Source organism: Rattus norvegicus, chromosome 20, assembly GCF_036323735.1.
Source record: "Rattus norvegicus strain BN/NHsdMcwi chromosome 20, GRCr8, whole genome shotgun sequence".
Taxonomy (NCBI): Eukaryota; Metazoa; Chordata; class Mammalia; order Rodentia; family Muridae; genus Rattus; species Rattus norvegicus.
The window spans coordinates 44,670,349-44,958,706 of record NC_086038.1 but is presented as its reverse complement, the minus strand read 5'-3'; the positions used below and the strand labels follow the sequence as shown (position 1 = coordinate 44,958,706).

Genomic DNA, 288,358 nt, shown 5'->3' with positions numbered 1-288,358 from the left:
ATATCTGTTAAGTCCATTTGGCTCATGACTTCTCTTAGTCTGTCTACATCTCTGTTTAATTTCTGTTTCCATGATCTGTCCATTGATGAGAGTGGGGTGTTGAAATCTCCTACCATTATTGTGTGAGGTGCAATGTGTGCTTTGAGCTTTAGTAAGGTTTCTTTTACGTATGTAGGTGTCCTTGTATTTGGGGCATAGATATTTAGGATTGAGAGTTCATCTTGGTGGATTTTTCCTTTGATGAATATGAAGTGTCCTTCCTTATCTTTTTTGATGAATTTTAGTTGAAAATTGATTTTATTTGATATTAGAATGGCTACTCCAGCTTGCTTCTTCCGACCATTTGCTTGGAAAGTTGTTTTCCAGCCTTTCACTCTGAGGTAGTATCTGTCTTTGTCTCTGTTTCCTGTAGGCAGCAGAATGCAGGGTCCTCGTTGAGTATCCAGTTTGTTAATCTATGTCTTTTTATTGGGGAGTTGAGTCCATTGATGTTGAGAGATATTAAGGTATAGTGATTATTGCTTCCTGTTATATTCATATTTGGATGTGAGGTTATGTTTGTGTGCTTTTCTTCTCTTTGTTTTGTTGCCAAGACGATTAGTTTCTTGCTTCTTCTAGGGTATAGCTTGCCTCCTTATGTTGGGCTTTACCATTTATTATCCTTTGTAGTGCTGGATTTGTAGAAAGGTATTGTGTAAATTTGGTTTTGTCATGGAATATCTTGGTTTCTCCATCTATGTTAATTGAGAGTTTTGCAGGATACAGTAACCTGGGCTGGCATTTGTGTTCTCTTAGGGTCTGTATGACATATGTCCAGGATCTTCTGGCTTTCATAGTCTCTGACGAAAAGTCTGGTGTAATCCTGATAGGTCTGCCTTTATATGTTACTTGACCTTTTTCCCTTACTGCTTTTAATATTCTTTCTTTATTTTGTGCATTTGGTGTTTTGACTATTATGTGATGGGTGGTGTTTCTTTTCTGGTCCAATCTATTTGGAGTTTTGTAGGCTTCTTGTATGCCTATGGGTATCTCTTTTTTTAGGTTAGGGAAGTATTCTTCTATGATTTTGTTGAAGATATTTACTGGTCCTTTGAGCTGGGAGTCTTCACTCTCTTCTATACCTATTATCCTTAGGTTTGATCTTCTCATTGAGTCCTGGATTTCCTGTATGTTTTGGACCAGTAGCTTTTTCTGCTTTACATTATCTTTGACAGTTGAGTCAATGATTTCTATGGAATCTTCTGCTCCTGAGATTCTCTCTTCCATCTCTTGTATTCTGTTGGTGAAGCTCGTATCTACAGCTCCTTGTCTCTTCTTTTGGTTTTCTATATCCAGGGTTGTTTCCATGTGTTCTTTCTTGATTGCTTCTATTTCCATTTTTAATTCCTTTAACTGTTTGATTGTGTTTTCCTGGAATTCTTTCAGGGATTTTTGTGACTCCTCTCTATGGGCTTCTACTTGTTTATTTATGTTTTCCTGGAATTCTTTCAGGGATTTTTGCGATTCCTCTCTGTAGGCTTCTACTTGTTCTCTAAGGGAGTTCTTCACGTCTTTCTTGAAGTCCTCCAGCATCATGATCAAATATAATTTTGACACTAGATCTTGCTTTTCTGGTGTGTTTGGATATTCCGTGTTTGCTTTGGTGGGAGAATTGGGCTCCAATGATGCCATGTAGTCTTGGTTTCTGTTGCTTGGGTTCCTGCGCTTGCCTCTCGCCATCAGATTATCTCTAGTGTTACTTTGTTCTGCTATTTCTGACAGTGGCTAGACTGTCCTATAAGCCTGTGTGTCAGGAGTGCTGTAGACCTGTTTTCCTGTTTTCTTTCAGCCAGTTATGGGGACAGAGTGTTCTGCTTTCGGGCGTGTAGTTTTTCCTCTCTACAGGTCTTCAGCTGTTCCTGTGGGCCTGTGTCTGGTGTTCACCAGGCAGGTCACTTGCAGCAGAAAAGTTGGTCTTACCTGTGGTCCCGAGGCTCAAGTTTGCTCGTGGGGTGCTGCCTACGAGCTCTCCGAGGCGGCAGCAACCAGGAAGATCTGCGCCACCCTTTCCGGGAGCTTCAGTGCACCATGGTTCCAGATGGCGTTTGGTGTTTTCCTCTGGCATCAGAGATGTGTGCAGAGTGCAGTCTCTTCTGGTTTCTCAGGCGTGTCTGCCTCTCTGAAGGTTTAGCTCTCCCTCCCACGGGATTTGGGTGCAGAGAACTGTTTATCCGGTCTGTCCCTTCAAGTTCCAGCGGTGTCTCAGGCGCAGGGGTCCTGCCGCTCCTGGGCCCTCCCCCACGGGAACCCAGAGGCCGTATACAGTTTCCTCTTGGGCCAGGGATGTGGGCAGGGGTGGGCAGTGTTGGTGGTCTCTTCCGCTCTGCAGCCTCAGGAGTGCCCACCTGTCCAGGCGGTGAGGTCTCTCTCCCACGGGGTCTGGGAGCAGAGAGCTGCTGTGGGCCGGGATCCTCGGGTCCAAATCAGAATTTCTTGACATCGTGACAAAACATGCAAAGAGTAAACACTCCATTTAATAAGGCAGAGTGAGGGATGAGGAAGGAGAAATTGGACCAAATTAAGACCTAAGCAGACAAGACATTCTATCCTATAGCTTCATGTCCAGCACATAGGGAAGAGAAGGTCGGGAATTGACTGGTGTGATCTGGTGTTGGCCTTGTTTATTGTAACATTCATGGCCACATACATGCATAAAATTTTCCAACCTACTTTAATAAAGTAGGGAAGTAGATCTGTTTAGGAATAGTTCTTTGAGGGGGGGGGGTGAGTCCAATCTTTGTTGTCAGGATATTAGCAGTTCAGTCCAGTAGCAAACACCACACAGTAATCAGTAGCTGCAGTCCAGTCCTCTGAGCAGACACCACACATGAACTAGCAAGGGTGGTTCAATCCAGAAGAAACCTCAAGGCTCATCCGTCGACTGGCCCAAGGCCACAGAAGTGGTAAGAAGCTGCAGGAATCTCACAAGAAGTTATTTGGCAAGTTTCTCTCTAAAGCATCACCTCAGGTGGAGCTCAGCAACGCGATGTAAGGCAAACTGGTACCTGAGTGTTGTTAATGAAGAACATAGGGGTGGAGCAAAGCAAATCAACGTTCCCACTCCCACTGTCTGTGGGGTCGTGTTTATATTCCTTCATCACAAGCCCTTTCATGTGTCTGCTTCAGCACAACATCCCCTCACCTGTGTCTGCTTCAGCACAACATCCCTTCACCTGTGTCTGCTTCAGCACAACATCCCTTCACCTGTGTCTGCTTCAGCAAAACATCCCTTCACCTGTGTCTGCTTCAGCAAAACATCCCTTCACCTGTGTCTGCTTCAGCAAAACATCCCTTCACCTGTGTCTGCTTCAGCAAAACATCCCTTCACCTGTGTCTGCTTCAGCAAAACATCCCTTCACCTGTGTCTGCTTCAGCAAAACATCCCTTCACCTGTGTCTGCTTCAGCAAAACATCCCTTCACCTGTGTCTGCTTCAGCAAAACATCCCTTCACCTGTGTCTGCTTCAGCACAACATCCTTTCACTCAAGAAAACATTCTTTCACCTGTGTTCCCCAGCAAACCATCATTTGACATAACCGACTTTCCAAAGAACCCAGAAGTTTCCACTTCAGCCACACTTTTGGGTTGACTTTACGTGCTGCTCACAGTTCCTCCTGGCAAGTGTTTCACGGTCTTGGCATCTGTTGTTAATCCCACTAGATGAGAATAACCGCTCTCACAGCCAAAATGCTACAATCGGGGGTGGGAGTGGGGGTGGGGCAGCACTCCAGTCGCAGCCGCATCCTGGCTCTCATGAAGGTAGGTGGCGCTCCAGAGTGCCCCTGATGGACCAAGCTTTCAACATTAAGGTCTCTGGGAGACATAAAGATCCAAACTGTGGTAGCCATATGAGATCACAGGCATTGTGAGCAGTTAGAAGGGTAGCCCCATATTGAGAGAAACAGACTTGGTACGGGGACAGTGACGTGGCTTTGTGGGTGAAAGTGTCTCCTGACTGCGAGTGTATTGTTTTATGGTTGAGGGATTTGATTTACCTATTTCTAAAAATACCCAACCCAGTGCTTATGAAATTAATGTACCTAAAACCTCTGAAGACGGTTCCAGCAAAAGATTGTGATACTGTAGCTGGGATTTCTTCAAAGGATTGAGGCAGATCCAGGGTTAACACTTTCCACAGCCGAGGAAGCTCTCTGCTCTCTGCCCTATCTCATTACTTGCAGAAAACTCTGACCTAGGAAGAGGAACTCTCCTGAATATAAACACCCTTTGAGCCTTTAACTTGTTGAAATATTACTTAAAGAAAAAAGTGAGCCAGAAATGGCCCTGCTTGTTAAATAAGTGAGAGAGAGAGAGAGAGACAGAGAGAGAGAGAGAGAGAGATTGAGAGAGACAGTGAGAAAGTGAGCGACACACACACACACACACACACACACACAGAGAGAGAGAGAGAGAGAGAGAGAGAGAGAGAGAGAGAGAGAGAGAGATTGAGAGAGGCAGTGAGAAAGTGAGTGACAGAGAGAGAGAGAGGACATGACTACTCTTCAGGATGATGGAGGAGAAAGTTTATTGCAGAGAGTCCAGAGTGGTCATGACCTGACTGAACTAGACCATGGGGGTAGAGAGGCAGGGAAGAAAGAGAGGAGAGGAGCTGCTAACCAAAAGGGAGGCTGGGTCAAAAGACTGACATAGCCAAACTGACCAGAATATAGAGGGAAGGGCTATAGGAAGAACACTCATCCTCTGGGCTGGAGAAGTTCAGGACAGGGGTCAGGGGTGTGTTAGCCAAATCCTGTGACAGGTGAGACTGAGGCATGTTGGGATAACCTGAAGCCCAGGTCCATTTTGATGTTTAATGTGCACCTCAGCTGTTTTTCCCGGGTTTGAGATCTAACCCTTGCCACTTAAACGTTATTGAAGGAGAAAAAAATACAGGCAGTTTTCAAGCTGCCTTTCACATACTTGGTGGAAAGCCATCAAAGGCTTTTTGGTTGCCACGTTCACAAAGGTCCCTGCAAATCTTCCGATGTGGATGAGAACAAGATCGCTCTGTGAAGCCCCGTTTTATTTTTAGGTGAGAATCAGTTACATGCCACTACTTTTCACCTTGGCGTGCAGACTTTTTCCCAAGCTGTGGTATGAGAAGTGCTCGGTGACAAGAAACAGGACGAAGTGACATTCTGCTTCTGCTACATCTAGAATCTATCAGCGCCAGGAGAAAGGACTTAAGGTATGGAGTTTCCAACCCAGGAAGTGTGCCTGTTTAACATATCAAAGCGGACTTGGCCTCCTTGGTTTTCCCAGCATCCCCTAGTCCCTATCCATTATGGGGTATGGCTGGCATACTCAGCCCTCTACCCTGAACTCTCCAGCCCAGGGGCTGAGCTGCCCTTCCCTCAGAGGCTCTTCCTTATATAATCCAGACATTTTGGCCACCATCCCTCTCTTTTGTTCCTTTGTCCTCTTGGCTGCTGCACCCGGTTCCCCTCTCTTCCCTCTCCTCTCCCTGCATGACTCAAGCTCAGTCAGGTCAGGTTCACTCTAGACTCCCAGATGTCTCTACCTCTGGCTATGCCTCCCTTTTATCTACTTTCTCCTCCATCATACTAGGGGCAGTCATTTCCTTTTCATTCTTTTTTATTTCTTTTTTTTCCAATCAAAGGGAAAACAGTCATGTATACAAGCACACGTGTGGACAGGTGTGGACAGGTGTGGACACGTGTGGACAGGTGTGGACAGGTGTGGACAGGTGTGGACAGGTGTGGACACGTGTGGACATGTGTGGGCAGAGGCCTGCCACTGATATCAGTAAATCACAGAATGATTGGGACAGAAATCTGACATCAGCTTCAGGCCTCTGTACACACATGTGTCACACACCGTATAACGTAAGGACACCACCCATCTAAGGTATGGCTGAGGGGAAGGTTTTTATTGTAGATATGAGGGAGAGCACAGCAGCAGCATCTGGAAGAGCAGAAAGAGGAGGGAGTAACTGAACAAGGCCAGCAGAATGGATGGGGCCATGAGAAGAGAGAGAGGTGGGTAGGGAGAGCAAGAGAGGAAGAGAGAGAGAGAGAGAGAGAAAGAAGAGAAGAGAAGAGAAGAGAAGAGAAGAGAAGAGAAGAGAAGAGAAGAGAGGCTTAGAGAACTCATGGCGGAAGTGGCAGGATTATATAGAAATGAAAGCCAGGGAAGGGAAGCCTAGGAGTTGGAGAAGTTTAGGGTAGAGCTGGGGTGAGAAGAACCACAGGTATGGCCATAGCTGAGTGAGCCAGGAGGCCAGCGTGTGCTCCGGTGTCCACCACTTGTCCTCAATTTCTTTTGAGCCTGAGGCGTACACGCCTTTCCTCAAGGTGCTTGCCCTCCAGCCTGATGATCTAAGGTACATCTCTGGGGCCCACAAGACCTCTGACAGCTGCAGCACGTCAGGTGTGTGCACACCGGCCCACATATATAATAAATAAAGTAATAAAGCCATTTTTAAAATTTCAAGGCAAAAGTTAATAAAAAGAACGGCGTTCTTGTACACTGCTCCAAGTCTCTTTAATGTCTGGCTCAGTAGAAAAAAAAAAATTGGCTTTCCACATTTCAATCTATAGTAATAGCAACATAATAAAAGCCATAAAGACAAAACAAAACAAAAAACAAACAAAACCAATCCACAGTGTCTTAGAAAAGCACAATTTGGGCCTCGAAGTCCCCTGAAAAGAATCTTTACCTAGATCCGTTTTATTTATTTATTTTATGTGTAGTTCCCCTTAAATGACCTGACGTCAAACAACTGTAACTGCGGATTCCCTGCATACTGCCTGCAGCTCGGTGGGCTCTGCAGTGAACTAAGGCGACTGCAGACCTCCAGGTTGGTGTGCAAAGTCATTCCAGAAAGGATTGACCGAGACCCTCCCTCAGGGTGGGAGGCCCCGTCCATCAGTTCTCCAGATAAAAAGACGTCTTAGCCTTCCAACATCGACCGAAATCCAGGATCTTCCGGTCCTTTCAGTACCAGACCGGGGCTTTTGAGGCTTCCTGCTTTGTGAGTTGAACAACTACTGAGTTCCCAGGGTCTCCAGCACAGAGAAGGCCGAGAACTGGACTACCCGGCCTCTCACGTAAAACAGTTTTGTGACTCCTCTTTTACACATACAGTCTATCCGTTCTGTCCCTCTAGTGAACCCTAAAATACCACTCTCCTGTCGGCCTGTCATCAAATTCAACTTGCTTTCTAGCTACTTCCAAATAGCGAATTAAGAGGCTGATGAAACTAAATATTTACTCTGCCAACCAAGGAAACAACTTCCCAGACCCTAGACCTAGGGGGATAATGCTATTCCACTCCCAAGTTGGGAACAATCTAGATTAGTAAAACTCGTCTTTAGTGAGCCTTAAAAGGGTAAGTGTAGAAGTCTGGGGAGATGGCTCACTGGGTGAGTCCCTGCCACAAAAGCACGAAGACAGGCTAAGGGCCTCAGTAGCTTTCTTTACGTTTAAGAGAACTGGAGAGATGGCTCAGCAGTTAAGAGTTGGCTGCTCTTCCGAAGAACCTGAGTTCAAGTCCCAGAATGGCACTGGGCCTCACAATTACGTGTAGCTCCAATTCCAAGGCATCTGATACTCTCATCCGTACTCTGAGGGCACTGCCTGTGAGCGGCTCGCAAGATCATACATTCAGGCAAACATTTATTTTAAAAAATCATCATCATCACCATCATCACCACCACCACCACCACCACCACCATCATCATCATCATTTTGGTTTTTCAGGACAGGGCAGTGGGCAAGAGCTTCTACCCCCCAAGTTTGAGCTGGTTAGCTTTTCCCAACATGACACAAACCGGTCACTTGGGGGGGGGACCTCAATTGAGGAAGCACCTCTACCATGTTGGCCTGTGGGAGCATTTTCTTGGCAATGATTGTGGTAGGAAAGCCCAACCAACTGTGGCAGGTGAGGTCGGTGTATACAGAGACAGGTTAAGTAACCAATAGAGAGCAAGACAGTCCATGGCTATGAGTCTATGGGCTCTGCTCCAGGTTCCTGCCCTAGCTTCCCTCAGGGGTGAGCTGTAAAGTGTGAGTGAAATATGCCCTCCCTTCACGTTGCTTTTGGTCGTGGTGTCTACCCTGGCCACAGAAAAGCCTCTAGAACATAGTTCTTAGCCCCTATTTCGTTATAAGAATCCCTCTGTTACCTCACTGCTCTCTGAAGTTTGAAATACTTGCCGCTGTTGACATAAGGCGAGAGCTGAGGCTCCTCCAGCGCCCAGGGTTACTCAGCTGCTAGCAGCACACTGAGACGCTATACTAAGCAGCGAGAATGCTAAGAAACTGAACACGTGACCCTCCCACTTTACCCACACCCATTGTCCCCCGGTTTTAGAGTGGTGCTCCTTGAAACCCGTTAATGAAGTTCCTCCTATGAGTCCTGTCCTCTGACGTTCCTTTGGTGGTTGGATCCATATTTGAAATGCCACAGCTGATGTCGTGTGGATTAGGAGCAGCGACAGCTGATCCGGACAACACAGGTCTTGACAATGTGCTACTCTGTTTTGTCTTCTCACGGTGAATTTATTTCTGAACATCTGTCCATTCCAGAGAACCGCATCTTCACGACTGCCACCTACAAGGGTTACTTAATTTTGAGGTCTTTCTAAATCCAGAAATTCAAGGGGACTTCAGCCCATTACTCGAGGAGCTGGTTTTAGAATTTGAGGTTTTAAAAGGATTGGACCAAGCTCAGGATTTGTTGACCTTGAAAGTAAAATGTCTTGGGTTGGGGAGCTTGGAGGTAGAGCACCTCGAAATGTTTTCGCTGTTTCTGGCTACACGGTCCACACCAGGTCTTGCACTGCCTCTAGCATTTGGAGCATTGAATTCTTGTTCCTGACCAGAGTACTTTTACTTTTTCTGCGGTCCTCATTTGAATCCAAGTGCACTCCGTGTAGCACTGCGTTCTTCTGGCCTCCGCCACCCTAGCCACCTTGAGAGAAGGAAGTGCTACTTTGCTCTCCTGTAATAACTCGACCGGTTGCTATCTGCGCTAACTTAGTTCACTGTGCATATGCTGAGCTTTGCGTCTCTTTTCTTTCCCGGGACCTGCTGGGCAGGACAGGACAGGACAGGGCAGGGGCCTGAGCATGCTATGCTCGATGGCTCCCCAAGAGGCTCTGATAGCGCCTTTTACAGTTCCTTAGCAGAACACGAGGTTGGAGAAATGAAGGCACCTACAAGCTTCGCATTTTTTTGCTTTTTTATGTTTCAGACAGAGTCTTTCTACGTTGGCCTCCAACTACTCATCCTTCCAAATGCCGGAATTAAAGGCCTGCCTGTCACATTTTAGCATCTTGTTTCGAAGCTGCACTTCCAAATTTCTCCGCCAGGCGGCACCCATCAGTCAGTTGGTGCCTGCGGTTCTGCTAGGTGGGACGCCTCAGCCCCAGTGACAAGCGGGTCTCCCGGGTAACCACAGTTTCACTTCCAGCAGGAGACCCCACCCTCATTGGGTGGATCCTTCTTTCGTATCACGTGATGGCACTGGCTTGTGCAAGATGGGGCTCGAATGTCTTCCTCTTGCAACACAGGCATGTTCGAAGTCCAACTTTCCTTGACCTAATTCAGAAAGGTCCCCGGGGCAAGGTGGCACTAGGCGGAACCTCCAGGGACTAGAAGGACGCGAGCTCAGAGCTCCAGAAGGGTCTGCCCAAAAGCTCGGCAGCGGCAAAACCGGTAGCCTGGAGTCGCCAAGCTGGAGCTGGAAGTGGAGTTCCGTGGGTTTGGGGCAGCGGCTGCTGGGCAGCGCCTTCTCCAGACCGAGACCCCAGCGCAGAATGACCAGAGGGCGGTGGCCTCCCGGCGGAGTGGCCGGGCCAGGAGCGTGCTGCGCTGGTTCTCCACCGCGGTCCTGTACGCCGCCTTCCTGGGGCTGGTGAGAGCTGAGGCTGCGCCCCTCCCAGGCTGGGGCGCGAGCCTCCCACCGGGGACCTGCCCTTCCCAGCTGGACTCTCGCCTTCGCTGCCTGCATGTTCGTTCTGTGACTCTGGGCACTTCAGGCTCATCGGCTATCTCATGGGTGCTATTTTAATCACTGAGGGTTGCTGTCCAGTTCGAAATCGAGTGCACTGTTTTCTAACCGCGGCAAACTTTCCTAGCATTGCCTGGGGCTGTAGCCACCGCACTCTGAACTATCACTTACTATACAATAAACTCTTTTCGAGCACTTCCATGTCTGGGTGGCCATCCACTTGGGTTTGCTAACAGGCCCAAGAGGAAAGCGGCCTTTTTCTTGGTCACACGGGTGTTTTAGTGGTAGAGCCCAAATGTGTCTTACTCTACCCACGAATACTTATTGAAATCAATCCTGCTGCACTTCAGATATTTCCTTAGAGCAAAATGTCACATCGGACAATTCCTGTGTAAACTGTGACACATTCCCCTGTTACTTGGTAAATATGATCTGGGAAAGGTGGGAGGTTGGGTCCCAGGAGAAAGCTTCTACCCCCGGCCCGCTAACAGCTTCTCAAAACTTGAAAGACTAACAGAAACCTTCAACACTGAAAAGCTTTTCTGTCAATTGATTGATTGATTGATTCAAACAGACTCTCAATTCACTGCACTGTCAGGCTTTCTTCGTGTTCTCATTTCCTGTTTAAACTACAAAGGGTGGCAGAATAGGACAGTTTATGATGCCCCCTTTGGGGGTGTGGTGGGAAGAGTCCTGCTATCTAGCCCAGGCTGGTCTCAAACTCTGGATTCTCCTGCCTCTGCCTCTTGGGTACTAGAATTATAGATATACATCACCACGGCCAGCCCTGTTTATATGTCTTGAGGGGATCCGACATGATGATATCAAGAAAGTGATAGTATGAAACCAAGGACCACAGCCAGAGTGAACGCCACTGACTTAAAGTCTCTTTGTGGCTAGCCTGGTAACAGGGCACAGGAACCCAGATACACTTAGCTATTCCTTCTAAGAAAATCTTAGGATGGCGAAACTTACCACCACCAATCTGGATGTCTGCAAACCAGCTAGCAGCTCCTATTCCCACAGACATTACGCCTTTCCTCTGAGAAGTTTCCTCACCAACAACACCACCAGCTGTTTTGATATTATTACTACTACCGTTGTTGTTGCTGTAACTAAACCCAGGTCTTGCCCTCTTAACGCACATGCTGTCTCAGCTGATCTACCCAGCTCTTCAGCTGCCCTTATTTTGATACAAGGTCTCACTCTGTGGCCTTGGCTGACCCGGAACTTGCTACATAGACCAGGCTTGCCTCAAATTCATAGCGATCTACCCACCTCAGCCTTCTGAGTGCTGGGATTATAAATTCGTGCTGCCACACTCAGTCAGCATCATGACTCTTTGGATAGTAGTGAGAACCAAGGAGAAAGTTAGGTATAACATTCACTAAGTGCTACACACACGCTCACAACGTGGACAAGAAGATCCAAAGCTAAACCGTGTTCCACTAGCTGAGGAACATAAATGTTCTCATCGATCTCTCTGAGAGAGCTTTCCACACTTCTGAACAGGGAGATTTGATTTACTACAACACTCAAATTTTCCCCACACTGAAGTCTTAGCTTCAAGTACAGTACAATGGCACCGACCATTGCCCAGGGAGAATTCAGGATTACCAGGACTTTCCTTCAGTGGACGCTCACTTATGGCATGGTTGTTCGCTTATTGCCTACTGTGTGTTCAGAACTAATTTTGGATATTGGCTGCTTTGGGATGATTGTGGGAAGTAGGGAAACTTTAAGGAAAACCATTCGGAAGGCGAGAGAGAGCTGTGTCAAACAGCAAGTCCTAAATGAGCATAGAAGCTGAGTAGAGTGGAGAAATTCTCCATAGAACAACCTTGGGCCTTGGGGACCGAATTACATGGCTACTGAGGGTCATCTGAGCAGAACTCAGTCACATTTGCTCATTCCGAAGTTTGTATAGCTCTTGAACGTGATCCAGTGGAAAAACATTTCTGTGGCCCCTTAGCATGAAGTAAAGGTGCATAGGATCATGTAGCAGAAAGAGACTTTCCTGAATTCAGTGGTCACATAGGTCATGTGACCTGTGTGCTCAAAACCAACCCCTTGCAGACATCACTGAGACGCATTTCCTATACTTGCTGATGACTGAGTTATTAACTGGAGAATCTGGGCTGTATTCCCAGTGAGTGTATGAGGTAGAGTAGTGCTGTCCAGCGAATCCAAGAGAGCTTTTCCTCTTCCTCTGGGGTCATGGTGATGGATTAGAAACACGGAGCAACATTGGCCATTGTCGCAGTGGTTCTTGATTGGGAGGTACTGATTAGCCCATAAACCCAATAGCTGCTGTTTTGTCTTTGCGTTGTTGTTGCTGTTGTTGTTGTGTGACATTAGCCCTAGAGTAGCCTCCATGGTACTATTGTGTATCTCTTCATGAGGAAATTGAAGGGATCTGGACAGTTGGTGATGGGGGAAAAGGCTTTTCAATAACAGATCAGTCTTGATCCATGCATGAAGCTGTCCCGACCAAGGATGCTCTTCTGTTTCTTGGGAGAAACACTCCTGGTTAGGTTTGCTATAAGGTTCCCAACAGGGAACCTTGAGAGGTGTCAATCCAGGACCGAGGGCTCTGATGTTTTGTGATACCAGAGCCAATACTGATATGGTCTCTTCCAACAGAGGGAGCCACTTAAGGGTGGTATTTCAGGATCCAGGTCATGAAAGTTTAGGCTATCACCAGTTGGCTGTGAAGGATTTCTTTTACCTAGTGATTGTGCTTTGGCCTTAACTACTGAGTCACGTCACACTTCATTTGAATGGAGTGAGGGAAACTTGGAGTCTGTCACAGAGGCTGTGGCCTTGCAGTGGCTTCGTCACAGGCTTAGTAAGTCTGTGCTCTCCTGTGGGAGTGGGTCCGATTGCCACTGTTTGGTAACACCATTGATGGGCAAGCTGGCCCATCCATGGCTTTGTGACACTGGTGCCGTGAAACGAGTGTTGCTGCTGTTGCTGAAGAATTGGGGACTGGAGGTGACTGGAGAGGAAAACATTTTTTTGTCACTGTAGCCATTTATAGCATTAGCTGTTCTGTATAGAAAAGCTTCCACCCACCTAGAAGAGAAGCACTGAAACCAGCAAATGAATAAACCTCAAACTGTTCAAATCGTCCAGGAGTTGCGAGGTCTTTATTATTTTGCCAAAATGATGAGTGTGATTAACCAGATGTCAGCGATGAGCCCTTCGTGCAGTTTCCCTAGGGCAGCCATCTACGGATGTTTGTCAGCATTGGGCTTATTTCCTCCTGCAGTTTCCCTAGGGCAGCCATCTACTGATGTTTGTCAACACTGGGCTTATTTCCGCTCTTCCATGATGACATTTGGAGTGTTGGGCTTTTGCTGTTGCAAGCTATGAGGACCCAGTCCCACCAGGCAGCCACCCAAGCCATCCCAAGACCACGCTAGGCGATGTATTTCCATCCTCCACAGCAGGTCACTTTCTCCTTCAGGTGCCTGAAGCTGCTCACTAACTAGGTTGATAGAAGTATTTGATTGGGGTCCCACCTTGTGGCGTTCGTTGTTGCTGCACAGCTCACCAATTTCACTGCTAGCTTACGTGGAGTAAAAGTCTGCCAAATTGTTGTTTTCCTTTGAACTGAACTAATTCTTGTGCTTCATACTCAGAAGCCATTTTGTTTCTTCACGAGAATTACAAGTTTTAGCTATTCCACCGAGCATCCTTAAAAATACCAGAACTCTGTACTTAGAATCCTTCCACGAATGTCAACACTAAACAGATACAGAGAAAGCTGCCCACGACAAGACTTAAAATGGCTATAACTTGGATCTGCTGAGAATTCACTACTTGAAGCGCTTGACAAGGAAAGTTGGTTATTTCTGCCACATACAATCTCTCAACACACAATACGACTTGTAGCTATGCCTTTTGTGTTGGCCAGAACTCCCAGGCTGATGCTCCTGCCTCAGCCTCCTGATTATTTAGGACTATATGTGTGGGCCACTGTTGCAGGTGCTTGTATACAGTTAAAGAAAAGTATCAGAATTAGGACTGCTGGTGACATATAGGAACATTGCTTTTCTACAAATCTCATAGAATTTCTGAAATAGTAACACATTGATACAAATACAACTCAAAGCTCAAAGAGATTTTAACATTGCTTATTTGACTGTGCTTCCCATCTCATTTATCAAATTCACCCAATTAATCTGCTACTACTCTGTTTCTAAGAATATAGATATAGATCGTGTTTTTGAGAAAGTCCAAGGGACTTTCTGAAAGACCTCGAATTAATCCAAGGTAAAGAAAAACATGATTTAATTTGAAGAAGGTCATAAAAATATCAAAAGTTTAACACATTTGATCAAAGTAGAATACCAAAGCAATATCAACACTTTAAACTAAATTTCAAAAATCACATAACTGGGGGGGAGCAGTTAGCTTAGATCTGTTAGTTAAGAGGACTCAGCTTCCTTTAGTGCTTTAAAAAACACCACAAATGCAGCATAAAGTACAGGAAATTATCTTAGTCATTTCTGTGAATCTTTGTTTCTTGGGCCAACTAACTCAAATAAAACCATAGCAATGGATCCCTCACACTTCCTACCAAGCACCATCCCATCCAGTATATCAGGAACACGAGAAGACCAAGTTCCAGGTCGACAGTGAGCCTTAGCATCATAGGAAAACTTCCAAACAATTCTCTTCTCAGCCAGCCGGGTCCCACAGAGAGTTCTTTTCACAAATTCTTCTCACACAGATGTCCTGCAAGATTCTAACCCATTCTACTTTGGCCGCGTGCTCTCAGTTTAGAGCATCAGTCCTGTTTTTAAGAGAAAAGGGGATTCATTTTTCCTTGATCATGAGTCTTCATAATTTACAGTTTTCCTTACTATCTTGGTGACAGTAAGACTTTATTTGGGGCTCACAGTGTCAGAGTCTATGGCCATCATGGCAGGGATCATGGCAGCAGAGAGAGGCCAGTATGCACTGAAGCAGTAGCTGAGATGTTATGCGTTGAGAAAACAACCCCATACCAGAGATGGGGCAGAGAGAGAGAGGCAGAGAGAGAGAGACAGAATAAACCCTGGGAATGGCTAGGGCTTCTAAAATTTCTTGGCCCATTCCCAGTGACACATCAACTCCAATAAGACCACACCTCCTAATCCTTTCCAAACTGTTCCACTAACTGGGGACCAAGTATTCCAAACAAACGAGTCTATGGGAGCCATTCTCATTCAAACACTACAGTCCATTCACTCGTGGCCCATATCATAATACAAAATGCATCTATTCCAACTTCAGAAGTCCCCGTGGTCTTTCACAGTCTCAGCACAGTTTGAAAGTCCAAAGTTTCTTCTGAGACAAGGCAATCTCTTAGGTAAACTCAAAAGTCATACCACATATTTCCAACATACAATAGCACAGATATGTATTCTAGTCCCCAAAGAGAAGAACAGCAGGATTGTGAGGAAATACTGGACCAAAGCAAGACCAAAAACCAGCAGGGCGAACTCCAAATCCTGTGGCTCTTAGTCCCATGTCATCAAAGGGCTTAGAGGGCTCTGTTCTTTCCACATTGCTGACTACAGCATCTCTCTCTCTCTCTCTCTCTCTCTCTCTCTCTCTCTCTCTCTCTCTCTCCCTCCCTCCCTCCTTCCTTCCCTCCCTCCCCTTCTCTCCCCCTCCTCCCTCTCCCCCTGCTCCCCCTCCCTCCTCCTCACCCCCTCTCTTTCTCTCTCCCTGTTTCCACTCCCTGTCTGCAGCTCTCCTTGGAAGATATCCCATGGTGCTGGCATCTTGGGTGGGGTTTCTAGCACAATCCAGGCTTCACGTTCCAGCTTCACGCGGTGGCCTCTCTGAGCCTCCAGGAAAGCAAACTCCTCACCACACAACGTGGCTTTGACAGCTTCGCTTAAAGCTTTACTTAACGGTGGAGGAAGATTCCACAGCCCTTCTATGCCTGTATCCTTCCAGAATCATGTGGCCGAAGCTGCCAAGTTCTGCTGCCTGTTTGGTGGGATCTGATCCCTTTTAGAGTTGCGTTCGCTTAAACTTTTCTCTGTTGCAGGATCTCTCATTTTTATAAGTTGGGAGCTTAGCTGGGTGACGTTTTGCCCTGAGAACATAGCTTCTTTTATTCCATTTCCTATTAGGCCTCTTTCAGCACAGGCCTCGGCTCCAACATTAAATTTCTTTCTGCTCTTTTTCTCCCTAAACTATGTTTTGTATTCCCCCCCCCCCACTTTGCTCTTTTTTTTAAAAAAGATTTATTTATCTTTATTTTTCATTTTATGTGCCTGGCGTTTTGCCTGCCTGTGTGTCTGTGTGAGGGCATCCAATCTCCAGGAACTGCAGTTGCAGACCATTCTGAGGTGCCATGTGGGTGCTGGGAATTGAACCGAAGAGCAGCCACTACTCCCAACCACTGAGCCAACGCTGCAGCCTCTGTTTCCTGCTCTTTTTGATGGCGGATCTGCAAGAGGTCATTGCTAACAACCAAGTGACCAAGTCAATACTAAAGTTGTCTTGAAATATCCTGTGCCAACAAAATTAGCTCATAAATTTTTAATTTAGCCTCAAGTGGTTCTTAGTGCAAGACAAAAAATAGCCACATTCTTTGCCAAAATAGCATGAGAAGGGTAAGTAACCTGGTTGCTAATATTTGTTCCTCTCTGAAGCCTCTTGAGCTTGGCCTCCGTAGTCCACACTGCTTTCAAGCACTGCTGTCTTCCAAGCCTCACTCACAACATCCAACTGCTTTCCTTGTCCAAAGTCCCACAGTCTTCCACATTCCTCAAACACCTGGCATGGTCAGCCTGTCGCAGCAATAGTTCACTTCCTTGTAGCAACCTTGCTGTAGTTTCTTTTCTCTTGCTGTGATAGATAAAACACCATCACTATAACCAAAGCAACTTACAAAAGAAAAAAATTAATTTGGGGCTCACCATCCCAGAGCGTTCGAGTCCATGACCATCATGGCGGGGAGCAGGGTGGCAGGCATGGCGCTGGGGACATCCCTGAAAACTTAAATGTTGAGACCACAACCAAAGACAGAGTGAGAGAAAGCTAACTGGGAGTTTTGAAACCTCAAAGCCCCCAGTAGCACACCTCCTCCATCAAGCCACGCCTCCTAATCCTTCCCAAAGAGTTCAACCAACCGGGGACCAAGTAGTCAAGCATAGGGGACTTTGGAGGCCATTCTCATTAAAACCACCATATTTACAAAAGACACCTCTCTTAGTACAATTGCAGAGGGATTCTTGTTTTTCATAATCTTATTTTCATGTATTAGAATTTTAAAATGGATTGACCTTGTTTCCGTCAATGACAGTAAATGTGTCGTTGTCAATTTTATCCAGTCCCGTGTATGACTCCTAAAGCTATTGATCAGAATTCCTAAAAGAAGCATGTGCTGTTAGGATAGCCTGCCAACGTGGTACAGGTTATGCTCACTAGCAATTCCAATCTCTAGTCTGTGTGAGAAGAGACTATGGAGGAGGTAAAATGTTACCACTGGTCCTTTGCACCCCTCTAGTTTCTGCCAGCTCTAGGCTTAAATTATTTGTACAGATTTCCCTCATCCCTAACTGTACATTTCTTTAAAATATTGTTTTTAAAATGCGTATCAGTGTTTTGCCTGCGTGTGCTTCTGTACACCCCATGCATTCCTGGTGCACCAGGAGGCAGAAAAGGTGTCAGATCTTCCAAGATTGGAATTCAGACAGCTGTGAGTGGCCATGTGGGTGTTAGGAGCTGAACGCAGGTCCTCTGGGAGAGCATCCAGTAGTGTTAATCACTAAGGGATTTCTCCTGTTCCTGATGCACATCCTCGATGATAAGAATCTTCTATAGAGACTTTTCTCTTAAGACTTGGGCTTGAGGTGCTGATCAATGTGAGGTGTCAAGTGCCTACGTGCCATATGCTGTTTTTCTTGCTGAAAAAAAAAACCACACACAATAGACAAGTTTAATTTGTAGTAGCCCTAGGGAGAAAAAGTGGTAGATATGTGTTATGTTTAATGGTGAAATTTCTATAAAAGTGTAAAATATTTTTAAATTATTTTTTGAAAAATCTATTTAAAAAATTCTGTTGTATTAACTAGACTACCCAAGTCACATAAAGCCAAAAAGAATGTGGTTAATTTCTTTTTTGAAAAAATATTTATAATACTATTTTCTTTTTAGATTCATTTTATCCTTTGTCTATTATTGCTTAGTGTGCACATATGTACATATACCACATGCATTAGGTATCCTGTAACTAGAGGTATAGATGGTTGTGAGCCACTTTGTGTTAGGAAACAAACCCAAATCCTTTGCAATAGCAACAAGGGCTATTAACTGTTGGGCCCAGGTTCTATCTTCTTAAATAAAGATATTTTTATATTTAATTTAGGAGATGGAGAGACGGCTCAGTGATTAAGAGCACTGGCTGCTCTTCCAGAGGAACCAGGTTCAAATTCCAGTACCCACATGGCAGCTCACAACTATCTGTAACTCTAAGATTTGACACACTCACACAAACATACATACAGGAAAAACACCAGTCACATAAAATAAAAAAATAGATAAATTCAAAGAAAAGAAAAAAGGATTAAATTTAGCAATATAGTCAGTATAACAGTACACATATAGACAGATATACGTCAACATATAAGCAACGGATATTAACTTTTTTCATTTAAAAAGTCTGGGCAGAGCCAGGCAGAGTGACACACGCCTTTGATCCCAGCACTCAGGAGTCAGAGGCAGGCAGATTTCTGAGTTCAAGTACAGACTGAGCTCTCAGAAATCCAGGGCTGGATACATCTACAAAGAAACAGTGTCTCCAAAACCAACACCAAAACCAAACAACAAACAAAAAATTCTATTGATCTCGTGGCATCTTTGAAAGCCCTACTTTTCAAAAGCTCCTCCCAAGTGAGCAATCTAAGCAAACATCCCCTTTTTGTCAACTACAAGTCTATGGTACCCTTAGTAGGGTCAGGTCTATGGTACCCTTAGTAGGGTCAAGTCTATGGTACCCTTAGTAGGGTTGACTCATTTTCCACAAAGTACACAGGTTCTGGGCCCATAACATTTGTTAATGCAGTTAACAGATCTTTTTTTTTTTTCTTTTTCTTTTTTTCGGAGCTGGGGACCGAACCCAGGGCCTTGCGCTTGCTAGGCAAGCACTCTACCACTGAGCTAAATCCCCAACCCCCAGTTAACAGATCTTAATGAAGTTAGCGGTCTCCCAACTCTTCCTCAGATTTTTTTTAAAGGGTCTGCCTGAGATCTCTGGTTGGATACAGTCCGGTTAATTATCAGATCGAAAGGCATCCTGGACTCAATCCAGTAGAAAATGCTCAAGCACAATCAAGAACCCCATACACACATCTATATCATCCTGATCAAAGGAAAGGAGAATCATGCTCATGACCCAGGCTGTCCTGTGAGATCTTGGGGAATCAGGGAACTCTGGCCAGTACATTTGTCTGAGTACTTGGTGCTGTGCATGTCATAGACTGGGGAGGTCTAGCCCCAGTCATCCATCTGATGCCAAGAGGTCTAATTTAACAAGAGTTCATTTGAGCAAAGACATTAATTATGACTTTGGCAGCTCCTGGAGCCAGCAGAAGGAGGCAGCCCTACTGGACAGTGTAGGGAAAGGAAGATTTATTATAGACAGAAGAAGGACGTCTTACTTGGACATAACCTCATGTTATGCAGCCCAGGAAATTGGCCATGTGTTATAAGAGACAGGCTGACACAGTGACAATGTGTTGACCAGTTATATTAGACTTTGTTGCACACAGGGTAGCTAGAGAGCAGAGTTATTGTTAAAGTCATGCTGTATCTGTGCTTGTAACATTTTTCAAAGAAGATGGACATTCTGTGCTTGTGAGGGCTGAAGTTTTCTTTGAAAAGAAGGGTAGATTTGAGTAAGCTCGGTTGCTTTGTCTCCTATGTGTTCTGTATGTGTAGAACCCCATCTGCACCAGGAAACTACCGTTCTAATGATTAAAGAAATGAGACCAGGCCAGGAATATGGCTCCGACGGTCAGATCCCTTGCTGTTCTTCCAGAGGATTCATGTTCCATTCCCAGCAACTATGTCAGGAGACTTGAAATTCTCTATAACTCTCATTCCAGGAAGTCTGAAGCCTTTAGGAACCTTCAAGTGTGTGCGCACGCACACACACATATTAAAAGTAAAAATGTAAAATAAAGACAGTTTGGTAATTTAAATTTTTGACATATAAATTCTCATGTTAGTGATTATAGCATATCTCACAATACTGAAAACTATTTCAAATATATATTTGAACATATATTTCAAAAGTATTCCAAGCTTATGATAAATCCATACTTTATAAATTTGTTTGATTTATTGTTTCATTATTTTGAAACAAGGTCTCACGCTGCCCAGGCTAGATTTGAACTTGGTATAAACCCAAAGATGACCTTAAACTCCTTGACCCTTCTACCTTCACCTCGGGAATGGTGGGATTACAGGTGTGCACCACCACACTCAGTTTTCGTTCGGTGCTGGGAAGCGAACCCTGGTTTTGTCCATGCTAGGTAGGCTCGACCACTGGGACACATCCCTGTTCAGATTTAGTATCGTTCCTATATTGTCATGCTAGACATCCGATGTAGGCTGGGACGTGGTTGGCAAACACTCTACCACTGAGTTATACCTCCACTTTCACATTAATGTTTATTTAAACGGGAAAAGCTACAAGAGTTAAATCAGCTTGGGGCTGAAGAGATTGCTTGGCACTTAAGAATGTGAGCTATTCTTCTTCGATTCCCCATATTCACATGGCGGCTCAAAACCGTCGTAACTCCAGTTCCAAGGGATCTGATGTTCTTTTCTTGTTTCCTAGCGCACTGCATCCCACGGGGCACGTGCATTAAAAAAAAAATTATATTTAATTCTTTTAAAAGAGTTAAATAGTTGTTTTGGGAAACTTTGAAGTGAGGAAAATCAACTAAGGTCTATGGCTCTGGTAATATTAATATCAGCGTTATAATATTTCTGCTTACTGTGAGTGGGCCTTGAAATAATTTTCTGATTTGTAACTCACGCCTCAGAACTTTTTTTGTAGTAGATAAAAAAAGAAACGGATATCATCTTGTTTGCAGGTAAATCTTTCATCCTTTTCAATCTCAGGGAATGACGGTTGCCATGTTGGGACCCACATTTCCAGACCTGGCCAGAAACGTGAACCGGAACATCAGCAGCCTTTCCGAAATCTTCGTGGGCCGAGCCCTCGGCTACTTGTGCGGCTCTGTGGTTGGTGGGGTGCTTTTCGACTGCATGAATCATTTTCTACTTTTAGGTAAGTAAGCATCAATGTTTGTCTACAACTTGACACCAAGTACGAAAAGTGGCAGAAGGCTTAATTCAGACGCCACAACAGAAGTTCGTGGTGTGTGGGTCTCCTCCCTAGCAACTGCACGTCCATGGTTCCTGTCCCTACCTCGGCAGCTGGAGGGACCCCGTATTGAGTCCTCTGGAAGCTTGTTAGTCCTCGGGTTTCGTGTGTCAGAAATCCCGAGGCTCCACTGTCCACCCTCCACACTGACCAAGCACGCAGCTCTGTGTATTTGGGGGTAGGGCAGGGGTCTCAGCCTTCTGGGAGGAAAGCAGGTATACACCCCTCCTACTGAAGAGGCAACCCAGCACGTTCAACTGTTTTCCTACTGTTGACCTGGGAGCCTAAAGACCTTCTGTCGTCTGAATAGAAAAAGAAAAGAAAAGAGAAGGAAAGGACAGGACTGCTCCTAGGGGTGGTGGAGGAGGAAGTTTAGTGCAGATAAAAGGGAGACATAGCCAAAGGCAGGGACATCTGGGAGGGTCCAGAGCAGACTTGACCTGACTGAGCTGGACCATGGTGGTTGAGGGGTTGAAGGGGAAAAGGAAGAGAGGGGAACCACATACAACAGTCAAGAGGGCAAAGGTAGAAAAGGGGCAGGTAGCCAAAATGCAAAATGACACGTTTATGTAGGGGAAGAGCCTCTGGGGGGGGGCAGCCCATCCTTAGGCTAGAGAGTTCTGGGGGGAGGGGAGGATATGCCAGTCATACCCTGTGACAGGTAAGGACTGAGGGATGGGGGAGAAGCTGGAGGTCAGGCCTGCTGTCATATGTTGCCTAGGCACCTCGGCTGTTTGTCCCAGGTTTCAAACACTCTAGAACTGTTAATGAATAAGTAAACAATACCTCTTATGTCCAAAATAATCACAAAGAATGTGTGCGCAATTTTGGGAGACAGGGTCTCTTTGAGAATCAAGCTCAAGGCCTGTGGCTTCTAATCGTGGCTTCTACCCCTGAGCTATACACCCAGCCTCCAAACAGGTATCTTGTACTCCCTTCCTATGTGGCACACTAACTTATTTAAAATGTTTTTATTTTTTAATTTTAATTGGGGGGGGGGAGGCATGGGCGTGTGGAAGTCACGTCAGTCCTCTTCCTTAATCACTATCCGCCCTATTTTTAAAATTTTCATCTTTGTGTGTCTGTCTGTGTACGTGTGGCACTCAGACGATGGTCTGTGGGAGCTGGCTCTCTCCTACCATGGAGGTCCTAGGAAACAAACTTAGGTCATCAGGCTTGGCAGCAAAGTACCTTTACCCTCTGAGACATCTCGGTCCTCCCCTGAACCTGCAATTTACCAACCGGGCAGACTGGCTGGTTCGCCAGCCCCAGGGATCCTCCTGCTGCCTCCTCCCCAGCCCTGGGATTGACCACAAGTGTGCACCATTTTCTGTTTGTTTTAAACATAGATTCTGCAAGATCACAGCCAGGCCTTTTGCTGTAAGTGCTTGACTGAGCCAGCTCCTCAGACCATCTTCAACATTTTCCTACAGATGTCTACGAGTCATTTAATTTTTGCCTTTTTGTTACTCCAAATCCTAAAATCCCTTTCAGTTTCTCAATGTCAATTTTTTTTCAGCTTATTTTAGTTGTTAGAAACTAACTTGTCGTGGGTTGGGGATTTAGCTCAGTGGTAGAGCGCTTGCCTAGCAAGCGCAAGGCCCTGGGTTGGGTCCTCAGCTCCGGGGGAAAAAAAAAGAAAGAAAGAAAGATTGTCATGCTTTGTTTTAAATGTGGTAATAGTATTAGAATGGTACTCGTAACACACACACACACACACACACACAAATATATGTATATATATATAATTTTTTGAGACAGGGTCTCTCTATATATATAGCCCTGGCTGTCCCAGAACTTACTACATAGACCAAGTTGGCCTCAAATTCAAGAGATCCACCTGCTCTCTGTTCCCCAAATCCTGTCATTAAAGACATGCACCACTGCACCCAGGAATTACTTTTATCTTATAATCCATAATGATAATATTAAGAGTCACATGATGTAACCCATTTGTATATGTTCTCTAATTATCCAGGTTTTTAAAAACTTGTTTAATGTCTAAGTGCTCTGCTGCATATACATCCTCAGGCCAGAAGGGGGCATCAGATCTCACTGCAGACGGTGGGGAGCCTCCATGGGCCATGTGGTTGTGAGAATTGAACTCAGGACCTCTGGAAGAGCAACCACTGCTCTTAACCGCTGAGCCATCTCTCCAGCCCCCTAACTATCCCGTTTTAATGTGACTTTACTTTCATTTTTGCTCTGAGACCTTGCGCTGACCCTGTGGGAATACTGTCTGGATAACTGCTGTCTTCACCCCTCCTCAGGAATGTCAATGCTGGCTACCACAGTTGGTCTTTATCTTATTCCTTTCTGCAAGACGGCAACACTACTGACTGCCATGATGTCTGTATTTGGCGTCTCGTTTGGTGCCCTGGATACAGGTTAGTGACTCTGGCTGTTGTCACTGGGGAAAGTGGATAGAATTACCCTGTCACCACAAAAGCCTTGTGAAATGACAGGGTCATACTGAGACGGTCATAGGTTCACTCATTTAGACCCACCCTTTTAGCAGCTGTGTTTGGTGCCAACTAGGGCACCAGTTTTGAACAAGTGATGGTTAAAGGAGCTAGAATATATTTCCCTGTTTGACAGTATTGATTTGTAGTGTTCAATGGGAAAGGACACCTTCCCTGTGGGTAATTACAGTGTGGGTTAAAGGGCTTTCATCGTGAGACAGAATTTCACCACATTAAGATAAGAAGACTCAACGGCTTATTAGAATGAACTGAGGTTGGAACCACATTGGGCTGTGGAAGGGATGAGACGACCGCCTTACTTAGGACACCACCATTGTTGAGTTCAGGGAGGCATCTGCCTAGCCCAGCTAATGTCCATTTATGTCCTCACTGGTCTGGAGTCCTGTTAAACAAGAAACATGATGTCTGCTTACCCCAACTCTGTCTTTCTTTTTTTTTTAAATTTATTTAATACTTAATAATAATTCTTTGGTTTCCGGGCAAACATCCCCCTCCCCCCTCCCCTTCCTTATGGGTGTTCCCCTCCCAACCCTCCCCCCATTACCGCACTCCCCCCATAGACTAGTTCACTGGGGGTTCAGTCTTAGCAGGACCCAGGGCTTCCCCTTCCACTGGTGCTCTTACTAGGATATTCATTGCTACCTATGAGGTCAGAGTCCAGGGTCAGTCCATGTATAGTCTTTAGGTAGTGGCTTAGTCCCTGGAAGCTCTGGTTGCTTGGCATTGTTGTACATATGGGGTCTCGAGCCCCTTCAAGCTCTTCCAGTTCTTTCTCTGATTCCTTCAACGGGGGTCCTATTCTCAGTTCAGTGGTTTGCTGCTGGCATTCGCCTCTGTATTTGCTGTATTCTGGCTGTGTCTCTCAGGAGCGATCTACATCCGGCTCCTGTCGGTCTGCACTTCTTTGCTTCATCCATCTTGTCTGTATATGTATGGGCCACATGTGGGGCAGGCTCTGAATGGGTGTTCCTTCAGTCTCTGTTTTAATCTTTGCCTCTCTCTTCCCTGCCAAGGGTATTCTTTTTCCCCTTTTAGAGAAGGAGTGAAGCATTCACATTTTGATCATCCGTCTTGAGTTTCATTTGTTCTAGGCATCTAGGGTAATTCAAGCATTTGGGCTAATAGCCACTTATCAGTGAGTGCATACCATGTATGTCTTTCTGTGATTGGGTTAGCTCACTCAGGATGATATTTTCCAGTTCCAACCATTTGCCTAAGAATTTCATAAAGCCGTTGTTTTTGATAGCTGAGTAATATTCCATTGTGTAGATGTACCACATTTTCTGTATCCATTCCTCTGTTGAAGGGCATCTGGGTTCTTTCCAGCTTCTGGCTATTATAAATAAGGCTGCGATGAACATAGTGGAGCACGTGTCTTTTTTATATGTTGGGGCATCTTTTGGGTATATGCCCAAGAGAGGTATAGCTGGATCCTCAGGCAGTTCAATGTCCAATTTTCTGAGGAACCTCCAGACTGATTTCCAGAATGGTTGTACCAGTCTGCAATCCCACCAACAATGGAGGAGTGTTCCTCTTTCTCCGCATCCTCGCCAGCATCTGCTGTCACCTGAGTTTTTGATCTTAGCCATTCTCACTGGTGTGAGGTGAAATCTCAGGGTTGTTTTGATTTGCATTTCCCTTATGACTAAAGATGTTGAACATTTCTTTAGGTGTTCCTCAGCCATTCGGCATTCCTCAGCTGTGAATTCTTTGTTTAGCTCTGAACCCCATTTTTTAATAGGGTTATTTGTCTCCCTGCGGTCTAACTTCTTGAGTTCTTTGTATATTTTGGATATAAGGCCTCTATCTGTTGTAGGATTGGTAAAGATCTTTTCCCAATCTGTTGGTTGCCGTTTTGTCCTAACCACAGTGTCCTTTGCCTTACAGAAGCTTTGCAGTTTTATGAGATCCCATTTGTCGATTCTTGATCTTAGAGCATAAGCCATTGGTGTTTTGTTCAGGAAATTTTTTCCAGTGCCCATGTGTTCCAGATGCTTCCCTAGTTTTTCTTCTATTAGTTTGAGTGTATCAGGTTTGATGTGGAGGTCCTTGATCCACTTGGACTTAAGCTTTGTACAGGGTAATAAGCATGGATCGATCTGCATTCTTCTACATGTTGACCTCCAGTTGAACCAGCACCATTTGCTGAAAATGCTATCTTTTTTCCATTGGATGGTTTTGGCTCCTTTGTCAAAAATCAAGTGACCATAGGTATGTGGGTTCATTTCTGGGTCTTCAATTCTATTCCATTGGTCTATCTGTCTGTCTCTGTACCAATACCATGCAGTTTTTATCACTATTGCTCTGTAATACTGCTTGAGTTCAGGGATAGTGATTCCCCCTGAAGTCCTTTTATTGTTGAGGATAGTTTTAGCTATCCTGGGTTTTTTGTTATTCCAGATGAATTTGCAAATTGTTCTGTCTAACTCTTTGAAGAATTGGATTGGTATTTTGATGGGGATTGCATTGAATCTGTAGATCGCTTTTGGTAAAATGGCCATTTTTACTATATTAATCCTGCCAATCCATGAGCAGGGGAGATCTTTCCATCTTCTGAGGTCTTCTTCAATTTCTTTCTTCAGTGTCTTGAAGTTCTTATTGTACAGATCTTTTACTTGCTTGGTTAAAGTCACACCGAGGTACTTTATATTATTTGGGTCTATTATGAAGGGTGTCGTTTCCCTAATTTCTTTCTCGGCTTGTTTCTCTTTTGTGTAGAGGAAGGCTACTGATTTATTTGAGTTAATTTTATACCCAGCCACTTTGCTGAAGTTGTTTATCAGCTTTAGTAGTTCTCTGGTGGAACTTTTGGGATCACTTAAATAAACTATCATATCATCTGCAAATAGTGATATTTTGACTTCTTCTTTTCCGATCTGTATCCCCTTCACCTCCTTTTGTTGTCTGATTGCTCTGGCTAGAACTTCAAGAACTATATTGAATAAGTAGGGAGAGAGTGGGCAGCCTTGTCTAGTCCCGGATTTTAGTGGGATTGCTTCAAGTTTCTCTCCATTTAGTTTAATGTTAGCAACTGGTTTGCTGTATATGGCTTTTACTATGTTTAGGTATGGGCCTTGAATTCCTATTCTTTCCAGGACTTTTATCATGAAGGGGTGTTGAATTTTGTCAAATGCTTTCTCAGCATCTAATGAAATAATCATGTGGTTTTGTTCTTTCAGTTTGTTTATATAATGGATCACGTTGATGGTTTTCCGTATATTAAACCATCCCTGCATGCCTGGGATGAAGCCTACTTGATCATGGTGGATGATTGTTTTGATGTGCTCTTGGATTCGGTTTGCCAGAATTTTATTGAGTATTTTTGCGTTGATATTCATAAGGGAAATTGGTCTGAAGTTCTCTTTCTTTGTTGGGTCTTTGTGTGGTTTAGGTATAAGAGTAATTGTGGCTTCATAGAAGGAATTCGGGAGTGATCCATCTGTTTCAATTTTGTGGAATAGTTTGGATAATATTGGTATGAGGTCTTCTATGAAGGTCTGATAGAATTCTGCACTAAACCCATCTGGACCTGGGCTCTTTTTGGTTGGGAGACCTTTAATGACTGCTTCTATTTCCTTAGGAGTTATGGGGTTGTTTAACTGGTTTATCTGTTCCTGATTTAACTTCGGTACCTGGTATCTGTCTAGGAAATTGTCCATTTCCTGTAGATTTTCAAGTTTTGTTGAATATAGGCTTTTATAGTAAGATCTGATGATTTTTTGAATTTCCTCTGAATCTGTAGTTATGTCTCCCTTTTCATTTCTGATTTTGTTAATTTGGACACACTCTCTGGGTCCTCTCGTTAGTCTGGCTAAGGGTTTATCTATCTTGTTGATTTTCTCAAAGAACCAACTTTTGGTTCTGTTGATTCTTTCTATGGTCCTTTTTGTTTCTACTTGGTTGATTTCAGCTCTGAGTTTGATTATTTCCTGCCTTCTACTCCTCCTGGGTGTATTTGCTTCTTTTTGCTCTAGAGCTTTTAGGTGTGCTGTCAAGCTGCTGACATTTGCTCTTTCCTGTTTCTTTCTGCAGGCACTCAGCCCTATGAGTTTTCCTCTTAGCACAGCTTTCATTGTGTCCCATAAGTTTGGGTATGTTGTACCTTCATTTTCATTAAATTCTAAAAAGTTTTTAATTTCTTTCTTTATTTCTTCCTTGACTAGGTTATCATTGAGTAGAGCATTGTTCAATTTCCACGTATATGTGGGCATTCTTCCCTTATTGTTATTGAAGACCAGTTTTAGGCCGTGGTGGTCTGATAGCACGCATGGGATTATTTCTATCTTTCTGTACCTGTTGAGGCCCGTTTTTTGACCAACTATATGGTCAATTTTGGAGAAAGTACCATGAGGAGCTGAGAAGAAGGTATATCCTTTTGCTTTAGGATAGAATGTTCTATAAATATCTGTTAAGTCCATTTGGCTCGTGACTTCTCTTAGTCTGTCTACGTCTCTGTTTAATTTCTGTTTCCATGATCTGTCCATTGATGAGTGTGGGGTGTTGAAATCTCCCACTATTATTGTGTGAGGTGCAATGTGTGTTTTGAGCTTTAGTAAGGTTTCTTTTACGTATGTAGGTGCCCTTGTATTTGGGGCATAGATATTTAGGATTGAGAGTTCATCTTGGTGGATTTTTCCTTTGATGAATATGAAGTGTCCTTCCTTATCTTTTTTGATGACTTTTAATTGAAAATTGATTTTATTTGATATTAGAATGGCTACTCCAGCTTGCTTCTTCTGACCATTTGCTTGGAAAGTTGTTTTCCAGCCTTTCACTTGAGGTGGTATCTGTCTTTGTCTCTGAGGTGTGTTTCCTGTAGGCAGCAGAATGCAGGGTCCTCGTTGCGTATCCAGTTTGTTAATCTCTGTCTTTTTATTGGGGAGTTGAGGCCATTGATGTTGAGAGATATTAAGGAATAGTGATTATTGCTTCCTGTTATATTCATATTTGGATGTGAGGTTATGTTTGTGTGCTTTTCTTCTCTTTGTTTTGTTGCCAAGACGATTAGTTTCTTGCTTCTTCTAGGGTATAGCTTGCCTCCTTATGTTGGGCTTTACCCTTTATTATCCTTTGTAGTGCTGGATTTGTAGAAAGATATTGTGTAAATTTGGTTTTGTCATGGAATATCTTGGTTTCTCCATCTATGTTAATTGAGAGTTTTGCAGGATACAGTAACCTGGGCTGGCATTTGTTTTCTCTTAGGGTCTGTATGACATCTGTCCAGGATCTTCTGGCCTTCATAGTTTCTGGCAAAAAGTCTGGTGTGATTCTGATAGGTCTGCCTTTATATGTTACTTGACCTTTTTCCCTTACTGCTTTTAATATTCTTTCTTTATTTTGTGCGTTTGGTGTTTTGACTATTATGTGACAGGTGGTGTTTCTTTTCTGGTCCAATCTATTTGGAGTTCTGTAGGCTTCTTGTATGCCTATGGGTATCTCTTTTTTTAGGTTAGGGAAGTTTTCTTCTATGATTTTGTTGAAGATATTTACTGGTCCTTTGAGCTGGGAGTCTTCACTCTCTTCTATACCTATTATCCTTAGGTTTGATCGTCTCATTGAGTCCTGGATTTCTTGTATGTTTTGGACCAGTAGCTTTTTCTGCTTTACATTATCTTTGACAGTTGAGTCAATGATTTCTATGGAATCTTCTGCTCCCGAGATTCTCTCTTCCATCTCTTGTATTCTGTTGGTGAAGCTTGTATCTACAGCTCCTTGTCTCTTCTTTTGATTTTCTATATCCAGGGTTGTTTCCATGTGTTCTTTCTTGATTGCTTCTATTTCCATTTTTAATTCCTTCAACTGTTTGATTGTGTTTTCCTGGAATTCTTTCAGGGATTTTTGTGTCTCCTCTCTATGGGTTTCTACTTGCTTATTTATGTTTTCCTGGAATTCTTTCAGGCATTTTTGCGATTCCTCTCTGTAGGCTTCTACTTGTTCTCTAAGGGAGTTCTTCACATCTTTCTTGAAATCCTCCAGCATCATGATCAAATATGATTTTGAAACTAGATCTTGCTTTTCTGGTGTGTTTGGATATTCCATGTTTATTTTGATGGGAGAATTGGGCTCCGATGATGCCATGTAGTCTTGGTTTCTGTTGCTTGGGTTCCTGGGCTTGCCTCTTGCCATCAGATTATCTCTAGTGTTACTTTGTTCTGCTATTTCTGATAGTGGCTAGACTGTCCTATAAGCCTGTGTTTCAGGGGTGCTGTAGACCTGTTTTCCTGTTTTCTTTCAGCCAGTTATGGGGACAGAGTTTTCTGCTTTCGGGCATGTAGTTTTTCCTATCTACAGGTCTTCAGCTGTTCCTGTGGGCCTGTGTCTTGAGTTCACCAGGCAGGTCACTTGCAGCAGAAAAGTTGGTCCTAACTGTGGTCCGGAGGCTCAAGTTTGCTCGTGGGGTGCTGCCCACGAGCTCTCTGCGGCGGCAGCAACCGAAGAGATCTGCGCCGCTCTTTCCGGGAGCCTCCGTGCACCAGGGTTCCAGATGGCGTTTGTTGTTTTCCTTTGGCGTCTAACTCCATCTTTCTATCCCTCCCTCCTTTCTCTGGCAAGATGAAGCTGTAAGTAGAAATACCTTATGCTTACGCTTCATTCTGTTGAAAATAATAGGGTGGGGTTGGGGATTTAGCTCAGTGGTAGAACGCTTGCCTAGGAAGCGCAACTCCCTGGGTTCGGTCCCCAGCTCCGAAAAAAAAGAACCAAAAAAAAAAAAAAAAAGAAAGAAAAAAAAAGAAAAAAGAAAAAAAGAAAAGGATAGGGTGGAATTATGTATTTGTCTGACTTTTAAAAAGAGCCACAGACTTGATGCTGCCAGCTCTGAGTACATAAGGCTAAAGATTTGCAATAGATTTATTAAAGTTTGAAAATACACTTATTAAATATATTACAAAAATGTCGACATATTTATCACATACCTAGTGACAAGTACATGGAGAGATATTATGCCCCAGTGTGGCAATGACACTATTCTGTGAAAGCCTTTACAATCTTATAACTTAGAGCATTTCTCACGTTCCCACCGTGCAGTGCACATCCATCCGACTTCTGAAGGCTGTGAAGTCCTTTGTTTGTTTTCATAGGGTTCTTCAGCTTTTTATTAATTTAGCTATGTGCATGTATTTGCGCCTGTCTGTGTGTGTGTGCACATGAGTGTGGGTGTTCAGGCAGAGGAGAGGTTTCCCATCCCATTAGGAACTGGAGTTAGACGGGCTTGTGAGCCAAGGGACTTGGGTGCTGGGAACCCAAATCTGGTTTTCTGCAAGGACAGTAAATGCTCTTAACTGCTGAGCTGACTTCCCACCCCTTTTGTAATTTTTGTATTTTTTCTAAGTTACTGTGTCTAGCAAATTATTTTCTCCATGTTTCATTGGCAGGTGCAAATGTCCTCATCTTGATTCTTTGGGGGGACAAAGGAGCCCCACATATGCAAGCTTTGCACTTCAGTTTCGCCTTAGGTGCCTTCCTGGCTCCCCTGCTGGCTAAATTGGCCTGGGGTACCACAGCATCTGCTCAGAACCACACTGAGTCCGACTTTGACCCTTTAATGCTGAACCGATCTTCCAAAGCCGTCACAGATTCTGTGTTCGCGGTACCCGATGACATGAATCTGCTGTGGACATACGCGTCCATCGGAACCTATGTTCTAGTAGTTTCTGTCTTCCTGTTTGCTCTGTTTTGTAAGAAACGCTCAAGGCAGAAAAAGTCCTCAGCGTCTGCTCAGGGAGCTCGAAGGGCTAAATACCACAGGGCCCTGCTATGCCTCCTCTTTCTCTTCTTCTTCTTCTACGTGGGAGCGGAGGTGACCTACGGCTCTTACGTATTCTCCTTCGCCACCACCCACGTTGGCATGGAAGAGAGCGAGGCAGCTGGCTTGAACTCCATCTTCTGGGGGACCTTCGCAGCCTGCAGGGGCCTGGCCATCTTCTTTGCGACATGCTTACGGCCTGGGACCATGATTGTGGTGAGCAACATCGGCAGCTTGGCCTCATCTTTCTTTCTGGTCCTTTTTGACAAGAGCCCTCTTTGCCTCTGGATCGCGACTTCTGTGTATGGAGCCTCACTGGCAACCACGTTCCCCAGTGGAGTCTCCTGGATTGAGCAGTACACCACCTTAACTGGGAAATCCGCAGCCTTCTTTGTCATTGGTGGTACTCTGGGAGAAATGGCGATTCCTGCAGTGATCGGAATTCTTCAGGGACACTACCCAGACCTGCCAGTAGTTCTGTACACATGTCTGGGCTCAGCCCTATTCACGGCTGTTTTATTTCCTGTGATGTATAAATTAGCCAGCTTAGGTCTGTAATGTGAATGAAAGGAAAACATCTCAGGGTCAGAACACTCTGCCCTTTAAGTTTGGCCCATCAGGGAAAGGATAAATGGGAAGGCATAGAAGAGCTCCATGGAATGGATTCTGAAGTAGATGAACAAGGCAGTGAAGCAGTCTGTATTCATTGTCTAGAACGCACCATTGGTGTCCTCACCGACTCGGCTCATTCTTTGGATTAACAGTACTGTTCAGCCTTCTGTGAAATGCTGTCTTCATTTATTTACTTGTGATTGTGACCCATACTTGACAAGAAGTCAACGAAGGGCTTGTTTTGTCTCACAGTTTGAGAGTGCGAAATGTCATGGAAGGGGGACTATGGTTACAAGAGGCTCCCTGTGTCAGGATTCGGGGCTGGGATCCGAATTTCTTTGCATCTTGGTAAAGCAGGGTGCGGAGAGAAGAGCAAAAGTGTGGCCAGGTGCAAAATCCTCAAGCCTTGCCTCTAGTGATGCACTTCCTCCAGGGGAGCCCCACTTCCTCCAGGGGAGCCCCACTTCCTCCGGGGGAGCCCGCTTCCTCCAGAGGAGCCCTACTTCCTCCAGGGGAGCCCCATTTCCTCCGGGGGAGCTCCATGTCTTCCAGAGGAACCCTACTTCCTAAAGGTTCCATGATCCTCTAAAATATTGCCCTCAGTCAGGAACCAAGTGTTGAAACAGATAAGCCCACCGGTGTGTTTGTGTGTGGGAGGGAAGGGGTGGTTTCACAGTCAAGCTATAGCAAGTACCTTGTCAGAAAGCAGGACAAAGGGGCTAATACTCAGATTCTCTGTCTCTTGGGGAAGTGGGAAATTGAAGGATCAAACTCAGGCCTCTGCATGGGTGAGCCAAGCACTCCACCAGTCTTCAGATCTTCAGCCCCTAGTTTCCTTGAATCCACGCTTCTAAATAGGCCAATCAGAGAAGATCATCAGTGAAGTTTCAGTGGTCTCTTGGGATTTCAGTTCCGAGGTCAGCGTATAGGAAATGCTGAGATGTTTTGAAATGGTCTCTCACCTCCACATGTTACATATGTGTTTCATGGCTTTGTAATCTTAATTCTTGTCTGAGGCTCCTGTTTTGGCAGGGGTCATTAATCAGTATTTTATTGTCTCCAACTTTCAGAGTGTGCAAAGAATTCACTCGTGTTTGAAAAGTTGGGTCATATTCAAATAGATCAGTCATCGAGGAAGGCAATGGATTTGCTGAGCCAAGGTCAGGGCATCCACATTCACCAGGAAAGCTAGACCGAATAGTTTCATGAAAGACTGGATACGAACAGATGTTTTCATCTTGTCCTGGTCAGTGGATTAAAGAATGCTAATGACTTATCTTCCTATATCTACAAAGAAATTATGCAGCGGGTTTTAAGAGAATCACCTGGAGGCTTGACATTGCCTTCAGGTCTGTCTATGCTCAGGCTCTTGAGGCTGCCTCCGCATAGACAGACGAGTCTCAGCCCCTGAGTTGTGATTCCGGGAACAAGAAGCTTTCCAAGACAAGCTTGCCCAATACGTCTGCTGGAACGGCCAGTGGCTTATTTCAGATGAAGATCGAGACAGAAAGCTAGAAAGGCTCAGAGAGGTGCTACTGAATGCCGGTTTAACCTGCTACTCCTCATACATCCGCTGGCTTTCCGAACAGTGTGCCTGACCGGAAGGCGTGTGCTCCCTCCCCAGTCAAGCATACCTCAACCAGAGTGTTCAGCAGTCAACGATCATTTAATGTCATGACCAACTACAATTGTCAGCTGCTTTCTGTACACAGAGTACAGATAAGCCTGGTTCCCATTCAATGTTGCATATTAGAAAAAAAAAAGGTAATTAGTAACAGCTCAATACACATTACTTTTTAAAGACAGTTTTCAGAGGGAAATTTTATTTATTTGCTTATTTCAAGGTAGGGGGTCTTACATTGCCATTTTAGCCTTGCCTCAAACTCTGGGACTCAAGCAGTCTACTCAGCCGTCCAAGTCCCTGGGAGCTACAGGAATGCACCAAACATCAGACTGAACATTTTTTTTCCTCCTTTCTTATTTTCGGAGCTGGGGACCGAACCCAGGGCCTTGTGCTTTCTAGGCAAGCGCTCTACCGCTGAGCTAAATCCCCAACCCTGAATATTTTTTAATATATGTATTTTTGTCTGTTTTCAGAGAGGATTTGCAGACAGTTTGTTCCAATATCTTGACAGTAGGATGAATTTGGCTCTAGTTGTGTTTAGAAGGGACTGGTGGCACTTTGTTCTCCTATGTCAGTGGAAGGGTGAATTTTTTATACCGTCATATTTGGAGATCTGCAGATACCTTGTACCCCCTGCCTTAAATATGAGAACTGCAGGTGGATCTTTTTGAGCCCTCAACTACCTCAGTAAGACCTAGTAGGTCTAGGCTTTGCTGTTTCTTGATTTGACATTTCCTAGTAACGATTTGAGTAGTCGTCACATTATAAACACTGTGAACACTTGACAACCTTCTTTTGTAGTTAGGCAATCTGTCTAGGGGTTGGAACAGTTGTGTGACCAGTTAGGCAAAGCTCTGCCACCCCACGTTTCACGTGCCTGGGAAACCGGAGTAACACTTAGAAGATAGAACGCTGGCCTCAAGAAGGGGAGGAGAAAGACTACTGCATATTAGATATGACGGACATGTGTTATCCTTTACAAATGAGCAGATCAAGGAATGGTTTTATTTACCTCTTCCCAAGTTTTATTGCGAGTGGCGTGTAATCCAACGTGATGGCAGTGAGCTTATTTTCTCTTGTCTCTGTAACTTGCTTCTGAATAAATTTTTGCTGTAAGTGAAATGTCACCCTTTCTTCAGTAGAGCCCACTTCCACTCTGCCCAGCACCAGGTGGTTCATGGAGCTGAGCTAACAGCATCGGAGAGAATGGATGTATAAGAGCGTCTTGCTCTTTCTGTAGTGTATTTATCTCTAAGAGATTGGAAGGGTCATGCCAGGGTCATGGTGGTGCATGCCTTTAGTTCTGGGACTCAGAAGGTAGAGGCAGGTGACTTTCTATGCATTGGAGGCCAGCGTGGTCTATAAAGTGAGTTCCAGAATAGCCAGGGCTTCACAGGAAAATCCTGTCTCGAAAAACAAACAAATAAACAAAAAGAAAAGAAAAGAAGAAAAAGGAAGCATCTCTGCTAAAGACTGGGTCAGTTGTGTTGTGTAAAGAAGAACTAAAAAAACAAAAAACACAAAACACAAAAACCAAACCAAAACAAAAAAACCCAACCAACCAACCAAAACCCTCTGCTCAATTTCCTGAAGTCCTGAGGCCTTAGGCTGTAGTACTAATTCCTTAAACTAGACATTCTGCCTTTAACATCTACCCCTTTAACACCATTGTTTATTATATATGAAGTTATTTATAAATCTATACATTTATCTACCTGTCTGTCTGTCTATCTATCCATCCATTCATTGACAGGCTCTTCCTGTATCTGTCTGTCTATCTATCTATCTATCTATCTATCTATCTATCTATCTATCTATCTATCATCTACCCATCTATCATCTATCTATCTATAATCTATCTATCTATCTATCTATCTATCTATCTATCTATCTATCATCTACCCATCTATCATCTATCTATCTATAATCTATCTATCTATCTATCTATCTATCTATCTATCTATCTATCTATCATCTATTGACAGGCTCTATCTATCTATCTATCTATCTATCTATCTATCTATCTATCTATCTATCTACCTATCATCTATTGACAGGCTCTTCCTATCTGTCTATCTATCTATCTATCTATCTATCTATCTATCTATCTATCTATCATCTACCCATCTACTATCTATCTATCTATCTATCTATCTATCTATCTATCTATCTATCATCTACCCATCTATCATCTATCTATCTATCTATCTATCTATCTATCTATCTATCTATGGACAGGCTCTTCCTGTCTTTCTCTAGCTGTCTATCTATCTATCTATCTATCTATCTATCTATCTATCTATCTATCTATCATCTAACTAGCTGGCTAGCTACAGGCTCTTCCTGTCTAGCTGGCCTGGTACTCTCTAGGTAACTCAGATTGGCTGCTACCCTTGGTAGGCCTCTTGTTTCAGTCCAGGCGTGAGCCACCATACCCAGATAACAAGAGAACAAAAGAAACAGCGAGGTGATTAAAAAAAAATGTGGTAAGAAGGTACTTGTGCTTAGAAGAAAATATAAAATTACCAAGGTTCTGAGTTTGTGCGATTGTTGTGTGGTGGAAACACAGAGGCCCTTAAATGATGATCCCCGGGGCCATAATTAATCTTCAGTACAGCAAAAGTTACCAATTGCTCTCTTGGTAAGTTGAGGTTTATGAAAGGCTTTTCAGTTTTTTTCCGGAGGACGGTGGGGTGGGGGAAAGAATTTATTTTTTTCCGGGGTGGGGGTGGGGTGGGGACAGGGTGGGGGGAGGAGTGGGGGGTGGGATGGGGTGGGAGTGGGGTGGGTGTGGGGTGGAGGTGAGGGTGGAGTGGGGGGGGGTGGGGTGAAGCAGGGGTTCTTAGGTCAAAATTAGATACCGCAGTGCTTGTTTGTTTTATCCTGGGGTATACAGTGCTTTTCTTTGGACTGTGATATGAGAATCGTTTAGTGATTCTGAAGTAGGACAAAGTGACATCCGCTTCTGACCCTCCATAGCTCATAAGCTCTGGGAGGAGAAAGGACCTTGGAAGAAGGTGAGTGCACTGTCCTTTTGTCCCTAGGGTTAATGTTTGGTTCCGTGGATTTTAACTGCTGAAGAGTTACCCTGTAGTGTCCCCACCCCACCCGTGCCCAGCACTGTTCACTGAAATGCCCACTCACTCGTGTACTCTGAGGACCAGAGCCATTGGGAACGCAGACAGCCGGAACCTCTGCTGGGCAGAGTGTAATTTACAGGCTGGCATTGTGTGGGTGATTTTACTGTGCGCTCTCCCCGAAGGACAAGCTGGGATGAGGAGATGTCCTGCTTGCTGTCAGCATCACTGCCGCTTGTTCAAGCAGCAAGAAAGGTGGATTGTGCTGCCGGAAGTTCTGCCATAACACAAGCAGTTCCAGGCTCGGCGGCTTTCTCACCTCCGGCTCAGGAACTCTAATGCATTGTGATTTTATTTCCACCTGACCAACTGTGGCTTTATTTCCTCTTTGAAAGAAAAAAAACAATGAAATAAAAGGAGGAGGACATGACTGCTCCTGTAGATTTAAGGGAGAAATCAGGCTGAGGGAAGAGCCCAGGCTGAACATGGCTGGCAAACTAAACCAGACCTCCAGAGGAGAGAGCAGGAGAGAGAGCAAGAGAAGAACTGGGGACTTAGAAAGGTGGTCCAAGCTGAAAATACTGTTACTAAGGGATTGGATTGGGGAAGGAAGAAGAAGCCCAACCCCTGGAGGTTTAGGGTAAAGGTCAGGGTGAAAAACGCTGGGAGGGGCTACAGGTACTGAGGGATGCTGGGAGAGCTGGGAGGGGCCACAGCTACTTCATGAAACTAGTCTTGGATTTGAGTCCTAACTCTTTAGAAGAGGAAGAGTGGTTTTGTGAATTTATTACAGCTACACATGATTGCGTTCACTGTTTATATGACTTCGTATAACCGCTTGAGTAGGCTATTGTGACACATGATATAAATCATTGATAATTATAAATTCATAACAAATACTTGTATTAAGCTTAGACTCTTGGGTCATTAGTTGTCTCTTATATTAAAAAAGTCTTGAAATCTCTCCTTCAGAAATTGGTCAAGAACACCTTCAAATTTTACATTTTAAGTGTGTCGCACCTATGCTGGGTTCCTATAATGTGAGTAGTATTTCACTTCACGCCGTAGCTATAAAAACGACACGCACAATCCCTCTTTTCCCCCAGCTTCTCTCAAGAACTTTACAACTTCTAAACTTACCGGTTCGCCAATGAAACTGTTACTTGCTACAGGACTTAGAATGTATATTGTTGATAAGTTTTCTAATGGAGATGGTTATATATACTCCTGTTTCAGAAGAGAAAGGAGACATTCTGAACGGCAGGCGGAAACTGGAGTTTGCTCCTTGTTCTGAATCTCCAGGGCCCAGCCCCTGAAAGCCTGCGGTCGGTACCCTTGCCCTGTTTTGCACTTAGACAAGAATGACGAGACAGTTCCAACTCAACTCCGCACATTTATAAGACTTTGGGAAAGGTATTTTTAAAGTGGGAAAGTTGAAGGAGATTAGACGTCTTATCTACACAATTATATAGATGATCGTCCCCAAGCCCTTGGCTGCTAACCATCCCTACTACTTGGAGTGACCTGGGTTTGCAGCTGTGTTCTACTCTTCCCTGGACAGGATCTTTTATACCTTTGCTTCATACTTGGGACTCTGGCAAAGGTTGGCCTTTTTGTCTACTCAGAGAGACAGTGTGGAAGGCAGGTGGCTCCTTTTTAAAAAACTCCTATTGAGTAGAAAATCCGGTTCTTCCAGAGCCTCTATGAGCTGGACACCGTGGCTTCTGCCAAACACTGTGGTTGCAGAGAAAGGTCCAAAAGCACACTAGAGAGAGCTAGGCAGTCAGTGGGAAAACCACAGCCCAATTCAGGTTCTTGCAGGAAAAGCCAGCTAGACTAAGCGGAAGTGGCCGAGACAGCTGCCATTGACTCCTGCTGGCCTGAGTAGCCTTCAGATGCCAGGAGGGCAGAAGAAACATTTTTCCAGAGCTGTGGTATGATTGAGGAGTCCCCTACTTATGAACTGGCAAGGTATTAAGTTTGAAAACTGAGTATAGAAAAAAATCATAGAAAGAAATATTTAGTTTGAAATAAGACAATAAAAATTCTAAAGAGGAAGGAGAGATTGGAAAGAAAACGTAATGACACACAATGCATCTGGGCCCCATATGGTTTCGATTCAATCTTTACCTGTCCTGTTAGATTCCCTTGAATTTTTCTAGTTCTTCAGGGGGTCTTCCTCTGTCCTGTCTGATCCGTAGAACTCTGGAAGGGGTCCAGATCTCCTTTACCGTGAATGCAAAAGTGGATAGAGCCTTTTTCCCAAAGCAGACTGTCCTTGAGACAGTGACAAGAAAAACCGTTAGCTTGATTTCCCTCCCAGAGAAATAATGTAACAACGCTCAAAACCACGCCCGTTTTTGATAATTAAAACAATTCAAAACGAATGAAGTAAGCTAAACAAATACTTACGAGCCAATTCTTAGGCTTTTTCTTAGGTTTTCTCTAATCTGACATGTCACGATATTTAACCCAGAATTCCCGTGGAGCCCACGTTCGAAGAAAATGAGTTATCCTGCAAGACTTCCTCAAGACTTTCCTAAAGCATTATTTATTTATTTATTTATTTATTTATTTCGTACAATCTCCCTGTTGTCTTGTTGGAGGCAGAGCACTTCTTCCCTGCCTCCCCCAGAGCTCAGCCTGTCCTTGCACAGCAGGGGCTCCCAGTGCCTCTGGGCCCAAAGTCCCTTCTTTAGCTCCAAACCAAGGAAGAATTCCCCACGTGGCTCAGGCCAAACTCTGTATTGTCTTTTATGTTTAAAAACAATTAGACCATACTTAGAATTCTACCTTATGATCTCCAGCTTGTAGGAAACAAGGCAGCTTTTACTGTCTGGCTCTCTGCCTCAGAGCAGCCATCTTGTCTCTTTCCACAGCAGGGGACCTTAGAGCTTGTGAGATGAACCTGCCCCTCTGCCCCTTTAAGATTTCATGTGCTGGAGCCATGTGACTCTGCTCTGCTCCCCGAGAAACCGATTCTCCCCACTCGTAGACTTGTATCACTGTGCATGATCCGTCCGAGAATCCTAAATCAATAGTGGATTCTTGCCTACCACGTTGGGCGGCATCTGTGTAATTTATAAAACCACGCCTGCTCCTTGCCCTGTGCTCTGAGATCAGCCTCTGTCCAGCCGACAGCTTGTGCCCCCCTACCCCACACAACCCCTACCCCTGAGAATACCACCCATTCCACCATGCCTGTTCCTCTGCTGCCTGCTTTAGTGTTTTAAAACTAGCTACGTAACTCAATGGCTGGGCAAAGAATCTATGGTTCTCAACTCACCAGTACTCCTATATCCTGTGGCGGCGGGGGGCTGCCACAGGTTCTAGTCACTCCTAGGCCTTAAGTCATTTGTGCTCCTCTCCCAACGTCTGGCCCACCCCCAACCCCCCCAACCCCCCCCCCACTTCTTCCTCCTGGAACCCAGAAAATGCCACCTTTTTCTCTTTGCCCAGCGATTGGCTTCCGCCGTCTTTATTGATACAATCAAGAACCAATTAGGGGACTTCCTGTGTTTACGGGAAGTCCCACACCCGCGGATCCCGGCCCGCAGCAGCTCTCTGCTCCCAAACCCCGTGGGAGAGAGACCTCACCGCCTGATCAGGTAGGCACTCCTGAGGCTGCAGAGCGGAGGAGACCACCGGCGCTGCCCACCCCTGCCCACATCCCTGGCCCAAGAGGCAACTGTGTGGGGCCTCTGGATTCCCGTGGGGGAGGGCCCAGGAGCGGCAGGACCCCTGCGCCTGAGACACCGCCGGAACCTGAAGGAAACAGACCGGATAAACAGTTTCTGCACCCAGATCCCGTGGGAGGGAGAGCTGAACCTTCAGAGAGGCAGACACGCCTGGGAGACCAGGGGAGGCTGCACTCTGTGCACGTCCAGACGCCAGAGGAGAACACCAGGTGTCATCTGGAGCCCTGGTGTGCGGAGGCTCCCGGAAAGAGCGGCGCAGATCTTCCCGGTTGCTGCCACAGCGAAGAGGACTTAGGCAGTACCCCACGAGCAAACTTGAGCCTTGGAACCACAGGTAGGACCAACTTTTCCCCTGCAAGAAACCTGACTGGTGAACTCAAGACACAGGCCCACAGGAACAGCTGAAGACCTGTAGAGAGGAAAAACTACACGCCCGAAAGCAGAACACTCTGTCCCCATAACTGGCTGAAAGAAAACAGGAAAACAGGTCTACAGCACCCCTGACACGCAGGCTTATAGGACAGTCTAGCCACTATCAGAAATAGCAGAACAAAGTAACACTAGAGATAATCTGATGGCGAGAGGCAAGCGCAGGAACCCAAGCAACAGAAACCAAGACTACATGGCATCATCGGAGCCCAATTCTCCCACCAAAACAAACACGGAATATCCAAACACACCAGAAAAGCAAGATCTAGTTTCAAAATTATATTTGATCATGATGCTGGAGGACTTCAAGAAAGACATAAAGAACTCCCTTAGAGAACAAGTAGAAGCTACAGAGAGGAATCGCAAAAATCCCTGAAAGAATTCCAGGAAAACACAATCAAACAGTTGAAGGAATTAAAAATGGAAATAGAAGCAATCAAGAAAGAACACATGGAAACAACCCTGGACATAGAAAATCAGAAGAAAAGACAAGGAGCTGTAGATACAAGCTTCACCAACAGAATACAAGAGATGGAAGAGAGAATCTCGGGAGCAGAAGATTCCATAGAAATCATTGACTCAACTGTCAAAGATAATGTAAAGCAGAAAAAGCTACTGGTCCAAAACATACAGGAAATCCAGGACTCAATGAGACGATCAAACCTAAGGATAATAGGTATAGAAGAGAGTAAAGACTCCCAGCTCAAAGGACCAGTAAATATCTTCAACAAAATCATAGAAGAAAACTTCCCTAACCTAAAAAAAGAGATACCCATAGGCATACAAGAAGCCTACAGAACTCCAAATAGATTGGACCAGAAAAGAAACACCTCCCGTCACATAATAGTCAAAACATCAAACGCACAAAATAAAGAAAGAATATTAAAAGCAGTAAGGGAAAAAGGTCAAGTAACATATAAAGGCAGACCTATCAGAATCACACCAGACTTTTTGCCAGAAACTATGAAGGCCAGAAGATCCTGGACAGATGTCATACAGACCCTAAGAGAACACAAATGCCAGCCCAGGTTACTGTATCCTGCAAAACTCTCAATTAACATAGATGGAGAAACCAAGATATTCCATGACAAAACCAAATTTACACAATATCTTTCTACAAATCCAGCACTACAAAGGATAATAAAGGGTAAAGCCCAACATAAGGAGGCAAGCTATACCCTAGAAGAAGCAAGAAACTAATCATCTTGGCAACAAAACAAAGAGAAGAAAAGCACACAAACATAACCTCACATCCAAATATGAATATAACAGGAAGCAATAATCAGTATTCCTTAATATCTCTCAACATCAATGGCCTCAAGTCCCCAATAAAAAGACATAGATTAACAAACTGGATACGTAATGAGGACCCTGCATTCTTCTGCCTACAGGAAACACACCTCAGAGACAAAGACAGACACTACCTCAGAGTGAAAGGCTGGAAAACAACTTTCCAAGCAAATGGTCAGAAGAAGCAAGCTGGAGTAGCCATTCTAATATCAAATAAAATCAATTTTCAATTAAAAGTCATCAAAAAAGATAAGGAAGGACACTTCATATTCATCAAAGGAAAAATCCACCAAGATGAACTCTCAATCCTCATCTTCGGTTGGTTTATATACAAGTGTGCAATTTCTAGGCTTGAAAGTAAAATGATGCTATCTGGTGCTGGATAGAGAAGCCTTATTTTTTATTATGGCAGCTTGCTATTTTTGTAACATGGTGATTTGGTTGAACACAATAAAGTACAGTAGTAACTGATCTCCCCTTCTTCCTGGATGAGTGAGGAGATGATTAAATGTTGATGTCAGCATCCTTGAGCATATTCAGATGAGCTTCTGCTTCTGTTGTAAAGGATGCTGTGTTTGATTGTGGTCCGAAGCTTTGAAGCACTACTTGGCATCTCCTTCCTTGGAGGTCTCACTGTTTAAACATAACAGATTTGATAGCTTGTTGGTAAGGTGAGGTCCAGCTTGTCTCCACTAGGTCATCTTCATGTGAATCCGGTGGTTATACGGTTTTGTTCTAGGGATATTTCATTTTTTTAATAACGGTTTTAGCTGACATTCATGGAGAGAATGAATCCTTAGAACTGTGCCACTAGTGAAAGGAAATCCTGTCTAGAGTATGTTTCTTTACAAAGCTGTGTCACACCATCCTTTGGGCCCTCTGCTGGAAAAGTAGAATCAAGTCTCAAATAATGCCTTTTAAATTGTATCCTCTAGTATTATAGATGTAGGACAGTACTGTATCATACCTCTGTGGATGTAAAATAGCTTGTACCTGCTTTATGATACGTAGTAGTCACCGTGCTTTATCAGAGCTGTTTTTAATGATGTTGCTCAGAATGTTTTCTTTCCAGATGATGATTGAGAAGCTAATTTAAAAAAAAATGGTGCCAGGTACCACAAGAGTAACAGAACTGTGCTGTGTTCTCGGGGTTTGTTTTTTTACTTTTTTTTTTTTTTAATGGAGTGTGCTGGATGTCTCTACAGTTTTGTTCAGATGACTGCAGAACCTGGAAAAGCTGTTGCTGCTGTTGATGCATAACACACTGCTATTATTGGTTTTTTTATATAAATATAAATATATATATACAGATATATAATTTGAATTTTTTGAAACGTTAGCTGTGCTGTCAACTTTGGAAAAAAGTATCCCCGTTTACTGTGTTGAGTTGGCACTGTACAGAAATTAACAGCCATATTGGTCTAGAAATGTTGAACTTAAGTTTTTTCCATTTGTACAGGGTAACACACTGTATTAAATATGTAAGGTCTTATCTAAGTGGGTTTGATTACAAAAACTAATAAAGTATTCTCTAAATTTAAAAAAAAAGAAGCTATAAAAAAAAAAGATCTTTACCAATCCTAGAACTGATAGAGGGCTTATATCCAAAATATACAAAGAACTCACGAAGTTAGACTGCAGGGAGACAAATAACCCCATTAAAAATGGGGTTCAACCCATTCAGAGCTTGCCCCACATATGGCCCATACATATACAGCCACCAAACTAGATAAGATGGATGAAGCAAAGAAGTGCAGGCCGACAGGAACCGGATGTAGATCTCTCCTGAGAGACACACCCAGAATATAGCAAATGCATAGGCGAATGCCAGCAGCAAACCACTGAACTGAGAATAGGACCCCCGTTGAAGGAATCAGAGAAAGGACTGGAAGAGCTTGAAGGGGCTCAAGACCCCTTATGAACAACAATGCCAAGCAACCAGAGCTTCCAGGGACTAAGCCACTACCCAAAGACTATACATGGACTGACCCTGGACTCTGACCCCGTAGGTAGCAATGAATATCCTAGTAAGAGCACCAGTGGAAGGGGAAGCCCTTGGTCCTGCCAAGACTGAACCCCCAGTGAACGTGATTGTTGTGGGGAGGGCGGTAATGGGGGGAGGATAGGGAGGGGAACAGCCATATAGAAGGGGAGGGGCAGGGGCTAGGGGGATGTTGGCCTGGAAACCGGGAAGGGGAATAACAGTTGAAATGTAAATAAGAAATACTCAAATTAATAAAGATGAAAACAAAAAAAGAAAAAAAAGAAAAGAAAAGAATGGAGAATTAAAGTTATCCAAAAAAAAAAAAAAAAAAAAAAACAAAAGAAAACAGAAAAGTCATAAGAGATACCATGATAAAAAAAAAAAAAAGAAAGAACCAATTAGGGAAATGACACTTTGACTTACAATCAGCATACAAATAATTGCCCCCCTCCCCGTAATGATTACAATTTTATATATCCTTTTTAAGAAAAATCAGGATTTAAAAAATACTTAGAGAAGGAGAGGACTGAAAGAAGGAGCGCAGCTATAGGCCATAGAACAGAGGGAGTCTTTAATGAGATGAACGAATCTAACCACAGCAAAAGCAGAAAGTTTATTTCCAGAAAGAAGTCCACAAAGGCTTGAGGAATTAGAATGACAGCCCATAGAGATACAACATACTGAGCTAAAAATCCAGATTCTGCTTAATGATTCTGCCACAGAGTAATGTCACACGATAGAGTCTGTGTTTCATCTTAGAGAGTTTGGAGAATTCAGATATGCATACAGCATACAGTAGAAGCAAGTTCAGAACTCCAAGGGGCTTCTGCCTTGAGCTCTGAAAGGGATGAGTCTGAGAGAGCACAGATAATGGCGGTCCTAGAAGTGCCTCTGCAGATTGAAGCTGATGATACTTCTGAAGCGAGCTCAGAGGAACAAAAGAAAAGCGGAAAGGGAACTGTGAAGTTGGGACCGCAGCTCCCATTTCTTGGGTTGGGGGACGTTGCACTCATTGATCCTGGGCTAAGCCACATGGAGGAAAGCAAGCCGGGAGAGGTCAGAGCGAGGGCAGAACTCCCAGGATGGTGGTAGCGTGTTTTTAAAAATTACATGCAATAATGGATCTCGTCAAAATTTAAAAAAAAAAATAGATTTAAGTGGGGGAGAGCTCCAGAAGAAAGACGCTTCCATGAAGGAAGAAGCCAAGAAAGACAAGACAGGTAACACGAATCCGGGTCCCTCTGCATGGGAACAGCTCTGAGACTGATGGAGACGTGAAAACGTCTCCAGCCAGGACTTCAGCTAAGCATAGCCAATAAAGAAATCTTGTTGGGTTCAGAGTCCGCAGGACCTATCATGCCACCTTTTCAAATGGCACGGATAAAAAAAAATTATATTACAGTTTGCCTATACGGTCCAAAAGAATACGAAATTCGATGCCCTTTTCCTGCTTGAGCATAGAGCAGAGCATCATCTTTAACAAATCTGTGCGCACTGCACAACCATACATGTGTGAATGCAAAAATGTACATTACAACTTTGGAAGTTTATATGATTGCAGAATAAAGGACCAGACATCAAAGAAGACAAGACAGGTAGCCCAGGTGATTCTGACTCACAGACTGCCCCAGTCGCTGTTTCCCCAAACATTTGCATCCAGAAAAATTTCTAGATGGCTAACTAGATCGTGTAACATCACACTGTTCCAGCCAGGACTTCGGTTAAGCCCTGAACTTTCATACCACACAGAGACTGCACAACATATGTTACAACTGCCTTTCTTAAGACTGGCCCATATCCCAGTTTTCTTAGGGGCCCTAAAAGGGAATGTCACCCCCCAGTAAGCAGGAAGCAATTTTAAGGGAGTAATGATACCCCGTTCCCAAAAAATGGGGTGCATGGTTTTTGGCCATTCAATGGATGATGGATGTCATCATTGAAGGGGGATTGGTCACAAGTTGTTAATGGCCTTGGTGAAAGTGGAAACAAAGTATAAGAGGTTAGACGAAAGGATCTCCTTCTTCTTCTTCTTCTTCTTCTTCTTCTTCTTCTTCTTCTTCTTCTTCTTCTTCTTCTTCTTCTTCTTCTTCTTCTTCTTCTTCTTCTTCTCCTTCTCCTTCTCCTTCTCCTTCTCCTTCTCCTTCTCCTTCTCCTTCTCCTTCTCCTTCTCCTCCTTCTCCTTCTCCTTCTCCTTCTCCTTCTCCTTCTCCTTCTCCTTCTCCTTCTCCTTCTCCTTCTCCTCCTTCTCCTCCTCCTCCTCCTCCTCCTCCTCCTCCTCCTCCTCCTCCTCCTCATCCCCCCCTCCTCCTATCCTTTTCTCTCCTATCCGGTGTTAGGGAGAAAGGAGGGAAGGGATGAAAAAGAAAAAAGGGGGATATAGGGAAAACAGGATAAAAGGTTTTGGATTATTGAATCTACTCTTAGACCAAAGAACATCAACCAAGCCAAATATTTTTATATTGCCATGGGCTTTGTATATTGATACAAACTTAAGATTTTTTATTTTTGCTGCAGCATACAGTATACCTGCTCCAACTCTTGTATAAGGTACTGTGCCTATGAAACTCACTTAAAACTGCAGTGTAAAATCTTAGCCCTTGAAAGCTACTGTTAAGGATAATTAGTGCAAGTTAGTGGTCAGTCAACCCAACTCACGGTCAGGTTAGATACTGGTTTAGTTAATTACAGGAATATGATTCCTAGGTTAAACAGTGAATCGTTAGAAACGAGGAATGTTGCCGATTCAGATATAGTATAGATAGATGGGAGTTCTTCAAAAAATGCCGGAGATCTACAGATTATGACATTTAAAGGTGTTTTATTAATAAAACCCCTCTTTTGGCAGCGAGACACGTCTGCTCCTGGTAGCACCCCTCCTCTGCTTCACAGGCGATGAGCATTGAAGCCCCTCCATGTGAATCTCCATATTGAGTTTGTTTCTATGTGGCAAGCTAGCCACTGGGCAAGCCACTGCCGTGCTTCAACTGCTAACAGTATGATACTCAAACTGGACGAACAGGACACGGGGAAGTCAACTGTTGAGCTTACAAGGACAAGGCAGGCAAGTCCTTCAATATTCCTGCCTCACAAAAGGTCTGTCATGTATCCTGGGCCAGAAGGTCACAGATGAAGCTTCAGTGACTCAGAGACTATCCAGGTATCCAACCTCTGTCACTTCTGTAGTTCTGGAAGCTGCTTGATCTGCACTTCCTATTTACTCTAGTAATATTTACCCTTGGGGCTCTGATAGGGCTGAAGGCTAGGCGCTTATAGTCTCACTGTTAAACTTAAGTTGTTTAGGATTTAAGGAAATGTTTTAAAGTCTAAAAAGGTATTTTTTAGGTTGGTAATGCAAGTTATGATAGAAAGTGCTTTGGGTACAGAACTCTGGACTCACCCAGATAGGATGGCAGAGTACTTTCTGCAACGTTGCCAAATACAAATACACTAGACACTGTGAATGGAGTCCCTACCTGACGGTTTTCATAATTGTTCTTATTGTGTATAGTTAACTAATGTTAGAGGAAGAGCCTTTAGTTAATTAATTAATTAACTAAAAGGGGGAGAGGTAGGGATAATTTCTTGTGTGCCGTGTGGAAGCATCACCAAGCAATAAAAATCTGATGGTCAATGAGCTGAGGCGGGATTAGAAGGTGGGACATCTGTGTGTGTGTGTGTGTGTGTGTGTGTGTGTGTGTGTGTGTGTGTGTGTGCGTGTGTGTGTGTGTGTGTGTGTGTGAGAGAGAGAGAGAGAGAGAGAGAGAGAGAGAGAGAGAGAGAGATCTCTGGGAGGTAGTCAGAGGCAGGAATTTCACCACCCAGACTCTAAGGAAATCAGATGAATGAAACTGAGAAGAAACCAGGCTTGTCGCTAAGCCCAGGTTAGAATAAATAGGTAGTAAGTTAAGAGTTAGTCGGAGAACCAGCCAGAACTTACAACATAGGCATTTTTTTTAAAATAAATTTAAGCCTTTGAGTTGTTATTTGGGAGCTGGGGTGTGGGTGCAAAAGCATATGTTTATGAGACCTCAATGCCCACCTCCACAGTGACACACTTCCTCCAACAAGGCCACGGCTACTCCATCAAGGCCACACCTCCTAATAGTACCTCTCCCCATGGGTCAAGCATTCGAACACATGAGTCTATAAAGGCCATACCTATTTGGATTCCCACACTGCATGTAAGACCGGCTGCTTCTGCTCAGCTCATCTGACCACCCAGTCTTGGAGGTTTCTTGTTTGCTTGTCTTGTTGCCTCAGCTGACCTTGACCTAGTGATTCTGTGGCTTCCTCGGTACCGTGATTACAAGTGCTTTCCACCATGCATGGTTTACACATCAATGACATCCTTACAGTATCGGATGTTGTTGGTCCTAGAGTCCCTGAGCAGACTATTATAGTCAGGTCTGCAGGCATGTACCTGTAATCTCAGTCTTGGCGAAGTGAAGCAGAAGGTTGAGAAGCTGAGGTTAGCCAGAACTGCATATAATAGGATCTTACTGCCGGGGGGTGGGGGTGGGGGGGTGGGGGGGATGGGAGGGTTGTCAACTATATCTTTAAACCACATTTGTTTCAATCCAGCCTTTTCTCAGGGGAAGGCCTGTCTTTAAAGATACCTATAGAGTATTTCTAATGAGGGGATATTGGTAGAACTTCAGATATACTGAGGAGACAGAAACAGAGGAGTATCCAAGTGTGATCTTGGAGTCTGTCCAGAGAAGACCAGGTAGATGGTGGTAACAGCATGGGTGTCACAGGAGTGGGGAAAGGTTTCTTGAGGATGGGATGAGCTCAATTTGAGGTGAGAGAGAGAGAGAGAGAGAGAGAGAGAGAGAGAGAGAGAGAGAGAGAGAGGAATTATCATGAGGGCTGACCCATTCCTGGAAAACGTTCTATTGTCATACTAAATCTCAGTGTGTCATCAGGAGTGAACAGCTGAAGGGCAAACTCTTTACAACGTGGTCCTAACTCGAGTCCCACAATCACTGTGTACTGTGTTTTATACACAGCATCCACACTTTCCTCAAAGATACCTTCCTAAACACCCCGAACCAAAGTGGGTTTCTGAAATCCCAGCTCCCTGGGCTCCTTTCTTTGTATGTGTACTAAGAACAGCTTTACACTCTTGTTTTTAGTGTAGCTGATTCAGTCTCTCCCACTAGCCTGCAGGACCTAGAAGGTGGGAGCTGTAGACGGTGTGCATGCTCCCGAGATTTAGCCCTGTTCCACTTAAGATACCTCATGTCCTCCGATTTCTTTTAAACACTGCCCTAACACTTTCCATTTGAAATGCTGGCTTTCCTACGGACAATTCCATCATTCTTCCAAGATCCCAGTGGCATATCTTTCCAGTGGAGTCTTCAAGCCTCCCAGATAGAAGTAGTTCCTCTTTTCTACATGCCCCCATTGTCCTTTCTTCATAGTGCTTTTCCTAGAAGACTGAATCGTGCAGACAGTAATTATTTACATGTCTTCCTTCAACCAAATAGAAATTATATCTCAAACTCTATCTTACAGGTAAGATATATAATATATATATATACATATACACACACATATATACACATACATATATGTGTGTATACATATGTGTACATATGTATATAAGTGTATGTATGTATATATATATATGTGTACATATATACTATATATGTGTGTACGTGTGTGTGTGTGTGTGTATGAATGTATACACTTGAGGCAAATTCTCACCATGTTATTTGTACAGGTTATGAACTGATTTCAAGTGATCCCTCAGTCTGACTCAAGTAATAGGGCCATCAAACAGAGCTCATGACTCTGATTTTTAAAATCATATTAGTTGTCATGACTTAGCTGTTTCAGAGGCCATCCTCTCCCCGAAATTAACAACTCTGTTGCTTTGGAGATCAACCGTGGCATTTGTGAGAGTCTTTGCAAAGAAGTAAGGACAAGAAGGAAAGTCATAAAGTGAAAGTCGAAAGCTCATTTAGGTAAGGATTGGGGTGATTTGGAAAGGCTTAGCAACCACACATTGGAGAGAGGTGTTTTGGCAGGACGATGAGACTAAAGTTTGTGGTCTATGAGGCTCAGAGGGTGTGGAAAAAGGAGGGAGAGGGAGTGGCACTGTGCTTGGGGTGGGGTGCGGTGGGGGTGTGAATAGAGACCGAACTAAGTGACCTTGCCGCTAAGATCTCAGCTAGCAAAACTTTACCATCTGATACACACTGTGCTTTGTCAGGACCATGTGCTGAATTGTAAGAGACATATCGGAAACCACAGCTTTGAACCTGGATTTGTTTCTGGAGTTGTTGTACGGTGGCTAGCGACTGACTGGATGGCAGCCTGAGTAGTGAGGATTAATCAGCACATAGGAAAGCTCCACGTGGGCTTCATGGATTGTTTGTGGAGTGCAAGAAGGACAAGGGAGGGCTTTGGGAGGTTCATGAAGGCCAAGCTCCTTCCCCTCCGCAGGAAACCCTGGGGACCGACCTCATCTTGGGGGACTAGCAGGGCTTTTCACTGGGTCGCGCGGCCTTTTCACTGGTCTTCTGTGGCCCCGTGGTGAGGTTGCCTTTGCGCTCGCCCGCGTCTGTGGAGCCCAGCAGAGGTGTATGTAGGCTGGGCGAGCACCGCGTGGACCGGCGGCCCGGGAGGCGGCGTGGGGAGAGGCTCGGCGGGGCGGGGCCGGGCTGCGCCCAGGTCTTAGTCAACTGGGAGAGGTTGAGGGAGTCCAGAGCCTTTCGTAGCCGCCAAGCTGGAGCTGGAACAGGAGCTCCGCGGGGCCGTGGCCCGGACGACTGGACAGCGGCTCCTGCAGGATCCCGAGGTCCCAGCGACCAACAGCGAGCGGGAGGCAGCCGGGCGCGGCGGCAGTACCCGGGGCGTGCTACTTTGGCTCACCACACTGGTCCTGTACGCCTCCTTCGTGGGGCTGGTGAGAGCCGAGGCTGCCCCCTTCCAGGCTGGGGCTCCCCGGATGCAGACCTGCTCCCCAAGTTTGCACAGAGGGAGTCGGGACGCATTCATCTTCCTGGGTCTCCGTTTCCCCACTTAGAAAATGGACACGGTTCTAATCTTGGAGGGTTATTTTCAACTCAGACGGATTACCTTAATGCGTTTTCCAACGTCTTTAAACTTTCATTGTCGCCTGGGTGCGGTGGGAGGAGATACAGGAGGGGGAACTGGAGCCTTCACCTGCTCTCATCCAAACCATTCCTGCAAACTCCAAATGATTAAACTGTCAAACTTCACCTTGCCTCTTCCTGGTGGCCTGACCAAGTTTTGCCAACTGGTAATTTTCCAAACGGAAAAATGGGCCCTGAGAGGAAAATGACTTTCTTCATCACTCAGGAGGTTAGGTGGTCAAGAGTGGGTCTCCTGGCCGGCGGCTTGTAGCCCGGTGCAGCCATGTTCATCTTTGAGGTTTTAGTAGTTTTAGACATTGTCTCCCTAAGTCGCCCAGACTGCGGCTGAATTTGTGGCGCTTTGGCCTCAGTCTCTGGGATTGCGGATCACCCACAGCTGGCTTGCTCCTCCAGCCACTTGGATGTAGGAGGGCCTTCACTGTTAGCCAAAGCCTAAGGCGTGTGAAGGAATTTGACTAGAACCTGTAGCCAGTCTTCTTTCATTGAACCTGGTGCTTGATGCAGGCCTGCCCACCACCTGTAGTCCTTAGTCCTGGGCTCATGCTGCTAAGGTAGGGAGGACATTTGGTTTGGGGCAGATTAGTGCGTTATAGTCAATTACTCTTAAAATATAGATGACTTAGAAACGCTTTTCTTTTTTTGTTTTTTGTTTTTTATTGGTTATTTTGTTTACATTTCAAATGTTGTCCCCTTCCTGGTTTCCCCTCTGCAAACCCCCTATCCTATCCCCATCCCCCCCTTGCCCTGGCCTCTATGAGGGTGCCCCTCACCCATCTATCCACTACCACCTCACCACCCCAGCATCCCCCAATCACCCACAGGACCAAGGGCCTCCCTCCCATTGATACCAGTAAGGCAATTAATCCTCTGCTACATCTGCGGCTGGAGTCATGGGTCCCTCCATGTGTACTCTTTGGTGGTTTAGTCCCTGGTTGGTTGATTTTGTTGTTCTTCCTATTGGGCTGCACTCCCCTTCAAGTCTTCCAGTCCTACCCCCAACTCTTCCCTTGGGGTCCCCCGCTCAGTCCAATTTTTCTTAAGGGCACCAGTGAATTTTCTCTTCAACCCTTGGTTCTTGCTAACACATTCTTGCCACAGGCAACATTTTATTGCTAAAGCCTTTTTTGTACATGCACATGTAAATATTTCCTAAAAAGCCTGAGAGTTTACACTCCTGCCTGGTGGCTTTGGACTTTCATTAAAGAAGCCTATGGAGTTAGAAATATTCAGATAGGTGATTTCCAGCGTATTATATGTGTGTAGTTCAGAGAAATCCATGTATGTCAGAAGTATTACTTTTAAAGACATAACTAACATAAGTAATAAGTTAATGTCTGAGAATTTAATTTTGACATCTAAACTCCTATAACAGTCGTAAATGGAGGTTTAAAATAAAGACAATATTTCGAAAATAAATTTGATACATCTTAACTATTAAGGCAGAAAAATCCTTTAAGGTATTCTTCCAGATCTAAAAAAGAATTGCAACCAAAGGCAAACAAATAACATTTAAAAGTTGAGTGGAAGAAACTCACAGGAGCATCCAATTCTGATGGTAAAGGGTTGTACATTTTTTCCTGTTTGAATAAAGGAGACCCCTATCTTACACTGTAATCCTCCTCCCGTTTTCTATAAAGGAAAAGACAACCATTTGAATAAACATAACTTTAATGGCTGTAAGTTCACAGCTCTTCTCTTTTTAAATTTCAGGGACTAAGCACTGCTCTCCTTGGGCCTACATTTCAAGATTTGGCACGAAATGTGAACCGAAACATCAGCGATCTCTCTATCATTTTTGTGGGCCGCGCCTCTGGTTTTTTATGTGGTACTATGGTTGGTGGAGTTCTCCTTGACTATATGAACCAGTTTTTACTTTTGGGTAAGCAAACACTGCTTTTCTTCGATGGATTTTCAATTTACTCTAAATATTTAAAGCATAGACTGCAGAACGGTTGGCAATGGATACAGCGGAGTGCATACCGCCCACCCCCCCCCCCCCCGTCCCGGGCAGATGGGCTTCTGTAGCCTTTGCTGGAGGGACTCTATTCTGAACCTTCTAGAAACTTGTTTAGCTCCGTCGTGGGTGTGAGTGTCGGCAACCCTGCACAATGCTGACCTGTACTGTGATTTAGGCTCCACTCCAGGCACATGCACTGGCTGACCACGGAGCTCGGCTTATCTGGTGGGGGGCGGGGCTTCTGGGGCCACGGGGTCAGAATAAATTCCGGGAAGCTGGCCAGGCTCTGTGGACTTGGGCTTGAAGATGAAGGGACAGGGGTTGGGAGGGAAGTGATATAGGGTGCACTTCTGTCCTGTTGCCCTTGTCAGAGCTGAGCACAGACTGATCCCCTTAGATCCTGACCCAGGAAAAGAGGACAGAACTGTTAGCATGCCATTTTCAATGGATTGGCAAGGTTAAAAGCAATTTAGATTACTATACTAAAACATCTTTGGAGGCAAGGTTAATAATTTATTGCTGATTCTTAAGTAATGATTATTCCTTCCAAAGCGAGTTGAAAGATGATTTTTTTTTCGGTACTTCATTTCCTTTTGTCCCACAGATAAATTTATTTGGTAACATTTTCCTGTAATTGGTTATAATGATTGTGTTTTGCTTTTGCATTTTTACATTGTTACCTTATAAAAGTCTTCTTTGAATTAATACTTTTTGGACCAGCTCAAACACTATAAAATTTTTCTTTTGCTACGATTTCTAATTTGATCATTTGCAATGATAGAATTGGATTCAAGTCATAGTAATTTACATTTTTACGGGCCACAAATATTATAAAAACTTTAGACTAAACCACCACATCTAGTCACTATGTCTCTCACCTACTGATGCTCAAAATTTTTGTTGTTGTGATTTGGTTTTACCTTTTTTATTTTATCTTTTTTTTTTGTTCTTTGTTTTTTGAGATAAGATCTCACCATGTAGCCCCAGCTGGCCTAAAACTATTTATGTAGATCATGTTGGCTTCAACTCCTAGAGTTCTACCCACCTCTGTCTCCCAAGTGCCGTGATTGCACCAATATGCCCAGCCCAAGACCAATCAACTTTAATTCAGTGTTAATTTTCATTTTTAGAATTTCTTCGATGTCCCTTTGACTTCGGACCTTCATAAACACTTGTTCTCTAGATGGCTTTATTCTTTTTCCTCAGGTGTGTCAATGTCGGCTACTGCTGTTGGGTTTTATCTCATTCCTTTGTGCAAGAAGGTGTTTTTACTGATTATCATGATGTCTGTGTTTGGTGCTTCAATTGGTGTTGTGGATACAGGTTAGTGAACCCTTCAGCCTCATCTCCAGTATCAGGAAAGGTAAAGTGTATGAAATCAGAGTGCCACTTGTCTTGTTGTGAAAACAGCATTGCCTCACACCTTGGCACATCTCAGCCCTTCAGAATCACACCTCAGAATCACACCCCAGGACCTCAGAATCATACCCCAGCACCTCAGCATCACACCTCAACACCTCAGCATCACACCTCAGCATCACACCTCAGCATCACACCTCAGCATCACACCTCAGCACCTCAGAATCACACCTCAGCACCTCAGAATCACACCTCAGCACCTCAGAATCACACCTCGGCACCTCAGCATCACACCTCGGCACCTCAGCATCACACCTCAGCACCTCAGCATCACACCTCAGCACCTCAGAATCACACCTCAGCACCTCAGCATCATGCCTCAGCACCTCAGCATCACGCCTCAGCACCTCAGCATCACACCTCAGCACCTCAGCATCACACCTCAGCATCACACCTCAGCATCACACCTCAGCACCTCAGCATCACACCTCAGCACCTCAGCATCACACCTCAGCACCTCAGCATCACACCTCAGCACCTCAGAATCACTCCTCAGCACCTCAGAATCACACCTCGGCACCTCAGAATCACACCTCAGTACCTCAGCATCACACCTCAGCACCTCAGCATCACACCTCAGCACCTCAGCATCACACCTCAGTACCTCAGAATCACACCTCAGTACCTCAGCATCACTGAACCTCAGCATCACACCTCAGCACCTCAGAATCACACCTCGGCACCTCAGCATCACACCTCAGCATCACACCTCAGCACCTCAGAATCACACCCCAGCACCTCAGAATCACACCTCGGCACCTCAACCTCACACCTCAGCCTTTCAGAATCACACCCCAGCACCTCAGAATCACACCCCAGCACCTCAGAATCACAACTCAGCACTTCAGCACCTCAAAATCATACCTTAGTACTATTTCTCCTTGCCAATTAGGGCACCAATTGTCCAACACCTAACTATGAAGTGCATTTGAAGAGTTTTGCTTTATGAGAGACTGTTGGGTTAGCCAAACATGGAAGGACTTCCCTTTCTGTGGGAAATTATAATGCAAATGGGCAGGCTTTCCTTTAAGGATAGAGTTTAACCACTTTCATATAAGAGAAAATGGTGACTTGGTAGGCTAAACGAGGTGTATTAGTTACTTTGTAATTGGTGTGATAAATCACTATGAAGAAAGCAACTCAGAGGAGAAAGAGTTGGGTTGGACTTATGGCTCCAGAGGGGTGGAGGCCATGATAAGGAAGCAAAGGCATGATGGCAGGAGCAGGAAGTTGAGGGCTCCCATCTTGAATTACAAGCACAAAGCAGAGAGAGCAACTGGAAATGGCTGGAGGCTTTTATATTCTGAAAGCCTGCCTCCAGTGGTAGACTTTCTCCATGAGGCCACTTCTTCACCTATGCAGAGTTTGCCACCATCTGAGGCACCATGGAGACTGTGGAGGACATTCTCAGTTAAACACCGTACAAGGGTAGTGTTATTATAAGCACAGAAACAGCCATTCAGCTTAAAATGCACCCCAGATTCTGGGCTTTGAGAACCTCTGTGGGCACCACATTCTTGCCTTTCTTCTTGGTTGTTTTTATTTTCTCCACAGCAGAAAACCTTCATGCTTCACCCTATCATTGAAGACCTTCTAAATTACATGTAGACCTTTATTCCCAATCCCAGCTTTCTATGCCCGCCATTCTTTTTCTATGGGAAGAAAAGCTATTTGCTAGATCATGGAAATAGTCTATACTCCTGGGTTCATTTGAATGAAAAGCTGCAGTGTGGAACTGCATGCTTATCTCAAAGTATCTGAGGTTTTGGTGTGTTCAAACTATGCAGTGCACGGTTCTGAAAATTGTTTTTGTTTCCTGTAACAAGTACAACCGACTTCTAGGGCAGTCTGGCTGGCATCTAGGTGTTTAGTGTCTAGTTTAGACCTCAGTAAACACTTTCTTCAATTGGAATTAGAACCCAATTGGAAGTATTGAAGCTTTGGGAGTTTTCCAGCTGTTAGATAGCGTTTTACTAATGCATGTGTATTTCCACGTGGACCAGGGGATATGGGTCAGTTGGGTAGAGCATTTGTCTACCGAATATTGCATAAACTGACTGGTACATTCTTGTAATCCCAGTATTCAAGTGACTCTGATGGGAATGTCAAAAGTCCAAGATCGTCTTCTGCCTCATGGCAAGTTCATGGCTAATATCTGAGGGCTCTCTCAAAAATTACAAATAAATGTATCAGTATTCTGCTGTTTCACTGCTGTGAAGAGATACTAGGACTAAGGCAACTTAGAGAGGAAAGCACTTAGTAGGGAGTTTGCTTACAGCTCCAGAGTATTAGTTCATAAGCACCATGGGAGGGAACAGGGTGGCTCACAGTGTGGTGGCTCACAGGCACTGGGACAGTAGCTGAGAGCTTTACATTCTAATCCCTAGAGAGAGAGGAAAGAGAGGGGGAAGGGGAGGGGGGAGTGAGAGAGAGAGGGAGGGAGGGAGAAAGAGAGAACGGGCCCAAGAGGGACTGGGCCTGGGCCTAATGTTGGCTTTTGAAACCTCAAAGCCTCCCCGCCCCCACCTTGACACAACTCCTCCAACAGGGTGACACCTCCTCATTCTTTCCAAACAGTTCCACCGAGAACTAAGTGTTTGTAAATACATTACCTATTGAGGCCATTCTTATTCAAACCACACTATTACTCCCCAGTGAGACTACCACTATGATAAAGTTTCCAATGTATCTGGCTTGAGTGATGGTTTACTAACATATAAATTCCATATATGAAGGTAAGATGTAACATAGTCCTCTGGTGATGGTGGGTTACAGCTCCTTGATTACAGAGAGGTTCTGGTGTAAACTTAGAATGTCATAAAACTCCTACTGCCTAATATAGACACTAATAAAATGTTTCTACTAAGTGACTGTCAGATTATTTCTTTAACTTGTAGGTGCAAATGTCCTCATCTTGGACCTTTGGGGGGACAAAGGAGCCCCACATATGCAGGCCTTGCACTTCAGTTTCGCCTTGGGTGCCTTCCTGGCTCCCCTGCTGGCTAAATTGGCCTGGGGTACCACAGCATCTGCTCAGAATCACACTGAGTCCGACTTTGACCCTCTAATGCTGAACCGAACCTCCGAAGCCGCCACAGACTCTGTGTTCGCGGTACCCGACGACATGAATCTGCTGTGGGCATACGCGTCCATCGGAACCTATGTTCTAGTAGTTTCTGTCTTCCTGTTTGCTCTGTTTTGTAAGAAACGCTCAAGGCAGAAAAAATCCTCAGCGTCTGCTCAGGGAGCTCGAAGGGCTAAATACCACAGGGCCCTGCTATGCCTCCTCTTTCTCTTCTTCTTCTTCTACGTGGGAGCCGAGATCACGTACGGCTCTTACGTATTCTCCTTCGCCACCACCCACGTTGGCATGGAAGAGAGCGAGGCAGCTGGCTTGAACTCCATCTTCTGGGGGACCTTCGCAGCCTGCAGGGGCCTGGCCATCTTCTTTGCGACATGCTTACAGCCTGGGACCATGATTGTGGTGAGCAACATCGGCAGCCTGGCCTCATCTTTCTTTCTGGTGCTTTTTGACAAGAACCCTCTTTGCCTCTGGATCGCGACTTCTGTGTATGGAGCCTCAATGGCAACCACGTTCCCCAGCGGCATCTCCTGGATTGAGCAGTACACCACCTTAACTGGGAAATCCACAGCCTTCTTTGTCATCGGTGCTGCCCTGGGAGAAATGGCGATTCCTGCAGTGATCGGAATTCTTCAGGGACACTACCCAGACCTGCCAGTAGTTCTGTATACATGTCTGTGCTCAGCCCTATTCACGGCTGTTTTATTTCCTGTGATGTATAAATTAGCCACCTTACCCCTGGAACGCCAGCGCAAAGGAAGAAGGAAGAGCGAGGACCAGAAGGCTTTGAGCAGCATAAATGGAAACATGCAGAGAAATGGAATGGAGTGTATTCTGAAGTAGTTGAAATGAAGAATACAAGGAATTCTGTAATAGAGAACCCTAGAAATATTCTGACTCGATACAGCCCACAGCCAACACCTCTAAGGCAATTCCCACATGCCTCTGTGTCTGAGCCTTCTCCAGTTAACAGCCGCAACTCCCTTGTGAAAAGCCAGGAGAAAATGGCCAAACATTTGGAGAAGACACATTGTTTAATAAATACATAGTTGCTACTCATGAGGAAGCCAGGCCAAGTGGAGCCATAGCAGGGTATCGGCAATTTCTAGAGGTCAAAGTTTCCACATAGAGCTGCTAAAATGTTTTGACATGTTCTGGAATTTCCAGAGTCTTCTGTAATGTACCGGTTTGTAGTGAGCATAGTGAAAAATGCTTTTAGACATGTAAAACTAGCTTAGTCTGGATCCCGACCACCCCCTAAGGCTGCATCTGATAGTCAGAATCCAGTGACCACTCACTCAAGATAATCAGACACAGTCCTAGAACCCTGTGACACCCACTGGATGATATAAAAGCAGAGACCAAGAGCAAAGCTCATTCTGTACGTCCAGAGAGAGGTCACCTTGATCTTCCCTGCGGCTGGAGAGTTTTCCCCAGGATGCTGACCCTCAAATCAGAGACTGGACCTGACCCTCAGCTAAGATATATTGCACAGGTGAACAGCCTAGGCGAGATAGGATTAGGACCATAGTTAGGACTTTAGTGTGTGAATGTTTTGTGATGACCCCCTCAGCATAATAAAATATAACTTTGTGATACTAACTATGCCTTCTTGCTTATGACACAAGTATTCTTATACAGTAGGATTTTGTAATGAGGCTCCCGTTTGGAAGATATGTTATTTTGTAGTGTGTGTAAAAAGATATTTGTATTTGAGAAGTTGGGAAGTGCACCTGTATGGAGGCACCATTGATATGTAGAAGGGATAGTCCTTTGCTGAGCAAATGACCAGACATCCATATTCTGTCTGCCTGTCTCTCTGTCTGTCTGTCTCTTAAGGCAGGGTTTCGCTATATAGCCCTGGCTGTCCTGGAACTCAGAGATACTCCTGCCTCTGCCTCCTGCGTTCTGGAATTGAAGACAACAACAGGCTATGGAGAGAGTAATTTTGATGCAGGAGAAACTTGTAGTAAAACTGATGCTATGAAAGATTTATTTAAAAACGTGCTTAGGAACTATGAAGTTAGGTGTACTCTCACCAGGTGTGTGAGAAACTGTGAAGAAGAAAATTCTGTAGTGTAATGGAAATTTAGGCCGGCTGAGGAAGTCTCTGCGAAATGTTTACTCAACAGGACTAACCTCCAGTTAGTTCTGTCCCCATAAAGGACTTATAACCAGTCAGTGGGCCCATTTCCATGTCAAAGAACATGCCTCTAAGAGGCAACCATCATTGTGTCCCAGCCTGTGCTTTTAACAGGAAAAACATGTTTTCCAGGTGGGCAAGATGTGCATGGGTAAGAACGATGTGAAAAGAACAACACTGTGTACTCGAGAAGTAAGTGACAATATCATTGTTGTATAAGTCTCCCATGCGCCCAAGTCTCCAGACTTGCAGTCTCCTGTGTCCCTTTAAATGGTCTGAGGTGTAGCCTGCGGCCAGGACCTGAGAAAGACTCCAGGATGACAGCACTTGTGGGAAGAATGAGCCCACATGGTGTGTGTGTCATCGAGTAAGATCTTCAGCTGGAGGCCTCTGTTCTTTGAGAATTAGCCACAGCCAGCCTCGTGGGTTTTTGAATGTTTGTAAAGAGCTTTTCCTCGCTGATCTCTTAAGTATGCACAGTGATTTCTCATTGGGTTGGCATATTATTTCTATAATGGTTTCACGGAAGAGTCTTTGGAGATGAGGAAGAGTTTTGAACTCCTCATCTTACCCATGGTGCTGGGTTAAAGAATGCTAAAGACTTGTTTGGTTTTGTATTTTATGAGAACACATAGAATGGTGGTTTGACTATGCTTGGCCCAGGGAGGGGCATTATTAGGAGGTGTGGCCTTGTTGGAGGAAGTGCGTCACTGTGGGGGTGGGCTTTGAGACCCTCATCCTAGCTACCTGAGGACAGTTTGCTCCTGGCTTCCTTTGGATGAAGATGTAGACTTCTCAGCTCCTCCAGAGCCATGCCTGCCTGGATGCTGCCATGTTTCCTGTCTTGATGATAGTGGACTGAACTTCTGAAACTGTAAGCTAGCCCCATTTAAATGTCCTTCATAAGACTTGCCTTGGTCATGGTGCCTGTTCACAGGCATGGGAACTCTAACTAAGTCTGATAAATGTTTTAAGAATGTGCTACTAACGACATTGCTTACAGGTTAATACTTCATTTAATTATACAAAAAAACCACTTTCATTGCTGCATCTTTGTTGCTATCATTCTTCCTTTTTGTTTTGGCTTGAGACAATGTCCTTCTGTGTATCATAGACTGGCCTGGAACCCGTGATCCTCCTGCCTCAGCCTTCTGAATGGAACACCTGCATTAACATGTCAGTTTAGTGCTATATTTGATACATCTTAAAATATGCCTGTTCTGTACTTTAACATCTGTTGAAACAGGTCTTATATGAAATATATTTGTTTTCCATACAAATATGTATACTTCCTAATTAGGGTCTTAATTACTGAAATGTAATAATTCTTTTGATCATGGTGAGGAGGATTTTGATTATACTATTTTACAGTTAATTTTAAAAGTTATGGTAGTCTCACTGCAACATCCAGGCTCCTTCCAAAGACCTGGGCTCCAACGATTCTTTCTCGGTATCCTGGCCCAAACTGGAAGCTGTTACAGAGGTCCTACATCAGCACAGAGCTGACGGCTGGGTCTGCCTTATTCTCAACGAGGGCGATAGTCACATTATACACACTATCAAACAAGATAAGCTTTCATTATTTTTAATGGGTTTTGTGTGTGTTGCATGTGTCTTAGCGTGTGTGTGGTATATGTGTTTCTTGTACATTTTAAAGATTTATTTATTATATACACTTTAGCTGTCTTCAGATGCACCAGAAGAGGGCATCAGATCCCATTACAGATGGTTGTGAGCCACCATGTAGTAGCTGGGATTTGAACTCAGGACCTCTGGAAGAGCAGTCAGTGCTCTTAACTGCTGAGCCATCTCTCCAGCCCTCTTACTGTTTTTTTTTTCTTTAAATTCTTTTTGTTTTGTTTTGTGGGCATAGCTGTTTTTTAAAGGGACAAAGTATGGAGATGGATGGGTGAGGAGGCTCTCAGAGGAAATGCTCTGATTAGAACATATTTATGAAAAAGTATTTTCAATTTAAAAAGGTATTGTTTCAAACTGTAGATAGGTGTCTGGCCTGTGATGATAGGTCACATCCATGTAGTGTGAGGTAAGAGAGAATAACTCGGAAAGTGTGGAAAACTATGTTTCTAGTTTGTTGTATAGGCACTTCAGACTCCATGACCGTCCCCTCTCGTCCTTGGGGTACTGTTCACCACTATGTGTGACATCGCTAGCTGAGACATGATGGAAACTTGGGTACTGTGGTCCACTGGTGTAAGGCAGGCCCAGGAGGTGAAACTCTGAAGGACGCTTCTTGTCCATGCCTATCCCTGCATCTGTTTCCTGGCTTCCGGGAGGCAAACGGCTCTGCCTCACCATGTACTTCATGACAGCCCTCCTCACCACAGGCCCCGAAACAACACAGAGAGTTGAGTGTCAGGTGAAGCCTGTGTAAGGTGAGCCTGGCTGCTCCTCTTATGTGCCCAGCAGTTTCGCTCATGATCCTTTGGCACCGTGAAGGTGCTGAGTACTCAGGGCTTGGCCTTATTTTTCTGCTAAGTGAACCGTACTGTATTGTATGAACCATTTTCTACTTGGGCTGCCTTGGAACGAGAGGTGCGTGTCAGAGAATCATGCACTTGTACAGCAGCCCTGCCCTTCTTTACAACTGTTCCTCCCTCTTCTTCCTAGGCTCCCATCCTCTGTATTTCTGTCTGGATGTTGAAGGAGATTTGTGACTGACACGCACTGAGTAAACGCCCACCATGTTCTAGTGGGACTAGCTGCTGGGGTTTCTGGTCAACTGGTGAAGGGGTGAGTGTCTGACTTTAGGTCTACCCCACTGCTCCCTTCTAGAGAGCTGGTTACCTCACGCTCCTGTACCCACTACTCTGAAAGCAGGGGTACTTACCGCTCAGAAGGAAGTTTCACTTTTAGTCTATTCCAGGGTAGGCTGGGCTCAGCGATTGCCGTTAATGGGTACTTAAATGACACGGCCGACTCCAAGAACAACATTCTTTTCAAATATAATGGGGGAAAACCCCAGCTAATTACAATTTTCTTTTTGTAAATGTCTATTAGTCAAAGTTAGTAGATTGTATGTTTAAAACTTACTTAGTGTATATGTATTCCATGTGTGTGCAGGTACCCGTGGAGGCCACAGAGGACATGGTTCCACTTAAGCTGAGTTCTGGGCAGTTGTGAGTTACTCTATGTGGATGCTGGGAACTGAACTCTGGTCTTCTGGAAGAGCAGTAAGCACTTTTTACTGTTGAGCGATCTCTCCTGTCCCTGAAGTGTACTTTTTATCTAGAATGAAAAGTGCTAATATAATAGGGTAGCATTTACACTTGAAAGAGCTATAAATGGATCTCTCTTTTGTAGGAGATAGAATTACACCAAAAAGTCTCCGCGCTCCTGCAACTCAGTCACTCGACAGGCACTGACCAAATGCTTGCTGTGCTCAGTGAGCACTGCTCTTGGGTAAAACGACAGGCAATCTCCTGCCTGAGCGGAGCTAGTCTCACTGTTAAAAGTGGTTACAAGACCGAATTTATACTGCCAGGCAGCAAGTATGGCTTGATGGAGTTCTGGAAAAACAATGTGCAGGTTATTACTAGCTGTTTGATTTGAGAATTCTCAAATACTTTATTTGCAGTTTTTTCTTTCTTTTTAGCACAATTCATGTGGGTTAATATACACAAACCCAACAATACCAGCAATGGCAAGGCGCTCCAGAAAGCCAGCATCAGGGCTTGTCCAGCGGAGCTGAGGGAGCAAGCTCTCCTGTAGTTGGGCTGGATCTTAGGTTACAGCTCTTTTTCTTCTTCTTCTTCTTCTTCTTCTTCTTCTTCTTCTTCTTCTTCTTCTTCTTCTTCTTCTTCTTCTTCTTCTTCTTCTTCTTCTTCTTCTTCTTCTTCTTCTTCTTCTCTTTTTTCTTTTTTTCGGAGCTGGGGACCGAACCCAGGGCCTTCCGCTTGCTAGGCAAGCACTCTACCACTGAGCTAAATCCCCAACCCCTGGATCTTAGGTTACAGCTCTTAATACCCAGGGGTAATCAAGGGGTTCGGCTTTCAGCTCTGCCCCTTATCCCAGAAAACACAACTCCCGGGAGGTGCGTGTTCTCAGACAAGACAAGCTCTGGGCCTTTTAACCTTGTTTTATTTTAAAATTGTGTGTGTGTGTGTGTGCGTGCGTGCATGTGTGTGCGTGTGTGTGTGTGTGTGTGTATGTGCACACACACGGCATTGCATGCGTGTGGAGGTCAAAGGACAACATTTTATCTGCTGAATGGAACTCAGCTAGGTAGACTTGCATGGACAATATGTCACCCACGTGTCACCTCTCCAGCCTTGACTCCGAGGCAGATCATTCCTGAAAGGTCAGGTATGATGAGAGCCTGAGAAGGCTTATCTGAAAATAAATTTGATGGAAAACAAAAACCTGTGAAGGTTTCTAAGTTTGCAGCACTGTTGGAAGCAGAGGACCAGCAGGTGCCCACATTCACGATGGAGTCACAAGTCCTCATAACGGTGAATGCGGATACAGAAAAACCCACAGAACCGCCCTTGCCAGAGTCCAGGTCCATGAGTAATGATCAAATTTTATTGTTTTAAACACAACCAGTAAGTTGATATTGCCATTCTTATCTTGGAGTACAAAGTGCTTTTCTCTGGACTGTGATATGAGAATTGTTTAGTGATCCTGAATGAGGACAAAGTGACATCCGCTTCTGACCCTCCATAGCCCATAAGCTCCAGGAGGAAGGTTCCTAGAAGAAGGTGAGTGCACTGTCCTTTTGTCCCTAGGGTTAATGTTTGGTTCTATGGATTTTAACCCCGGCTACTGAAGAATTACCCTGCAGTGTCCCCACCCTACCCGTGCCCAGCACTGTGTACACTGAAATGCCCACTCACTCGTGTGCTCTCAGGCAAAGCTGAGGACCAGAGCCATTGGGAATGCAGACAGCCGGAACCTCTGCTGGGCAGAGTGTAATTTACAGGCTGGCACTGTGTGGGTGATTTTACTGTGCGCTCTCCCTGAAGGACAAGCTGGGATGAGGAGATGCCCCGCTTGCTGTCAGCATCGCTGCAGCTTGTTCAAGTGGAGAGAAAGGTGAATTGTGCTGCCCGAAGTTCTGCCATAACACAAGCAGTTCCAGGCTCGGCCGCTTGCCGACCTCCTGTCTGCCACAGTGCAAGCGTGGCAATCACAGGAAGAATAACAAGAGTCTGCCCTCTCCTTCCTCTATGTAGGTTCCAGGAATCGAACCCAGGTCTTCAGGCTTGGGAGCCAGTACCCTTAGCTGCTGAGTCATCTTGCCAGTCCTTTAAGTTATTGTGTGTTTGTATGGTGCCTGTGAGAGTGCACCACAGTGTGTGTGGAAGTCCGAGGTCAACTTGTGAGAGCCAGTTCTCTGCTTGGGTTCTCCCTGTGGGTTCTGGGGATCAAAGTGAAGCCATCAGGATTGGGTAGCAAACCCCTTTACCCACTGAGCCACCTCGCTGAACCTGACAAAGCCCATGCTAAACTATCTGTGGTTTCTCACAGTTACCATATATAATCTGACCCATTTTGTGCTTAACCCCCTCACTGCTAGTTCATCCACTGTCATGAGGCCAAATACCTACAGATTTGCTCTAGCTCCAGTGACAGTTCTAGTCCTTGGGAACACCTTTATATGGTCACTTGTGTATCAATAACCTGAGTGACAGACTTACCAGTCACTGTATGGATGCTGGGATATGTTGGGAAGAAATCAGACATGATCACTGTCACCAAGATTATAGAGTGTGATGGCAACACCAATCAGAACACAGCAGCTAGTCACAAGGGGCCAGGTTACCTGAATAGACACGATACATGAGTCTCTGTCCCGTTTTCTACCTGGGGCTGGAACCCAGGTCCTTGTATATCTTAGAGAAGCACTGTACCAGTGAACTCGAGCCGAGACTGAGAAGTCCCTTAGCCCTGTAAGAGCAGCAGTTTTTTGTCATCTGTGATGTGACTTGTGCTTATAATCTCCAAACATGGAAGCCAAGGCAGGGGGATTCTAGTCTATCACAGGCTATAAGCCTGGGATATACAGCTTTCTTTTCAGACAGGGTTTCTTGTTGTCCAGGATGGCCTCAAACTCAGTATGTGGCTAAGCTGGTCTGGCCTTACTGGTCTTGCCTCTACTTCCCAAGGGCTATGATCACAGCCATGCACCCCCAAAGCAGACAGGAAGAGCAACCTGATGGCTCCATCTGCTTTTCTTTCTGTCCCTGACTTCCTTGTGTCTTCTGCAGACAAAGCCAAGAACCTCTGCTCAGTTCAGCTTAATGGCAATTTGGTCTATAGAATGAGATGCTGCCTAACCCTGGAATCCATAATCTAAGTTAACTGTATCCTTAAAGTAAATTTGTTGTAATTAAACTTTTGGCAGAGAGGAAGCCATATTTTAGAAATATCTATAGACATGATGGTGTGTCCGTCCATGCACACCTGTAATCCTTCCTTGTGGGAGGCAGAAGCCAGAGGGTCAGGAGTTCAAGGTCACCTTTGACTCTGACTCAAAACTGAACCAAAATGAAAAGATAACTTATTAAGCTGATATACCTGGGGGACAGTTTCCATTTTGCTAATCTTGTTTTGCTGGTAGATGTGCACTGGCCTTTTCCACATCATCCTCCATTCCCTTTCACGATTTTTTTCGAAGGCACTTTTTAGTATTAGTCACCTCTCTCTCTTTTTCCAAAACACCCCAGGTAACGGACTCCTAGAAAGGAAGGTTTATTTCAGTCATGAGCTCAGAAGATTCAGTCTGGAGTTGCTTGGCCTGGCTGCTCTGGGCCTGGACAAGCAGATCAGCATGACAGGATGCTCGAGAAGAAGATGGCTTCTCGGGGGCTGGAGAGATGGCTCAGTGGTTAAGAGCACCGACTGCTCTTCCTGAGGTCCTGAGTTCAAATCCCAGCAACCACATGGTGGCTCACAACCATCTGTAATGAGATCTGATGCCCTCTTCTGGTGTGTCTGAAGGCAGCTACAGTGTCTTATATACAATAAAATAAAATCTTAAAAAAAAAAAAAAGAAGATGGCTTCTCATGTGGAAGCAAAAGGATTGGCCCATTGGTTGCCGAGGGAGGGAGGGAGCGAGGGGGGAGAGAGAAAGAGAAGCTTGGGTAGTCCTACTTGCTTTCCTTTCAGGACTTTGATCAAACAGATCACGGACACTAAAGGTCCTGCCATGACTTAGGACTACCTCTGCTGTGGTACAAACTATTCCAGAAATTACCGACTGGGTCAAAATACAGCAGTGTAAGGCCAGGCCAGAGAACTATAATTGCCTTCTATGTCACCTTTGCAGCCACTTGGGAATTCCTATAACTTTGAGGTCAAGTAAGCGATGGCTTATTAAATTCTGCATTACTGAAAGCTCGAAAGTATGGGTCTCCCTTCGCACAGACAGCCTTGGTGCTTTAACAATTCTAAAACCATTGTTGAAAAAGGAAGAAGATACTACTATCCAAATTATGAGCTTACAAGAACAGTTAAGGTTGCAGATGGTTTGTATTATTAGCAGAACAGGGCATTTTCAGACAGGATATGCAGCTCTCTCTACTCTTGACATAATGGACAGTATTATACATTACGTCCACTCAGAGGGCTGAACCAGACCTTTTGCCAGAGTGTCTGTGCACTGGGCAGAAGACAGAATAGCTAACATTCACACTTGGCTGGTATACATTTGGAGTGGTGCCCCATGGTGACATGCTGTGGAGACAAAAAGGATTTATGACTTCCTCTGGCCAACCCATTTGGAATAGTTAACGAACCACAGAATTACTAGATGTTATCTATTTGCCCAAACAATTAGCCACCATTAAAATCTCAAGACACTCAACTGGTAATGGAGGAGGAGGAGGTGGAGGTGGAGGTGGAGGAGGAGGTGGAGGTGGAGGTGGAGGTGGAGGTGGAGGTGGAGGTGGAGGAGGTGGAGGTGGTGGAGGTGGAGGAGGTGGTGGTGGTGCACCTTTAATCCCAGCATTTGGGAGGTGGAGACAGGCGAATCTCTGAGTTTGAGGTCAGGCTGGATTACAGAGTGAGTTCTAGGACAGCCAGGGCTACACAGAGAAACCCTGCTCAAAACAACCACAACAACAACAATGACAAATCCCGAGACACTCTAAAGCAGTGGCTTTCAACCGGTGGGTCACAACCCCTTAGGAGGCCACATATCAGCCTTCCTCACTGTTAGATATTTACACACGACAGTAACAAACTTACAAAGCAAAAGTTACGAAGTGGCAACAAAAATAACTGGTGGAACTGCGAGTGCTGACGGACTCCTGTTCATGATGCCTCTCCTGTCTCTAGCCTCCTTTCCCAGGCTAACAGAAGTGCCACAACCGAAAGGACAACCGGCAGCCCAAGGACTGGAATCTCAATCCCCACTGTAATCTTTGGGTGGGTCCAAACAGGAAGCCTATAACACCCCTCCGTGCCTAATCGCCTCTTCTGGAACACTGGGCATCAGATAAAATGATCTCCTAGGGTGAACTATAGTTTTGGAAGCCCTCCCCAACAACAGCTTACAGGATATACTAAGGATGTCCCATCTACCCCAAACGCAAATACAACTACACGGAACACAGAGGCGTTACCCTTTTACTGAATCTGCCATTTGAAACCTCGCTTCCTCGATGTTCCCCCAGCCTTGGCCTGGGAGGCATCGCTGTGTCCCGTTTAGGGCTGAGTACTCAACAGTCTGGTTCACAGCACTTCAACCAGCTATGAGGTTTGTGCACTGACTTCTACCCACTGCAAAAGCAAAAGGCCAACGGTAACGCTTATGTAGGGGTAGAAATATGCAGTCTGAAAACACATGCATTCGGCAAACCACAAGTCTGCTCCTTCCTGCGTCCTATGATCTCCCCATGGGCTTTGAACAGACTTATAGTACCAGACTAGACTGCCCTCCCTCCTGTGGATTAGGTCTCAAAACCAAGCAGAAAGTGGTTAGTTACCTCCACGACACTTATGCCACCCTTAAACCCCGGGGGATATCTTGCCTAGTAGTTTGGTACTGAAGCAAGCAGAGCGATTCTCACTTTAAAATGCCCTCACATTTTTTTTGTGTTCTACAGGTCCCATAAAAATCTCAAGACATACACTTTGTGACCAATCAGAAAACCTGAAATAAGCAAGAAATGAAGACAAACACTTGAAATGTAAATTAAAAAATCCAATAAAAAACAAAACAAAACAAAACAAAAAAAAGAAATGAAGACAAGTATAGTGGGAATGGAGAGGAGTTGGAAGCCAATTTAAGAAACATTTCTGAGGCAAACAGGGAAGAAGTTAACGATCATAAGAAGGTAGAAAGTTGGTTTATAGGTAACAAGACCAAGCTTTGTAGTAGCCTGGTAGTCTAAGTAGAAGCGGGTATCAGAGACAGAAGTGTAAGTGGACAAGAACTTCAGATAAAGAATAGAATGCGGTAACGTTTGAGGCTATAGCCCTGTGGTCAAGTCTGTAGCCACGTAAGAACACACAAACTGATGTCCAGGTCCACTCAACAATGGAATTGCACGTTAAAACAAGAGTGGGCAAGTGCTTGCAACTTGTTTTGACCCAGATTTTTTTCTTTTGCTACTGTTTCACTATTCGGGGAAAGGCCAACAGTTTCTTGTCTGGCCTTTGGGAAGTTGTTACTCTAACCTTATAAATATATTCTTATTTATAGATGGGGCCGCGGTGGGATTCTGAGTGTTGTGTAAATTAACTGAGGTACTTCACGTGTGAGTTTACACGTAAAGATCCACAACTATCTGTGGAGTGAGAAGGCGCGACGGTGAACATTCTCGTATATCTAAGGGGCAAGGGCAAAGGTTTGGAAATCGTGTCGAGGCAAGACCTTCGGGTTTCCAAGGTGACCCAGGAGCCTGAGGAAGTTGCCATCTTGCAGTTCCAGGCCGGTTTTCTTCCAACGTTCCTCTTACCCTTTGGGTCGTCTTGTGCGAGGGTTGCAGCTCCTCTTTCTTTGGCCTATCATCCCCGGGCCGCGAAACTCCCCAGCTCACTTAATTGAGACTTCTTACCTGGGCCGTGCAGCCCAATCCCCAAGGCAACCATATCAACTTCCGGTTTGAAGAAGCCTTCTGGTTGGCGAGCGGCCTTATTTCCGGAACGTGACCTGTGCAGGCGCTCGGCAACTTGGAGGCCGGGGTCCGGCTCCGCGCCTGCGCGGTGGGAAGGCTTCCTTCCCGGGTTCTGCTCGCGCGGGCTGGGCCCGGCGCAGTTCGCCCCCGGGGAGACTCTGGGACTCCTGGGCGGGGCGGGACACCTCCCTGCACACCCGATGCCCGGTGCACGGAGCTCGGCTGGTGGAGCCGCCACGCTGGAGTTGGAGCTGGAGTTCGGTGGGGCCGGAGGGCAGCGGCTCCTCCAAGCCGGCCCCGGCGCAGAGAATGAGTCCGAAGCTGTGGCCTCCGTGCGGAGTGGCAGTGCCCAGAGCGTGCTGCGCTGGTTCACCACCGTGGTGCTGTGTGCCGCCTTCCTGGGGCTGGTGAGAGCTGGGCTAAACCCCTCCAGGCCAAGGCTGGAGCAGGCATCTTGCAGGGAACGTGGTCTCCTTAGTGCCCTGCGCTGTGCATGACCCTTGGTGTATATTGGTTAATCATCCTGGGTCTCAGTTTTGCCATCTAGAAAAATGGACACAATTAATACGTTTCCAACACGAGCAAAGTTTCCTCGGGGAGAAGGGAGGGATACAAGATGGGGAGCCTGCCCCCCTTCCCAAGCCACTGAAGCTCCAAATTGATCACAGAAAAGCTGCTTTGGGAGATTGCCTCTTTCTGGGGGCCTGACCAAATCCGACCAACTGCTTTATTTCACAGATGGGAAAATAGGCCCGGAAAAGAAAGTGGCTTTTCTGGTTAAATGATAGCATCAAGGACATGTTGCTTCTTAGCCTGTTCACAATCCTGTTTAAATCAAGGCTTTAGATTTTCTTCACTCAAGTGCAAGAACTAAAACGCCTTAAAGACAGTGTTTCCCTGTGCAGCATCAACTGCTGGCCCGGAACTTCCTGTTGTAGACCAGATGGCTGGCACTCACTGTGTACATCTGAGGATGGCCTCAGATTTCACAGAGATCCACCTGCCTCTGCCTCCTGAGTGCTGGGATTAAAGCGGTGAACCACTGGCCTAAAACGATCATTTTTAACTCGAGTGTTATGAGGGCTAAACCTTTGACGAGAGTCCCTCCTGGTCCCTCAGAATTGGAGCCTCAGTTTTAAGAAAAACTATTTTGATGGGAAAGGGAAGGTGATGGAGCCTCTCACTGTGTGCTCAGGTCTTACAAGTGCTTTGAAGGGAATGGTGTACATGCCGTGGCCCAGTGTGCACGTGGTCTCCGACCTTGTTGGTGCTTGGGCAGGAAATAACACTCTTGGTTAGAATCATGCAGCACAGTCCGGTTCTGTTTTTCTTTTGTTTGTTTGTTTTATTACACATGGGGGATTGACCCAGGGGCTTCATGCTAGGCTTTCAATGAACAGTATCCCCAGCCCACAATCAATGGTTCTCAAAATTCAAACGACTTAGAAACATTTCCTCAAAGGTTTTTTTTAGTAATTTCATCTAAAACGGAGGTCCTTAGTTCTTGGGAGTACGTTGTGTAACATCTTATTGTTAAAACCATCCTGTCTGCGTTATATTTGCTCTGCTAAGAGAGCCTTACAGCCCTCACGTTTCCTGATAGCTCTGGAATGTGAGGAAAGCTGTAGATGTGGGAACATTCAGATTACTCATGGTCAGCATTAGATATACAGGTCAAAGGTACAACTCCATGTGTGCCAGAAATATTGGCATTTAATGTAAAAAAATCATAATTGGGTGCCTGGCAATTTAAGTTTTAGCAGTTAAATTTCTATATTATTTAACGCATATAGCATATTTGAAAATGTAGGTATACAGTTTGAGAACAGTTTGAGAATGGTTTGCGTGCACTTAACTTTTGTGCTGTGTGCGGAGGCCAGAGCTGACTTGCTCAGTGGAGACCTTACTCTTTGACAGGGCCTCTCAATGAACTTGGAGCTCACCAATTCAGTCAGATTAGAGCCACGGGGATCTCTTTCCTTGTTCTTCAGTGCTGGGGCTCTAGGTATGTTGCTGTCCTGTGTGCCCTGGCTAGTTTTATGTCAAGTCAGCGTAAGCTAGAGTCATCTGAAAAGAGAACCTTAACTGAGAAAATGCCTCCACAGATCCAGCTATAGGGCATTTTCTCAATTAGTGATTGATGAGGGAGGGCCCAGCCCATGGTGGGTGGTGCTATCCCGGGGCTGGTAGTCCTGGGTTCTATGAGGAAGCAGGTTGAGCAAGCCAGTAAGCAGCATCCTCCATGGCCTCTGCATCAGCTCCTGCCTGCAGGTTCCTGTCTTGTTTGAGTTCCTGTCCTGACTTCCTTCACTGATGGAAGGAAGGACATCAGTGTGGAGGTGTAAGCCAAATAAACCCTTTCCTCTCCAACTTGCCTTTTGGTCAGGGTGTTTCACTGTAGCAATTGAAGCTCAAACCGAGACAAGTTGGTACCAGGATCGTGGGATATTGTTGTGGCAGGATCGTGGGGTCTGCTGTGACAGGGTCGTGGGGTATCGCTGTGACAGGCCTGAGCGTGTTGTTTGTGAGGATTGTGGAAGGACTTTGGAACTGTGGTTTAGAAAAGTCGTTGAGTATTGAGAGCTTACCATGCTGTTCTTGTAGGAATGTTGAGAGCTGGGGCTGGAGACAGGACTCAGGGGGTTAGAGCCCTGGTTGATTTTTCCAGAGGTCCTGAGTTCAGCACCCACAGCTCACAACTGTCTATAATGGGATCTGATGCCCTCTTGTGGTGGACAGATGTGCATATAGACAAAATACCCGTATGCATAAATACACCTAAAAAGAAAAATATGTTGAGAGGAGTGCAGTCGATGGAGGCCTGGCTTGTGAAGTTTCGGAGGAAAGCAAACACTACCAGGCCATTTGGGTTAAGAATCTGTAGCTTTGGTTTGCTGGAGCTGAAGGATTGGCTGTGATGAGAAGGACACCAGAACCACTAAAGAGAAAACTTTACTTTGCTGGGGTAATAGATGCTGATCAACAGGACCTGAAGAATCAGCTCTGATTAAGAGATCAGCATCACTGAGGTGAAATCTTCTGGGAACTGTTTCCCCAGAGTCAGCACACAGAAGCTGTGTCCCGGAATTAGTCAAGGTTGTACCTCCTATTGCAGCCAACCGTAGTATAAGTCACCAGGTGGTGCTGTATTCGGAGGCATGAAGGAGTCGTGGAGAGCAGCCGAGGCCCCGCACTGTGTGGTAGGCCAAAGTCCATGAAGAGCCCAGGAGAAACTATTAGTGAAAGTGTAGCCCAGTTGCAGCAGAAGACCCCGCCATTTTGGAGAGGCCAGTACCTTGGGATGGCCACCAGGATCAGCAGGTGTAAGTGGAAGCTGTCACAGCCTAAAAGACAGTCTGTGTACTGCAGAGGGCAGTGTTGGAAAGGTGGCCTTTTGAGGAGCCCAGAAGATCGTGAGTGAAACCCAGACAGTTGGACATTGAATTATTGATGCTTTTAGAGTTTGGTTTTGCTTTTTGCAAGGACTGTAACTATGCCCTGGGTTTTCCCTCTTGAAGTAAATAAGCATCTAGTTTTTATTTCACAGGAGCCCACAGTTGAGACACTGGATCTTAAAGTGTTTGCATTTGTAAAGATTGGAACCTTTAACGTTTGTAAAATGTTGTTTGTTGATGTTAATGTGGGATCCTGGGGATGAACAAGACAGGAAAGGTTGTGGCTTAACAGTGATTATGTTTGTGTATCAGTTGACAGGGGTCAGTGGCTCTGCTAGTTTTATGTAAGCTCGAGAGATGCTAAAGTCATCTGAGAGGAGTGAACCTCAGTTGAGAAAATCCCTCTGCAAAATCTGGCTGTAAGGCATTTTCTTAATTAGTGATTGGTGGGGGAGCGCCCCACCCATTGTGAGTGGCACCATCCTTGGACTGGTGGTCCTGGGTTCTATAAGAAAGCAGGCTAAGCAAGCTGTGAGGAGCAAGCCAGTAAGTGGCATCCTCCCATGGTCCCTGCACAGCTCCTGCCTCCTGTCCTATCCTGACTTCCTTCAAAGACGGACTAGTGTGGAGGTGTAAGTCAGGTAAACCTTTTCCTCCCTAACTGTCTGTTTTTCCTGGTGTTTGACTGTAGCACTACAAACCCTAAGTAAGATACTGTCCTTTTTATGTGAATGGTGGGGATCCAGACTCAGGTCCTCACGTTCATGCTGTAAGCACTTCACTGACTGAGCCATCTCCCTAGCCCCTAGTTTGTTACATATTAATTCTTAATATGGGATGGTCTTTTAGGGTATTGTTTAATACTAAACAGTTAAAAGATTTAAATAGTTGTGTGTGCTGGAATAGACTGGTGGTGCCAACATTTTGGAGGCTGACACAGGCAGTTAGAAGCTGTTGTGAACCACAGAGCAAGTTTGAGTCTCCAAACAAAACAAGAACTTTTAAAAAAGTATCCAAGGTTGTGACTGAAAGGCCACCGGGGAGCCTGCCGCTTTGCTGCTGATAGTATCCATGCTTTCTTAGTTTTGACACAATGTAGCCAAGGTCCCTTAAGGTAGACTGCCGTCTCCCACCTGTGGTTTGTGGTCATGGAAAAGCTACTTCTTGGTCAGTGTTCAACCACAGTAAAAGTTCTCTTGTTTTTAACTGTAGGGATTGAGTGTTGCTATCCTGGGACCCACCTTTCCAGACTTGGCAAGGAACGTGAACAGAAACATCAGCAGCCTGTCTCTGATCTTTGTGGGCCGGGCCTCAGGTTATTTATGTGGCTCTATGATTGGAGGAGTCCTTTTTGACTGTATAAACCATTTTTTACTTTTGGGTGAGTAAACACTGCTCTTTACCAATTTGTTTCTGTCATCCATTTTATGACTCAGCTCTAAATATAGAAGTCTGTTGATAACCTGAGACGGGGAGTATGCTGGCATCCACCCTGGGAGTTGGAACCGGTCTGTACTGAGCCCCCCTGGGAACTCGACGGGCCCCTGGGTGTGAGTGTCGGCAACCCTGTACAATGCTGACCTGTACTGTGATTTAGGCTCCGCTCCAGGCACGTGCACTGGCTGACCACGAAGCTCTGCTTATCTGGGGTGGGGCGCGGCTTCTGGGGCCATGGGGATCGGAATAAGTTCCGGGAAGCTGGCCAGGCTCTGTGGACTTGGGCTTGGAGATGAAGGGACGGAGGTGGGAGGGAAGTGATATAGGGTGCACTTCTGTCCTGCGGCCCGTGTCAGAGCTGAGCACAGACTGATCCCCTTAGATCCTGACCCGGGAAAAGAGGACAGAACTGTTAGCATGCGGTTTTCAATGAATCGGCAAGGTTAAAGATTTAATTGATGCATTAAAACTCTGATGGGAGCACAGATACTTTGTTACCGATAATTAAGTAAATAGCGTTTTACCAAAGCAGAGCTGTATTTTAGCTGAGTTCTTGCCGTTTCTTCTCAGGGATGTCCCTTTCTGCTACCACAGTTGGTCTTTATCTCATGCCATTCTGCAAGATAGCGGCCTTACTGATCGTCCTGATGTCTGTCTTCGGGGTCTCAATGGGCATTCTGGATACAGGTTAGTGAATCGTTTACTGTCACCTGTGCCATTGGGGACACTACTGCTAGGAGAAGGACAGCTGACGACATCACGCTATCCCAGGAACGTCAGACTGGGGACATCTATTCAGGGCCACCCTCCTTGCCATCATCCATTTCCCAACATTTGCCCGTGAAGGAAACAAAAAGCATGTTTCTCCATGAGCAAGGGGTGATTTAGAATACCGGAACACGAAGGACAGCCAGCAGGCTTTGCTTCCAGGATAGGATCTGGCCATTGTACTGTAAGAAGCCATAGTGATGGGGAGGAGAAAACAAGTACAGAGCTGCTGTGGGCTGCAGAGGAACAGACACAGCTGCTTCGTGCTGAGTTCTGAGCTCAGTGAAGCCTTTCCTGAAAGTCTCTGTTTGCCACCAGCAAAGCCTCTTCATGAGTAAGGCGGCCTCTGTTCAACGGCAGCGCCCCATTCCTTTCCTTCTTCCTCCCATGCTGTTGGGTGGAGTGTGGAAATATTTGGCACACCAGGCTTTGTTTGGTTGTGAAGGCACGGAGTGGAAGCGTGTGTTTATCTGCAAGCTGAGAGAGCCAAAGAACGGAGGCTTCTGGCCGTCCCTTCATGGGGTCTTCATCAGAACAGTGCAGTCTGACAGCCGCGCTTGTCGCAGCAGTGTGCATCAGGACCTTGGGGGTTGACTTCCGTGACAGTCACTACTAAGTGCAAAATTACAAAGCTTTGACGACTGGGCACTATCTGATGCTGTAATCCATCTCTCTCTCTCTTTCCCTCGTAAGTAGATAGGTGTGTTCCGTCAGTGTGGAGTTGGAGCATTTTATGAAAAGCCTTGGCTAACGTGCCTGGCTCCAGTGGTTAACCAGCTTATAGATCTGTATGCTAGGAAGAGATGCTGCGATGGGGGGAGGGTTGGGAGGCTCCTTCAACGCAGCCTGTCTATTCTACCTTGGTTCTCTGTCGAGTCAGCTTCCCTTTTGTTTTGGTAGCAATGTCACGTTCTTGACAGCAACGTCTCGTTCTTACCACATGATCGTTAACTCAAGTCATTTCCTTTGTTGGTAGGTGGGAACGTCCTCATCTTGGACCTTTGGGGGGACAAAGGAGCCCCACATATGCAGGCCTTGCACTTCAGTTTCGCCTTGGGTGCCTTCCTGGCTCCCCTGCTGGCTAAATTGGCCTGGGGTACCACAGCATCTGCTCAGAACCACACTGAGTCCGACTTTATCTCTCTAATGCTGAACCGAACCTCCGAAGCCGCCACAGACTCTGTGTTCGCGGTACCCGACGACATGAATCTGCTGTGGACATACGCGTCCATCGGAACCTATGTTCTAGTAGTTTCTGTCTTCCTGTTTGCTCTGTTTTGTAAGAAACGCTCAAGGCAGAAAAAGTCCTCAGCGTCTGCCCAGGGAACTCGAAGAGCTAAATACCACAGGGCCCTGCTATGCCTCCTCTTTCTCTTCTTCTTCTTCTACGTGGGAGCGGAGGTGACCTACGGCTCTTACGTATTCTCCTTCGCCACCACCCACGTTGGCATGGAAGAGAGCGAGGCAGCTGGCTTGAACTCCATCTTCTGGGGGACCTTCGCAGCCTGCAGGGGCCTGGCCATCTTCTTTGCGACATGCTTACAGCCTGGGACCATGATTGTGGTGAGCAACATCGGCAGCCTGGCCTCATCTTTCTTTCTGGTGCTTTTTGACAAGAGTCCTCTTTGCCTCTGGATCGCGTCTTCTGTGTATGGAGCCTCAATGGCTGCCACGTTTCCCAGCGGCATCTCCTGGATTGAGCAGTACACCACCTTAACTGGGAAATCCGCATCCTTCTTTGTCATCGGTGCTGCCCTGGGAGAAATGGCGATTCCTGCAGTGATCGGAATTCTTCAGGGACACTACCCAGACCTGCCAGTAGTTCTGTACACGGGTCTGGGCTCAGCCATATTCACGGCTGTTTTATTTCCTGTGATGTATAAATTGGCCACCTTACCCCTGGAACGACAGCGCAAAGGAAGAAGGAAGAGTGAGGACCAGAAGGCTTTGCTCTCCAGCTCTGAGCTACATGACTGTGAGGAAGAAATCGAGGAGGAGGAGGATGCAGAAAAGTGGAACGAAATGGATTTTGAAGTGGTTGAGATGAATGATCCGGTACAGGGGTCCGTAAGGGGGACGTCTGGGGATGTGATGGGGCCCACAGCTGAGGGCTCTGATCAGTTCCTTCCAGATGCACTGAGTTTTGAACCCCTTTCAGCCAGCAGCAGCAATTCTCTTGCGAATCATTAGGACAAAAGGGAATAACCCTCTGGCGGCACTGGCAGACTCTCAGGGTGTGCTTTGGCACTTGAAATTTGTGTCTGTTTACAGGAAGCGTTGAAATTGTTTGGAGAGTTCAGAATTCTCAGTCCTGTGTAAACTACCGTTCGTTCTTGCGCACTAGGACTCTCGTGAGGAGACTGCCTTGTGGTCTCCAGCGTACAGAAGGCGTTTATGTGTGTGTGGAGAACTGGGTAGTATCACACTGCGGAAAACAAGGTGGTTTGCTGAGCGATGATCTCGCATCCATACCCTGCCAGGGGCGAATCGTCGTGTCAAAGGGCGTCTTTGGAGGTGGGAAGATGGTTTTCTTTCTTTTACCCTCTGTGTAGGGTTGAGCTGGAAACTGCTGCTGACTATGTTTTCCCTGGAGAGCTCACACAGGCTATGCTGTCTGGGGGGTCTAGCTTCCTCCCTGACTTCATGCTCAGCTCCGGCACAAACCGGGTTTATTTTTATCTCCTGTGATTCTAGAAATGCAAATGAGACAACTTTTTTTTTTTCTTTTCTTTTTTTCGGAGCTGGGGACCGAACCCAGGGCCTTGCGCTTGCTAGGCAAGCGCTCTACCATTGAGCTAAATCCCCAACCCCGCAAATGAGATAATTTTAACTTTCAGTGTTTGTGTTTGTTTTATTTCTTGAGTCTTACTTTACAGTCCAGGCTGGCCTGGAATTTACTAAGTAGACCAGGTTAGCCACTGTCTCACCGTTCTGCTTCTGCCTCCTGAGTTTTGTAGTCGAGGCATGTGCCACCATGCATGGTGAAACGCGTAAGTTAACGCTGTATAATATTTTTTGCTAAAATAGCCCATTCATTTCAAATGTGGAAACCAAAAATGACAGGCAGCGCCTCAAACATGCCGGAAGCTGGCAGGCGTGGTATTAGTGGCCCTACGGCGTTCATCGATCTACAACACGCCTTTTCCCTTACACTCAAGGATCGTCATTTAGCATTCTAGCAAATTTTATTCTTGTTTCCCACACATGAAAAAAACAAAAACATCTTCCCAGTAACTCTCGTGTTCAGAGATTATAGTACTTTTGCTGACTCTTTAAAAAGAGGTTATTTTTATATGCCGTTATGTGCGTCGTTCAGAGAGCATCCGGGGACATGTTGATTTTATATTATTTTCTTACCTTTTACTTTTGTCTAGTGCTGTTGACTTAACACAGGGCCTTGCACCTGCTAGTTAAGTGCTCTACCTCGGAGCCGAGTTCCCAGGCCTGATGTTTTAATTATAGAAGCTGTTTTACCATTACTGTGTAAAACAGTAGCGCTTTGGACGGGCTCTCTGGTGCCCACAGCCTGCCTCATTAACAGAGGCTGGGGCTGGGCCTTGCCGTTGTAGGATTTAACCCTCATTGGGTTGTGGTATTAATCACATAAAGTCTATAAGGCAGGCTGAAAGTTTAGTTTATAGACGAGCCTCCTCTGTGGTGAGCGGAGAACCCATGTCCCGTCCAGGACCACTCCATGAGTTTGAAGTACCTGGAAACCAAATTAAGATGGCTGAGGGGTGCAGCTTCACAAGCGTGACAGAGCTAGGCTGGGCCAGCCTTGGGTAATGACTTGTACCTTTTCCCAAGTTTTATGCCGAGTGACAGTGAATTGCTACCTGACTGCAATATGTTTGAAATCCCTCACCAAGTTTTAAGGATTTGTTGTTCTTTTTTTTTTGTAAATAAATAAATAAATAAATAAAAATAAAAATAAAAAGTAAAAATTATTAAACACTTTTTTTCTGTGTGTGGCTGTTGACTGTTTTGTGGCATCTGTGTACGTATAGCACGTGGCTGCCTGGTTCCCACAGAGGTCAGGAAAGGGGTCAGCTCCCCTGGAACTGGAGTTACAGATGTCGTCAGCTCCCAGTACTTGGTGGGAATTGAACCCAGGTCTTCTGGAAGAGCAGCCAGTGTTCTTCACTGCTGAGCCAAGAACATGGCATGTTTCTTGAGTACTGCCCATTGGTTTCCCGTATGCCCATGGCCACCCTGGTTCAGGCGACTGGAGGGCTGGATGAATGAGCTGGCCGTGGAGATTGTGGCTCCAATACTGTGTTGCTCACCAGCGATCGGAAACGAGCTTTGCCCTGCTTAGGGCAGTAGGCAAGCCGTGGTTATTTTGCTAAACTCACGTTCTACCTTCGGCTTCTACTTCACAGGGCAGAAGGTGGCATCCGGAAGAGAGGCATGGTAATGTGAACTTGGCATTGAGCTGGGTGGTGGCGGCACTCCCCTTTTATCCCAGCATTCAGGAGGCAGAGGCAGAACTCTGAGTTCAAGGCCAGCCTGGTCTACAAATCCAGTTCCAGGATAGCCAGGTCTGTTCCACAGAGAAACCCTATCTGTTATAAAACCAACCAGCCAAAACAACAAAAACAGACCTCGACATACAACTTGAAAATCCACAGGAGAAATGCCCCAAACCAAAATGTAAATGGCCAAATGACAATGTTGCTGTTGTCACAGTGCGGGATGAATGTCTGTACTGGAAGGAAACCGTTGAGCTCAATTAGAAACGCTGTTCTTCGTACCCAGTAACCAGTGGCCGAGTCTATTGCAGATAAATCAAGATCTATTTACCACAGCTCAGCATGACTTGACTCTGCTTGCTGAGGGTCACTGGCAGGGAGGACTGTGCTCTTTGCTGGGGCTTGGACGTATCTTCCAGGGATGACTGCTTGCTGGTGATGGAATGGCTGATGGAAAATCTTGTTTCCTGCTGGCTATTACCTGGTCAGTTCTGTGTTGTTTGTTGACATTTTTCCAGATCCAAGTCTCAGCTCCCCTTACAACAGGTGGCCTGTTCAAAAATATTGGGAGAATCCCCTTCCTTAGCAAATTCCTCCAACCTGGAGCTATGTGGCATGTGATGGGCTTGCAGGAGCGGCTTCCTGATGCATTTACCCTCTTTGTCTGGCATGAAGTAAATCACAGGTTCTGCTCAAATCCAGGCTTGTGAACCTGGAATTCACTGTAGGGAGTGTCTCCTGCAAGTCGAGTTTCTCAAAGGATTCAAACTATAGCTGAGGTAAAAAGTCTTAATGATCTGAGGTGTAGCCTTGTATTAGAGGTTCTCTAGAGGGACAGAACTTGTAGAATCAATGAATGAATGAATGAATGAATGAATGAATATGGGGGAGTGGACTTGAGGAAAGAACTTGCTATCGAGAGAAGGAAGAAGCAGGCAAAGACAGCAAGTTCCCGTCTTCCATGTCCTTTACATTGGACACCAGCAGAAGGTGTGGTCCAGAGTAAAGGTGGATCTTCCCACCTCCAAAGGTCTGGATTAAAGATGTATCTTCCTACCTCAAAGATTTATATTAAAAGTGAGTCTTCACACTTCATTTTTTTAATTGGATATTTCTTTATTTACATTTCAAATGTTATTCCCTTTCCCCTGTTTCCCCATCCCCTCCCCCCTTCTTCTATAAGGGTGTTCTGCTCCCCATCCAATGCCCCCCTTCCGAGCCCCCCCAACATTCCCTTACACTGGGAGTCCAACCTTGGCAGGAACAAGGGTTTCTCCTACCATTGGTGCCCAGTAAGGCTGTCCTCTGCTACATATGCAGCTGGAGCCATGGGTCTGTCCATGTATAGTCTTTGGGTAGTGGTTTAGTCCCTGGGAGCTCTGGTTGGTTGGCATTGTTGTTCTTATGGGGTTGCAAGTCCCTTCAGCTCCTTCAATACTTCCTCTAACTCCTCCAGCGGCAGGTGTTTTGTTTTGTTTTGTTTTTGTTTTTGTTTTTTGATTAAGAAAAATATCCTGCACAAATGTGCCTGGTCATTTTGTGTTTTAATTACAGCCGTGGTCAAGCCGATAACAAAGAATAGCCACCCCAAGCCCAAACCTTGTCAACTTGACACAATCGTATCTCTGTATGTCAAGTGAAAACAATAACTGGGCATAATTACACCTAACAGGACAGAACTACCCTGTGTATAATTGCAAACAGAAATATTTAGACAGGTCATATTATGAGTAGCATGACATAACTATCCCTCATACAACTGTAAACACATTATGGATTTAGAATAGGTGGCAGTGTCCTATGAGAGACGTTCTTTTAGTATCTCAAATACACTAATGGTTGATATCCTTTTTTTTTTTTTAAATTATGTGTATGAGTACACAGTAGGTCATCTTCGGAATGTAGCTGCCTTCAGACACACCAGAAGAGGGCATCAGATTTCATCACAGATGGTTGTGAGCCACCATGTGGTTACTGGGATTTGACTCAGGACCTCTGGAAGAACAGTCTGTGCTCTTAACTACTGAGCCATCTCTCCAGCCCCACTGATATCCTTTTAATTGATGCTATATGATAAATCAAGAAAAGGAAACACAAGTATCTATACAAATGCATTGTTAACAAAATATGTCAGAAACTCTCAGGTCAATTATAACCGTCATTTCTGCAACTGATCAGTGGCCTTAACTGTCATTATAACTAATTTCCTCTATTTCCTCTTCTGTGTTTTCTTCCACCGTTGGCAATCACCTCAGAAATCTTAGCTCTTTTCCTGTGCCCTTTGTCATCTGGCCTGGATTGGGTTGTTGTTTCCCATTGACTTTAATCACAGGACCTGGTGGTAGGTGTCAGGTCCAAAAAAACTCCTTTTCTCCAAATTCTGGTGGCTGGACCAAAGCCAGCGATCATCAGGACCTGGTGATGCTGGTTCCCTACTAGCAAAAGGAACCATTACCCTTATCACAGGCAGAAGAAACAAATAGCTATCTGTGGTGCCCATTAGCATATCAAAGCACATGCCAGGCTCCAGGATCCCTCAGATTCATAAATGCCTGTTTGACATTTCAGTCCATCCTCAGTTCTTCCCACACATCTTTCCCCTAAACTTCTCCAGTGCATGGTCACCCCGACCCCCTCTTCACAATCTCCTTATAACCCCGATGTTTCTCCTCTCCTCCCCTTCATTCCCCTCCCATCTGTTGGGCCCTACTTTGGGGTGTTTCCCTTCCCCCTTGCTGAGCCTTTCAGCCCGCTATGGCAAGAAGTTGTTGGCAGCTGCTCTCAGCCCCTGTTTTGGGGCTGGGACCTTCCATGACAGATTTTTCCTGTTTTCCTGGTTGGGGATTTTCCGCCTGCTCTAGTACTTTTCCACTGCTTTTGCCTCTTGTATGTAAGGAGATCTCAGTAAAGCCCAGACTGCATTCTCTTAACACAGACATCCCGAGTATGAGTTTCTTCTTAAATCTCGCAGGTCTACGCCTGGTTCTCAGTTCCTGACGACGCAGGCGTCATCAGACGGAGATCTCACTGAGACTGGGAAAGAGAGGACAACCTGGCCAGATCGTCCCAGGAAGCCGACTGGCGAAGAAAGAGGGACGCATTGGGGAAAATGGGCCAGGAAAGGCCCCAGAAAGCAGGATACAGAAGGACCGCGGGAATTGAAAGCACATGCAAAGAAAAATAAAGATTTGGACTAGTGGTGAGTAAACCTTGTAAAAAGGAACAAAGTAATAATGATAAAATGTTTTTGTGTATGTATTCTTTTAGAGTTATGCTAAAATCTAGAGAAGCAAAATCAATTCTCATAGATGCTTTCAGTCTTTGGACCCCGACTAGAGACAGTTTACACCCTAGACAAGAGAGAGAATGGGTTTGAGAAAAACAGTCCTCCCAAACCCTCCACAGATGTTTTGGCAAAAGAAGGAAAATGAGCTTAAGTTTTTTAAGAGCTCTCCTAGGGACAGAAGGAAACATCCTTCAGATGTCCTGCCTCCTTGCTGGCTCCTATTGGAGAAGTGCTAATTTCTGGTTCTGGGTCCTTTAGGTAGGATATATGGGTCCCTTTGGTGGGACGCCATCTAGTTCTTTTCCTCTATGTCTACTGTCTGTCCTTGGTGCATCAAGCTGTCCATGTATGTCGTTTTATTTCTGGGTTTTGCTTCTCGTTGCTTGAATGTTTTGTGTTTCATGTTTAAAAGAAAAAATGGTTAAAACTTTAAATGCTCATTGATTCACCCCTTGATTTAGTTTTACCTCCTTAAAGGAAAGGAACAAATAAATAAAAAGCAGTTTCAATTGGCTTTTGGAGTCCTGCATCTGTAGCTGGGAGCCCAGGTCCTCTGGGGAAGCTCTGCAGGGGCCTGGCTAAATGTTTACACTAGCTGATCCTAAAGGCACCAGGAGCTTCACAGCTTCTATGGTAATGGAGCTGATGGCTGTTTCTCTTAGAGAAATCTTTGACTGTGATTATTGGATTCAACTGGTGAGTAGGTGTTGATCTAAATATTAAAGATATGTGTAGCCACTTCATTTTTTTGTTTCTGATTGGTTTTAAATGTATAATATGCTCTACAAGTCTTAGTTATAGGTTACTGGCTTTTAAGTTATTGAGTATGGATAAAACTTTGTAACATTGGTTGTAGAGGGCCGCAATACGTTCGCCACCACTAGTTGGCGTTGTCTTCCACTGCGCCCCACTTGGTAGGTCAGGATAGACTCCGCCATTGCAAGATGGCTCCAACCTTCACCGCGCCAGCCGCCCCCCCCTTTCAGGTAGTTAACTGTGCGCATGTGCAAGAGTGCCTTCCTGCCAGGTCTTTGCCCATTCCGGGGCGTGCCTGATAAGATCATGAGTAAGCAACCAATCAGGTGTGGATGCGTGCTCGAGGGTTAAATAGGCGCGCCTGGCCGGCGCTCGGGGCTTCTCCATGAGATAGGAATAAAGTATCACTCATAGCAAGAATTTCTATGTCTCGCGTGCTTCTTGCCGGCGGAAAGTCGCGCGTGGGACAATTGGTAATAGAAAGTAGACAACATGTGGCATGAGCCAACCCAGGGAAACCGGTATAAATTGGGATATTTTAATATAATTCTTATCATAGAGACCAGACTTATAAAGGAATTTAGAGCAGTGTCTCTTTATTGAGGTATTAGAGCCTGCACCATCGTTCGTTTGTATGCAAGAATTGGCAGTCAAACTTTAAAGCATGAGGAATGGACTTGGTGTTTTGGAGAGGCTGAAATTTGGAGAATAGATGGTTTGTTGGAGGTTGAGTTTTGTTTTCCAAAGTTATGGTTGTGCTCTGGTGTTACAAGGGAAATTTAAAGATTGTGGTTAATGATTGCTGTAGAGAGCGGTGCGGCGAAACAAAGATGGCGCCGACATCCAGCCTTGTCTGGATATAAACGACTTACTGCGCATGTGCAGGCTTGTCCCCTTGCTAGGGCTCCCTCTAGTGGTGAACAGCGGTACTGCACATGTGCGGTTTATTCACCAGGTGTTAGTTGACCGTTAATATGCTAATGAGGTGATTCATTCTCCGCCAATCCCTGGAGGACAAGTAGTGGGGTGATCCAAGCCCCACCAATCCCTGAGAGATAATTAGCATACTGCTGTCTATATAAGCCGAGCGATTTTGCTGCTCGGGGTCCCTGTTCAGAAGAGCTGTAACACTGAGAAGAGCTGTAACACTGAGAAGAGCTGTAACACTGAGAAGAGCTGTAACACTAAGAAGAGCTGTAACACAGTAAAGGCTTGCTTGCAGAAGAATCCTGTTGCCGCGCGTCGTTCTTGCTGGCGGGACATTGGGCGCGCGACAGATTGCCGTGTTACATTGGCTACAGTTTACAGTTTGATCAAGATTCTAACTCACACATATTTGTAATTAAGAAAAAGTCAAACAGATGGAGGTTGTTAAAGGATTTACAAAGGGTTGATAAGGCTATGGAAATTATCAGAGCATTACTCAAACTGCTATTTCAAGAAATACATGTAGACTTATTATAGAGTTACAAGTCTTTTTTTTTTTTGGAGCTGGGGACCGAACCCAGGGCCTTGTGCTTGCTAGGCAAGCGCTCTACCACTGAACTAAATCCCCAATCTTATTATAGATTTAAAAGATTGTTTTTATGCTGTTTCTTTGCATCCTGGCGATTGTGAAAGATTTTCATTTAGTGAGCTTGCTTATAATTTTGGAGAAACCATGAAGTGATACCATTGGAAATTTTCGCCTCAAGAAATCATTTATGGCCCTACATTATGTAAAAAATTTTTGTCACTGTTTCAATACAAGAAGTTAAGAATTTGAATCTTTCATTGTATATTATTCACTATATAGACATTTTAATTTTACTACACGCCTTTACTCTTACAACGTGCTTTAAATTTTAAATTTTGCTGCTCCAGAAAAGATTCAATATTCCTTCTCAATATTTGAGACATCGGTTATATCCTAAACAAACTGTGGCACAGAAATTCTAGATAGTTTATTTTAAACTATTTTTAAAAGCTTCTAAGTTATGTTAATTAGCTAAGACCTCACCTTAAGTTTACCACAGGAGGATTTAAGCCTTTTTTTTTATATCACCAAGGGAGATGCAAATTCTATTCCCCTAGACAATTAACTGCCGAGTGACTGAATAGCTTTACAGAAAGTAAAGAGAGCTTGATGTACAGAATTGTAAGATTGAGTCATGGAAGTATTTTAGAAAAAGAACCTGATGAAACGTACCTTATTCCAAACAGCAATTAAATTGGTTATTGAATGAGAAGGCAACACATGTAATTGGATCACATGATTATTCTCTTGACTTTCCCCCTGCTTCAACACAGATTATTGAATTATGTTCTGTAGCCACTGTTTTTAAAAATGTTTAAAAAAAAATCAAGCTTTCAGTTTGCTTATGGTTTGCAATTGATTAAAATTTTTCCTCTTTTAGATACTGTTAACCCTCAAATTTTATGACTATTATGCTAATACAACTGATTTAAGAGAAGTGTGCTGTTCCTTTATAGGCTATTTAAGAACTCAGACTGGACAAAGTCACAATAGATTTATATACCAGGCAGATTTGGGGCCTCACATAGGGACAATTAGACCATCTCATTCTTTATATCATCAAAATAGTAATAGCTAGAGACAACAGTCTGGTGTATCTAGATTTATTTGTGACTATTGACACTTTTTCAGACTTTCTGATCACAACTGCTTTAACAGGAGAGGCAACTAAAAATGTAATTAGTCATTACATACTTTACAAGGAGTGGGGACAGCTACAGCTCCTCAAAAAGGTAGTAAAATACTTAAGTGGAAAGATGAGGAAGGACATATGGGATATATTTTCAACCCTTTATCATCGATAATATTCCTGTTAATCTATGGGGAAGGGATGTTCTTCATGATATGGGAGCTGTCTTGACTATGCAACCTGCTCAAAGAATGATTATTTTAACTTATGATCAAGAACAGGTAAGTAATTTGATTAGAACTTTTGATGATTGGTCCATTTTTTCATGTTCCACTACTAGTCAGTTTGATAACCATTATCCTGAAAATAAAATTTGTCAGTTTATTTAAGTTCCATCCTGTGATCTTTCCCCCTATAGTAAAAAAATCAGCCTTTGAGTAAGGCTAGATTAGTTTTCACTGATGGTTCTTCTAAGGGATAAGCTATGGTCCTTTCAGAGGGCGAGGTGGAGAGATCGATGCTTGATTCTGTCTCGGCACAGTTGGCTGAATCAAAGGCCCTTCCTTTGGAGCTATCTTTGTTTCCTGAAAAGCCCTGAATATTTATACAGATAGTGTTTATGTATCTAATATTATTTTACCTTTGGAACCTGCTGCATATGTTGCTCCTGTGTCTCCTATTTGCTCTTGTCTTTTGCAAGTGCAGGCATTATTGTGGCGACGCAGAGAGCCTATTTATGTAGGGCACATCAGAGGTCATTCTGGATTGCCTGGCCCCTTGGCAGAAGGTAATGCTGCTGATGGTTTGTTTACTAGGCCACAATTTGTAGCTATAGCTCTTGATTCTTATGATTTGGCCCTTCAATCACATAGAAAATTTCATATAAATTCACAATCTTTAAGACCTTGTACAGGATGCACCAAGGAGCAAGCTGTTCAAATAGTTACTCAATGTCCCTCATGTGCTCCATTAATACCCTCACCCAGTCTGGGCATTAATCCTAGAGGATTGATGTCCAATGATATTTGGCAGATGGATGTTACACATCCATCATTTGGGAAATTGAAATATGTCCATGTGTTCATAGATAACTATTCAGGATTGATCTTTGCTTCTGCTCACAGTGGAGAAAAGATCAAAGATGTGGAAAGCCATTGTTTACAAGCCTTTGCCTTTACGAATGTGTCTAGGCAAATAAAAACTGATAATGGACCAGCATATACCAGCAAAACATTTCAACAATTTTGTGCCTATTTCGATATTCTTCATAAAACAGGTATCCCTTACAATCTTCAAGGTCAAGCAATTGTAGAGGGAGCCCATTCAACCATAAAAAAAAATCTACTTAAAAAATAAAAGAGGGGGAGTATACAACCCCTCCTTCTAAATTATCAACTATTCTTTAGCTCAATTAAGGAGAGTAATGCCCCAGCCTGCAGGGCAGTCAGCAGAGGTTAGGGACCACCTAGGAGAGAATGGGGGGACAAGAGGACATGAAAAAGGATGCCAGGCTGAATTTATACCATAACAGGGGTAACAGAGGGAGGGAGGAAGTGGGAAAAATCTACACAAGCCAAAGATACAGTACTCGTGTGGTCAGCTGATGTCAACAGGATGTTGGTTTCTCAGAAAGGTTACAGGTCATCACATTGGGCATCCTGACGTCAGATGTATTCACAGCAAGGTCAGAACTTTGTCCTATCATTATTCATCCTGACCACCAGATTTGTATTAGTCTTCTGCAGCTGGCTGGGGATTTTCCATGAACCCAGTCTACTTAACTCTAACTATACTGTTAACATCAATAATGGAGGGTTTTAAGGGCATCGCTCCCAACATCTCCCCCTTCCTTATAATCAAATGAAAAGGTGACCAATGGCCGTGTTGTCCTTGAATGAGCCCCTCGGGAACTGCATCTGTCTTAGGTTGGAGCGATATTTGTCACATGGCCAAGAGAATCCAGGGTCTGTCATGGGATAAGGCAGCAGCTAATGGTGGCCCTCCTGTCTTAGGCCCTTTGTTTGTGAATTTATTGCTCTCTTACCCATCATTGACTGTACAACTCAGCACGCAGGGGTGATGATTCATTGATGTTTCAGCAAAGGCATCAGGACAGCAGGCAGAAAAGAATGTTGGCCTCATTTGGCCAACAATGGTGGCACTAAGTTCTTGATATCTGGAGTTAGATAAGACCAGAGAAGAAATGCCTGTTCCTGCACCCACCACCCCCAAACCGAGGAGTGCAGAGATGGTGAGTGCTGATATGGGTTCTCTGCACTGTCTAGTCAGCACAGTGAGTGAGGACTCAAATGACAGGTCCCACAAGTGGAAAAATTCTTCAAAATTATAATACACAAGACAGGGAACCAATTGAACCAATATGCAAAAATCAGAACTATCTGTGAAAAAAGCCTCAGTAGTCAAACAGGGGATGAGGCCATCAAGGCAAATCCAACAAGTATCATTTTGAGGTAATAAATATTGAGAATATTTATCAGGGGCTATGGTTTGATTACAAAGTTGGGAATACATAGTGGGGAGATGAGATCCCCCAACACAGAGCCCCAGCCCTGACACCTGGGACAGGGACAAACCATTCCATTCCCCTGGTTGCCATCTGCAATGGTGGGAGTCATTTATGGGGATAAAGTCTCCAACCACAGCTATTCTGTCATAAAAAGGAGGTTGGGAATGATAGCAAAGCCAACAATCTTCAACAAACTTACAATCTGTAAGGTTTAAGGTAAAAAAAGGTTTGATTGATCAAGGTGAGAATCAAATTTTTGGTATTGTGAGGGTTAATCTTCAGGGGGCTAAGGGGGCCCAAGGGAAATAATCTGGGTGGGCTAGAATAATTATATATAATGGGGGCTGTCCTGGGGCTCTGGAAAGTTATTGGAGGGGCAGGAGGAACCAAGACTGGATTAGGGCCCAAGGGGACTGGGGCATAGGAATGCACAAGCTCTTTTAACAATTTTATGGTAAATATAATTCCTGTATCAGTACCTGATTGAAACATTCTAAGGCCCCAAGTATATCCACGTGTCCAATCCTGGTTTTGACCCACGGAGGTAAATTTAATATTTAGGGGGATGCACCATCCCCTTGTTTTAGAATTAGAACCTTCACAATGGGAATCTGGGACATACATATTAGTAGGATGTATTATAAGTCACTGTAGTAAAGTCCCAGGAATAGGTGGGGTGCCAATAGGCGTCACCGGTGGTCTCACAGCCCCATGAACGGCAGTAAAGATCATTAAGACCTCCGCACTTATTCAAAAGGGAATGATCCCAATGGCTGGGGCAAACATAAAAATCATGAGACCCCAGAATGTTGTGGCGATAGTGATTGTCACAGCCCAGATCATATATTTTTGGAGTTCTCTGGGCCAGCCCACAGGGGATATGGCAGAAAAGGAAGTAATAGGTAGATTATCTTCAGGAGCCTGGGTCAAGGCAAACTTATCTTCTAAGCCCCAAGGGGGAGCTGAGCCCTGGACAAGTTTGCATAAATCTGGGGTCAGATTGGGGGGCCACCATGGTGTGGTGGAAATCTTAGAGGTGGCCCAAACCAGGTCATGTCTATCAGAAAGGACAACCCAGGTATAATTCCTGGAGAAATGCCTATTGGTGGTAGGCTTTGGGAGAGGCAATGATGGGTTGGTGGTCACGATAGTTCAGGCAGGGGTCATCAGGAGCAATTGGAAGAGAAGCATCGGCAAGAAAAGTCTCAGGAGGAGAAGACTGTTCCTTTCTGGACAAGGGTGGATTAATAGCTCTCAGAAGCCTCTCTGGCAGCCATCTTGGACCAGCATTTTCTTTATTATAAACACAGGCGGATCCTCGTCCCCAGATGAGAATGAGGTCTGGTCCTTTCCACTGTCTCGTGAGGGGATCCTTCCATCGCACTAATGTGTGGGAATCTTGTGATCTAGGATGCCACAAACGGTCAGCAGCAGACCAGCCCTCAAGATCTAGGGATAGGAAATTAAGTACAAAGAGGGCATGATTGAGTCTATTTCGAGGCATTGAAAAATAGGCATCTGTGACTGTTGTTAAATGTTGAAGCATGTTTTTCAAGGTCTGATGGGCTTGTTCTACTATACCCTGGCCCTGAGGATGATATGGAATGCCTGTGACATGTTTGATGTCAAACTGGGCACAAAATTGTTGAAATTTAGCTCCCGTGTGTCCAGGGCCATTGTCAGTTTTGATAACCTGTGGCTTCGCCATGGTAGCTATACACTGTAAAGTATGGGTGATCACATCACATGATACTTCTCCTGAGTGGGGGATGCATGAATGAACCCACTGTAAGTATCTATGGTGACATGAAGGTATTTTAACCTCCCAAAAGAGGGAAGGTGGGTGACATCCATTTGCCATCATTCGTTGGGGACCAATCCCCAGGGGTTGACCCCCAAGGGGGGAACTGGCAGCAAGGTAGTTCACTCTACACAGGACTTAACTATTTCCCTTGCTTGATCTCTGGAGATCTTAAACATTGAACACAAGGTAGAGGCATTTAGATGGTGTAGAGTATGAGCCTGTTTTTGCCTGATCTGTGAGGTTTATAAGGGCAAGGAATGTAATATGGGTGGCCTTGTCAGCCAGGATGTTCCCTTTTGACAGAGGGCCACCCAAACCAGAGTGGGCCCTCAAGTGTCCCACAAAAATGGCTTTGTCCTCTTAATAATAGGGGATTGAATTTCTACAACTTGGAAGCAGTAGAAGCAGGCTTCAAATATGGCACCATTTCTAATACTGGAATAGAGTGGGCTATCTAGGCACCATCAGTGTATAAATTAAATGGGGTTGTTGCTAATATTTTAAAAACCTAGAGTACTGCGAACAACTCTACAAGCTGGGCAGAGGAATACGGGGACTGCATCGTGGTGACTTGTTCCTGTATAGCATAGGCAGCTTTGCTGGTTGAGGAACCATCTGTAAATACCAATGTACCTTCATGTAACGGGGTTCTGGAGGTAACTTTAGGGATGGTCAAGGAGCGTATTTTTATGAATTATATAAGGGGGTCATTTGGATAATCATTATCTATGGTTCCTGCAAAAGAGGCGCAAGCTATGGCCCAATCGTCATTGGACTGAAGTAGCCAGTCAATTTGTTCTAAAGTATACGGGACAATGATAGTGTCAGGGTCTTTTCCAAAATACTGTCTGGACATTTTTCTTCCTTTTATAATCAAGGCAGCAGATGGGGAGAAATAGGTGGCCAAAACCTTGTTTGGATTGGAGGGGAGATATGTCCATAATAGAGGGCGTCCTTTTTCCTTTGGAGCCCAGGGCTGTTGCCAAGAGACTCCCACTGGGGTGTGTGCAGTAGCACAGACAATAAAATATAGGGGAGCAGCATAATGCATCTGAAATGAGACCTGAGAGGAGATAGCCTGACCTATCTGCTATAGTGTTGAGATGGCCTTGGGGAGGGTGAGTGCTCAGGGGGACAAGGGATGAGAATCTCCTGAAAGAAGTCCATTGAGAGGGACTAGAGCCTCAGGGGGAATCTTTAGATAGGGGCAGCTAAATTGGAGGTTTCCAAGTAATTGTTGAAAGTCATGTAAAGTTTTAAGAGATGAAAGCCAGAGCTCAACCTTGGGGATACGAATCTGTTCCAGCTCGAGCTCATACCCCAGACAGGAATTAGGGGTCTTGTATTTGAATCTTTTCAGGGGCAAGTTTAAGCCCCCAGGAGCTGAGTGCCTCCTGAAGATGTTGAAAACATGAAAGGGCTTTGCTGGTCAGGAGCAGCCAGCAATATATCGTCCATATAATGGAGGATTATATTTCTGTGGCCAAGCTCTCCCGATGGGCTGAATTACATGGGCCACATATTTTTGAGCCAGGGTAGGATTGTTGGCCATGCCCTGAGGAAGGACCTGCCAGTGAAAGCGGTCCATGGGTCCCTGGAAATTAACCTGGGGAATGCTAAGTGCAAAATGGTGACAATCTTCTGGGTGAAGAGGTATAGTAAAGAAACAATGTTTTAAATCAATAACAATTTTAAAGAACTCAGCAGGAATGGCGGCAGGAGAAGGAAGACCAGGTTGCATTCCCCCACGGGTATCAGAACTTTATTTACCACGTGGAGATCTTGTAAGAGTCTCCATTTGCCAGAAGTTTTCCTAATAACAAAGATTGGATTATTCCAGGGGGAAGAGGATGGCTCAATATGGCCAGCTGCCAATTGTTCCTGCACTGTCTTGCAGCAGCCAATTTTTCCTGACTAAGCGGCTACTGATCAACCCAGATGGGGGCAGTACCTCTCCAAGAGATCTTTTCTGCATGAACCTGGGGAGCAGGCTTGACTGTGGCCACTAGGGAAAATGTGAAGGCGGGGTTCCCAAACGTCTTTGATCTAGCCTCTGTGTCACAGTTAATGGTTTTTTAAATACCCGGTGCTTGTTTCCCCAATCCTTGTCCTGATAGGAATCCCTGGGCGAGCATCTGTTTTGTAACCGCCTCGTTAGGGGTACACATTCATCTGTCCCTCCCCCAGAGGTTTTTTGGCAAAACGGGTATTACATAGGGGATCACAGTTCCTGAGTTTCCTTTTGAATCTGTCCATCTAATGGTCTGAGTACTGACCTGAGGATTTCTAGAGTGTCCAATTCCCTATAGATGGGTGGCTTAGTCAGTTAATGGCCAGGCAGCTGGCCAAAACCTGCCAGAAATAACTGTGGCATCACATTAGACCCCTGAGTCTAAGAGTTCTTGGAAGGTTTTTCATTCAGACTCAAGGTAAGCATAGTCCAAGAAGAGGATATCTTCTGGGCCCAAAAAACCTCTGTATCCCTCGCTCTCCTAGGGCTCTGGCATCTTTATGATGTGGATTCGTGATTGGCACCTTGGGGAGTAACAACAGATGTGCAATGGCTTGTTGTGTGGGTATGATTACCGGGTCAACTGTGGTACTGGCCAGGACCTGTATTTCTCCCTGTTGGTCAGGGTCTATAACCCCAGGTGTGATCTGGAGTCCCTTTAGGGAGAGGGATGCTCTCCGCAGAACCAGGCCAAGAGTATTTGTGGATAGGGGACCATGAACGCCTGTGGATATGGCCTGGATACCTTCCTGGGGTGTTAATATTGTACTGGCAGAGGTACCAAGGTCCAATCCTGAGCTGTTCTTTGTGGCACGCCAGAGATGGACAATTGATTGGGTGAGGAATAGCTGGCTTGCTGAGAGACAAACCCTATTGCCCCACGGCCTGTCCTGAAAGTGGGGGCCAGAGGCTGCCCCCGAAGGGGATTTCCCCGACTGCCATGGCAGCAGGGGACAGTCAGTCTTGGATCTACACTTGCTAGCCCAGTGTCAGCCTCTAAGGCAGCGGGGACACAAAGCAGTTGGCGAAGCTTGTATCAGGGGAGCATTCCTCTGTCGCTCAATGACGGTCCTCTATTTAGGTGAAGGTGGGGGCATTTTCGCATGAAATGACCGACCTGTTTGCAGTTAAAGCAGGTTGGTTGAGAATTACTTAAGCCCGCCCTTTGAAGAGCAGCACCAATTGCCAGGCCGATTGCCTGGCTTGTCCCTGCCCATGAGCAAAGGCGCACATATTCTGCCAGAGTTTTTGAACAGTGGTGTTTGAGAATATCTTGCCACGTGGAGTTGGCATTCTCAAAAGCTAGCTGTTTAATAAAGGGGTTTTCAGGCTCTTGGACACCAAATAAGCGCTCAGCTGTCTCTGCCAAGCGGCTGACAAAGGAATTGAACTGTATGGCTCATCCGCTCCCTGTAGTACCTTAGTAAGTGCGGAGGAAAAGCCAGCTTTAGGAGGAAGTTTCTTCCAGACTGTCAGACATGCCTGGCGAACCTGAGCCAAGAGACCAGGGGAAAAAAGCATTTGAGCTGCTAGAGTGTTGAAAGGAGGTTTGCCCAGGATCTTTTCTGCTGTCCACGACCTAGTGTCGGGATGTGTACAGTTTTTAGCTTCTATTTCCTTCGCTTCCTCAGTCATCTCAGACTTCCAGAGCACAAAGCCTCCTCCCGAGAGCACGGCTTGGGCGAGCTGAGAAAACTCTCTTGGCACGAGCCATCCCTCAGTGGAGGATTCTAGAAGTGCTAGTATGAATGGGGCCACAGGACCATAATTTGATACTGCTGTTTTAAGCTTTTCGAAATTTTTGAAATCTAGGGGCTGATAATGGTAGCGTGGTGAGTGAGGCTCCTGAACAGCGCGAGACACAGAGCTCGTCGCCACGGGAGCTGTCGGGTCACCTCTTGCTCCCTGTGAGATGTGGGGAGGTTCCTCATTAATGTCGTCTTCTTCATCATCTACCAAATCCTCTCCTTCTTCTAGGTTATCTGGGGTGGAGGAGTCTCTAGGGACCTTAGCCCCACTCCGACAGGGATAGAGGAAAGGCCAAAACCCTATGTTTTTTGTCTTGATTCTTACCCTGGCCTGAGGCTTTAAGCTGGGGACGAGGTGAGGGTGTCAGATCAGTCAATTCTGCCTCTAATTCTTGAAGGGCTCTAAGTAATTGTGCTTGCTCTTTTCTGGTTTCTACCATATGACGTAGCGAGGCCACATCGGCAATGAGCTGGCTGCGAGCACCGGAGATGGGGGGGGGGGATCAAAAACAGCATCAAAAGCACCATAAGGTGGCGAAGGGAAAAATGGGGGGAGGTGGCCATCGGCTCTGGCTGTGGCCAGAGCAATTGTGGCAGTTTTAGTCTCCTCTAATTTAATGATGATTGGGGGTGGGGGACTTCATTTTTGTCTAAATCTTGGAGAGAAGGATAAAGGCGGTTTTTGGGTTTGCACTGTGGGGTGTTGGGTGCAGCCTTTTTAGTGGGGATAGGATCAGAGGCACTCTCTATGTCAATCATGACTGACAGGGAAGGTGGCCTAATGCTGGAGACGGACTCCTCTCCTGAAATAAGGTTAGTGGATGAGGAGAGGGAGGCAGGCTCCCTCAAAGAACATTCTCTTAATGACCGCTCTCCTTCTGTGACCAGGTGTTGAAGGTTTGGCTACTCAGGGCTAGTCCTAAGGATGTCATTAGTAAGAGACCAGTAACTGAAGGCGGCAACTGGAATTTTTTCAGGGCCGAAAGTCTCATAATAGCCTTTAAAACAATCACCAACTCTGTGCCATATTTTTGCACCAATTGTTCCTGCCTAGGGGAACCATGGACAACTATTTCCTGCAAAGTCTTAGACTTTCTTTAAATCTTTTGTCTTTACCCTAATTCCTCGCATCTTGAATGACTCCTTGAGTCCTGCCACAAAAGGTGACTGTTTAGAGAAGGCTTGTCCCATCACTTAAACTTATCTTAAGATCTGTGCCTCCTCTGCAATCTCCCAGACTGTCTCACGGCAGGTACCGTGGCATCTTCCGGCCACAGTCACTCTCTGGTGCTTCTGTGATAAACGGATAGGCCTATCCTTCCCTGGTGAGCAGTGTTCTCTCCTCTGCGACCTCCAGAAACCTCACATCTGGGTGCCAGTTTGCCCCGGCCCACAGGGCAGTCAGCAGAGGTTGGGGACCACCTGGGAGAGAATGGGGGACAAGAGACGCAAAGAAGGACGCCAAGACAAGAGTCTGATCAAGGCGACAATTTTACTTTTTCCCAAGGCTGAATTTATACCATAACATGGGTAACAGAGGGAAGGGGGTAAGTGTGAAACATTTCCACAGGCCAAGGATATAGTACTCGTGTGGTCAGCTGATGTCAACAGGATGCTGGTTTCTCAGAAAGGTTACAGGTCATATCATTGGGCATCCTGACGTCGGATGTATTCATGCAAGGTCACAACTTTGTCCTATCATTAGTCATCCTGACCACCAGATTTGCATTAGTCTTCTGCAGCTGGCTGGGGATTTTCCATGAACCCAGTCACTCTTAACTCTAACTATACTATTAACATCAATAATGGAGGGTTTTAAGGGCACCGCTCCCAACAGAGTAAAAATTTTACTCTGAAATCTGAGCCATGTGTGTTGGCACCCTTTTTCTTTTTGGTCTGGAATGGGACTGAGGCAGCATCAAGGGAGGAGATTCTCAATTGCTCTTCCAGGTCCTCTCTCCTGACCAGTTGCTGGGAACAGGAAGATTTTACATTGATTGTTTGGGTTCATGGTGTGATCCCCATGCCTCTGGAGGAATCCAGTGATTCTGTACAGACATAAAAGAGACTCAAGCATTACTGCAGCAGTCATTACTGCCATTGCCACTTCGGCCACTGCTACTGCAGTGGCAGGTGTGGCCATATCTCAATCGGCAGCTGTTGCTGGAACTGTGGATACATTATCTGGAAAGGTCGCCTCGACTTTGACTGTGCAAATACTCAACATTAATACTCAGATTCAGTTGGGCATTCCTAATCTCAACCAACAAACTGTTCTCCTACAGGAACAATTAGATTTACTTTGGGACCATGGAATTATAACTTTGTAAATTATACTAATCAGTTGACAGTTGCTATTCAAAAGATTAATGAAATCCTGGTAACACCTCTTGCTGGGGATAGTCTCCTTGAAGGTCTTAAATATGCTATATGTCTCATTAAAGAATGGTCAGAATCCATCATTCTAGGATTGCTTGCTCTTGTAGCGGCTGCCCTTGGACCTGTTTTGCTGTACCATTTCAAGTACTGACAGGTCCAGTCTCAGGCTGCTACCAAACAGGTTTTGTTTTCATTGGCCGGGGATAATCCATCATCGCAGTTTGGCTCAGTTTGTACAACAAGTAGTTAGCCAAGGACAGGCAACCCTCTGGGACCATACTCACCTAAGACAGAAGCCCTGAGGACTGGCAGGGTATTCAGAGATGTGTAAGAGTATTAGAACCCCAGATTGATCCTAAGACAGGCGCTACTTAAAAAATAAAAGAGGGGGAATTGTTGGGCCCTACCTTGGGCTGTTTCTTTCCCCCTTGCTGAGCCTTTCAGCTTGCTATGGCAAGAAGTTGTTTACACCCTTCGCAGCTGCTCTCAGTCCCTGTTTTGGGGCCAGGCTTTCCATGATGCAGATTTTTCCTGTTTTCCTGGTTGGGGATTTTCCAACTGCTTTTGCCTCTTGTATATAAGGAGATCTCAGTAAAGCCTGGACGTATTCTCTTAACACGGATGACCCGAGTATGAATTTCTTCTTAAATCTCGTAGGCCTACATCCGGTTCTCAGTGTCCTGACAATGCAGGCATCGTCATCCGTCCCCTCTCCTCTCCTCCCTTTTCCTCTCCTCTCCATCTTTCTCTCTCCTCTCCTCCTTGCCCTTCCTGCTTCTTTGTCTTCCTCTCCTCATCCCCCATCCACAACCCCTCTGTTTCTGCTTCTCTCATGGCCTTGTTCAGTCACTACTTTTTCTGCTCTGGACTCTTTCAGATGCCTCTGGTTCTTCCTTCTCTCTTATCTACAGTAAAACCCTTCCCCATAACCATACCATGGACCGTGTCATGTCAATGTGTACATCTCATGCCAGGCGTGGCATAAGCAGACCCCTTTCCAAGTGCCCATGCCTACCTCCTAACCAAACTAAGCTGCTGATTCTACTCATCTATGGTATATATAGATTGTTTCTTAACGGGCTCCTGCTCCTCTTCTAGGATTAGTGAAGAGCGTGTCTTGTGGGCCTTCCCATTCTATAGGATTAAGTTTCACAGGGTTTCTATTGCATTGTAGCATTGCAATTTCCCTGGCCCTTAAATTTCTTCATCAACATCAAGCTGAGGAAACTCAGGCATCTCCAGCCCTTTTCAGTAGGTCGGTCATCTTTTGACAAATGCTTCAGCCAAGCAGTCAAAACTTTTGACACTTTTTTAAAAAGTGTGAGCATCCATATTAAATGTAGAATGAAATGCTGGGTTCTAACTGCAAATTGCTAGCATGCCCTCCCACCAATTACCAACCAACTCTCCTCACACCTGATCTCCATCCCCACCCCCTCTCCTACCCAGTTCCCTCTCTCCACCCACCTCGGAGGTCTATTTTATTTCCCCTTTTGAATAAGAGCCACGCTTCCTCCTGGGGCCTTCTTATTACTCAGTTTCTTTGGCGCTGTGGATTGTAGCATGGTTGTTCTGTACTTTATGGCTGGTGTCTACTTGTAAGTGATTACATACCACGGGTGTCTTTCTGGGTCTGGGTTAGTTCATTCAGGATGATATTTTCTAGTTCCACCCATTTGCCTGGAAATTTCACGGTGACTTTGATTTTTTTTAAATACCCGAATAGTATTCCATTGTGTAGATGTGCCACATTTTCTTTATCCATTCCTCAGTCGAGGGACATCTAGGTTGTTTCCAGTTTCTTGGTATTATGAATAAAACTGCTATGAACATAGTTGAGCAAGTGTCCCTATGATGTAGTGGGACATATTTTGGGTATATGCCCAGGAGTTTTATAATTGGGTCCTGTGGTAGAACGATTCCCAACTTTCTGAGAAACCACCAAATTGGTTTTCAAAGTGGTAGTCCTTGTTTGCAGTCCGACCAGCAACGGAGGAGTGTTCCCCTTGCTCCACACCCTGGCCAGCATGTTTTTGAGCTTTTGATCTCAGCCATTCAGATGGATATAACATGGAATCTCAGAGGCATTTTGATTTGCCTTTCCCTGATAACTGAGGACATTGGACATTTCTTTAAGTGCTTTTGGGCATTAGTTTTCCTCTGTAGATTATTCTGTTTAGTTCTGTACCCCATTTTTAAACTGAATTATTTGTTTTGTTGGTGTCTAATTATTTCTCCTGTGTTGGTATATTTTGGATATTAGTCCTCTGTTGGATGTAGGGTTGGTGAATATCTTTTCCCTCTCTGTAGGCTGCCATTTTGTCCTATTGATGGTTTCCTAGTTTCATGAAGTCCCATTTATTAATTGTTGACCCTAGTGCCTGGGCTGTTGGTGTTTTGTTCAGGAAGTTGTCTCCTGTGCCAACGTGTTCCAAGCAGTTCCCCGCTGGTCAGTTTTGAAAAAGGTTTTGTGTGGTTCTGAGAAGGTATATTCTCTTGTGTTTGATATGTTCTATCAATATCTGTTAGGTCAATTTGATTTATAGCCTTTCTTAGTTTCTGTATTGGGTTGGTCCGATGATCCTTGTATTAAATTCCGTACCCCAATGTCTTAGTCAGGGTTCTTTAGAGTCATAGAATGTATGGGCAGTCTCTATTTAGTAAGAGAATTGGTTGATGACTTACAGTCTGTAGTCCAACTCCCCAACAATGGTCACCAGCAGCTGTGAGTGGAAGTCTGAGGATCTAGCAGTGGCTCAGTCCCACCAGGCAGATAGGCAGGCAAAAAAGAGAGAGACACTTCCTTCCAACGTTCTTATTTAAGTCTCTAGCAGAAGTTGTATCCCAGATTAAAGGCATGTACTACCACACAGGGGTCTGGGACTTGCTTTGTCCCAGGTGACTTGAACTCAGAGATCTCCTTGCCTTAAGCTCCTGACTTCATAGCCACTTTGCCTCAAGATCTCCATACCAAGATCCAGGTCAGAAACTTGTATCTCTCAGCCTCAAGATCAGGATCACAGGTGAGCCTTCCAATTCTGGGTTGTAGTTCATTCCAGATACAGTCAAGTTGACAACCAGGAATAGCCACTACACCCAAGATCTGGTTAGTTGCTCTTAGATAAACAGTTCTTCACACATACGAGCTTTTGTTGTGTAAACTTGCCCTCCTAAGTTATCTGTAATTGGTTAATAAAGATGCTTACAGCCTATAGCTGGGCAGAACAGAGGTAGGCAAAGCTTGGTTCTTGGGCTTGGGGTCTGAGGCAGGGATCAGGAAGAAGAAAGAAGGCACCATGGGGTAGATGGGTCATGACTGCATGGCTGCGTGGGCTGGCTTGGTATAGGAGCAGCCCAGGCTGCTTCTTGGGATTATTGACAGAGAACTAGACCAAATAGCACAGAAGGTTGATACCTGCCCAGCTCTAATATTTTAAGACTTACTGTAAATATAAAGGTTTTGTGTCTTTTATTTGGAAACTAAAGGATCTAAGGTGGGGTAGAAACACCCAAATAATATTTACCACAACAAATTTCATTATTTCTGTCTCGAGGACCTGTCCACTGGTGAGAGTGGGGTGTTGAACTCTTCCACTATTAATGTGTGGGGTTTAATGTATGATTTAAGCTTTAGTAATGTTTTTGTTATGACTGTAGGTACCATTGCATTTGGGGCATAGACATTCAGAATTGAGAGTTCATTTTGGTGGATTTTTTTTCTTTGATGAATATGAAGTATCCTTCCTCATCTCTCTTGATTAAATTTGGTTGAAGTCTATTTTATGATATATTAGAACAGATACCCCAGCTTGCTCCTTGGGTCCAATTCTGTGGAAAACAGTTTTTCCCATCTTTACTCTGAGGTAATGTGCTGTTGTTGCTCCTGGGGTGTGTCTCTTGAGTACAGGAGAGTAAAGGATCTTGTTTTCACATCCATTCTGTCAACCTGTGTCTTTTATTGGGGAATTGAGTCCATTCACGTTGAGAGACATTAACAACCAATAATTATTAATTCTTGTTATGAGATATTGGCGATGTTGGAGTGTGTGTTTCTCTTCCTTTGGTTTGCTGGTGTGGGGTTATTTGTTTCCTGTGTTTTCTTGAGTGTAGTTAGCCACTTTGGGTTGGAATTTTTCTTCTAGTATCTTCTGTAGGGCTTGATTTATGGATAGATATTGTTTAATTTTGGTTTTGTCATTGAATATCTTGTTTTTTCATTCAGGTGACTTAAAGATTTGCTGTGTATAGTATTCTGGGCTGACATCTCTGGTCTCTTAGAGTTTGCAAGATATCTGCCCAAGACCTTCTGTTTTTTAGAGTCTCCGCTGAGAAGTAGTGTGTAATTCTAATAGGTCTACTTTTATATGTAACTTGGCCTTTTCCCCTACCAGCTTTTAAAATTTTTTGTTCTGTATACTTACTGTTTTGATTATTTTGTGGTGGGAACATTTTCTTGTCTAGTCCAATCTATTTGGTGTTCTTGAAGCTTCCTGAATGTTTATAGGCATCTCTTTCTTTAGGTTGGAGAAATTTTCTTCTATGATTTTGTTGAAAATATTCTCTGGGCTTTGTAACTGGAAATCTCCTTCTTCTATTCCTATTATTCTTATGTTTGGTCTTTTCATAGTGTCTCAGACTTCTTGGCTATTTTGTGTCATGAACTTTTTTGAGTTATCATTTTCTTTGACCCATGTATTGATTTCTTCAATCGTATCTTCTACACTTGTGATTCTGTCTTCTATCTGTCTTCTTCTGTATTCTGCTGGTGATACTTGCGTCTGTAGTTCTTAAACTCTTGCTTAGGGTTTTCAACTCCAAGATGAAAACCTTGTGTCTTGTTGGGGTTTTACTGCTGTGGACAGACCAAGACAACTCTTATAAAGACAGCATTTAATTGGGGTTGGCTTACAGGTTCAGAGGTTCAGTCCATTATCATCAAGGTGTGAACATGGTAACATCTAGGCATGGTAACATGGTGCAGGAGGAGCTGAGAGTTCTACATCTTCATCTGAAGGCTGCTAGCAGAAGACTGACTTCCAGGCAGCTTGGATGAGGGTCTTAAAGCCCATGCCCACAGTGACACACTTACTCCAATAAGGCCACACTTCCTAATAGTGCCAGTCCCTGGGCTGAGCATATGCAAACCATCACACTAAGTTTGTGGTTTTTTTTTTTTTAATTGCTTCTATTTCATTTTCAGTTCTTGGACAGCTTTATTAATTTCATTCACCCGTTTGATTGTATTTTCCTGTATTTCTTTAAGGGATTTATTTATTACAAGCCTCTATCATCTTCATAAGATTGGATTTCAGGTCATCTTCTTATGCCTCAGCTGTGTTAGCCTACCCAGGGTTTGCTGTAGCAGGATAACTGGGCTCTGGTGGTGCCATATTGTCCCGGCTCTTGTTGATTATGTTCTTTTTTTAAAAATTTTAATTAGATATATTTCTTTACTTACATTTCAAATGTTATTTCTCTTCCCAGTTTCCTGTCCATTAGCCCTCATCCCCTCCTCTCTCCCTCCCCCATACGGGTATTGCCCCCATCCATCCTCCTTACTGCCCCCCCATATTCCCCTGCACTGGGGGTCCAACCTTGGCAGGACCAAGGGCTTCCCCTTCCACTGGTGCCCCAACAAGGCTTTTCTCTGCTACATATGCAGTTGGAGCCCTGGGTCAGTCCATGTATAGTCTTCCGGTAGTGGTTTAGTCCCTGGAAGCTCTGGTTGGTTGGCATTGTTGTTCTTATGGGGTTGCAAGCTCCTTCAGCTCTTTCAATTCTTCCTCTAATTCCCCCAAGGGGGGTCCTGTTCTCAGTTTAGTGGTTTGCTGCTAGCATTGACCTCTGTATTGGACATGCTCTGGATGTGTCTCTCAGGAGAGATCTATATCCAGTCCCTTTCAGCATGCGTTTTTTTAGCTTCATCAATCTTACTTAGTTTTGGTAGCTGTATATATATGGTCCACATGTGGGCCAGGCTCTGAATGGCCATTCCTTCAGTCGCTGCTCTAAACTTTGCTTCCATATCCCCTCCTATGGTTATTTTTTCCCTTTTAAGAAGTGGGAGCATCCACATTTTGGTCATCCTTCTTCTTGAGCTTCCTGTGGTCTGTGGATTGTATGTTGGGTAATTCGAGCTTTTTGGCTAATATATACTTATCAATGAGTGCATACCAAGTGTGTTTTTCTGTGATTGAGTTACCTCACTCAGAATGATATTTCCATCCATTTACCTATAAATTTCATGAAGTCACTGTTTTTAATAGCCGAGTAGTAAATGTATCACATTTTCTGCATCCATTCCTTTGTTGAAGAACATCTGGGTTCTTTCCAGCTTCTGGCTGTCATAAATAAGGCTGCTATGAACATAGTGGAGCATGTGTTTTTGTTGTATGTTGGAGCATCTTTTGGGTATATGCCCAGGAGAAGTATAGCTGGGTCCTCAGGTAGTGGAATGTCCAATTTTCTGAGGAACCTCCAGACTGATTTCCAGTGTGGTTGTACTGGTTTGCAGTCCCACCAACAATGGAGGAGTGTTCCTCTTTCTCCACATCTTTGCCAGCATCTGCTGTCGCCTGAGTTTTTTATCTTAGCCATTCTGATTAGTGTGAAGTGGAATCTCAGGATTGTTTTGATTTGCATTTCCCTTATGACTAAAGATGTTGAACATTTCTTTAGGTGCTTTTGGACATTCGATAATCCTCAGCTGAGAATGTTTTGCTTAGCTCTGTACCCCATTTTTTAATAGGGTGATTTGGCTCTCTGGAAGTCTAACTTCTTGAGCTCTTTGTATATTTTGGATATTAGCCCTCTATCAGATGTAGGATTGGTAAAGATCTTTTACCAATCTGTTGGTTGCTGTTTTGTCCTAATGACAGTGTCTTTTATTAGAAGCTTTCCAGTTTTATGAGGTCCCATTTGTCAATTCTTGATCTTAGAGCATAAGCCATTGGTGTTTTGTTCAGGAAATTTTCCCCAGTGCCCATGTGTTTAAGACTCTTCCCCACTTTTTCTTCTATTAGTTTGAGTGTATTTGGTTTTATGGTGATAAGAATGGATCGATTTGCATTCTTCTACATGCTGACCTCCAGTTGAACCAATGCCATTTGTTGAAAGTGCTATCTTTCTTCCATTGGATGGTTTTAGCTCCTTTGTCAAAAATAAAGTGGCTATAGGTATGTGGATTCATTTCTGGGTCTTCAATTGTGTTCCTCTGATCTATCTGCCTGTCTCTGTACCAATACCATGCAGTTTTTATCACTATTGCTCTGTAATACTGCATGAAGTCAGGGATGGTGATTCCCCCAGAAGTTCTTTCATTGTTGAGTATAGGTTTTGCTATCCTGGGTTTTTGTTAGGCCAAATGAACTTGAAGATTGTTCTTTCTACCTCTATAAAGAATTCAGTAGGAAATTTGATGGGAATTGCATTGAATTTGTATATTGCTTTTGGCAAAATGGCCATCTTTACTTTATTAATCCTGCCAACCCATGAGCATGGAAGGTCTTTCCATCTTCTGAAATCTTCCTCAATTTCTTCAGAGACTTGAAGTTCTTGTCCTACAGATCTTTCACTTGCTTGGTTAAAGTCACACCAAGATATTTTATATTATTTGGGACTATTGTGAAAGGTGTCATTGCCCTAATTTCTTTCTCAGCCTGTGTATCCGTTGAGTAGAGGAAAGCTACTGATTTATTTGAGTTAATTTTATACCCTGACACTTTGCTGAAGTTGTTTATCAGGTTAAGTAGTTCTCTGGTGGAACTTTTGGGGTCACTTAAGTATACTATCATGTCATCTGCAAATAGTGATATTTTTATTTCTTCCCTTCTAATTTGTATCCCTTTGACCTCCTTTTGCTTCTGATTGCTCTGGCTAGGACTTTGAGTAATATATTGAATAAGTAGGGAGAGAATGGGCAGTCTTGTTTAGTCCCTGATTTTAATGGTATTGCTTCAAGTTTCTCTCCATTTAGTTTGATGTTAGCTACTGGTTTGCCATATGTGGCTTTTACTATGTTCAGATATGGGCCTTGAATTCCTATTCTTTCCAGGACTTTTATCATGAAGGGGTGTTGAATTTTGTCAAATGCTTTTCAGCATCTGATGAAATGATCATGTGGTTCTTATCTTTGAGTTTGCTTATATAGTGGGTTACATTGATGGATTTTTATATATTAAACCATCCCTGCATCCCTGGGATTAAGCCTACTTGATCATGGTGGATGATCATTTTGATGTGCTCTTGGATTCAGTTTGCAAGAATTCTTTTTTTTTTTTTTTTTTTTTTTTTTTTTTTTTTTTTTTTTTAGTTTGCAAGAATTCTATTGAGTATTTTTGCATCAATATTCATAAGGAAAATTGGTCTGAAGTTCTCTTTCTTTGTTGGGTCTTTGTTTGGTTTCAGTATAAGAGTAATTGTGGCTTCATAGAAGGAATTTGGTAGTGCTCCGTCCTCTGGAGATTGTCTTCCAGCTCTAGGCGAGGGCAGGAATCAAAGGGTCCTGCCCCTGATTGCTCCTAGGTCCTTGCACCCAGTGGGCACAGTTGGCACTATGCAATTCCCTCTTGAGTCTGGATTGTGGGCAGAGGGTAGTCTCCTCTGACTTCTCAGGAATATCCACTTGATTGTGTTCTTACATGGCCTTTTAGCTACACGGTGGATGGATGTTCTTGATGCTAAAGGACTCCTGGGGAGACAGGCAGAGCAGGACACTGCTCACATCTGCTGGTATGCCCCAGGTAGACCTGGCAGGTAGGGTATTGGCTGGGGAGAAGTCCAAACCAGATGCTCCTGGACCCAAATAGACTCCCTGTGACAGCAGGGTGAGCTGTGGGCCAGATAATAGAGGTCAGGGGACCACATGTGACTCACCTCTGCTGTGTGCCCCAGGTGACCTGACTGATGGGGATTGCTTGGGCAGGGGCCTAAGGTGGATGCTTCTGGGGCCCCTGCAGGCCTCTTTGGGGAAGCAGGATGCTCCTGGGGTCCTTCAAATTTCCTCAGGACAACAGGGAGAGCCATAGACCAGATGAGAGAGTTCAGGGGACTACATACAACTCACCTATGGTAGGTGTGCCTGATGGGAACCTGAAACCCAAATAGGAAATTTTAAGTATAAAATAACTTTTACTTTTTTGGTTGTGAGCCTAACCTTTAACTGCTGAGTCATCTCTCCAGCCCAATTTTTATTTTTTTTAGTTAGAGAAACCACATATATATATATATATATATATATATATATATATATATATATATATATATATATGTATACACACACACACACACACACACACACACACACACACACACACAGTGGCCATGCTGCTGAATTCAAATTACTCTATAGGTTAGTACTGTAGCATTCAGAGATCCTTGCTAGGTAAGAACATGGGTGATTCTTCACAGGAGCCTGTATAACACTTCTGGCACAAAGCAAGCTAGGAATGCAAGGGGAATTCCAGGTTTATCTCTTTCTGAAGCCAATATATGTGGTATCACTAGCAACAGGGTCTCACCATCACTTTTAGGTGGTAGGGAGCCAAGAGCAATGGCAATTGTGTTATCTCAGGGGCTCTTTGGCCTCCCTGAATACCTCCCCTTCCATCAGGAGGTATCCCACAGGTAGCTCTGGGATTTTCATGGAACAGCTCATGGCTTCTGGGTGGAGCATTATCCACTCGTGCAGGGAACTTCTAGTTAAATATAAAGGTGTAATTTCAAATAAAGACTATAATTTATATGTAAGTGTACTTCCTAAGACAGACATAAGCTTCCCTTTATTTCTGATCTATCCATTATGTGGTAGAAGGGGCTGTGTAAATACAGGTAAGTCAGCACTTAGCTGTCATAAACCTTGCCCACACTTGGAACAATGTGCGCCTTTCAAGCACCATGTTAAACCATCAATCATCTCGGGAGCCAAGTGTCACAACCCTTATGTTTTAGAAGAAGGGTGTGTTGGTTTGTACTTGCTTGGCCCAGGGAGTAGGCACTTTTAGAAGGTGTGGCCCTATTGGAATAGGTATGTCACTGTGGGTGTGGACTTTAAGACCCTTGTCCTAACTGCCTGGAAGTCTATATTCTGCTAGCATTTTCATCTGAAGACTGTGAAACTCTCAGCTCCTTCACCATGCCTACCTGGATGCTGCCATCCTCCTGCCTTGATGATACTGGACTGAACTTCTGAACCTTTAAGCCAGCCCCAATTAAATGTTGTCATTTATAAGAGTTGCCTTGGTCATGGTGTCTGTTCACAGCAGTAAAACACTAACTAAGCCAAATGTAAAGGCTGGGGCTTTTCCCATCAAAACCCTCCAGATTATAGCAAGTGGAACCAAGGTAGATTCAAGTTTAAGTTTGGGTGTAGCTTCAAAGCCAATGGTTCCTTCAGTAAGATGGTCTACATTTATACTGAGTTTCCCTGTGTGACCCGACCTAAGGTGGTTAATTGGATTCTCTCATTTACTGTTCACTAAAATCTGTCCTTAGCCCCAGCCAGTCTGAAGAACTGCTGTATCTTTATTAACAATTCTTTATGTGGTTGCTTTATATCATAGGTGCTTTTGAAGTCTTTAATTCATGTGGTCATTTATGTATCAGCATTTGGAGTGATTTCCACATGCCAAGCAGTACTACTTGGTGCTAGGCTATTTCAGGAACAAGTAATATGATCTCTGACTTCATGATTTTATTCTCTTGGAGAGATGACTCCAAATACTAACACAAGCAACTTCCTGTCAGTCAGAGCAGCAAACAAGGACATGGGAGCTTAGACCTGATTTGTAGTCAGTCTGTTGTACTACAGCAGAGTGTTGAGTAGGAGGCCTTTACCTCCAAGGTGAGGGTGCAGTCTTCATTACTATATGAATACCATGACAAAAGCAACTTGGAAAGGAAAAGGTTTATTTGCAATATATTTCCATATTGCTGTTCATTATCAAAGGAAATCGGTCAGGACAGGAGCTCAAACAGGGGAGGAATCTGGAGGAAGGAGCAGATGCAGAGGCCATGGAGGGTGCTGCTTACTGGCTTGCTCAGTCTTCTTTCTTATATAACCCAGGACCACCAGCTCAGGGGTGGCACCACCCACAGTGGGCTGGGTCCCCCTCCATCAGTCCCAAATAAGAGAATGCCTTACAGACCTGCCTACAACTTAATCTTATGGAGCCATTTTTTTAAAAATTGAGATTCCCTCCTCTCTGATGACTTTAGGTTGTGCCATGTTAGCATGAACTCTCCAGCACATAACCTTTGCCAAACTCCCTCTTCTCACTAGAGTGTTTCTCTGCCCAATTCCCAGGAATGACTTTCTGTTTCCTACAAAGCCAGTCAACTGTGTATGTTGGAGTAGTGTTCTGGCCGGTTTTTATGTCAACTTCAACAAGTTAGTCATTTGAGAGGAAGAACTGCAATTGAGAAAATGTCTCCATAACTTCTGGCTGTAGCAATGGAAACTCTAAGACAGAAGTTGGTACCGGGAATGGGGTATTACTGTGATACGCCTGCCCATGTTTTTTTTTTTTTTTTTTTGTTTTTTGGTTTTTTTTTTTGTTTTTTGTTTTGTTTTGTTTCCTGTAGAAATGTAGATTTTAGGAGTTGGATAACAGAAAGCTGGTGACAATGTAATAGAACAAGGGGACTCCAGCTACAGTAAGCAGCACAACTAGGCAACTTCCACCATGCGACTCTGGCTTTAGAGTCAAGAACAGAAGGGACTACTGGGACAACTGGTTAGCTGGGGCTAAGAAATTAGCAGTGATTAAGAAGAGACCAGCATGGACTGGGCTATGGGGGAGGGAGGCAGTTAGTGGGCTTTCCTGACTGTGGGAGATTTGAAGCATTTTATAGGACCAGCCTGGAGAAGAGAAGCCCATGGTGGTGCAGGAGCAAAAGGACTGGCTCAGTAATCCTCGGTGGGTTTTTGTTTTTTATTGTTTCCCCCAACTCAAAGATTGAAGTGTTGGAACCATGGAACTAAAAGTGCAGTGTCCTTGATGGTTTTTTGACATTGCCATTAATAATCAACCTGCTGGAAGCATTGTCTTTGAATTATTTTCTGATGTATATCCCAAAAACATGTGGGAACTTTCACTGTCTTTGCACAGGTGAAAAGGGAACAGGGAAATCAACTCAGAAGCTATTAGATTATAAGAGCTGTCTCTTTCATAGAGTTGTCAAGGATCTCATGGTTCAGGGTGGTGACTTTAGTGAAGGGAACGGAAGAGGAGGAGGATCTATTTATGGAGGGTTCTTCGAAGATGAGAGTTTGCTGTTAAACACAACAAAGAGTTTCTCTTATCAGTGGCTAACAGAGGGAAGGATACAAATGGTTCTCAGTTCTTTATAACAATGAAACCAACTCCTCATTTAGATGATGGGTATCATGTTGTTTTTGGGCAAGTGATCTCTAGTCAGGAAGTTGTGAGAGAGACTGAGAACCAGAAAACAGATGCTGCTAGTAAACCATTTGCTGTTGTGGAGAGCTGATTCCAAAGTCTAAGGTTAAGAAGAAAAGAAAAGGCATAAGTCATCATCATCATCCAGTGATTCAGATAGCTCAAGTGATTCTCAGTCCTCCTCTGATTCTTCTGATTTTGAAAGAGCTTCTGAAGAAAGATCCAGAAAAAGGAAAAAGAAACATAGGGAACATTCCTGAAAGCATAAGGAGAAAAAACAAAAGAAAACCAAGAAAAGCCCATTGAGTGAAAGTGACACGTGCAGAACACGTTGATGCACAGCCTCAGTCTACTGTTGGTCCAGAAGAGATCCCTCCTATACCAGAAAATAGATTTCTAATGAGAAGTCCTCCTAAAGCTGATGACAAGGAAAGGAAAAACAGAGAAAAAAGAGTATAATCCACCTAACTCCCAGCCTGCTTCATACCAGTGATGATTCTTGTACTAGGTCTGGCAGGAAATTGAAGGAAGAGGACCAAGGCATTATTGAACTCCTCCCAGATCCAGATTGACAGATCAATTCTGAAGTAAAACTCCTTCTCATTGGAGACAAGAGATGCAGAGAGCTCAAAGAATGATGGTGTCAAGTAGTGAAAGGTGGAACAAAGGGGACAAGAATGAGTTAAATGAAATAAAAGAAAACCAAAGGAGCCCAGTTAGAGTAAAAGAGAAAAACATAACATCACAGACACATGTCTGAGAGTCCAAACAGAAAAAACAGAAAAGGAAATAAAAACAAAGTGAAGAAAAGGGGCAAATCCAAGAGTGGGAGCAAGAGCAAGGAGAGATTCAAGAGTAAGGCACAAGACTCGAAGACAAGAGGGTGAGGCCCAGAACTATAGAAAGGGATTAAGAGACTACTAAAGAAAAAGAAAAACAGTCAGATTCTAAAGGGAAAGCTCAGGAGAGGAGTAGAAGCAGAGAGACCTCCAAACAGGTAGAATCAAAAGGTAATGAACACGATCATAGCAAAAGTAAAGGATAGATGTGTGCACAGTTTAAGAGTAGAGAACAGGATCTAACTAAAAGCAAACACAGTTACAACAGTAGAACAAGGGAGCAGAGCAGAAGTAGGGGCAGGAGCAGAAGAGTTTGGTCCAGAAGCCATGGCAGAGATTGCAGCAGAATCAAGGAGTGCCATAGAGAGAACAGGAGTATAGGAGGAGAGGAAGGTCACAAAGCCAGGATTGGAGAACACCAGGATGACCAAGAAGTAAAGATAGGAGAAGGAGGGATTCCTGGAGCTAAGAGAGAGAGAGAAGAGGAGGAGAGCGGGAGGAGAGGAGGGGAAGAGAGGAGGGAGGAGGGGAAGGAGGGGAAGAAAAAAAAGGAGTAGAGATGTAGAGGCCAGCCCTAAGCACATGGAAAGGGGAAGGGAATGGGGAGAGAAGGGACAAAGGGGTAAGAAGAGGGGTTAGAGCAAGAGCGAGTTGATCTTTTGATAATCTGCTACCTCAATAACTTGTACTACTAAAGTTTTAATAAACTTGAAATGAAAAAAAGAGAGAGAGAGAGAGAGAGAGAAAGAAGAGGCCAGCATCACTGAGGTGAAATCTTCTGGGAAGTGTTTTGTTGAGTGCACAAAGAAGCTGTGTTCCAGAGGTAGCCAAGGTCATACTTCATGCTGCAGCTGGACCTCGGTAATGTGTAAGAATTGCTCAGGAGGCACTGGGGTTGAAGGGATGTAGGGGTCAATGAGAGCACCTGAGGTTTGGAACTGTGGGGTGCTAGGGAAGGCCACTGGTGAAGGTGCAACCCTCAGTTGCAGTTGATGGCCCAGGACTGAAGGGGTCATGCAAAGGAGTTGAGGCTTAGTGCCATGATAGAAACCTGTGATAGGCTATAGAGATGCCAGTACCATGGGATGACCACCAGTAACAGAAGTGACCCACGCCCTTTCGAGGAGCCGAGAAGATCATGTGTGGATCCCAGACATTGGAACAAGAATTTGTAATGTTGACGTTGCCTTGGAGACTCCAAGATGCTACATATGTTAGAGCCCAGGAAAGCTGCTAACTGGGAGTGGAAACAGCCCAGAAGAAAGTTTGTTTCAGTCAACAAAAATGAAAGGAGTTGGGGATCTGAATAGTGCTTTGACAGCAGACGTGGAGATGCAGTTTGAAGTTTGCCCAGTTATTTTTTTGTTCTGGTTTGGTCTCATTGTTGTTTTGGAGTGGTAATGTATATCCTGTGATGTTTGAGGCATGCGATCTGCTTTTTGAGTTTGACTTTATAGGGGATTGTGTAAGTGATTGAATCTCGGAAAAGACTGAACTTTGGGCTTTTAACATTGTTGAGACTGCTATAGACTATGGGGGCTTTTGAAGCTGGACTGAATGTAGTTTGCATTATGCTATATTGAGGTACGGCCCTCAAAAACTCATGTGTTTGAACAAGCCTATGAAGGCCAGGGAATGGAACGTGGTTTGAATATGCTAGGCTCAGGGAGTGGCACTATTAGGAGGTATGGCCTTGTTGGAGGAAATGTCACTGTAGGGGTGGGCTTTGGGACCCTCCTCCTAGCCACTTGGGAGCCAGCTTTCTCCCACTTACCCTCAGAATAAGATGCAGAACTTTTAGCTCCTCCAGCACCATCCAGCCTGGACACTGCCATGCTTCTTGTCTTGATGATAATGGACTGAACCTCTAAACCTGTAAGTCAGCACCAATTAAATGTTGTCCTTTATAAGACTTGCCTTAGTCATGGTGTCTCTTCACAGTAACGGAAACCTTTAGACAATATCTTAAAGAATTAAGGGAATGCTCAGTGAAATTACTTTTGAGTTAGTTCTTTGTGTTTGAGTGTGACGCCAGTGTCTGTGCACACATGCAGAGGCCAAAGCAGGATGTCTTCTTTATTAATTTCTCCTTTATTACCCTGAGACAGTCTCTCCACCAACCGGAAGCTTGTCATTTCTGCTAGGCTGGCTAACTACAGAGCTCATGGGATCTGGTTTCTACCTCTCAATGCACAGTCTCGCCTGGCATTTTTAAAATTTAAAACATGTGGGTGTTGGGGATTTGAACTTAGGTCTTCATGCTTACAGCACAGATACTGTTATCCACTGGACAATTTTCCTCAACACATGCTAACATTTTTTTTTTCAGTAGTACTAAAAATAGATGTGTGACCTGAGGAAAAAAACAAAACTGTTAACAGCTGATTTAAAAGACAACCAGGCATGCTGTATCTAAATGGAGCTGTTTATAGACATCCATGTGGAATAGCTTTTAATATCGCTGTGTCAAATTATGATATAGTGACAACATGATATAGTGGTATATGTTATAGTGGTAATCACTTTATATGTGAAAGTTCTGATACTGCAGAAAGTTCCAGCCCCTCTAATAATAAAAAGATCCCACAAAGTGAGGATTTACTATGCTTTAAAAAAGACTTGAGAGATATGATTGGTTATCTCTTTGGGTCCATAATTATGTTATTTCCAGAAAACTAATCTTTCCACTATTTAAAGGTACATATTTAAATTCAGGCAGTGGCTAGGTATGGTGGTGCATACTTTATATCCTAGCACTGGGGAGGCAGAGGCAGCCTGGTCCACAGAGTGAGCTCCAGGGCATCTGGGACTACACAGAGAAACCCTGTCTAAATAAAAATAAAGCCCTGGCAGTTAGAGAATCCTGAATGTCGACAACCAGCTAGCCATCTATGAGCCTTTCCTATAGGGAAAAAAATTGGTGTTTAAGCTTTTAAGAAGAAGTAATGTTGCTTTGCTTCTCCTCGGCAGTCTTAGTCTAAAAGTCTGACTGTATAAGTGAAATTCCAGCTACCAGTAACCAATCTGACCAAAAGGTGAATGCTAAATTCTGTCTAGAATATTCTGCCGTCATTAAAAGCCAGCATACCTGGTGCTTGTGCTTATTTTGATAGGATCTTTTATAGCCCAGCTGGCTTCAGATCTACCATGTATGTGAGGGTGACCTTGAACTCCTGGTCTTCCTGCCTCTACTCCTAAGTGCATGCTTACTGTGCTGTTTAGGTGGTGCTCAGGATGGAACCCAGGGTCTCCTGCATTCTAGGCAAGTACTCTGCCAACTGAGCTACCTCTCTCGTCCCTACATTTACCTCATTGTAATTCAGGGAAGCCTAGGGTTCGATGGAACCCACGTTGCTTATAGAACAGGTGAAGAGAATTCTACTTTTGGCAAGATAAAAGTCATAGCATGGTATTTCATATTTTATTCAATTTTTAATTTGGTTTCCATTATTAACTCTCAAAACAAAAGGATTTCCAGTTTAAAAAACAATGCACTGACCACATAATTCCTTTTTCATTTATACAGTTATACAAATATCCTAAATACACATTTGTGTTCAAGGATGGCAAATAAGATTAACTGTACAGTACAGAAGGAAAGAAAATATCTTAAGCATATTTAGAAGCAATAGAAATGTCTATACAAAACAAGCAAAATGGAATAAATTTTTTAATTTTATTTTTAAAGTATTGCAACAGGCCCACAGGTTTGTAACAAAAATGTCTTTGCACAGTTCCTCACAATGCCCCATTAGTAGCTAAAGCAAGACAGCGTCTTTAGAAAAGAATGTTTCAAAAATGCTACACATGGTACTATTTGCACAGTTTGATCAAAGTAACAAATCTACCTTTCAGTCAAGCAAAGCCTAGAGGAGATATACCAACAACGTGAAGATCATTGTATAAAAGTCATTGCACATTAATTTACTCAGTTGTTTGAAAAGTAAAAAAGTGTATTTACAAAATATTTTGCAGTCAAAATTATAAAGTGAGTGGATATCTCTAAGCAACACGTCTTGATACAGACAGTTTAAGGAACACACACGAATGACTTTCTGTACGAGGTTCCGTGTTCCTTCCACAGGGAGTAAACATGATCTGTTCAAATGGATTTACAAGATGGTACATAGACTGGAGCAAACCCAACACCTGCATATTAGAAAACAATGTTCACAGGTGAGATAATGGGGGTTTGTACACTGTAAGAAGTGAGCTATTCAGAGAGCAACAGGTTAGCAGGAGTCTTCACAGTCTCGATGGCAGACAGACGATGGACATCTTTGACTTGATGGAGGTTGAGAAAGCACCATGCAGAGGAGTTGAGTGGTAAACACTGAACGAATAGCACCGGGAGCTCTGTGACACTGACTCTGCTAACCTAGAACTGGTCCAGTAACTGCCGCAGGTACGGTGCCTTGGATAATTCTCTGTTTACTCGTGAGAGTTTGAAAAGTACTGGGCAGTTGAGAGAAACACAAGGGATATGTCGGTCGAAGGAACCCGTACAGTTCCTGCATATCTGAAAGTAGAAAAAACACAGAATAGGAATGCGTCTCTGTGTGTGTGTACTACATATACATACATGCATATGTATGTATATGTAAATAACATGTTTGCAGACTCCTTCCTTTCTGTTACCTCAGTTAACTAGCAAACTTAACTCAGTACAGAAAATTCCATCTATTTACTGTCCCAGAAGCCTCGCCATATTGCATGCAAAGTACAAAATGGTCTCAAGATTCACTTCGTTTCTTGGTTCACTTTCATTTACAATACATAGTACCTTGTTACCCTAAAAGGCACAGGCAGGCTACCTGTGCTTGCTCAGGCTCCTGACCTAGAACCCAGCACCCGGGAGAGCCCTGCCTTAGCTCTAGTCCTTCAAGACTGACTGACCTAAGCCCCCGAGAGCTGCATACACTGAGACAAAGTCACAGCTGAGGATTGTGATGTGAGGACAGGAGCTACCGAAGCAGCAGTGGAGGATGGTGGGATGGGGGAAAATGTTGGGAAATGATTCATGTGATAAGAAATACCCACTATATACAAGGATCATAAACTCAATGGCAAACCCCGTGAATATGAAAAAAGTTAACACTACTAACAAAGCAGGATGACAGTCAAGACCACTGTGGAGATCTGGGGCTGTTGGCACATTCCTCTAATCCTTCACTCTGGAGAACCCTATGCTCCAGGCTAACCAGGGCCATAACATTCTCTCTCAAAAACCCAAACCAACAAACAAATCTACAATGAGAGATCATTTAATCTCAACTAGAATAGTTAATTTAAAAAGATATTAACAAATCAGAAAACAGTATGAGGACATTAACATTTAGAAATAAAACTATCGTGATGCAGGCATTTCTACTACTGCGCATGCATCTAAATGATTGACATCACTGTGTCTAAGACACACTCCTCCTTGTTAACTGTGGCTTCCATTGTCAACTGTCAAGGTCGGGCAGCACCTGACGTGTGTAGCAAGAGACGGACAGGAAAAATACCTACAGAATAGAGTATTATTCAGCCATAAAGGAACCCTGTCATTCGTAACAAGGATGCAGCCAAGTGGAATAAACCATACAGAGAAGGAAAAACTGCCACATTTTCATGTACAGAAATCAAAGTCGGTCGCACCTCACAGTAATGATGGGTGTGATAGTGACCACTTGAGGGTGGGGAGAGGAAGTAAGCAAAGGCTGCATATCCAGGTATCAAAGTGCACTTAGGAGCACAGCACGGGGATGACAATCCACAGCAATTGTCCAAAGGACGTACGAGAGAGGCCCTCGCCTAGGGTCATGGGTTTAATCTCGGTGCTGCATGTGTAAACCGAGGGTAGTGGTGCACACCGATGAGCCCAGCATGCAGGAGCTGCGGGCAGGAAGATCAAGTTTAAAGCCATTCTCAGCCAGACGGCAAGTTTGAGCCCAGCTCTGGTGTAAGACCATTCGCCCACAAAGGGGAGGAGAGGAGGATATCACTAATACAAAGAAATGCCAATTAATCCGATCCAGTCATTGCGTACTGTCCACACACTAAGTCATCCTATTCTAATACGCAAACATGTAAGGTGTTATAAGGGATAATGTAATGGATGAAGGTTGGGTTCCAGGCCCATTAAGCAGCAGACCTTGGCAGCTTTGACCACACGCATCTGGCTTTAGAGTCAAGGATGTAGGAAAGACATTGTTGACTCTCCCTCAAGTGGCTAAGGAAAGCCACTAAGGCTAGGGAGCATGAAGGGGTCCCTGTATAGAGGTTCAGAGAGTCCATCATGTGATACTGTGAAAGTGAAGCCTGGATTGCCCTGGCGACCCCAGAGCCATGGGAGACCTGCCGAGGAGAGCTGTTAAGAGAGAGGTGTGCTGCAGTCAACAGAGCTGACATTAGCTAGAAATCTGAAGAGTGCGCACAGACATGGAGATACAGAATTTGGAGTTTGCCCTGCTAGGTTTTAGCCTTGCTTTGGCCCAGTATTTCCTCACTGTTTCCTTCCCTTCCCTTCTTTTGGACTGATAATCTATATTCTGCGCCATAGGTTGAAAGCATGTGACCTGCGTTTGGGGGTTACAGTTCAGAGACTGCCATGAGCCTCAGAAGAGACTTTGAACCGTGCACTTTTAAACAGGGCTGAGACTGACAGACTCACGGGGCCTTTAGAAGTCGGACTGAGTGCACGGAATGTGCTAGTTTGAATGAGAACGGCCCTATAGGACCAGAGATTTGAATGGTTGACCACTAGAGTGGCATTACTGGAACGGTGTAGGAGGTATAGCCTTTTTGGAAAAGTATGCCACTGGGGTGGGCTTTGAGGTTTCAAAAGTCCATGCCAACCCCAGAGTATCTGTCTCTTCTCTCTCTGTGTAAGTGGCTTAGGATGTGGCTCTCAGCTATTTCTCCGGCACCATTTCTGACAGTGCCACCATGCTTCCCGCCATGATAACAGACTAAACCTCTGAACTGCAAGCCAGCCCTCAATTACATGCTTTCTTTTTTAAGAGTTGCTTTGGTCATGGTGTCTCTTCACAGCAACAGAATCCTAGCTAGGACAGTGACTAAGAACAATCAGTCATGGAATACATTTCTAGCAAAGAGGAAACTTTATAATACCTTACACTATCAGGTATAAATGATGCTTAGTTTCAAGTCATAAATGTAGTTAAAATGATTACTAAACACGAAAGACTAGTTTAAACCAGTACTAGTGAGAACTCTTCAGAGTTCAGGAAATCTAGAACCATGTGATCACGGTTGCAAGCATTCAGTCTTAGCTACTCTGGAGAATGACCTGAATTAAGCAGTTCTTAGGCCAGCCGGCCTAGACCACATTTCAGAATCAAGTGAGACAGCAGACAGGACAGCAGCAACAGCACTAGACTGTGTTTGAGGAGATGAACGAGATCACTGCACTTACAGCTCTAATTCATTTGTGGAAGTGGTTCTGGTTTAAACATGGTTCACAAGGCACTGAAAATCTGTAAAATGCTACGTGTCAACTGAAGGGTACATTTTCCTAAGCATGCTGGTCATTGTATCTAATGTTACATTATTGCTACAAGCAAACTACTTAGAAGCATGTACTTTGCAGAGACAGAGCATACTGTTCTAGGAAGCATTTTGCTAATTCGATCTTTGCCAAGAGACTCCATCTATCCCCAGTATAGCATTTCTGTGTTGTGGCTGTATGTACTACAGCCACATTAAGGTGCCAGGACAAACTGATGAATATTTAAGAACTCTCCTGCTGTCTGGTAAACAATCTAGCCTGGAACACTTAACTTGCTAAGTTTAGCTGAAATGTTTACTTATAAGGCTTTTACTGGTGATTTAAACCCCGACTGTTACAGCTCAATTCACACCTAAATTTAAAAATTTAACAGAAACAGGATACCTATGTTTTAACTTAAGAAGGCAGACATTAAACTTATAACCATCACTTTACTAAACTAGCGTAATGTCTACATTCTAGACATCTGTCCTCACACCTGCATGCAGGTGTGGTTTTCACCCCTCACCAAGGAAACTCATCTTTGTGAGAGAATCATTACAGAAAACCACACACAACCAAAATGCAGAGTTGTGGAGCCCAGAGAACCTTGTGGAAGAGAGGGCAGAAGTGTCAGTAGCTATACTTCTAAAGTCTAACCAATGTGACTTCTCAAACATGGACAGACTGACATCAAAGTTGACTAACCCCACACACAGAACTGCGGGCAACTACAGGAACGGTGAGAGTAGGAGAAATAGGCTTTCTCTTGGGAAGGCTCCATCAACTGGGGAAACCAGTCCCAGATCACCCGTTAGCTGATCTTCTTGGTCTGGCCATGGACGACTGAGGGATGCAGGCCCCCTTGGCCTGACCACTGCCATCTCTGACAGGGAGTCGTGGATAGTCATCACAGTATTAGGACACTCAATCTCCTTCTGGACACTGGGGCCACATTTCCAGTCCTGACAAAGTCCTGGGGACTCACCTCTCCTCTCCTCCTCATTCCTCTATTGTTGGGAGCAGTGAGACAGCCTTAACAGGCTCACCAAACTCCACCACCTAGCTACACAGTTCAGGATATCCCTCTTACCCATTCCTTTCTAGTGGTGCCGCTTGTCCCAGCCCCTTCTGGGAAGGGATCTCCTAGCTAAAATGGGAGCTTCTGTTTCCTTTGCTCCCACATCTGCCTGACCCCAAGCTCTCCAGGTGCTCCCCTCCTTCTCCACTAAACCACACACTCTGACATACTTTTCCCCTTACTAGCCTCTCTCAGGTAGATCTCTGGGTATGAGACACCCACAGCTCCTTTATAGCCAAACATTTACCCAAGTTACTTGAACCGTCCTACCTCAGGGGTTCCAGGACAGCCTGAATTTATTTGGCCTCTGACTCTATCTCTTCCTTATATAATGTATAGATGGTCTTTTCCTTTTTAGTCCATCCCTGCAAATTAGCCAAGCAGATACCTCTACCTTATTACACTGTCCAGCAAGAGGATAGGGTCTCATCTCTAGGGTCCAGCTGTCTACCCCTCAAGTTATTATCTGGCATTAGCTAAGGCCACTACCATAGATAGAAAACATTCAATCCAGTCATGTCCAGTCCCACTGACAAACATGAATTCTATTCTTCTTAGGGACGGCTGGTTTCTTATGCTTGATCCCTTCTCTCTCTGTTTGCCCACCACCTTACATGAGGTGGCCGGCCCTTGGCCCTCACAGGAACCCTTTCTTCAAACCATTACTAAGCCATCTCAGAAGCCTTAACGGGCCTCCTCCAGGCTCCAACTAACTAGCACTAATTGTCTAAGGAACCCCTTCTACTCTTGTAAAGTCAGAGCCGTGTGGCTGAGGCTGCCAAGCTCTGCTGCTTGCTGGAGCTAAAACATGGCCCTTTGTTTTATTACACCCATCACTGGCTACATTTGGCTGTCCAGGAACTTGCACTTGAGATCTGCATGGCTCTGTCTCCTGAATGCTGGGATTAAAGGAGTGTACTGTCACATTTAGACCTCAGCCTTTCCCTTTCATAAGATCTTTATACGTTCTGGACTGTAATTCATTCCTGATAGTCAAGCTGACAACCAAGAACAGCCACCACAATCCATCTCTTATCAACACCTCTTAATAGTGCCACTTCCCATGGGCCAAGCATATTCAAGCCACCACAATCCACATCTCCAGATTCTCAACAAATTTTATCCTACCTGCATCAGATCTGTCACCCTAAAAGTCAGGCTTTATCTCACTTTCTTAAAACTTATTTATAGCCTGCCTCTTAGGATCTATGCTTTCTAAAAATATCACTGCTTCTTGTAAAATTTGCTACTCCCAGGCACAGGAATCTTCCTTTCCACAGTTATCAAACCAGGGGATCCCTCTCTGGGTCAGACTGGTAGTTCGACCTCACCCACATGCCCAGTCAGATGTTCCAGATAACTTTTGGTCCTGGAAATCATCCTCAGGATGGGTAGAGGCTTTCCCCACCACTAACAGATCACAGACAGTTTCTGATCTCTTTTTCAGGGAGACCATCTCCCATTTCAGAGTTCTAACCTTTCAATCAGACAATGGCCCTGCATCTCATACTTTAGCCAAAGCCCTTAACATTCCATAGTGTTTTGTAAATGTTATCATCTCCAGTCTTCAGGCAGGGCTGAATGAACCAACTGCTCTCCCAAAAACACTTATCAAACTCTCCCAAGAACTTCATGCAGACTGGATAAAACTCCTGCTGTTGGCTTGCCTGCGAGGGCCCCCTCAAAAAACCACCTCTTCATCTTCCCTTTCTAGCTTATGGATCGACGGCTCTCCTGTCTCCTGGCTCGTACCTCAGCCGTCATCTCTGTCAGTCACCTTCTTACCCTCATTATACTATTCTCACACGCTCCTTGTAACTCCAGCCATCACCGCCTGTCTCAGCCTCATCCTGATCTCCCCTCTTCAGTCAGCATTGGACTTGGTTATCTTCTCTCCTCCAGGTCACAGTCTCTCTCCTCAACAGACCCCTTTAAGGTCATCCTTACTACCCCAGCTGCCGGCAAGCTCACTGACTTCCTTCAGTGGGCTCAATTTTCTCATCTCAAGTCCTTTCTACCATCGTCTCAAGATAATCCTCTGTCTTGTATTTCAACCCCAACAGGACCTTGCTCTCTTAAGTTTCAGACGATACCAAGGACGACCAGCCTGCCTCTGGTCTCAGAAGAACGAGGCCTCATACATCTGCAGAGTCCCAAGCCTGACACTATTGGGTTATCCTTTTAACTTCCTCTTGCTCACACCCATCAGGAGTGAACTCTATGCATGGAGATTTGAGGTTCCAAAACCTACACTCAACGGTTCAACCCGACCATGCATGTCACCAGCAGGTGGCCAAAAGGAGATTCTTATCCCTTCAGCGCCTAAATCAATTTCTCAAACACCATTCCCTATGCGTGTTCTCTCTATGATTAAACTAGAAACTACTGTCGACGTCAGCCAGAGGCTTATGGAGGCTGCCCTTACTGGTCCTGTAGGAGACATAGGAAGGTGTTCTACTTTTTATGCAGAATGGGGAATCTTTTGTAGTCTAATTAGGGACCCAGGGCACTCCAGACAGGAGACAGGGGTCACTCATTACAGCTGCCCATCAGGTATAATCAGAATACAGAGGGTTCGCACATCCCACTCTCAGCCCCTAGGTATAAACACAGAGGAAGTGGCCCAGTGCTCCTCAGGGTCCTCACATCCATAGCATCACCCGTTCAGATGACAGTGACCATACATCCCCATCACACTACCTCGTTTCAGACCTTACCCTCTGCCTTCAGCTGACAGTTTTGGACAATGTTGGTTGTGTGTCCCTTCTGGGTCAAGCTCACAGCCACCATTTGAGGCCTTGCCCATTGCCTTACTAGACTGTCTTACTTCTCTGCTTGTCAACTGCTTTAAGCCTTGCATCTCTATCATCCCTTATCTCTCCAACATCTCCCTCTCTCTTTGCTATTACAGATTGCTCTAACTCCTCATGGACACACTCTCTGGGCACACTGCAGGCCTCAGACTGTAATCATCCCTTAACTAGTATTACCACCCAGCCCTAATGTTCAAACACTCAAAATGCCTCAAGGATTTCAGGCCTGCAGCACGCAAGTATGCCATGACAGTGAAGATGGAACTCAGCCCAAGGACAACTCACCAAGCCAGCAGCAAATCGTCTAATGAGAACGCCTTTCTAACTCCCAATCCTAACCCCCAGTAATAATCAAAAAAGGCGGAATGTAAGACAAAAAGGTGAAGGAAACCCACTAATCCCCGAACAGGAAGACCCATCAACCTCTGATCTTGCCCAAGTTCAGGAATCGAAACCCACCAGTCCTTACCCTGGAAATCTCACCTGCTTCAGCTCACTCCCCTGTTGCTTCCCCAGCATGGAGGCACCCTCCTGGGTTTCTCCCTCACAGTGTGACTTTGTGGTATTCCTTGGTTCTCTGTTGCCAGGATACCTCTGGGGACAGAGCTGTACTGCTCTTGCTGGAGAAACCCTTCCCCTCTGGGTGCAGAACTGTGACACTTGTAATCGGGGAACCTCCCCTCCTGTACCAGACCTGTTAAGACTTGCACTAAAGACACCTCCCCCTTCAGAGCTGTGACACATTATTTTTAAATAAAAGGTATTGGGTAGATGGTTATTATAATCTATGTTTAATAAACAATATTCTATTCTATAAAACCAAAAACTAAATTGTAACAAGCCATTTTTACTTTTAAATTGCAGTGTTAATTAAAAATATTAATATGCATGTGTATGTGCCTGAGTGAGCTTATGTGTATAACATATAACATAAGCCAGAAGGCATCGGATTCCCTGGAACAGGAGTTACAGCAGTTGCTAACGGTCTGTAAGGTGGGTGCTAGGCACTGAACTTGGGTCCAGTGCAGAGCAATACGCACTTGTAGTTACTGAGCACTCTCTCTAGCTCCAACCATATTAGGAGTCTCCTGTTTAGAACGCTCACTTCATTTTTCACACTGGATTCACACCTCATTCTACCTGAGAGCTGCTGCTAACTCCTGAAGAACCAGACTTTTTGGGCATTTGGGTACACTCATCAAGGCTGTACCTTCACAAGCTGCTCCTGTTGGCGCTCCAGTTCTCGAATTTCCTGGTTGAGGATGATGGCTACATGCTGAGGCTGGCTCCGACACTGACTGCAGATGCCGTGCTGAGTCAGGCCGTCACACACAGGACAGTGCAGGGTAGTGAAGTACTGTGAGATCGTGCCTTTCCGCCCCTCAAGGTCACTTCTGGAAGAGCTGGTGGCTTTCTGGATCTATAAATACATCAGTTCAGAAACAAGTCAGAGTGATCTTCACAGCAAAGCAGCTACTCACCTAATTACAGCCTTTTCTTTCTTTCCCTTAACAAATGTTCAAAAATTGTTTTAGATAGGGGAATATATAGAAGTGACAAAGTCTTTACGGACCAAGGTCTTTTTAAGACTTATATGGACTTTATCATTTCAAAAAGATTTTATTTTACATGTGTGAAAATTTTGCCTGTTTGCATTTATGTGCAGTACACAGATGCCTGTTAGATCTCCTGGAACTGGGGCTACAGGTGGTTCTGAGCCACCATGCGATTCTAGAAATTGAACCTGGGTCCTCGACATGAGCAAAAAGTAATGGCTACCACTGGACTGGGTATCCGGCCCCCGAGCTTACATATCTCTATCATTAGATATCTTGTTTTGTTAGTCAGTAGTGTGTGACAGCATTTCAAATGTAACTGGAGACATACCACCCAGGAACTCTAGTCGGCATTAGTATTTATTTCAGAGATCAGGTACTCTTTTTACATTGAAATAATATTCTATTCTTGGAGCCTTATAAAATCATTTTGCATAAATATTAAGGAGAAAGGTATTTTAGAAATGTCATTGACTTAGAATTCTTGCTGGTTATACAATTAAAAAGAAATCTGAGTTTCCTGGCTTCTGGTCAGAATATAGAATTTTATGTCAGCTAGCAAAAATTCTCTGAAGTAGTTTTAACCTTAATTTTCTAGCTTATATTCTTCCTTCTTTTTAAAAATCTAATTTGTTTAAAAAAAAGAAGAAACCAGTTTTCTTTCTTAGTTTTGCTGAACATTATGCATTAATGAGCACATTTGAAGTAAATTCTCACAAACAGAAAAGTGCCCCAGATGCTTCAACTCAGGAATTACCTTTTCAGGCACCTAAACTAAGCAACAAGGGTTCCTGCAAAGCTGTGTTCTAAGCTTCTACCCTGGGCGTTTTACTCAAGTGAAATGGTATTTGAAGATCAGTTCTTTCCTCTGGTCTTGCAGGATTATGTCTAGATACTATATCTCATGTGTTCTTTTCCTTTAAGACAGGATCTTGCTACGTAGCCAGGCTGACCTCAAGATTACCATTTTCCCGCTCCAGTTTCCAGGGTCTCTTACTAAATTTGGAGCTAGACTGGCAAGACTGGCTGCCTATCCAGCCACTGGAACTCTTATCTCTGCCTCCCAGTGCAGGGAGCGCGCATACACTGTCATATCTATCATTTTATGTGGGCGTTAGGGATTTGAACTCAAGTCATCGAGTTAGTGGCAGCAACCAACTTTGCTTATTTACTAAGTCATATCCTCAGTCCCCTCCAATGGATTTCTTTCTTTTTAAAAAAGATTTATTTATTTATTTTATGCATATGAGTACACTGTAGCTGTCTTCAGACACACCAGAAGAGGGCATCAGATCTCATTACAGATGGTTGTGAGCCACCATGTGGTTGCTGGGAATTGAACTCAGGACCTCTGGAAGAGCAGTCGGTGCTCTTAACTGCTGAGCCATCTCTCCAGCCCTCCTATGCACTTCTTAAATGTCCACTTTAAAGGCTGGGGAGATGTCTCCATGGTTAAGAGCACTTGCTGATCTTTCAGAGGACCCCAGTTCAGTTTCCAGCACAAACATGACAGCCCCTAAACCGGTAAACCTCCAGTTCCAGGATATCTGATGCCTTCTTCTGACCTCCACTGCTTTCAGATACATTCGTGTGCATATAATCCACATAAGCAAACATACAATCTTAAAAAGAAAACCCCTGCCCATTTTGAAGTAATTTTGTACGTCATTTCTTTTCCACTAGCTGATTTTTTGAGTTATTTTGTGGCTGATCACCACTGAAACTCTTGGGGATTCTTTGAGCACTCCTATAGTTTGGGAACTTGGTAGAAGCTAAGAAGGTGCATACAGAGAGTTACACTGCTCACTAAGGAAGCCTGGAGAGCATGGCACCTTTGTAAGTTTGGATAATGGAGGACAATTTCTCACAGAACATAAATAAAATCTAGTTATACTGAAATTTGGAGTGAAATATTTATAGGACATGTGTTATTTAGTAAACTTACCCTTGGTAATTCTTGATACCAGCTGAAGACATCAATCCCAATAAGAGAGAAGATTCTTGCCAGCGGTGGAAGAATTTGCTTGGTGATATAGTAAGTGGCATTCAGTCTCAGAGTCGGATCTTGTAAGACTTCTGCTGGGCGCCTTATCAACTGGATAAGGGGTAGTCCAGGGGTCCCATAAACAATGACGTACGGCACTCGTTCTCCAACTCGAGGCTCAGAGCGCCGGTCATAAGCAAGCATTTTCCTGTTCAAATCCAAGTGAAGTACACAGACTGTCAGAGAAAGTACCTTGCCAGCAAATTATTCAGAATTAAGCCTGAAAACCAAGAGCAATGTACAGGGATGTATGTACAGGGCTACCTTCAAACTAGATCTCTGATTCTTTGAGAATTTTATACACTTTGCTCAGCTGATATCAAGTAGACAAGCTATAACAGTTTGAAACTTACTCTCTATAGCACTGTTACCTGGATTAGGTCTTAGTGTTAGTAGATATCTAACAGTGAAAGAAGAGAGAAATTTAACTAAACAATCTGACTGCAGAATGACATCTAAATGCTCCTGCAGTTCCAACTTAAGGACTGCCATGGTTCTGCTTTGGAAGACACAAATGTAACCAGACACATCAGTTTACTGCATTTAGTTCCCTAAGCTCAGAAGAAGACACCTTCCAAAGCACAGGGAAACATTTTAACTTCAGCGAGGGTGAAGTAAAGACAACACTGCATTTGTAATGAGTTGCCTTTCTCTTACTGGTTGCAGATGACCTCTGCACTGTCCTGGTGCACTGAGGACTGGGCTGTAGTATGCATGCCTCATTACCTTGTAAGCTCAAGGGCTGGGACACAGGCTCCAGGCCTGTAAGAAAAACTTCCTCGGTACTCCTTGGCAAAGATAAAATCTTGTATGCTGGCCTTTCCTTCCACAAGTTTCATACATTGTCGCTGTACGTACTGTTTAATTAGGCTGATATCTCTGGTTTCAAACAGCAGCTTTAGAGAACGCTCAAGTATCTTAAGACAAAAAGATGCAGAAAAGATAAAACAGCTCCCAGTATGTTTCAGTCTTATTGTTAAGTTTTCTTTAAAAAGTTATCAGATACTGGAATCACACACACACACACACACACACACACACACACACACACACACACACGCCCACCCGCCCACGCTCAATCTTGTGATTAGACAATAAAATGATTAGACATTGGAAGTATTTGAGACTTTATATATAAAGTCTTGTTATTTCTTAGAATATCACATAGCTTGAGAAAAATTATGTTAGAATGATATTCAGAGGAAACATAAAACTTTGTTTTTCTTAAACAGTCAAAGCACCCGGATAACAAGAAACAGGACAAAATCTTATATACTGGGAGAAGCCAATTTAGCTAAAGAAAAAAATGAGAAATGTAAATATCACCAATGAGTCACATACAATAAAAAATAAATCCGCCTTCCTTTTGCCTATTTTAATGGTGCAGGTAAGTGACGGAGTTTCTGTATTGCAAGTATTTCAGGCACAGCATGACCCAGCGTGCAGTGCACTGATTTAGTGGAATTTCAGTCACCCTGGAATGAGTTTGGTTTCTTAGGATTATCCGATAACTCTCCTGTCTGCATCCTGCTCCCTACTTTTTGGGAACTGTTACGTGAGAAGCTATCCTATTTTCAGAGGCAACAGCCAAGAAACTCATAATTTTGATAGAAATATTGATAGAAAGATATGGGAAGAACTCTGAAACTAAGTACAATAGTTTCCAAATAAAAATAAAATTCTCAAAATTCACACATCACCAGTGGTTCCCTGTAATTATGTGAGACACAGTCCTTTAACTGGATGTTCAGTTACATCTGTACGGAGTCTCTGGCTGCTTACTTGTCACCGCTGCCAACAGCACACACACAACTCACCTTGGAAACAGCGGGGCAAGAGTCTCTTCTCACTGTTTCTATTCCTTTTGCGTCAAACACTGGGTCCTTCTGATCCAGTGTTTCATACATGTAACCCACATATCTCTTTTTTGTTTGCAAAACACAAGGCAAATATACCTGTAGTAAAATGGACAAAGTGACTCACAGTAACCACTTTTCCCCAACTGTGACTAATTTTCTTTAATGTTCTCTGTATTGAGATGTCATTATAAAACATTTACATATTCCCAAGGATGCAATAAATTCCTATCAACAACCTAGAAGGCAAAAGCACACAGAACGAATTGCTATTACTTCTTAAAATCCACTCCTTTCTACACTAACTTGATTCTACTTCGAGTGAAACTATTTTCCCAAAGCCACTGATCAATATGTATTAACTTTAAATTGCTTTATATTTAGGGACAGCGCAAAGCTAAAACTACAAGAATAAACAGTGAAGTCTCCTGACGGCCTCCCTTCTGGCCTCCTCTGGACCTGTCCAGAGGTTCTCTGCAAACACACGCAGCACTTAACATTCTAGTCTTCTCCCTACACTGGAAGCTTACCGTAGACTGCTCTGCACTTGTATATTTAAGTCAACAGTTTTCTGCGGAGACTATGTCGGTAGAATGTGGACGGCTCCGTAGCGACAGAGAAGTCCATGGTACAGAGGTATTATGACTGAGGTGACTGAGTACCCACCTCAGGACACTGAGGAGGCTTTCAATCTTTAGCCATTTAGCTACAGTAAATAACCTTACACCTCACATGATTTAATCTTTAGGATAAATCCTTTTACTTTAAATTATGTTATAAAATTTACCGTTTTTCTTCCCCTTAAGCTCCCCTCCAGAAACATCCTCACTTAACATTTCTTACTTTTCTTTTTAAGGAGACAGTATATTTTTCGCAGAGTAGCTTTGAATTTCCTAGGCTTAAGTGGCTCTCCTCTGACAGCCCCCAGAGCAGCTACAGGCATGCGCCATTAGGTCTAGCCCATTTATTTTTTCTTAATGTAAAAATAAGAACTTTATGTCTGTTGTGGTTGACATGGTAATAAAGCATGTTTATATGGAATGCCCAAGCTTTATCGATAAACACATTAAGTGTACATGGCCTTAATATTTCAATTAAAAGGCAGAAATGATCAGAAGGAATAAAAAAAAATGAAACTATTCTAAGATATTAGAAATCTATTTAAACATAGGGCTCAGAAAAGTTAAAAAACAAACTAAAAACAAGAAAGTTATTCACATTAAAATTAACAAAAACAAAGGTGGGAAAATGGTTTTCACTCAGTACAAGGAATCTTCTAGCAAATCAATTTAAGGAATAACGCCTGACAGCACTGAGGTGAACGAAGGCAAATCCACGACTGCAGGGGAGACCTCGGCATCTTCAATTCAGTGAGAGCAGAGACTTCCACAACACAACCAATGGGAAACTTGAGCAACACTTCCTAGAGCCTTCTAGCCACTGACCAGAAAAACCACAGACTTTCAAGGTCACATGACAGATCTGCAAAGGCAGACTAACAGAAGAAACAATTTCGACAACTCTATGAGCCACTGAAATCACACAAAGTTTATTCTTTGACCATAATGCAGCCGAATTACACCACTAACAAGGGTCTCTTACACAACCCCTAGCCATGAGAAGCCAGCACATTCCTAAGTAACCTACGGGACATTGTCACTGAGGTGAATAAAGAAAGAAAACAAAAATGTTAAACTTGTACCTTGGCAGGTTTAGGCAGAAATAATTATATCTTTCGAAGCTTATAACAGATTTAAAAATCAACGAACCATAGTTACAAATTAAGAGATGAGAAAACAAAGCCAACTAAACCCATAGTAAGCAGACCGACAGTGGAAGTTTTTCAAAGTTGTTTTTTAAAAAAGTTCAATAAAACCCACCATACAACTCACAGACCATATGAAGCTCAAGGAGAAGGAAGACCAAAGAGTGGATGCTTCAGTCCTACTAAGAAGGGGGAGCAAAATAATCATAGGAGGTAGAGGATGGGAGGGACTTGGGATGAAGAGAGGACGGGGAGGGGAAAAGGGGGCAGGATCAGGTGTGGGAGGAGATGGGGGAGATGTACGGGTCGGCAAACTGAACAGAGGTGTGTAGCAATGGGGCATGGGAATCTGGGGGTAGTCACCAGAAAGTCCTAGGCCAGGAAAGCAAGAGCATTCCCGGACCCTATGGGGATGACATTAGCTGAAATACCCAACAAAGAGGAGGGAGGACCTGTTGGGACCATATCCAGAGGTTAGGCATGGCCCCTGGTTGAGGGATGGGGCCACCCCACTCATCTCCAAAATTTTAACCCAGGATTGCTCTTGTCTAAAGGAAACAGAGGGACAAAGAGTGGAGCAGAGCCTGAAGGAAAGGCCATCCAGAGACTGCCCCACCTGGGGATCCATCCTACATGCAGTCACCAAACCCAGACACTCTTGCTGATGCCAAGAAGTACATGCTGACAGGAGCCTGATATGGCTGTCTCCTAAGAGGCTCGGCCAGAGCTGGACCAATGCAGATGCTTGCAGTCAATCATCAGGACTGAGCATGGGGACTCCAATGGAGGAAGTTAGGGGAAGGACTGAAGGAGTTGAAGGGTTTGTAAGCCCAAAGGAAGAACAACAATATCAACCAACCAGACCCATGGCTCCAGCTGCAGATGTAGCAGAGGATGGCCTTGTCTGGTATCAATGGAAGAGGGGGCCTTTGGTCCTGTGGAGGATGGTGCCCCGGTGCAGGGGAGTGCTAGGGAGGTGAGGTGGGGGGGCACCCTCATAGAAGCAGGTGGGGGGGGATGGGATAGGGGGTTTTTGGTGTGGCAACCGGGAAAGGTGATAACATTTGAAAGTAAATAAAATATCCAATAAAAAGTGCAATAAAGCAATAAACGTGTAGCTAGAGTAGAATGAAGAAAGAAAACTCATAAACTACTAACCATCATAAATGACAGGATGTCACCAGACACTCTGGATACTAAAGCAATGAAGAAACATGAAGGACTCCCGCCAACAAACAGGACACTTAAAAGGAAGGAATTCTGTGGCAACCAAGTCACTGAAGCAGGCAAGAGAAGAAAGCTGGGAAAGACGACAACTTTTAAAGTCTGCTTCCAAACAGCTAATGATTTCTTGAGGAAGAAGAAATTGTATTAACTTATACACTACCTTTGTCTTTTAGAATATGCTTCAAATATTTAAGTTAGTGTGTGTTGTTATGTGCAGGTGTGTATAGCTGTGTGTGGGAATTTGTGTGCCTCTGGGTATCAAGGTCAGAGGACAACCTTGGGTGCTATTCTTCCTCATTTACCTGTTTGTTTGTGGGACGAAAGTCTCTCACTGGGACTGTGGCTCAAGACTAAGGGAAGGTGGCCAACATGCAGCCCTGGGGTCCTCCCGTCTCCACTTCCTGAGGCCAGGACTGCAGTGCGCCTCAGCACTCCTGCCATTTTATGTGGAGATCACCAATCAGGCCTTAATGTTTACACGGCAAACACTTTACTGATGCCATTTTATTTTGACTAATTAAAACAACAAAAGCAAATAGTGATTTGTAGCCTGGGTGACCTTGAACTACGAAGACCAGGCTGGCCTCAAACTTGTAGCTCCCCTCTGCTGCAGTCCCAAGAGCTAGGACTGGGGTCTGTGGGAGTGGGCATCCCGCTCCGGTGACTTCAGCCCTTACTTGTTGACTGCCGAGGCAGGTCAGCCTTTGTAACTTCTCAGCTGAGGGCACCTTCTGACATGTTGGCTGTTTTTTTTTAGCATTAAGGCCTGTTTTACATCAAAAATAAATGAAACTACCTTTTCACATTTTAAGATATTTCTAAAAAATAAAATTTCTTAAAAAAAAAAAAAATGAGGAGGCCCGGTGGATCCAGCTCAGTGGCAGCCTTGTTAGTATAAACTGAGCCCTAACATCATACACACAAACCGCAAACCAAACCAAATAAACCAAACACACAGGTGTACACATACAACTCTGCCAGACTGAGAGAGCACATACACCTACAAACTTTAATATTCCACACATTTCTAGAGCCGGGACTGCTGGGTGAGGGAGTGAGAAACACTGAGAACCATGCAAGCCCCGTGTGACTATTAACACTTTGCTCCCTTACCTTTTCAAACTTCAGTTTCACTGGCTTAGGATTAGTCGCAGTAACGGCTTCAGCAATTTCCTGACCAATCTTAAAAGACTGCTCCTTGGTGGCTCCTTTCAGTAGTACAAACATACTAAGAGATTAAAAATACAGCAGGTAATGCAGAAGTCATCATAAGAGCAAATTTCATCAAGAGTTGCTTCCTGGCTAAGGCAAGGATGACCCTGACTGTTCCTTAAGTTGCTTCCTAGCAAAGCTTTCCTGTTTAACTAACTCCTTCCCCTCGGAGACTCACAGTACACCTTGTTACAGCTCTGAAAGGCTCAGCTCCAACTACAGTTCAGACACTGAAGCTGCCAAGAAGGTCTCAGGATCATCCCTGGACATCTAAGGTTGTACATGGTGCATAGTTAAGTCAATCAAAAACTAGTCTTTTAAAACTGTACTCCTGCCCCAGGATTAACACATGATTGGCTTTCTGTTATTACAGATTAATTTTGTTTTTTTCAAGAATTTTGTATAAATGGAACTATACCATACACACTCTACTGTCTCTGGCTTCTTTCATCCTGGATACCTGAAGGAGTTGCCTATGACATCGGGATAGCTTCTGTTTATGATTGGGTATTTCACTGTATGAATATACCAACGTTTTTATCTATTCATTTGACTCTAATGAGTGAAGTTCCAAAGATTTATATACACATTTTTGAATGGAAAATCTTTTTCTTAGGCAAACATACAGAATTGGGATTGCTGGTTTTTATGCTAGGGGTATGGTTAATAAATGACCAAACTATTTTTATTGTGAAAGGCTATTATTTTTAAGTTTTTCAGTTGCAGGAATGAATACGAACATTTCAAAAACAAGATGCACATATACATACATTTGAGAACAAGTAAAATTAAGCTACGGTGACAGGAATCAGGGATGTGGCTGCATAGGGTGCTAGTAGGGGAACTGAGAGGTTGACCACAGAGGGGTAAGAGAACTTTTTGTGGCAACAGAAATGTGTTGTAACTGACTAGAGTGCTGGCGGGCTGATCGGGCTCGTATATTTTCATATAAACTATATGTTGTACACTTCTTTTAAGACCATACTTCAATAAAATCAACCGTGTGCGTGCGTGTGTGTGAGAGAGATATCAAAACACTATTATATATTTATATATGTTATAACTACTGTAAGACACTATGTATAACTATCATTACTTTACCAGATGGGCCGAGTGGCTGCAGTGTGACACACACTCATCTGGAACAACACTCACCTCTGTTCTCTAATTCTCCCCATCTGTCTCCTAGAGTGCTCACTCTTCAGGACCAGATGGAAGAAAGCACTCACTGTATAATTCCGTTTATATAAAATACTTGAAAAAATAAAACTAATCTACAGTAATAGAAAGTGAGTCACGTTACCCCTTGGGTCAGGAGTACAAAGCCTGGATGTGTGTAGTTTGTGTGTGGACAGACACAAGCACACTCACTATACTTTGAAAGTTGTTATATATTTGAGATTTTACCTAAGAGTATTAATGGTCTTGTCAGTGGATACCCTGTTATGGCTAATTGGATTTGGAGCTATGCTTCAAGAGAACTCGCTTAGACGAAGGAGAAGGTCTGGTGACGGTGCAGCGATGACTAGTCTAAAAAGGAAAAGGTGTCTTTGCTGTCACTATTGCTCGTGAGGTGGCCTTGCTTTCTAGACAGCCTGGCCTGGAGCTCACTATGCAACCTACTGAGCCTCTGCCACACCTGTGAATAGTCTTACATTAGATTCTTATTGTCACTCTATTTTTTAAATAACATTTAAATAACATTCATCTTTAGGTTAAGGGGTTCAAGTATGCACTTAGAATATTAATTAGTATATGTACTAGGGAGTAGCTGGGGATATAAATATGTGGACTTTCTTAGTTACGGTCTGATGAATTTCTCAAGAGCTTCTGATCTCACCTCCTTACCCTGCGAGTATATATATTCCTACGGGAAATCATTCCCTACACTGACTCAGAATTACCCTCATAATAGCTTTCATCACGGTCTGAAGCAGGTGATGTCCCACCAGATGGAATACACATGAATGAGAACCATTACCATAGGAAGTAGTGGTCCCTATGAATTACACTTAAGTGGGTAGCAATGAAAACTGCTCTAATGGTGAAACAGCCTCCTTGGTCCTTCTGACCCTCCGCTGGTGGGACCTACGATTCCTTATGAATCTTGATCCTGGAAACTGAGGGAGGCAGTGGTCACTCAGCACCTACCAGACTCCTTCATCCCGCTGATGAAGTGGTTGAGCACAGAAGCTAAGCAAATGTGCCATGTGAGTGGCCATGTTAATAAACTATAGCTAGACAGATTTTAGATCCTTTCAGTTAAGATCTCCTCTCCACTCTGACAAGCATTATTTATTATTTATAAGGCAGTTTTTTCAATCTTTTATCATAATTATCCTCCCAAAGAAAAAAATTACTTATTTTTAATGAAAGCAATTATTAAGAAAGACATTTTGGGAACTTTTTGTACTTCTAGTAACTTACTTGTACTCTGCTGGGGTGCTACTGTTCTTGTTAGAACGCATATTCTAAATGAATTGTCCTTGCACAGATCAAGTAATGAGTGATGGCCAAAGTGATACTGTCCATACATTTCACTGATTGGAATCTCAATATTCCTGTGAAATGTGATATATAGAGAAAGCACTTGCTAAGAATCACAGCATGGAGTTCACATTAATGTCTCAATCACTGACTAGCTGGTGACACCTTCTTACCTAAGGCTGTGAACTGCCAGCCTAAACAATATCCAACGTTTTCTTTTGGTTCTAAGAGCCTGTGAGTACTGAATTTTGTTTGAAATTATTTTTCAATTTTAAAAATGTTTATATATTTGTTTTAAAGCAGGGTCTCACTGGGTCTGGCTGGTAGAGCAGGCTGGACTTACCACTCACACAGATTCACCTGCTTCTGCATCTAAAGTGCTGGGATTAAAAGGTATGCACCACTCCCTGTGGCCTCTCTCAATTCTTAGAGATCGCAAATGGTAGATAACATGCAATAAAAATCATGCTAGCTTGTGACTCTATGTTAACAGCTAACACATGTAGACTGGGTTAAAGTAACAATTTAAGTACTTAACGCTTTTCTCTTCTCTACAAATTTTGCAAAGAAGTATAACGAAGTTTGCTTTCAGTGACTTACTCTGATAGACTATCAGGCAGAGGTTTAGCTGAGCAGTGAGGGGCCCAAAGACAAACCAGGAGGGACATTAGATAATACTGACAGAGCTTGGAAAACACCAAACCATCTCTGCCTGATAGCAGTGGAAACGTTGCTAGAGCAACAAGGTCTCAGTCAGCACTAGTATATTGCTGATTTTATATACACTTAAAGGACTGCAGCGACTGAACAGTGTTTAAGGACCACTTACAGGTCATCTGAATTAATGAGGGACACTGTCTCCTGCTGCCCTGTCGCACCACAGAGTGACCAACTCCAAACTTATGAGAAACACTTCAGGTTCTGACAAATGGGACACCTACATTCCAGAAGGACTTCAAGGCAACAGAAAGTAAGATGTTACATAAACAACGGGGCCTTGAAAAATAGTAGAATAACTAACAAAACAAGAAAGCTGCTGTTAGTGACCCAGGGATAGGGATTCAAAAGTCATCCCTTTCTTTGCCAGAACCTGAATGGGCTTGCAGAAGTTTGCACATTTTCTGGGGTCAAACGGGTAACTGCATTCGGCTGTTTGTTTCTCTTAGAAGCTCAAAAGATTTCGTGTGTGTGAGAGTGACTGTGTGTGTGTGAGTGTGAGAGTGTGAGAGTGTGTGACTGTGTGTGAGAGAGTGTGTGTGTGTGTGAGAGAGTGTGTGAGTGTGTGTGTGTGTGTGTGTGTGTGTGTGTGTGAGAGCATGTGTACACATGTATGCGATTATTTATCTAGCAAAGAGTATGACAACGAGTGCCCCTTTTTATTGTTTTCTTAAGACAGGGTCTCTCACCAAACCTTCCTGTTTTTCCTGTAATGGTGGCAGTCAGGAAACCACAGAGATATTCTCCCCTTTGCCCTTCTTACTTCTAGGGTTACCCGTGTGTCCATGCCTAGCTTTTCATATGGGTGCTATAAATCCAAATTCAGGTCTTCAGTGCAGCGGCTGCCTCTCACGGCTGCTCCCTAGACTGGAGTTGGTTACTGCGCCTACTACTATTTCTTTAAGGGACGTAAATACAGAGACTCAGGAAAATCATCCAACCAAGGATCGTATGAATGACAGCTCTGATGTAGGAGTACATATTGAAAAGGATTTCCCCTAAGCTATTTCAAACACCCAAAAGAAGATATGAATAAATATAAGCAAAACAAAAAATTAACAAGAAAACCCCACCCCGAAACCTAAATACAACCCCTAATCTATTACCTGTCAGTATCACCATAAACAACCCTGGCGCCCCATTTCTTGGTATCGTTCACTAGTTTAATTGCTCGTTCCAGGGTCTCTCTGGCTTTGTGAACAATGCTATCGCCAACCTGTTGATACAAACACATTGGAGACGACTTAATAACATAGCTCAGTAAGAGTTGAGTTTAATGATACTAAAATCTTAATTAGATACTTTAAAAAATGAAATAATAAAAAATACCAGTGCATCACAAAATTAAAAAAATGAATTTAAAAGAATCGATGACTATGGACTTGCCTTTCAATATATCAGGAAAAAAATAGGACTGAACACTTTTACAAGGCACACAGGTAATATGTGATTCTTGAAAAACTAAGCCTTGTGTATTCAAAGCCTGAATTATCGTTTGTTTGTTTTGCTTTTTTTGAGACAAGGTTTCTCTGTTTGACGGCCCTGGCTGTCCTGGAACTTTCCACTGGAGACCAGGTCGGCCTTGAGCTCATAGAGATCCTCCTGCCACTGGCTCTCAAGTGCTGGGATTACAGGCCTGCACCACCACACCTGGCTTTTCAAATCCTGCCCTTTATACCATGTAATCAACCAGGGTACAAATCACTGTGTTTTGGATCCAAGCATAAGAAATGTAGGTGTATCTTTCGAAAAGTTTCTGTTTATGATAATGTATTTAAGTGCAGAAATTAAATCTCTTGAGATTGATTATAAATAATTTTTGTTAAAACTAAGTAAAAGAAAAAATGTACCAACTGTACAACAGAAAAGATATGAACAGTGTTCGATTAAAAACAAGAAGGTACATAAACATGTCCACAGGGTTCTTTCTCTGTGACCATGAGTTTTAGCAAGGATCGGGGCACAAGCTGATGGAGAACTCTAGGCCTTAAGCAATGTGAGATACATCTTCTTCAGATTATGTAGTTTGGTAAATTAAAGAGATTTAATTAGTAAAGTCATCGAGGTCAAAAGAGAGAGAAGAGTGCCATCCAATCCAAGCAGAGCCTCCCTTAGCGATGTTAGAGTGAACTGTGCATTTCTGTCTTCCTGCTAATAACCAAATGACAGGAATAATGACGCCTTCCCTTTTGCTACAGAGGTTGAAATTTCCAAACTAAATAAAGATCAATAGTATCCAGAAAGCTGTCTGAAGTGCCCTGCAAAGTAAACTCTAGCATACGAGCAAAGGAATAGATGGTAAAACTGGGAGCACAGACTTATTTTGGATTGTAAGTTAATATATGCTGCTGCTGAGACTTTGAGTCTATTAGAAAACCACAACTTAATCCCTTGAAACTCACTGAAAATTAGCATGCATGGTAGTGCATATCTTTAATCCCAGTACTTGGGAGGCAGAGGAAGGCAGATTTCTATGGGTTCCAGGCTAGCTACGGTTACATAGTGAGATCCTGTTTCAAAACAAAACACACACAGAAAACCAACCAACAAAGCTCTAAATTATGTTATCTAACAGAAACTACAAAGTTTTAATAAAATGTTGTTTCTGCCCAACAGCTACCTTCTGCCACGTCCCATCTTCCTACGAACACGGGGGCTGCAGACACAGCTGTGCACACCTTTATGTGGCACTGAGGGTCTCAAGCTTTCTAGTGCGCACAGAGCAAGCACTCTTCTAATTGAGCCATTTCCCATCCCTCTTCTCTCTCCCCCCTTTCTCCCCCTGAGCCATCTCTCTAGCCTTATGTTGACACTAAGAAAACTGTGTGCGCTGTGTGACTGCAGCATACACAGAAAGGCAGAAGATAACTCTGTGGAATCCACTTTTCTCCTTCCACGTTTTTGTGGGTTCTAAGGGACTGAACTGAGGTCGTCAGGCTTGCTTCAGTAAGCACCTACCTGCTGACCTCTAATGCTAGCTCTTGAGCAAGTGTGAGGTTCACTTTGCCTCTTGTGAGCTGTTGCATGTATATATAACATGCCCAAGACACATGTGTGCAGTGGCCAGGGGGTGACACTAGGTATCTTATTCATGGTAGCCAGGGTTTATGCAGTTACACAGACTAGTCAGTAAGGGCCAGTCAGCTCCAGGATGCCACCACCTACTGAACACTAAGACCACAAGTAACAGCTGCTGCCTTTGACATTTTGTGGGGTCTCTCATGTTTATGCAGTAGGCACTTTACTGACAGAACCATCTCTCCAGTCCATGGGATGAACTTTCTTTAATGTAATATTTGGACCTCGCTATCAAATATTAAAAGGAGGCAGTCATGGTGCTGCACACCTTTAATCCTAGCACGTGGGAGGGAGAGGGAGGCAGATCTCTGAGTTCTAGGCTAGCCTGGTCTACAGATCGAGTTTTAAGACAACCAGGGCTACCCAAAGAAATCCTGCCTTGAAAAATCAAAAACAAAACAACAAAATTAAAAGGAATTATTTAGTATCAAAATTACTGTAAACACTGTTATAAACTGTGAATAAATGTGAAAAATGTATATAATTTAAAAATTATTATTGAAATAAGGAAAGCTGCATGTTTACAGATCCAATTGAAAAGAAAGTCTAGTCTGTCACGGAAAGGACACGTTTACGTCTACAGTTTAAAAACAAAGCAAACTTCTTCCATAAATACTCTGAATGCGTTACCTCGATGCACGGCATCCTCCCCGAGAAGTTAGCAGACGTATAGCCAAACGTGACGTTTGCTATTAGCTTGAGTCCTAGCTGCCGGGCGTTGAGCATTCGTGACAGGGCTCGGTCTTGCCTATAAGCCTTCATTGACTGCTTCACCATGAATCTAGTCTTCAAAATTTCTTCAAGCATTCTTGGTAGAACACCCTTTCGTACAGAAGGCTATTGTAAAAGAGAGAAAAAGAGAATGTACAAAATTCCTCAACCACATATGCATGCATATAGATTTCGGTTACTAAGGAGGAGACAAGCATAGTAACAGCCAACTGTCATGGACAGGAACATGCTACTAACAGAATAGCCACAGGACTAGTAGCTGCCATTCACAATCATCACAGTTTACTTCTGTTGAAGAGAGGTTTTCTTCTAAAAGGTTCCGGTACTGTTTAAAAGTCAAATGCAGTACTTCTATGTGAGCTCTGAGAACTCCAAGAAGCAGGATGTTCACTAGTACATAGCTAGCCATACAACAGATTCAGAGGAAATGCTGTTCGCGCTTTGCTCCAGACCCCCATCCTTCTAGAAAGACACATGGGCCTGGTATCACTTATAACCAACCTCAGTTGTTAAAGCGCTCACCCTAATGACCCCACACAGTGCTCTGCATGGAACTCCATTTATCTACCTTGGAAGAGTGATGAGCTGGGTTGACTCTGCTGACATTCAAACCTGCAGTTCCAGGGACTCTAGGTATTTCAAATCTGATGCTTAGAGCACTAAGCCATCCCCTCCGGCCTACATATATTAGCAATCTGGAAGAGGGGATGAATAACGAAGTGATAACATTTGTTGTTGCCACAAAAAAATCATTTGTATTAATCAAGACTAGGGAGGGTTTATGAGAACTCTGGTAGGAATGAAAACCACAAAACAGTATTAACTGACGACTCACAGACACGTGCAAAGTAACGCATGGCACACTGAACAATTAAAACCCAGTTATAGGATCGTCATACTTCTGAATAGTAAAGAATTATTCTTTTAAAGCTTTACATCCTAGGTCAAAATGTAAATCAGGTTTTTAAGATGCTATTGAAGGGAGCTTAAGCAGACAAGCCATACATGTGACAAGGAAATGTAGTTTCGCCTCTAATTCATTTGGTGTACCTTCAGAAGCCGACTCAACTTTCCCTCTTTAACTGTAACTATTAGCCTGCATCAATTGTGAACACCTTTATACTTGTACACGATTATCCTATCATTATTACAGACCGTTCCCACTGCCTTTCTCTCTCCTTCCCATTGCCTTCCCCAGTAGATACTGCTTACTTCCAGGTACTCTCCTAGAAGCCTCTACTTTCCACATAGACCAGAAAAAGTGGTCTTTGTCTGTGCCTGGGTTATTTTACTAATATGTTGACTTTCAATTTCCACTCATTCCCCTTACAAATGACGTGGCTTTACGTGATATACAGCACATTTTTTAATCCATTTTTCTGTTGGTAAGATGGCTGATTCTATGACTTAGCTATTGTGAGCCCTGCAGCAATAAACAGGTATGCTCTTCTGTATGCTGACTTCCTTTATGGTTTATTCCAAGAAGTGATGTTGGATTGCATGCTTGTGGTGCTTTAGTTTGAAAGGGGCCTGCATAGCATCTCCACAGCAGCCATATAATTTACTCTCCTACCCAGCCGTGGATAACAAGGCTCCTTTCTGCTCTCACACTTGTTGGCCTCTTTTCTTTTCGGGACGGCAGGAATGTCAACTGTGGTAAGGAAGAGTCCCAGTGCAGTCTGACTGACACTTCCTGATGACCAGACACCTACAGCCGTGTCCACTGTAGTGAGATGGAGTCCCGGTACAGTCCGACTGACACTTCCTGATGACCAGACACCTACAGCCGTGTCCACTGTGGAGAGGAGGAGTCCCGGTACAGTCCGACTGACACTTCCTGATGACCAGACACCTACAGCCATGTCCACTGTGGTGAGATGGAGTCCCAGTGCAGTCTGACTGACACTTCCTGATGACCAGACAACTACAGCCGTGTCCACTGTGGAGAGGAGGAGTCCCGGTACAGTCCGACTGACACTTCCTGATGGCCACAGACCTCTGGCTCCTCTCACTTTTCCTCAGCCACTGCTGTTTCTTTGTGGTCACAAAGAAAAGATAATTTACTGATTGGATTATGTGTTCGTCTCGTATTAAATTTCTCAAGTCCTTTCCATATTCTGGACAGGTCCTGTTGCATGCAGTGGCTTCTTTCCTTCTGCAGGCTGTATCTTTAGTTGAGACTCATCTTGACTGTTTACTGCACTGTAAGGAGCCTTTAAATGCTATGGAATCCCATTTGTTAATTCAAGCTTTGAGTTACCTAAGAACTCAAACTGTAACTGTTCCCTGTAACAATTTCCAAAAGTGTTTTTCTGTAGCAGTTTCAAAGTTTTAGGTCTTTAATTAATTTAAAGGTGATTTTAATTTGATTGATGTATTTTTATTTTACATAAATGAGTGTTTTGCCTGTATATCTGTCTGATCACAATGTGTGTGCCTAGAGCACACAGAGCCCAGAAAAGGGCATCAGGTCTCCTGGAACTGGGGTAGTAAGCAGGTAAAAGCCAGATGGGTGCTCGGAATGGAAACCAAGTTAACAGCCAGGGCGTTTAACCACTGAGCCATAGCTCCATCCCTTTAGGTGACTTCTATATTGAAGAAAGGTAGAGGGTTCTAGTCTCTTCTTCTACATACAAATAATCTGTTTTCCTAACATTGTTGGTGTGACATTTTCCCTATATATATTTCTAGCCATTTTGTCAAGAATACGATGGTTTAGACAAACAGGTTTATCTCTAAGTTGCTTATTTTATTCCATTGGTCCATGTGTTCTTTTTATGCTAATACTACTATGAAGTTTTTATTACTTTGGCTTTGTTAGTGTACTTGAAATCAGGTATTCTGAGGCCTCCCCGCCGTCATAACTCTTTTTGCTTAGGATTGGCTTTTGCTATTTGATCTCATTTATGTTTACATAAGACTTTTAGGTTTATTGTTTTTCCCAGTTTCGTGAAGGTCATAGGTACTTTCATAGGGACTGCATTATGCCACTCAATTTTGACATCATTTCATTTAACAATATTAACTCTCTCATACAGTGAAGTTCCCTGTCTTCTTCTTCTGTTTTGTTCTTCAGTGTTTCATACCTTTTCCTTTTTAGACAGGGTCTCACAATGTAGCCCTGGCTGGTCTGGAACATGCTCTGTAGACCAAGCCAGCTTGAACCCACAGAGACCTGCCTACCTCTGTGCTTGGTGCTGGGATTAAAGGCATGCACCACCATGCCCTGGTCACTGTTTTATAATTTTTACTGTTAAGGCCTCTCAGTTCTTTGGTTAGGTTCCAGTCCCTTGTTAAGAATAGGCTTGTTTTCCTGATTTTCTTCTCACTGAAGCATAATATTTTAAGACACAATATAAAAAGAACCATGACCCACTATGCAGAAATGTTATTTAAAAATTTTTTTAAACATTGGAGAAAAAAAACCCACCAAAACAAATCAAATCCAATTTCTCCAACTTTATCTGCATCAAAACCTGGAGATATTCTATTTCAAAAATTTCTAAGGAAGGAATATACTTTTACTGCTAAAATTTTCTTCACTTTTAAATTGTAACTAAAGTTTAAAATCATCTCTTAGTTGGTAGAGAATGATATTTTTGATAAGTACACCAGAATGAATTGGAGGGTTGGTGGACTTTGCCTGTACCAGCAAACATCATTCATACCCGCAGTAAACATCAACTCACTGCTAGGGAAATAGAGAAGAAATGGAGTTGGCATATAACTTCTGAAATCTCCTATTTTCTTATTCAGTTAGAAAAGTGTCTTCAGTCTTTCTTGAGGAGAAAGTATATAGAAAACAAAGGGACCTTGTTGTTAGTTTGAATGTCGTCTTTAAGAGTGTAGTCATTAAATATATTGGTTTCATTATATCTAAGACGGTAGCAATTTAATTTAAAATAATGTGGAACACTTGCAGGATGTATACATTAAAGCAATTAAACTTTTTACCAGTAACATCTTTGAACCATCGAATTCAAAGTTTGTCTGCCGGATTCTAGAGGAGGTAGATGCTATAAGATGCATGTTTCCCTCAATAGCTCATTAATTAAAATGCAGGAATTAAAACATTTTTAAATCTAAGTTTAACCAAAGCAAGATGGTGATTTTTCTTCAAAATGATTTCCCAGAAGAGTTTGGTTTTGACTTTGATTTTATGAGAGAAAAGTCTTCAAGTAGTACAGCCTCATTGCCAACAGTGCCTAAGCCACTACCCGCTCTCTAACGGGGAGTCACGGTCGACTCCTTTCATTTGCAAGCCAGTATTACCTTGACGAAAGCTACTCCATTGGGGGACACTGTGATGTCATGCCTAATTTGGTAAAGTAAATCTGGAGGTACTCTTAGAGAGGTACAGCCAAATTTGAACTCATCATACCTGTTAAGAAAGAAGATATTAAGCAGACTTTCTCAGCTGATACAACAGAGCTTTTAAACATTTTTAAAGTTTAATCACAACTTCTCTTTCAGACATGTAAAAAGGAATTCATAAAACTAGCAATGTGGTTACTTGGTTTAAATAACAAAAACTTCATACATGTAAAATTTATAGAAAGAAGCATTTCTTTTCTTTTCATAGTTTTTACAGGCTTTGTGTAGCCCTGGCTGTCCTGGAACTCACTTCTGTAGACCAGGCTGGCCTCAAACGTCAGAGATCCACCTGCCTCTACCTCTCAAGTGCTAGGATTAAGGGCACGTGTCACCGCCACCCCACTTTCATAAGTGGCAGTACTTTACAAATCATGACTAAATATATAATCAAATACAAAATTTCAACTCAACATATAATCATGTTATATTAAACTCCCTAAGGAAAAATTCAAGTATAATTTCAAGTTTTCTTCCTAATAAAAGATAAGATTAATGATACAGTTTCCACAAGTGTTTCCTATGAAAGAGAGTACCAGGCTAGATCACCATATATGTGGTCTCAAGTACACAAAATCATTAAAAAGAGGATTCTGCATTTCTTGTAATCAAAAATAAAAACAAAACAAAAAACAAAAAAAAACCCAGAAAAACAAAACCAAAACAAAAAAACCTAAACCATCCACTCTTTTGACAATTTAAAATATTATTCTTGTTTAACTTATATGAATTAATAAAATGTAAGTTAATTCAATCTTTTGAAAACCCCAGCATGTTTCTAAGACGAGAGGGAATGACGGCTGGAAGCATTACATTAGCTTTAAAGTGTTGTGACGGAAGCTGGTTTAATAAAAATAACTCTCATTATGAAGAAGACTGCTGATGTTCATGCAGAATAAAACAGGAAGATGCCTGTCTTGTGACCCTCCTCACATGAGTCACCCACCTACAAACTAAACTCACCACAGCACACTTCCTGTCATGTAGTGAATGAGTTATCTGTGCTACAACCCAGTCACCTTGTTCTGAAGAACAATAAACAAAGCCTATACTTTTAATGCATATAAAGTTCAACAACGTGACTGTAAATGTAAGAAAGACATCTTACTTTCCCAAATTCTCTATATGGCCAAGGCAAGTGGAAAAACAGTAGTTATATGCAATCACAATTGAAGGATATAGGGACTGGAAATCCAAGACAAGCACAGAGTTGCTATAGAAACGAGATTCAGGTTCCATAATGAGGGGCACACACTGTGGAGCTCTCATTTGGGATCTCTGTTGAACACTAGGTGTCACAGGGATATAGTTCATTGGTTTAGCAATACGTAACATCATCGACTCCACACGGTACTGTGAAGAGAAGAGAATACTGTTTAAATAAAAATACACTGTTTACACATGCATGCATGTATGCATTATGTATGCATGTATGTACAGTTTTCCACATCTTTAAGTATCGTTTAGTCAACTTTAAAGGTGTCACTAAGATTGATGATCGGACTCTATTTTTATGTTAAAATGCTCTATTAGGACTTAGAAGATGCCAAACTTAAAAATACGTAAAACATGGGGTAATCTTCTTTCCTGGTTTCCCCGCTGCTGTGATTCCAAAGATACCACAAGTTTCAATTACTCAAGTCCTGATGATAGATACAAAGTTTTAAAAATATAACCATTTCAAACAGGTCAAAACCAAGTATCTCACTTATGCAGAGCATTAAAGTATACAAGAAAAATTTCTACCTGTGACCCTCTTGTTAATACATGTAAAAACTGAATGCCAAAAAGTCTGGCCATTTCACTGGTTTTTCCAATTAGGTCCAGCTGTTCTAACATCTGGAGATTTCCACGGACACGGCTAACATAATGATCGACCATTTTCCATCTGCAAAAAAAGAATCCATGCATGAATACAGGTAAAGTGTGGTTACTTAAGGGGAAGTCACAACATGAACCTTTAAATAAATAGGTTAAAAAATTAATGTCAGAAAAGTTCAAGGAATAAAACTCAGTAATAATACATAAAATTAAAGTAGTACTTATGATAAAGAATTATAAGGTAATGTGTTTCAAATTTTTCCTTGATTTTTGATAACCCAGGCCTAGTTCTCTATTTCACTCGGCAAAGACCTAAAGGTGGCAATACATGCATTTAGAACACGATACCATCCGTAAACAATCATCAAATACAGTTTTAGTGTTAGGTTGAGTATAAATGTTATCTATGGGTTTATGTATTACTTTGTCCTTGAACTGCATTGAGCTATGTCCTAACTTCTCTGTAAAGATTTGACAGCAAAATCTAGTCCTTACTGTAGGGTTTTCTGTATGTTTGTTTTGTTTTGTTCTGTTTCTCAAGACAGTTTCTCTGTGTAGCCCTGGCTGTCCTGGAGGTAACTATGTAGGCCAGGCTGGCCTTGAACTGAGATATCCACCTGCCTCTGCTTCCCACATGCTGGCATCAAAGGTGTGCACTGCCACCTCGCAGCCCTCACTGTAGTTCTATGTCACTTCCCCGAGGTTCCTCCAAAGGGAATGGAGGATGAGTACAAACCATGAGAGAGAGAATGAGTGTGGTTCTGGGTAAGTGGGGGAGTGGGGAAGATCTCAGAGGAGCTGGGAGAGAGGAAAACCATAATCAATATATTCTGTTTTAAAAACCTATTTTCAATAAAATTGATTTTTTTCCACATGCGAATTGTTTTTAAAAGCTTTTTTGCATTTTTGCCATCATTTACCTTTGTATTTTAATAAGCCAATATTTAAATACTGGACAGCTGCCTTTCTTTTTTCTTCTCCTGGAGTCTTAGGCCTGTCAAGTTAGAGGTGTTTCTAGAAGAAGCACCTAGAGTCTGGTGTACAGCGCTCCAAACATGGACCTGGCATTAGATTGAGGAACACGGCTGCTAAGAAAGGAACAGGATACTTCCCATCCCAGAAGCAGAGGAGCTCAGCTGCTAAGGAAGGAGCAGGACACCAGCGCTTGCCTCTAGAGTCAGGCAGAAAACCTACCTAGATAGAAACTGGTAGTTACACAGAGCAGAGGTTGCCCCACTGTGTTAAGAACAGGCTTACCCCTAGAGAAAGCTCACCCCTAGGCCTCAGAAAACAAGACATCCCAGAGACCAAGGCTGGGCCAGAAGTGAGGGAGTCCCTCCCTCTAATCCACTCTACGACTGACACCAAGGTGGCCTCTGTTCTGCACAACTGTAATGCGACTGAGGAAGAATTCCCAGTTTGAGGTCATCCTTAGCTACACTATAGTTCAGGGTTACCCTAGGCTCTGTACAGAGATCCTGTCAGAGAGAGAGAGAGAGAGAGAGAGAGAGAGAGAGAGAGAGAGAGAGAGAGAGAGAGAGAGAGAGAGGAGAAGAGAGGAGAGGAGAGGAGAGGAGAGGAGAGGAGAGGAGAGGAGAGGAGAAGAGGAGAGGGGAGAGAGGAGAGGGGAGAGGGGAGAGGGGAGAGGGGAGAGGGGAGAGGGGAGAGGGGAGAGGAGAGAGAGGAGAGGAGAGAGAGGAGAGGGGAGAGGAGAGAGGAGAGGAGAGAGAGTAGAGGGAAGAGGAGACAGGAGAGGGGAGGAGAGAGAGGAGAGGGGAGAGGGGAGAGGAGAGAGAGGAGAGAGGTATGAAATGAATTGGACAAATTAGAAAAATATAAATTACTGTTGATTTATCAGAAACAATGAAGGTGAGAAGGAAAGGCAATCAAAATCTTTATAGTAGTAAAGAAAAAGAGAGAGAAAGGGAGGGAGCCTAGAATGAGACAGTAAAGTGACAGTCAAAAGTATTTTCTCTCTTTCTTTTGATAATGAGGGTTAGGAAGATTTATTTTCAGCAGACTTGAGTAGATGAATTTCCAAAGGAAACAAAGTTAACAGACACTAACCAGCCATATGGCTCAGAATATGTCAACTATAGAAACCAAAATAGATGTTCACATAGACTTGCGTACACGTCTATGAAGAGTTGAATGGATAAACTGCTGTGTATTTCATATAACAGAATATTCCTGAATAGTAAGAACAAACAACATGCAACATTGAATCTCAGAACAGTTCCAAGTCAAAAAGTTTACTGAATTTCACCAGAGATGTCCAATAAAAAACAACAGATTACTAATATTTTCATTTGTATGAAGTTCTACAAGTAAAGGTAATCAGCTAATAGAATTCTGATTATATTTACATAGTTAGGCTTTGAGCTGACTGACTGCAAATTTGTTCAAGAGTGTTCTCCTGCAGTGTTCTTCCTTACGATGAGGTTCATAGGACAGTACACCTTAAATGTCTGCCTTTTACTGTCTATAATGTAAGGCTCAATGACACTGGCTTTTAATTTTATTTTAAAAATTAACTTATCATGTTATGTGTACAGGTGTTTTGCTGGCATGTGTGGCTGTGCTCCATGTGTGCCTGGTGGCTGCATAACCAGGAGAGGGCACTGGGTCCCCTGGAACTGGAGTTACAGACAGCTGTGAGATGCCACGTGGGTGCTGGGAATCGGACCTGGGCCTCTGGGAGAGTAGCCAGTGCTCATAACTTTGGAGCTGTCTTTCCAGCCCCTAATAATGTCGATCTGAAAAAAAAAAAAAAAGATGCCATATCCTCTTGAGAGTGGTGAAACATTACCTGTAGAGATCTGTCTTGTTATCAAACCAGTCTGACAAGACTCGGAAGGTAAAAAGGGGGAAACGCTGATGCAGAACATGAAAGCTCACATTTTCAAAAGTGTAGTTAGTCAGAGCAACCTAAAAGGAAAGTGCAGGGCAGGGTTACAATTATTCTTATCTTCATGTAGAACATCTGCTGCATTTTCCCAGTCAACCCAGCTCATCTGGTTTTAAAAATTCCTAATACCACTTAGAACGTCTCATAGAAGCTAACTGCAAAATTATTGGTTACAAGTAAATCGTAATTAATTAAAATATGCATAGCTAATATATAATTTTTCTAAATTTACAACCCAGAAAGTATAAACAGGGATTTAATTTCCATCCCATCTCAGCACAGCGATCCAAAGTCCATCTTTTATTTAAGATTTCTGTCATCTGCACAACGACACACTCAGCATTAAGTACGTATCTTACTCTCTTTCCCTGTCTTTCTCACACTGGCTGGACAAGGTAGGAAGGCAATGAGAAGGTAAAGACCCAACAAGAGCAGTTAGGGAAGGACTGCCAAGACACTGGAGACGGCCCAATGAAGCCCGCACACTGCTAAAACAGCAAATAGAACACAGCTATCACAGATCGAGTTAGTGGTATGGAGAATTAATCTAAATGGCTTTCTCAGAACGCAGATAATACAACAACAGAAGGGACCGCATGGGCAACATATGACTAGAAAATAAGAGTGTTAACATATAGGCAAATCAAGTTCTTAGAAGAAACTGAAAAGTCTCAATGGTCAACTCTAACACTCTGTTCTCTGTATTGCCAAAATCTGAAAGTGGATGATTTAGAAGGTCTGTAAATATACTCAGTCTTCATGGTAATAGACATTCTTTGAGCAGCTGATATATATCTAATACAAATTATTATCTAGGAGTCAGTCAGTTTACAACTTAGGGACTCATGGTCCCATGGGAGCAGCAGATATTTTATGTTTAGAAGAATCACACAAGTTACAAATTGACAAGCATAATGAGAAAAAAATAAAAGATAAAAAGATTAAAAAGGACTATTCAAATCCAGAAAACATAATTTGAATGTCTCTAGTATGAAGTAAATACTCAAGACTAGCTGCGATCCAAAGTCTTGATATTCTAGAATGGCTTGAGATAGAGGATACAACTATCATTTAGGAGTTTATGGAAATTGTCAAATTGCCAGTAATTAAACTTTTAAGAGATGAGGGTAATCTTTACACGAGGTACAGAATTCATACAAAAAGGTCACTAGTGCGCTGTAATCTGAGTACTGGGGAAGAAAAGATCCAGACCAACGAGAGACCCTGCTTCACGATACAAGGTGGATGGCTCCTCAGAAACTATACCCAAGGCTGGCCTTTGGCTTCCACAGACATGTGCACACGCAAATCCTCACAGCATGCAACTGCAGACAAAATAACAGTGTCCTCAAGCAGATTCATTAATGAAGTGTTTCAAATTAAATATGAGCATAACTCCTGACTTATGGCGCAAAGAGGAAACGGGGAAAAACCCGAGGTTACCTAAATTTTATTTCTCTGGCATGATTAGCATGTGATAGTGCTCCATCATGCTTGCAAAGCCAGTGTCCAACATAGATTCAGGACAGCCACAACCATCATCAGATAACAGGGAAAAATAGAAAGTTCATAATGAAAAAGTAGTTCAAATAGGAGACGCCACTGGGGAGTGAATTATCATCTAAACATTTTAGGTATTATTACCCAAAAGTCCAGAATCTGAAAATAACCAACTTATAGTAGGGAACTTACATTCCACTTAGAGAAAACAGACAACTTCAAAGACGTAAATATCGAGTAAACTTTTACAAGTGTGTTTTTTTATTGTGTGTGAAATAACTATTTCTATAAAGGATTGCAAAATAACGGGAGAGTTTGTTGAAATCATTTAACTCAAAAGCCCATCCAACTGGATGCTGGTATTAACTGTTTCTAAATGTGTTCTCTCCACCTTGGCCCAGTGTTTAAATCTAATACTTAATTTAAATTTCTTAATGATGAAATTACACATTACTGAACACAGACACCATGATGTCATCACAGATGTAGTCTTAAGGGTCTCATTATGCAGCCCAGGCTAGCTCCAGATTCCTGATCTTCCTGTCTTACTTTCCCAGGTTCTGAGAAGGACAGGTGTGTATATATGATGATATCATTGTCCTAGTTAAGTTAGACATAAGTAGAAACATAATAAAGGTGTAACTCGGTTTTATTTAACCACGTTATATTTCTGTAATTTCATTTACATATAATAATAAATCATGAAACATGGGGATTTATCCTAATACTCTGTAACGAGTGCACTGTTAGAGAAAATACCTTACCTCATTTCTCATGATTCTCCAAAGGTTCAGCGTAATTCTTCCAACAATATTTATCTCGCTCATTGTATCTGACCCGTAGTCATCTCTTTCCGCTGCGAATCTGTTTTCAATTTTGTCATCTATACAAAAAGAATGTAGACTGCATCAAGACTCACAGAATACAAGCAGTTGGTAAATGATGCCAAAGAAAATAAGAACAATATAAAGTACTAAGAGTTAAGATAAAGGTAAAATTTGATTCAGTCCATGTCATATCAGAATAAGAGAATATTGATTATTTTAACTTAAAAAAAAAACCCAATTTTCTCTTTCTTAAATCATGTAAGAGTTTTGTAAAGTAAACACAAAGACACATGGCATTCTCCTCCTCTTTCTACACAGTGCACACGCTTGTCCTTGGGAACCTACAGAGCATGGTTCCTGGGCATCCTATCGATAACAAAGGATGCGGAACAATTCCTTAAATAAAATGCCTTGGTGTGTGTATGAATATCGCCATGGTGCGTACCACACTGAGCTCAGCGCACATGCATAGCAGGCTGACTCCACAGATGTGGGGCCCAGGATATTAAGAGATGACTGTGTATATTTGTTTCTGTTTATACAAAATCCAAAAAGGTTTTAATTTGAATCTTTCTCAATGAAAACATTTCAATGAAGTTTGAAAATATACTTTGAATATAATTCCTAATAGTAAAAAGTAAAGTATCTTCAAAATTATATTTCCCCTTTTAAGTATATTATTTTTCATATAAAAGTTTCATCAATAGCCTTTTACTGCCTTGTTTTATAAATGAAAAATGTCATTTCCATATGTCAATTTAACAACATACTGATAAGGGTTTTTTTGTACCTTCAAGTATTTCATACTTGGAAATGCTCTATTATTTTTAACTAAAAAAACAAACAAACAAACAAAAAAAACTACGTACTGTTAAAAATCCTGAAGGTACAATCTGCCTTTAATTAACAGATTTTTGAATTTTAAATGCCTCACTAACATGAACATTTGTGTTTTACCCTCTCACTGATAACCACACATTTCCCCTTACTTGAGCCATAAGCTTCACAAAGCACAATGTACACTGATCATGGGAGGTTTGAGATTTTAATGATAGAACTTTTGTACACTATCTGCACCTGACAGCAGGGCACTAGCAATAAAGCAATCACTTTTTCTTGAAATAATAAAGTTCCTTTCCATTCCCTACATTCAAATGATGTTTTGTTTTTAATTGGATATTTTTTTTATTTACATTTCGTATGTTATCCCCTTTTCCGGTTTCCACTCCAGAAACTCTCTATCCCATCCCCCATCCCCTGCTTCTATGAGGATGCTCACCCACCCGCTCATCTACTCCCTCCCCCCTCCCTGCCCTGGCATTCCTCTACACTGGGGCACAGAGCCTTCACAGGACCAAAGGCCTCTCCCATTGATGCCCGACAAGGCCATCCTCTGCTACCTTTGCAGTTGGAGCCATGGGTCCCCCCATGTGTACTCTTTGGTTGGTGGTTTAGTCCCTGGGAGCTCTGGTAGGATCTTGTTGGTTGATATTGTTGTTCTTCCTATGGGGTGGCAAACCCCTTCAGCTCCTTCAGTCCTATCTCTAACCTCTTGGGGACCACATTCTCAGTTCAATGGTTGGCTGTCAGCATCTGCCCCTGTATACGGCAGGCTTTGGCAGAGCTTCTCAAGGAGACAGCTGTGTCAGGCTCCTGTCAGCATGCACTTCTTGGCATCCGCACAGTGTCTGGGTTTGGTGACATGTAAGATGGATCCCCAGGTGTGGCAGTCTCTGGATGGCCTTTCCTTCAGGCTCTGCTCCACTCTTTGTCTCCTTATTCTCCTCCTGTGAGTATTTTGTTCCCCTTCTAAGAGGACTGAGGCATCCACATTTTGGTTTTCCTTCTTCTTGACATTCATATGGTCTGCAAATTTTATCTCGTGTATTCCAAGCTTTTGGGCTAGTATCCACTTATCAGTGAGTACATACCATGTGTGCTCTTTTGTGACTGGGTTACCTCACTCAGGATATTTTTTAGTTCCATCCATTTGCCTAAGAATTTAATGTGGGGGTTGGGGATTTAGCTCAGTGGTAGAGCGCTTGCCTAGGAAGCGCAAGGCCCTGGGTTCGGTCCCCAGCTCCGAAAAAAAAAAAAAAGAGAATTTAATGTAGTCATTGTTTTTTGATAGCTGAGTAGTACTCCATTGTGTAGATGTACCACATTTTCTGTATCCATTCCTCTGTTGAAGGGCATCTGGGTTCTTTCCAGCTTCTGGCTATTATAAATAAGGTTGCTATGAACACAGTGGAGCATGTGTCCTTGTTATATGTTGGAGCATATTTTGGGTATATGCCCAAGAGAGGTATAGCTGGGTCTTCAGGTCCAATTTTATAAGGAACTGTCAGACTGCTTTCCAGAATGGTTGTACTAGTCTGCAATCCCACCAACAATGGAGGAGTGTTCCTCTTTCTCCACATCCTCCCAGCATCTGCTGTCACCTGAGTTTTTGATCTTAGCCATTCTCACTGGTGTGAGGTGAAATCTCAGGGTTGTTTTGATTTGCATTTCCCTGATGACTAAGAATGTTGAATAGCTTTAACAGCTTCCCAGCTATGTGAGATTCCTCAGTTGAGAATTCCCTGTTCAGCTCTGTACCCCATTTCTTAATACGGTTATTTGGTTCTTTGCAGTCTAACTTCTTGAGTTCTTTGTATATATTGGATATTAGCCATCTATCAGATGTAGGATTGGTAAAGATCTTTTCCCAGTCTGTTGGTTGCTGTTTTGTCCTAATGACAGTGTCCTTTGCCTTAAAGAAGCTTTGCAATTTTATGAGGTCCCATTTGTCAATTCTTGATCTTAGAGCATAAGCCATTGATGTTCTGTTCAGGAAATTTTCCCTTGTGCCCATGTGTTCGAGGCTCTTCCCCACTTTCTCTTCTATTAGATTCAGTGTATCTGGTTTTATTTGGGGTCCTTGATCCACTTGGACTTGAGTTTTGTACAAGGCGATAAGAATGGATGATGTTTTTATTGTATATGCATTGTTGAGCTGTACCAGACACTCCAAGCTGCACTTCATTGTTAATATAATTTCTTTTTGCTTCTCCTGGCAAATCTGATGGTGTGCTCTGACGGCACTGGACTGTGGCCTCTTACTGAAGGTGGGATGGCAGCAGGATCAACCACTGGGCACCCTTACCGGTGATGACTCTGTAGAACTGCTTTGTGTTTCTGATAGAAAGATGTATTTCCCTCGGACAAGAGGCTCTTCCCTTTCATCATAAGAGCCTTCCATTGCTAATCCAATAACATCTACCTTTTTGCTCACATCACTGGCACAGACACAGGGCTGGGCGGATACTTTCATAGCTTCCTTCCTTTCCTCCCTTCTCTCCTTCCTTCTATATCCTGATCACAGCCCCCCTCCCTCCTCATCTCCCTCCTTCCATCCCCCCTTTTCCCCTAAAAGAGGGGAGACATCACCTCCCACTGGTACCCCCACGCTGGTACATCAAGCCCTAGCAGGACTTAGGGCATGCATGCACGCTCAGATGTCCAAGAAATAGAAATATGGTTTGGTCTGTTTGAAGACGACCTCAGTGAAGATGTAATATTCAAGGAGCACCCAGAGGGCTTCTGGTCAATTCCATTTTTAGGTGGTGGTGCCTCGCCAGGCAAAGGAGTTACCCATTTACTTTTATAAATAGACCAGTTATCTTTCTGAGGGCAACCCATGTCTGCCAAAGTCATAGCTGAACTTGGACTGTATAAAAAAAGTTTCTCTTGAAACCAGTGAATACTACCATGAAGTAAACTTAGGGGCTTGAAAAGAAAGTCAAGGTCATTCAAAAATGGACTGGGTTCTTAATTGCACGTCAGGATGGCCAGGACTAGAGGGAATGGCTGCTGCCCGTCCCAAGTGTGGGTTTAGTATCTGGAGGTAGGACAGGACCAGCAGGAGATGATGGGAAACGTGGTTTAATGAAGTAGAAGGCAATGGGTGGATTGCAGCCACTGCTAGGTTTTATTGGTGATGAAAATCAATGTTTTAATTCTGGATAAATTATAAAGTTCTTCAAGTGTTGCTGTCCATATAAATCCTTGATTTTTAGTAGGAGTTGAAACACTTCAGCCACTGTTCAATAAATGCAAACCATTATTCCATTTACTTACTTGCAGCAACTTTTACTTCATCCAGCAAAGCCTAATGACACGGGTGGTTGAGAAAACCAGAAACCAGGACCCATATTCCTTGAAATTTGCCATTTGGTCGCCTTTCCTCCAGAAGCTCCTCAGTCACCATGACCCCAGCTCCTGTAGCATCCTGCACTGAGTGCCACACAAGGTGTCCCAGGCTAGGTTTATTTAATCAGTAGCCTTCCTACTTTTAATTTGGTAATTTCTGCTGCTACTTTTATTAACTACGGTATTTTTACTTGTTTCTGTTTGTTTAGCCGCTAGGTGTAATCACTGTACACAGTGGGCAGAGAAGCAGGAATACTACAAGTTCAAGGTCAACCTAAGTTGCAGTAAGACCCACCTTAAACAAAGTCCTTCGGAAAACCAACCAACCCCCAAACCAGGAAGCTTGTATAGGGTGTGTATGTGTGCGTGCACATGGAGACATGGAACCCAGAGGTTGACATCAGGCGTCTTTCTCGCCAGCTCATTCTCTTACTGAACCAGTACTGATTGATTTACGGAGGCTAGCCTGTTAGTAAGCCATAGTGATTCTCCTGCCTCAACTCCCAGGGCTGGGATAACAGGTGCCCACCACACCTAGCTTTCACCTGTGCATGGGGGATGCAACTGAGGTCCCCATGCTTATACAGGAAGCCCTCACAGAACCATCTGATGGCTTTAATATATATAATTTGAGATACTCTTAATAGTTTATGGAGCCCTATGAGAGCTCCTTACAGCAAAGACAATGAGTCTGGTCTTGTGGGGTGAGGATTTTCTGAGAATAAAAACAGCAGATTTAGTGAATGCTGTTGGCTACCATATGTGCTGTATGTATTTTATCTTATACATCTATCACATGGTAGGCACTTTACCGACATTGCTCCTTTACTTAGCTCACCCCCAGTTTCACTGTATTATAACATTCTACTTAGAAGCACTGCATCTTTCCCGGTTCACGTGGTGAGGAACAAGTAGTACTGTAAAGAAGGATCTCTTCACCCTGATGGCCCGTACACTGACCCCCACACCTCTCATTTCCTTCTTTATGCTAAGGAGATACTGTTCAAACACTACATTAGAACAACAGTAGCAGTGTCACTGTTCTCACTCTTAAAGTTCTATCAGCGCCTGCTGTACTTTATGGATGAATGAATCGTGCACTTGGTCCAGTCAGTGATTTGTTTGACATTAGACAGACATCTAGGCCTAGCCAGGACTTGAACCCACAGAGTCTTTTCTCCAGGATCTGTGTACCACACTCCTACTGTGCTATCTCACTAACCACATACCCTTTCTGCTGTACTCTGTTGCCTAACAAAAGTCGCCATCCACAAATCACAAGTAATTCTGATATAAACATCATCCCTCTAAACTCAGTACTTTTGGGGACTGCCCTCAAAATTCACACTATGTTTTTTGATTTGCACTCAAGTAAAATACCAATTACTTAACCACTAATCTTTAACTATTAATGCTTTTAGGCCCCTCTTGTCCTTTCCTACCAACTTAATGAGCAAAGATATAAAACAAGACAAAACAGTAAAATTACACTTTATAAAGTCAAGGGTTATGCAGCTTCACAAAATCATGAGGATTATGTCATAATATGAGATCTAGGATACTGGACGGAGGAAGTATACTAAAGATGGAGTAGATGGTATGATTTCTTATAGAAAGATTTATATATGGAACCCTGACTAAACGTGGGAAAGACCCAGTATATAAAACAGCATATGCAGTAGTGAGAATGCTGGGATTTTCCTTGTGCTCTAACCCTTTCTATATGGGTTACATCTAGAACGTACCACAGTTCAGTATAAAAACTGAGCTGGAGTGATATTTTCTCCTAATTTTCCACTATTCACTCTATAATTTCTCTGTAACAAAACACTTGCAGTTCTACATACCTGGCACTCGAGAGATCATCTGACATAAATCCACACTCAGAGCAGCCGCCCTCTGCAAGAGGTAGCCCCAGGAGTGCATCTGAATCTCATAGCCTAGTAGAATGTCAGGGTCATACCTAGAGAAAAGCATCAGAACGCACACATTACACTTGGAACAGTGCCCAGAAGAACCATTTTTATCATGGTGGAGGGCAGAAGTCAGAATCTATACTCCCTAATGGCCATTCTATAGTGGGAAGGGATATGTCAGTAGTAGCTATAGAATGAATGCTATAGAATGACTCAGAATAGGTGGCTAGAGGAGCTAATTTATTTCCTAAAATGAGCTTAATTTTACTAGGCTGTGTTTGTTCTGCATTTCTTGCATTTCTTGGCAGGGTGTGATGAAATCTGGGGTGAGAGACAAGCAGTTACTACTATCCTGAAGGCACGATTGCAAACAGGACATGGGCGTGATATCAGATAAAGATCTTCTAGGTCACAAGACTGCCATTTTTATTTCTTAACCTATACAGCCTTTCTGGAGTGTTAATGCTGAGGGAAAAAAGATTCAAACACTTTCCTTGTGATTTTAGTGGTGACTGGGTTCTCACACACAGTAATGTCTAAGAAATGACAGGTCTGTCTTCTGGAAAGGAGGGAATTCAGATCAGTAGCAGATGGGACCACTGAGAATGAGACTAAGCAGGAAACACAAACCCGAGAACCTGAGGAAAGGCTCCTCGTCACCGCAGAATCGTTCTACTAAAGCTCGCCTGACAACTTGCAACACATTCACGACTTCCACTGTGGCTCCTCTTAGGCCCTCCATGTGGTGACTACCATACACTCTTGTGGGTGCCATTTGTACTGTTTACTTGTGCGTGTGACTCACTATTGTCATTACGAGCTGTACAAGCTACATAACTACTCTACGCCTCAGCTACACTTGCAGCCCCTCATGACTCTGAGGTAAGAATCTTACTATGTAGCCCAGGCTAGCTTCAAACTTCCACTCCTCCTGTTTCAGCCTATTGAGTGCTGGATTATAGAAGTAAGTCATCACGCCTGGTTTATTTTTCATTGATTGTTATATTTAGCATATAGGATTCTTACCCAGTCAGCCAATGAAGTACTGACTGTGTGCCGGACACTAAGTTCTCAGTTCTTTTTGTGCATTGACATATTTTATGTAAGCTAATAATTTTTCAGATGCAGAAAATTAAGATTATGGAGATAAGTGCTTAAGACAAATTTATATACTAGGGGTTGGGGATTTAGCTCAGTAGTAGAGCGCTTGCCTAGCAAGCGTAAGGTCCTGGGTTCAGTCCCCAGCTCCGAAAAAAAAATTTACATACTAGATGTACTTTGAACAAAGATTAATTATTAAAGTAAAAAGGAAAGAAAAACCAAACTTCAAAATACTACTGCAATGGCGGCTAGCTCCCAAGGCAGACACTTCTTTATTTGACTAACACAACTGAACTTTTGGACCAATACCTGTCACGTTGGAAGCATAGAAAACTCATCTTAAATCCAATTGAGAAGCTAGAAGCACAAGTATCTCTTTCTTCCCTTGCTCTATGGGATGGGGCTGAGGACAGCACTTCCTAAGGAGGGTCCCACACTTCCAAGGGGCCTGTGGATGGCTCTCGCCCTTGCTTCCTTTATCTTATGCTGTGTGCATCAAAACACAAGACAATACCTCTTCATTATATTCGTAACTTCTTGAAAGAGAGCCTTCTCATCAGCAGCATAGGTCACTTCTAATCCTGTGACTCCAGATCTGATAAGTAATGGGGTCTGACATCTGATATCTAAGGAAATAAAACATTTGTTATATATAACATTGTATCATATGCTAGTATATAAAAGTAATTTTACTCCTTACTTTTGCACTAAAGAATATAAAGACTGACTCCCAAAAGTAAAACTGTAATAGCCCAGCTACCTGACAATCCTTAACTGGTTTTTCTCCTGTAACATGTAACTAAGATCATGTTTCACAGTCTCAGTCAGACCCGTAGTCGTCACTGTAAAATTCCCACGCTGTAACCTATCACTCGCAAAACAAATCCCTGTTTCTGTGCTTGAGGTTCCTAGCGCCAAAGCGTTGCTTAGCAGGGACTAACCAATCACTAGTGTGCTACAAATGGGTGACGAACACCTCTTCAGGACAGAAGCCTTGCCCTGGCCTTGCTTGCCTACTTCATTACGTCCACCACAGCACACTGCAGACTGCCAACACCGGACTAGATGAAAAATCTAGGGAAAGCCAGTGACTGGCTCGTTGGCTGTTGTTAACCTTGACTAAACATCAGATTCTTAGTGGCTTCTCCTGTACTAAACCTTCCTCAGGAGACTGAAATAATTTGTAAGGGCTCCCTTTAAAACCTCAGAGACATACTTGCATTTCCTAAAATGCTTCAATGGTATATGAAGAACCTTTGAACCAAAGTACAATTACTTAGGAAGGTATTTAAATAGAAAATATGATAACTCACAAACTATTAATTTGTGGTAGTTAACAATGTTCTAAAGCAAACATTCTGTGTTAGCAGTAAAATATCTGTAGATAATGAAGATTGTTTAGCCATACATGTTATATGGATTTGCTATGCATAGTCAGTCATTTATGAGTTATGTGTTAATTAAAAGTTTTATTAAGATCGTGCTCACACATGCTAGGTAAGTGCTCTTTCCTACTTCTAGTCTACCTTTGGTAGTAAGAATTAAAGAATCACCTCATAAGTAGCAATGAATATCCTAGTAAGAGCACCAGTGGAAGGGGAAGCCCTGGGTCCAGCTAAGACTGAACCCCCAGTGAACTAGATTGTTGGGGAGAGGGCAGCAATGGGGGGAGGATGGGGAGGGGAACAACCATAAGGAAGGGGAGGGGGGAGGGGGATGTTTGCCCGGAAACTGGGAAAGGGAATAACACTCGAAATGTATATAAGAAATATTCAAGTTAATAAAAAAAAAAAAAAAGCAATTGGTAAAGACCACTCAGATAATATCGTGACAGATTTTACAAGAAAGGACTCATAGAGCATAAGATAAAATATTTATTCTATATCATATTTTGAGTGTCATTCTACAATGGTCATAAGAGGATAGAACAATCAAGGTATTTTTAATTGTATCCTTCTTCATTCCTAAGACATAATTTTCATAAATTATTCTGTAAACTGCAGGAATGTTAGTAAGACACCGTGATGTTTTCCTCATAAGTTCATACCTTGTTAGTCCCTATAACCTATTACAGTATTAAATATTAGATAAGAATGAGGTAAAACAGAATAAATATCATGGGAAATGAATTCATCTAGAGTTGCCTTAACGGACTTGCCAAGTTGGTGTAGCTATAAAAATATCTACTTTGTGTTTCAATTTTTCCTTGACATGTTGTGTGACCTTGTTGTCAATTTAAATAAAAAAATCAACTAAAAAAAAAAAAAGAATTAAAGAATCACAAATGGAGGGAAACGGTGCGCATAGCTTCCCACCCGTCCTCAGCCAACATCAGGGAAGGGGTCTTCTTGCTTGCTTATGGTTCTTCCAGAAGGACATTTTGTGAAAAGCCACGCCCAGCCATGCACTGTAGCTGGCAGCTGCCTGTTATCCTAGCACTGGGGAAGTAGAGGTAGGACGGATCTAAGCTCAAAGCTAGCCCCAGCTACACAGCCACTCCAAGGCTAATCCGGGCTATGTGAGAGCCTGTCTGTCCATCTCCCCCCACAACTCCCAATTCGTGGTAAGCACATCATTGATAAAAGTGAACAATACCTTGATGGGTGACTGTCTTGTCTTTATCAATCACTATTACACCGGTCAGTTCTGTTTTTTCTGTGTCTGGGAGTGGAGTGTCAGATGAAATGCAGTAGAACAAAGCACAGATTGGGTCAAACTCAGGATCAGGTTGTAAGTCTCTTCTAGTTCGTGCGTGTAACTCCACACTGATTAAGGTAAGATTTTGTATCTACCAAAGGAAATTAAAAATTATGCTTAATGTGTTTTGCAGCATGAATGTTCAAAAAAGTACTTTTCACTAAGACTCTGAGGAAACAAGCAAAAATAGAGAAAATAAAAGTCAAAGACATAAAAGTCACAGTTAGCTCATAAATTTATTAAACTTAAGATTTTGGCTTCCAAAATTAGATTTACTCATGTTCTTATTTCAAAAAATGCTTGGGCTGTCACTTCTCAAGGGCAGTACTTAAAAGTATTTGTTTAATATATGCAGTGCATCCTAACTTGTTTTTGACGGAAAGAATTAGTTCAAATGCTTACCACATTCAAACCCATCTATCACGTTTCACAGCTACCTACATTAGAGCTGCACCTTTAATTCAAACTCAAAATAGAAATCGCTCTGTAGTTTAAAGTTCATATGTACTAATCTGCTATATGCAAGGATTACCTAAATTTAGACCTTTTGCATAAGAGCCAATTTTCAAGTTTTAATTTTACCTCAAGAAATAGAATGAAAAGAACTGTTGTGAGGTCAAGTCTAGACCAAGCCACTTATCTGACAGCGACAGTGCTCTCTGGCCTGCAGCAAAGGCTAAACTGTTCTCACACTTAGGCTTTGTCAATGAAAACCTCCCATTGCAAGTCTTAATTTCTTTTTAAAACCAAGATAGAGACAGGCACATAGAGCACGCCTGCCATCCTCACACTCTGGGGCTTCAGCAGTTAGTAACAACAGTCTCCCTCAAAAATAAGGACCAGCAAAATAAATCAACAGCATCTGGTTTGGCCTGAATCCATGACTGCACGTGTGTGCTCCCACATACATACAGCTGGCATTGGGAATGACACTATACTCTCTTCACAATTTATTCAGGTCACCTCAATTAGAAAGGGTCTGTAGTCACACACACGTACACACACACACACACACACACACACACACACACACACACACACACACACGCACACACAGTGGAAGCAAGCATTTGAACAACCAGACAGAACTGCTCTTCTGTGGTGTCTGTGGTCCTTGGTTAACCCTTTTGTACTGACAGATAATCCATGAGGGCCAATGAAGAATATAAGTCCATGACTTCCATTAGTCACAGGAACAGAATTTGCAAATCTATTTAGAGCACAATTTAGGACTATCTATTGAAAATTTAAAATTTAAAATGCACATATCCTTTAACTAAAAAATTCTTCTCCTGAGAAGTTATGCTACAAACTGACTCATTTAATCAAAATATAAGTAGAAGGAAGTACACTTGAAGCTGTAAGAGAAAACGACTGTGAAGGACCTGAATGTTTAGATGGGGATTAGTAACTAAGCTAGTGCCAAGGTCATGTAATGACACAATAGTCAGTACTCAGGGCTTTTGGGGAAGAAAACTGCTACCGTGTGGGACAGGGGCTTACTTTACATGTTTATCTTTAACACATACATGTAATATGTTTGTTAAAATGTTTATTACATTCCTTTTAAACTATAAAAATATTAATTATGTATGTGTAAGGAAGGTTCAAAAAATAATAAAGCAACCCAAAGTACGTCACGTTCCTAAAAACTATATATTGGAGTTGTAAGAAAAACTCCTTTCTGGTTTCCACCTGCGCCACGGCTGACCCTGAACCACAGCTATCTAGACCCCAGTGCTGCCCAGAGAGAACAGATCTCCCAGGACCCCAGGAGTGCTGACACACCTAAGACCACAGGGTTAGAGGAGGGCAAACCTACAGAGACAGCAAGGCCAGCTGTCACCAGAGATCACCAGATGGCAAGAGGCAAGCATGAAAACCTAAGCAGCAGAAATGAAGGCTACCTGGCATTATCAGAACCCAGTTCTCCCACCATAGCAAGCCCTGGATACCCCAACACACCTAAAAAGCAAGATTCTGACTTAAAAATCACATCTCACGATGATGATAGAGGACTTTAAGAAGGGCATAAATAACTCCCTTCAAGAAATACAGGACAACACGGGTAAACAGGGAGAAGCCCTTAAAGAGGAAACATGAAAATCCCTTAGAGAATTACAGGAAAACACAACCAAACAGGTGAAAGAATTGACAAATCCAGGATCTAAAAATGGAAATAGAAACAATAAAGAAATCACAACCCTGGAGATAGAAAACCTAGGAAAGAGATCAAGAGTCCTAGAAGCAAGAATTACCAACAAAATATAAGGAATAGAAGAGAGAATCTCAAGGGCAGAAGATACCAGAGAAAATATTGGCACAACAGTGAAAAAAAATACAAAATGCAAAAAGGCCTAACCTAAAACATCCATATAGTTAGGCAAGAACTCGACCACTGAGTTGTATATCAGTCTAGGGACGGTGCTGGTGCATGTCTGTCTGTCTGTCTGTCTACCTATTACATATCTATAACTATACACACACACACACACACACACACACACACACACACACACACACACACAAGGGTGTGCATTCGAGTTATGTTGGAAATAGATATTGGGTGTCTTTCTTTCTCTGTTGCACTCCATCTTCTTTTGAAGCCAGCTTTCCTGATAACTTGGAGCTCACTCATTGAGTCTGCTGGATGACCAGAACCCAGGCACTCTTTTCTTACTTCCTAGTCCAGGGCCACTATCCACACACCCTGCCACACCCAAGACTTACAGGTGGGAGCTGGGGACCTGAGACAGCAAGCACCTCACATCCCCGTGACTGAGCCATCTTCTAAGCATCCCCATGCCCCAGAATGTTTTCCTGGAAATGCATATCCTATAGAATTTTATTGTTAATAATTAGTACACATTAACTTAGTAAACATAAAAATTTTAAGTGGAAAACCTCTCTTCTAAAGCCAAGTAGAACAAAACAACCAATTTAACTAGGATAGATGAACATGTATGAAGTGCAAAGAGAAGACATGTGAAGACAACGTTAAGTCAAAAGACTTTTAAAGACAATTTCGTTATTAGAAACTTCACATTTATATTTTGTGTTTCTGGACTGAGATTTAATATGCACTGCTGCTCTTAAGGGTGTGGTTTAAAGCAAACAGTAAAAACTGAACTGGGAAGGGTGAGAAAGGGAGGTGAGAGGAAGTGCAACGGGAGTCTTCTGTATTGAGTACCAAGAACAGAAGCAACATAGAAAACCTGTTCAAAAGAGGGCTCATTTCCTATTTTGCCACTGGGTGGAGATTCAAAATATGTCCTGAAGCCTAGGGGCTGCGACCCCTTAGGAAGGACAGCAATTTCAACCAACCGGACCTAAGATCTCCCAGGAACTCCACCACCACTACATACACAGCAGAGGATGCCTTATCTCGCATCGATGGGAGCGGAGGTGCTTAGTCCTGTGGAGGCTTGCTGCCCTAGTGAAGGGGTTTGCTAGAGAGGTGAGAAGGTGGGAGTGGGTGGGGTACCTTCTTAGAGGCAAAGGGGAGGGGGATAAGATGGAGGGGTTTAGAGGGAAGACCGGGGAGGGCACAACATTTGACATGTAAATCAATAGAATAATCAATTAAGAACAAGTGTCCTGAGAGGAGAAAGGCCTGTCAGCAGGTAACAGTGTCATGGACTAACTTTAACGCGTTATATAATTCTAAAATGTGGCTGTGCAGTAACATGCAAAAACAAGTAAAATTATGTTTTCAAACAGAAAGCAAACATCCATAGGTACCAAAGTTTTCTGGGGGCTAGAGGGATGGCTCAGTGGTTAAAGGAGCTTGCTCGACAATGAGAAGGAGAGTTCAGATCCCAGTACCCACACTAACATCCAAAGCATCCTGGAAACACCAGCAACTTCAACGCCACGAGATCTCATGGCCTCTTCTGGTCTCTGTGGACACTTGCACATACTAACACAAAGAAACACACACACACACACACACACACACACACACACACACCAGAGTACATATGTCCAAAAGCACAAATAATTTTCAAAAGACAAGTCTTTTTTGTTGTTGTTAAAGTCTATAAATTTTGATTGAGTAAATATTTTTCTTATCTTTAATAGCTAGATTTCTTTGTGTGCACACATGTGCTGGTTTGGTGTTGTGTGTATGTGTGTGTGTCTTATGGGAGCTGGTTCTCTTCTCCCACCATGTATGTGAGTTCCAGGACTGAACTCAGGTTTCAGGCTTGGTGGCAAGTGCCTTTACTGAGTAAACCAGCTTGCCAGTCCAATAATTGTAATTGAAAAAAATCTTTCCTTTAATTATTTTTTTAAAAAAATTATTTTATGTATGAGTACAGTGTTGCTTTCTCAGACACACCAGAAGAGGGCATCGGATCCCATTTCAGATGGTTGTGAGCCACCATGTGGTTGCTGGGGATTGAACTCAGGACCTCTGGAAGAGCAGTCAGTGCTCTTAACCGCTGAGCCATCTCTCCAGCCCCTCCTTTAATTTTTAATTGTGGGCATTTGCTATGTACCCCTGAGATTTTGGTGCAATGCGTGATGGTGGGACTTGGCGCCCTCTTCTGGCCTCCTTGGGCATCAGGCATGTACAGTACTGAGCTAAAAGGAGGCAAACCACTCATAGATATACACAGCAGCTAGGCACGTGCCTATCAGCTAGGCACGGGGTTTGAGTCCATACTGTGACTAATTTACATTTTCGTAAGAAAGTTTCCTAGTCTTTCACATACATGCTCATAATGTAAAAGTCAGATACTTGGTATAGTTTGTGAATTATCATTTTCTTCTTTTATAGAAAACTGATCTACAAAGCAACCAAAGAGAAAATAAAAATCACAACTGAGATATGATACAATACTTCAGAACAATAGCATAATAAAACAGACTTTTAAAATGTAATTCTAAAATTTCAAAATATGTTCTAATTCAACTTCTATAAGCTAAATTTTAGTTATTAATTTTGCAAAGGTGGTAAAGTATAAATCAGTCTCGGTAACTGGTCAATATTTACTTTTTTTCTATTTTACACAGCTACAGTAAAATAATGAAATGAAGATCAATGAAAACAATTTAAGAGATCACTTTCTGGTTAAAAATGTCCACACTTGTCCTGTGGGCAAACCCTGACAGTCAAGCACAGTGTGTGCAGGCCGAGCGCGGCGGGTTACCTCGTGTAAAGCCTTTGCCTCTTGTAAGTTCTGTATGCTGACTTTGAAACCATAGGTGTTGTTTAAGGACGGCCCATCAATCTGAGAAGTTTCTTTCTTTGGAGTATTTACTGCTGCAAACTGATTCTAAAAAAGACACAGTCAGAAAAAGACATAAGCAACCATTCTTTCTTTTGATTATTCTTGCTTAAACATTTTAAACAAAGATTGTTCTTAAGTGTAAGAAAGTTATTAACATTTATTTTAGTAACTGTAGAAATACACTACAATCTATAAACAGACCAGGTATTGATATTTGGTTTTACAAGCCCCAAACACTAAAAGCAGGAGTCGGGTGGAGCTGATATTTATTCTACATGGATATTTATCTCGACTCTTCTTGAAAGATCAAGTAACTAATATATTTACAACTACGTGGGTAAGGTTTGTAATGGTGTGAAAGTCTGCACTGCTGCACGCACTGGAAAAGCCTTCAAGCATTTAGGACAGACTCTTCCTATTTCTATTGTTTTGCTAGCCATGGCTCACTCTGCAGTCCAGACCAGCCTAGTATTCATGGTGACCCTTGTCCAGGACTCCCCAGAGCCGGGGCTACACGTGAGACCCACGGTATCCAGCTATCTTGTCTCTTAAAATACCTTCCCTGCTATTTAAATAGATTAACCATTTTCTCTAACATGTTGATTTGTGTTTACAATGCACAGTTACCTGCTTTTAATATCAATAGCTTATAATTCAAAAGTTTTATAAATCAAAGTTTGTCGTATAGCCTCATGTAAAAAAATTATCATACATCTTATACGTAATGACCTTTCTGAGTAGCAGCTGATATGGAGTGGTTTGTCATTTAATTCCAAAGACAATGTCTAACACACTTCTTCCATACAACCTTATACTTCTCAATTAAGTACTAGCATATCTTTAGTATTTGAATAAGGACAGTAATAATTTCTCAACTTCAACAGTAGATAATGCTGCCCCCCTTTTTTTGTTTTTTGTTTTTGGTAACCTGGTGAAAGAAGTTTAAAAATTAAGTTATATGGAAAAAAAGCAAAGAAAAGGATATATTTTTTGGCGAGAGTGAAAAATGACTTACTTAGCTGGGTGGTGGTGGTGCGTGCCTGTAATCCCAGCACTTGTGAGGCAGGGGCAGGTGGATCTCTTAGTTCAAGGCTAGGCTGGAGGGCTCTGTTACACAGAGAAACCCTGTTTCAAAACAAAACAAAAACCCAACAACAATCCACCCACAACATACCATCTTCCTTAGGCTCTGCTGGATTAGCGGCTTTTACACTGCCAGTGACCAGTTAATGTGTATGCATCATCATAGGCTACAGTCTGGCGGTCATAGCTTCTCTGTGATATCTGTATTTACACATAAGAATCTTTTATACCCCAACAATAAAATCTAAGGCAGATGCTACTTCTTATTTCCTCACGCTATGCGAGTGAAGACACAGTGAGCTCTCGGATGCAGGAGGCCCTGTATTGACCTGTGGCTGTGTGCTGTAGTTACCTCCACTTGTGTTGTCAGGAGAACTCTCCGAAGATGGTCAGTGTCACTTCCCTTCTTATTGTACAACTTCTGGGTTTTTGGTTCTGTAGAAAGAAATTGCATTTTTAATTTGTACATTTACTTCGGTTTCTTAAAACAAATTTTGTTTCAAATATTATTTGTAAATACTGTTATATACATTTTTTCAGATTTCATAATTTTAAAATGAAATTAATTAAAATCTCCAATTTCTATGGAATACTTCAAACTTTTACACTTTAAATTAAGTACAGTTATGTTTTACTACTGAGTTTATAACTGAGCCATTACTCTTGGGGCTAATTCGCTCCCTTAGCACATATTCATGATGATGAGGGAGCAACATGAAGTTTCTCTTGTGTTCTAGAAAGAGTTGTAAGTTCACCACACATACATAAAATGACAGCAGCTCTCCTTACTTGTGCAGATTGTTCCGAGACCTCTGGGGGTTAACTGTAGACAGTGCTGACTTCTGTTTATACTGTTTACTCTACCCACCACTCCCCATAATAATAGTGTTTAATTTATAAACCAGGCACCGTAAGATTAACAATACCCAGTGCTAAAATAGAATTACAATATACTCTAATAAGTTATGTGCATGTTCGCTCCTTCTCAAACATTCATTTCCTCACTTTTTCATAAAGAACATATTTTCTTGTTTCCCTTCGGCATCTATGACTCCATGAGTCATCAACATGGTTACTTCTAAGCTTCAGACTATTTGGACACAAGTGTCCCAACCCCACAACAGCTGAACGGATTACTGAGACAACTACTAAATGATGAACAAGAGGGTATCGTGTACAGAATGGATACACCGCACAAAGAGGTGGCTCATATTTCATGATATTCAAAATTGCACATGACTTAGAACTTATGGATCATGTATTTACAGAGTATTATAAGAAGTATTTTTGGACTGCAGTTGTCTGTATGTAACTGAAATTCCTAAAAGTCAAATTCTGAGTGAGGGAGGAACTGGGAATTGGTGTCTTTGAACTGAAATACGCATAGTAAGTATACACAGACGGTTTCTCCTGATAACCACTCAGTGAGAGTGTCTAAGAAGGCCTGTAGACACTCAGGCAAGAGATGGAAATGGGCAAGCAGAAGGCTGTGGTGGCAGAGATGAAAAAAGAACTTGGTAATGGACTGAAAAGCAAGGTGCTTACCAAGGCAACTGGGTGATGCTACATATATATTGGGATGACGGTATTATTCACTGAGAGAGAGGGAGACAGAGAAAGAGACAGAGGCACAGAGAGATACAGGGGTGGGGGTGGGGACCTGGACCCAGTGTGCTGGTAAGGTGGTAGTGAGTGCAGGCATTGAGATCATGAATTAAGGGTTAATCTTGTGGTCCTCTGAACCTTCAAGCAGAAATGCCAGAGTCAGTGTTCTACTGCCTAAATTCTCAACTGGAAATACAAATATGCAAATTACCAGTATTAACCCTATGGACAGGAATTTGATAATTTATGAGAAAACCCAAAGAAAGCTTAAGAGTTAAATAACTCCAACACTTAGATGACAACTAAGAATAGTAAGATATATTTAAAAGAAAATCAAGTAGGAAAAAATACAAATATACAAATAAAGACAAGAGAAAGTACAGAAACTAAGCTGTGGGCAACAGGCCAATGACTGCTTAGAAGCCATGATTAGAAGACTAAAATGCATCATCCATTGAATTTAGTTATAAGAAAACTTTTGAGAATTTTTTAAAAGTACAATGACAGGCAGAATTCAGATTAGAGTAGGCGATGAATGAATACACAGTAAATAAACAGAGCTGCTTTTAAGAAAATGTTTTAAGAAGACACTTGGCTTTGAAGAAGGAAATCTGGCGTGAGATAGAAGGTCTAGGGAAACCTGTGGTTGTTTCGGTATTAAACGGCAGGAAAGAGGCATGAAGTGCATGTATAAGCCTTAGGTTTTTGATACTCAGAATTGGGAAAAACAAAAACAAAAAGGTGGTGGAGACTTGGGTGTGTGTGAAAAAGCCAATGGGGAAAACCAGGTTCAGAAGACTGAGAGGCTCCCATCCTTGCTCAGGAGGCACAGACACAATGGTGTTTGTAGTAGGAAGATGAAAGCGTTTCCTTGTCATGGCTTTCTAAAGCACGACACACTGATAACCTTCGTTTTCTGAGCGACATTCCACTCACAGGAGGACTTTACTATACAGTCTAACGCTCCATCTCCACCTTCGAAGAGAGGAGCTGCCTTTGCACTGTTTCTACACTTACCTACGGATAAAGGGCTAAGGCCAGTTGCTTCAGGAAGCTTTTCCAGAAATTTTCTCGGCATAACTGGTGTACTATGAAGGCAAAGAGGCTCACATTTCTCAGTTCTTGTCCTAGCATGGATTGGAGAGATTACTTGAGACTCACAACAGGAGGCTTTTTGGATACCATCTTTGATGGGCTTTAAGAAGTTCTCAACAGCTCGGGAACAAAGCTCCTCGACCGGTGACGAACATCGATGCTCTCCGTTTAGTGCTCTGAAATCTGGGGATGCTGCTTGTTGCCAAGGTGGAATGCCTGGAGAATCAGGGGAGCTGTAACTCACGTAACCGTTCTCATCTTCCTCCTCCTCCTCCTCCTCCTCCTCCTCCTCCTCCTCCTCCTCAGGAACGGCTGCAGAGGCAGCTGGTAGCAGTGTCTGACTGGCACTTACTGTCTGACCACAACCTGTCCTTGATGTCTGCAAAGCAATCTGAGACTGACAGACTTCCTCCTTGGCATGTGCTGTAGAGGACAGTGTGTGTGGGCATGTATCCATTTGTGGAGCCACTGCACGGGTGTCACCCGGATTAAGTGAAGGGCTGACGTTGTCAGCGGACTTTATCACTGGAGTTGACTCCGTTCTAGGGAGTCTCTTTGAACGCACATACTCTTCTTTGGCCTGAAGCCATGCCTGAACCAGCTGCCTACTTGGGGCATATCTGCAAGGCATAATTACAATTTTTTTATCTTCCACCGTCTTATGGCTATTGCTCGACTCTTTATTGACAACTGCTGGGCCATTACGAAGTGGGGACCCTGGTCTGGGATTCTGCGTCATTGCTGAGAACGCTGTTTTCCATAGGCGAAGTCCTTCCAAGGAGAAGTCTCCTTCAAATTCAATCAGGTCATTGGGGAGCCGAGTTTCCACCATTAGGAGCCGTCCACCAATCTCCCTTTAAATACATTTTAGAATAAATGTTTTTGTCACAATAACCAATTACCCAAAATAAGTTCTTATCTAACAGACTTAGGGGCCCCTTTGGTGTCTCAAATACGACAATTTCTTTTTTTCCCATTCACCCCAACTGCAGACAAACAACTGCACGCTATCTGCAGCTTCAATATATTTTTCTTCACAGGTCTCTAACTACAAAATTAATCTCTTTTGGAAGGCAACACCAATTCAGAAGAAAGAAGGTTTAATTTTTACTTTTTAATTTTAGCCTCCCATGACACTACCCATCAGAATCCTTACCACGCTATCCATCTCTGTGGGTGGGGGTGTGTTTTACGTGGGTGGGTTCGCATATGCAGAGGCTGGAGGATGACACCCGCCCCCCAGTTGTTCTTGACATCTGAGATGGCAACTCAACCTGAACCATAAGCGCATCAATTTCATTCGCTGGATGAGCGACGCGCTACAGAGATCTGCGTGGTTGGACCTCCCCGGTGCTGGGGTTATGGACCAGGGTCCAGATACCATGTGGGCAGTGGGAATCCAAACCCAGGTCCTCACGCTTACACAGCAGGGACTAACTCTGTCAGTGTACCCATCTCCCCAGCCACTCAGTGTTAGTTTTAAGTAGTGGTCTACTATAAACATAGATAGATTAAACAATGGAGTAAGTTATCATTTACTTCTCTATAGCCTCTTTCTATGCCTCCTGGTACTTAGTTTAGCAAAACCTAATCAGCTAAAACAAGGCTTTGTATTTAAATTCTCAGTATTAAAACAAGCATATACTTGCTGGTGGCATACCATGAGGTCTCAGGTTCAATGTCCTGCCTCAATCAAACCCCCATCTACAGAGCTGAAGTGAACTGCCATGATTCCATTCTCTCAGGTACTCGAGTTTGACATAAACATAGGAACTCTGGAATTGGCAGAACAAGGTAGACAGCCTAGTTCCACTAATGTTTGAGCACATGTGTATAAACAGAATCGTAATTCAGAGTCTGGTGTGGTTTTGTGTGGTTGTGTGTACTCGTGAGTGTGGAGGTCGGAGGACAGACTTTTGGGTGCTGTGCCTCAAGTGCCACCCTCTCTTCTGTCCCCAAGTAGAATAGGCTGTCTGGTCAGCAAGCCTCGAAGCTCTCCCCAACTCTACAGATGAGGGTTACAAATACGAAACACCATTCCTGTTTTGTTTTCGTTATGCTTAAAACCAGCCACCCACCATGGACTCATGTCCTCAAGCACTTTACTGACTGACCTCCACGCCTGAAAGCCTTGGGTTAGGTCATGTGGTAAAGAGGAGCCATCACTGCTAAAGAAACCCGTACAGTAATTCCCACTGCACTCTGCTGTTACAGGTCTATTACTTCTCTGAAAATCTTGACTGAAGGAAGTCAGGGGAACTAAACTGTCTATGCCTTAATAAATATAAAAACAAATAGCACTATCAGTCTACAGATGATGAAAACAAATGAAAAGTGGTTTAGAACAGCAATACCAAAAACTCATGTCCATTTACTGTCATAGAATAACTTATGTGTGCTCAATGCTGATGTGTGGGTCTTGAGTGGCCCTTAAATGTCCATGCATCAGAGGCCTGGCCCCTAGCTTGGGATTCAGGGAGTTGCCAGAAACTGTGAGATGGGATGTAGTGAGAGGTCTTTAGAGTACAGGCACTGGCCTCTTCCTTTTGGTCCTCTGCCATCCATGCCTACGCTGATGTGCTCTCTTGCCATCGACTCAAGCAATAGGCTCATCATGGACTGGAACCCAGGAAGCTATCAGTCCGGTCAGACCTCTTCTCTTTATAAACTGGGCTGTATCCAGTATTTCTCACAGCAACAGAAAGCAGACAAACAAAAACTCTAAAGAAACAGTTTTTTAAAAATTCTAAAACTCAATTTTAGTCTGGTGAGATGGTTCTACAGATAAAGACACCCGCTGCCAAGGCAGATGAGTTTGATTCCCCGAGACCCACAAGGTGAAAGGTGGGACTTACTTTCCACAGGTTATCCTCTGACCTCCATACTTGTGAAATGCACACACACACACACACACACACACACACACACACACACACACACACACACACAGAGTGTATAAAAATATAAGAAGCTTAAGGAGTAAAACTTCCATTTCAAAAATGATCATTGTGGGGTATATGCCAGGTAGAGTGCTTGCCTCTGATGTGAGGTTCTGGGTTCAGTTCTTACCCTCAGATTTTCATATATATACATAGTCTCTTCATCCTGACCCTCCCTCCCTCCCACCTCCTCGTGCAAGACATTGAGGTATTTGACATTCATTTAAATTCTGCAACATGTCAAAGTGATCCTTTGCTCCTCTAATTCTCAATGGCAACATGGAGTCAAGTACTAGTAAATTAAAGTCTAAGAGTCATCATCTTAATTTCTCTAGGTGTTTTCTAGTTTGTGAATGTGCTTAATCAGTCTCTAATTACAAATAATTTTCTTCATTGTTCTTAAAAATGCAGTATCACAGCTATAAAACTAGTAGTGAGTTATGAAATGTTATAGAAATAAGAATTATTCAAAGTTACCCAGGGGTTGGGGGGGGGGATTAGTTCTGATTACCTGGGCTTCTCTGGCACATCCGAAGGATTACTGCAAAATGGTTCCTGATATATAGCTTCTGAAAGATCATGGTCTAGCAAAGTTGCCACGATTTCTTCCCTACTTGGTGGAGACATAAGCGGTTTCAGAATGTGAGCAGTTCGAGGAGTAAAACTGCCGTTCTTAGATTGTAAGGGAGAACTGGTAGACCGGGGTGAACTATCAGGGGTTGGTGTCAGCACGTCGTTGTTTCTTGAGACGTACAATTCTAAATCTTCAGAAGCTGCATCCACAAGTTCCCCATCAGGGGAGGAAAGTACGGTAGTGAAAGAGGTATTAGCTGAGTCAAGGGACTGTTCTATTTCTTTTCCGTTATGACCTTGAATCCAGTCTGAACTGCTTGCCTGCGGGAGACTGAGAAACACTTCCTTACTCACCGAACTCCTATTCAGTCTCGATTTTTCAGGTAGACAGCTTTCTGCTTGCTGGACACAGAAAGACTCCATTATTGAGTTAGAGTGAGAGGTCAGAGGGTGAAAGCTAGTTTTCCATTGGCTGTGCCGATGATTCTCATTGTTATCTATACCTACTTTCTCAAAAAGTTCAGGGTTCAAAGTACTGGCTCTAACCCATGGGCCTGAGTCAGAGACGTGATGCTTTTCCTCAGTACAACTCTGTCTGTCATGACTTAAAAGCTCGTTCTTTTCTATAGCCTGTCCTGGGAACAGATCCTGAACGGCGTCGCTTAGAAACTTCTGGGGCAAATTCTGGTCAGCTGGAACAAACTGACTGCCAGAGTACAAGCTGCAAAACCCAGTCTGACCAATTGTGTTAATATCAAAATTATAATTATGTTCAGGAGACAGGCTGTCTTCAAGTGAGTAACAACTTTCGAAGCCTGGATCTGAGAAAAGGATGGGACTGTCATCTGACAGGGAGTTATCCAAGTGGCCAGAGGTCTGCAGGTTTAGAGGGTCCACTTTCAGACGTCTGGGGGTTTGTTCCTTAGGCTTTGTTCTCCTGGGAGCTCGAGGTTTCCTTGGAGATGCTACTGCTCGTGTCCGTTTATTTGTCTTCTTGTGCTCAGCAGAAACAGAAATATCCTTATCTGGCTGATGACTAGATGCCGAATCTTGTACATTTGTGGTTTGTGCTTTCTGCTGTCTTTTTTGTAACAATTCTTTTAGAACAGCTAACCCAGACTGTCCTTCACCAAATACTGAAGGTGTTGACACATTTTGATTTTTACATTGAGATAGTGCTTTGGTTTGTGAAATTGCTTCTGACAATGACCTCTGTTTTACCTTTTCAGGCTTAAAACTTGACATCTCTAAAATACAGCCCCTCTGTCTCTGCTCCCATGTTATTTGTTTGATGGGACTTCTCAAAGAAGTTACAAAACAGTTAGGTGTCTGGCTCTCCTCAGAAGCTGCATTTCCCGGAGAACAGGTTTCACTGGGTTTTGACTGTTCTGACACATTCACAGTCTGCTGCTGACTGTCTCTGCAGTGCAAAAAATTAGGGGCACAGACTTTCTCTGGCTTTGACTCTAGGGAACTGCGATACTCATTTAACTTTCCAATAGATGACCCACAGTTCTTTTGTGTATTTGAACTCTCCTCTGTCTTTGGAGATATTATACCTGAACATAACTGCGTGCTCTGTGCTACCTGAGACAAATGGTTAGAAAGGTCAAATATGCTTTTCTGAATCAAGGTTGTTTCCTTTCGAGTAAACATAGCACTTTGACTATGAGATCTCTGAGTATTAACTTTTGAGACTCCAGGCCCTATAGAACTATAAACAGAGGAACGGGAATCACCTCTTGAACTGGGGAATGTTGGAAACTGTACAGACTTCCTGCTTTCTAAGAAAGAGGAAAAGCAGTTGGACAGCCGCTGTTGAGCATTAATCCCAGTGGGCTGGCAAGGAGGAAGTGGATGATCCATGGCAGGACCGGTCTGTGTCATCTCTTTCTGTTTGGAAAGTGTGTGAATGCCAGAACTACTCGTAAGCTCAGGCACGCTCCGCTGGCTCGGTGTGAGCTCGGCCTCAGACGGAGGCTTCGTAGTCTCGTCCGTGGGTATTACAGGCTTCCTTGATATACCCTTCTCATTGGCTCTCTGCTTCTGCTTTGCCCTTGGTTTCTTTTTCCCATTGTCTACTAGTTGATTTGTCTGATTCCGCTTGTTTCTTTTGTTAGTGACTACAGAGGACTTAGCGAGTCTTGCTTTTGACTTCTTAACCTGTGCTCTTGCTCGACTAGCTTTTCCCACTCGAGGACTCACGGTCTTAGTATTACATACATTAGGACCCTTAAAAAGCACTGATTCCTTTTCTGCAGCAGCCATTATTTCTTCGGCTCTGGGGTCTGTGGGAGACCAGCATCGAGGCGGAGAAGAATTGACAGGGCTTGTGCTTCTCTCAGAAAGAAAGCCTAGCTTCGACATAACATCACTATAATTCAAGTCACAGTCTTCGGTTTCAGCAATGTACGATGGGGAAGGAGGAGAAAGAACAGCGTGTGTCCGTTTCTTTCTGAAAGATAACGTTCTTTTAATGTTTTCACTGCTTGCTCTGTGCTGCTTACCAGGCTTCCTCTTAGCAGACTTATGTTTGGACTTCCTTCTGTGACTTTTCTTTGGTGTTAGTGGATAAATGGGGTATTTGGTTGCGGGGGAGTCAGGAACTTTTGGCCAGAAATCCTTCAAAGGTGCAAGCTTTTTATAAAGTTCCATTTTTTCCTCAGTTAATATTACTTGTTTTTCTTTAGAATCTATTTTACCTAGCTTCACAAGCATATTTTTCCTCCCTCTAAATCTATTAATAATAATATACTTTATAATGACAGGGGGCAGCTTTTTAGACATTTTTCTTCGTTTTCGGGATTTGAGAGTTCCATCTAAGTTTTCACCAATTTCCATGGGATGAGGTAGGCTAATTTTCGAGTTGTGTGTTACAAAACTTGACTCACTGTCTTCTGTTTCATAATTCACCTTGCGTTTGGCTCTAAGAGTATATTTATTTCCATATAGTCCAAAAGACTGTTCAGTTTCTAAAGATCCATCTCCAAAATGACAGTCTATAAAGTGTTCTGTAGGTGTTTTATTTTCAAATGTCCCATGAGTGGCTTTAATTAAGTCACTGCTCAACCCACTCTCCTTCTCAGGAGTACCGCTGTACGGATGATTATGTGTACAACTGTCTTTTGCGGCTCCGGTTTCACTACTTTTGGTAGAAGTTTCCTGAAGACTTATCAATTTCTTTTTATTCAATTTTAACCGGGATGTTTTACTGCCAGGTTGTAGTTTGTAGGTGACAGGAGACAGTTTCTGTGGCCTGGTGAGACAATTAGAAAGAACGACACTGGGGAAAAACATATAATGTGCTGCCTGCTGGCTGAGGCTTGGCCTCTCCATTTTATGCTCTTGAAACTCTTCGTATCTGATTTTAAGTTTACTTCGTCCACTCTCATCAGTGATGCTATCGAGGGAATGAGCCACACTTCTATTCTCCCCTGAGGACGACAACAAGTCACAGCTCTCAGCTAGTGACGAGGGAAAGACACTATTGAGAGCTGTGCTGTTTCCCCTCTCGTTTCCTTCAGAGGACAATTTATTTTTTGAATGATTTAAGTCAGCAAAGTTGAAAGAGTTTTTCCCCAGTGTACTCTCACTAGTGTGACGGTTAGCATGTATGAAAGGGGCATCCTTCTCGATCTTCCTCATGTTCGAGTACTTTCTACTTGGTGCTTGTCTTGTAACAGATGGAATATCTTCTTCATAATCAAAAACACTGCTTTCACAGGAAGGTACCGGCAAAGACTTGTCTTTCTTACAAATCTCTTTATGAGAATTATCTGAATGAACAGTACTACTTAAAGAGCCAGAGTATTTCATGGAGTAAGTACTTTCCTTTGTAAAAGTGACTGAACTATCTCGACCTTTTTCTGTATTGTTTGGCTGTGAGAGGCCTTCAATTAAGTCATCTTTGTTTAAACCATGGGAAGAAAGGGCACTTGTGTGTTTACACTGGAAGGTAATCTTAGCAGAAGACGGAGGTTCTAATGTAGCAGCATCTTTGTGAAAGACGGAGGGCCTTACTGACAGCTTGCTTGTTGCGATCACAGAAGAGTGGGCTCTAGAATTTTCATTGTTCAATGGATTGTCTAAAGTCAGAGGAAAAAAAAGAATTTACTCATTCACAGTGCTAATTTCTTAAGGAAATTAAGTCTGCATGTCTAAAACAGTGACCTCACCAAAAAAGAAATATACAATTTGAACAATCAAGAGGCCGTATTAGTCATTATTTTAAACATATATTGTTTTGATCAGAAAAATGTTATTGAAGCTTTAAGGAATATCATATTTAAGCCTTTCATAAAATAATGTTTCTTAGTTTCTTGTGCTACGTCAATGATATATAAAGTGAATAAAGTTTACAGAGTTTCAGCCAAGCAGCTTGCAAACATCCTACCCTCTTTAGAATGAGCAGTCACACAGTGGTAGTCACTCACAGAACAAACACAACAGTCATTGACATTATAGTCACTTAAAGACAGCACAAACATGTCACAAATAAAATACACTTTGAGCCATCACATAACCAAATACAATAGGTTTATTTTCTTACCACTATTTTCATCTGCAGTTCCATCTAACTGAGGTATAGAGAGATTGGCAAAAAGCAAACTATTATCAGTCCACTCCATTTCCTCCTCAGAGGACGAGTCATCTTCTTCAGTAGAACTTCTGTGGGCATTTCTGCACAGGGACCTAGAGGACAATACAACTCATCGGTGAGTACGGTCATTAGAGAATGGTGCATCCGGGGCTGGAGAGATGGTTCAGTGGTTAAACACACTGGGCTCCAGGTTCAGTCCCAGCCACCCGCCCACATGGTGGCTCATAGCTGTCTGTAAGTCCAGTTTCAGAACATCTAATACCCTCTTCTGTTTCTGTAGACAGTGCATGCATGTGATGTACAGATACAAGAGCAGGCAAACACTCACACACATAAAATAAAAGGAAATAAGAACGTAAAAGAAAAAGGTACATCTTGGATGCAAGTTTTCTGACTTGATTATGTCAGTAAAAATATAAAGATATTAAAAAGAAAAACAGGTTAATTTTGCTTATACACATAAAATAAAAGGAAATAAGAATGTAAAAGAAAAAGGTACATCTTGGATGCAAGTTTTCTGACTTGATTATGTCAGTAAAAATATAAAGATATTAAAAAGAAAAACAGGTTAATTTTGCTTATACACATAAAATAAAAGGAAATAAGAATGTAAAAGAAAAAGGTACATCTTGGATGCAAGTTTTCTGACTTGATTATGTCAGTAAAAATATAAAGATATTAAAAACAGGTTAATTTTGCTTATTAGCATGTACTGCTACAGGACCTGCAAAAAGTTACCACAAACAGGATCTATAATCTCATTCATGTTCACATAGAAGGCATCATAATTATTTCTTCTTCTTTTTTGGTTAAGACAGGGTTTCCCTGGCTCTCTGGGAACTCCCTATGCAGACCAAGCTGGTCTCAAACTCACCGAGATCCTTCTGCCTCTGCCTCCTCAGTGCTGGGATTAAAGGAGTGCACTACCACTGCCCAGCATAGAATTCTCGCACAACATCTTGGACCATTATTCTATCTAGTCATGCCCTTGCTCACCGTCTCCCCTTAACCTATCCGTGGATATGATATACACAAATATAACAAATGAGAACTAGGTGACTTCTACAAATGTAGCATCCTAATACATTTAAAGGTATTCATACATGGATCGCTAAACTCTCAAATGGAGAACAACATAGGTGAGATGGGGCATTCGGATCTCAGAGATTTTTCAAGAAGAATTAGTAGTGACCTAATAAGCGCTGGAAGGCGATATAGTACCAGAGCTGCCTGGGAATAGCCACAGAGCACGGTTACTAAAAATTTTACATAAATTTGAGGTTCAGATTCTCTTAAGTTCTATCCCATAGTTATGTTAGTCTGATACTTTCACTCCCGTCTAGATGCTCAAAGTCTTTCTTTCCATACCCAACTTATTCCCTCTGGCCTCACAGAATAGTTTCCCCTTTAAGCCTTTTATAAATCACAATTTGTCATAAAATCGCCTTATGTGCTGGAAGAAATATTACATCAGACATCATTTAATGACTTTAATCAAACTTGCTATCTGATGTAAAACTCCTGTTTTTAACAAATGATACAATCTTTGTTTTCAGATTCTCTGCACCAGGAGCATGCTGTCTCACAGGCCAACCTTCCTATGACTGACTGACTCAGGAGCTAACTGCTCTTGGTGTCACAATCACATGACTATTTTCAATTTCCATGGCACGTTTATGCTTTATCCTCTGTCATCATAAGGAATAGATCTGTGCCATTTTCTACATATTAATCTTCATGCATAAATGTTGATCACTTCTCCAAACAGTCTCTATTCAAAGGTTCTTTAAAAACGAGTGTTCAACAATCTTTCTAGTCTTCCTTTTCTTTCTCAGTCTTCTTAAACTGTGATACACATGGCAAAACAAAATTTAACACATTTCTTTCTGTGTTTCTATTCTTCAATTTCTCTCTAATATGGTTATGAAAAGTTTGAGTTTCAGAAGCGGACTCAGACTACTCAAGCTCACAGAGGCTGCTCAGCTGACCACAATGTCATTTGTGATGGCTAATGTTGGCTGCCAACCTGACTGGAAATACACTGAAATGGAAGGATTTTCCTGATCAAATTATTTGAAGCAGGAAGTCCCACCCTAAATGTGGGCAGCACTCTCTGGTGGCAGGCCAGATATGGAAGAGAACTTGCTTTTTAACTGCTTGCCCTCACTGTTTCTGGCATGGCCACCCATGCCATTGCTGTAGCATTCCTTTGCCAATATTAGAAATGACGTCTTTGGAATTCCAATAGAGTGTCCAGGCAGCCTCCTGGCTTTCAACAACAGAATGGGGTTGCTGATATATCAGCCTTATAGACTGAGTGACTACCAGACTCTTGGCTTCCCCTCTGGAAGACAGCCATTGTTGTCTTTCATCCTATAGAGCAATCTAATGGGTCCCCCTAATACATATGATATATACTCATTATAGACATAAGCGTGCATCAGTGGGTTCCCCCAATACGTATGATATATACTCATTTAGAAATAAGCGTGCATCAACGGGTTCCCCTAATACATATGATATATACTCATTATAGACATAAGCGTGCATCAGTGGGTTCCCCTAATACATATGATACGTACTCATTATAGACATAAGCGTGCATCAATGGGTCCCCCTAATACATATGATATATACTCATTATAGACATAAGCGTGCATCAGTGGGTTCCCCTAATACATATGATATATACTCATTATAGACATAAGCGTGCATCAGTGGGTCCCCCCAATACATATGATACATACTCATTATAGACATAAGCATGCATCAATGGGTTCCCCTAATACATATGATACGTACTCATTATAGACATAAGCGTGCATCAATGGGTTCCCCTAATACATATGATACGTACTCATTATAGACATAAGCATGCATCAATGGGTTCCCCTTAATACATATGATACATACTCATTATAGACATAAGCGTGCATCAATGGGTTCCCCTTAATACATATGATACATACTCATTATAGACATAAGCGTGCATCCCCGCCATCATTCCTACTCCTTTAGAGAACCTGGCTAATACATCAGCTCCTCTCTTTTCTTTCTTTCGAGACACAGGGTCTTATTCTGTATCCCTCTCTGGCTCTGGAACTCACAGAGACCCATTTGCCTTTGCTACAGGAGTACAGGGATTAAAAGGTGTAGACCTGGTTCTTTCTGACTGATCTTAAACCAGAATAACAGTGCACGCCTCAGACACGTTATTTTGAGAGAGGTTCTCACTTTGTAGCACTGGCTGGCATGTGACACCCGGCCAGCTATTGTCTTCTGTTTAGTGTGTAAGTGACTCAGGCTAGTAAGACGTGGGGGGTCACTTAGTTCTAAGGGCACTCTGCACACAGCTACTGAGCTCCGTTAGCAAGTTACTCTCAGGGTTATACCCACTCCAGACTCTGTGCTTACACGTGTCAGCACTGCATATGAAACAGATGGTTTCTGGGTTTGTTTCTAAATGTAGCAGAACATGATATTTCATGGAATATTAAATACATGCTATATGAAAAAAGTCATTATTTAAAGGGGATTCTGCAAGTCCGTTTAGCTCACAGGTATTTTATAGGATGAACAGTAACAGCAGCTTTCCTGAAGTGCAGCAGTGACAGGAAGCATGCATTCGATTAACTGAAACTTTTTAAAGAGAAATCACCTCTTTTTGGCACACTGTTCTTCAGTATCGCTGTCCCATCTCTGGGACATCAGCACACTAAGCTCCATCTCTTCCTTCTCCATCTGGGGCGCATTCTCTTCATCGTCACTGTTTTGGGGGTTTTGAGATTCCCCAAACGTGTGACGAGGTAATGGCATCCTATTCTTTTCTCCTTGGTATCCATCACTTTCCAAACCAGCAAGAAGATGGACCAGCGACTCGTCAGGACTACTGTCCACTGCAAAACAAGCACATTAACCACCAAAAATAACACCGACTTTCTAAATGCTTTAAGGACGACACCGACCCCAGGGCAATGCAACAGGTGCTGCACGCGCTACAGGAATACGGGTGGTACAGGTCAGCTGCTAATGCCGGGGCTCGGGGGCCTTCCACCACCCGAATGACACGTCAGTGGCCTTATTTAAAAGAAGACTTGCGGGGCTGGAGAGATGGCTCAGCGGTTAAGAGCACCCATCTGCTCTTCCAGAGGTCATGAGTTCAATTCCCAGCAACCACATGGTGGCTCACAACCATCTGTAAAGAGATCTGATGCCCTCTTCTGGTACATCTGAAGACAGCTACAGTGTACTTATATATAATAAATAAATAAATCTTTAAAAAAAAAAAAAAAAAGACTTGCAGATTTCCTCTCACATCTATTATGAGAATTTCTGAGGCAGGACATAGGTATTGGTGCTTTTAAAGAATTTTCCAGGCTTACTTAGGTATGAAGAGCACTAAGGAATATGCCATACGTGTTCAAAATGAAAGATATTCAAAGCATGGTAACTAGCTACGTGTAAGAGCTATACAGGTAAGCACCTTACCCTTTACGTCAACTATACTCAAGGATAGTCAAATAAAATCTAGCTGAGCTAAGATTGCTTTTAAAAGCAGTTAATAGTCGATTTCTATGAAACCACACTATATACGCTAAGGTCCTTGACATTACAAAGTATCAGGTACTGGCAAGGCTGTAATGAAATGGAGTCTTAATTAACTTACTGCTGCTCATGTTGTAAAATGTCCTTAATTTCTGGCACACATCTAAAATCCCTGTAATCTTCAAAGTGTCTTTTAATATGCTAGAGCTGACAGGATGGGTGGTGGCCACCAGAAAGAGAAAGGCAAGGTTAGAGCTGATCCTCAGTCCTATGCTCCCACTTGCAGGGTAGTACAGGGTAACTGATGGTTGACTTAATCACCACTGGTCAATCAGTTGTGCCCACATAATGAAAACATTCACAAACCCAAAATTTTACACATTTTCTTTCATTTGTGGTTCCCAGATTTTATACAGACACATAAAATCTCCCCACCCCTGTATAATTTGAAAGCAGAAAACTGTTTAAACCAATAGCTCTCACCCTTCCTAATGCTGCAACCCATTTATACAGTTTGTGTTGGGAACACAACCTTTTTGCTGCTTCATAGCTGCAATCTTGCTAGTGTTAAGAACTATAATGTAAATATCTGTGTTTTCTAATGGCTTTAGGTAACCCTTGTAAGAGGGTCATTCAACCTCAAAGGGGTCATGATCCACAGGTTGAGAACCGCTGGTCTAAATGGACTAAGGGAGGACCTATAGGAGGGGAGGGGAGGTGAGAAAAAGGAACTGCCAAGAATGAGGAGGATATATTCAGTGTACAATACATACATTTCAGAAAGTTTAAATAAACAAGCAACGACACCATCACACACACACACACACACACACACACACACACACACACACACACACACACACACAGAGAGAGAGAGAGAGAGAGAGAGAGAGAGAGAGAGAGAGAGAGAGAGAGACGTTCCTAGAAGCTGGCAGAGACAAATAGGACATGGGAGCTCTGTGCATCTTCTCCTTGCAATACTCATACTCATTGATTCTGGCTGTTATTGGTAGCCTTTGTAACAGCCTTTAATCAATTCAGTAATAAGTCAGCTTGCCCTAGTTCGGTGATCTGCTCAATCAAATTTATTGGGCCTGGGGAAGGGGTATGGGAGCCCTCGCCTGTGGAATCTGATATAGTCTCCAGGTTGAAGAGGGTTAGAACTGAACCGAATTAGAGAACATCAAGGAGATACCCATCCCAGAGCAGGCTGCTTGCTTGGTATGTGGGGAAATTCCTAGACATCCAGTCACACACATGTTCTGTGTTGACTGTTCTGGTGAGAAATATAGGAGAAACTGAGTTTATTTTCCCCTAGATCCACTCTACCTAACACAATAATTCTACTACCACATGTATTTGTAAGAAAACTGAAAATATTCTGCTGGTTTTATACCTTTTATTTCTACTATTTGAGTCAGTGTATGAACTGATCGTTTCTTTCATCCTGTCATTTTGAAAGATTCATATCACTTCACTATGTTTCAGTTACTTTTTCCTCCTCTTTTACCTTCCTCTCAGTGCTTCTCCAAGTTAACAAGCACACCTACTTTCATGACATACATATGTTTTTCCTCTTGTATGTGTTTTTGTGTGGTATGGGTGCAAATGTGTGTGCAGGTGTCTGTGCATGCGCACATAGAGGTCTAAGGTTGATGTAAGGGATCTCCATTTCTTTTCCATATTAGCTTTTGTGGAAATATCTTTTCAATAAAGTTATTTATATAATGGGATTGATACCAAGAATATATAAAGAATTCAAATATACAATATAAAAACTTGAAAAGAGAAACACAGAAGCAGCATAATGGTGGTGGTACCAAGCAAACTGAGAAGCCTAATGTGTAAATGGTTTATGGTTGAAGTGCATTTAGGGAGGTAAAACAACACTGTCATACACTGTGCTGCTTCAGAACTCGTGGCTTAATGTAAACTTCCTCATACTGCAGCAAAGCATCCACAATTTTATCACTATGTCTCATTTGGATACTGTTTTAAAATGAGTGTGTTTGGTTGCCAGGAGCTGGCTCAGTAGTTAATGTACACTTACTCTGCAAGTGTAAGGACTAGAGTTTAGCTCTCCAGGAGCCCATAAAATGCTGCTGGGCAGAGCGGCCCAGCTGTGGCTCTTGTCCTGGAGGTGGAGAAGAGGATTCCAGAGCAGGCTGACTACCAAGACAAGCCATATCAGTGAGCTGCGGGCGCGATGGGCTCTGGCTGTCTCAGTGAGTGAGGATGATGCCTCTGCCATTGTGCTGGGGCCTCCACACGCATGTGCACACACCTGCTTATCCTCACACCTCCACACGCATGTGCACACACCTGCTTATCCTCACACCTCCACACGCATGTGCACACACCTGCTTATCCTCACACCTCCAGATGTGCACACACCTGCTTATCCTCACACCTCCAGATGTGCACACACCTGCTTATCCTCACACCTCCAGATGTGCACACACCTGCTTATCCTCACACCTCCAGATGTGCACACACCTGCTTATCCTCACACCTCCACATGCATGTGCACATACCTGCTTATCCTTGCATCTCCACATGCATGTGCACACACCTGCTTATCCTTGCATCTCCAAATGCATGTGCACATCCCTGCATACCCTTACATTCTAAAACATGTATGCATACTTCACACACAGAAATAGTAAAAGAAAAGAAGATAATTTGTTTTATCCCTAAAACAACATCCTTTTACCCAATATGGTTCAAGAAAAAAATTTTTCATTTACAGCTGTTTATTTATATTGTTTTAAGGAAAAACAAGGAGAAAATATAGAACTACTCGATCTAATGGGATACATAATTTTTATACTCAGCATTTACTAAATGTGAAATGTTCACTTCTTCAAAGCAAAGGGGGGAAAAACAACCCAGAAAGTTACTTTGATTAAAACACGACACATTTAAGGTAGTGTTGTTACTTACTGAAAACCGGTGTCTCACTCAGTCTTTGAGTCAAAGGCTGAAAAGTCTGACTATTTTCTATGAGGTTCAAAATTGCTTCTTCATTAATGAGTGCTTCTTCTACTTTATGTTTAGTGTTACCTTAGGACGACAAAGACGACAAGAGCGTTAAGGCAATGCCTCGGTGCTAAAACCCAGCAGCTTACACAGTACAGAATTTGTATAAATTATGGAATTTTACAGTGTAAATGTACCTGAAAGTCTTGGAATATTGGTGAAATATACTAAATAAAAATATAATATAAATGTAATAAAAAGCTCAGAGGACGTCATCATCAGTCACATGTATTTAATACCCCTCTCCCATCCCAGGGGAGGGAGGTGTACACATGCAGGCACACCTCCCCGAGTTCTGGACCAGCCTGGTTTACTCGGTGAGCTCCAGTCTAGCTAGACTATACAGTGAGACCTTCTCAACAAGAGAAACAAACAAAAGGCAAAACAACATGGATTTACAGCTCGCCAAATACTTATAAGCTCGCCTGCATTTTTACTATACTCATATGATTACAGTATTCAGGTAAAAACCAGGACTGAGACGCACGGTGTGTGTTATGTTTTGTTGTGTTTTCTAATAAGATCTCCTGTAGCCCCATCTGGCCCCTAACTTGTCATGATCTTAAATCCTGATCAGTCTGCTTCTGTTCCTGAGTGCTGGGAATACAGGCAGGTATGAGTACTCGTAGATCCTCAACGATAAAGGTTTTTATTCTCTGTGGTTCAAGATAAATTCATTTTATGTTAATTGTATATTTTTCAAAAGCTTCTTATTTGTTACCTAAAAATAGTTTCGTTTAACATGTGATAGAGGATCTAATGCCCAGAAAGAATCAATAATTTTAAGAACACAGACGAAACAAATCCCATATTAGAATCTAGTAACGGAGAGATAGAAAGCATGTTTTAAAGGGAGAGAGGACGGAGAGGGAAGCGGAGAGGAGAGGAGAGGGAGACACTGACTACATATACACAATCAGCAGCTAATTGGAAGGATTACAGCTAACTGGAAAAACAGTTTTTGCTTAGACATTAAAACAGACTTGATATTTAAATGTTTTTGAGTTTTTAGAGAGTTAACTACTCAGAAAAAAATATTTTTATATAAAATATACTACAAAACAGCCAATCTAAGACAAGAGTATTTAATCAAAACAAATAAACCAATAATCAAAACCCAGAAAACAGCTTTCTAAAATAAACATTTGGTTAAAAACAAATCCTGGTGGTCTGACAGGGACAATGGTAAGGATAATTACAATGACCAAAGCAGTTCCGGGGAAAGCACAGGCACACAGGCGAGAGTGAACCGGAGTGTTACAGGTAAGGACGCTAGATAATGCTACAAACTGCTTTATGCCAATCCATGGAAAACTCCAGCACAGTGGACAAGGTCTTAGGGAAAATGGAATCAAAACAGACTCAGCAGGACGGAAGAAAGCCAGAGCGGATAAAGCAGCTACTTCACAAGGAAGCCATTCATACAACTGGAGGGGCATCTGGAGGGGCATCTGGAGGGGCTGGGTGGTTTTATCTATGAAATCCAAAAGAGACAGATGATCCTAATTTAATGAAAATTCTCAAAAGGGAAGTTGAAACCTTACAATTGTTTAATGAGGCAAGTATGGCTCTTTTTCACTGATATGCTAAAATTCTAAGAAAACTATTAAAAACTAAATAAATATTGAAAAAATATAACACCATATTAATAGAGTATAAAAGAAAGACTAATTTCAGTAAATTCAGAAGACCATTTGGTAAATCTTGATTTAATATTCATCATATATTAAATGGACACAACTTCAAGAAAATAAGGATAACCAAGGCTACTAACCTGATTAGAGTACATCTACCACGGTCCTATGTAAACTCTGGTCTTAGAGAACTTTTAAAACATCTCTCTGCCTCACTGAGGAGACCCCAATCCCAGACCAACCTGGTCTACACAGAAAGTGCTTGGCTAGCCCAGGCTGAAAACAAAAATGCAAAAAAACACAAACAACCTCAAAAAGCAAAAAAGAAGAAGAGAAAGAGGAAGAGGTGTTAGAAGAGGTAGAGGAGGAAGAGGAAGAGGAGGAGACAAGAAAAGAAAAGGGAAGCATTGGGTTTGAAGATCTGGCCATCGGCATTTTTATTCTGCGTGATCCTTGATGCTGTGGCAGACCACTAGGGCATGAGGGGAGGGGCATGAGAGATGGTTCAGGAGTCAGGAGAACTGTGGCTTTCTCAGAAGAGTCAGCTCTTATTCCTAGCATCCACAGGGCAGCTCAAAGCCATCTAAAGTCCAGTTCCAAGAGGCCTGTTGCCCTCTTCTGGCCTTCAGGGGCATTGCATATATGTTCTACTCTGACATACATGCAGGCAATCGCCCACACACAGAAAAAGAAATGAGAATTTTTTTTAAGGATCTGGGAGACGAAATGGGCTTGAGAAAGGAACAGTACTTTGCAGACAGTGACTGAATCCACTAAGCTCTAAGAAAAAATACATCTGAACTATTAGTACTAATAAAAGTCTCTAGACAGAAATGATACGCAAAGGCCACTGAAATCCACAATTATCAGCAATGACATAAATTTAAAAATAAAGCTCATAACTACAATAATTAAAAATTACTTAGATTATAGAAAACGAAATACAACGTAGAATTACAAAACTATTGAAGGCCATGGGGGAAAAGAGCAAGTAAAATGAGAACGATGTCGTGTTTGTACATGCGCTGGTATGAAAAAGATTAAAATACTCCTTAAACCAATCTATAAAATAAGAAATCCTCAATAAAAGCCCACAGAGAGTTCTTTACAGAAAAATAACAATGAGACCCTCAAGTTAATAGCAGGAAGCCATTTTACAGGATCAAGAGAGACAATTCTCAGTCTGACAAGTCTTAAAAGGGACAACTGAGATGGTGTGAGATGATCCTAGGACATGTGATGGTGGGGAGTCTAGAGGAGCAACGAGACTATTTAATAAATATATCACATGACTACTTACAGAGTCCCATACACACATAATTAGGTCTTTCTCTTTCATGTAAGAATTAGAGATCTAAATGGAAAAAACTAGTTATCAACTTGACACAGCCCAGAGTTAACTAACAGAGTCTCAACTGGGGAATTGCCTTGATCTAGGTGAACCAGGAAATGTCTGTGAAATGTTTTTTGATCACACTGTGGTGCTACTGTGGAAGCTAAACAAGGACCTGGGAGTAAGCCAGGAAGCAGTGTTCCTGGGTGGGCTCTGTTTCAGTTCCTGCCTCCAGGTTCCTTCCGAGTTCCTGCCGGACTTCTTCACTGAGCAGTGATGAACTGACACCAGAATGAAGCCTACTCTTTCTCCACAAGTCTTTTTTATCATAGCAACAGAAAAACAGGCTGAAAGTAGGACAGAAACTGGCCCTGAGAGTGGACTTGCTGGGAAGGGCCTCCATGCTGGGCTTGAGGAGGATGTGGAAGCATTTGGAACATTAGGATGGAAAGACCATTGAACGCTTAGATTTAATGAGCTATGGTGAGCTTAGGAGGTAAAAATGTGCAGAGAAATATAGACATGGAGACATGGCTTCTGAAGCTTCAGAGGGAAGTTAGGAATCCCCCCAAAATCTACTGAGGCCATCTGTGTGATATACTTTAATTAAGAATCCATAGAATTATAAGGCCTCAGTCCTATACAAAGAAGTATGGGCAACTGAGAAAAGGTGGTAGCAAGAGAGGTGACCTTTCCCAGTAACTGTACCAAACAGTCAACCCTGAAAACATACATTATACAGACTGAAAAGGTTATATTTAGGAATGAATACACACACACACACACACACACAAACAGTAAGTGAAAAAGTGAGGCCATGAGTTGGAGAAGTAAGAAGTATGGGCAGGGGCTTACCAGAAGGTTTGGAGGGAGGAAGGGAAAAGAATGGGTGGCAAGGAGAACTTGTGCTTTCTTGGAGCAGTGGAGACTGCTTGGCTGTGGCTGTAAAATCAGCTGTAATTAATAAGCGATCAGCATCACTGGGACAGATCTTCTGGAATGTTTCCTTAGGTCAGCACACAGACGCTGTAGTGGTGGAAAGACTGCATATCAAGCTGGCACCTAGAAGTTATCCCGACCTGGTACTGGTTTTGAAGTCTCGAGCATCCGCTACACATACATATGCATATGTCAAATGCGCGACTGAAGGACACAGAGAGCAGCTGAGACCTAGCACCGTGTGGCAGATTTGGAATCCATGGAGAGGCCAAGCGTGGCCACTGACGATGATGGTGTAGTGGAGGTCCCAGCACTCGGGAAATGCCAGGACCAAGACATTTGCCACCAAGGAGATGACAGGTGTGAGTAGAGCCAACACAACCTATGAGACATGTCCGTGTGCCAAGGACGGCAGAGCAAAAGAAGTGGGACTTATCCAACCCTTCGGAACCCAAAGGACCACGAGGAGGTTGCAGGTGCTGGACACAGAGCCTTTTACATCACTGGATCTTGGTTTTGATTTGACTGTTAACTACGTCATGGTTCCTCCGTCTTTATACACAATGATATAGTGGGTTTTGCTGTTCTTCTGGGTGCCCCTAGTTGAGCCACTGTGGGGCTACAATGAGATGGTCCCTATCATCTTGGGCATCTGAGTACTTTGTCCCCAGTTGGTGGGTCTCTTCGGGCAAATGTGATGTTGAAAGAGAACAGCCCCAGTTGGCGCCTGTGTTTGGATACGTGGTCCTCAGTTGGCTTGGGAAGGACTGTGGGTTGCTGGAAGAGGTGTGTCACTGGGGGTGGGCCCTCTCCACTCCCAGTGAGTCCCGCCCTGCCTCTCTCAGTGCCTCATCCTTGTGGATCAGGATGTAGACTCTCTCTTCTAGTGTGCACCATGCCTGCCTGCTGCCATGCTCCCTGCTATGATGGTGACAGGCTCAGCCTCTGAAACTGCAAGCCCCAGGGAACTGTTTCCTCTACAAGCTGCCTTGCTTATGGATGGCATCTGAACACAGCAAGAGAGGGGTAACTAAGACAGGAGGCTCGGGAGGCATAGCCTGGTTGCAGGAAGCGTGTTGCTTTGGGGTGAACTTTGAGGTTTCAAAGTCATTCATCATTCTTGGTTCACTCTCTCTGGTTCCTGCTTCTGGTTTAAGAAGTGATTCTCCACTGTTGCTCCTGACAACTCCCATGCCTGCTGCTACACCGTCCTGCCATGATGGTGATGGTCTCCTATCCCTCTGGAACTGTAAGCCCAAGCACTTTCTTCTCTAAGTTGATTTGGTCATGGAGATTTATAACAGCCATAGGGGAAAGGAATACACATACTCTGGATTTTTAAAGAGAATTTGGACTTTTAAATTGTTGGAATTTTTTAAAAGACTGTGGAGCTTTTAAAAGTTAGACTATTTTAGGGGTTGGGGATTTAGCTCAGTGGTAGAGCGCTTGCCTAGGAAGCACAAGGCCCTGGGTTCGGTCCCCAGCTCCAAAAAAAAAAAAAAAAGTTAGACTATTTTAAATTCTGACAGTGTAAGATCTTGTGGATAAACAAGAAAGAAAACGCTATAGATTAAAGTGATGGATTATGTATGTAGCTGGAAGGGTTATTAGTCTCCCAGTGAGCTTGAACTGTCAACACAACTTACAGTGACCTGAGGACATATCAGTTGGGAACTGCCTGGCTCAGACTGGCCTGGGGGCATGTCTGAGGGACACTTTCTCCATTGCTCAGCTGTAGGAAGGGCCATCTGGCTCAGACTGGCCTGGGGGCGTGCCTGAGGGACACTTTCTCCATTGCTCATCTGTAGGAAGGGCCGTCCCACTGTGGGCAGTGCCACCCGTGGGCAGGCGGTCTTCTGCGGGCAGCTGAGGAAGCCAGAGGAAGCAAGCCAATGAGCAGCTCTCCTCCATGGTTCTTGCCTCTACTCCTGCTTGAGTACTTATTACTTTCCTCAGTGATGGACTATTTATTACCTGGAAACATAAGAGGAAACAAACGCCTCCTTCTCCCAGTTGGTTTTGGTCATAGTATTTATGACAGCGGCCTAAAACAAACTAGACATACACCTAAGCCTTAGGATAGCTACGTTAGGAAACTTTCCTTACGACAGGATAGAGAAGGATGCATATACCAAGTACGAAACCTAAGCCATCAGAAGACACAGGTAAGCAGGACATTAAAACTGAAGACATGAAAAATACTAAAGAATTAAAAACATAATGCAGAAACAAGATGAATAAAATAAGCTTAAAAATGGGAGTTTACAGAATAAGCTTGAGAGGAAGAAATAAAAACCAATCAGGAAGTCTCATATGAGAGCCCAGGACTTGGGAGATGCTCTGCAGTTCTGCCCGGATGTTCGCAGAGCTCACCTCCCAGCAACATCATCAGGCGACTCCCAGCCTCCCCTCAGCTGGAGGGGATCCAATCCCCACTCTGTCTGCAGACAACTGTGCGCACTCACACAGACACGCACAATCGTTACCGTGTACTCTCTGTATTCACTTCAGTCTGCTAGTCAGCACCTGATCGTTGTCAAGGGTCCCCGGCCTGAGCACTCCACAGCCGGATCAAGGAGGCTTCAACAGAAGCAACAGAGCCCTCACCACCCTCTTACCTACCAACTGTGCACAGCACAGATTTGCACGCAACCTGTCAGCGTTCGGTGGAGAAAACTTTGCACAAAGCCACTGAGAGGGCAGACGTAGCCCTGGGAAAAAGTGAAAACGGTTCTAATACTTATAGAGGAACCAATAAGTATTAAAGTAAAGCTATCAGCAGCTAAAATGAAAAAGCAATGGTAAATTTCAAAATGAAGATGTTGGCGTAAAAAGATGATAATCACTATTAGTAGTGAGGGAAATAAAAATTAGGCCTCAGTAAGATAGTATTTCATATACTCTAGAACAATAAAGACATAATACCAAGTGTTAAATAAAAACACTAAGTCATAAGAAACCTTACACAATGCAGGAAGTAACATAAAACAGTGCCCACTATGGAAAAAACAAACACAAATTTACTACATGTTCTATGAATTCCACACTCTGGTGTCTACTGAAAAGAAATAAAAAACACACTTAGTTAAGCATTACTCTATAGTAAAACTTACTTTGCAATTGGTTTATTTGCTACGATTTTCAATATAATTTTTCAAATCATATCACATTTACTTTAAATTTTATATTTTATTGTTCACATGAACATTATTTTAATCAGTCAAAAGTGAAAGGAACTTAAACATCTACCAATTGATAAATGGATTAATGAATCTAACAATTGGTAATAAAAAAAAATAAAATGTTGATAATTACCACAGCATAAACCGTGAAAGTATTTGCTAAGTGATAGAAGAAAAAACCCATATTGTATGACTTCATTTATATGACATATCTACGAGTGTAGACAGACAAACATCTAAAACAATGGTTGCTTAGGAACTGGTCCTGGGAATGGCCATGATGCCAATAAGGAAGCCTGTAGGCTCATGGGTATTTTCTAACATTAGATTATGGAGTTCTTATGTACTTAAAATGAGTGAATTTGTGCTATTTAAATTATTTCTTGATTAGCTGTTACATTTTTGAATGTAAACGCTAGTTGCTTAATTTTTGCCAATAGTGACATCATTTGTATAAAATTTGAAGCCTTAAGCAACAGTACATACATATATGTCTGTGTACATGAACATACATGTATAAAAAAATCGTCACAAAATTTTACTTCCTAACAGTTTATAGAAACTTTAGTATAGTATTTATCTTTAGAGATTTAGAAAGGGTCAAGAACAGGAAATAATTTTTGCTACATCCATATTTATTTCTGAGGAGAAAAACAAACAAGGAAACGGGCAAATATTAACTTAAGTGTCTGATACAATGTTTGCTTTAGCATTTTCGGTTTAATTGAGAAGATAATCAGATGACCTCACCTTTGCTCCAATCGTTGTCTCTGTGGACTTCTATCATGTTGGCCGGTGAACAGGGAAGCATTTCAGGAGACAGAATCTCAGAGTGCAATGTTAACTCAGCAGAGAACTCCTGGGACCCACTGCTGTAGTCCACAGATCCTGATAGTGTTCTGCTTCATTAAAACATAACTTTTATAACAAACCATTTAGCAAAGCAGTAAGCTGAGCTCTGAGCTCTCTAATAGATAGGCACTTACACTGAGAAATCATTCTGTTTGAGAATTTCTTGAAGTCTCTTCTGAAAAATTTTTTCACTTTCTGTTGCTGGCACGAGTCTGCAATCTTTAAATTTAAAAAGTACATTAGATAGCAAATGGATGAAATACTTCTCCTTTTTCCTTAAAGGAGCTTTGACAATCACAGCACTTTATCTTTCTCCCGACTCACATCCTACCATCTAAATGCAGCCCTGGTATAAAATCATACAAACGAGAAAGGGAGGTTATTAAACAATGAAATTAAGAACTTATCATCACTTCAAGTTTAAGTTCTATAATTACAACCTAAAACAAAAGAAAATAACAATAACAACAACAAAACTATTGCTCTCTAATCATAAATACATCATGCACCCTGAAATTAGAAATTTCCTTCTTTGTAAAATATATTTATATTTTAAAGGGCATAGAAAAAGACACTTAAATTTTACCAATACATTTTTAGCACTCTAAATATTACAGTGAAATTTAAATTTTTCATTGGGCTTCAGTGGAGACTTATCGCAACATTTATTTCTGAGCTGTCCTTTACACTTTCAGATTTAGCATTAAGACTTTGCTGTATACATGTTATGTGAGCCCTCAATCCTTTTCGAGTACAGCAGTGTTTAATAATGAAGGGGTCCTCAGCTGCATACGATGATCAAGGTGAGAGTGTGGCGGGCAGTTTCAGAGGACAGTGGGGACAGTGTTTCATGGCCAACATTTTCTAAGCAGAACAAATAAAATGGTGCTTCTAAGTGGGATTCCATGGTTTTCAGTATCTTATTTGGAAAAAGAAGACACGGATATAGTTGAGAACGGAAAGGGAACAACTAGCTCTTGTGGCAAGAAGGTAAGGCACATAAAAACCAAGAGCACACAGAGACAACGGGATGAATACATGAATACTAGTCTGGAGGTAATTATAAAGCTCTACTGGTGGTACAGCAATGACAACAGGAGATTACATAGGAAAATTAAGGGTGATTTAAGACACATCTAGTGCTGAGGGCAAACTCAGTGACGATTTTCCTATTTGAAGCATTTACTGACTTTCACCTTGTGATTCTGGCTGGCTAATTTGAGAGTTTTCATTCCTGTTTCTTCGTCGCTGTTTTTCATCTTCCCATATGGCCTGCAGCCCAGGGTTTCCACCAATTTGAGCTGCAATCACAACAATAATACAAGGGTCAAAATGAAAACTTCTTCTCTATAAACTGCTTAAACTTTAATAAGTACTTGGTGTGGGGCAGTTTGCTGTGTACCCTTGACTGGGATGGAACTCACTATGGCACCCCGGCTGGCCTGGGACCCAGTGGAGATCTGCCTGCCTCTGTCTTCTCAATGATAGGATTAAAGGTGTGTACTATCATGCCTAATGATATTTGTTTTAAAGAAAAACATGGTGTGTGCTATAATGAACAAATTATCTCAATTCCACATTTTAATGGTGCCTCCTTTTTCAATTTTCTATTTTGACTGGGAAAAAAAACAAACAAAAACAAAAACACACAAAAGGATGAAAAGATGGCTCAGCAGTTAAGAGCACTGACTGCTCTTCCAGAGGTCCTGAGTTCAATTCCCAGCACCCACATGGTGGTGCATAACCATCCGTAATGAGATCTGATGCCCTCTTCTGGCCTGCAAGCATACATGCAGGCAGAACACTATACGTAATAAATAAATTAAAAAACAAAACACACACACCAAGTAAGTAAAATTCACACGCTGATGAGAGATGATTCTAAAACTTCTCTCCAGGATATATAACCTGAAGATAAAACAATTAAAAGGCAGAGTATGCAAAATTATCTTATACTGGCTAATTTTATTTAGTGCCACCTACTTCTGATTCCTATTTAGGTAAACATAGTAATGTAAAAGAACTATAAATAAGCAATATAGATGACTATGTATAGTGATTACATAGGAGACATTGTCTGAAGAGTCGTTGGTTGAAGGTTTGGTCCCAGGCTGACGGCTAGATGAAGAAGTGACGGCACGGAGAGCACTGAGGTGAGCAGTGAATGAAGCCATTCACGGCATAGCTGCATAGGCTGTTGAGAGGGGTACTGCACACGCATCTGTCCTGGTCCCTTTCTGACTGTTCTCGTCCATGAGGGAGGGAGGCAGTGTTGCTCCCACGCCCTTCTGCCAGGACATACTGTCTTACCCTAGGCCTGGAAACGACGGAGCCCGACAACCAGGGACCGAGCCCTCTGAAACCAACAACCTAACAAGTTTTCCTTCAAGGCGGGTTCCCAGGTGCACAAGGAGCACACCTCAGGACATCGCGCCTTCTCCCTCTGTAGCCTTCTCTAATGGCACCTCGGTTCCACTTTACCATGTTCTACAGGTGAGATTGCACAGTAAGAGTGATCCTGTGCGTACCCTCAATATCCAGCCTATTCAAGATGTCAGCAGCTACGGCGTCCACTTCTAACTCACAGGTACTCAGGGGCTCCACACCTTCCAGCAGTAGAGAACTGGGAAGAGAGGAGAGCAGTACATAAGCAAGGAGCACAAACGTCCCAGGTTGTTGCTGCTGCTGGGATCGGAGACTTTCCTTAGGCTCTGGTGATAATAAGAAAACCTGAGAATATTAAATGAATTCATGATTATTCATGATACCATGTGTATGAAATAACAACAGGACAGAAAAATTATAATGACATTCTATAGATACCATTTTAAATGGATACTATTTACCACCCGTATATTCAGAATCATATTCTATATGTGAGGAATATTTGATGCCTAGTATGTGGATCTGGCTAAAAAATGGTTAAGACAACATAAGAATTCACTAAAAATCATAACTATTTAGAATAAGGTGCCTACAGGCGTATCTTACATCTGCCACCATACATAATTTTTGGTAAGGGGAGGTGAGCATACTGACAGGTGTCAAGTGACACTGCGTCTTCTGTCCTCAGCCACTGCTGAGCTGGAGGCACTAGCATTCCTCCCACTGCTGAAGGAACAGCCACACTAGCAGTGAGTTCCAGCTGGCACAGGTGACAACAGTTCCTTCTATGAGAACCACACACGGACCAGCCTCTCTGACACTCTGTGACCTAGTTCCCGCAGAGCCACTAAAAAGGAAAGTAGGCAGACACCATGTGTCTGTCATTCCTCCCAGAATGCACAGAGACATGGTACAGATATGAGGTTTCCTGTCACAGACTTTGTAGTTCATGCCTGGGAGATAGTAAATGAAATGAAAGGTTAGAGACCTTGCTGTAATGGGGGTGCAGACTGAGTAAACTGTTTATCGAATGTTCTTTAAAGTTTTATGGAGAACACTAAGAAGCATTACTTTCCATCGCCTTCTCTTAAAGAGAATTGGGTCAACATCAGACACTAAGTTGTCACGGCTGGTGGCATACAGCTCAATGAAGAAAGTCTGCTGGGAAGCCTGAGGTCTGGCTCTGATCTACAGTGCCCTCACCACCACAAAACAGAACCAAGAAGTTCATTGTTAAATCACAAACACATGCACAAATCTTTGTGCCATTCTAAAGAAAGGCAGAGTAAGCTAACCATATCCCTTTACCTTTTAGAAAAAAATAATTCCCAGAGTAGGTTGGCCTCCCTGTCCACATAACTGAATAAAATCCATGTTGTCATGGATTTAAGTGCTAGATAGAAGAGTTCAGAGTTAACAATCTTCTTCTTACATTAACATGTTTTGCAACTTCAAAGAATTATATTGACAAATATAAGAGTTATGACAAAAATGAACATTACTAAGACTGGTACTTTTGGGAAAAAAGACTCAGTAACACTGAAAAAACATAATCTCACAGTAGAAAAAAAAATGTTCCTTTTTGAGACAGGTTCTCTCTACATAGCCCTGGCTGTCCTGGAATTCATGGTGCAGACCAGGTGGGCCTCAGATTCGCAGAGATCTTCCTGTCTCTGCCTTTCAAGTTCTGGGATTAAATATACACCACTATGTCTTGTGGTTGTCCATGTACTATTTCTAGAGGGGAAAATCTCTTCAAAATATTTTCAGTAGAAAATAATGATAAAAAGTTTTCAGTCATTAAGTAAATGCAGACAATTCATTTTGGTTATTAAAGTTAGATAAAAATTACAATGGAACTTACAGGACTGTTCCCAAGTATTTCTCTAACAACTGAATACAAGAGATCAACTAATTAGAATCATGACAGACAGAATTTAAACATTTATACTCTAAAAATACCTATAGGTTGGTTCAGCTTGCCTTACAAATGTGGCAGCCTCAGTTTAATCTTTGAAGCCAAACCCATGCAACAGTAGGACATCCTTTGATCATAATACCCATTCTGTCTCATGAGTCTACAAATGCAGTGCGCATGCGCGCGCGCGCGCGCACACACACACACACACACACACACACACACACACACACACACACACCTCTCTCTCTCATTCTATCAGGCAGACACGGTGGACGTCTGTCCTCAGACTATGACTGCTGTAGCAAACAACTCTGAGAACCACAGCACTTGGTAATTTCCTCTTACAACACAGAATAAAGTAGAACATCTGACTTATTACAACTCTGTGTCCTTTGTAATAGTGCTTATAAAGGGATATCAAATAATCCACTGTATTGTTTTAAAGGCACCTAGAAAAACACGCTAGACTAGGGAGAGAAATGAGACAAATCACTTCTACTGGTTTATGGGAAAACTTCTGGCATTATCTTTTATTTATATTCAATGAAATCACAGATTCTCAGATTATATAAACATTGGGAGAAACAACAGGCTCTAAAACAAACAAAAACACATGGCGCTAGCAAGGAATGGTGGTATACATCTGTAATCTCAGCATGAGGAAAGAGGAGGCAGGAGGAATGCTACAAGTTTGAGTATACACAGTGAATTCCAGGCTAGCTAGCCATGACTACATCGTGAGACTAACTGCAAATAAATACATAATACATAATACATAATACATAATACATACATACATACATACATACATACATACATACATACATACACACATAAGTATTAAAGAAAAGGTCCCCAGTCATCTGTGTTTAACTGAGTTAATAATGTCACTGAGTGAAACTTCACTAGCTTGTCTAGTTCTATCTTTCCCTACAGCTGGTTTGTAGAACTTTAAGAAAAAGACTTCTTACAAACATTCTAAAGTTCAATTTGTTATAGTAAAATTTCAATTTTAATCCTAGTCAGTGTGCCTTTATTATACTTTTATGACCTAATCAGAATTAGGTCATAAAATTATTGGATGAGGCTTCAAATTGTTGTTAATGAGCAGAATTCAGGAATAGTGATTACTTTTACTACTTACTTAAAAACCTTTAAAAATCATTCTGATAGTACAGTAATACAAATAATTTTACACAGAAGCTGTAATCCAGAAGCAACCAAGACTACATCTCAAACTGGTGGCCAAGTTTCTGGCCTAATCTACTGTGGGTAGAGGCTCTTCTAGGCAGGTGGTCCTGGGCTGTATGAAGAGCAAGCTAAGGAAACCAGTGAGCAAAGCAATAGGCAGCATCCCTCCCCTGTGGTTCTGCTTCAGTTCTTACAGTCTGCTTTGAGTTCCTGCCCTGACTTTCCTTCTCGATGCACTGAGCTATAAGATGAAATAAATCCTTTCATTCCCAGGCTGCTTTTGATCAAAGCAACTGAAAGTAAATTAGGGCAATTGGATGAGCTCTGAGTAAAGCTGATCCTTTGGACTGGTTTATCTGGCAGCGTTCTACTAAATAGCCAGGTTTTGCCTCCTCAAATTTCTGATCTCTGTGCTTCAATTTACTAAGTGTTGAGATTATAAAAGGTGTATACACTCAAACAAGTATTTTCATGATCATTTTAAGTTTAACCAGTAAGTTGTTTCATTTTATATTGTTTTGGTAGCCCTGGCTGTCCTCAAACTCACTAGGTAGATCAGGCTGACCTTGAACCTGGACATCTGCTTACCTCTGCATCCTAAGTGCTGAGATTAGAGGCGTGCACCACCACTGTCTGGCAATACATTTTCTTAATATATATTAAAAGCAAAGTCAATAAATACTATGTCCCCACCCCACTTCTTCACACACATAAATACACAAATCTGCTTAAAAGGAAAAAAGCCATTGGGTCGGTGGGCTGAGAGACACCCCAGTAAAAAAAATGCTTGCCACACACACATGAGAATCTGTGTTCAGATCTCCAGTATCCATGTAAAGATCTGGGCGTACCCTGAATCTGTGATTCTAGCCCTGAGGAATAAGAAAGCACTTCTCTGGGGCTGTGCAGCCTGACTGGCAGGTTCCAGGCTCCGTGAAAGACTTCTAAGAGATGAGATGGAAAGTGATTGAGCAGGGTGCTTGCAGGCAGACCTACTAATAACCTAAAGTTGATCTCCAGATCTCACAAGATAGAAGGAAAGATGCAACCCAACATTTGTCTTATGACCCCAACACTGCACCATAACACATATGCACACACACACTCACCAAATAATTACATAAATATAAATTAAAACAAATATAAATGTAAAAAATAGGACCAGCAAGATGGCTCACAGGGTAAAACCATTTGGCATCAAACCGAATGGCCTGAGTTCTATTCCCAGGATCTATAGGGTGGAAGAGAAAACTGACCCCCCCAAGTTGAACTCTAATTTTTGTGCATGTGTGCATGTATACAACAAACAAATGTAACTTAAACCTCTTAAAAACTGGATAACATACACGAAGTTAAGAAGAGGAAGACAGTGGCCATGCTGCCAACACTGCAGTAACCAGAGCAGGAGGCCCAGGAAGGCAGTGCTATGCGGACACTCCACCTTATGTGGATAACAAAGTGAATGTTACACGATGAGGCCGCTGACTGATAATTGGAAAGGTGGTGATCGTGTGTCTGCTTTGTGGCAGGAAAACCTAAGCATTTGGGATATACAACAACTTTAACAAAAAGCATAATCAAAAAATAGCTACAAGGAACCAGTTGTATTTTGTGGTGTATTTATTTCCATAACTCCTTAATATTTAGAAACCTAAAGAGTTGTTTTTATTAAGAATATGTGCTACTTTAATTCAAAATTGCTACTTTATAATAACTGAGTTTGTAACTTGGTAACTTGCAGATGACAGTTAATAATGGCAAGAAGTGTAACAACCTCCTTCAGGTCCTTTGTATTAATTAGGTCACAACTAGGTCTTTCCATCATCTTTTATTTATTTTTAAAGTCACGGTTAATTTTACATTTTGCACTTGTGTGACTGTGTGTTTTCAGGAATTTGTTCTCTCCTACCATGTGGATGCCAGGCATCAAATTCGGGTCATCGGATTTGGCAGCAAGTGTCTTTCCCTCCTGCGTCTCATGCCCTCACTGCCATGGTCTGTTCTTTAAACCCATGATTCCATGTTATGTTATTGATACAGTTTAAATATAAACTTTTAAAAGACCAACTGTAGTAAAAGGCTAAGTTTCAATTATGATGACCACTGGTGACTGACTACAAATGTACAGACACAAAACTTTCATTTCTTTGAGGACAACATCGGCTAACCTTGGTATTTCATCCTCTTCCCACCTAAATAAAGTGCCAGCAGGAGAATTTCCTGACAACTGAGGCTTGAATAATCCAGTTGCATGCGAGGCATCACCTAGAGAAAGAAAGGAAAATTTAAATAAATTGTACTTTTAAACTTTTTATCTAACCAACCCAAAATAAATTATACCTTAAACTTTTTGTCTAAACAATCCATCTACCATATATTTACTGGTGACAGGGTCTCATTACAGAGCCTTGGGTAACCTAGAACTCGATATCTAGACTAAGGCAGTCTCAAACTCATAGACCAGGCAGACTCTGCATCCTAAATGCTAAGGTTAAATGCACTCGAGCCATGACATCTGGCAAGTTATATTTATAATTTGCACAAAATTATCCTCTTTGTAAAATAATTTACAAATCATTTAAGAATACCCAAATATATTTTAAAGATTCACTGACACACAGGATTACATATGCACAATTGAGAGCAATAACTCTAAATTTAAGTGTGAGTAGAAAAAAAGTATTTGTAATAAATTGATTTGAGTAAGAAGTACTTATAAAATTTCATAGCATAATAAGTATATGTAAATATTCAGGTAAATATTATCAACACCTCATTAAAAAAGTAAAGAACTAAGGTGCCAGGATATGTTAGGACCCAGGGGGACCTTCCCCTTTTCAGAGGTAAAGAGGAGGTGGGGAGGAGCCCTGTGAGGAGGGGACTGGGAGGAGAAACGTGGGGGGCTGTGATCAGGATGTAAAGTGAGTGAATAAATAAACAAAGCACGCACGCGCGTGCCTGCGTGTGTGTGTGTGTGTGTGTGTGTGTGTGTGTGCGTGTGTGTGCGCGCGCGCGCGTGTGTCTGTGTGTGTGTGCATGTGTGTGTCTGTGTGTGTGCGTGTGTGTGTACTGTGTGTGTGTGCATGTGTGTGTATTGTGCGTGTGTGCGTGTGTGTGCGCATGTGTGTGTCTGTGTGTGTGTGCATGTGTGTGTCTGTGTGTGTGCGTGTGTGTGTACTGTGTGTGTGTGCAAGTGTGTGTATTGTGCGTGTGTGTGTCTGTGTGTGTGTACTGTGTCTGTGTGTGTGTATAGTGTGTGTGTGTGCGTGTGTATTGTGTGTGCGCGCGCGCGCGTGTGTGTGTGTGTGTGTGTGTGTCTTGGGCTTGAGAGATAGCTCAGTGGTTAGAGCACTTTCCATCCTTGCAGTGAACTTGAGCTCAGCTCCTAACACCCACACTGCAGCTCACAAACACTTTTAATTCCAGTACCACAGGATTTAATTTTCTCTTCTTGCCTCTGCAGGCACCAGGTACAAACACGGCAAACACATGTAAATGCAGGCTAAACATGTATGTCCATAAAACAAAAGTTAAAATAAACCTTTAAAAACGCATCTTGCAATAAATCTAACCTAAAAAGGTAAAAACCATGTAGACTGACAATGTTAAGACACTGACAAGGAAACTGAAAAGACTCTCAGAAGATGGAAAGGTCATCCATGCCCATGGCTCGGCAGGAATAATGGCGAACTTCACATCCTATCACTCACATCCTATCAAAAGCAAAGTAGGGAGTCAATGCAATCCTCATCACATTTTCACAGAAGTTTCTTCACAGAAACTGAAAAGAAAAAAAATCTTAAATCTCATGGAAACAAAGGACCCAGGACAATCCAAACAATCCTGGGCAATGAAAGAATGGCTGGACGGTATCCCCATCTAGATCAAGTTATACCGCACAGTTAGACCAGTTGTGTTACTTTTGTTGTCAACTTGACACAACCCAGAGTAATCTCGGAAGGGTGAGCCTCAATTGAGAAGATGCCCATCATGGTGACCTATGGGCAAGCCTCTAGGACATCTTTTGAATGTTGTGGGTGTGTCCAGACCACTGAGGGTAGTGCCACCCCTGGGGAGGTGGTCCTCCGGTGCATGAGAAAGCAAAATGGGCAGGTAAAGCGGAGTAAGCCAGTAAGCAGCGTCCCTCCATGCCCTCCGCCTGAGTTAAAGCGGAGTAAGCCAGTAAGCAGCGTCCCTCCATGCCCTCCGCCTGAGCTACTGCCTCTGGTTCCTGTTTCACCTTCTCTCAATGGACTGACTCAAGATGTGTAAGGCAAACCCTTTCTTCCTTACCTCAAGTTGCTTTGGTCATGGTCTTTATCACAACAATAGAAAGCAAACTGGGACTCTATAGTAATAAACCCAGCATGGTATTGGTATAAAAACAGGCACTGACAAGTGCAAGAGAACTACAGACCACATAAACTCACACTCCTACAGCAATGCTATTTTGACAAAGAGGCCAACAGCACATTAGAGCAATCATCTTCAAAATGGTGCTAGTCAATGCGGATTGCTATGTGTACCAGAATGAACTAGATCCTTATATCTCATCCTGCATAAAACTCAACTCCAAATGGACCCATGACTTCAAAATAAGACCTGATATTCTCAATCTTCCCTACAGAAAAGTAGGAATGCACGTGAACTCAATGGCACAGGGAAAGTCTCTGAGCGTGACCCAACAGGGCGTGCATGGAGGCAAATAACTAATACATGGGATCTCATGAAACTAAAAAGCACACTTCAAGAAACACAGCACCACTTCAGGAAAGAGGTAGCCTATAGAACCGAAAAAGATTTTCCAGCTCACATGTTAGAGGGCTAGTTCTGAAATACACAAAGGACTAAGAAACTAAACATTAAGAAAACAACCTGGGCTGGAGAGATGGCTGAGTGGTTAAGAGCACTTGATCGCTTTTCCAGAGGTCCTGAGTTCAAATCCCAGCAACCACATGGTGACTCACACCATCTGTAATGAGATCTGATGCCTTCTTCTGGTATGTCTGAAGACAGCTACATGTACTTACATATATAATAAATAAATCTTAAAAAAAAAAAAAGAAAACAACCAAATTTAAAAATGGGGAAAGGAAGTAAACAGTGCTCTCGAAGGAAAAAACACAACTAAGAAATATTTTTAAAGAATAGTCAGCATAAGCCATAAGAGAAATGCAAATTGAAACTACTCTGAGATTTCATCTTATTGCAATCAGAACGGCTAAGATAAAAACAAAAACCAAAATAAACCCAAAAATCCAAAACAAATGACAGGGTGAGGTGGCATACCTTAGTGCCAGCACTGTTAATTAAAGGGCAGTGAGTTCCAGGGCAGCCACAGGCATGTAGAGAGATGCTGCCCCAACAACAAATGACAACAAATACTGTCAGGTTTGTGGGGAAGAGAAACACTTATTCATGGCCGGTATGAATGCAAAGTCGCATAGCTACTATGAAAATTAGTATGACGCGGTATGCACTCACTGATAAGTGGCTATTAGCCCAAAAGCTCAAATTACCCAAGATACAATCCACAGACCACATGAAGCTCAAGAAGAAGGATGACCAAAGTGCAGATGCTTCACTCCTTCTTAAAAGGGAGAAAAATATTCATAGGAGAACATATGGAAACAAAGTTGGAGTAGAGACTGAAGGAATAGCCATTCAGAGCCTGCTGTGCCTGGGTGTATAGCCCATATATATGCAGCCACCAAAACTAGACAATATTGATGGAGCCAAGAAGTGCATGCTGACAGGAGCCTAATATAGCTGTCTCCTGAGAGGCACAGCCAGAGCAGGACAAATACAGAGGCGAATGCTCGCAGCCAACCATTGAACTGAGAACAGGGTCCCCATTGGAGGAGTTAGAGAAAGGATTGAAAGAGCTGAAGGGGCTTGCAACCCCATAAGAACAACAATACCAACCAACCAGAGCTCCCAGTGACTAAACCACTACCCAAAGACTGACCCATGACTCCAGTTGCATATGTCAGAGGATGCCTTGTTGGGCACCAATGGGAACAGAAGCCCTTGGTCCTGCCAAGGCTGGACACCCCCAATGTAGGGGAATGTCAGGGTGGGAGGTGGGAAGGGGTGAATGGTTGGGGAGGGTACCCTCATAGAAGAAAGGGGAGGGGGATGGGATAGGGAGTTTATAGACTGGAAACTGGAAAGGGGATAACATTTGAAATATAAATAAAAAAAATCCAATAAAAAAAAGAAAATTAGTGTGGAAGTTCTTCAGAAAGCTAGAAATACTCCCACCACATGGTCCATAACTATAGTACTATGGGGCATATATCCAAAAGACTCCATATAGCCTACTATAGAACTATCTGTGTTCACTGCTACTCTATTAACAATAGCTAGAAAATGGATACAGCCTAGATGTCCATCAACTAATAATGGATAAGGAAAATGTAGACCATTTATCAGCTACTAAAAAATGAACATATGAAAATGGCAGGTGAAGTGTGCAGAGCAGAGGAGGCCCAGGTGAGTGAGTGGTCTGAGTGAATGTGAACCTCCACATGTGCAGGGGCTGCTGAGAACCCCGAGACCAAGCGCCCTATGAACACTGGCAAAGCCATTATCCACAAGGGCCAGACTCAGGACGGATGGCAACGCTTTCCCAGGAGTCAGAGTATGAAGTACTGACCAGTGGGTAAAGACTAGCTTCTGCAGCCTCCTTCTGGAGGAGGCCACAGCCTTGCCTACAGGGGCTTCCTACTCAACTACCTGAGCCTTCCCCAGGGCTGAACAGAATAAATCTGCTGAGGTTCCTATGGTGATAGAAGTGGGGGCCAAACAATGCTGCCAGATCCCATCTTCTTTGCAACTATGTCTGTCCTTTCTTCAACCCCTCACTGCCTCAAGTCAAGGTTCCAGAACCCAAGATACTGGTGATATGGCAGTAAATGGATGGAGCTAGGAACAATCATTCTCAGTAACCCAGACCTGGAAAGACAAATGTTTCCTCTCATTTTAGGGTTAGCTTTTTCCGATGTCAGCTCCATTGAGAATACCTATAGAGGTCAGAGAATTAGTCAGGGACCACAGTGGGGTGGGCTGTCCAATGCAGTGGTGTACCGCGTTAAACAGAGCAGAGAGGACTGAATGGGAATGGGAATGGGATGCTAAGGTACAGAAGGACTATGGGGAATGTCTTGGTCACTCTTCTACTGCTGTGAAGACAGACCATAAGCAAGAAGGGTTGGCTATAGTTTAGTCCATTATTACTACCCGAGACAGACAGACAGACAGACAGACAGACAGACACACACAGAGAGAGAGAGAGAGAGAGAGAGAGAGAGAGAGAGCGCAAGAGAGAGAGAGAGAGCGCGAGCGCACTGGTGTCATGCAAGCAGACAAGGTGCTGGAGAAGTAGCTGGGAGTCTACATCCTGATCTGTAGGTAGAGAGAGACTAAGCCTGGCATGGGCTTTTGAAACCTCAAAGTTCACTCCCATTGACAAACTTCCTCCAACATGACCACACCTCCTAATCCTAAATCTCCATCTAATAGTTTCACTCTCTGGTGACAGAATAGTCACATGTATTAGCCCAAGGGCGTCATTTTTATTCAAAGCACCATAGGGAGGAATGGCGCACATTAAAACATTTCAAGAAGTCACATGAAAAGCTTCATTAAATATATACATACACAATTACAATCACCCCATAACGGGGCAACAGTGTCCCTGCTAAACAATTATAGTCACCCCATAACGGGGCAACAGTGTCCCTACTAAACAATTACAGTCACCCCGTAACGGGTAACAGTGTCCCTACTAAACACCAGAGTATAACAAATAAAAAGACCAGGGCCAGGAATGGCCAGCTCTTTTGGAGTTGGCACCAAGTGAGGTAACATCCAACAGTCACCAAACTGGGAGAGTAATGTTGATGGCAGTGCAAGAAGACAGAGGCATGGCTTGTGAACTAGGAGTTTAAGAGCCCCTTAAAGACAATCATGTATGATACATGTGAATTCTAAGGACTGCCAATGCTCCTGATTACTCTCTAGACTTGAAGGTAAGAACCTACTGTAAACGCATCACATGACTGACTCATAGAACACAAGGAAATCAAGCTGCTACCCACCCAGAAGCCTTATCCCTCCTGGCTAAGTAGTAGCCAGTGCTCACAGGGTGCTATGCTACAAGAGGAGAAAAGTAACCATCAATGTTACTCAGCTATGAATTCTGTAAGCTGTAAAAATGACCAGTTCACTGGTACAACAGTGGCACAAAGGCCCTAGGAGTAAACATGTACAGCCTGCTTGTATTTAAGAACAGTTCCACAGTCTGGCAATGACATTGGGGACATGAACTGGCAGCTAGACAGGCCACAGGCCCTAAAGGAGAATCTACTATTACTGTGCAAAATGGGAATGGTATTACACAGAATTCTAATAGTTTATAAGTATACCCTCAGATTAGTAGTACAACTGTCAACTCTCATAAGATAAGCTTCATTTTGCAGTGGATGGCGATCAGCAGAGAGACCTACAACTGGTCAATACACACCACACACACACACACACACACACACACACGCACGCACGCACGCACGCACGCACGCACACGCTGCAGAATGCACAGACCTAAATAGGCCATCTACATCACACCCCTCTTCCTAAGGCTCAGGGATCCCTGCAGAAAGGACGGACGAGCATATCTAAGAGTCAGAAGCGGCGGTGGAGAACTAAAGGGATCTGTTTTCTGGCCACAGCAGGGCATCTGCACATACAAATGTACAGCAGGTAACACACCGTGCACACAACCTATGAAGCTTTAGCCAGGCAAAATTCTAGCATGGAGAGCGGAGTTGGACAGCCACTAGAAGCTATGGAGATATTGGCAACCAATAGCTACTAGAGAGAGGAAAGTCAGTTTTCTATAAGAGTGTGGTCCCTCACACGTTAACCACTCCAGTGAAGGCCATACATCTTCGAGGACATAGGCAGCACAAACTGTACTTGATGAGATGAAAAAAGTAAGAGAGCTGGAGAGGAGACAGGATATGGATCTGGAGGCATAGAGGGAGGGAGTAAATATGATTTAAATACATGGTACAAAATTCTCAAAGAACTGATACACGGGGAAATGTTGCTATCTTACCTGTGTGAGTGTCTGTCTGCCTGTACATCTGTGCTCCATGTGTGGCTGGGGCCCACCGAGGACAAAAGGAGGAATTGGATCCCTAGAACTGGACTGACAGACTTGTAAACACATGTGAGTGCTTGACCTGGAGTGCTCTGTGAGAGAAGCTGGTGCTCCTAACTGCTGAGACGTCCCTTCAGCCTTTACTTTTCACTCTTTAAAATGTGTTTTCACTGAGGAAAAGTTTTAAACTTTAAGAAAATTCAACTTACCAACTCTTCCCCTCACAGATTTTTCTAAAACTTCCCTTTCAAATTCAAGGCTGGGCAGATTTTTCATCTAAGATACTTGATAATTTATGTTTTATATACATATATATTTATTTTATATATCTCTATATATACTTTACATATATATGTAATGCATTTTAATGACTTAAAATGTATAATTCATTTGGAATGGTGGTACAGGTCTGTGATCCCAATTGAGGCAACTGAGGCAGGAGGGCAGGAATAGTAAGTCCAATGCCTACATGGGGTACAGACTGAGGTCAAGGCTGGCCTGAACAACGCAGTGAGACCCTATGTCAAATGGAAAGAAAAAGAGGGATGTAGCTTGGGGTAGAACGTTGTTCTAGGATACATAGACCTCTGGATGCAGACAGTGCAGGTGTGCGTGTACGAACACACACACAGTATAAACCAATAAACTATATGTCCTAGTCATAATATATGGACATCCAATAAATCCAGAAATAGTTTCTGAAATGACTATTCTTTCTCAACTGAATTATCATAGTACCACTGTCAAAGTTAAACTGACTATATGTGATTGCTTTAAGTGTGAACCTACTTCTGGCCTCCAAAGTGCTACCCTTTCACAAAGAGGATAACAGGAGGTCAAGCCTACCTCGTCCTTCCTTATATGACATTTTTCTTAACGATTCTTAGGATTTAAGGAGAACTACTCATTCAGACAGTCTGATTTCTTATGAGAGATTTTATATTACGCCAATCACTGAGAAGATGAGGAAAGAATAATGTTATTAAAACTTGAGGTTATTAGCTCGTGTTATAGTTTGTAAGTAAATAAATAAATAATTTTGGCCTTTGAAGGGGAGTAATATACTGGGTTCAAGGCATTAATTGCTATGGACTTAAAAACTTATAGACTTATGCCTGCTTAGGAGTTACAGGGCTGGGAAGTTTGAAGATTTCAGAATCAAAGTATAAAAGTTTCCTTTTCAAAGTGACTAAAATATTTGAAATCTAGGACAATGCCTACATAGTTCCAAACATGAAAAATCTTCAGTTGTCTCCTTAGAAGAGGGTGATTTACATAGCACGTAAGTATCTTCATAAACTAGTAAATTTATGTGTATGGGGATTTTTGCCCGTTTAGCATTTGTGTGCTTGGTGCTTTAGGGTGACACTGGACTCCTTGGGACGGGAATTAAAAATAGTTGTGAGGTACTTCGTGGGTGCTGGGCATCAATGCTGGGTCCTCTGGGAAGGCAGCCCCTGCTCTGAACCACTGAGCCTCCTCTAAAGCTCTGGAAATGTCCTCTGCTCGGTGTTTCCTGACACTCTCAAGCTCCACTCCCAGCATTCCTCTGTTCCCTATCCACTCGGCACCCGCTTCTCAGTGTGTACTACTTTGTAAGCCACTCGTTCCATGACACCCTTAATCTGCACTGGAAAATGAACCGTACCTTTCCTTCTTGCTTTTCGGAACTTGACAGCAGCCAGGTTTATTAAATTCATTCCATAAAGATTGTAGTCAATGAAGAGCTGTAGGAGGTAGGGAATATGCGCTTCGTGAGGCTGGTAAAATTTATTCATTATGGCTCCACTTTGCAAAAGTTCACAGATCCTAAATTAGAAAAAGAAATATAGGATTATGTTTTTTAAAATATCAAATGAAGCAATGATTACAAAAATATAGAGGACAAAAAACCCAACTAATACTCAAATTTTTCATTTTACTTTTTCTAGAAATATGCATTTTATTTCAAGTTAAAAGTTTAAACCACAGTTTTAAAGACAATAAATTTTTCTCAATGAAAAAATAATTCATGGATTAAATGGAGAAAAATTTAAAACCATATTAAGAAAACACTTAGAGAAATTCACATCTGGCGTAAGGCAAGCGCTTGGCAAGGCAGAGCAGGGGAGACGCCTGTGCCAGCCTAGGCTTCCCACAGGACTCTGTCTCCAATCACCGAGATGCAGCCAGCCCTCCAAAGGTAACTAACAGTCAACAGGCTCTTTTCTCAACTCTGTACTTAAAAACTTTACCTCCCTTATCTATGTGTTGCCTTACGTGCATTCTGTTTACTGAGTGAACTGGGTGGGATCAGAGGAGATCCTGAAGCTGGGGTCACTGATGGCTGTGAACCACCACGTGGGTGCTGGGAACCAAACCTGGGTCCCCTGCCAGAGCAGCACATGCTCTAACTGCCCAGCCATCTCTTCAGCACCCCCCAAATGGTTCTTATACAGGCTTATACCTGTCATTAATTAAACATGTTCTCACCTTGGTTCCCACTTGCACTGGGTCTCAGACACAGGCATTAAACAGAAAACGAGGAATTGTAACTGCTCTGGGCAAACAAAGATTTTTAAAGGGACACTTGTGAATCTCAAACTACTAAAACAAAGAACTCCCAAAATGAGGAGGGAGTCCTCTAGAAATTTCATGCTGGGAGAAGAAAACAGCACCAACTGTATGGGGAACTTGTCTCTAGAAAAGAATTCACACCATTCTAACAACTTGTCAGACCAATTTCAAGGATGAGACTCAGGCCTAGTTAATGAGGACAATGGTGGGTGGCACCAAACCTTGAGCAAAACTGTTTAAATGTGTAATATTCACTTTCTAAAGTTCACTCTTACTCCAGGACGGTGACAATAAACTGGTATGCGTGTAAGGGGAGAGGGCTGCCTAGATAGATGTGTTTGTCCTTCATCCCAATGTAGCTACATTGAATAAGCCTTTTCCTGCTTTCCACTATTTAAAAAAAAAAGAGATAACTTCATAAACAGAACTTCCCCAAAGAAATACCAATTGTAATTTCACTCTCAAGACAGTGTTAACATCAAAATGTTTGTCCTTCACAATAGGGAACAGAAGCAACAGCAACAACACACACCACAAAAGTCCTATGCCAGGAACTGAGGTGCAGAGGGAGTCCCTGCACACCTTCATGAAGAGCAGTCTATAGCAGAAGTCGGGTTACGGACAGCCTACTTAAAATGTGAGTCGGGCTATAGACAGCTACTTACTATGAAGTGGTAGAATTTGCTAGAGGAGTAAGTAGCAGGGAAGTTAAATAAACTCCAAGTTCAACTTTCTGAAGAGAAGGAAGAGTGTTTCACATTAACATAATGGGGTACAGTGAAGGTCAGAAGAGAGCAGTCTATTCAGGAAGTGAAGTCACAGATACTGTATGCAGCCTAGTATCAAAAACTAAAAGAGAAGCGCCAATAGTCAGATTACGGACAGCCTACTTAAAATTGAGTCGGGTTACAGGCAGCCTCGTAACTATGAAGCAGTAGTAGTTTGCTGGAGTAGTAAATAGCAGGTCAACAAAACTGTCATTATCAGGAGGCGATGATGGAGAGGCTAGACTGATGGCTGTAAAACAAAAATCTGCCAAAGATTCAGGAAAACTGTAAGGGTGACATGGTCACACCTGAAGAACTGGCAGGAGACGGACGGTAAGGTCGGGAGGATTTCTTGTTTAAGCCGACTGGTAGTGATGTGTTTATTGAAAATGGAATGAATGAAAGAAAAGTAGCTTTGGTTTTGTCATTTTGTTTTCAGAAAAACTATAAGCAAACAGCTTTAAGCATAGTGAGTTTCAGCATAGTGGACATTCTGGCGGAGGTTTACATACTGAAAATGAACAGGAAAAATCATAATAATGTTTTAATACCGCAGACATAGCTAATATAATTTTGAGCTCTATGTACTGAATGGGCTGTGTTATAAATGCATAACCTCAGGCAAACTTACTACAAGCTCATGCTAATATCTTACAAAGAAAGTGATGAATCGTCAAGAGATTCTAAATGTTATTGAGAGAGAGAGGATGGCTCAGTACTTAAGAGGGCATATTAGTCTTGCAAAGGACCCAGGCTTGGTTCCTAGCACCCATGCTGGGTGGCTCGCAACCACTTGTAACTCCAGCTTCACAGGACCAAATGACTGGCTTCTGCAGGTGCCCGAACTCACATACACAGCCTGCAATGTATTTTTTTTTAAAACTCATACACGCAAAAATGAAAGGGCTAAAGTTTACATCAAATCGTCTCTGTGAGTCCTCGTTCTTAAGCACGCTGCTAGTGTATTCACCCTGTGAATGGTTTCATGTATTCATTGGGAAGTCAAGGGAAAATTGAGAGTACTCACACTAACCTAAAGGTCACATGTACACATGCACAAAATGAGTAATGTAAACAGGAAGGGGGAAGATGAAGGCAGAAAGGCAGTGCCTGAGAAAGTCGCCCGCCAGCAGTGAAGGAACAGCAACAATACACAGCGGCACCAACACGGAGGATCACCTAAGCATGAGACTGACCAGAGGAGGCCTAGTCTCAGAAACACACCTGAGTAACTGAAGGTCTCCTACGTAGTGGCACAGCTCAAAAAGTAAGACATAACACGAACCTAGCAGGTTAGTGAACACAAATGGGTTAGTGGACTAGTCTGGGTAGAAACCGTAAGAAGTAAAGAATGAACAGGAGGTTAAGACATTTGATATGGCGAGAGAAGTCTTTCAAGAGTGGATATGTGAGAGATGGGGATGGTTATATGTAGAAACGTGTGTATGTGAGTGTTCCAAGTAAAATTATCAATATTAACATTTAAGTGGCATGAGGAAGGGAGATGGGCCAACTGACACAGATAAAGGTGTCACTGACAAGGGACAGCAAATCAGTCTGGTACACACATCAGAATCGAACGTGGGAAACCACAGGTAGGTACTCTCTTAATCTTCCCACCATCTCTCTCTCCCTGTGTGTGCATGTGCATGTGTGTCCCCATATTCACGTATACACACACACAAAATTTGGTTAAGTACTCAACTGGTTTAATTCCGAGTAAACCTCGAGTCCTTGGTTGTTGTATCTCTTTCAGTTCCTTAACTCACCACGGAGAAACATTCAGCTTATATCTTACCAAATGGTTAACTTTCAGCACTGTATACTAACTGGCCGAGAAGTTCCTCAATAAGACAAAATCAAGCACTCATCTAAAGGGCCACTATTATACTTTACTTGCTATTGTGTACACTTAACCCTTGTGAATTTACAATGAAATATGTGTTTGTTTCATTCCTGCTTTCAATAACATGGGTTCTGGAATAACTGGGAAAAGAAACTAGATATAGAGGACTGATCAAGGGCAAAACGAAAGCAAAGAAAATTAAGCCTCGAGGCGGCCAGTGAGGAGTCAACAGAAAGCGAGCTCACCGCGGTCGTGCTTCCACAGAGTCCACCTTTTGAAATTTACAGTTGTCTTGTTCTTACTCATGAGTATATGGCCTGGTCAATGAGCTACTAATACTACACCAGACAGTTATCATCCCTCCTTGCAAGAATTCAGCTGACCTGCCTTTGAAATACCCTTCATCCAGCTGAAGCAGTGGCTCCCTTTCTATTCACACACAGACATCATACACACTTTACTGTAATGCCGTTATAAATTACAAAGCCTCTTCTATCGTTTTCTTTTATTAATATAATGTTTACGTCATGTTTATTTAGATTTTGGGTTCGTTTATCTTTGTACCTTTTCACCATTGCAGGATTGTAAAGATAGATCTTCATAAAGTGTCTTTCCTTCTCATGATAACCATAAAAAGGCCTGAAATATAAGAAAAAACATGTTTTAAAACATTTCTGTAATTCAAAGATGAAATAATGCAACTTTTTGTCCTAATTAGGCTCTGCTGGCCTAATTCAGTCTTCTTACATTAATATTATCCAAAACACATTTAAATGTACCCCAAGAGCTTTCTACTAAACCTATTAGAGATTTATACATGAAGAAACATCAAAGCAGTCAAAGACTTTAAAATTTTCCCTTTGACAAAACTTGGGACCAACAGGGACAGCAAACCATTTCTACCTTACATTTAACCGCCATGCCTCTGTGAAGACGCTGCTATTGTTACTGTGGCTGTCTGAGCCAGAGTGCCCCCCATAGGCTCCTACATCTGAGTAACTGGTCCTGACGTGGGGGACTGTTGGAGGGGCTGTATCACTTGGGGTGGCTTTTTTGCGTTTCAAATTCCCACCCCAAGCCTAGCCTCCAAACTCTTTCTTTTGTACGTTACCCTGGTCACAGTATCTTGTCGTGGCAATAGAAAAGCAACCGATGAGCCCACCAAGCACCACCTCCAGACACACAAGAGGGGCTTCACACTTGTGCAGGCTCAGTCTACTGAGGTCCCCATGACACTTCCTGCTTAGTTTGGCTTGGCCTGCTTGAGGACCCTGGGAATCCACTAGACAAACGTACTGGCTCTCCTGTGGCCAAGAAGTAATAGAACAGCCTGTTCTGAGATGCTTGATCCCACACATCCATTCTTAACTCTAGAAAAGAGCTGGAGAAACTTTTCTAGGAAGGTCACCCTTCAGGAGTCCAGTGAAGGCACTGATGTAGCTCTCAGGCACTGGCAGTACCACTCATCTCTGTGTAGGCCTTAAACAGTGACACGCACCTGTGACCAGACATGTCACACCCGGGTGGAACCAGCCAGCGATCTGACCCTATAATCCCCAAACCACCGCTGGCTACGGAAACTTGCAGATACTGCTGGCGTTGATTACAACCGAAAAGGCTGAAAACACACACACACACACACACACACACACACACACACACACACACACACCTCATGAGGAACACAGATCAGCACAGTACAATTAATCAAAACAATAGTAAGTCTCTTACTACCAAAGTCACTCCACAAATAGGTACGGGAACTAATCAAGCACCAGATGCATGAACGCCAGCATAAAGAAGCATGAAAATTAAAAGTGTCATATGGTGCGTCTAAGGAAGCATAGTAATTGCTAGTGAGAACACAGAGAAAACATATGAATTAGTTGGCAAAAACTTGAGAGAATGAATTTCCTGAAAAACTTAGTACAATTTTAAGGAAAACCAGACAATTAAACTTAGGAAGATAATTCAAGACATAACTGAAATTCACTAAAGAAAGATCATAAAAAAAGAACTCATTAAAACTCTTGAAGATCAATAACACAATGAATGAATAAGTACCTAGCTGACTGAGAACTCCAGCAGTAGAACCAAGCACAGGGAAGAATTTCTGGGCCTGAAGACAGTCTTTTGCAGTAACCTGCCCAGATTACTGAATTCCATTAAGCAGGTCAACGTTTACTTCATCAGAGTTCAGATCAGAATGGAAAAAGCATTAAAAACATCTAGCCAACAAAACCTGTGAGTGAGGATGCTGGCACTGCCCAGGCGACTGTCGAGGTTAAAGGCAGAGGGTCAGGGGCTCACAGTAGACCTGGCTGTGTTATATTTATAGTCACGTCCAGAAAGCTCAAAGTACTTCTAAAACATTTCATTTAAAATGCATCTTTCTGAAGAATATTAGAGTCAAAATGCTCTAACTCAAAGACAAAGTAAAAAGTTGAAATAAGAAAAGTATGACAGCACTGGAGTAGCAGTCTCAGGAGGACTGGTGTCTCTTTACGGCAACAGGACACTGATAAGACACTGACTGACTTTGGAGCCAGGCTGACAGCCAGTCCCAGCAACTCCCCCCCCAGCCCCCTTTGCCATTCAAAGAATGAAGTTTTAAGCACAACACAGAGATGCACAGTGGGTGATTTTTAAGTGGGTGTTGGGGATCAGAACCTGAGTCCTCATGCTTGGACAACAACCACTGTTCCTACAAGTAACAGGAAAGCAGAGACAAGAGAATGTCTAGAAGCTCGTGGGCCTAACACACACAGCAGGAAAAAAAGAAAGAAAGGAAGAAGGTGAAGTCGACACCTGAAGTTGTCCTCTGATCCCATGTATGTACCATTGCACACAAGTGCCTACACCCACACAGACACACAGCACACAAGTGCCTACACCCACACAGACACCATGTACACACCCACACAATAATTATGCTAAAGAACACAGTTACTCATACCCTGGGTCACAGCTATCTCTATTACTGTTACCAAGCAATTTCTGTTAAATTTTTATTTTGCTAGTTGCCCACATCTGAAATGTGCACACATCCCTCCTTGCCCCTTCCTTTAGTGATATCTCATCACTCAGTGCTCTCTCCCGGGCCTTCTGAACCGCGTTAGACGCACCTCTCAGGTGCTCCCTTGCTTGCTATCTATCTCAGCCCGGAAAGCTCCGGTCCCGGCTTTTGCCAGCTTCCTTCCATTCTCACAGACACAGATCTCAGCTTAACTAACCTCCCTCGCGACTTATGCTATGACTGTCTCTCTCGATCTGTCACCCTTTGAGTGTGCTACTTATGTGCCTGGTGCCCACTGAGACCAGAAGAAAGTGTGAGATTGGACGTCCTGAAACTGAAGTTACACCTCTGTTAGCCACACATCCTGGGTGCCTGGCAACAAGCCCTGTTCCCCTGCAAGAGCCCAGGCGTCCCGCCCATCATCCCATTTCTATCATTTTATAAATAATACTTATAACTTTGTCGTGTGTGTGTGTGTGTGTGTGTGTGTGTGTGTGTGATGTATGCTCACATATGTACAGACATGTGCAGGATACACACATACATATAGCATGTGTGCACACACATGCCTGTAGAAGCCAGAGCTCAGGATGTGTTATAACATTGTTTCTATAATTTGCTACTGTTTCCATGAAGAAAAGAATAAAAGAATAGCTAATCTTGGGTGTCAGCTTGACTACAGTTGGAATGAACTACAAATCTAAGCAGTTGGACATCCCTGTTAGGGATTTTGATTGGAACGTTTCAGGTAGGAGGACCACCCCCAATCTATAGAAAGGACACGGAAGGAAGAAGCTTTTTGCTTACTTGCCCTCCTTCTCACCGGCGAGTTCATTTACCCTGCTGCTGAGGTATTCCTGTACCCTACTTCTTCAGAATTTCAATGTACACCAAAGATCAGCTGAGACATTCTGCCCCATGTACTGAACAATTATTGGATTCTTGGACTTTGTTTGGAAATAACTACTGTTGGACTAGGAGGGCCACAGCCTGTAAGCCACTCTTAATAAACGCCCTTTATAAAGGTATAAAGATTCATTCTATCGATTCTGTTCCCCTAAGAAGCCTTGACTAATATACCGGGATCTCATTTTCTTAATGGTAAATTTCAACTTTTTCCTATCCTGATGGTATTTTTCATATACATAAATGCAGCTCTCTTAGGAGTAGGTCATCTTTACTTAGACAGCGGAGGACAGCCTACATTTATTTATGTGGTCCATATTACCTTTGCTTTTCTTGGTTTTGTTAACAACCCTTAGTGCCTTTTTTTTTAGTTAGTCTCTTAATTTCAGACACTGAATATTTAACTATGAAATCAAAATTATTTGGAAATCTGTGATTCTGGTTTCTTACAGATTGCTCTAAAATATAGCTTAGAAATTCTATACATTGTCTTCTATTTTTTTTAGTCAAAAATGAGTCTCTGAATAATTGTATCTTGCTAAGTTGGGGGCTAAGAAAGATCCGTCTACATGCAGGTGAGCACTATCCAAATCTCAGCATGAACAAAAAGATGGAGAACTGGGATGCAATTCCCTCCTGTCCTACCGACCACAGCTCCAAGCTCTCCAGTTCCCGTGCATATGGACTCTGCTTCTAGATCTTGATCAAATGTGTGCAAGGTCTCAGGCCTTCAGCCTGGAGCTGAGAATGATACCATCAACCCTTCTGGTTCTGAGGCTTTTCTTGAACTGGCTACCAGCATCAGAGGGGTTTCAGCATACAGACTGACTGCTTCTCAGCCTCTCTAACCACATGACACAATCCCTAGCAAATGCTGTCTCAACATCTGAATCTATGCTCTTACCACAGCTACATCTGTATCCTATTCTTGTCTCTCTTTTGCCTAATACTGTATTCAACACTGTGAAAAGGTACTGGTATGTACTAATAAACAAGTAAATGTGGTTATTTCTTCAACTGAACTTTTAGCTAATAAAGAAACTAAACTATTCAAGTTGTGTTAAATGCTAAAGTAACCAAAAATGAGCTAATATACTGAATATACAGTCATGATGATCACGAGAACAGCGTACTTAGACAGTAGTCATGCCTGTACAAAGAACTCGGGTGGGAAACATCTGGTATAGACAGGAACTGCAAGTAAAGATGAAAGACTTTAAACTGACCCAATTAATTATAACTCAGTTGAAAAAGACTATCCAAAGGAAAGTGTGGATGAAGATGTAAGAAAGTAGACAGACTTAAGGTCTGTACTTTGAGTGTACACACACATATAAACCTGAAACATCCCAGCATGGGCTCCAGATCTTTGCTCCAAGTGTGCTCCACCAATACAGACTCAAAATTCTGAGCAACACACAGAATATCCTGTTGTCGTTCTTGACACATCTCACAACTCTCAACTGACTCTTCAGCAAGTCTGACCCTCAGAAGACATCCAGAAGCCGATAATTCTGCACAGCTTCCTTGCTGCTACTGCAGTTCAAGCTACCACACTTTATTACCTAGGCTGATAAAATAGCCATACTGAGCTTCCTGCTTCCCTGTCCATGTCCTCCCACGTCTTTGCTCTCCTACAGAGTGCCTAAGGCAACCCTAGTAAGTTTAAGTCAGACCCTGGCTGTCCAATATCATGCAACAGCTCAGAACAAAACTCAAAGTCCATAGAAGAGTCGCCCGTAGTGACTCCCATACTGGAGTGTGCGTCAGAATTGACAGAAGGCGTATAAAAAGACAGATCGCTGGTCCCCAGTCAACAGAGTTTTCTATTTAGTAGATCCAGGTAGGGACGCAAGTTATTAGGCCTGCTAGTTTAAGCTGTCTGAGAAAGGAATGCCACGTAAGACATTTATTAAGAACCCATGTGAAAGGAAGCAAGCAGAGATACAAAGGGCTAGGATGGCCATCAGGTTTAGATTCTGATCGGATCCAAGACAAAGGAGGAGGAGGAGCTGGGAGTCATTTTCCACCGTAGTCCAATACAAAACAAAGAGCGGAGCAAAACGATTGCATAACCAACTGTCAATCATCAAATAAGAGACTGCCTTAAAGGAGCCTCTGGGGAGCCTTGGATTTCACCATGGTTCACGTACCATCTTGGTCCTTAAGAGGTCTGAGAGCCACAATCTCAACTGTCAATCAAACAGAGCCAATGCTGGAGACACTGCCAACTAGTGTGAAAACTGTTCCTTGAAAACCAGAGCTCTGCACGACTCTCCTCACACACACCTTCCCACTCCCTCTCCTCACACACACCTTCCCACTCTCTCTCCTCACACACACCTTCCTCCTCTCTCTCCTCACACACACCTTCCTCCTCTCTCTCCTCACACACACCTTCCTCCTCTCTCTCCTCACACACACCTTCCTCCTCTCTCTCCTCACACACACCTTCCTCCTCTCTCTCCTCACACACACCTTCCTCCTCTCTCTCCTCACACACACCTTCCTCCTCTCTCTCCTCACACACACCTTCCTCCTCTCTCTCCTCACACACACCTTCCTCCTCTCTCTCCTCACACACACCTTCCCACTCTCTCTCCTCACACACACCTTCCTCCTCTCTCTCCTCACACACACACCTTCCTCCTCTCTCTCCTCACACACACCTTCCCACTCTCTCTCCTCACACACACCTTCCCACTCTCTCTCCTCACACACACCTTCCCACTCTCTCTCCTCACACACACCTTCCCACTCTCTCTCCTCACACACACCTTCCTCCTCTCTCTCCTCACACACACCTTCCTACTCTCTCTCCTCACACACACCTTCCTCCTCTCTCTCCTCACACACACCTTCCTCCTCTCTCTCCTCACACACACCTTCCCACTCTCTCTCCTCACACACACCTTCCCACTCTCTCTCCTCACACACACCTTCCTCCTCCTCTCTCTCCTCACACACACCTTCCCACTCTCTCTCCTCACACACACCTTCCCACTCTCTCTCCTCACACACACCTTCCCACTCTCTCTCCTCACACACACCTTCCTCCTCCTCTCTCTCCTCACACACACCTTCCCACTCTCTCTCCTCACACACACCTTCCTCCTCTCTCTCTCTCCTCACACACACCTTCCTCCTCCCTCTCCTCACACACACCTTCCTCCTCCTCCCTCTCCTCACACACACCTTCCCACTCTCTCTCCTCACACACACCTTCCTCCTCTCTCTCCTCACACACACCTTCCTCCTCTCTCTCCTCACACACACCTTCCCACTCTCTCTCCTCACACACACCTTCCTCCTCTCTCTCCTCACACACACCTTCCTCCTCTCTCTCCTCACACACACCTTCCCCCTCTCTCTCCTCACACACACCTTCCTCCTCTCTCTCCTCACACACACCTTCCTCCTCCTCTCTCTCCTCACACACACCTTCCTCCTCTCTCTCCTCACACACACCTTCCTCCTCTCTCTCCTCACACACACCTTCCCACTCTCTCTCCTCACACACACCTTCCCACTCTCTCTCCTCACACATACCTTCCCCCTCTCTCTCCTCACACACACCTTCCTCCTCTCTCTCCTCACACATACCTTCCCACTCTCTCTCCTCACACACACCTTCCCACTCTCTCTCCTCACACACACCTTCCTCCTCTCTCTCCTCACACACACCTTCCTCCTCTCTCTCCTCACACACACCTTCCCACTCTCTCTCCTCACACACACCTTCCCACTCTCTCTCCTCACACACACCTTCCTCCTCTCTCCTCACACACACCTTCCTCCTCTCTCTCCTCACACACACCTTCCTCCTCCTCTCTCTCCTCACACACATCTTCCTCCTCCCTCTCCTCACACACACCTTCCTCCTCCTCCCTCTCCTCACACACACCTTCCCACTCTCTCTCCTCACACACACCTTCCTCCTCTCTCTCCTCACACACACCTTCCTCCTCTCTCTCCTCACACACACCTTCCCACTCTCTCTCCTCACACACACCTTCCCACTCTCTCTCCTCACACACACCTTCCCACTCTCTCTCCTCACACACACCTTCCTCCTCTCTCTCCTCACAAACACCTTCCCACTCTCTCTCCTCACACACACCTTCCTCCTCTCTCTCCTCACAAACACCTTCCCACTCTCTCTCCTCACACACACCTTCCTCCTCTCTCTCCTCACACACACCTTCCTCCTCTCTCTCCTCACACACAGCTTCCCACTCTCTCTCCTCACACACACCTTCCCACTCTCTCTCCTCACACACACCTTCCCACTCCCTCTCCTCACACACACCTTCCCACTCTCTCTCCTCACACACACCTTCCCACTCTCTCTCCTCACACACAGCTTCCCACTCTCTCTCCTCACACACACCTTCCTCCTCTCCTCACACACAGCTTCCCACTCTCTCTCCTCACACACACCTTCCCACTCTCTCTCCTCACACACACCTTCCCACTCCCTCTCCTCACACACACCTTCCCACTCTCTCTCCTCACACACACCTTCCCACTCTCTCTCCTCACACACACCTTCCCACTCTCTCTCCTCACACACACCTTCCTCCTCTCTCTCCTCACACACACCTTCCTCCTCTCTCTCCTCACACACACCTTCCTCCTCCTCTCTCTCCTCACACACACCTTCCTCCTCTCTCTCCTCACACACACCTTCCTACTCTCTCCTGTCATTCTCTCCCTCTCCTACTCCGGCCACCCCGACTCTGGCTTACTCCCTCACTCCACTGTACTCTTTTACATCTTTGGTAGTTATTGTCACTAATCTCGTCAATGAGACCCTTCCTGAGCACCCTGTCTACAACTGTACAGGTTCTTATATTATTCTTAGTGTTTTCTGTCTTCTTTCCTTCTGCACCGATTACCATGTAACAGATAGACAACTCTGTCTCATGTAATGTGTGCTGCTTACTGCCCTTTGCTTGTTGCTAGACTATAATCTCTACAGAACTGTCTTGTTTAGCAATATACAGGTAAACAGGTTAGATCTCCAACATCTCCAAAGATCCACGAGTTGAAGGCACTACTGAGAAGATACCTTTAAAATGTATGGGGTGGGGGGTTAAGTCATTAGGAGCATGTTCTCAAAAGGATTTACGGAACAGGTCTCTTCCTTTTCCTTTTCTGTGTTTCCTGGCCGATGACAAGTAATTTATTCAGCTGTGTGTTCCTGTAATGATGCAGGAACTCTTAACACAGGCCCAAAGCAACTGCACCAGTAGGTCACAATATAAACAGAATCTAATAAAATGTCACTCAAGTTAAGGACTTACTCTTTATAAATTCATTGTCTCAGGTGTTTTGATACAGTGACAAGAAGCAGAGCAATATACGAAGGGCCTACAACAGTACATACAAGAGGTCCCATAAAGTAAGAATGAATTACATGAATTTCTACAATTCTAGGAAGCAGAAAAATGGAAAGGGTTAAAATATAAACTAGCCATTTATTTTTCATTCCAGTAAAAATTTACTTTGTAAAGCTTGAAGAATAAATTCACCATAGCTCCATTATTATGAAAGTAAAACTAATATGAACAAAATATATTTCACGAGTGTTTTCCTCTAATTAAAATAAAAAAAGGCATAGAGAGAAGGGAAATGTAAAGACAGTCTCATACTTACATTCCTGATACTAATGACACTTTGAACACATGCTGAGCAGTGGAAGATGGATTGCCTAAAGCCACATTAAGTGCTCTGTCGATACTGAGTGCCATCTGAGAGAGATAGCGTTCTGGCTGCTGTCCATAGCCATCGTATGGCACATAGAGGTAAGGAAAGACGCCATGTAGATGAAGACACGTCTTCTGACCTAAAACGTAACACAGTGCACAGTTTAGTCTCGAGACACATGCAGCCATAAACATTCAGAGTGCAAGTCATTTAAACGTTCTAATGGCGATACAGCTCATGTAGGGCAGAAGAAAACCAGCTCACAGCCACTGTGCTGAGCATACTTAACAATGAGACATCTGTAGGCATGCTGTAGTCGTAAGCACCGTCCTGTATTACTCAAGTCTGTGTAGTCTGACACACGTAAGGTGTGTAGCTGCTTGACTGTTACAGTCTGACTGGATTCATGTGCCTCACTGAATCAGTGTTAACAAAGCTTACAAAACTCAACACCTACCAAAGTCAACAATACTTCTTTGCATTCATGTTTGCAACTGAGAAGTTTCTCTAAAGCAGAGACAGCTCTAGAAGAAAAAGACAGCGAAAAGGAGTTCTTAGGTGTGAAATTTTGGTAGCGGGGACAGGAAAGAAAGTAAAGATAGAATTTTGCCATTAGGAAGGAAAAAGCTAAGGTATAGATCAGTTGAACGTGACAGAAATGGATTTCTGCATAGTTAAAATTCCTATTTGATGGAATGGTATTTATTATAAGGAGGAACAACATGATGGGGTGGGGGATCCAAATGCATAAAAACAAAACAAAACAAGACCGCACATTTTTCAGATGCCGAAAGGGGACTGACCACCAGCACACGACCCGGAACAGCCTCGACACAGGAAGGAATGAGGGCTGAAGAGAGGGCTCAGCACTCACTGCTCCTGAAAGAGCAGGTTCAGGTCCCAGGAGCCGCCCTCGTCCGGCCTCCATAGGCTCCTGCACACATACAGTGCACATAAATCCATACGGGCTCTCATGTACACACATAAAGAAAAACTAAGTCTTTTGTGAAAGGAAAGAAATACCAGTAAGACTCAAAACAGGAAAAGCAAGAAAAAAAGCCATAAACCCCAAACTCACAACGACAGAAATGTAAAGCAGAGGCGTTATTACTTCCCTGAGCCTGGCAGGGCTCGGGTCTGCAGAGCACTACCCTTAGTCCTTCCCCACCACACACACACCACACCCACCCACACACACACCACACACACACACACACACACACACATACCACACACACACACACATACACACCACACACACACACACACACACCACACACACCCCACACACACACCCCACACACACACCCCACACACATACACCACACACACACCCCCACACCCCTACACACACACCTCACATACACACACACCCCACACACATACACACACACCTCACACACACACACATACCCCACACCCACACACACACACACCACACACACAACCACACACACCCCACACACACACCCCCACCTCCCACACACCCCCCACACCCACACACACACCACACCACACATACCCTACACACACACACACCACACACACCCTACACACACACACCACACACCACACACACACCACACATACCCCACGCACACACCTCACACACACACCCCCCCACACACACACACACCCCACACACACCCCCACACGCCCCCCCACCTCCCACACCCCCCACCCCCCCATACACACACACCCCACACACACACACACCACACCACACATAGCCTACACACACCACACACACACACACACACACACACACACACACACACCACACACACACACACACACACACACCCCAAGTACACGCCATTTGTCCGATTCCAACAGGGAGAAGAGCAGTGATGGAGGAACACATCTGTGCTCATGTTGCTCTTCACTACCTTGCACTGTTTCTGTAGAAAACTGTTCAAGTTTCTTTCTACCTGGATCCCTCCCTCTGACCATTGGCCTTTTCTTTTGGTAGAGTGGCTATTTTATTGATCACTATTTCCCATGTCTGGCTTAGATTTATATAAAACATACAGAAAATAGTGTGGACATTTTATCATAAAAACACTGGTCTTCCCGACATAGACCCCACCCCGGAGACAGGGTCTCTTAATGTGGCTCTGAATGTCCTGGAGTCGCAGAGACCCTACCTGTCTCTGCCTGCTGAGTGCTGGAATTAAAGGTGTGCACCACGTCCACCCATCTATTTTTAAGGCATTGTTACAAATAGAAATGGCATATCTAAAAGTGATTACATCTAGCAAAACTAGAAAGGTCAGTTTTATAATAAATAAGATCTAGAACTCCTAGGCCACAATATTCTGATTATTACTTTAGTCTGGAAGCAAGCTTGCTACCTAGGAGTGCATGTGTCGGGGGCGAGTCCTGCGGGCAGCAATACTCTAACCCCAACTACCAGCCGTCCCAGTTTTGAACACTTAGAAACTGCATTGCCACTGCATGGGAAAGTGTTTCTATTTAGACCAGCAGTTATGCAACTTAATTTCAAAGGAATGAAAAACCATTTTAAATTAAAAGCAAATTGTGTAATAAATTGAGATCTAAATACAATTATTTGCTAAGGTTATAGTTTAAAATTCTTCAAATAAAGAAAATTCTAGTATTAATGATAAGTGTCTTAAGAAAAGATATCATCTGCAGATGACCTGCTTACATGATTTCTAAATACTTTATACATGCGAGTGTTAAACCCTACCCTGGTAGATAGAAGCCACAACTGAATTAACAGCAAATATGCTAAACCAGAGATTGAAAAATTCAGAGAGACAGAAATGTTTCCTTGAAGTTGGCAAATAAATTCGAGACCACTGATTTGAAGAATCACTACTAAGACCCCACAGGCAACTGTAAGAACTTAAGAAAACATTTTTTATGATCAAGGTATGTTAATGGAATTTTGGTTAAAATGCTTAAAGAAACAAGAAATGATTACAAATTTGATTCCCAATAATACGGTATCTTTAAAAACTCCATACTACAACACTTTTTCCATTTTCTGCTTAGTTGGAGTCAGGAAAACTACTCTTCTATTCATAAGCTTTGGAATTACAAATGTGGGATGTATGTATGACTTAGGGAAAGGCAGGACCTATACAGAGGATAGGCTGCACGTTTTACATCTGCTTCTTTCTAAAACGTACAAACATCTTTGCCAACTATGCAGCTCCTCATGTTGTGGGGACCCCAACCTAAAATTATTTCATTCTGACTGACAACTGCAATTTTGCTGCTATTGTGAATTATAGTGCAAATGTCTGATGTGCAGGTCTCAAAAGGCTGAGACCTTCTGGTCTAAGGCACATGGTGTTAAGTAACTGAAGCTGGACCCGAGGGCACATTGATAATCTGAAACCAACCATCTTTTTCAACATTAATTAAATGCTCAATTTCTAAAATGTGAATGCTGGCTTCCTTAATCTTTAACTTCTCAGTTCTTGATTTGTATTAAAATTGTGTTTTCTTAACTCAATTGATGACAAATTCTTTGGAACCCAAAAGGAATTTTTGTTTGAAGAACACAGTAATTTCAGGGCTCATGTACAAAATACATGCAATGTGTTTACTAAATACTTACAAAATGAAAGCATGCTCAATAAAGTAGTTGATCAGGGGACGACATGAAGTAAAAGCCTGAATGAATCTGAAGACAAAGTGATCCATGAAATCAAAGGCTGATACAGGAGGGAGTGGGCACGTGAGTTTGGTGAGAATTCCCTTTTGCTTAATTCATGCTCGGAACACTCACTCCACCCACAGCCATACTGACTGCATCAACCCAACCCTACCAGTCTCTGGCCACTGGGGATGGCTTGGTGCCTCACAAGTACCATTTCCCGGCAAGAACAACTGCGTATGAACTCCTGCCATGGCTAACCGCCCTGATATGGAATGGGCATCACTATAAACTCTGTAATTCTACAATGGCACTGTTTTCTCTTACAAGGTTGGACCATATCTATTGCCTTCTGACAGCACTACCCCATGTAAGTGCACGGACAGCATAGCTGCAACATCTCATTAGAGATAAACTATTCTACTTCATCAGTCAGGACGGGGTGCAGCTGGGAGAAAGCTGTCTAAGACATGTACAGTTGGACAATGGGTACCACAAAGAGTTGCAGTCCAGTGAAGACCTTGCCTTCAGTCCGGAGACCTATCTGCTACACCACACCAAGAGATGTGATGCAGAGAACATATTTTAAGAATCTTTTTACAAAATTAATGAAAATTAAAGGATTTTAATCTAATAAATGGTTTTGACTGCTTAGAGATTTAGGGTATTAGCTATTTCTAGGTGACATGTGGATCTAAGGAAACATTTATTTCCTTGTCTCCAGAATTTTATTAGGTAATAGTTTATAATAAAAACAGAATAATTTTATAATAAATATTTTGATATGTATATATTGTACAATGATTAAATAAGGCTAATTAATATCCATCACTTTGCATACTTGAGATTAGAATTTTAGTATTTCTTAAATTAAAAGAAAACCTAATATTTCAACAAATTTTAATTTTTTCTTACTTTTTCATAAAAGCTGGGACAAAGCTAGGAGGACAGAAGGTGAGCAAAAAGTTCCACTCCTAGCCAGAAAGCTGTTCCCAATTGATAGCAGCTGGCTGGGGGAGGACGCTCAGTTTTCTTCAATGCGATGACACTGGGTATGTCAACCACAGTCCAAGGCAGGCCTCGTCCTCTGGAGTAGTCAATACAGGCCTAACTCATGCATTCTGTGGGTTTTGTTGTAGATATTGTGAGAGGAAGGAAGAGCACAAGGTTGGGTTTGTATGTAGGGAAGAGGGGGTGATCCAAGAGGCACAGGGGAAGGGGAAATAATATAGCTGAAATATAATTGCATGGAATTCTCAAACAAGTAAAACATTTTTTAAAAGCTTGGAGAAAAAACCTAGCTTAAAGCCTTTAAAAAAAAAAAGCTAGCTAATCATTAACTGTATTAGCTAGCTATGCAGAGAGATCTAAGAATGGAGGCTATAGCAATCAGCCAGCAAAATTACCAAAGAAATAAAAACAACAGACATAAACATCGAAGGTGTAGAAAACCTGACTTTAAAAACTACTACTGGGGCTGGAGAGATGGCTCAGTGGTTAAGAGCGCTGACTGCTCTTCCAGAGGTCCTGAGTTCAAATCCCAGCAACCACATGGTGGCTCACAACCATCTGTAATGGAATCTAGTGACCTCTTCTGGTGTGTCTGAAGACAGCAACAGTGTATGTATGTATATATATATATATATATATATATATATATATATATATATATATATATATATATACACACACACACATACACACACATGTACGTATGTATATATGTATATATATGCAAAAACTGTTGCCAACTTGAAAATGTCCAGTTTTCAAAGAAAATGCTACAAACAATACAGAATCATATGGCCTTATAGAAGGGAGTAAAAGCAATTCAGAGAAACTGTATTTGATGTATGCTAGCCACAGAACTTACTGGACAAAAGCTTCAAGCCAGTTACTACTAATATTTCAAAGAACTAAAGCCACAAAAAAAAACTATACTTTTATAGTTCTAACTGTTCTGCCATTTAAGAGATAAGAACATAAAGTCATAATTATAAAGTCATATTGACGGGTTTAAGGTAGAAAGATGTACTTTGTATGCTGGCAACAGCACAAAGAAAGAAGAGAATGGACCACAGTTGACCAAAATCATACAATAAAACTACACAGGCACTAATCCAAATAATACTACTTTAAGATGAGCCAGTGTGATTACCACAAAGAAAATAATCTTTAAAACTTCATGGAAAACAGAAAGGAACAGAAAAGAGAAGAGTTAAAAAAAACTAACATAAAAGTCATGGAGGTACAAAAACAAGAAGAGACAAACCAACCAATGGAGCTATAAAACTATACAGAAACATGGCAGTGGCGTGAGGCATACTGTCTCTCAGTCCACTCCACTCCACTCAGTGGCTCTAACAGTTAACTCTTGATGGCCAACTTGACAGCATCTAGAATAAGCTAAGGAACAAACTTCTGGGCGTGTTTTGAAGGTGGACTTTAACTGAGTTGAGGAGGCCCACCCTGAATGTGCACAGCACCACTCCGCAGGCTGGGGACCCCGACAGACACACAGACACTGAGACCCATCCATCTCTCCTGCTTCCCCACTGGGAACAATGAGCTCTCTCACACTCCGGCCATTACACCTTCCTATGAGCCAAAATAAACCTTGGGAGACCCTGGAAGAGGACCTGCAACTGAACCGGCTAGAAAATTGTTTTCTTCTTATCTTATATTCTTATGATTCCTCCCAAACGCTGACAATGAAAATACTTATAATGTCCTTGGAGCTTCTTTTTGTAAGAAAATTAGAATGAAATGATTTAAGGTCTCTTTCTAGATTGAACAACTGTAACAGAAAGGTATATTACAAATATTCTTTAATCACTATAATCATAAAGTTGTTGAAATAATACCTAAAAGCTCATTTAATTTAATTGTAATACAAAAGAAATCAGTAATTACTTTGACTTTTAGTAACTATAAAACTCAATTTGCATACTGCCAAGAGCCCTACACTGTGACACACCATTTTCATTTTTGAAAAGCCTGGTTTTTGTTTTTTGGTTCTTGTTTTTTAAATCTAAACAAACAGTCAACAGCAGTTGTAAGGTTGAGTCTCTAAGAAAATGTAAGCTTCAGCATAAATGTCATTAAAATAATTAGTACGTCAACCTTAGGTAAGAGTAAAATTCTAGCTTGTGAAACAAACATTTTGTCCAGATGTTTTGGCCAGAATGATCACACACATTAATTTCTGTGGCCTTTCGATCTAAAGATAAGTAACTGAATCTCAATGTAAAATTAATTATATTACGGTTATGATTTGAATTCAGCTGAGTTTTCGCACCTTAAATCTCAGCAGTGGGGAGGTAGAGGCAGGAGGATCTCTGTGAGTTAGTTAGCCGCCAGCCTGGTCTACAGAGCAAGTTTCAGGACAGCCAGGGGTACACAGGAGAAACTGTCTTGAAAGATGAAGGAGAGGGAGGTGGGAGCGGAGGGAGGGAGGGAGGAAGGGAGAGAGAGAGAAAAGAAAAAAAAGAAAATCCATCATAACGACGGTAATAAGAAAACAAGACTTATCTAATTAAGTCTGTTTCTGTGAGTATCTGAATATTGAGGGGCTAGAGGGGAAAGAGCAACCCCCTCTTTCACTGAGCCTGCGAACTAATTCCCAGCACCCGTGCGGCGGGCGGTTCACACACATCTGAGGTGAGGGCCTCGGCCTATGGCACTCCTTGGGAGGCGGAGCCTAGTGGAAGGAAGGAAGTAGGCCACTGAATGAAGACACTCATTCTCACGATGGGATCTGGCTCCTCCTCTTCCCTTGGCTTCCTGCATAACAGCAGTAAGTAGCTTTCCCAACACACGGCTCTACCACGTACCTCCTCATCACAAGTTTTCAGGGAGTGGTACAAAGCAGCCCTGCGCCCTCTTAGCAGTGAGCCAGGATACATCCTGACTCCTTGAAAATAAATAACCCGGCCTTTTCCCCTAAGAATGAAGACATGAGTAGCATAAGGAGCAATGGACCTAGATAAACATTTTCCAGAAAGAATGCACGAATGGACGATAACACATGAAAAGATGTTCAACACAGCAACCATCAATAAAATGCAAGTCAAACGCACAATGAAGACTACTTCCCTACCCACTAGGAGAGTTAACATGAAAGTCAGAAAAGTTAGAGAGAAACCGAAAACCTCATGCACTGCCTATCAGTGCAAAGGCCTGCATAAGAGCATTCACAGCAGCACTATAATGGTCAAATGGCAGAAACAACTTCATGTTCCATCAACTAACAAAAAGATTGATATAATGCAAAATACTCATCCGAAGAAATGCTTTGATTTTTAAAAAAAAGAAGTGTAGCTATATAATAGTATATAGATGGCCCTTAAATAAGGCCAGACACAAAAAGCTATGTATCCTATAGTTACAGTCATATGAAATATCCAGAACAGTGCTTTTAGACTTTCTTATTTTATATATATGAGTGCATGTGTACCTATGTGAAAGAGGAGGGCATCAGATCCCATTACAGATGGTTGTGAGCCACCACGTGGTTGCTGGGAATTGAACTCAGGGCCTCTGGAAGAGTAGTCGGTACTCTTAACCGCTGAGCCATCTCTCCAGCTCCCAGAATAGACAAAAGTTTTGGGGACGAAAACAAGATTAATAGTTCCTCATGCCTGGGAAATTGGTATAAAAACTGAGGAGAAACTACTCCTAGGAACAGAGGGCATTTCTGAGCGATAGATACTCTAGAATGCGGTGTTGGTCGCCCGACCCTGAATGTATCACAGACCACAGACTTGAACAGATGAGGTGATCACACGGCATGGGGACTACAGCCTAAGAAAGCTGGTAGACTAGGTTTACATCTGTCCACTGTTTCCCTTTGAAGCCCCTAATGAGAAGGCTTAACTTGGACCATGCCAGTAGAACAGATGCATTTATCCAACTACTGGATTTAAAACAAATTATGAATGCATTGGGAAAATAAATAATCATTAGGCACTAAAGCCACTTATGGGTTTTTATTTCTCTTTAGAGATATGTTAAATGTAGGACTGGTAAACATTAGGTCACTTTATATTTTGTCGCTTTCTAGGGATTCAGTCACCCATTAGATAACAAAAAAGTTAAAGATCAGGAATTATGAACATGAGAAAAAGTTTCCCAAGAAAAAAATAACTTGCTTTAGTATTTAAGAATTTACTGTCAAAACAAAACAAAACAAAAGATTCTCCCATTCTTTAAAACTCTCAACTCATATTTAATATCCTGCAACTTCTGTATATGGATTTAAGAGAAGTTTTCTTAGGACTCCATCTAATTAGGCAGAGCACTAGACTGATAGACCTCTACTAAACATTGAGAAGACTGATAGTCCAATGACTTCTACTAAACCTGAGTGGTCACTGAGAAGACTAAAAAGAAATTATAAACATGCACAGAATAATATTTTAGGCAGAAATATGCTACCCAAACCTGCTAAATACAATGCAAACAGGTCAGGGACCAATAAATACCTCTAAATTTTCTGTTTGTGTTTTTCATTGTTTTTAAAGAGAAGTTGTCCTTTTTGGGGGAGGAGGTGCTATCCTAAAGTTAGAGTATACATTACAACTAGTCTAATCCACCTTCAGACATCACACTGTGCAGATACCCTCCCTATGTGACACTATTCTAAACCCCCTTCTCCCGTCTCCCATCGCTTAGAACAATGCTGCCATTGTGTTAAACTTCTTGTGTAACACTTCAACTGTGTTAAATTAAAATACATCATTGCCTTTGTTGCTCTGAACAGAAATCTATCAACTAAGATCAGGGAAATGAAAACTGGGTTGTTGATTCATACTCGTAATCCAAGCAATAGAGAGACTAAGGCAGGAGGATAGCTGCAAGTTCAAATCTGGTTAATGAAGTGAGACTACCCTCCTCCAAAAATATAAATAAATAAATAAATAAATAAATAAATAAATAAATAAATAAATAAAACAAACCAAAGAAAGGCAAGGTGAGCAGTTTGATTTTTGCTTATTGTATTTCTGGGAATTAAACTCAGAGTTGGGAGTGCTCTACCACTGAGTCCTAACTCCTGCTGAGGGAACAAAGGGTGTGCTTTTGAAACATTTTAAGACTTGTGTATGTAGGTAATGTCCTTGTTTCGTATGTCATGCTTGGAAACTATTTCGCACGGCTGCCTTATAGTTCTTATAGTTACACTAGAACTGTTGAACGAGTTGAGAGAGAGGATGTGTTCTACAGTTCCATGACTAGATTTCAGCTGGTAAGTAGACCTGTAGCCTAGGGTAGGAATTCATAGGAACTTCTCAGCTTTTCTCCCCATTTCCATAAAACAAGAACGCTAGCGGTGTCTGCAACTGGATTGCTCTTTCTGTAATTATTTGACTCTGGGTAGTTTCCCATTCCCAGCTTCCCTGCTAGAAATCCAAAGGTACCCTCCATCACCTTCAATGAAAGGGTAGGGGCTTCCTAAAATCAGGCCCGAGCAATTTTTAATACAGATGTTCATGCTCAGATTCCAACTACTTTTTAGACTTCATTCCCTCCCTCATCACTTCTTGGTTCTACTGCCTTCTTCTGGCAAGACGCGGCTCTCAGTATCCACTTGTCTCCTAGTTTGGACATTTACCTGGTGACTTTGTTATTTGTTTGTTTTGTGTATATATTGTTGCTTGTTTTTATTGAGACAGGGTTTCCCCAGGCAACTCAAGTTGTCCTGGAGTTCACTACGTAGACCAGGCTGACCTTGAACTCATAGATCTGCCTGCTTCTGCCTCCCAAGTGCTGGGATCAAAGATGTCAGCTGTGGTTTGGTTTCTCTTAAAAAAAAAAAAAAGATTTTGGGGTTGTTCAGTTTCTTTCTTACTGTGAAGACAAGCATAACAAGTTTGCTTCCCTCCTCTTTCCCTCATCCTAATCAGGTCTTCTATGGAGCTCAGATGGCCTTGAACTCCCCATCTTGCCTCAGCCTCTGTGTGCTGGTGAGTGCCGCCAAACCTGGCACAATTTCTAATTTCTTTATATAGCTAAATTGAATCATAAATTGAAATGTCTGATTGAATTCCTCTTTCTGGGAATAAGATGCTTTAGGTTCATCTGGTACTGTGTGTGCCCCAGATATAGAGTAAGTGACTTCTCTAGAGACACCCCCTCTTAAAAAATTGGACAATGTTTAGAAATCAGAATCTAGGAAGATGTTCCAGAATTACCCCTTGGCTACACAGCACGTTTGAGGCCAGCTGGACTACATGAGAGTTGTCTGACAATTCCCTCTTCCTAATCAGGTCTTCTATGGAGCTCAGATTGATCTTGAACTCCCAATCCTGCCTCAGCCTCTCAAGTGCTGGTATGTGACACCAAACTTGGCACAATTTCTAATACTTTCACCTACATATATTTCTGTATCTTTCCTTCTGTGAAAAACTATGAGCTCAAAATGATACCTCTGATCTCAACCCAATCCCACAGAGACACTCTGGTCCTCTAAGTGCTTCTCTCCTGACTAATAGCAAGAAACCTGGTTCCTGCTATCCTGAATATATGATTTATAATTATAAATTTATAAATATATGGCTTCATACAAGCTTAGAAAACACACACACACACACACACACACACACACACACACACACAGAGTCCGTTACTAATCTTCGCCAATGTGAAACTTTAATTTAAAAACTATGATTCAGTGCTTACTTTTCTGAGTGTAGAAAGCTTCTATAGAGTGAAATTTATAAATGCAAAATTAAGTGAACCCTGAGTTTTGACAAGTGCGTCTGTCGTGTCCTACAACACTTCCATCGCTGTGCTGTGTTTTGTGCATCTGTTTTCATTTATTTTGTCCCGCAGTGAAGGTTTAAAGCCAAGACAAAGTCCACTCTTACATGGTTGCCTCGTTTTTCCTTCTCACTAACAGTGCACCGAGTGCCATCGCCAGGTTCACCCTAGTGCTGGGAGTCCTCTTAATGGTTGTACAGTGATGTATCAAATTTGCACTTCTATGATGACAGGATTGTATCAGCCATTTTTCACTTGCATACCAGATATTCAAGAATATTCCTTAGTGAAATGTCTATAGTCCTTTGCTGATGTTTTAAAAATGAGCTGCCTTTATAATTTAGCATAAAGTTGTTTAGAAATAGAAAAGTTATTAGCTCTATGTTTTGGAAATTTCTCAAAATCTGTGACTCACTTATTTCATTGTCCCATAATCACCTTTGTGGAGGGTGTATATATGTTGTATGTGGCTGGGGTGGGGCTGGGGGATCTATGTGTGGCAAGTTCCCAAATCACAGGGACTTGAAGTTTTTCCTGAGACTCTCTTACTTCCTTCCTAATCAGTAGTCTTCCACTGTGAAGATCATTGCCTACAGTATTTTTTACATAAACCATATATTATATTTATATACTAATAAGTATCAACAGTCAACACAAATCCAGAATAAAGCGCCGGTGTGGGAGTGACCTGCTCAGGGTGTTCACTCATCAGAAAGGGCCCAGTGCCACATGTGCAACACACACGACAGTGGCCGGGGCTTCAAGATCAGTGCAGCATGTAACAGGGGCATGCACCAGATGGGGGGCGTGGGAAGCAGTGGCTACTGGGGCCTCAGTCAGAAGGGCTCTCGTCTTCTGGAGCACAATCAGAGGACGTGTTTAAGATGACTGTAACTCTCCTCTTCACAGAGCAGAGACTGAAACACAAGGAACGTTATGAAAACCCCTTTGTTTTGCTCAATGGCAACCATGAAGACAAAAGCAGTGGTCATGTAACTCTCAAGTATATTTGGACCCAGGATGCTCATTTCTAAGCTTCTGTGTTTAATTTTACAGTTTGTGGGGTTGGGTGTGTATGTGGGGGGTGGTATTAATTTTCAGCCATATTTAATCTTAAAGTACAATACTCATTGTGTTAACACATTGAAGAAGAAAATTGTATTTACTGTAAGTTACAGACCTTCACAATTTGTAGTTACATGGATGGTTGCAAGAGCCAGCCTTTAGCCTGGTGGTAACATGTGTTCTGAATCACCAATAAACCCAGATACCCTTGTATGAGACACTTCAAAGTCAACTTTCAAATGCTAGCAAACCCTTCTATAGAAAAAAAGCAGTCTTAGTAACACTAGCCTGAAGTTAACTAAGAGACAAAATAACCCCATGACAAAGAGAGAAAATGAAACTGAGAACTCCTAATATAAACTCAAGACTTTGAAAAATAATTCGATCGTTTCACATAACTAATTGTGATTCAAGTCTAAGACCCAATTAAAGAAAGTTTAGGCACTTCATATTAACTAATTTAATTTTATGCAATGTCAGAGGCTGGCAAACTTTTTCTACAACAGGACAAAAAAGAAAAAAACAATTATTTTAGGATTTAGGAGGCAGTCTTTTACAACTAATTCCCACCTTTTAGATCATAGAACCCATCACAGATAATAATGTAATAAGGAGGAGGCAGGGTAATAAGTAAAACTTTAGTAACAAAAGCAGAGACGGGGTATAAGGCAGAGGTGATGTATGTATACAGGATGCTTCAGGCCCTGAAGGAGCTAACCCACGCTTAACATATAAGCTCCTTTATATCAATAGGCTCTTAATGCCTGGAACATGTTCTCTAAATGTTTACAGATATTTTTATCTAAAAAAAAAATCAAAGAATTTAAATAATATACCTGTTACCTTGGTATAAACATTATTATATACATGATATATGTATGTGTGTGTATATATATATGTATATATATATACATATACATGTATCATATATATAAATGTTTTGTAAATAAACTACTTTATTTTAAAATATATTTGTTTATATGTATGAATGTTCTGCCTGTGTACCACATGCATGTCTGGCACCTGCAGAAGCCAGAAGAAAGTGCTGGGTCTCCGGGACTGGAATTACGGGCAATAGTGAATTGGTATGTGGGTGTTGGGAATCAAACCAGTCCTGTAGAATAGCATCCAGTGCTGCTGAGCCATCTCTCCAGACCCAAAATGGTTTTTAAACACTAGACATTGGCTATGTGGGGAAGCAGCACCTCAGAGACAGAAAAGCAAGCAAGCCCACATCCAGCCGTGTCCCACTTATAGCCTCTCGGGAGTACAGGGAGAAGAAGCTCACGTGAAAACTGAGAATCTCCCTGGTTGGAAGAAGCAAAGCCCACAGGCCAAGCTTGTTGGAAGTTGGTAGGCAGAGTCCTCTATCAGAGGGCGAATGGTGTGGAGTGAGTGTAGTAGGTCTGCAGAGCCCCATCAGCACACGCTTATGCAATCTCCCCCACAGAAGAAGTAAAGGCAGAGACTGAGAGCAGACTGCTGGCCCAGCGCTCCTTTCAACTTGTCTGACTCTCACCTTCCAATATTCAAGTGAGTATAATTTAGGTATGAACATATAAAATGTTTTCTTTCATTATCATTAAGTTTGATGATCAACTAGAAGAGGACCTCAGGGTAGCTGCTGACTACCTTCTTTAGCCTGCGTCCAAAACTATTTATGGGCAAACCAATGACTAACAAGGACAGCCCAAGGGAGTAATGATCTTGGTTCTGGAGACATGCAAAACTGAAAAGTGGCTACTGAGGAGGTGATCAGAATGAAACGTGCATTATCTGAAACACCTGCTGTGAAAGGCAGCCCCCAGTCTTTGATCACTGAGATCTAAGAAGCCACTCACTAGTCTGACAATGCTCATCAGTCACATGTACAACAAGTCCTCACTCAGTGCCCCAGCAAGAAGCAAGCTGTAACAAAGGCCATCCCTTTGCTTAGTGAGCTCTGGGAATAAAGTTGCCTTTCTTGCTTTGACCCCTCGACTCTGGCAACACTCTTCTGTCCTGGGGTAACCGAGAGAACAGGTCTAGGAAAATACACATGAAGCATCCAGGAAGAAGACAACTTACAGACTCTCAGGTCAAATAATTGTAAGGTTATTGTTTCAGTAAAACTAGCTCTAAGGGGTTGTTGTTTTCCTACCTAAGAATAAAAATAAACCTCAAAAGTATTAAACTATACCAATAAATTAACAATATGTTAGAATACAACTCAGGAAGATTCTAGAAACACAATAACCAGGAGGACAAAGTGAAGTCCAGGGTCTGGTATCTAGTGAAAAGTTACCAGCATGATGCCTTGAGAAAAACCTAACAAATGATGCACAGAAGAGAGGGAAAAATGCCAGCCCATCTAGTATTGATACCATTTTTTTTAAAAGTATAATCAATTATCAGAAGAAAAATAGCAATAGCAATAACAGAGTCAAGAAATTATACAGATTTAGCAAGCAAAGCCTTCAAAAGAGCTAAAATATTCACACATTCAAGAAATTGCCAGTCTGGTAGTTCATGCCTTTAATCCTAGCCCTGGGGAGGCAGAGGCTAAGTGAGTTCAAGGCCAGCCTGGTGGACATAAGTTCCAGGACAGCCAGTGATACGCAGTGAGACCCTGTCTTTAAAAAGCAAACAAAAAAAATGAAATTAGAACAGTGCCTAAATTAAGTAAAGATGTATACTATATAAAGAGAAAACAAATCAAAAGTTTCAACTTAGTGATATAAATACATATTTAACATAAAAAATTACACAGAATTTTACACAGAAAGATTTAAAGATCAATAAACTTGAAGACACAACAAATTGAAACTATCTTAACTATGGAGGAAAAACCTAAAAATGTTTCACCAAAGCATGTATAATAATTTAAGTCTCTGGAGAAGTGCAGCATAAAACTCCGCAAAAGCAGAGAGAAGAAGGAGGTGCATAGTAAGGTCTTAAAGTCGCACCTGAGGAGACTATGGGGATGGGGAGAGAAGCTGTATATATGAGTCATTTAAGAACACGTGATTAGACAAGAATTAGACATGTGTAATAAGGGAAAGCAGGTTTTCCAGATCTGTTTTGCTTATGTTGTTTGGATTGAGAAACATAACCAGCTTATTTAATGTAGAAGAATATTGCCAACAGACCATACAAGTTAGCTCACAAGATGAAATGAAGATCCTACCTCTTTATTAAATTTATTCTACGTGGCAATTCAGCAGAAGAGATAGAAGCATGGAGAGGACCCATACTAAACCACATAAATGAGTCTTTACATGAAGATAGTACATGCCTGGACCTGAGCTGGAAGTGTGAAGTGCAAGGAGCCAGGTCTCTAGCATTACAGAAAAAAGAGACTCAAACACAGAGTCCCGACAGGGAAAAGGCAGTGAAGACCTGCGTTTAGTTAAGGGTACCTGACCAGTCTCCAAAGGACACGGTAAGTAGCTTTGCCACTCATACAAAGGGGCTACTTTTCAACTTCTAAACTGTTAAGTTACTTAGAAAGGCATTTGATTTCATTCATAATCTCCTTAAATGGGAATAAACACAAATCTGTACATACACACACACACATACACACACACACACACACACATACACACACACACATACACACACAGAGAGAGAGAGAGAGAGAGAGAGAGAGAGAGAGAGAGAGAGAGAGAGAGAGACTGAGACATTATTTTTGGACACATTTTCTTGCCTTAATTATGAATGAATTCATAATTTATTATTTATTTTTTATATATTTATTTATATATTTATTATTTCATGTGACTGTTCCCAAGGAGATACTAACACTTCCCACGAAGTCAGAATGTAAGTCCCAGGGGACAAGTAACTGTGTGGTATACTCACTCGCACCTTGCCAAATTTAAATCAAACCTTTGGCCAAATACAGAAAAGACAGTTTTATAAGATACGTCAAAGTCAAAATGAGCCTGACCAAAAATTATCCCTTATTGGCTACTTGGACATAGTGGCACATGCCTATAAGCAACGCTCAGGGAAAAAGACAAAAAATGTTGTGAATTTTAAAAGTTACATAGGAAGAAACAAAATAAAACTGTCAAAACAAAATAAAACTTTTTGAAAAATCTAAAAACTTAAAAACGGATGTGCTCCCTGGAGCTAAGGCTGTCCCACAGCCTTCCATACCCAAATCCTGCCCTGAGAGACCTGGTCTGCTAAGAGTGCTCTCACTCCTAAGATAACAGGCCCACAGGGAGACATCAAGACCAACTAACACCAGAGATAAGCAGGTGGCGAGAGGCAATGGCAACAACCTAAGCAACGGAAACAAAGACTACTTGGCATCATCAGAGCCCAGGTCTCCCACAACAGCAAATACTGGGTATCCAAACGCAACCAGAAAGCAAGATTTGGATTTAAAATCACATCTCATAATGAGGATAGAGGACTTTAAGAAGGACATAAATAACTCCTTAAAGAAATACAGGACAACAAAGGTAAACAAGTAGAATCCCTTAAAGAGAAAACACAAAAATCCTTTAAAGAATTATAGGAAAATACAACCAAACAGGTGAAGGAACTGAACAAAACCATCCAGGATCTAAAAATAGAAATAGAAACAATAAAGAAATCACAAAGGGAGACAACCCCAGAGATAGAAAACCTAGGAAAGAGATCAGGAGTCACAGACGCAAGAATCACCAACAGAATACAGGAGACAGAAGAGAGACTCTCAGGAGCAGAAGATACCGGAAAAACCATTGAGACAAAGATAACGTAAAAGGCAAAAAGCTCCTGACCCAAAACATCCAGGAAACCCAGGACAAAATGAAAAGGTCAAACCTAAGGATTAGTAGGTATAGAAGAGAGTGAGGACTCCCAACTTAAAGGGCCAATAAACATATTCAACAATATTATAGAAGAAAATTTCCCTAACCTAAAGAAAAAGAAGTCCATGAACATACGAGAAGCCTAAAGAACTCCAAATAGACTGGACCAGAAAAGAAATTCCTCCCATCACATAACAGTCAAAACACCAAGTGCACAAAACAAAGAAAGAATATTAAAAGCAGTAAGGCCATGTAACATATAAAGGCAGACCTATAAAAATCACCCAGACTTCTCACCAGAGACTGTGAAAGCCAGAAGAACCTGGGCAGATGTCATATACACCCTAAGAGAACACAAATTTCAGCACAGGCTACTACATCCAGCAAAACTCTCAATTACCATAGATGGGAGAAACCAAGGTATTCCATGACAAAACCAAATTTACACAATATCTTCCCACAAATCCAGCCCTACAGAGGATAATAGAGGGGAAACTCCAACACAAGGAGGGGAACTACACTCTAGGAAAAGCAAGAAAGTAATCTCCTTGCAACAAAACCAAAAGGAGATACACAAACATAATTACACCTCTAACAACTAAAGAAACAGGAAGCAGTAATCATTATTCCTTAATATCGCTTAATATCAATGGACTCGACTCCCCCATAAAAAGACTAATGGACTGGATGTAAACAGGACCCAGCATTTTGCTGCATATAGGAAACACACCTCAGTGACAAATGTGACTCTACCTCAGAGTAAAAGACTGGGAAAATTTTTCCAAGCAAATGGTCCAAAGAAACAAGCTGGAGTAGCCATTCTAATATCGAATAAAACAGACTTTCAACTAAAAGTTATCAAAAAAGATGAAGGATACATCATACTCATCATAAGAAAAATTTACCAAGATGAACTCTCAATTCTGAACATCTATGCTCCAAATGGAAGGGCATCCACATTCATAAAAGAAACCTTACTAAAGTTCAAAGCACCCATTTAAACTCACACAATACAAGTGGGAGACTTCAACAACCCACCCTCATCAATTGTCAGATCATGAAAACAGAAACTAAACAGGAACACAGTGAAACTAACAGAAGTTATGAACCAAATGGATTTAACAGAATCTTTAGAAGATTCCATCCAAAAACAAAAGTATACACCTTCTCAGCATCTCATGACACTTTCTCCAAAACTGATCAAATTATCAGTCACAAAACAGGCCACAACAGATACAAGAAGACTGAAATAATGACATCACACCTGGAAGTTCTAGAACAAAAAGAAGCAAATATACCCGAGAGGTAGACAGTAGGAAATAATCAAACTCAGGGCTGAAATCAACCAAGTAGAAACAAAGAGAAGTATACAATGAAATAACAAAAACAAGAGTTGATTCTTTGACAAAAATCACAAGATAAATAAGCCCTTAGCCAGACTAACCGGAGGGCACAGAGACAGTATCCAAATTAACAAAATCAGAAATGAAAAGGGAGACATAACAACAGAAACAGAGGAAATTCAAAATATCATCAGACCCTACTACAAAAGCCTATATTCAACAAAACTAGAAAATCTGGAGGAAATTGACAATTTTCTAGACAGATACCAGGTACCAAAGTTAAATCAGGATCAGATAAACCATCTAAACAGTCCCATAACCCCTTAAGAAATAGAAGCAGTCATTAAAAATCTCCTGACCAAAAGAGCCCAGGACCAGATGGATATAATGCAAAATTCTATCAGCTTTCCAAAGAAGAAATAATACCAATACTTCTCAAACTATTCCACAAAGTAGAAACAGAAGGAACACTACCAAATTCATTCTATGAAGCCACAAATATGCTTATACTTAAACTACACAAAGACCATACAAAGAGAGAACTTAAGACCAATTTCCCTTATGAATATCGATGCAAAAATAATCAATAAAATTCTCGCAAACCGAATCCAAGAACACATCAAAATGATCATTCACCAAGATCAAGTAGGCTTTATCCCAGGGATGTAGAGATAGTTCAATATATGTAAATCCATCAATGTAATCCACTATATAAACAAACTTGAAAGGGAAAAAAAACAAACATGTGAACATATCATCAAATGCCAAGAAAGCATTTGACAAAATTCAACACCCCTTAGAAGTCTTAGAAAGATCAGAAATGCAAGGCCCATACCTAAACATAGTAAAGCAATATACAGCAAATCAGTAGCCAACATGAAACTAAATGGAGACAAACTTGAAGCAATCCCACTAAAATCAGGGACAAGGCTGCCCACTCTCTCCCTACCTATTCAGTATAGTACTTTAAGTCATAGCCAGAGCAATTAGACTACAAAAAGAAGTCAAAGGGATACGAATTAGAAAGGAATAAGTCAAAATATCACTATTTGCAGATGATATGATAGTATATTTAACTGACCCTAAAAATTCTACCAGACAACACCTACAGCTGATAAACAACTTCAGCAAAGTGGCTGGATATAAAATTAACTCAAACAAATCAGTAGCCTTCCTCTACTTAAAGTATAAACAGGCTGAGAAAGAAATTAGGGAAACGACACCCTTTACAATAGTCACAAATAACATAAAATACCTCGGTGTGACTCTAACCAAGCAAGTGAAAGATCTGTACGACAAGAACTGTGAAGAAAGAAATCAAAGCTCTCAGAAGATGGAAAGATCCCCCATGCTCATGGACTGGCAGGATTAATAATAGTAAAAACGGCCATCTTGCCAAAAGCGATCTCCAGATTCACTGCAATCCCCATCAAAATTTCAACTCAATTCTTCATAGAATTAGAAAGAACAACTTGCAAATTCATTTGGAATATCAAAAAAACCCAGGATAACAAAAACTATTCTCAACAATAAAAGAACTTTTAGGGTAATCAGCATCCCTGACCTTAAGCTGTATTACAGAGCAACAATGATAGAAACTGTATGGTATTGGTACAGAGACAGGCAGGTAGATTGATGGAATAGAATTGAAGGCCCAGAAATGAACCCACACACCGTATGGTCACTTGATCTTTGACAAGAGAGCTAAAACCATCCAATGGAAAAAAAGACAGAATTTTCAACAAATGGTGCTGGTTTAACTCAAGTAGAGGTCAGCATGTAAAAGAATGAAAACCAACCAATCCACTCTTATCACCCTGTACAAAGCTCAAGTACAAGTGGATCAAGGACCTCCACATCAAACAAGATACACTCAAACTGATAGAAGCAAAAGTGGGGGAGAGTCTCTAACACATGGGCACTGGGGACAATTTCCTGAACAGAACACCATGGCTTATGCTCTAAGATCAATAATTAACAAATGAGACCTCATAAAATTGCAAAGCTTCTGTAAGGCAAAGGACACTCACTGACTTAATAGGACAAAACAGCAACCAACAGATTGGGAAAAGAGCCTTACCAACACTAACTCCAATAGAGGGCTAATATCTAATACATACAAGGAACTCAAAAAGTTAGACACCAGTGAACCAAATCATCATATTAAAAATGGGGTACAGAGCTTAACAGGGAATTCTCAACTGAGGAATCTCATGGCTTCAAAGCACCTAAAGAAATGTTCAACATCCTTAGTCATCAGGGAAATGCAAATCAAAACAGCCCTAATATTCCACCTCACACCAGTGAGAATGGCTAAGATAAAAAACTCAGGTGACAGCAGATGCTGGTGAGGATGTGGAGAAAGAGGAACACTCCTCCATTGCTGGTGGAATTGCAAGCTGGTACAACCACTCTGGAAATCAGTCTGATGGTTCCTCAGATAATTGGACATAGTACTACCTGAGGTCCCAGCTATACCACCTCTGGGCATATACCCAAAAGATGCCCCAACATATAACAAGGACACATGCTCCACTATATTCATAGCAGCCTTATTTATAATAGCCAGAAGAATGGATATAGAAAATGTGGGTCATTTACAAAATGGAGTACTATTCAGCTATTAAAAACAATGACTTCATGAAATTCTTAGGCAAATGGATAGGACTAGAAAATATCATCCTGAATGATATGTACTCAAAAGCTCAGAATAACCAAGATACAATTCACAGACCATATGAAGCTCAAGAAGAAGGAAGACCAAAATGTGGATGTTTCAGTCCTTCTTAGAAGGGGGAACACAATACTCAAGGAAGGCAGACAGTGGGAGGGACTTGGTAGAAAGAGAGGAGGAGAGAACAAGGGGAAAAAATAGGGGCAGGGGCAGGTACGGGAGGAGACTGGGATCATATACAGAGAGTCAGGAATTTGAACAGAGGTATGTAGCAGTGGATGATGGGGAACTGGGGTAGCCACCAGAAAGTCACAGAAGCAAGGAAAGCTCTGGGGACCCAACAGGGATGAGATTAGCTGAAATACCCAACAAAGGGGAGAGAGAATATGTAGAGACCATATGCAGAGGTTAGGCAAGGTCCCTGGTTCAGGGATGGGGCCACCCATCCTTCTCAAAATTTTAACCCAGAATTGCTCCCGTCTAAAGCAAATACAGGGACAAAGAGTGGAACAGAGACTGAAGGAAAGGCCATCCAGAGAGTGCCCCACCTGGGGATCCATGCCATATGCAGTTGCTAAACCCAGACACTATTGCTCATACCAAGTGCTTGCTGTCAGGAGTCTGATATGGATGTCTCCTGAAAGGCTCTGCCAGAGCCTCACTGATACTGATGAGGATGCTTGCAGCCAACCATTGGACTAAGCATGGGATCCCCAATGGAGGAGTTAGCGAAAGGATTGAAGGAGCTGAGGGGGTTTGCAATCCCATAGGAAGAACAACAATATCAACCAACAAGATCCCCCCAGAGCTTCTAAGGACTAAACACCAACCAAAGAGTACACATAGAAGGACCCATGGCTCCAGTTGCATATGTAGCAGAGGATGGCATTGTTGGGCATCAATGGAGGAGGGTCCCTTGGTCCCATGAAGGCTCGATACCCCAGTGCAAGGGAATGCCAGGGCAGTGAGGTGGGAGTGGGTTGGTAGGAGGGGGAGCATCCTTATAGAAGAAGAGAGTGGGGGTATGGGAGAGGAGAGACCAGGAAAGGGGATAACATTTGAAATGTAAATACGTAAAATATCCAATAAGAAAAAAAAAGAGAAAAAACTTAGAAATGTGAATGTTCTAAGCTACACCCTATTGAAACCACATTATGAGAGAAAACGTCTGGTATCTTCCATTAGCCAGTAAGTATTTTGGTAGGTCATAAAAAGCATTAATCATAGAGAAAAACTTGGACTTTACAGACCGAGAGAAAATAATTGTATAACAGGTACCTGTTAAAGATCTAGACAAAATACACTTTCAAATTAATGAAAAAAGGAAATAAACAATGTAAAAGCCCACACCCCTACCATAAATAACTTGACCAAAGAAGGAAGTCGATGAAAAGATATTCAGTACCAGAGCTGGAGAAATGGCTCAGCAATTACGAGCACACAAGGTCTTGTAGAAGACCCAAGTGTAGCTCCCAGCAACCACGTCAAGTGGTTCGCAATTCCAGTTCTAGGGGGATCTGATACACGTGCCCCCCCTCCTGCCTCTATAGGTGTCATGGCAACACATGTGCATAAATACACACACACACACTTAAAAAAAATATTAACAAAAATGTAAAAAGATGTCCTTAGTCCTTAGGGGGGAAAATTTGAAGACTACAATGAGATGTCTTTATATTTCTACGAAAAGGGGTACAATCTAAAGACTGCACATAAACAAATGTTAGTAAGAATATGGAGACACCATGCTAGACACAATGCTAAATTATAGTTGTTTGGGGACTGGAGGAAGCCTGGTAATCCTACTCTTCTGAAGATGTAAGGGAAATGAAAGTACACAATCGTGTAAAAACACACATCAGTGCCCACAGTGGATTCATTCATAACAAATCTAAGTACAAACAATCCACGTAACAACAGTTTAGTGAGTGGCACAGCCATGTAGTGGAAAACTAAGTGAAAAATTAAAAAACACTACCACATTACTAATACATGCAAAATAATGAGAGAAACATATCATCTATATGAAATTCTAGGAAAGGTAAAGCCATAGTAATAAAACCTAGTAACACTGCAGAACGACGGTTGCTAGGGGTCAGGGATGAGGAGACAATGGTAGGACAGTTGCTAGGGGTCAGGGATGAGGAAACAATGGTAGGATGGTTGCTAGGAGTCAGGGATGAGTAGACAATGGTAGGATGGTTGCTAGGGGTCAGGGATGAGGAGACAATGGTAGGATGGTTGCCAGGGGTCAGGGATGAGGAGACAATGGTATCACGGTTACTAGGGGTCAGGGATGAGGAGACAATGGCACATAAACTTTTAAATGTAACAGACATGCTGAGATGAAGACGTTTGCCATATCTTACTGATCAACTTTGCTATATGCAAATTACACCTCAGTAAGCACTGATGTAATTTAGGCAAAGAAATGAATATACCTGCCTTGGATCTCACTTCACTCACAAAGATGTACTGACACTTGATAGATAACAGCAACAGGTAGGAAAGTAAAAAGAAAGAAGCTGCTCTTAGGTTACATTTTAACGATCTGAATACTTGGACTGCTGCTTCTTCTAAGAAATGCTTAGATCAGAGCAAAGTAGCAACAGTATCTTCAAAATGACATTGACTTTTGGGATAGTGTTTCTCTGTGTAGCCCTGGCTAGCCTCCAACTCAAGAGCTCCCGCCTTCTGTCTCCTGAAGGCTAGGATTAAAGGTGTGTGCCAATACTGCCCAGGTCAAAATAACATTCTTATGGTAGGTTCTCAGGGCTATCCAACTCAGAAGCACCAATATATGTCTGGGCACTATCCCATGCCTACTGCATCAGAATTCTAGGTGGAAAGAGCCTAAATCCACTTTTGAAATTGTCCCAGAGAGATTGAAGCAGCAAGGATAAGCCTTCCAGTTTATTGTTTCTATGGATTCCTGAGGATGTGAACAAGTGGGTCTCTTTCTTGTGCTGCCTCATGGACTCTTTCCTGCTGGTTTGTCTCGTCCTACTTCAATGTGGTGGTGTTTATCTTTTTATCTTTGATATTATATATTTTGAACGAATGAATGAATGAAAACCTAACTACTAGAGTAAAGGTTAACAACTAAACTGTCCCTTCCAACTGCTGGGTGAGGAAAAATTAGCCCTCCCCCCCCATTCCTGGACAGGCCAATGTATAATGAACTCCAGGTTTGCTTTTGTTTTTGTTTTGTTGGTTTTGGTTTGGGGTGTGTGTGCGTGTGTGCGTGTGTGTGTGTGTGTGTGTGTGTGTGTACTTCTATTTGCTTGCAGTTTGGTGTGGAATTTTTCATTAGTTTGGGGGGTTTGTTTCTCATTTTGGGTGTGGCTTTATTTTGTTTTCTTGGTTTAAGAAAGGAGGTTATTGTATTGGGTTTTTGTCTGTTTTTTGAGAAATAAAGTTGGAAAGGGGGCAAGGATCTGGAAGACTTGGAGGAGGGAAAGAATATGATCAAAATATGCTTAAAATCTAAAAGTTTTAAATAATTGAAAATATATGAAAAAATTAAAAACTATCCCATAGAAATTATTTTATAAATAAGTCTAGAAGAACTTATTAAAACTTACTTGCATTAGAAATTCAAATATGCACAGATATGTATGCATATCAATCTGCTTTAACAATGGCCCAAGATTCAAGTTGTCAGGAGGCAGAGAGCTGGCTCTCGTACTTTGGCCCTTGGTACCAAAGCTAACGAACTGATTTCAATCCCTGAGATCCACTTAATTGAAAGTCAGACGGTTGTCTTCTGACCTCCATACCTGTGCTGTGATACATAATGATAATCCCTTTTTATCTGTAGTGCTCTGAAAACAGTAAGTGGAAATTCAAATTCACACACACACACACACACACAAAATTTTAGTGTATGAGAATATACCCGGTACCCAAAGACGCCAAAAAAAGGGTGCCATGTCTCCTGGAATTGGAGTTCTAGATGTTGTGAGGCCATGGGAGGAATGGGAACTAAATTGGAAACTCTCCAACATCAGTGAAGTACTCTTGATTGCAGAGCCATCTCTATAGACACATAGCTCATAAGCTATGTGCCATTCTTTATAGCACAATGAAACCTTAGACATGTTTTGGCCCACTATGCCTAGGAGTCTTTTTTCTTGTCCAGGCCCCACACTGTGTGTTCTACCCATTCATTAGTCACTTAGCAGCTGTCTTAGATGCTGTCACAGTATTCTAATGCTTGTGTTCAAGTAACTACAGCTTGCATTATGACCCCCAAACACAAGCTAACAGTGATGCTAGCAATGTCAAAGAGAAACTGCAAAAAGCTCTCTTCCTTTAAGTGAAAAGGATAAAGTACAATAAAATATTGAAACACTCACGTGCCTTTTATCATATTAAAATTATCTTTTATAAATTACAATATTTAAAAATTAAGCTTTATGATACGCATGTACAGAAATGAAAAATAGAGTCCATATGTGGTTTAGTAAACATTTTAAAAATATTTAAACATAATTTCAACAATAAATCTAAAGGAATCAACATTACAAACTGTTGAGAACAAAAGTGAATGAAATGGACCAAAATCCTTACCTTTATGACTTTTATTTTTTATAACAATTGTTAAGAACCAGACAGCTGACCCAATGACCCAAATCTAATCCCTAAGACCCACATTGTTGAAGCCTTCGGACTTCTATGCTCTTGTTATGGGAAATACAAAGCCACAAATACATGGAAAAATAAAGAAGCAAAGGAGAGATGGCTCAGCAGGTAAGAATGCTTACAGCTATGTGAGATCACATACTCCTGGAAGTCCAGCACAGTGAGGGGCCAATTGTTGGGGCTTGCTGTCTGCCAACATGTCCTCCTGTGACCTCTACCCTCACACATACACGTACGCACATATATCACGTACAAATACACATACATCATACACAATACTCATATATACACACAAAAAGTAAAACATATTACACAAAATTTATTATTTTATAACCTTCTTGGGGTGTACAATTCAACAACCCTGTTGTTCAACCATGATCACTAACAGTCTTCTAAACTTTTCTAACACCCCACACTGAGATTGTCCTTATTGAACAGGAAGGCTCCGTTTCCTCCTCCCAGCCTTGGTTAACTACCATCCTGTTTTATGAACTGACTCTTCTAATTATTTCAGAAGTGGACATGTACTGTCATTCCTCCACGAGATGTTTTCCCCTAACTGTGGCATGTGCAGGCACCGTACACTGAGGACACAAAGAGGCACCACATACTGCTCCACTCTCAAGAACTCGGCTGTAACAGGGAGGCCAACAAACCTCTCCAATCACTTGATCATGTTATCATCATAACTCTCAAATCCTTTGTTTGCTCTAACAAGTATAAAACACAATGATGGCACAAAAGCCAACGTGACTGAAGGAGGCTTCACAACAAATGCAATGTCTCAAGGCTGCCTTGTAGTTTGAAGAATTCACATGAGCAGTTAGTTATACCACACATAAAAACAGCATTGCCTCATTCAAATTTGAGGGTGACACTAGTAGATACTCTGTACACTTAAAACGGTTAAGGTCTGTCTTCCTTAAACCTTTGCATATGCGAAGCCTTAAGGATGTTCCCTGGAAGGAAGAATAAGCAGTGTAGACTGAAAAACTTCAGCAAGAACCAGTAGCAGCTGAATCAACAGCTCAGTGCCGAAGCATGGAAATCTGTGTTCCCCACAGTCTTATGTTATGAACATAAAACAGTCTGAAAACCTTAAAATATGTAAGAATGCCAGGGGTACTGGTTAGTACTCACCCCTAGGACATTCCCAGAGATTTTTATTTCCTATAGCTGGTAGATATGAGGAAGATTAATTTGTGTGTGTGTGTGTGTGTGTAATTTCAGGTGTATGAATGTATGTCTGTGCAAATGTATGCTTGGTGCCCATGGAAGACAGAAGACGACATCAGATTGACTAGAACTAAACGGTTATGAGCTGTCATGTGGGTGCTGGGACTTGAACCCAGGTTCCCTCAAGAACAACAAGTGTTCTTAACCACTGAGCCGCCTCTCCACTTTCAGAATTAATTTGTACTAATGAGAATGTTGTAATGCCAAGACAATTTTATTCAGGAACTACAGTTTGGGAACTACCTTTAGAATACAGGAAGTTGGGGATGGCCACTGGCTGGAGAAGACTGTCAGTAGACTATATGTTTTGGGATTAGTGTTTATATACATTGCTTTTCACATGTACTGTCTGTGTTTGTGTGTGCATGTTGTATGTGTGACTGCCTCCTACCTAGAGGTATGATGTGAGAGCGGATTCCCTATTTCCACCAGGCAGATTCTAAGGATCAAACTCAGGTTGTCAGGCTTGACAGAAATCACCATTTACTCAACTGAGCCCTCTTCCAGCCCAATTATTATTTTCTTTAATCATAAGATAATGCTTTTTTAAAAGTAATCAACAGCACAAAAGTAGACACATCGCCCACTTTTTAGTGATTTATTAGTTTTGTCCATATGTTTACAATATATATATTTTTAAACAGAAGGATCATACTATATAAATGATTGAATCTGCTTCTTCACAGTCTGAGAAGAACATTTCCTCCTTTGACTCAACTCTTCTGGTGACTGTTCAGATGGTTTTATAAACAACCATTCAACACATTTGAACATTTAGTTCATTATGTTTTTTTTTTTTACTATAACATTATATACAGGTTGAGCATTCATTCCTTAACAGAAAATACAAAAATCTTAAACTTTCTGAGTACCTAAATCATGCTCAAGAGATTTTCGAGCACTTCGGACTACTATTTTGCCTCAATCAATTCCTCCTTATTCAGGGGATACACAGGACTCTCATGTTCAATGCTGGTGAGGAGGTGGAACACGGTGAACCTTACTCACTGTAAGTGTGTACCTTACTTGGCACATCTACTTTGGAGAAATTTTTGGATGCATGTGCACATATTTAAACATTTAAATTCTTATGGAGAATAAATAACAAATCCACATTCATTCTACAGCCAAACATTAAACATGTAACAACATGATAAACAGATGTAACTAGCCCCTTTAGCTCCAACTGAACACAGACTGAATGCAAACAGGACCCAACAGACACCACTTACACTTCTAAGTGAGTTGTAGAACATGAAACAACATGCCAGCATTGTGCTTTTAGTAATCCGCAAAGTCACTCAGGAACTACTTTCTTTTGCCCCTCAGGACACAAACCAAGTATAGACAGATGAGAGCACAGGATTGGTGTGTTAGCAGTTCAGGTTTGGAGCACCAAAGAGCAAACAGAAATAGCTGCCCAGACTTCAGCAAGGGGCTTGTTCAATTATAAGAGCTGTCACACCGACGAAGGCCCAAAGCTAGAACTCGGTCCCCCAGAATTGTAGTTCATCTACAATCTTCCTCATTTTTATATAACTTACTAATTAAGAATCATTTGTACCAAAACCAATGGAGCTTGGATAGATAACTGACAGTTTATCTTATCACGAACCCAGTTGAATAAAGCTACCAAGTTAACCTAAAGCCACAATGGTCTGAAGAGAAGAAAGGCTAATATTGGTCCTATTTTTACAAGAAACAAACAAAAATCAATGTAGAATAAAATCAAGCCAAACGTCTATTGATATATTTCATTCATCAAAACTGCTATCGATTTTAACACATCATAAACGTATTTTTGTACTACAAAGAAAGTAAAAGCCAGGCACAGTGGTATATACTTGAGCTGGCTAGTTTTATGTAAACGAGACACAAACTGTAGTCATCTGGGAAGAGGGAACCTGTACTAGGAAAATGTCCCCATAAGATGTAGGGCATGTTCCTAATTAGAGACTGATGGGGAGGGCCCAACCCACTGAGGTTCTATAAGAAAGCAGGGTGAGCCAAGCCATGATGAACAAGCCAGTAAGCAGCACTCTTCCATGGCCTCTGCATCAGCTCCTGCCTCCAGGTTCCTGCCGTGTTTGAGTTCCTGTCCTGACTTCTTTGAATGATGGTCTACAATGTGAAAGTGTAAGCCAAATAAACCCTTTCCTCCCCAACTTGCTTTTTGTCATGGTGTTTCATCTGAGCAATAGTAACCCCAGACTCAGACAGCACCTATAACCTCAGGACCCTGGAGGCTAGACAAGATCAAAGTTCAAGGCCAACCTGAACTGCATAGCAAGACCTTCCCCACAGTCAGGCAGAGCACTGACAACTAAGGCATACACATTCCAACTGCTGATGTATAAAACCACGGAGAGAAAGTATGCTTTTTATAATGAATGAATATTAAATAACTCTTCTACCAATTTTTCATTAAAATATTTATGAGGACTAAAAAAGGCTTAGTGATTAAAAGTGCATATTACAGTCACAGAGAAGACCCAAATTCTTGATACATCAAAAGCTCAAAAGACCTATAACTCTAGCTCCAAGGGATCTAATGCACCTGAACTCACACATGCGCTCATGTGCCCACATAATGAAAAATTAAAATTGGCCTTTAAATACAATAAAATACAATACATATTCTGTTCTCTGTAAGACACAACAGTCTGCTTCATTGGGGGAAAAAGTCCTTACTAAAATCTCTCTAACTTTCTAAGGTTGTCTTATGATTGACAGAACACAGTTTTTTTTTTTTCTGTAGGTTTCATAAAAATAAATAAGCCAAGTGTAGCGGTTCCTGCCTGTAATTGTAGCAATGGGAACCTGAGGCACAAGGATTGCTGTGAGTTCAAGGTCAACCAGAGCTATATTGTGATTTCAAACAAGCCTGGCCTAGAGTGAGGAGACCCTGTGTCACACAAACTAAAAACCAAAATAGGGAATAAATAAATTAGCTTCCATTACTCCTAAGAGCAGTTACAATTTAGAAGCTCTCCTTTAACAGCACATCACACAGTGTCTTAGGTTACGGAGGAATATATTAGCTCGTGTAGCAGTGTACAGACCAACAGAGGAAACACAAATCATCCAATAGAGAAACAACAGATGAGTGTTTCTGCCCGAGTGGGTCGTACATAATCATTAACACCACAGAGTAGGCAGGACAACTTTCTCATCTTGTAAATGGGAAATAAGGATGAGAAGAAGGTAGACCAGGTGTACCCCATCTATTGGGGACATTAGGTCACTGTTTCAGATGCATCTCTCTGGAATGGAACTTTTACAAGTCATCAGCAGCGTAGATCAATTTCTAGAACTGTTATTGTGTATGCTCACACATACAAGTAAAGGCACACATGACAGTCAGGAGACAACCTGTAGGAGTTGGTTCTTTCCATCCACCATGTAGGTCCCAGGGATCAAACTTAGGTGGTAGTCAGGTTTGACAGGCAAGTTTCTTACCAGTCCAATAAGTTATCTTTATAAAAGTGCCAAAGGAAGGACCTGTACAATTCTCAGAACTATACAAAGCCAATCACGGTGGTACACGCCCACCTTCTGGAAAGCTGAGAAAAGAGGATCCTTTTGACTCAATGGCCAGCCATCACGGCCTAACCAGCAAGCCTCAGGTCTCAATGAGAGAACATGTCTCCAACACCAAGGTGGACAGTCTTCCTAAGGAACACTTGAAAACTTCTGGCCTTTAGCTATACAAATAGAAAAGCATGCATGGTTGTGCATGCACACTGTGTGCATGTCTGCGTCCCCCTCCCCCACACATAGAACTGTGGTGATTTACCATTAAAAAAAGAAAGAAAGAAAAGCAGAATGTGCCTGCCTTGTGTTCACAATCCAACTGGGCTGGAGAGACGGCTCAGCGTGTAAAGTGCCTGCTGCATGAGTAAGAACTTAGCTCAGATCCCCAAAACCCACTTAAGAAGCCGGGCATGTGTGTATGCATGTATAACCCCTGTGCTGGCGAGAAGCCAAGCATGGGTGTATGCATGTATAATCCCTGGGCTGGCAGGAAGCCAGGCATGGGTGTATGCATGTATAACCCCTGGGCTGGTGAGAAGCCAGGCATGGGTGTATGCATGTATAACCCCTGTGCTGGCGAGAGAGCGGAGGCAGGGACAGGCAGATCCTTCAGAGACCCATCTCAAACAGAAACAGAAGCACTAAAGACAGACACCCAGTGCTGATCTCTGGCCTTCACATGCACACACAAACAGATGCATGCAAGTATGCACATTCACACATGAGCACGGTACACATACCAACACAACCCCCCCCCCCACACACACACAGGTAAAATAGGGTTTCTGTGAAATTTCTGTCATGAGGAAAGCAAATAAACTGAAAAGCCAAGAAGAAACAAGATAACAGACATGTGTAGAACTAAGATAAAAAGAAAATGCTATGAAAGAGAAAGGAATAAAAATAAATGAAAAACTACACCAGCAATGAAAAAAGAAGACTTAATATTGTTGAAAGCCAAATCAGTAATGTAGTAAACAGTGAAAGTGCTTATCAATTATGCAGAAATTAAAAACTAGCAGTAGGAGTAAAACACACTCAAGAGATGGCCCATGCTACGAAGAAAACAAACTCTACAGAGCTGCGTCTGATTTCTGTGTGTCCCAGCACACGTGCACTCGTACACACTAAACAGATAAATATAATAAAAAACAGACTTTAAGAACATGAAAAGATGAATGCTTAAAAGTAAGACAAGGAGGCCAGGCATGATGACACATACCTCTGAGTTTGAGGCTATCCTGGTGTGCAGAGCAAGTTCCAGGATAACTGAGGCTATACAGAGAAATCTTGTCTCCAAAAATAATTAATTAACTAAAAATAAAAAAGGAGACCATGAAAATGGGTACAATATTTTTTTTTTTTTGGTTCTTTTTTTCGGAGCTGGGGATCGAACCCAGGGCCTTGCGCTTCGTAGACAAGCGCTCTACCACTGAGCTAAATCCCCAACCCGGGTACAATATTTTTTAAAAGGAAAAGAAATGTTATCCAATCCACAAATAACTTTTAAAACTCCCTACTATTTACTTTTATAATAAAATATCACAAAAAGGAATAAAAGGACTAAATATCACAAAATATAATAAAGGAATCCCAAACTAAAAACCACCTGAATCTTTGTATCAAAAGAAGTTTCTTTAGCCCAGTTAGTGTTCAAAGGCCTGGGTGCTTGCTGCGAGTACTGACAACCTCATCCAGTCCTACATACTTACACACACACACACACACACACACACACACACACACACACACACACACACAAAGATATCTGAAAAATATTTTAGCTTGCCATTCTTAACCATGCCAGTCAGTAATGTGCACATGCAACAAGTCTAGGTTCAGAACAACATTCTATATTCACAATCACCCCAAACCGTATCTGACACATTATTTGAAGAAACTAAGGTAATAAAACTGGAGCCCAAGCTGGGATAGAAGCACAGTTGTAGCTGAAGAATCAGGAGACAGGAAGAGCAAACTGAAACGTGAGCAACACATCAAGTTCAAGGCCAGACTTGTAAACTGGGCAACTGGCTTCCACAAACAAACCCAGACAGCAACTGAGACTTAAAGAAATGGGAATAGTGGTGGTGTTCTAGAGCAAGTTAGGGTGTCCAGTGGAATCTAAACTATTTTAATTTAATATGTAAGTTAGCTCTGTTGTTATTTAAGAAATAATCTTTTTTCAAAATCATCTGATCGTCTGCATCCCTCCACCCACCATTCCCAGATCCACACTCCTTTCCCCTCCCAACTTTGTGTCCTCGCCCTCCGCCCATATCCCTCCATCAAAGCCAACTTGTGTTACTCAAAAATCCTTGGATGTAGGACAGATTTAAGGAATTTGTGTCCACTAAAAAAAAGCTAATTTTGGGGCTGGGGATTTAGCTCGGTGGTAGAGCGCTTGCCTAGCAAGCGCAAGGTCCTGGGTTCGGTCCCCAGCTCTGAAAAAAAGAAAAAGAAAAAAAAAAAGCTAATTTTTAAGAGCACATGTATAGTTTAGAACACTGAAAACTTAATAGCAGTCTTCCAACGCTGGGAGTATCAAAACAGTGCAACTGTTGGTACAGGTTCCGTGTCTCCACTGTGAAATGTACAACTTGCAAGCTTCCGCCATCCCAAACAGTTTGAACATTGGCACACACGCTAAGTGTGGAAATCCCACATCCATCTTATTGTGATGGAGTCATACTGCCAGGCTGTATGATTAAGGTATGTATGAAACATGAATTTCATGAGGCCTGTCCTTAAGCTATTTCATTATGTACAAGCAAATAATACAAAATCTGAAACATCTATGATCACATGCATTCTGAATGAGTGATACAAATCTATGTCACATAAGAGAAAATATTTTATCTTGTTCTTGAATTTTATAATTACAGCTCTATTTCAGTGTGTATGCTTTTGCCTGTATTTATGCTTTCTTTTTGTTGTTATTGTTTGCTTTTGGTTTTTCAGAGATCTGCCTGCCTCTGCCTCCCAAGTGCTGGGATTAGAGGTGTGTGCCATCACCACCTGGATTGTATTTATGCTAAGATAAAAAACACATAAGCCATTTTACCCTGTAAAACTAAACTAAACGAGGAAAGTAAGGTTACGTTAAATGTAGGTAGCAAAGCCTTAACCATATGCCTGTTGTTTTTACCCCTGTCAAGGGCAGTGCTAACCGTCTCTCCTTACATACAATACTAAATGTATAAAATGATAAGGATTAAAAAAAAATATGGGTTCAAGCAGGTTTTTTTAAACACAAAGTGATGTAACAGAATTAAAATACAGGGACAGGCCATGATTTACATTAGGTATCATAGAAGCAATCAGGTTAAAAACAAAACAGAAATAATGACACAGGACAAGAAATAGGATTTGAGAGGGAATCAAAGAATCCTTTCAAATTACTAAAGAGATATCTACAATGCTATCCGAGGAAACTTGCTACAGATCTACAAGAAGGCAGATGTAAAACCCTAAAATTAGCATTTAGAACTTTGACAATCCGACAGCAATTCTATCACTGTTATAAAATAATTTTTAAAATGCAGCTTGACTTCTCTCTAGTAATTTAGCTTATTGTAGTTTCAAGTACCAGAAAAAGTTTCTTCATTATATAGTTTAAAGAACTGCTATAAAAGTCATATAATCAAGAAGCTTTGTGTGTGTGCGTGCCAAATAACATACACAGAAAACATTAGTGATATAAAGTAAAACAAAACAGAAATGGAAAACATAACAGATGAGACAAAGATAAATATATAGGATATACAACATTTAAAAACAACATTTTAAAATGCCATATTTCCCCTGTGTAGTTTTACATTCTAAGATATCCCATCAGTTTGATATCAGCTTTTTGGAAAGGAAAATCATTGTAGCAAAAGAACACACTGTGAGCTACACTGAACCCAGAAATGCCTTTAAAGGAATAATCAAGGAACTATCTGTCAATAATCTGTATCAAATAAGTGAGAAATTACTTATAGTGAAATGTATATCGATTGTGACATAATAAATTTTAGAAAAGCTAAAAACCATGTAAAGGATACAAAATCCTGGCTTTCAACTATGCTCTACCATGCCACTTAAGAATTACTGGTTTTACTGCTGAGTAAAACTAACTGTGGAGAAAAGGTCTGGCAACCTTAAGAATGTTTAAAAGTACATTAATTTACTCAAAACATGCTAATCTGTCTACTTTTACAGCTCTGAATTCCCGCTTATACAGAGTTCAGGAGGGTCAAATGTTTCATGCCAGATGCTACATAGGAGACAGAACTTCCGCGTTCCGTGGCTCCCTGAAATCTTACATAATCTCTGCATTATTATTTCTAGTGGGACCATTATTATTCTTTCCAAAATGGCCACATTTTTATTTATCGTTTTTTAATGTGATCAGTGGGAGACTAATAATTTAGTCACTCTAGTGCTGTCTACATGGTTGGTCAGGGGAAGGGCCAACTGACTGAAAAAATATTTTGTACTAATTCTGTACATTTTTGTGTTAAAATCACAACTCTATATACAATGTGAAGAAGCCAAGACTCAAAATAATCTTCTGAACAATTATTCTAATTAACATGAAGTATTTTCTATCTATGCTAAATAATCTGATCATCTAAAAAATAGTCTTTTAGAAGACGGCCCTATTTCTTGACTGTAATGTCAAAAGAACAGTCTCAAAATAAAAACAAATATAGAAGAAGCAAAAAATGAAGACAGGTTATTTTTGAAAATTTTAAATCACAAACTTTTAAAAATGAACTCTACAAATAAGAAAGCCCATGCTGAATGTCCCCTTCCTGTCCCAATTATTCAGGTTTACTTCACCCAAATGTGTTTGAAAGAGTTGGCTCATTAACACATACACACACAATTTACAAAATTTTAAAAATTACTATTTAAATAAGGAGCATTTACTGTAAGAACAACTAGTAGATACAAGCCAATGTTCCTAACATGTAAAGAACATCTCAGAACCAAGACTTCCAACAAGAAAATGAGCAAAAGAGAAATAGTACACTTTAAAAACAACAACACAACCCATATGGACCAGGGATGTAGCTCAGTTGGCGAAATGCTTGCCTAGCATCCACAAAGCTCCAGGTTTGATCCCCGGTACCACGTAAACCAGGCACAGCGGCAAATGGCTGTAATCCCAGCACTTAGGAGACAGGAGCAGAACAACCAAGTTCAGGGTCACTAAATAGTAATTCCAGGACAGCCTGTGCTACATGAAACACTTTTGTCTAAACATGCTTGTATGATTCTCCAGCACAGGGAAAGACAATCTTACTATAATAAAAGAATACAGGAATCCAGAGACAGCCAGGTGCTCAAGTTGGATCTTGGGAACCCATGTAAAAATGAAAGAGAAGACCTGACTCCACAAAGTTGTCTGTCCTCCAACCTATATCATGCATGCTGTGAAACACCGTGTTGGTTTGAATGTGCTTAGCCCAGGGAGTGGCACTATTAGGAGGTATGGCCTTGTTGGACTAGGTGTGTCACTGTGGGTGTGGGCTTTAAGACCCTCATCTTAGTGGCCTGGAAGCCAGTCTTCTTCTAGTAGCCTTCAGATGAAGATGTAGAACTCTCAGCTCCTCCTGACCATGTCTGCCTGGATGCTGCACGTTCCTGCCTTGATGACAATGGACTAATCCTCTGAACCTATAAGCCAGCCCCAATTAAATGTTGTCTTTATAAGAGTTGTCTTGATCATGGTGTCTGCTCACAGCAGTAAAACCCTAAGACAAACACATACACCACATCATCAGAAGAAGAAGAAGAAATGTAAATTTACATTGTACTGAGATCTGTGTTTTTACCCATCAAATTGATAAAGCACATAATCAATAGTTCGTCCGTATCTGGTCTCATTTCTGGTAGCAGTACAGATTAAATAACCTCTGTATTACAATTTTTATAATTTAAGAATGCCTGGTAAAACACTTTTTGAAGATGTGGCACATAAAATACACACACACACACACACACACACACACACACACACACACACACACACACACACCACGGTCTAGGGTCATTAGAATTAGTAAGCAAACAGGTAACCTTAAGCAGCTTGGAAGACTGCAGTAGTCTTTCCTACTCCACTCACTGCCTTCTAACACCTTTCTGTACAGTTAGCACATATTTGGGAATGGGACACAGAGAACAAGGATAGAACAAAAATGAGTAACAGAGAATTACATGACCACCAATACATTATTTACATAAACACCTCCAGCTCAGTATAGCTCAGTGATAAAATATCTGCCTATCGCTCACAGGATTCAATCCCTAACATTATTTTAAAAACTTTTAGAAGTACTACTTATTTTAAAAAGGTGGTAACGTCATACTGTTAGCACACTTCAGAAAGAAGAGTCAGCCAGCAGCAGTGTAACAGTTGTAATGAGGACTCCTAAGTAGTCACATCCTTAGGAAAGCCCTAGCGACAAGCCTGGGTTTGCTTGGACCACTAGACAAACAGACAAAAACCAGTGTGGGACTTGCCTCTACTTGTTGCTCTGTAAACTCTGGGGTTAACTTCAGGTGAAGAGGCATGGCTAGCCTCCTGGAAACACGCGGTTCTGTGGCGCCCTAGCCAACAGCCAACCAAATTCCACAGCAAATGAAGCTGTTCTTGACTAACCACTGACGTATACGGAAGTCCACAGAGCAGTGACAGAATGCTCAACCAACAGACACCCAGAATCATGGATTAATGCAGCCGTTTCTTGACAAGTTTCAGGGAGGATTGTCATACAGCAAAAGGTAGTAACAGTGGGTATGAAAATAAGACTTCTGATCAAATAAAACTCCTAGTTTACTTTTTCGGGTTTCTAAGTTCCACAGTAAAGAGTTGTCCCCACTATCTGTAGAGGACTGGTCTCAGCGTCCCTACACTTCTATCTCAGATATTGCAGTCTCTCACGTAAAATGGAGTGGCACTTGTAAAAATCTATCCACAGCATCCGTTGTACTGTAAACCACCTCTGGGTTACCTGTAGTACCAAATACAGTATGAATTCTAAACAGTCTGCACACACAGCACAGGTGCAATGCTTCTCCTCCAAGTACTTTTTCCAGATATAAAGACTACAGCTACGCAGGTCTGACTAGAGATTCACACGCTACCTGCTTAGCTATACTAAACTTATAAAAATACGTTCTATTTGATTAACTGTAAAGTCTAATTTCCTTATAAAACATTACATGAAGTACTTCAGTCGAAATGACCACAAAAGGTTGAGGATAGAATTGTTTAGAAAAACACGGACCAATAGGGGTAACGAGTGCACCATTACCGTGACTAAGAGCTCAGTGATAAAATCAGTTGGTCACAATCAGTCGGTCACACACCAACAGAGACATTACTGTACTCTGAAAACTCTATTCGTTGCTCTTGTGCTTGCTTTGTCTACTGCGTAATAAGTCAGTACATGTTCTCTCGTGTGACCTCACTTGCTATGAGGCAAACATGTGACACTCATGGAAGTCAATTAGCCTCCTCGAGTCTCATTTCCTCAAGTGTAAAGTGGGAAAGGGAAATGGTATACAGTAAAGATCAATAAGTAGCCCAAAACCTGTTACTAAAAATAATACTCAAACAATTCACTGACATGTTTTCTATTTTAAAAACCTTAAATATAATCATCCAGAATATGATCTCTCTGATTTGGGGGGGGGACTTAGAAATATATTTACAAATATATGGTGAAGACAACTGAAGCACTAGGAATAATGTTACTTGGCCTATATTCCTCTTAAGTAGGTTTTAAAACCAGAGGCTTCATTCTTTGTATGTGTGCTATAAATGCATAAAAGGCAAAGACAGGCAAAGCAATAGATCTCCTCTGACAAGTCACCTTTACTGGGACATCTGGCATATGCTTTTAATATTTTCTACCATAATTTATGTATTTTTTAAAGCACTATTAATGGCTTTGGAAAATAAGGCTCCTTCAGAGGAATGTGTTTAACCTAATCTGTGGCATTGGGAAACTGTAGTTACTCCCTAGCCAATGGCTTACCACTGCCCTTTCAAGGAAAGATCAGACATGGACGTTCCCCTGCCCTACATAAAATGAGTTTTTGGTTTTGTTTTGTTTTTTTTAAGTTATGCCTGGATGGGGTGATTATAAGAATTGGCCAACTTTTAAAGGGTGTTTCAAATAGGTGATTATCATCTATAGACATCACTGAGCAGCTACAAAGACCCTCCCCACAGTGTGCAAGCAAGGGATCTATGTACTTTACACTAATGTGAGGAAGACATAACCGCTACATGAGCACATTTCCCATTTCACCTCAGTTTGAACATTTTAAAGAGCACTTGGTACATAGGAGGTAACAAGGAAGATTCTAGACTCAAGCATTAGAAGGGTAACATTATGCTACTGTATATGGCAGGCATTTGCTGGTCTTTTTTTTTCCCCCCCAGTAATAATCCTGTGAGGTAGAAATCATTAAAATTTGTTTGGCAGGAAAGGAGATTAAGGTACAAGGATAAAGTAACTTGTCCAGGTATCTCAGCACAGAAGGCAGTAGGACGGAGGAGTTATTGCAGGGTGAGGGGTATACCTGAGGACAGCACTGTGTGGCTATTTCTACAAACAATATTCAAGGAAATTAAGTCCTTTAATAGCTGTGAGAAAGGGGCAGGCTTAAGGAAACCGAGGAGATAAACTTTAGGAGTGGAGAAGGAGCCAGAGGCTTAAAGAACTTGATATCTGAGTTGTTATTTTAAGGATGAATACCAATTTCAATGCCAAGGATCACCCACCCCCCTCACCCCCAATATATTAACCAAAATATATTACTTACTTGAAATTGAGAAAAACAATTTTGAGAGTAATCTTCCTCAGATATATTATTCCATAGTTTTAAAACAAATAATATGATGACAGTTTAATTTTTAAGTTGCTTTTATGTGGCTTGTCTTGGTTTTTATTCTGAAATGAAATTTAGATTAGTCATTTTCTTGTTCTGAGAAGCTAGGAGTATGCCAACATGTTCTAAGTTCACATTCTTTCACAGAGCAACATGTATTCTTACTTACAAAGCCATCGATTTCACATCTTAATCTAATTCACAACCTAATTTAATATATAAAGTACTTTTTAAGTGTAAATCTATGCATATTCAAACTAAAATACTTCTTTTAATTCTTGTTATACTTTCTTGGCAATTGTAAGAAGTGTAAGAAAAAATAGCAAACTTTTACAAAGTGTTAAGTATTAGACAAGGCGTTTCTGAGGTAGCATTTGTTAATATAGTTACTGCTCTCTGAACCCATAGAAAATTCAGTAATTACCCCCAAGGAAACTGATTTCAAATTCTTAGTATTTCCCAAAACTCTCACGTAAAACTAAAATAGAATTGGAAATACAGAAACTGCATGTAAAGAATTCCCACTGGCAGTGGCTATCCCTGTGCTTCAGAAGTCACTTTGCTAGACATACACAATTTCTGCTACAGAAAACAGTCCAGTTTCCCAATCTTAATTAAGCAACCAGAGTTTTTATTTAAATAATTTGAAATACTTAAAGAAAAATAAGAACCAGAAGAAACAGGGGATCATCTGGAAATCTTCAAAAGAGTAATTTTTAAAAAACCACCAAAAGTTTAAAAGATTGTGACTGGAGTCTTCTCTTTCCTTCTCATTTGTCCTGGTCTCCTAATATGTCTACATCATGTCTGGACAGCAAGTGCTTTCCTAGTTGTCTAAAATACCCATTTCTGCAGTCTTTATATTTGCGTGGCTACGGCAAGTTAACATAACCATTCATACTTGTGTTGGAAGTTCACTCTGTCTTCCTTCACATCATCCCTCTTATTTAACACTGAAGAGTTAAGATAGCAGCTAGGTCCCACGGCACAGACACCCCACAGCACCTCGCACAGTACACTCCTAGTTTATAGGCATTCCTCTGAACCAGCCAAGGCTGATGGCAGCCTCTACTGTTTAAATGCACCCTGCTTAACTGCAGCCTTTTCTCTTTGCTTTATTAACTGAATGGATTCTAATCCAAAGAAAAGCCAGAGGAAAATACATACCAGCAAAGGAATCTGAGAAGTCTAATACATTTTTGATTGTGTCTAATTCTAATATTGATTTTCATTTACAGATGTCCTAAATTCTTCATCATATGTAAACTTTACTTATTCTTAAAAAACAATCACACACAAACACACACACACACACACGGGGGGGGGGGGAGCTACTCAAATCTGTTCTACAATTATATTCTCTCCTCTTCTACACACAGTTTTAAACTATGTACAAGAAATTAGTAATTCTTCCAATGTTCTGTATTTCATCTTTCAATTGTCACCACTATCGTCCCATTATAACCCTTCGAATTTGAGAGAGGGCCAATGTAAAGTTGTGAAAACTGACAAAATTCCCAGTTTTCATATCTAGCCCCATATTAATCTGCCTGTCTAAACTCATGCGTGAATATTTATATATAATAATATATGCATATATTCTTTCATATATACATATACACACATGTATATAATGATGTCAGGAATGGTGTTTTCCACCCTCACTATGTTACTGGTATTTAACACTTTGGACAACATAAAATACACAGAACATCTGCAAGATGGTTAGTGGAAAATATACATATAAAAGTTAAGATTTAGAGTATTTAATAGATACTCTTTGATATATATAAAATGCAAAAATTCCTAACACATATGAATTTTAAATCCAAACTTTACAGCAAGAATAACTTTGTTCAAAGGGGACACACATATTCTATCAGATAGTTACCTTGCAGCCATCTAAGATGGTCCGTCAATGCACATGGCAGGCAGGATTGAGATTTGGACCTAAAGATGGCCCTTGCCCGCCCACCCCACCCCGTCTCTGCCCCCCCCCCCAGGCACCTTCTGCTTCCTGGTCACGATCAGTGAGATCACCTTGCACTGGATGGCATGCTCCTCCGATACTTTGAATACAAGCTCAGAGCAGCTCCAAAAATCTCTATTCCTCAAGAAACCACTGTGGCTGATAGCTGAAGCCATTCCAATTAGTAAGGCACTTTAGCACACTTGAGATATCTAGTAAAAGTATTACCACCCTGGTATTTATAGGCCCCCACCCCCACCCCCAGAGCCTCCTTTTTGGACTCTCTAATTCACTATGGCCACCCTCCAAGGAGCCACACACATCAATTAAAGGCTCGGATTAAAATATGGTTAACAAAATAAAACGTTAAGCAGTACTGTAACAATCATTGGCAACTGTTCACAGCTGCGCTTATTAGGACCTGTTCCCTCTCTTCTGCTTCACTAACTCCTGTAGCTACAACCTAACCAGCTGTAACCACTGGGGGCCATTAGCAAGTTTCCTCTGTCTAAAGGCAACAGTACCTATGCGTTACATTGTTAACGCTATCCAAAACATCCTCCTCTTTCACCGTGCCCTTTCTTCTTAAGACCGCACTACTGCTGTTCGGGCACTGTTTACCAACACTGCCACAGATATTCTTATACTTTATTTGACACATATGTAAATGTGAAGCATAAAAGCCTTCAGTGGAATTGCTGATTTATAATAAAAGTGCTTTTAATTTTGAACATTTCTAAACTGCTTTACATAGGGCATGAGGACTTGATAATCTTACCAATATGTATGAGACTGGCATTCTCTTCACCATTCTCAACTTATCCTAAACAGCTTTGCAAATATGACAGATGATGGAGTATGCTGTAGCTATAATTATAACTTTATAAGACATATTACATACACATAGCACTTTTCACAAGAATTTTCTTTGTTCATCTCTCTATTGGTAGGAGCTATTTATTGGGAAGAAAGTGGGCCCTTTTCAAAAGTACAAGTGAGTTTACTAGTTTTATTTACCTTTTACCTTGTGATTTTTTTCCACAAATGGAGCTTTACTTATGTTATAAAATTCAGAATTTAGCTGTTTTTCATACTCTGAAAGACATTTATCATTACTAAACTACATCCAAAATATTATCCTGTTTCTTATTTCACATGCTTTTGACAACTCTGGAAGCCAACTTTTTTTTTTTTTTTTTTTTGGTCCGGAATAGTAGCATTCTATCTAAAAAGATCATTATTAAATAATCATTTCTCAACTATAAACCAAAAATAGGATCTGTGTTTTGAAGTGCTAACATATGAGTTCATTTCTGAGTTTTACTCTGTTACACTCCGTTACATTGTTATCTTGTGTCAAAATCATGCCAGGTTCAAAAACACTTTAAGTCCTGGGGCTAGAAGCCAGCTGTAGAGCACTCGCCTTAGTATTCAAGCCCCAGAGTTTGACACTCATTCCAAGTGTCACACCCACTGCCACACATTAAAATTAAAATAACTTCACAAGCCAACGGATATATGTCAACTAAAACCGTTAATTTGCTTTATTAAAAAAATGCCTTTGACATTTTCTCAATTAATAATCAAGATCAAAACACCATAATGCACTTATGCACTTTAGCAGATATTTATTTTGGAGACCCTAATGAGTCTCATACCTTTTTCTTACTGTGCTTCTGAAACACATCTAGGAAATGGGCCTTTTCTTCACAAGCATGTGAGCAGTCTTCTACAAATTAAGTCAATGCATGTTATCTGCAGAAAATCTGAAAAATACCAACACTTTCTACAGAGAACCAACCTTTATATTTCAATATGTTTTTCTGCCTTTAAATGGCTATTTTGTAAGCTGATATTTTTATAAGTTACATAATCTAAACTATGATTTAGAAAGGAATAATGTTTTGCTGGAATAGGCTCCATTTATGAAATTACTTCCCAGTTGTTAGCTATACGGGGTTATTTTCTGTGATGAGTATCATCCGTTGATTAATTTTTTTCAACAAATGCTCATGTTTCAAGCACACTGGTAAGTACAGGTATATAACTGGAAACAACGACAAAAACCATTGCTTGCATTTCTAAGGGAAAACTAAACATTAACCTCTAGCACACACAGAGTACTAACTACAGCAATGCTACTGGGCTTTAAACTTCTGGGTAGAGAAGGCTTCCCCGAGGAAAGACAAACTGGAGTGTTAGAAGGAGAAAAGAAAACATTCTACTCACAGGGAATAGCAAGTACAACACTCTCGTTGTGGGAGGGAGCATAGCAAGAAAAAGCGACTAATATGATGCCAATGTGGGGAATACAAAGAGCAAGGCAAGGAGAATATGGCTCAAGCCATGGCTGAACAGAAAGGTAGCCACACGATGCAAGCCCTGGGAACAGGTGGCTGACGCCACAGAAAGACAAGGAACTTTGTCTGTATTCCAAATATAACTGAAAGTTACTAAAACATATAGGGTGATGTAATCAGGTTTGCATTTTGAAAAAAATCTGATTACAGTGTAGCAATCAGATTAGGAGGGGCACAGTAGGTTGGGATTAAACCAAGATTAGGAGGCTATTGTAATAAATGCTATCAAAAATGCTAGGAGCTTGCACTAGGATGGTGATGGATAATGAAAAGTAGATGGATTCAAAAGATAATCAGATTTGCCAAAAAGACTTACGTTCATAGATTAAAGTCCCTGAAACTAGAATTAATGGGTCAAAAAGAGTGTGTCCTTTGGTGTATCAGAATACATTGCTAAGCCACCCTGCAGAGTTTTCTTCATCTGTAAATTACTTTGTATCTGTTCCACAATTCAAAATTTTTAATTCTTAAAAAATATTAAATTACTTGATCCATACTTCCTTCACGAGGCCTCCCTGGATTTCCCTGTCTAGGTGGCCATCACATCCTTCTTTTGGAGTCATCACTATACCTTAATAATTCTATGTTTAATTTATATTTACATGCTTGTTGCCTCTTGTTTTCTGAGTTTCTGAAGGGTAAACCTGCTTTAACAAAGGTGCATAGAACTGTTGATATGCAGAGTAGCTTCTCCAGACTCTGTGTTCCTACTGTGCTGAGTATGACTTTAGTCAAATGTACTACATGACACTAGTAAAGCTTTCCATTGAGGACCTCAAATACCTATTAAAGTGGCCAATTCTGTTTGTCATTAGCATGACTAGATCACATGACCAGATCTGAGTGCTCCTAGACAACAATATAATTGAGTAAGTCTTACATGATCTTAAAATATTTTTAGGGGCTGGAGAGATGGCTCAGCGATTAAGAGCACTGACTGCTCTTTCAGAGGTCCTGAGTTCAAATCCCAGAAACCACATGGTGGCTCACAACTATCTGAAATGGGATCCGATGCCCTCTTCTGGTGTGTCTGAAGACAGCGACAACATACTTACTATTTAATAACTACCCATTATTATAGCTCATTACAGCTAGGTTTATAAAACATAAGAATAAATCAATCAAATAAGCACCTATAATTCAGGTAGAATTCCAGAATTACATATATATATAAAAAGAACTCACTGATTTCCTGTTACTATCTACAACAATCTATACAGCTCTTCTCCAATAGGAGGAAAATGTACAAGAAAGTAGTAATAAAAGTCCCTTACTGTCATCTTGAAAGCAAACAGCTCCCTCTATAGTCTGTCTGGCCTCCTCTGTCCAGTGGCTTAGAAAGTGGACGTCTACAGTCTACTTACTCCTACTGTGCATCTCAGCAGGGAATCTCTTTCAAAAGGTAATTATGTCTAACCTGGTGCTGAGGAAACAGGAGAGAGTCTCACCTAAGCTCAGCATGAAGGGAGCTACATCAAGCAGTGAAGCAAAAGTGGATCTGGGCGGCATCCAGCTGCTCACCTGAGTGAGGGCGGGCCTCAGCAGGACTTTACATTATGTAAAGTGAGTTTCCTGAGTAGTCACACCCACGAAGATATAAATGGAAATGACATTATCCTGTACTTTATTCATATTGCTTTTTGCCACAAATTGCTAGAATGTTATTATAATTTTTCTCCAGTAATAATGCCTGGGACACGTCAAATAATGTTCAAATAATAATGCATCAAAGTAATGTTCAAGACTTTCTTAGAAATGAGTTTAGGGGTCTGGAGAGATGGCTCAGTTGTTAAAGGCTAGGCTCATGACCAAAATAATGAGTTTAGTGCCAATGAAAAGGCTCAGCTGGCAAAGGCACTTGCTGGCGGCCTGATGACCTGAGTACCAGGAACCTACGAGGTAGAAGGAGTCCCTCCGGCCTCCAAACATCACCTGGTGGTTGTGTTCTTATGTACGTGTACACACACACACACACACACACACACACACACCATGGTGCTTGAATACACATGTGTGTACACACACAAACACACACACACAAATAAATACATGTATGTACTCACACACACCATGGTGTTTGAATACACATGTGTACACACACAAACACACACACGCACACACACACACGCACACAAATAAATGTAAAAAAAATTAATGAGTTTGAAAGAACCAAGGATTTCTAAAAAGTAACTCCCTCCCTCACATGAAAAAAATAAAATGATTTTTATAAGGAATCACTATCTTCAGTTAGCAAGTGATGAAACCAATCACTCAAAACTTCACATTCAACTTTGAATGTGTTACTTAAAAAAAAAAATTTCAAATTTTACAAACTCAAAACACAGGAGTTTAAATCTAAGACATTTATTTACATTACTCAAATATGTCCTTAAAACAGGACAACAAAAGTTAACTGGACTGTTTCCTAAAGCAGAAAATTACTTTTCCTGCAATAGCAGTAATCCAATCGACTCAGAATTTATAATTCAAATAGCCATTTTGAGAGAAATTTTCTTCTGACGATATTCTTTGGGTCTCCTTCGAATAGCAAATTCTGCTTAAGAAAAAAAAAATCTTTTCTCCAAATCAAAGAATCAAGGACTTCCAAAGTTAACACCTACAAGGTAAAGACTTACAGGTGTTACAAATGTTCATTAACATAGTTTACACATCAGTAATATGTCTGAGTTTTGTAATAGTAAATTTGCTTTCATTAAAAATTCCGGCATTCAAATTGTTTGGCTAGTTGGTTTGGATTTTCAAGACAGGGTTTCTCTGTGTAGTTCTGCTCTCCAGAACTAGCTAATTAGGCCAGAGTGGCCTTGAACTCAGAGATCCACGTGCTTTGGCCACCCGGGATAATGGGCATTCAGCACCACGCCCAGCAAGCACTGATTCTGAAAAAATATTCTGGCCTCTCTATTACATTAATTATTGCCAGGTTTTAAATCTCTACGTGGCCTGGACTAGTTTTCTTTGGGAAGAGAATTTAAAGCAGAAGATTCTGCAGCATAGTTTTCAGTGAGTCTGGATTAATATTACTTCTACTGGGGGTCTCTGGCATTTAAAGCGCTTGATTTATAAAAAATTGGAGACTTTAAGTGTATGCGAGGACTTCCCTTTTTTTTCCTCACATTGAGGAAACAAGGTTTGTTTTATACTACATAAGGGTTTATTTTATTGTTTTCTCTCTGACCTCAGCTCTGAGGTATCTCACAAGGAGGTAAATTATTACCACATAATAATAAACAGATTACTGCATCCTAAACCGGCATTTATATTTATCTGTGTGCCATGCTTGAAACAGAAACTTTCGTTTTAACCTGTGAACAATACCTTCCAACCTGATAATCCTTAGCAACTTGAGGTTTGCCTCTGCCTGTATCAAAATACTTATTTTTGTTTTTTTCCTTTATATTATACATGTCCAAGTACACCACAGAAAAACACAGAGGGTTTTCTCTTTTTAATTGGAGGCTGGCAACCCATTGTGAGATACTCAAAAAGAAAAGAAGAGATAAATATTTCGTGTGAAATAGTTCACATTCCAACAATCAGAAACACAAGTGTATACACACCAGTCTATCTGTAAAAGATACTCTTTCACGGGATCGTGCTGATAGCCAGTGAAATTCGTGTATTTACACAAGCAAAGCTTTCCTACAGAATAGTTTTAAAACCACTCAGGGATCCACATTTAGTGAGCGTAGCAGGAAAATAAGTAACTCAACCACCATACAAACTGGAACAATGTCCTATTAGCATGTTGCTCTACAACTTGAGAATCAACTTCACTGTCACCCTCTGAGGCAGCTGAAGCAGGAACAGCCAGGAATTCTATTACCCTGAGACTCCAAATCAAAACAAAGACAGCAGCACAGCACTTAAAAAGGTAGAAAACCTATTCTCCAGAACATTCTCTTCTTTTCCAGTCTTCCACTTCCCAAACGCTATACTTTCTAGCAACCGTTAACAGCATTCAAAAGTCTCTTATCGTCCAAGGTTCGCAGCATCAAACTCTATCTAAAAAGGGAGTCTTTTTATCCAGCCTTATTTATGGTACTGGCATTGTTAACAAAGAGAATTCACATTAAAGGGTAATAGCTTAGAACGAGTGCCTGTATTTTGGGAAGTGGCATTATCTTGGTAGTCCACAGAAGCTGACTGTAGTAATAAAGATGAATGGCGACGAAGGCAGAGAGCATCAAGTGGGAAACGCTATCTAAAACCCCATAGGGCTATACCGTGGTAAGAACACTGTCCTCCGGAATACGGCTTTATCATTTCATGTTAACGGTTTAAAGCATGTAAAAAGAAGCAAAACTGGAAAATAAAAACACAAAAGCCTTGTCTATTTGGCCTCTATCCTATTTAGATTATAAATCCCAAAGAGCGTTCCAGAACATAGCTTGTCATTCCCCCCCCCCCGCAACCATTTCTTCAAAATGGCTTTTTTTTTTTTAAATCTATTTTTAAAATGCAACCCTGCAACCCAGCCTGGAGGCTTTCTAAAATGTCTATGCTGCTGAGCTTGGCTGTGTTTCCTAACGAATCCGCCCCCCACATTAGGTGTTACATTTTATGTTGGGCGATACAAACACGTAGTTCCTATCTCCACGGATGCACATTTCCTGAAAGCATTGCACCTGAGGATGCCGCTCTGTCCCTGCCGAGACATTAAACTCTAAGCAGTCACGACCTGCACTCACAGAAGAGCCACATGGTCACTTCAATGAGAAAGATTATCTGGCCCCGGGCGCCACTTTCTACAGCCACAGCATCTCCGGCAGGGGCAGAGGAGAGCGAGGGTGAACAGAGGCGACGGAGAGGACTGACAACACGCCTGACACTTCCCCTCTGCCCTCAAAGCCATTTCTAGAACGGGGCACTAGGGACACACAGCGAGTGACCGAGGTCCTCACCGGCGACCGACCTCTAAGGACCCGCGAACTCGTCCTTGGGGACCAGGCGCAGCCACCCGACCCACGGAGAGATGGACTCCAGCCCTCCCGCCCGCCCGCCCGCCGCTCGCAGAGTAGAGACCGAGCGCCCGCCGCCTCTTTGCCGCGGATGGGGGCGCAGCGCTCGCGCGAACCCACATTTTTTTTGCGCCTCCTGTCACGCGCGGGAGAGAAGGCGAGCAAAGCCGAGAGGAGGGAAGACTCCGCAGCGACCCCGGAGAGGGCCGGCGGCGTGCGCGCGAGTGCGCGGCGGGGAGGGCAGCCCAGACGACCCCGGCGCTCGCGCTCCCGCCCGCTCCCGCCCGCTCCCGCTTACCTGCCGGGGTCGCCCCGAAGACTCGTACCACCGGCACCTTCTTGACAGGGTGCTGGGTGAGGGGGGATTGGCAGATATCCAGCCCCGGCAGCGGGCTGGCCATGTAGTAGTCGGCAGTCACTATCCTCACAGAAAACATGTTCGCCGCCGCCGCCACCGCCTCCCCTCCACTCAGCGACCTGGCAGCAGCGGCGGCGGCGGGCTCCGCACAGGCGCCTCCTCCCCTTCCTCCTCGGTTCGGCTTCCCCCACCTCCCCGCCCCCCGCCCCTCGCACGGACGCCGAGACGAGCGGCGGCGCGCAGAGGCTGCGGGGACTGTGGGCTGCCGCCGCCTCCTCAGGCGCTCCCGGCAAGAGGCAGCCGGAGAGAAACCCTCGCGCGGTCGTCGGGTCGGGTGGTGCCGCTGCTGCTGCCGCCACGGCCGCCGCCGCCGGGAATCACACGGGCTCCTCGGTCCCAGGCTGCAGCTCTTGTTGCCATGATGATGATGTCACGGACGCAACCACTGGGGGAGGGGAGGAGGGAATGTGTGCGCGCACGCGCGCGCACGCGAGCGGCGACGGTCGGGGGAGGAGGCGAGCGGGCGGGCGGGTGCGCGCCCAGGGGTTTGGAGTCGGGGGCAACGGATTGGGGATGGGGGCGAGGTGTTCTTCCCCAGCCCGGAGGCGCGGCTAGGGAAGAGGCTGGCGGGAAGCCGGGCCGCGCGGCGCGCGCCGAGGAATCGATGATTCGGCCGGTGGGCAGGGTCACTGCGGCGGGGCCGGGGGAGCGCCGATAGCATGGATAGGCTCAGAGGGGCGCAGGGGTTTGGCGGCTCTTGGAGTTCGCCTCGCCGACCGCCATTTCACATCTTATGGAAGAGGCGGGGGCTGCCGCGGAGAGGATAGTTTTTGTTTTGTTTTCACAAGGTAAGGGAAGCCGCCCGCGGGAGAAGGGAGGCGCGGCGTAGATCTCCTGCGGCCCGGGCCTCGCGGGAGGGTGGGAAGGAGGGAGGGAGGGAGGGCGGGCCGGGCGGGGCGCTGGACGTGCCCGGCCCTTCTCAGGTAACAGGGCGGCAGAGCTGGAGTCGGAGCCAGCGCGAGGGGCGGGGGCGTGCGGGCCTCGGCCTATAAAAGGCCGCCCTGGCGCTCGCTCCCTCCTCCGCCCTCCCCTCCCTCTCCCCCCACCCCGGGCGAGCCTCGCGCCCCGCCTCGCCCTCCTCCTCTTCTGCGGTGCTGCAGTGTCTGCGCCCGGCCACTTAATGAAATTTATTCACGCGCGGCCCTGCCCAGCCTTCCTTCCTTGCTCAGGCTGGGCAGATACACACAGCACGGGATTTCCCACCGTGGTGTTTTTCTCCCTCCCCGCTCTGCCTGCTCCTCTCGCGCTAGGACAACCACCATGGGTTTCCCCCCCAGCCCCCGGCCGCGCAGGCTGCACACACACACCCCACTCGGCACGAGCGAGTACACCGAAAGACTAGTCACCTCCCAACCTCCACTCCTCTCGCGGCAGCCCTCGGAGCCTTTCAGAAAAAATGTTGGCAAAAGGGAAAGTCGGCGTGTTTTCATTCACTCGTAGTGCAAGATTTTACTACGGGTTGACACAGAAGAAAAAGTGGGTGGGGTAGGGCATAAAATAAAATAAAATAAAAACCAACTTTATTTGGAGCCTGAACGGACATGGTACTGGTGCAGTAAGGGATTGAGGGGTGCAGGGCGGGGAGGGGGGGGAGAACAGATGCTGCTGGTTTGGACGTCAAATTAGAACCTTTGGGTTTTGTTTGGCTTGGTCACTAATGTTGGGCGTGACCTCGGACTAATAATTTGGTTTCTTTAGGTTTTCTCACGTGTAAAACGAGGGCCCCCTCTTAAAAACTAATCTTTGTGGGTTGTCGTTCCCCCTCCCCTCCGCCCCAACCAAAAAGATTAAAGTAACAGGAAGCAAAGACTACGGTTTCAGCTTTGAAATTTGCCTGTGGAACTAGGACACTTGACAGTCATTATCCATCCAAAGTAGAGCTCATTCTGTCCCACTTACAAAATTATACAGGTGCATTTTACTGCTTGTTATATTGCCCTGTATTTGGAGTGGGGTGAGAGCTTCTGCTCGCAGTCATTGTGGGTTTTCACATAAAATCAAAAGGCTTGAAGGGACACTTCGCAGAAAGCAGCATTCTATAACATAAATGTTAATATGAATTTATGCTTAGAGTGATTTGAGACTGATCAATACAGTAAATTAGCCTCAAGGGCATCATAATAAGTGGCAAGACTAGAGTGTAACCTACTAACAGCCATAGTACAGGGAAATTTTAAAAATTGATTTTAAGTATTAGAAGACTATAAAAGTGATTTTAAAATATGACTCCCCCACACAAGCCTTGGGTTCGTCTGCAGTGTATGGTTTTTGGTACAATGTCAGATGGACAACATCAGTGATTTCTATAATGTCCTGTAGAACTTAGGATATTTTTGATAATTTTAATATTTTGTCACAACTAAATCACATATTAGGGTGACGGAGCGTGGAATTTATTTGGCGACCCCACCCGCCAGCCCTGTATATCTCAAGCAGTATAAAACTGAGACTACTATATTTTAATGAAGTCCACACATAATATTTAAATTGTATTGTTTCTAACTGATGGAAATTAAAGTTATCAAAGATTAGCTCTTTCTAGAACAAGATTATTTTAAAAATACATGTTATAATTCATCTGTTTTTATTTTCTGTGTATTGGTGTTCTCGAGGCATGTCTACGAGGATGGTGAATTCCCTCTGGAGCTTACAGACATTGTGAGCTGCTGTGTGGTTGCTGGGAATTGAACCTGGGCCCTCTGGAAGAGCAGACAGTGCTCTTAATTGCTGAGCCATCTCTCCAACTCCTAGAACAAGATTCTTAACCATTGCCTCCTGAAACATTTACTATTTCAAAAGGCACTTAGGACCACTTTTCTTCCTAAAAATCCAAAGGAATAATGTTCACTCTTGAAACACATATGCATAATGAGATTAAGAGCAGTGTGTCCATGGCATGTAATTTAAAGTTGATGGACAAATTAAAAAAAAATTGATGACAGTCTCCTAACCATGAATTTAATAATGTTTTATAAATATATTCCTCGTGGAAAAAAAAAGTCTTAGGGTTTTCAGTTAGCGATTCGGTTTTAAATTTTATTTTACTCGGTATGTTTGTCTGATAAGTATCAGTTTATTTTCTCATCTATGAAATGCATAGTAACTCTTATTGTAACTTCCCAGGCATGTAATCAGACTCACAATGTAATAATGTGGATGAAAGTTCACATCCAGATGACTACTTATTTTAAAACAACCAAAATCACTTGGAATTATTTGTTTGTGTACAAAATGTGAAATGCCAGATGTGAACTGAAATACCATTTTTTAAGTGGCTATCATTTGCTAAGCAATGGTAGGTATGGTGACATGGTCTCCTTACAGAATTTATATACCAGAATTATAAGAAATATATATTTAAGGATAGCAATTCACGTTTGTCAGTTATTCGAGCTCTTTGGCTGACATCATCTTACCCATTTGCTCAACGCCTTTCTACCCTTCCATACCAATACTTTTAAACATCAGTTGAAAACATTTGCTTTTAACAATTGATTATCTGAAATTGTAGGAAAAGACCATCTACTGGGGGAGGGGGGTTGTATGGTGACTTAGTCAACAACAGCCAGCCCATTCCATAATAATGGCTCTCCTTACTCTGGCCAGAACACTTGACAAGAAGAAACATAGTGGGGAAAGTATTTTGGTTTAAAATTCTAAGCAGTAAACTCTGTAAGTGTGGGGAAGACATGGTCATAGGAATGTGAAGTAGCTGCTCATTTTTGCCCAGTCAGGAAACAAAGAAAGATGCTCAGTTCAGTTTCACCTTTTAATTTATACAGGGACTCGAGCTTATAGAATAATGGTGTCCACAGTCAGTGCGGGTCTTCCCTCATCAGTTAAACCATGCTAGAAATACCCTTGTACATATACTGTGTTTCCGTGGTGATTCCAAAGTTAACAATAAAGATTAACCATCATAACCTTCTAGCTTGCTCTTCTGTACTTTAGAATCTGGCTTTTATAGTAATATAAATATAATAATAAAAATTGGTTTCCAGACTCCCTTGCAGTTCAGGTACTAACATGAAATCAGTGGTGTGATGATAAATATTTAATTTCAGCCAAAAAGCTGGACTTTTAATATGTAGTATTCAAGTTTCTAAAGTTACTTAAATATGAATTAGTTGACAAAAATGCTAACAATCAGAAGCTGGCTTCAGCATGTTTAGTTTCCAGCAATCAGATGCACCCATTCAAGATGTGTTTCTGAAAGTGAGCAGCTTAGTCATTCACCTGTATTTGGAAAGGTGAGCTTTTCTGGCAAACACCATGATTAGAGTATTTGATTCTTCTGAGAGGAGTGCTAACTTTTATTTTGTTGTCACAAATGATGACTGGTAGATTGTATGTATATATGTATGTATGTATGTATGTATGTATGTATGTATGTATGTATGGGTTTCCATTAATACTAATGTGAGGTGTATTTTTTTCCGGGCATTGTTTTTCCTGGAAGTTGTTTCTAACTATATGCTTTCTAAACCTGACTCTCTGGTTTTGAAAGATTTGTGTGATCTAAATTGTATCCATTAATCCTTGCTACTTAAACTAGCCCAGCCATGTCCAATTGCATTAATTTTTGGCCCTTAGAGCAATATGAAAATGCAGGCCTGTGATTCAAGTGCAGAGACAAATGTCATTTTCTATACTAAACTGTCATGTTGCCACTGCCTCCTCTTCTCCCGTCTTCTCCTTCCCTTTCTCCCTCCACTGGCAAGGATGTTTTCTAAACTTGATGATTTGTAGCCTAGACTGTCCTAGAACATATGTGATCCTTCTGTCCCAGTGCTCTGAGTGCTAGGGTTATAGACGTGTAATGACATCCATGATTTAATCTGTTTTTTAATGTCACTTTAAGAAAAAAAACCAAAAATCTAAATTCCTATGATGAATCACACCACTCATCTTTATATTGCCCAAAGCAGTATAAAATGCAGATATGGCAGTCCTTCACTAATGTGGACTCACCGAAATTACCTAATTGGAATTTCATGGCTTCTACATCCATATGTATTTGTGATGTCACAATGGTGTGAACTCAGCACAAAATGAATTCAACTATTTTTGTTTCCCTTCTTGTTATGCATCTGTTCCAACAACATCCTCTACCTTCTGCTCACAGACAAGTAAGGAGGGACTAAAGGAAAATCTAGATTGTTCTGTATGTTATTTTCAGGTGATTGGTCTCAGGAAGGAAGCATGAGTAAGAAGGGACATGATAGGATTCTTGGCTCACCTGTGCTTTTTGTATGTTACCACCTTTATGCATGTGCAGCAGATTCTAGCATCTTAGAATGATGAATATCATAGCATCTTAGAATTTTCACACCTTGACTAACTCAGTCATGGTATACAACATGCTTATCACTCGGACTCTAGTTTTGTCTTGTCCTCAGGAGGCATCATGCAGACCATATACAAATAGGTGGCAAGCAGGAAAAGACATATATAGTCTTTGCCTTTATGTATGTTCTGTTGTGTCACTGGGCTTAACTTAGTAATCAAATATTCAAACAAAAAAAGTATCAGGAATTTCTGGATTTTTCTGACAGCAGATCATTAAACCAAGCAATGGAATTACTGCATTTTCTGTGAAACAGTCACTGTACAAGGCATTTGCCATCCTTATCCCCTGGGTATCAGATGCTGTTGTTACAATTAGATGCCCCATATGTTTCTAAAGCCAGCAAAACCTAGCCATTCTCAACCAATTCCTAGAATGCTCTTCACTGTCTGTGACTATGAACCATGACCACTACAGATGCTCTGTGTGTGTGTGTGTGTGTGTGTGTGTGTGTGTGTGTGTGTGTGTGTGTGTGTGTGTGTGTTCTCAAGTAGGAGAAGGGGGAAGGAAACTGCAGAGTTGAGTTTAAAAGCTTTTAAATTTCTTATCCAGGAGAGCAGAATTAAGGTTTTGTCAGGGAAAAAAACTATCATTTACATTGATTATAAAACAAATATAAGGGATAAAATTGCTAAGATAATTACTCGGACTCTCATGTATGTGATGCTGTGAAGTATGTTCAGCCTAGTTTCTTGGCACATGACTCTATAATCATTGAAGTCTTCAAAGTAATGTGTCATTTTGAATGCTAACAATTGACTTGATGTCTGGCCTCCCTAGGTACCTCCTGGGTGGGGCTCATGATCAGAAAGATCAAAGCAAGATTAGAGATCGAGACTTTGGGCCCCATCCTCCAGCCCCCCGGGGCTTGTGAATAGCTGAAGGTTCAGTGAGCACCAGTTCTATCAAGAGCTGGATAGAACCTCCATGGAAATGCAGGGAGAGGATGGAGAACTCCATAGCTGAGCACATGGTCTCCGTAGCTGAGCACATGGTCCTTACTGGGTAGAAGTGCGTGGACGTACTGTGCCCTTCCGTCGATCTTCTCACCAATTTTCTTTCAATAATCTTTAAAATAAACTACAGCCGGCTAAGTGTCTCTGAGTTCTTTAAACCGCCCCTGAATAATTGAAAGTAGGTATGAGTTCTGGAGACCTGGAAGTATTGCCTCACAAGCACAGATTGAACAGCCTGGAGTCTGCTGTAAGCATCTGAAGGCCACTGACGGTCGCGTCCCCACCTCTCGGATTTGAGGGTATAACTGTAACCTCTTGGATTTGAGGGTATAACTGTAACGTAGGTCAGTGTGAGAACTGAGCTCAGCTGGAGGCACCCAGCTGGCACGTGACACTGTAGATGGCTTGTAAGTGAGCAGGGAAATCCTCACACACGGAGTGTCAGCAGTGTGCTGTGACAGTAGGAAAGACCGAACTTGAGTTTGTTCTTTCTATTCACTGTCAAATACAAATAAACTAATAGTTGACTTCAGATGACTATCAAGTTTTGATAAGATTTTTTTTTTTTTTAAAGCAAATAAGGGGGTGGAAAGATGGCTCAGTGGTTAGTAGCGTTTACTGCTCTTGAAATTCTGCTCAGAATTCATTTCCCAAGACTCTTGTTACAATCACCTGTAAGTTCCGCTGCAGGAGATTTGATGTCCTCTTCTGGACTCCATGGACATGTGCACTCATGTACATATATACACATAATTAAAAATAAAGTCTAAAAATAATAAAATATTTGTTGGGCTCCAAAATAGGTTTTTATTTCTTTCCTTTTAAACCAAATCACACATGAGTCTTTCAAAGGTCTTACGTGTTATCTTTTAAACTAAGAATTGGGGAGAGTGGTATTCTGGAAGTGCTAAATTATGGGAGGAGCTAAATTTTTCTCTCTCCCACTTCTGTTAGCAGTAAAGAGGAACCTCTTAAGGAGAAACCTACTCTATAAGAGATAATTTTTTTGAGAAACCAAAACTAAAAAGCTTTCACAATAGAGTATATTGAGAGTACAACTGAGGTCTGAGCTTTCTAGGGCCCTTATTTAAATTACTTATTCAGACTTCATAATGGAACTTTGGGCAGGAGGGTGAGACAGGATCTCATTTTGTAGCTCAAACTGACATGGAACCTACTGTGTAGCCTAGATTATCCCTGACCTCTTGGCAGTCCTACCCTCAGCTGCTCAAGCACTGAGACTATAGGCATGAGTCTATACCTCATACCTAACGGGTAACTGAAACATTTCCAACGGAGTTTATAGTCTGGAAGAGACTGGGAAAAGCACAGACTAGATTGGTTCCAATTTAAACAATTAACAATAGTCCAAACTAAATAATCTTATTTGGAAAAAAAAACATATTCCAAGATCGTTTTCCTGGCCCTGAAGTTCTTACCACACCTTTATTTTCACAGTTTACATTAAATTCCAGAAAAACTTCCCTTAATAACCTTTATTATTGGTCCTGAACTCTGAGCTTTGGTCCTCATACCATATCTTTATTCCAGAGACCAGAAAAAGACAATTCTTAGATGTCTAAATAAGGATTGGCTCTTGTATTTCTTCAGTTTTTCAAATTTTTTTTCCAATTTTGACATTTTAAATGTATAGCACAGGCGTTAAGCAATATCATAAAGTATGGATATTCAATCCCTCCTAGAAATGGTCTGATTAACATTTTAGTTCAATTATTTCTAGAATTATTTTTCTATTACTGTATTATATAGTAAAATAGTGTCCTAGTTTTGTGGAGACAGTCTATTCTGCAGTGTTTCAAAAGCTCTCCATGCCAATTAAAACTTTTCATATACATTATTGTTTTAATCAACTGTTCCGTTGCTGTGAAGAGACACTGTGACCAAGGCAGCCCATAAAAGAAAGCATTGAAACCCCCAGGCCTGCTTACAGTTTTAGAGGGTTAGTCCATAATTATTATGTCAGGGAGCAAAGTGACAGGCAGTCTACATGGTGCTGGACAAGTAGCTGAGAACTATGTCCTGGTCAACAGGCAGAGAGACACTGGGCCTGCCATGGGCTTTTGAAACTTCAAAAGCCATACCTACCCCAGTGACTTACTTCCTCCAGCCACCCATACCTGCTTATCCTAATCCTCAAACAGTTCTTCTCCCTGGTGACTATCATTCAGATTTATGAACCTATGAGTCCCATCTTTATTTAAATCACCAGAGTTACTTCAACGACTGAGGGACACAGTGATACGGACCTGGTGTAGTCTACCTATTCTCTGCTGTCGGACAACAGACTGGTTCAAACCTTACACTGTTATAAATAGGACACTGGGAACTTTTTTGATTGAAACATCTTGTCTATTTAGAATGATATCCTTAATGTTTTAAAATATTCACATTTTCGTTTATTTGTTTACAAGAACACCAATGACTGACACTTGCCGTGTTGCCCAAGAATTGCATGCCGGGTTCTTGTTGCTCAGTTTGTTTGTCCTGTCTCCCCCGTGTTTTTCTGACTTGTTAACTCTTAGAATTTCATCTGAAAGATCATTTTCTTAGGGAAGCTTTTCCAAACTCTGATTATGACTCATCGCTAGGTCTCTTGCTGTGCTATTTATTTTTCTATGGCATGTATCTCTGATTGTAATAATCTACTTACTTGTATATTACTTGAGTAATTCCTACTTCTTCCCTTGGACTAGAATGCTGCAGTCATCTGGATTAGAGGGGATTATGAAGTATGTGATAAATGTTGGACGATTCATTCGATCCCATAAGCATCACAGTGATACGTTAAAGTCTGAGGTTTGAAAGGCTGAAGAGTTATCTCTAGTTAAGAGCACTTGTTCTTGCATATGACCAGTACCCACATGGTGGCTTTCAACCATAATTAGTTCCGGGATATCCGATGCTTTCCTTTGGCTTCTCTGAGTACCAAGCACACTCACGATGCATATGTATGCATGCAGGCAAAACACAAGCATAGATCTAAAACCAAACAACAACCAGAAATTTAAATACAAGCAGTCAAAGGGTATTTTTGTGCCAAGCATTATTCTGTAGGCTGGGAAGACCAAAATGAAAATTATAAACATGACTTCAGTTTTATGGACCTTAAAGTCTACTGAAAAGGTCAACAAACTCCCCACTAAGGGACAGATAGTTACCATTTTAGGTTTCTCAGGCCTTATGGTCTGTGCTCCAAACATTAATGGATAAACATAAACAGGAGTGTGGTTGAGCTCCAGTCAGACTTTATTTAAACAAAGGTTGTGGGCTACATTTGACCCAGGGCCAGTTATTTATTGATCTCTTTTCTAACAGACAAGAGCAGCCACTAAATAGATGATTTGAAGTGATTACTTAAAAGTAAAAGGACAGGATAGAAGAATAGAGATTGCTTTGGGGAAAATGATTGTCCTGGTCACTGTTTTATTACTATGAAGAGACGCCATTACCAAGGCAACCCTTAAGAAATAAAGCATTTAGTCTGGGGCTTGCTTAGAGTTTTCAGAGGCTTGGTGTGTTATCATCACGAACCAAGCAAGTGGACATGGCTCCTGAAAGTGACATCCTGATCTGCAGGCAGAGATAGCAACACGACCTTCGGAACCTTCAAAGTCTACCCAGTGACACACTTCCTCCACCAAGGCCAAAAGGCATAATCCTTTTAATATCTTCAAATAGTGCTGGTAACCAAGCATTAAATACGTGAGCCCAGGAGAGCTGTTCTCATTCAAACCACCGCAGTGACTTTAAGACTTGGAAAAGAGTATCTATTTCAACACTAGTGGGGGACTCAGAGAAAACCTAGACAATAATAAAGTGAGTGGAAAAATGGATTATTGAAATTCAAAATTGATAGAAGATAAATTTGTGTGAGCATGGCATAAAGTAAAAGGACAGACTGATAGCATGAAAAAGAGTTGTTAATAAGAACAACTGAAGAGTGAGAATCAGCAGTAGCAAGACCTTGAGAACATACAGAGACTCTAGTCTACCTCTCTTTGATTTGGACATTCATTGAGATATGAAATATTGAGGTTGGAAAATATAAACCATAAGAGTTTTGAGACTGAGTTTCTGAAGGATAGATAGTAGAATAGACCTGAGGAGTGGGTAGGAATATAATGTAGAGAAAGGAATGAGATATGTAAAAGGGATAGGACCACAGTGTAGGCATGTGAGATGCTCAATGCTTTGACAGATGTGAAAGGATAACTGTAAGGTAAGCAAAGGGGAAGTGTGTCGGTCACTCTTCTATCACTGCAAAGATACCATGACCGAGGCAGCTTACAAAAAGTATTTAATGGAGGTTTACAGTTTCAGAGTAAGCTCATGGCCATCATGGCAGGGAGCATGGCAGCATTTTGTCAGACATGGCATTGGAACAGCAGCTAAGAGCTTATTCTGAACCGTAAGTGTATGGGGGCCCAGAGAGCACATTAAATGTGTGGGAATGGTTTTAGCACCTGCCTCTTCAGCTGGTTCCACTCCTTGTCTGGAGCATTCTTTGGCAAATTATACTACAGCTCCATATCCAACAAAATCCAGGCTTAAGCTTCACACTGTGGCTTCTTTGAGCCTGTAAGCAGGGATACCCCTGCCACACATCTGGTCTCAGTGACTCTCCGTAACCTCAAAGAAAATTCTAGAACCCCTCTACTCTTGTAATCCTCATGGCTGTAAAGCCAGAGCCATCTGACTCATACTGCCAAGTTCTGCCTGGGATGGAACCTGGCTACCTCCTTAAATTTCATGTGCATGAGCTTTGATTTGTTGATACTTTTCTTTGTTGCATTAACTTTCCTTTTTGAAAGTTGCTGGATCAATTGGTTGGGATCTTGCCTTGAGGACACCATCCCCCTTCTTCAATTTTATATCAGGTCTATCTTTCAATTTTTCATCTTTTTAGCACAGGACTTGCTCCAATATTAAATTTTCTGCTGTTCTATATTTCCACAAATTGTATATTTTGTATTTACTTTTTCCCTGCTTGCTGTTTTTCTTTGTAGACCTGCAAGAGAGTGATCTCTAATAGCCATACAACATAGCCAATATTAGTTTGTCTTGAAATATCCTCTGCCAATGAGATTATTCAATTATTCAATTTAGCCTCAGGCATATTCTTAGGATAAATGCAAAAAGGAGCCAAGGGCTTAACCAAAATAACAGAATGGTCGGCTGCCAATCCACTGGCCAACATTGTTCTCCTCTGAAACCTCTTGAGTTTGTCATCCATAGTTCACATTGCTGTCAGCACTGTCTTCCAATGTTCTCTTGCATGGCCTATTAACTCCCACTTAAGGCATTCAACTGCTTTCCTGGTCCAAAGTGCCATATCTTTCATATTCCTCCAAAAAATCCTGGTACCAACTTCACTCTTATTTACTTTTCTATTGCTATGAAGAGACACTATAACCAAGGCAACTTATAAAAGAAAGGATTTAATGGGGGTTTACAGTTCTGAGCATAGCAGCTGGCAGGCATGGTGGGCTGGAGCCATGGGAAAAAAATTACAACTAATGCAAGAGAGAGAGAGAGAGAGAGAGAGAGAGAGAGAGAGAGAGAGAGAGAGAGCGCATGCTAACAGGAAATGGCTTTGATATCCCAGTGACACACTTCCTCCAGGAAAGCCACACCTAATCCTTCCCAGTTGTACAGATGGAGTCCAGGCATTTAATATATGAGCCTCTGCAGGCCATTCTTATTCAAACCACCACAGGAGGTGGTTTGACTTGATAATGGTGTTTGTGGTGTTTGGGGGAGTTTTGGAGGGTTGAGGTAGGATCTATCTCTCTGTAGCTCTGACAAGCCTAGGGCTTGTTGTGTAGGCCAGACTAGCCATCAACACCTAGACACCTGGCTGCCTCAGCCTCCCAAGAGCTTGGATTAAAGGCATGTGCCACCATACCATACCCACTGGAACTGTAATAACATATGTCTGAAAGATCTATTTCACAGCCTGGTTTCCTCAGTAATCTGGAAAGGGATACAAGTAAAGAAGCTTGGTGATCCTCAGTCCCCCAGCACAGATAAACCTGACCTCCATTCCCTTCCTCCATGAAAACATGGCCTGGTTGGTGACATTTTCCCCCTAAAGTTTTTTTAAAGAGTAGGAATAAAGTTATTCCGACATCAATAAAAACATTACAAGAACAAGAACAGTTTGTGTTCAGAAACACCAGCTCCACCATTTTCACTCTATTAAACGTGCGTTTTATTACTTAGTCTTAATCTTTTTGTATTATTACTTTACCTTTTTATCAATGCCCCAGTATCCCTAAAGTCCTTTGTTAGATGCTCTGGGTGATTCTAAAAAGAAATGTAAGACATAGCCCAGGGCTCAAGCGTCCTGTTGTGGTTGGCCCATGTGTTGTAAGTTTCTTGGCATTGAGAACCATATTTGATGTTTCCTTTTCACTTTGCACAGCAATAAACATTTGGTTGTTGCTACAGAAATCCGTTTTTCGGGGTTGGGGATTTAGCTCAGTGGTAGAGCGCTTGCCTAGGAAGCGCAAGGCCCTGGGTTCGGTCCCCAGCTCCGAAAAAAAAGAACCAAAAAAAAAAAAAAAGAAATCCGTTTTTCTCACCAGCCTCTGCATTGCACCATTTGTTGAGTAAGTAATGCCACTTCCATATGACGTGGACAAAACATGCAGCTGTCTGAACCAGCCAACATTGTGTAAAGCCATCAGGAACAGTACTGTCCAGCTTGTTGAAGGTAGAAATCTTATGTGTAAAGACCAGCCTGCCAGGACATAGTGTGCTTCCTTGTTCTTTGAAGTTTATAAAGAACTGTTTATTTTCACACTTACAAGGGAGAGGGAGAGAGAAGAGAAGGGAAAAGGGGAAGGGAAGGGAAAAGGGGAAGGGAAGGGAAGGGAAGGGAAGGGAAGGGAAGGGAAGGGAAGGGAAGGGGAAGGGAAGGGAAGGGGAAGGGAAGGGAAGGGAAGGGAAGGGGAAGGGAAGGGAAGGGGAAAGGGAAAGGGAAAGGGAAGGGAAAAGGGAAAGGGAAAGGGAAGGGAAAAGGGAAAGGGAAGGGAAAAGGGAAAGGGAAGGGAAAAGGGAAAGGGAAGGGAAAAGGGAAGGGAAGGGAAGGGAAAAGGGAAGGGAAAGGAAGGGAAAAGGGAAGGGAAGGGAAAAGGGAAAAAAGTAGTTGGTAACTACTTTGTATTCTCACCAGATACTTTCAAGCCAGAGTTATAACAATTGTAACAGAGTTACAATTTATTTTCCTAAACTTAGGAGAACAGGAGCTCATATTTTGCTTGTTACCAGAATTAGCAAGAGACTTCATTCAAATTAACCAAGAAAACCTAGCCTCAGAACAAAAACATGGACCAGCGGTTCTTCATGAAAAATTAACTTATGAGTGGAGGTGAACATTACTTATTCTTGCTAAGCTGTTGCTTGGGTCTGCATTCTTCTGTGTGGTTCACACCAACCGTTCATAGCACAAGAAAGACCCCTCTTTTACAGTATTTGTTCACCTACATTAAGTATACACAGTATCTTTCGACGTTTTAAAATTTAGCCTACGGGTTATCTTCACCTGTTCTTCCTGTACTCATCCTAAATGAATGACATCTGTGTCATTAGCTGTACTCCTGTTGAGTAGGAAAGGTTATGTCTTGTAATATTCTAATATTCCAGAACATAGTGTTATAAATTCTCCCTTGTATACTCCAAATTAGCAGTTCCTTAACTTGATGGTCTCCATTGGTGCTTATTGTCTTCCAGCCACTCACTGCTTTTCCACACCTTTGTTCATGCCATAGCCTTCTCATTCATTTTGCTTCCCTGACATTTCGTCTCCAGTGCTTTCCCCTCAGTGTCAGTCTGCCATCCTTCTCTCATCCATCTGCCTTGGGACCGGCAGTCTGTAGACTTTGATCTCCCTCACAGCCTTCTCCTGTCTTCACTTTCTTCTCTAGCTGCCTTAAATTATGTCACTACTCTTGCCAGAAGCCAGACTCTCTTTCCCTGTTCTGCAGTTTGTGTAAGTAACCTCCAAATTTCACGTGGTGTCTGTACTCAGATTGCTCGGTGCACCTCGATGTAACAACGACTGCAGTGTAGCTTGGCGTTTTAATGGCACATTTAAGACCATAGACCAGTTAAATCCTCTTCATCCATGCTGATGATAAGGGAGCGCTGTACTTTATAGTATATTAGGCTCAACCATCTCTACCTCATACTTTAAATGCCAGGAAATTCTTCTTCGTATATCTAAAGTAGTTAAGAGCATATTTCGGGAGTTACCTACACTCTGGTACAGCTTCTTGCTTACTTTCCTCTTTTACCTTATAGTTGGGGAAGTCTAGTCCATCTGATAGCGTAAAGTTCTAATATTTTGAAGGTTAATATTTGATCAATGGAAAAGAACACATCTTAGATATTCTGGGATGAAATACTAACTAAAGAGTAATCACTCCTAAGGATAGTGACTAGCTAGAGAGGAGTTTATAAACCCAAGTACTCTAGACTCAGGTCTCTTGACACATTTCGTTCTTCCCTATCCCACTTTCCAAAGGAATCACACGCTTTCCTTCCCTTAGCACAGCACAGAGACAGAGCTAGTTGAGTGAGCGTCGGTGATGCTCTAATTTATAACTGAGATGATGTGTTGACGGACAGAGTAGTACAGGAGCTGAGAATTGAGGCTCTGCAGCCCGGTTTCTCGCTTCTGCTCTATACCTCCCATTGTTACTTTCCGTGCTATATTTGTTTCATCTGTATAATATAAACATGGCAGTATTTCCCTTACACTGCTGTGACAGTCCAGTTATGTATTCTAACTGAGTTAAACTTAGGCTGGTAAGCACTCACTGATATAAGCTCTTACTCACAATTTAGACATATCTCTATTTCATAAAAAGTCTTATTCACTAATAATATGAGAAATATTCAAAAGTCAGAAACTTGGAATTTCAGTGGTAATATGTTAAAAGTAACATTTGGAATTGTAAACGATTGAAGAAAATTATTTAGATCATTGGTCCTTAATCAGTAAAAAGCATCAGAGTTGTTTGCAAGGCATCATAAAGATACAGTTACCTGAGCCCTCCCTTTGCACATCTACTGTCAGAATGGCCACGGGCAAGTCTATCATAGCCTTCCAATCAAGAGCCAATGGAGTGTTTTAAGATTTTAGATGGTAGATGAGAATATTGAGACTTGGAGTAAATGCTCACGGAGCACTCCACAGGACGAGATCCATTCAAGCATTCAAATCACTTCCCCCTCTTCACATAATCTTCCTCTAGTATGCATTTGCCACATACACTGAGAGAATCTAGTAAAATGCGTCTCTTTCGACCAAACCAGAAAGAATAAGAAACTTATGTCTGTGTATGTGAGTGTGTAGTAAAGTGAGTGTGTGAGAATCTGTGCAGTGAGGGGTGTGTGTGTGTGTGTGTGTGTGTGTGTGTGTGTGTGTGTGAGAGAGAGAGAGAGAGAGAATCTGTGCAGTGAAGTGTGTGTGTGTGTGTGTGTGTGTGTGTGTGTGTGTGTGTGTGTGTGTGTGTGTTATCAGCCATATTTGGCCTTTTGTCTTTTGTGGGTGCTAGGGATGAAAACTCGAGTCTGCAGGCTTGTGCATCAGTCACCTCCACTGAGCCATCTGCACAGCCCCAGTAAGTACTCGTGATGGTTTGTATGTGCTCAGCCCAGGGAGTGGCACTAATAGAAGGTGTGGCCCTATTGGAGTAGGTGTGTCACTGTGGGTGTGGCTCACAGCCTAGCTGCCTGGAACCCAGCATTCTGCTAGCAGCCTTCAAATGAAGAACTCTCAGCTCCTCCTGCACCATGCCTGCCCGGATGCTGCCATGTTCCCACCTTGATGATAAGGGACTGAACCTCTGAACCTGTAAGCCAGCCCCAGTTAAATGATGTTCTTATACGAGTTGCCTCAGTCATGGTGTCTGTTCACAGCAGTAAAACCCCGAGACAGTACTTTTAACGGGCACTTTATTAGGCTTTAAAAAAAAATGTCATTTTCTATGTTATTCATGCTGGAAACTATTGTACATTTAAAAAATAAGGTTTAAAGTAAATTTGGGGTGTTTTTCTTGTGGGCATCAGCTTTTACCTCAGTACTGCCCGCCAGTTAGCGCAAGAAGCACTGTGTGGCAGAGAGCTGCTCAGCTCGTCCTCGTCCTCGTGGAGAGGCCACCAAGTGCTCTGAGCTTACTGGAGTCTGCTGTCTTAGGGTTAGAGCTTACTGGAGCCATGCTGTCTTAGAGTTAGAGCTTTGCAAAATAAGTATGTGGTGCTGATAACTAAGTGCAGGTTTAAATGTGCAGCTTTAAGGGGTTCGTCTGCTTTTTTGATTTTGGGTTTTTGGTTTTTTTTCATATAACTTTTGTAAACTATTTTAGAATTTTCCAAAATAGTTGCTGGAAAAAAATTAATAGCTGTAAGGTTCTTGTACAACTTTAATGATTGGTAGATTAAAGGACTAAAAACTATGTTGAAAAGGAAGACTGAAAACTATGGTAAAGATGAGGAAGAAAATTACAGTTTTTTTTATTTTATCTTATATTACTTATAGTACTGATATTATCTTTAAAAATCTGTTCTTAATCTATAGTGTTAGATGTACTAATAT

General features: G+C 42.5%; 4 protein-coding genes, 2 long non-coding RNA genes and 2 pseudogenes across 15 annotated transcripts; 5 read left to right on the top strand and 3 right to left on the bottom strand.

The window, feature by feature from the left end:
• The first annotated feature begins 9,785 nt into the window (after window positions 1-9,785).
• Window positions 9,786-35,004, top strand: Mfsd4b2l2 (major facilitator superfamily domain containing 4B2 like 2). 2 transcript variants are annotated; one of them, XM_039099168.2, is made up of 4 exons: window positions 9,786-9,919; window positions 21,155-21,323; window positions 23,690-23,806; window positions 31,276-35,004. In XM_039099168.2, exons 2-4 carry the CDS (start codon window positions 21,158-21,160, stop codon window positions 32,202-32,204), a joined length of 1,212 nt encoding a protein of 403 aa, XP_038955096.1. In that variant the 5' UTR covers window positions 9,786-9,919; window positions 21,155-21,157; the 3' UTR covers window positions 32,205-35,004. The 2 variants fall into 2 exon arrangements, with proteins under 2 accessions (XP_038955096.1, XP_038955097.1); XM_039099169.2 differs by having other exon boundaries at window positions 9,814-9,919; window positions 21,127-21,323.
• Window positions 35,005-51,082: 16,078 nt separating this feature from the next.
• On the top strand, window positions 51,083-59,543 carry Mfsd4b2 (major facilitator superfamily domain containing 4B2). The gene is made up of 4 exons (NM_001134547.1): window positions 51,083-51,273; window positions 53,195-53,363; window positions 54,648-54,764; window positions 57,758-59,543. Exons 2-4 carry the CDS (start codon window positions 53,315-53,317, stop codon window positions 58,783-58,785), a joined length of 1,194 nt encoding a protein of 397 aa, NP_001128019.1. The 5' UTR covers window positions 51,083-51,273; window positions 53,195-53,314; the 3' UTR covers window positions 58,786-59,543.
• Window positions 59,544-59,948: 405 nt separating this feature from the next.
• Window positions 59,949-70,188, bottom strand: LOC120098823 (uncharacterized). 3 transcript variants are annotated; one of them, XR_005497405.2, is made up of 4 exons: window positions 70,010-70,188; window positions 66,623-66,782; window positions 65,743-65,867; window positions 59,949-65,462 (listed from the first exon to the last, which is right to left on the bottom strand). It is a non-coding gene; the product is annotated as an uncharacterized LOC120098823 (long non-coding RNA). The 3 variants fall into 3 exon arrangements; XR_010060890.1 differs by having other exon boundaries at window positions 59,949-65,867; XR_005497404.2 differs by lacking the exons at window positions 59,949-65,462; window positions 65,743-65,867; window positions 66,623-66,782 and adding an exon at window positions 67,559-67,781.
• Window positions 70,189-70,271: 83 nt separating this feature from the next.
• On the top strand, window positions 70,272-79,722 carry Mfsd4b1 (major facilitator superfamily domain containing 4B1). 2 transcript variants are annotated; one of them, XM_039099152.2, is made up of 5 exons: window positions 70,437-70,575; window positions 72,086-72,173; window positions 74,776-74,944; window positions 75,571-75,687; window positions 76,745-79,722. In XM_039099152.2, exons 3-5 carry the CDS (start codon window positions 74,896-74,898, stop codon window positions 77,956-77,958), a joined length of 1,380 nt encoding a protein of 459 aa, XP_038955080.1. In that variant the 5' UTR covers window positions 70,437-70,575; window positions 72,086-72,173; window positions 74,776-74,895; the 3' UTR covers window positions 77,959-79,722. The 2 variants fall into 2 exon arrangements, with proteins under 2 accessions (NP_001389011.1, XP_038955080.1); NM_001402082.1 differs by lacking the exon at window positions 72,086-72,173 and having other exon boundaries at window positions 70,272-70,575.
• Window positions 79,723-109,366: 29,644 nt separating this feature from the next.
• On the top strand, window positions 109,367-111,102 carry Ppig-ps2 (peptidylprolyl isomerase G, pseudogene 2; annotated as a pseudogene).
• Window positions 111,103-114,038: 2,936 nt separating this feature from the next.
• On the bottom strand, window positions 114,039-272,225 carry Rev3l (REV3 like, DNA directed polymerase zeta catalytic subunit). 6 transcript variants are annotated; one of them, NM_001083966.1, is made up of 32 exons: window positions 271,312-271,767; window positions 222,091-222,280; window positions 213,075-213,149; window positions 208,990-209,150; window positions 200,344-200,440; window positions 195,207-195,301; window positions 193,875-193,979; window positions 192,813-192,897; window positions 192,577-192,725; window positions 184,643-184,762; window positions 180,813-181,050; window positions 177,104-177,246; window positions 172,493-176,639; window positions 168,965-169,896; window positions 166,695-166,777; window positions 165,179-165,304; window positions 159,924-160,116; window positions 157,843-157,954; window positions 156,159-156,274; window positions 150,058-150,176; window positions 147,695-147,813; window positions 144,811-144,952; window positions 144,173-144,417; window positions 142,966-143,074; window positions 138,592-138,798; window positions 135,990-136,099; window positions 131,581-131,695; window positions 127,437-127,574; window positions 126,346-126,536; window positions 125,521-125,767; window positions 123,230-123,439; window positions 114,039-115,152 (listed from the first exon to the last, which is right to left on the bottom strand). In NM_001083966.1, exons 1-32 carry the CDS (start codon window positions 271,448-271,450, stop codon window positions 115,012-115,014), a joined length of 9,399 nt encoding a protein of 3,132 aa, NP_001077435.1. In that variant the 5' UTR covers window positions 271,451-271,767; the 3' UTR covers window positions 114,039-115,011. The 6 variants fall into 6 exon arrangements, 4 of the variants coding, with proteins under 4 accessions (NP_001077435.1, XP_006256586.1, XP_006256587.1 ...); XM_006256524.3 differs by having other exon boundaries at window positions 114,041-115,152; window positions 192,577-192,728; window positions 271,312-272,223; XM_006256525.4 differs by lacking the exon at window positions 271,312-271,767 and adding an exon at window positions 261,640-261,767 and having other exon boundaries at window positions 114,041-115,152; window positions 192,577-192,728.
• On the bottom strand, window positions 255,899-256,005 carry LOC120099035 (U6atac minor spliceosomal RNA; annotated as a pseudogene).
• Window positions 272,226-272,244: 19 nt separating the features above from the next.
• On the top strand, window positions 272,245-277,872 carry LOC134483824 (uncharacterized). The gene is made up of 2 exons (XR_010060889.1): window positions 272,245-276,560; window positions 277,559-277,872. It is a non-coding gene; the product is annotated as an uncharacterized LOC134483824 (long non-coding RNA).
• The last annotated feature ends 10,486 nt before the right edge of the window (window positions 277,873-288,358 follow it).

What these genes read in the sequence shown, in the direction of transcription:
- Mfsd4b2l2 (XM_039099168.2), top strand. Translation starts at nt 21,158, where the DNA reads ATGACGGTTGCCATGTTGGGACCCACATTTCCAGACCTGGCCAGAAAC. An exon ending in GAATCATTTTCTACTTTTAG is followed by an intron (nt 21,324 to 23,689) that starts GTAAGTAAGCAT and finishes ACCCCTCCTCAG; the next exon opens with GAATGTCAATGCTGGCTACC. An exon ending in GTTTGGTGCCCTGGATACAG is followed by an intron (nt 23,807 to 31,275) that starts GTTAGTGACTCT and finishes TTTCATTGGCAG; the next exon opens with GTGCAAATGTCCTCATCTTG.
- Mfsd4b2 (NM_001134547.1), top strand. Translation starts at nt 53,315, where the DNA reads ATGGTTGGTGGAGTTCTCCTTGACTATATGAACCAGTTTTTACTTTTG. An exon ending in GAACCAGTTTTTACTTTTGG is followed by an intron (nt 53,364 to 54,647) that starts GTAAGCAAACAC and finishes CTTTTTCCTCAG; the next exon opens with GTGTGTCAATGTCGGCTACT. An exon ending in AATTGGTGTTGTGGATACAG is followed by an intron (nt 54,765 to 57,757) that starts GTTAGTGAACCC and finishes TTTAACTTGTAG; the next exon opens with GTGCAAATGTCCTCATCTTG.
- Mfsd4b1 (NM_001402082.1), top strand. Translation starts at nt 70,369, where the DNA reads ATGCCCGGTGCACGGAGCTCGGCTGGTGGAGCCGCCACGCTGGAGTTG. An exon ending in GTGCCGCCTTCCTGGGGCTG is followed by an intron (nt 70,576 to 74,775) that starts GTGAGAGCTGGG and finishes TTTTAACTGTAG; the next exon opens with GGATTGAGTGTTGCTATCCT. An exon ending in AAACCATTTTTTACTTTTGG is followed by an intron (nt 74,945 to 75,570) that starts GTGAGTAAACAC and finishes GTTTCTTCTCAG; the next exon opens with GGATGTCCCTTTCTGCTACC.
- Rev3l (XM_006256524.3), bottom strand. Translation starts at nt 271,450, where the DNA reads ATGTTTTCTGTGAGGATAGTGACTGCCGACTACTACATGGCCAGCCCG. An exon ending in AAACAGAATGATTTCTCAGT is followed by an intron (nt 192,729 to 192,812) that starts GTAAGTGCCTAT and finishes GTTTTAATGAAG; the next exon opens with CAGAACACTATCAGGATCTG. An exon ending in GTTTATGGTGATACTGACAG is followed by an intron (nt 131,696 to 135,989) that starts GTAATAGATTAG and finishes TTAATCTCTTAG; the next exon opens with TATGTTTGTACTACTGAAAG.